The 243793-nt window shown below is 39.5% G+C and overlaps 1 long non-coding RNA gene and 2 pseudogenes across 1 annotated transcript, besides 7 other annotated features; 2 read left to right on the forward strand and 1 right to left on the reverse strand.

The window, feature by feature from the left end:
- OR7E31P (olfactory receptor family 7 subfamily E member 31 pseudogene) lies at nt 21552-22208 on the forward strand (annotated as a pseudogene).
- Nucleotides 37425-38450, forward strand: OR7E116P (olfactory receptor family 7 subfamily E member 116 pseudogene; annotated as a pseudogene).
- Nucleotides 56575-57096: an enhancer, noted in NCBI's record as "NANOG hESC enhancer chr9:93013531-93014052 (GRCh37/hg19 assembly coordinates)". NCBI's record gives its function as "activates a minimal SCP1, AML or CMV promoter by ChIP-STARR-seq in naive H9 embryonic stem cells {active_cell/tissue: H9 hESC(naive)}" and the evidence as "EXISTENCE:reporter gene assay evidence [ECO:0000049][PMID:30033119]".
- Nucleotides 92841-93120: an enhancer, noted in NCBI's record as "active region_28570". NCBI's record gives its function as "activates an Ori minimal core promoter by ATAC-STARR-seq in GM12878 lymphoblastoid cells {active_cell/tissue: GM12878}" and the evidence as "EXISTENCE:reporter gene assay evidence [ECO:0000049][PMID:35858748]".
- On the reverse strand, nt 106222-238815 carry LINC01508 (long intergenic non-protein coding RNA 1508). Its single transcript, NR_109795.1, has 3 exons — nt 238757-238815; nt 188846-189047; nt 106222-106979 (listed from the first exon to the last, which is right to left on the reverse strand). It is a non-coding gene; the product is annotated as a long intergenic non-protein coding RNA 1508 (long non-coding RNA).
- Nucleotides 111591-112090: an enhancer, noted in NCBI's record as "H3K4me1 hESC enhancer chr9:93068547-93069046 (GRCh37/hg19 assembly coordinates)". NCBI's record gives its function as "activates a minimal SCP1, AML or CMV promoter by ChIP-STARR-seq in naive H9 embryonic stem cells {active_cell/tissue: H9 hESC(naive)}" and the evidence as "EXISTENCE:reporter gene assay evidence [ECO:0000049][PMID:30033119]".
- Nucleotides 114313-114607: a silencer, noted in NCBI's record as "tiled region #9186; HepG2 Repressive non-DNase unmatched - State 24:Quies, and K562 Repressive non-DNase unmatched - State 24:Quies". NCBI's record gives its function as "represses a minimal TATA promoter and a strong SV40 promoter by Sharpr-MPRA in HepG2 and K562 cells {active_cell/tissue: HepG2 | K562}" and the evidence as "EXISTENCE:reporter gene assay evidence [ECO:0000049][PMID:27701403]".
- Nucleotides 217403-218140: an enhancer, noted in NCBI's record as "OCT4-NANOG-H3K27ac hESC enhancer chr9:93174359-93175096 (GRCh37/hg19 assembly coordinates)". NCBI's record gives its function as "activates a minimal SCP1, AML or CMV promoter by ChIP-STARR-seq in naive H9 embryonic stem cells {active_cell/tissue: H9 hESC(naive)}" and the evidence as "EXISTENCE:reporter gene assay evidence [ECO:0000049][PMID:30033119]".
- Nucleotides 218141-218878: an enhancer, noted in NCBI's record as "OCT4-NANOG-H3K27ac hESC enhancer chr9:93175097-93175834 (GRCh37/hg19 assembly coordinates)". NCBI's record gives its function as "activates a minimal SCP1, AML or CMV promoter by ChIP-STARR-seq in naive and primed H9 embryonic stem cells {active_cell/tissue: H9 hESC(naive and primed)}" and the evidence as "EXISTENCE:reporter gene assay evidence [ECO:0000049][PMID:30033119]".
- Nucleotides 218879-219616: an enhancer, noted in NCBI's record as "H3K27ac hESC enhancer chr9:93175835-93176572 (GRCh37/hg19 assembly coordinates)". NCBI's record gives its function as "activates a minimal SCP1, AML or CMV promoter by ChIP-STARR-seq in primed H9 embryonic stem cells {active_cell/tissue: H9 hESC(primed)}" and the evidence as "EXISTENCE:reporter gene assay evidence [ECO:0000049][PMID:30033119]".
- Nucleotides 238816-243793: the final 4978 nt, after the last annotated feature.

The raw sequence follows: 243793 nt of genomic DNA on the forward strand, positions 1-243793 counted from the left end.
TAGTCCTTAGAGACCTACAAAGAGACTTAGACTCCCACACAATAATAATGGGAGACTTTAACACCCCACTGTCAACATTAGACAGATCAATGAGACAGAAAGTTAACAGGGATATCCAGGAATTGAACTCAGCTCTGCACCAAGCCGACCTAATAGACATCTACAGAACTCTCCACCCCAAATCAACAGAAGATACATTCTTCTCAGCACTACATCGCACTTATTCCAAAATTGACCATATAGTTGGAAGTAAAGCACTCCTCAGCAAATGTAAAAGAACAGAAATTATAACAAACTGTCTCTCAGACCACAGTGCAATCAAACTAGAACTCAGGATTAAGAAACTCACTCAAAACTGCTCAACTACATGGAAACTGAACAACCTGCTCCTGAATGACTACTGGGTACATAACGAAATGAAGGAAGAAATAAAGATGTTCTTTGAAACCAACAAGAACAAAGACACAACATACCAGAATCTCTGGGACACATTCAAAGCAGTGTGTAGAGGGAAATTTATAGCACTAAATGCCCACAAGAGAAAGCAGGAAAGATCTAAAATTGATACCGTAACATCACAATTAAAAGAACTAGAGAAGCAAGAGCAAACACATTCAAAAGCTAGCAGAAGACAAGAAATAACTAAGATCAGAGCAAAACTGAAGGAAATAGACACACAAAAAACCCTTCAAAAAATCAATGAATCCAGGAGCTGGCTTTTTGAAAAGATCAACAAAATTCATAGACCGCTAGCAAGACTAATAAAGAAGAAAAGAGAGAAGAATCAAATAGACGCAATAAAAAATGATAAAGGGTATATCACCACCAATCCCACAGAAATACAAACTACCATCAGAGAATACTATAAACACCTCTATGCAAATAAATGAGAAAATCTAGAAGAAATGAATAAATTCCTTGACACATCCACCCTCCCAAGACTAAACCAGGAAGAAGTCGAATCTCTGAATAGACAATAACAGGCTCTGAAATTGAAGGAATAATTAATAGCTTATCAACAAAAAAAGCCCAGGACCAGATGGATTCACAGCCGAATTCTACCAGAGGTACAAGGAGGAGCTGGTACCATTCCTTCTGAAACTAGTCCAATCAATAGAAAAAGAGGGAATCCTCCCTAACTCATTTTATGAGGCCAGCGTCATCCTGATACCAAAGCCTGGCAGAGACACAACAAAAAAAGAGAATTTTAGACCAATATCCCTGATGAACATCGATGCAAAAATCCTCAATAAAATACTGGCAAACCGAATCCAGCAGCACATCAAAAAGCTTATCCACCATGATCAAGTGGGCTTCATCCCTGGGATGCAAGGCTGGTTCAACATATGCAAATCAAAAAACGTAATCCAGCATGTAAACAGAACCAATGACAAAAACCATATGATTATCTCAGTAGATGCAGAAAAGGCCTTTGACAAAATTCAACAACTCTTCATGCTAAAAACTCTCAATAAATTAGGTATTGATGGGACATATCTCAAAATAATAAGAACTATCTATGACAAGCCCACAGCCAATATCATACTGAATGGGCAAAAACTGGAAGCATTCCCTTTGAAAACTGGCACAAGACAGGGATGCCCTCTCTCACCACTCCTATTCAACATAGTGTTGGAAGTTCTGGCCAGGGCAATCAGGCAGGAGAAAGAAATAAAGGGTATTCAATTAGGAAAAGAGGAAGTCAAATTGTCCCTATTTGCAGATGACATGACTGTATATCTAGAAAACCCCATCATCTCAGCTGAAAAATCTCCTTAAGCTGATAGGCAACTTCAGCAAAGTCTCAGGATACAAAATCAATGTGCAAAAATCACAAGTATTCTTATACACCAATAACAGACAAACAGAGAGCCAAATCATGAGTGAACTCCCATTCACAATTGCTTCATAGAGAATAAAATACCTAGGAATCCAACTTACAAGAGACATGAACAACCTCTTCAAGGAGAACTATAAACCACTGCTCAATGAAATAAAAGAGGATACAAACAAATGGAAGAACATTCCATCCTCATGGATAGGAAGAATCAATATCGTGAAAATGGCCATACTGCCCAAGGTAATTTATAGATTCAATGCCATCCCCATCAAGCTACCAATGACTTTCTTCACAGAATTGGAAAAAACTACTTTAAAGTTCATATGGAACCATAAAAGAGCCCACACTGCCAAGTCAATCCTAAGCCAAAAGAGCAAAGCTGGAGGCATCACACTACCTGACTTCAAGCTATACTACAAGGCTACAGTAACCAAAACAGCATGGTACTGGTACCAAAACAGAGATATAGACCAATGGAACAGAACAGAGCCCTCAGAAATAATGCCGCATATCTACAACCATCTGATCTTTGACAAACCTGACAAAAACAAGAAATAGAGAAAGGATTCCCTATTTAATAAATGTTGCTGGGAAAACTGGCTAGCCATATGTAGAAAGCTGAAACTGGATCCCTTCCTTACACCTTATACAAAAATTAATTCAAGATGGATTAAAGACCTAAATGTTAGACCTAAAACCATAAAAACCCTAGAAGAAAACCTAGGCAATACCATTCAGGACATAGGCATGGGCAAGGACTTCATGTCTAAAACACCAAAAACAATGGCAACAAAAGCCAAAATTGACAAATGGGATCTAATTCAACTAAAGAGCTTCTGCACAGCAAAAGAAACTACCATCAGAGTGAACAGGCAACCTACAGAATGGGAGAAAATTTTTGCAATCTACTTATCTGACAAAGGGCTAATATCCAGAATCTATAATGAACTCAAACAAATCTACAAGAAAAAAACAAACAACCCCATCAAAAATTGGGCAAAGGATATGAACAGGCACTTCTCAAAAGAAGACATTTATGCAGCCAAAAGACACATGAAAAAATGCTCATCACTGACCATCAGAGAAATGCAAATCAAAACCACAATGAGATACCATCTCACACCAGTTAGAATGGCTATCATTAAAAAGTCAGGAAACAACAGGTGCTGGAGAGGATGTGGAGAAATAGGAACACTTTTACACTGTTGGTTGGACTGTAAACTAGTTCAACCATTGTGGAAGTTGGTGTGGCGATTCCTCAGGGATCTAGAACTAGAAATACCATTTGACCCAGTCATCCCATTACTGCCTATATACCCAAAGGATTATAAATCATGCTGCTATAAAGACACATGCACATGTATGTTTATTGCAGCACTATTCACAATAGCAAAGACTTGGAACCAACCCAAATGTCCAACAACGACCGACTGGATTAAGAAAATGTGGCACGTATACACCATGGAATACTATGCAGCCATAAAAAATGATGAGTTCATGTCCTTTGTAGGGACATGGATGAAGCTGGAACCCATCATTCTCAGCAAACTGTCACAAGGACAAAAACCAAACAGACAAACTCTCTTCTTCTTTAGCTTCTCTTCTCTTTCTGGGGTTTCCATAATGCATTTATTGGTCTGCCTGATGGTGCCCCATAAATGCCTTAGGTTCCTTCACTTTTCTTTATTCTTTTTTTCTTTTTTTTCCTCTGACACAGTACTTTCAAACGATCTGTCTTCAAGTTTTCTGTTTCTTTCCTCTGATCCTGCTTGATCAAATCTGCTGTTGACTCCTCTATTACATTTTTATGTCAGTTATTTTATCATTCAGCTCCAGATTTTCTATTTGGTTATTTTTTTGTATAGTTTCTGACTCTTTGTTGATATTCTCATTTTGCTCATGCATTATTTTCCTTATTTCATTTAGTTGTTTATGTTCTCTTTTATCTCATTGAGCATACTTATGATAAGCATTTTGGGTTCTTTGTCAGGTACTTCGTAGTTCTTAGGTTTTTTAGGGTCAGCTCCTGGAGTTTTACCTTGTTTCTTTGATTTGGCTACTTCTCTCTGTTTCTTTATATACTTTGTGATCTTTTGTTTAGATTTGAATATTTTTAAAAAGCCACCTCTCCCTGACGGGTTTTGTAGAAGGGATAGGCCCTCAAAAATAAACCCAGCTAGAGGTTCTGGAGACCTCTCAAAGCCTTTCTAGGGATAAGTCTTCTCTGGGCTTATGTGAATAACTTTCTGTTAAAGCTATTTGTCCCTACTTCTTCTCAGTATTTCACAATCTCTCCTTGTGTCATTCTATAGTACTGCAGTATCTCTGGAACTATAACCATCCACAGCACTCACCTCTCTTCTCAGTGGCCCCCTAACTGGCGTCTAAACTATGCTGATTCCTGTAACTACTTCAAGTTATGCAAGAAAGAAACCAGTTGCCCAAGCAGCGCCCTCCCCCTCCAGCAGTGCCCCCTGGGCCCCCGCCTCAAAAAAAAGCCAGAATATTGAATGAACGTTCTGCTCTTTTCCTTCCCTAATCAGGGAGAAACTAGAAGTTGGGAGTTTACTCACTCCTGAAGTTGCCACACTGTGCCAAGGGAAGAGAGAACTGTGGGGAAGGGGAATGCTATACATTTTTCTACCCACTTCAGTGAGCCTCTTCTTGGCTTTGTGCCCATCTGGAGTGCTGCAATCCCTTAATTGAATTCTAAAATTCTCACAAAGACAATTTGGTCCACATATTGTTGTTATGTCAGTGTCTCTGTAGAAAAATGAGGACCTGAGGCTTCCTGTTCTACCATCTTGCTGATGTTTCTCTTTAATGTTGAGTGTTAAAGGTTTATTATGGATTTGAGATACTGGTACTTTGTTTGATATGTGGTTTGCAAATATTTTCTTCCAGTGTGTAGTTTCCTTCCATTCTCTTAACAGGGTTTTTTTTTTTTTTAACGAAGAAAAATGTTTTAAATTTTAGTGTAATCTGACATTAATTTTTTCTCCATGAATTGTGCTTTTGGTCTCAAGACTAAGAACTCTGCCTAGCTCGAGATCCTGATGACTTTCTCTTATGTTTTTTTACCTAAAATTTTTATGTTTTACATTTAAGTTCATCATCTAATTTTTGTAAAAAATGTGAGAATTAGGTTGAATTTTATTTTTTGCCTATAAATGTCCAATTGTTTTAGCACTATCTGTTGAAAGGTTATCTTTCCTCTTTTGAATCTTTTTTTCAACTTTTTCAAAAATAAGTTGGGCATATTTGTGTAATTCTATTTTTCGATTTTCTATTCCTTTCAATTGGTCTATGTGTCTGCCATTGTCTATTGACCAATATTACACAATCTTGATTATTGTAGCTATATAATAAATTTTGAGATTGTGGAAGCTGGTTAATGCAACTTTATTGTACTTTTTCAAGGTTCTTTTAGCTATTTTAGTTTACTTGCCTTTTCATATAAATTTTGGAATAAAGTCTTAATAAAAAATCTTGCTAAGATTATAATAGATATTGCATAAAATCTGTGTATCAATTTGGTTCATTTGGATAATTTTCATCTTCACTATGTTAAGTCCTAAGTCTTTCATAACATGAACATGGTATGTCTCTCCATTTGTTTGGATCTTTTTTCATCAGCATTGTTTAGTTTTCAGCACATAAGTCCTTTGTTAAACTTATACTTAAGTATTTTTCAAATGATATTAAATGATATTGTATTGTTAATTTTGGTGCCAATATGTTAGTAGATTTGTCTCTTGGTATCCATGGGGAATTGGTCCCAGGATCCCAGATGGATACCAAAATTTGTGGCTGCTTCTGTCCCTTAGATAAAATGGTATAGTACTTACATATAATCAGTGCCTATTCTCCATATACTTTAAACTGTCTCTAGATTACTTATAATACCAAATACCATGTAAATGCTACATACATAGTTCTTATACTATATTTTCATTTGCACTGATTTTTATTTTATTGTTATCTTTATTTTTTCAAATCTTTTTGATCCATGACTGGTTGAATCTGTGACTGCAGAACCTGCAGATATGGAGGGCTGACTGTGTGTGCGTGTATCTTGTATGCTGAGACCTTAATGAACACGCTTATTCATTCATGGAGTTAATTTTGCGGATTCCTTGAGATTTATTATGTCATGGCAAATAGGGGCAGTTTTATGCTTTCCTTTCAGATCGGTATGCCTTTTTTTTCCATTGTGTTTGACTAGAGCAGAATAACTATTATCCCAAAGTTTTCTCTCCTTTTGGGATGCCCTTTTCATGGTCCTTTGGCTATAGAGAGCAGGCTTTTATTGGGGCATTTTTTGTCTGTGCCTGTTAATGTTCCCAAGTCACTAAATTTTGCATTACCTAATGTAAGATATATAAGGCAAAAATAATACCAGGGGAATTCACTAGTGTTTCCTTGGATCTCTGTGTCACTAGATGCTCTGCTTTCTTGCACTTTTTCAGAGTCTTCCTGTGTTTGTTTTATATATAATGTCAGGTTTTTATTTGTTCTTAATGTGAGGAATAGAAAAAGGGAAATATACTTTTCTCAGCAAGATCATTAGTTTTTAAAAATATTTTGTAAATCTTACTCCTTAGTTTATATGTCAAAGGCCCATTAAATTAGGACAAAAACAAAAAAGAACAATCACAATGGAAACAATTCGTCATTGTTTAGGAAGTGACATCTTATATATTGCCAACTACAGGTTAGGACTCAGAGGGTAAACCAGTGGGGTTGGTCTACCCAAAATCTGTATGCTTGAATGACAGAAGCTTTCTCAGAAAAGAAAGGCAGAAGAGGCCAAGCGCCAGAGCTCACACTTGTAATCCTAGCACTTTGGGAGCCCAAGATGGGCAGATCACGAGCTCAAGAGATCGAGACCATTCTGGCTAACACGGTGAAAACCTGTCTCTACTAAAAATACAAAAATTGGCTGGGTGTGGTGGCGCTTGCCTGTAGTCCCAGCTACTCAGGAGGCTGAGACAGGAGAATCGCTTGAACCCAGGAGGTGGAAGTTGCAGTGAGCCGAGATCGCGCCACTGCACTCCAACCTGGGTGGCAGAGCGAGACTCTGTCTCAAAAAAAAAAAAAAGAAAGAAAGGCAGAAGAGCTGTGAGCTCAGCTCTATCACAAACTTCAGGTGGCTGGAGGAGCTGCTATTCTGAATACAACATGGTGTTTATTTCCAGCAGAGTTTGTCTTTTCATCAAGCTCACAAGTTCCGTGCCTGAGAATTTCAGAGTCCCTGAGGAAGGCTGGAAAGAGCTCTGCTAGTTTCAGCTGTATAAAATATGAGGCAGAAGCCACAGGGCTTTGGGACTTTTCTTGCAAAGGGTAGCTCAGTGAGTGGCAACATAGTTATAGAACATCAAACCACTTTGAGGGAAAAAAATGTCTTTTGCCCTTTGACATTACCCTTTCTTCTACTTCCTGCCTGGACTTTGGAAGCAAAGCCTGGAGTTGCTACAGGCATTTTGTGACCGTAATAAAAACCACATGACAAAGAATAACGATAGAAAGACCCTGGGCCCTGACTGGTTTGCATTTGAAAGGGGCACTCTATATTCTAGAAAAGCTCATATTTATTTCACCAAACCATGACACAATATCCCACACTGTAATTCAGCCTCCAGTTGCCTCAGTTTCTTATTGTCCTACATGGTTTGCTGTCTCACCCATCTCCCACTTAATATTAACTTATTTCAACTATGATTTTTTGGCTCAAATTTTTTTAGACATGGCTTACTTAAATATATTAATTGCACTTTCTAAAATTCCTATAGTTTTAGATTCCTATAGTAAATACTTTTTAATGTGTTAAATCTGCAACACTTCAACATGTGCCTCACCAGCTTCTTTTCATTTCAAAAGAGATGCTGTCGGCTGGGCGCGGCGGCTCACACCTGTAATCCCAGCACTTTGGGAGGCTGAGGCACGCGGATCACGAGGTCAGGAGTTCAAGACCAGCCTGGCCAACATGGTGAAATCCGATCTCTATTAAAAATACAAAAATTAGTCACATGCGATGGCAGGCGCCTGTAATCCCAGCTATTCGGGAGGCTGAGGAAGGAGAATCACTTGAACCTTGGTGGCAGAGGGTGCAGTGAGCCGAGATCGTGGCACTGCACTCCAGCCTGGGCAACAGAGTGAGACTCTGTCTCAAAAAAAAAAAAAAAAAAAAAAAAGATGCTGTCATGTAAGACACTATTTTTGTCACCTAGCACTGTCAGCCCTGTTTCTACTACTCTGCTCTGCTTTTCTGCTGCATGCCTTGCACTAGACTTACATCCTAGCCCCCTTCCTGGTATCCAGCTGGTGTTCATCTACAACTGCTCTTCTGGAAAAATGAGGAATGTTGCTATCCCGTGGGCTGCTTCCTGATGCACTGAGGAAATACATTGCATGACATATTGCAATCATTTTTATACATCAATTGAGCCTCTTTCCCTGGTAGCCCTATTCTTAGGGAGCTCCTTGGTGGAGACTGCAGTTCCTAGGGCACAATTTGCCACTACATATTTCTTCACCTACTGTCTGCCTGTCTTGTGTCTGGTGCAGTTTCCATATGACTATGGAGAGCATTTGGTTGACAGCAATGGGGAGAGCAGGTGAGTGTTGCTGGGGAGAGAGCAGGCAGCAGGCTGACTTCTGAAGGCAGCGGGAAGCATGGGAGGTGTGGAGTTTGCATTTCTGTACCATACTTCTAACTTTCTGGAAGTGCCTCACTTTGGGCTGGCGAGGTGCTCTGTTTTAATTTCCACATCAACTGTATCCTGCTGCCTAAATTTTTCAATCCAATGCCATCACCTCAGCCAGGTGCAAATCAAGGCCACCTCTGGGAGACCCCTGTGTAAAATTTTTCTGCGAGACTCTGATTTATTGCTAAGTGAAGAAATACTGGCATCTTAGCTAATGGAAATGCCTGCAAGATTCTGGCAAATTATTGCCTGATGGGCTTATTTTTCAGTGTTGTAAATTTTTACCTCCACTGCACATTCATAAATACTTTAGAGGACCAGGCATGGTAGCTTACACCTGTAATCCCAGCACTTTGGGAGGCCAAGGCAGGTGGATCACTTGAGGTCAGGAGTTCCATACTAGCCTTGCCAACACAGTGAAACTCCAACTCTACTAAAAATAGAAAAAAATTGTCTGGGCACCGTGGCTCATGCCTGTAATCCCAGCACCTTGGGAGGCCAAAGTGGGCAGATCACCTGAGGTCAGGAGTTCAAGACCAGCCTGGCCAACATGGTGAAACCCCATTTCTACTAAAAATACAAACATTTGCCAGGCGTGGTGGTGCACACCTGTAATCCCAGATACTCAGGAGGCTGAGGCAGGAGAATCACTTGAACCCGGGAAGCGGAGGTTGCTGTGAGCTGATAATGTGTCACCGCACTCTAGCCTGGGCAACAGAGTGAGACTCTGTCTCAAAAAAAAAAAAAAGAAAGAAAGAAAGAAAGAAAAAATTAGCCAGACATGGTGGCACATGCCTGTAATCCCAGCTACTCAAGAAGCTGAGGCAAGAGAATCACTTGAGCCAGGGAGGCAGAGGTTGCAGTGAGCCAAGATTGTGCCACAGCACTCCAGCAGCAGAGTGAAACTGTCTCAAATAAATAAATAAATATATAAATAAATAAATACTTTAGAGGAGAGTTAGACAGCCTGCATCCGGAGTAGATAACCAGAGCTTAGTTTAGAGCAGAACTAAGCTTCTGCTTGGTTAGTTACCTAGCATCTTCCACTGAGTCTCTTACAGCATCGAACAGCAGACATTTGCATGGCAACTCTGTTGGTAGCGTTAGAGAAACCAAAGAGGAGTGAAGGCTCCACTAGAGGCTGAAGTGGGGACAGAATGGAGAAGTAAAGCAGGCATAAGACAAATGTTGAAATAAAAATGATGGGACAAGAAATAAGCCAAGAACATTTTTTTTCTCTATCCATTTCTTTGGCATGTTTCCTTAATTCTTGATATTCCAGAAGAGCTTTTCCACAAATGTCAAAGGAGTTTTCAATATGATGGTCCACCAGGTTGGTGGTGCATTAGCAGGTAACTTTTTAAAGAGCATTGGTACGAACCTAAGCTGCAACCACAGACGAGAATGCTGCTGTCCCCTGAGACCAGAGATGAGGCCTTGGGGAGTCGTGAAAGGGAGAAGTCCTCCTCCTGTCCAGCCAGGTGCCCTTCACCTGCTCCCAGACAAACGATGCCCTGTTGCCCAAAAGTCACACTCCTGTGCTTAGGGGACAGCATGGTCTAGAGTAAGACCTTTGGATCTTCTGAACTTAAGCAATATTCACTATTCAAATGAGTAATTGCTATTTTATGATCAGTCTCCGAAGCATGAAAAGAGAGTGGGGGGTAGTTAGTAGCTCTTCTGACCTCCTGCAATCAATAGTTCAGGTACTAATATATCCCTTATTTCTATCACAAAGATGGTCATATGGGTAAAACAAAATCCAGTTTTCCCTCCTTCCAACCCAATTTAGAAGGTGTGCACACTGTGTCCCCTCCCGTGTAGAGCCTGTTCTCTGGCACATCCCACAAGTGTCATTCTAGAAATCTCTCTGTGTTCAGAGTATTTGTGAGCAGTTTCTTCTCTATTATCAGGTGTGCATTTTCACAGCGGGTGTCTCCATAGAGTGGGGGATTCGGTCATTGAACTGACTACTTGAGAGTAGAGGATGTTTGTAACAGGTCTAAGATTCTGTCTTGGGGCCAGGCACGGTGGCTCACGTCTGTAATCCCAGTACTTTGGGAAGCTGAGGCGGGTGGATCAAGAGGTCAGGAGATCGAGACCACCCTGGCTAACACGGTGAAACCCCGTCTCTACTAAAAATACAAAAAAATTAGCCAGGCGTGGTGGCGGGTGCCTGTAGTCCCAGCTACTCAGGAGGCTGAGGCAGGAGAATGGCGTGAACCCAGGAGGCAGAGCTTGCAGTGAGCCGAGATCGTGACACTGCACTCCAGCCTGGGAGACAGAGCAAGACTGCCTCAAAAAAAAAAAAAAAAGATTCTGTCCCAACTGGAATTTTTGTGTCTGAGGAAAACGTATGTCCAAAGAAAATTATAATTATTGGTACTAGTGTTTTCAGTTAATAATTTATTAACTTTGGGGTAATGAACTTTTGTATTCAACTAACAGTTCATTTTTAAATCTAGCGAAGAGATATTGTTAAAAACATTCTCTTCTGATCGTGACTTCACAAACCTAAAACCACAAAGGTAACACATGTGATTCTCTAAAGACCTTCAAACACCTACCTAGACTTACAAATGAAACAAAACTTTATTGATCACTTAAGCAGCTTTTAGAACTCTAAGAAATTGCACTTATATAAAAAGTGCTTCAAACATCTTAAAAGCAAAGCCTGCCCTAAAGGAGCACCGGGATTAGAAAGCTGTTGCCTTCTCGGTGGGATACATCATACACAACAGGACTGGGGCTACGGGTTTGCTTTATTTCATCACTCAGGTTTACACAGTTTTACTCACCCGAACCAGAGAAAGAGAATTGCCATCTCAGGCTTCCAGAGCCACTGAGAGAAAATATTTAGGTAATCAACTGGAAATTTGGAATAAAGGTCTGAGACTTGTTAAAAAAATAAATAAACAAAAACTTACTTGACCTAAACTGGACTTAGCCCTTATTTTAATGGACATTTCAAAGTTACATTTTCTTGCAACATGGTACATCATAAATTGTTCTCTTACAATCTTTTCTTTTTTTTCTGAAACCACTTCTAACACATTTTACCATAATCCGCCTCCCCTCCGCCGATTTATTTTTATTTTTTAAGACAGAGTCTTGCCCTGTCACCCAGGCTGGAGTGCAGTCGCGCGATCTTGGCTCATTGCAACCTCCACCTCCCTGCAACCTCTGCCTCACAGATTCAAAGGATTCTCCTGCCTCAGCCTCCTGAGTAGCTGGGATTACAGGCACGAGCCACGACGCCTGGCTAATTTTTGTATTTTTAGTAGAGCTGAGGTTTCAACATGTTGGTCAGGCTGGTCTCAAACTCCTAACCTCAAGTGATCCACCCGCCTCAGCCTCCCAAAGTTCTGGGATTACAGGCATGAGCCACCGCGGCCAGCCATAACCCCTTTTATAACTGTTTCCTGACTAAAATGATGCTATTCTGCACTGAGGCAGAGTGGCAAGCTGGTCACCCAAACCCACTTTCTCTGCATCCTCAGCATACAGATAACCTACATTTCCTTGCTTCTCTTGCACTTAGGGTTGACCATGTGACTAAATTCTAGCCAGTGCAAGGTGAGCAGGAGTGATATGTCTATGTTCAGCTTTTCCTCCCTGGGCCGATTGGGAAATGTAACACAAAGCTTGAAGTTATAAAAAAGGGTGGCGGCCGAGCGCGGTGGCTCACGCCTGTAATCCCAGCACTTTGGGAGCCCGAGGCGGGTGGATCACGAGGTCAGGACATCGAGACTATCCTGGCTAACATGGTGAAACCCCATCTCTACTAAAAAAATACAAAAAATTAGCAGAGCGTGGTGGCAAGCACCTGTAGTCCCAGCTACTTGGGAGGCTGAGGGAGGAGAATGGCGTGAACCTGGGAGGCAGAGCTTGCAGTGAGCCGAGATCATGCCACTGCACTTCAGCCTGGGTGACAGAGCGAGACTCCGCCTCAAAAAAAAAAAAAAAATGTGGCAAAGCAGACATCAGTTCCTGTATGATCATATGCCTGAGAGGTGCCTTGGCAACCTCCGAAAACCACTTGCAACTGATTTGTGAAAAAGAAGGGCCAGGTGTGGTGGCTCATGCCTGTAATCCCAGCACTTTGGGGGGCTGAGGAGGGTGGATCACAAGGTCAGGAGTTCGAGACCAACCTGGCCAATATGGTGAAACCCCATCTCTACTAAAAAGTACAAAAATTAGCCGGGCGTGGTGGCAGATGTCTGTAATCCCAGCTACTAGGGAGGCTGAGGCAGGAGAATGGCGTGAACCCGGGAGACAGAGGTTGCAGTGAGCTGAGAACGCACCACTGCACTCCAGCCTGGGCAACAGAGCAAGACTCCATCTCAAAAAAAAAAAAAAGAAAGAAAAGAAAAGACAAAAGAAAAAGAAAAAGAAATGCACTTTTTGAACTTTGATCTACTCATACTTTGGGGACTATTTGTTATTGCCGCATAACCTACTCTTCATAGACATACTCTGAACAAAGTTCAACAAATCTTTTTTATAACTTTTAGGTTCAGGGGTACTGGTGCAGGTTTGTTACATAAGTAAACTCATGTCACGGGTATGTTGTACAGATTATTTTGTCACACAAGTATTAAGCCTAGAACCCAGTAGTTATTTTTTTCTGATCCTTTCCCTCTTCCCACCCTCCACCCTCAAGTGGGATCCAGTGTGTGTTGCTCCCCTCTTTGTGTCCATGAGTCCTCATTATTTAACTCCCACTTATATGTGAGAACATGCAGTATTTGGTTTTCTGCTCCTGTGTTAGTTTGTTGAGGACAATGGCCTCTAGCTTCATCTATGTTCCTGCAAAAGACACGATCTCATTCTTTCATATGGCTGCATGGTATTCCATGGTGTATACGCACCACATTTTCTTTATCCAATCTGTCATTAATGGGCATTGAGGTTGGTTCCATGTCTTTGCTATTTTGAATAGTGCTGCAACGAACATGAACGTGTATGTGTCCTTATGGTAGAATGATTTATATTCCTCTGGGCATATACTCAGTAATAGGATTGCCAGGTTGAATGATAGTTCTATTTTTAGCTCTTTGAGGAATCATCTCACTGCTTTCCACAATGGTTGAACTAATTTATACTTTCACCAACAGTGTATAAGGGTTCCCTTTTCTCTGTAACCTTGCCAGCATCTGTTATTTTTTGATTTTTTAATAATGGTCTTTCTGACTGGTGTGAGATGGTATCTCATTGTGGTTTTGATTTTCATTTCTCAAATCATCAGTAATACTGAACATTTTCATATGCTTGTTGGCTGTATGTATGTCTTCTTTTGAAAAGTGTCTGTTCATGTTCTTTGTCCACTTTTTAATGGGGTTGTCTTTTTCTTGTAAATTTAAGTTTTTTATAGATGCTAGGTATTAGACCTTTGTCAGATGCACAGTTTGCAAATATTTTCTACCATTTTGTAGGTTGTTTACTCTGCTAATAGTTTCTTCTGCTTTGCAGAAGCTCTTAAGTTTAATTAGATCCCATTTATCAGTTTTTGCTTTTGTTGTGATTGCTTTTGGCATCTTCGTCATGAAATCTTTACCTGCTTTTATGTCCAGAATGGTATTGCCTAGATTGTTTTCCAGGGTTTCTATAGTTTAAACCTTTTATTCATGTTGAGTTGATTTTTGTATATGGTATAAGGAAAGGTTCCAGTTTTAATCTCCTGCATATTGCTAGCCAGTTATCTCACACCATTTATTGAATAGGGAGTCATTTCCCCATTGCTTGTTTTTGTCGGTTTTGCCAAAAATAAGGTGGTTGTAGGTGTGCAACCTTATTTCCAGACTCTATTCTGTTGCATTGGTCTATTTGTCTGTTTTTGTACCAGTATCATGCTGTTTTGATTTCTGTAGCCCTGTAGTATAGTTTGAGGTTGGGTAATATGATTCCTCCAGATTTTTTCTTTTTGCTTAGGATCCTCTTGACTATTTGGGCTCTTTTTCTGGTTCCAAGTGAATTTTATTTTATTTATTTTTATTTTAATTAGTATTTTTTGAGATGGAGTCTCCCTCTGTTGCCCAGGCTGGAGTGCAGTGGCGTGATGTCAGCTCATCACAACCTCCACCTCCTGGGTTCAAGCAATTCTCCTGCTTCAGCCTCCTGAGTAGCTGGGATTATAGCCATCACACCCAGCTAATTTGTTTATTTTTAGTACAGACAGGGCTTTGCCATGTTGGCCAGGCTGACCTGAAGAGATAAACTTGCATCCCAAAGTGCTGGGATTACAGGCATGAGCCACCACGCCCATTTTAAAATAGTTTTTTCTAGTTCTATGAAGAATTTCATTGATAATTTGATAGGAATAACACTGAATCTGTAATGCTTGGGCAGTATGACCATTTTAATGATATTGATTCTACCTGTCCGTGAGCGTGGCATGTTTTTTTCTTTCTTCATTTGCTTGTGTCATCTCTGATTTCTTTCCTTTTTTTTTTTTTTTTTTGAGACCAGGTCACTCTGTGGCCCAGACTGGAGTGCAGTGGCACAATCTCAGCTCACTGCAACCTCTGCCTCCTGGGTTCAAGAAATTCTCTTGCCTCAGCCTCCTGAGCAGCTGGGATTACAGGGGCCCGCCACTATGCCCAGGTAATTTTTGTATTTTCAGTAGAGTTCAGGTTTCACCATGTTGGTCAGGCTGGTCTCAAACTCCTAACCTCGTAATCCACCGACCTTGGCCTCCCAAAGTGCTGGGATTACAGGCGTGAGCCACTGCACCGGGCTATCATCTCTGATTTCTTTGAGCAGTGTTTTGTAATTCTCATTGTAGAGATCTCTCACCTCTATGGTTAGCTGTATTCCTAGGTATTTTATCTTTTTGTGGCAATTGTGAATGAGATTGGCAACAGAAAGAGACTCCATCACACACCTACACACAAAAGGAATCTCAGGAAGGTGGAAAGTATAAAGGTGGTTAGCAGACGGTAGGAAGAAAAAGGGTGGGATGGGGAATGAAGAGAAGTGGATAATTGGGTCCCAAAATACAGAAAGATGGAATAAGTGAGTTCTAGTGTTTGACAGTACAGTATGAAAATTTTAGTTCACAAGAATTTCTTGCATTTTTCCAGATGCTTTGGTAAGAAGCTTCCTAACTTTCTCATTATGCTGGTTTTTCAGCTATTCTCTTTCTGCTCTCGAAATCATGCTGGATTTTTTGTCTTTGGTTTTTTGTTTTGAGACAGAGTTTCGCTCTTGTTGCCTAGGCTGGAGTGTAATGGTGCAATCTTGGCTCACCACAACCTCTGCCTCCTGGGGTCAAGTGATTCTCCTGCCTCCATCTCCCGAGCAGCTGGGATTACAGGCATGCCCCAGCACGCCCAGCTAATGTTGTATTTGTAGTAGAGATGGGGTTTTCTTCCTGTCTGTCAGGCTGGTCTTGAACTCCTGACCTCAGGTGATCCGCCTGCCTTGGCCTCCCAAAGTGCTTGGATTACAGGCGTGAGCAACCGCACCCGGCCCATGCTGCATCCTTATCTGTTGTCTGTTGTTTGTTTGTTTTTGAGCCCAGAAATAACTTCTCACCTATATGTTCAAATGATTTTTCACATGAGTGCTAAGAAAGTCCATTGGTGGAAAAGCAGCCTTTTCAAGAAATGGTGTTGGAGAAACTTGATTTCCACATGGAGAAGAATGAAGGTGGACGCTATGTCACACCAGGTGCAAAAATTAACACAAACTGGATCAAAGACCTAACCCCAAGTGCTGAAAGTATAATATGCCTAAAAGAAAACATTGGCCACACTTTCATGACATCAGATTCGGCAATGCTTTCTGGGATATGACACCAAAAGCACAGGCAACAAAAGAAAATTAGATTCCTTGGATTACATCTAAATGACAGACACTTTTGTGCATCAGCAAACACTGTGAACTGAGTGAAAAGATAACCCATGGATTAGGAAAAATATTTGAAAATCATATCTGTGAAAACAGGCTGATAGGCAACGTATACAAAGAACAGCTAGAACTGAACAACAAGAAATCCAAAGCATCCCATTGACAATGGTCAGAAGACTCGAATAGACGTGTCCCTAAAGAAGATATAGCAATGGCCAATAAGCGTCTAAAATGATGTTCAAAATCACTCATCATAGGGAAGTGCAAATCAAACCAAAATTGTGATACCACACATTTGGATGGATATGATAAACAAACAAGCATTGGTGAAACTAGAGGGAAGTAGGAATGCTCGAATCTGATTGGAGGGAATGTAAAACCGTGAAGGAACAGGGAAAATAGTATGGCGTGTACCGGAAAAAGTAGAAACAGGATTAGCGGATGTTCCCGCAGTTGCACTTGTGGGTACCTGCCAAAAAGAATTAGAAGCCAGGAGTGGAAGAGAGATTCGTACACCCAAATTCATAGCAGCAGTATTCACAACAGCCAAAATGTGGAAGCAACCCAAGGGTTCGTGGACAGATGAATGAAAAAGCACACTGCAGTTCATTCATGCGATGGAAGACTATTCAGCCTTAAAAAGGCAGGCACTTCTGGCCGGTGCAGTGGCTCACGCCTGTAATCCCAGCATCTTGGAAGACCGAGGTGGGCGGATCACCTGAGGTCAGGAATTCAAGACTAGCTTGGCCATCTTGGTGAAACCCTGTCTCTACTGAAAATGCGAAAAATTAGACGAGCGTGGTGACGCGTGCCTATAGTCCCAGCTACTCGGGAGGCTGAGGCACAAGAATCGCTGGAACCCGGGAGGCGGAGGTTGCAGTGAGCCCAGATTGTGCCACTGCACTCCAGCCTGTGCGACAGAGTGAGACTCCATGTGAACACAAAACAAAACAAAACAAAAAAAACACCCAAACACCCAGACAGGCACTTCTGACACGGGCTACGACACGGATGAACCTTGAAGACATTCTCGTCAGTGAAATAAATAAATCCCAAAAGGATAAAGACGACCAGGCTCAGTGGCTCGCACCTGTAACCCCAGCACTTTGGGAGGCTGAGGCAGGCGGATCACTGAAGGTCAGGAGTTTGAGACCAGCCTGGCCAATATGGTGAAAACTGATCTCTATTAAAAATACAACAATTAGCTGGGCGTGGTGGCGCACGCCTGTAATCCCGGCTACTCGGGAGACTGAGACACAAGAATCGCTTGAACCCTCGATGTGGAGGTTGCATTCAGCTGAGACCATGCCACAACACTCCAGCCTGGGTGACAGAGAAAGACTCTGTCTCCAAAACAAACAAACCAAAAAAATTAAACACGCTCTGATTCCACTTATATCACGTGTCTAGAGTAGTTAAACTTATAGAGTTGCAAAATAGAATGGTGGCCCCCAGTTGTGGGCGAGAGAGAGAGGAATGGAGTTTGCTTAATGGGTGCAATTTCCATTTTCAAGGATAAAACTGTTCTGGAGATGATGGCGGTGATGGTTGCTAAACAATGTGAATGTACCTAATGTGATTAAACTGTAAACTGAAAAAGAGTGGAAATTGTAAATGTTTATACTGGCCATTCTATATGAAATAATCTACATTTATAATTTTTAACATTTATACGTGGTATATTTTCCCATAATAAAAGATGAAAATTAAAGCACTTGGATCTTGTAAAAGAAAGGAAAGAAGCGAATAATACACACAAGCTCTCTCCTGATTAGAGGAAGAGCCCCAGAGCTTCTGTGGACACTCACTTTCCTCTTCTTCTTGCATGATGATGAGGAAATCCTTAGAGCTTGGGGAACTTGGGGGACTCTGGCTAATGAGGAGCTCTGTGCTTGAGCCCCCCACACCATAGAATAGTAAATACTCAATCTGTGCCTCCAGCCCTGCAGTATGAGGTTGCAGTCCTGTGGGCTCCACCCCCGTCACCCGTTATCAGGAGGCTCATGTCTCACCCTCTCTTCTGGCCAGCCTTGAGGACGGAGTCTGAGCCTCCAATGTGCACCACGCAGGGAGGACAGTGGATCTGTGCTCCGTGGTCATGGCCCAGCAGAGGGGAAGGGCAGTTCAGTGAGTGCTGAGGGACCCTCGGGAGCCTTGTTTGTTTCCTCATCCTCAGGACAAACAGGAAAGTGCCGTGGGCAGATGGGAGGAGACCAATGTGCAAACTGTCAGCTCAGCAGACTGTGGAGTTTCAGTTCTTGGTTGTGGTGGGGGGGTCTCTCTCAGGAATCTTCTTCGAAATTTTGCTTCCCTCCCCCACTGGTTGTCCTTTTCATAGACATCTCACCCACGATAGCAGGGAATGAGTCCCTCTAAACTATTCCCTCGGAACAACAAAAAGATGATGAAGGTGATGATGAGGATAAAGAGGATGATGACAGACACCATGGCATCATGAACCCTTACTGAGGGCTTCCTAAAGGCCAGGCTCTGAGCTCTGTGCTCTATGCAGCTTGCTTCATTTCATCTGCTTAGTCTCCCAGTTATTAGTGCACATTACATGATTATTTTACAGACTAGAAAAGGAGCAACACATTTTCATATAACTTGTACCAGATCATGAAGTCAAAAAGGGTGAAGCCCAATTTGAACCAGGCAGTCTAAGGCCAGACACATGGCATTTGGCCAGTCCTCTCCCTGCATCCAACCTGCCCTCTCAAATCCTTGTCACTCAGGCCGATGCCCCTGCTCACTGTGCCCTTCCCTTTGGGGGTTCCTTGTAGACCGCAGCTAGACCAGTGGGTGCCACAATCACTGTGTCAAGTATGGAAAGGGCAGCTGAGATGAGATCACATCAAAGATTCCAGAAAGAATTGGCACAAGATGATTCGGGAGGCATCTCTCCCTTGCCCCTGTTCCTGGCTTTCCTTACAGCTCTCGACTTCCTCAAAGGAGTCATAAATTCGGGGTTTGGCTTCCATTCCTATTGAGGAAGCTGGAAACCATTTCAAAAATGCTCCTCAGATGTGCCCATGGTTAAGACCTCTGAGCTCTGTCAAAAACTTTTGGAAGCTGGGCGCGATGGCTCATGCCTGTAATCCCAGCACTTTGGGAGGCTGGGGCAGGCGAATCACAAGGTCAGGTGTTCGAGACCAGCCTGGCCAACATGGTGAAACCCCGTCTCTCCTAAAAAGAGAAAAATATTAGCCGGGCGTAGTGGCGGGCGCCTGTCATGGGACCTACTCGGCAGGCTGAGGCAAGAGAATAGCTTGAACCTGGGATACGGAGGTTGCAGTGAGCCGAGATCACTCCACTGCACTCCAGCCTGGGCAACAGAACGAGACTCGGTCTCAAAAAAAAAAAAACAAAACAAAAGCAAAAACAAAAAAGAACCCACAACATTTTGAGGGTTGGGAGACCATCAAGTATAGTGCCCGGGACTTATAGAGTCTGGCCATTAATTTTCAATACCACCCTTTCTACTTATCTGTATGGCAAGGGATGAGACGTCCATCCTCTGAGACTCAGCACTCTCATCTGAGTTGATTTCTAGTTGATCCAATGGAAGTGAGCAATGATTAAACCGACCGTGGGTGCCCGCTGCGTGATCTCTATGTGATGGATGCGTAAAGTAAAGGCAAAGTGAATTTAGATACGTTCGTTAATATTTTAAGCTTAAACTCCATACGGTTCAACGGAAATATCCCCTGACCAGAAGTTCTGGTTTCCCTGCATTCCAGACAGGACATTTTCTTTTGTCCTTATCTCAGTAAGTACTGAGTATTGTGAGAGGAACAAGTGAGTCTCTTTTGTTTCTGATTCCCCAGAGCCTAAATCTTGCTTGGCACAAAGGAGATAGCAAAAGTAAACATCTATGTGAATTATTGAATTGACACTTCCTTGGTTCACAAAAATTGGCTGTCATCAGTGTGACGTCAGTGTGACAGAGCGTGTGTTTTTGGTTTTTTGTTTTTTGAGACGGAGTTTTGCTCTTGTTGCCCAGGCTGGAGTGCAGTGGTGTGATCTCGGCTCACTGTAGCCTCTGGCCTCCCAGGTTCAAGCCATTCTCCTGCCTCAGCCTCCCGAGTAGCTGGGACTACAGGCGCACGCCGCCATACTGGGCGAAGTTTTTGTATTTTCAGTAGAGGCGGAGTTTCACCATGTTGGCCGGGATGGTCTTGATCACCTGATCTCGTGATCCGCCCTCCTCGGCCTCCCAAAATGCTGGGATCACAGGCGTGAGCCACCGCGTCCGGCCAAACGTTCTGATGAAAACTCTAAGTCCACCGAAGCTAAGGACAGGAGTTATAGCTTACATTAATTTTAAAACAAGACCCACCGATTTGAGTAAGCAATTACTCTCTTGAAGGAGAAAAGTCAGAAAACATAATGATGAAATCACTAGGACCTAACTGGCCTGTGGAACTATTTTCTGCTTATGAACTATCAACTTTAATTTCATTTCCAGATGGCATGGTTTCAGCAGTTATACAGTGTTTACAGATGTTCTAAATCAAGGGAATTTGTATCAATCTATTCGAATAAAATAAAATATCTGAGTTCTTAATTTCCTTTAATTAGGATAACCTTTTTCTTAAAGTGAAGAGAATGGTTTTATCACATAGTTTCCTTCGGTAAAGACAGGCTCTCTTTTCTAGCAATTACGAATTTGTTATATATGATGATCTGGTTCTTGGAACATTCTTGAATCTAGTGTCTCTGAGGCAGGTGTGTAGAGCAAGAAGTGAATAACACAGATATCAATGATGAAAGCATTAGAAGACAGTTGAGTTTGTCAAAACTGCAAAATGTTGCTGAGTGTGGATTGCTCTGAAATCTGAAAACATTACTTGTGAATTGCTTCTATCCAAAATGCAGACACGATGCTGGGTGTTGGTTTACTTGTTTCCGATTTCTCAACCCTCTTTTCTAGGCAAAAGGTGTCCAATCTCTACAGACCCACAAAATCTAATAGATGTCTTTGTATTCCTCCTCCTGGAACCTCAGAGGATCCAGAACGGCAGCTGGTCCTTGCTGGGCTGTTCCTGTCCATGTGCCTGGTCACGGTGCTGGGGAACCTGCTCATCATCCTGGCCGTCAGCCCTGACTCCCACCTCCACACCCCCATGTACTTCTTCCTCTCCAACCTGTCCTTGCCTGACATCGGTTTCACCTCCACCACGGTCCCCAAGTTGATTGTGGACATCCAATCTTACAGCAGAGTCATCTCCTATGCAGGCTGCCTGACTCAGACGTCTCTCTTTGCCATTTTTGGAGGCATGGAAGAGAGACATGCTCCTGAGTGTGATGGTCTATGACCGGTTTGTAGCCATCTGTCACCCTCTATATCATTCAGCCGTCATGAACCCCTGTTTCTGTGGCTTTCTAGTTTTGTTGTCTTTTTTTTTTCTCAGTCTTTTAGACGCCCAGCTGCACAACTTGATTGCCTTACAAATGACCTGCTTCAAGGATGTGGAAATTCCTAATTTCTTCTGTGACCCTTCTCAACTCCCCCATCTTGCATGTTGTGACACCTTCACCAATAACATAATCATGTATTTTCCTGCTGCCATATTTGGTTTTCTTCCCATCTCGGGGACCCTTTTCTCTTACTATGAAATTGTTTCCTCCATTCTGAGGGTTTCATCATAAGGTGGGAAGTATAAGGCCTTCGCCACCTGTGGGTCTCACCTGTCAGTCGTTTGCTGATTTTATGGAACAGGCGTTGGAGGGTACCTCAGTTCAGATGTGTCATCTTCCCCGAGAAAGGCTGCGGTGGCCTCAGTGATGTACACTGTGGTCACCCCCATGCTGAACCCCTTCATCTACAGCCTGAGAAACAGGGATACTAAAAGTGTCCTGCGGCGGCCGCACGGCAGCACGGTGTAATCTTGATATCTTCTTATCTGTTCCATTCCTTTTGTAGTGTGGGTTAAAAAAGGCAGAAAGGTCAAATAAGAATGATATCACAGGGTGAACACCCACTGTGATATTAGGAGTAATACCTCCCTAGGATATAGAATATACTGTCACAGAGTATACACACATGGGGTACACCCACTGTGATATTAGAAGCAATATCTCCCTAAAGTATGAGGAAAAATATCACAGGGTGTGCACACTTTGTGATATGAGGAGTAATATTTACCCTGGATATTACGACTAATATCAAGGGTGTACACACAAGGGGTACACGCTCTGTGATATCAGGAGTTGTATCTCCCTAGGATATTACGAATACTATCACAGGGTATACACTATGTGTGTACGTCCACTGTGATATTTGAAGTAATGTCTCTCTATGACATTATAAATAACATCAAAGCGTGTACACCCCTGTGACATATTAGGAGTAACATCCTTCTAGGGTATTACAGATAACGTCACAACGTGTACACCTTCTGTGACGTTTTGTACACTCTTTGTGACATTAAAAGAAACATCCCCCTAGGATATTATGAATAATAACACAGGAGGGGTACACACATGGTGTACACCGCCTGTGTCATCAGGAGTAACATTCCCCTAGGATATTACGAATAATATCACAGCAGGTGTACACACATGGTGTACACCCCATGTGACATTCGGAAGAGCATGCCCCTAAGATATTAGGAATAGTATCACAGGCATTGAATACACATCTTTAATGCGTAATGTCACCCCCGGTGACATTAAAAATAACATCCCCCTTGGATATTACAAATAATATGACAGGGAGTACACCCCGTGTGACATTAGGAGTAACATCCCCCGAGGATATAACGAATAATATCAGAGGGTGTACATGCATTGCAACCTTAGTAGTAACATCTCTTTAGGATATTACAAATAATATCACAGGGTGTACAGGCATTGTGACTTTAGTAGTAACATCCCACTGGGATATGATGAGTCATATCACAGGGTGTACACCCCCATGACAATAGTAGCAACATTCCCCTAGAATATTACGAATAATATCACAGGAGGTACAGCCCCTGTGATTTACGAGTAGCATGTCTATAAACTATTACAACTCATATCACTGTGTGACTCTGTGTACACCCCGTGTGACTTTAGAAGTAACATCCCACAAAACTATGACAAAAAATATCACACGGTGAACGCCCTGTGATCTGAGGAATAACGTAGTTTTAGGGTATTATGAATGATGTGACAAGGTGTACACACCCTGTGACGTCAGGAGCAATATCCGTCTAGGATGTTAGGAAGACTATCACACGGAACACACCCCCTGTGACATTAGGATATGGCAAATAATATCACAAGGTGTACACGCATCGTGACGTTAGTGCTAATATCCCTCTGGTACACTATGAATAATATCACAGGGTGTACATCTCTGTGACATTAGGAGTAACATCCCCCTAGAATAGTAAGGATAATAACACTGGGTGTACACCCCCTGTGACGTGAGGAGTATCATCTCGCTAGAATATCATGAATAATGTCACAGGGTGTTATCGTCTGTGCCAATAGGAGTATAGACCCCTGGGAAATTATGAATACTATCACAGGGTGTACAGCCCTGTGACATTAGGAGTAACATCTTTCTAGAATATCACGAATAATATCACAATGTGTACACCACCTGTGTCATTAAAAGTAAAATTGCCCTAGGATATTACGAAATAGAACACAGGGAGTACACCCCGTGTGACATTAGAAGTAACACCCCCTCGAGGATATAACCAATAAGATCAGAGAATGTACCTGCACTGGGACATCAGTAGTAACATCTCTTCAGGACAATACGAATAATATCAAAGGGTATACACGCATTGTGAAATTAGTAGTGAACTCCCGCTAGGATATTAGGAATTTTATGACAGGGTCTACAGGCCCTGTGACATTAGCAGTAACGTTTTCCTAGAAGATTACGAAGAATATTAAAGGGTGTACAGGAAGTGTGAATTACGAGTAACATTTCCATAGCATATTGCACGTAACATCACTGTCTGTACATGCCGTGTGACATTAGGGGTAACATCCCACAAAATTATAACGAATAATTTCACAAGGTGTGCACCCTCTGTGACATTAAAAGTAACATTTCCCTAGAATATGACGACAATATCACAGAGTGTACACCCTCTGTGATATGAGGAGTGACATCTTATGAGGATAATACGAGTAAATTGACAAGGTGTACAAACCCTGTGACATAAGGAGTGACATCCCTCTAGAACATTATGAATAATATTAAAAGGAACATACCCCGTGTGAAAATAAAAGCAACTTCCCCTTAGGAGAATAAGAATAATACCACAAGGTGTACACAAAATGTGACATTATTATTAAGGGAAAGCTAGGATATTGGGAATAACATCACAGTGTACGGAGTCCTGTGACATCAGCTTTAACATTCCCCTACAAAATTACGAATAATAATGAAGGGTTTATACCCCTGCGACTTTAGCAGCCGCATCTTGCTAGAATATGGAAGATAATGTCCCAGGGTGGGAACCGAGGGTGGCAGTACAGAAAGGATCCTAGGAAAAATCGGGGACTAAAGTCACCCGACTTCTGCCACACTGGATATTACGATCCACATCACAGGGGGGCGGGTGACCTCCCCCCTTGAGGGGACTAATATCACCCCCGACTCCGCCCCTGGATAAGCCGACACACATCGCATGGGAGCGGGCGCCCCCTGCCATGCAAGGAGTAATAACACCCTCCTCCCACACTCTGGATATGACCGTCCACGTTCCAGGGGGGCGAGTGCCCCCCGAGATCCAGGCAGTCATATCACCCCTATCTCGCCCCTCTGGCTCTTAGGACCCCCATCGCAGGGGGGCGAGGCGCCCCCCGCGATGCGGGGACTGAGAGCCAGCCCCTCTCGCCCCCCTGGCTCTTAGGATCCGCGGTGGTCTCACAGCCTGTTTACCATATTGTGAGTAATATCATCTCCCCCTCTGGAGATTATGAACTGGTTCACAGAGGGGTGTACACCGTCGGTGTACAGAGAATGTACACCCGTCAGTATTGGAGTAATATCATCCTCTTCCTCCCTGAATATTAAGAACAGTATCACAGGTGTGTTTCTACTCCCTGCGGTATCGCGTGTCATATCCCCCTCTCCCACGTTGCAATTAGAAACAATATCAGTGGGAGCGTGTCCACCTTCTGTCGTAGTGAACGTAATATCATCCTCTTCCCTCCAGAATCATGGGAACAATATCCCTGGGGGGGTGTCCACTTTCTGTCATATATGTAGTCATATCACCCCCTCCGCCTTGGAATATTATTAAGGACCATCTCACACGCGGGTGTACACTTCCTGCGATGTTGGGAGTAACATCAACCTCTCGGCCTCTGAATATTAGGAAGAATATCACAGGGTGGGTGTTCACCTCCTGCTCTATGATGGGGAGTCACATCTGTCTGTTATGGGGAGTAATATCATCCTCTCCTTTTCAGGATATTAATAACAATTTCACAGGCTGGGTGAACAAAGCCTGCGATGCTGGAATTATTATCATCCTCTCCCTCTCGGCCTACTAGGAACAATATCACAGAAGAGGTCTACACTCCCTGCGATATTGGGTGTAATATCATACGCTTCTTCCGTGAATATTAGGAGCAATATCACCGGGTGGCTGTACATTCATTACTCTGTTGGCAGTCATGGCATACTCTACCCGCTGGGTATTAGGATCAGTGTCACAGGGTGAGTGTACACCTACTGCGATATGAAAACTAGTATCATGCTCTCCATTCCTGGATATTAGGAACAATATCACAGTAGGTGTACACCCCCTGCGGTATTAGCACTAATAATATTACGAATTATTAAACATCAGTCTTGTTAATAATTATCAATGGTAATATTAATGGAATAACGTTATTAATCATTAATGCTTATTTTCAAGATATGATTATGCATGATTAAAATAATTAATATTAATGTCATTTTTAATAGTAGCTATTAATCTTAATAATTATTGTTTTATTACCAACATCTCATGATTGATTGAAGTAACATTAATTACTGATATCATTATTTTATTATTAATAGTGATATTGCTATTAATTATTTATAGTAACCGTTAATATTTTCAATCCGTACTAAGTTTTACTGTCTCTACTGTAATTATTAATATAAATGATTACTATTGTTTATATTTACTAATATTAATAATTAATATAACTGTTCCCGATATCCGTGGGGGAGAGGATATTACTCCGAATATCGCAGAAAGTGTACACCCCTCTATGATGTTACTCCTAATAGCCAGGGGGTAGAGGATGACATTATTGAAAATATGGCAGTGGGTGTACATCCCTTCGGTCATCTTGTTCCTAATATCCTGGGTGGGAGCGGATGATATGACTCCCAATATCGCAGGTGGCGGAGACCTCCCCCGTGATACTGTCCCTAATATCCAAAGGTGGAGAGGATGATATTTCTTCCAATTTCGCCGGGGGTGCACACCACCCTTGTGATATCGATCCTAATATCCAGGCGGCGAGAGGATGATATTAGTCTGAATATTGCAGGAGGTGTACACTCCCTAGGGATATTGTTCCTAATATCCAGGGACGGAGAGGATGATATCACTCCCAATATAGCAGGGGGGGAACACCCCTTCTGTGACGTTGCTCCTAAAGGGCAGCGGGGGAGAGGAAGATATTACAGCCAAAATCGCAGGGGGTGTACACCCCCTTGTGACATTCTTCCTTATATCCTGGGAGGGAGAGGAAGATACTAGCGGCAATGTCGCAGGGGCTGTACACACCCACTGTGATATTGTTCCGAATATCCCAAGGGGGAGAAAATGATGTTACCTCCAATATCGCAGGGGGTGTACATCCTCCTGTGATATTGTTTCTTATATTCAGGGGGAGAGGATAATATTAGTCCCAATATCGCAGGGGTTGTACACACCTCCTGCGATACGGGGAGTAAGAGCCAGCCCCTCTCCGCCCCTGGATCTTAGGACCCCCATCGCAAGGGGGTGAGGCCCCTGTGATGCAGGCATGCATATCACCCCCCTCTCCCCCCCTGGCTATGACGATCCACATTGCAGGGGGGCGGGCGCTCCCCGCGATGCGGGGAGTCATATCACCCCCCTCTCCCCCGCTGGATATGACGATCCACGGTGGTCACACAGCGTGTTCACGTTATTGTCAATAATATCTTCTCCGCCTCTGGAAATTACCAACTATGTCACAGACGGGTGCACATCCTCTGCACTCTTTGGAGTAATAGCATCCTCTTTCCCCTTGATATTAAGAACAATATCACAGGAGTGTTTTTACCCCTAGGGGCATTCCGTGTAGTATCATCCTCTCCCACGTTGAAATTAGGAACAATATCACTGGGGGCGTTTCCACCCCGTGCGATATTGAAAGTAACATCATCCTCTTCTCTCCTGGATCATGGGAACCATATCACTGGGGTGGTGTACACTTTCTGCGGTATTGGGAGTAAGATCATCCTCTCTGCCTTGGAATATTAAGGACCATATCACAGTGGGGCTGTACACACCCTGTGCTATTAAGAAGAATATTGTCCTCCCCTGCCCTGCACATTGCAAAAAATATATAGAGTGGGTGTACACCTCCTGCGATGGGGGGGGGGGGCGTGGTGATATCATCTTCTCTTCTTCTGGATAATGGCAACAATAGTACACGGGTTTGTACACTTTCTGTGATATTGGGAGTAATATCAATCTCTCCGCCTTTGAATATTAAGAACAATATCACAGACTGGATGTACACCCCCTGCGATACTGGGAGTCATATCAGCCTCTCCTCTCCATGGATATTAGGAATAATATCCCAGGATGGGGGTACACCTCCTGCTGTATGGGGAGTCATATCGTCCTCTCCCTTCCTGGCTACTAGGAACAATATCAGAGGGTGGGTGTACACAGCCTGCGATATTGTGAGTAATATCACCCTCTCCCCCTCTGGATATTAGGAACAATGTCACAGAAGGGGTGTGCACTTCCTGCGATACTGGGAGTAATAGCATTCTCTTCTTCCGTGACTATTAGGAGCAAAATCACTGGGTGGATGCACAGCCAGTGCTATATTGGGAGTAACGTCATACTCCACCGCCTGGAGATTATATTCGGATCAATATCACCGGCTGGGTGTACACCTACTGCGATATTGAACGTAATATCATGCTCTCTCCCTCCCTGGACATTAGGAGCAATATCACAGGTGGTTGTACACCCACTGAGGTATTAGGCTTAATAGCAGAATGAATTATTCCTCATTTATTATTAACATGAATATGAATGACTGATATTCATATTAATATTAAGAAATAATTGCTAATAAAAAGTTTTCAGATTAATATTAATATTAATTATTAGGAGCTAATATTACTGTATTCTAATGAATAAGATCAATATCAGTTATTAATATCAGGCATCATTAATCATTACTATTAATCATTTATTGTTATCATTAGTATAACTATTTAATATTAATTATCATTATTATCGGTATTATTTTAAAAATTATATTATCAGTTATTAATATTGATAATTATTAGCGTCAATTAATAATTGAGATTATTAATTGCGGTAAGTCACATTGTGCCATTCCACCCCTCCCTCGGCAGCTCGTTTACGACCCAAAACGGGGATACAAATGCCCCTGAGAGAGCAGCGGTATACTGGGATAGATGAGGATGGTCACGTGGTGGAGAGGTGTGTTTTTGGGTACCAGCCCTTCACCTGCATCTACCTTCTCAACTGGAAAACCAATACACTGCCCTATACCGAAAAGCCACAAGCCCTAATTGATTTGCTCCAAACTGTTATCCAGACCCACAACCACACCTGGGCTGATTGGCACCTGTTGCTCATGTTCCTATTTAACAGCGAAGAAAGGCGGAGAGTCCTCCAAGCAGCAACTAAGTGGCTAGAGGAACATGCACCAGCTGATTATCAAAACCCCCAAGAGTATGTAAGGACCCAGTTACCAGGAACCGACCCCCAGTTGGACCCACATGAAAGAGAGGATATGCAAAGGCTAAACCGAGATAGGGAAGCTCTCTTGGAAGGATTAATGAGGGGAACTCAGAAGGCCACAAACTTTAACAAGGTCTCTGAGGTCATTCAGGGAAACGAAGAAAGTCCAGCACAATTCTACGAGAGACTGTGTGAGGCCTATCGTATGTATACTCCCTTTGATCCCGATAGCCCTGAAATCAGCGCATGATTAACATGGCTTTAGTCTGTCAAAGCACAGAAGACATGAGAAGAAAATTGCAGAAACAGGCTGGGCTTGCAGGGATGAATACATCACAATTACTAGAAATAGCTAGCCAGGTGTTTGTAAGCAGGGATGCAGTAAGCAGTAAGGAAAACAGCAAAGAGAATGGAGGTCAGGCCCGGCAAAACACCAACCTGTTTGTTAGCTGTGGCAATCAGAGGGGCCCCCCCAAAGAGGCAAGGGAAGGTGGGCCCTGGGAAAGAAACTCAGCTTGGCTGTCAGAGTTTGCAGCGTAACCAGTGTGCTTATTGTAAAGAAATAGGACAGCGGAAGAACAAATGCCCTCAGCTCAAAAGAAAACAAGGTGACTCAGAGCAGGAGGCCCCGGACAAGGAGGAAGGGGCCCTACTCAACCTGGCAGAAGGGTTATTGGACTGAGGGAGACCAGGCTCAAGCGTCCCCAAAGAGCCTCTGGTCAGAATGACAGTCGGGGGTAGAGACATTGATTTTCTTGTAGATAGTGGTGCTGAACATTCGCTAGTAACCGCCCCGGTCGCCCCCTTATCCGAAACGACTATTGACGTCATCGGAGCCATGGGGGTTTCAGCAAAGCAGGCTTTCTGCTTGCTTCGGACTTGCACTGTAGGAGGACATAAAGTCATTCATCAGTTTTGGTACATGCCTGACTGTCCCTTGCCCTTTTTGGGAAGGGACTTGCTCAGCAAGCTGAGAGCCACTCTCTCTTTGACACAGCACGGCTCTTTGCTGCTAAAGTTACCCGGAACGGGAGTCATTATGACCCTTACGGTCCCCCGAGAGGAGGAATGGAGACTTTTCTTAACTGAGCCGGGCCAAGAGCGAAGACCAGCTCTGGCTAAGCGGTGGCCAAGAGTACGGGGGGAAGACAACCCTCCGGGATTGGCCAGTTAAGACTGGGGCCCAGCCGGTTAGGCAAAAACAGGCCCCGGTCCCCAGAGAAGCTCTTCAAGGTATCCAGGTCCATCTCAAGCACCTAAGAACTTTTGGAATTATTGTTCCTTGTCAGTCTCCATGGAACACTCCCCTCCTGCCTGTTTCCAAGCCATGGACCAAGGACTACCGGCCGGTACAGCATTTGCACTTGCTTAATCAAGCTACACTGACTTTACATCCAACAGTACCTAACCCATCCACATTGTTGGGGTTGCTGCCAGCTGAGGACATCTGGTTCACCTGCTTGGACCTGAAAGATGCTTTCTTTCCTATCAGATTAGCCCCTGAGAGGCAGAAGCTGTTTGCCTTTCAGTGGGAAGATCCGGAGTCAGGTGTCACTACGCAGTACACTTGGACTGGACTTCCCCAAGGGTTCAAGAACTCCCCCACCATCTTCAGGGAGACATTGGCTCGAGACCTCCAGAAGTTTCCCACCAGAGACCTAGGCTGCGTGTTGCTCCAGTAGGTTGATGACCTTCTGCTGGGACACCCCATGGCAGTCGGGTGCACCAAGGGAACAGATGCCCTACACCGGCACCTGGAGGACTGTGGGTATTAGGTGTCCAAGACAAAAGCTCAGATCTGCCGACGGCAGGTACCTTACTTGGGATTTACTATCCCACAGGGGTCCGAACGCAGCCCGGGATCAGAAAGAAAGCAGGTCCTTTGCAATCTACCGGAGCCTAAGGGCAGAAGGCAGGTGAGAGAATTCTTAGGAGCTGTGGGGTTTTGTAGACTGTGGATCCCAAACTTTGCAGTATTAGCCAAGCCTTTGTATGAGGGCACAAAGGGGGCGGGCACCGGAAACCTTTGGAATGGGGATCCCAACAACAGGAAGTCTTTCATGAGTTAAAGGAAAAACTTCTGGCAGCCCCAGCCCTGGGGCTACCCGATCTGACAAAGCCTTTTCCATTGTATGCATCAGAGAGAGAAAAGATGGCAGCTGGACTTTTAACCCAAACTGTGGGGCCCTGGCTGAGGCCGGTGGCCTACCTCTCTAAACAACTAGACGGGGTTTCTAAAGGATGGTCCCCCTGTTTGAGGGCCTTGGCAGCAACTGCCCTGCTAGAACAAGAAGCAAATAAGCTGACTCTTGGGCAAAACCTGAACATAAAGGCCCCCCATGCTGTGGTGACTTTAATGAATACTAAAGGACATCATTCGCTAACGAATGCCAGACTCACCAAGCACCAAATTTTGCTCTGTGAAAATCCCTGTATAACCATTGAAGTTTGTAACACCCTACACCCCGCCACCTTGCTCCCGGTATCAGAGAGCCCTGTCGAGCCTGATTGTGTAGAAGTGTTGGACTCAGTTGACTCTAGCAGACCTGACCTCCGGGACCAGGCTTGGGCATCAGTAGACTGGGAACTATATGTGGATGGGAGCAGCTTCTTCAACCCCCAAGGAGAGAGAGATGCAGGGTATGCAGTGGTAACCCTGGACACTGTTGTTGAAGCCAGATTGTTGCCCCAGGCCACTTCAGCCCAGAAAGCTGAACTCATTGCTTTCATTCGGGCCTTAGAACTCAGTGAAGGTGAGACTGTAAACATTTACACTGATTCTCGGTATGTCTTTTTAACCCTTCAAGTGCATGGAGCGTGATAGAAAGAAAAGGGCCTGCCTATTGAACTCTGGGGGAAAACATAGAAAATATCAACAAGAATTCTTGCAATTATTAGAAGCAGTATGGGAACCCCACAAGGTGGCAGTCATGCATTGCAGAGGACACCAGCGAGCTTCCACCTTGCTGGGTTTGGGGAATTCCCGCGCTGACTCAGAGGCTCGAAAAGCAGCATCTGCCCCCTTCCGGGCATCAGTGCTCCCTCAAGCACCTGATCTTGGACCTACTTCTTCTAAAGAAGAAAAGGACTTTCTCCAGGTAGAGGGAAGGACAAGTGACGGAGGGAGGATGGATTCAGTTACCAGATGTGAGAGTAGCTGTGCCACAGTTGCTAGGAGCTGCAGTTGTACTGGCTGTGCAAGAAATCACCCATGTAGGTCAGGAGTCACTGGAAAAGTTGTTAGGCCGGTATTGCTACATCTCACATTTGTCAGCCCTTGCCAAAATGCTGAGGCAGCGGTGAGTTACCTGCCGAGAGCATAATGCGAGGCAAGGTCCAGCCGTTCCGCCCGGCATACAAGCTTATGGAGCAGTCCCCTTTGAAGATCTCCAGGTAGACCTCACAGAGATGCCAAAGTGTGGAGGTACCAAGTATTTACTAGTTCTTGGGCGTACCTACTCTGGGTGGGTGGAGGCCTATCCAACACAAACTGAGAAAGCTGGTGAAGTAAACCCTGTGCTCCTTCGAGATCTGATTCCTAGATTTCGACTGTCCTTACGGATCAGCTCAGATAACGGGCCTGCGTTTTTGGCTGCCTTGGTACAGAAGACGGCAAAGGTATTGGGGATCACACGGAAACTGCATGCCGCCTCCCAGCCTCAGAGTTCCGGAAAGGTGGAGCGGATGAATCGGAGTATCAAAAATAGTACTATTGTCTTCCCCGCTGGATATTTAAAACAACACCACAAGGGGCGTCAAACCACCTGCTAAATTTGAGGGAATGTTATCCTCTCCCCGCCTCCCCCGGCCCCGGATATTAGAGACAATAACACAGGGGTAATGTACACCCACTGCTTTATTGGGAGTAATATCATCCTCTCCCTTCTTGGATATTAGGAACAATATCACACTGTGCGTGTACACCTGTCGTGAAATTCAATGGAATGTCATCCTGTGTCTCCCTGGATATGATGAACAATATCACGGGGGATGTACAACTTCCGAGATATTGGGAGTGATATCATCCTCTCCCCTCTGGAAGTTAGGGACAATATCACAGGGGTAGTGTACAGCTTCTGGGATGTTGGGACTAATATCATCCTCCCGCCCACTGGATATTAAAAACCATATCACAAGGGACGTGTACACACACTTCGATATTGGTATTAATACCATCATCGTCTCCCTCTTTCGATATTCGGTGCCATATTTCAGGTGGGGTATACACCACCTGCAATATTGGAAGTAATATGATTTTCTCCCCCCTGGATACCAGAAACAATATCACAGGGGGGTGTCAACAACCCCTGCGATATTTGGAGGAATATCATCGTCTCCCCTCATGAATATTAAGAACAATATCGTAGGGGTGGGGGGTGTACACCCCCTTTCATATTTGATATCATCCTCTTCCCCCCTGGATATTAGGAACAATATCAGGATGTACAGACCCTGCGACCTTTGCTGTCATATAATTGTCTCTCCCCTAGATATTAGGAAAAATGTCACTGGGGATGTGAACAGCCTTGCGATATTGGGAGTAGTATCATCCTCTCCCCCCTTGCATATTGGGAACAACATCACAGGTGGGGTGTACTGCCTCTGCGATATTGGGAGTAAAATTTTCCTCTCTTCCCCTGGACATTAGGAAGGGTATCAGAGTGGGAGGGTGTACATTCCCTGCCATATTCAACGTAACCTTATCCTCTCCCTCCCAGGGTATTCAGAACAATAAGACAGGAGGGGTGTACACCCCCTGCGATATTGAGAGTCATATCATCCTCTTTCGCTCTGGATATTAGGAACAATATCACAGGGTTATGTACACCCCCTGCGGTACTGGGAGTAATATCATCCTCTCTCCCTGTGGATATTAGGAAGAGTATCACAGGGCTGTGTAAACCCCCTCCAGTACTGGGAGTAATATCATCCTCTCTCCCTCTGGATATTAGGAAGATTTTCACAGAGGTGTGTACACTCCCTGCGATATTGGGAGTAATATCATCCTCTCCAGCCAGGAAATGACTAACAAGGTCACAGGGGAGTGTACTCCCCTTGCGATATTGGGAGTAATGTTGTCCTCCCCAAACCTGGATGTTAGCAACAAGATCACAGAGGGGGTGTACACACCCTGCGACATTGGAAGTAATATGATCCTCTCCCCACCTGGATATTGGGAAAGATATCAAAGCGCGGGTATACATTTACTAAGCTGTTGGGAGTAATATCATTCTTTTCCTTTCTGGATATGATGAAGAATATCACAGGGGTGCTGTACAATTACTTCGATATTGGGAGTAATATCATCCTCTATTTTCCTGGATATTGGGCACAAAAGCACAAAAGGGTGTACAACCCCTGCGATATTGGGAGTAATAGCATACTCTCCTTCCCTGGATGTTAGAAAACAATATCATCAGGGCTGAACACCCCCCGCGATAATGGGAGTCATATTTACTCTTTCACAGGCCATTTGGAACAATATCACAGGGGATGTTTACAAACAGGGGTGGTGTACACCCCCTGTGATATTGGGAGTAACATCATTCTCTCCACCTCCGGATATTAAGAACAATATCCCGGTGGGAGGTGGTACACCCCCAGTGATATTGGGCATAATGTCATCCTCTCCTTCCCTGGATATTAGGAACAATATCACAGGGGCTGTACACCTTCTGTGATATTGGAAGCAATATCATCCTCTTCCCCGCTGGATATTAGAAAAAATATCACTCATGGTGTACACCCACTGTGATATTAGGAAGAATATTACAGGGTGTACATCCACTCTGACTTTAGGAGAAATAGCTCCCTAAAATGTCACGAATAATATCACAAGGTATACAGTAATATCTCCCTAGGATATGACAAATACTATCACAGGGTGTACACCCACTGTGATAACAGGAGTAATACATCCCAAGGATACTACCTATAATATCACAAGGCCGTGCACCCACTATGACACAGGGAGTGATATCTCCCTAGGATATTATGAATAACATCACAGAATGTACACCCATGGTGTGCACCCACGGTGATATTAGGAGTAATATCAACCCAGGACAAAACCAATAACACCACAGGGAGTAGAGACATGATGTACACCCACGGTGATGTTACGAGAACTATCTCCCTAGGATAATACCAATAACATCACAGAGTGTACACACATGGTATACACCCACTGTGGCACTAGGACTAATAACTTTCTAAGATATTATGAATAGCATCAGAGAACATAAACACATGGTGTACACCCAGTGTAACTTTAGGCGTAATTTCTCCCTAGGATATTACGAGTAACATCTCAGTGTGTACACACGTGGTGTACACCCACTGTGACATTAAGGTTAATATCCCCCTAGGATATGATGAGAAACATCACAGGGTGTCCATCCATGGTGTACACGCACTGTGATGTTAGGAATAATATCTCTCTAGGATATTATGAATAATACCACAGGGTGTACAGAAACTGCGATATTAGAGGTAATGTCTCTCTAGGATACGATGAATAATATCACAGGGTGTACACCCACTGTGATACTGGGAGCAAGATCTCTCTAGGATAGTACGAAGAATATCACAGAGTGTACATCCACTGTGATATTAGGAGAAATATCTCTCTGGGATATTACGAATTATATCACAGAGTGTACACACATGGTGTACATCCCCTTTGATATTAGGAGTAATATCTTCCTAGGACATTACAAAGAACATCGCAGAGTGTACATCCACTGGAATATTAGGAATCGTATCTCTCTAGGTGATTACAAATAATATCACAGGGTGTACACCCACTGTGATATTAGGAGTAATAACTTCCTAGGGTATTATGAATAATTTCACAGTGTGTACACACATGGTGTACACTCACTGTGATATTAGGAGTAATATCTACCGAGTAGATAACAAAGAACATCACAGGGTGTACACCCACTTTGATATTAGCTGTAATATTTTTCTAAGTTGTTACAAATAATATCACAGGGTGTACAAACAGGGTGTACACTCACTGCGATATCAGGAGTCGTATCTCCTTAATATATTATGAATAATATCACAGGGTGTACACCCACTGTATTATTAGGAGTGATATCTCTGTAGGATATTACAATTAATATCCCAGGGTGTGCAGCCACTGTGATATTAGGAGCAACATCTTTCTAGGATATTGCAGACAATATCACAGGGTGTACGCCCACTCTGATGTCAGGAGCAATATCTCCCTAGGATATCCAAAATAATATCACAGGGTGTACAATCTCTGCCTTCCAGGTTCTAAGGGATTCTCCTGCTTCGGCCTCCCGAGCAGCTAGGGTTACCCGCCACCACGCCTGGCTAATTTTTTTTTATTTTCACTAGAGACGGGGTTCACCACGTTGGCCAGGCTGGTCTGGAACTCCTGACCTCAGGTGATCTGTCGGCCTCGGCCGCCCAAATGCTGGGATTACAGGTGTGAGCCATGGCACGCAGCCAAGAGTTATATATTCAATTAATGTGGAAACACAGCTCCCATATTTGAGTGTGCATGTACTTTTATGAAGAAATGATGTCAGTAAACCTAAGGATGACAATAAATATGAAAAGTAACTGGCATGTTAAAAGGTCTTCCGATTAAGAACTCTAAGGTTCGATTTCGTTTTTAGATAATGCGGTCCTAGCTCTTGTATCATCCTTTTACATATTCTACATCAAAGGAATTTGTCGCATGGTGTCAGAATAAAACAGAGTGTATTTCACTGCTTCTTAATTTCTTTCAATTAGACTGAGATCTTTTTCTTAAAGAGAGAAGAGCATCTTCATTGCATTTTATTTTTTCTGAAAAGAGTAGGCCGTATTTTACTGAGATCATGGATTTGTTATATATTACGTTTTGGTCTTCTAACATTCTTCAGTGGATTTTCTCTAAAGTAGTATGTACAGAAGGAGTTGAATAGCAAAAAAGTAAATCATGTAATAATTCTGAGACTTTTGGGCTTGTCACAACTGAGAAATATTGCTGACAGTGTATGGTCCTCAAGTGTGAAAATGTTCCTTGTGAATTGCTTGCATCCAAAATATACACACAGCATTAAGGGCTGGTTTTTATCTTTTATTTTTCCAATCCTCTTTTCTTCCCAAGGTGTCCAAGTCACACAGAGCCACGGCATCTCACAGGTGTCTGAGAATTCCTCCTCCTGGGACTCTCAGAGGATCCAGAACTGCAGCCTGTCCTCGCTGGGCTGTCCCTGTCCATGTATCTGGTCACAGTGCTAAGGAACCTGCTCATCATCCTGGCTGTGAGCTCTGACTCCCACCTCCACACCCCCATGTACTTCTTCCTCTCCAACCTGTGCTGGGCTGACATCAGTTTCACCTCGGCCACGGTTCCCAAGATGACGGTGGACATGCAGTCGCATAGCAGAGTCATCTCTTATGCGGGCTGCCTGACACGGATGTCTTTCTTCGTCCTTTTTGCATGTATAGAAGACATGCTCCTGACTGTGATGGCCTAGGACTGCTTTGTAGCCATCTGTCGCCCTCTGCACTACGCAGTCATCGTGAATCCTCACCTCTGTGTCTTCTTAGTTTTGGTGTCCTTTTTCCTTAGCCTGTTGGATTCCCAGCTGCACAGTTAGATTGTGTTACAATTCACCTTCTTCAAGAATGTGGAAATCTCTCATTTTGTCTGTGAGCCATCTCAACTTCTCAACCTTGCCTGTTCTGACAGCTTCATCAATAGCATATTCATGTATTTCGATAGTACTATGTTTGGTTTTCTTCCCATTTCAGGGATCCTTTTGTCTTACTATAAAATTGTCCCCTCCATTCTAAGGATTTCATCGTCAGATGGGAAGTATAAAGCCTTCTCCACCTGTGGCTCTCACCTGGCAGTTGTTTGCTTATTTTATGGAACAGGCATTGGCGTGTACCTGACTTCAGCTGTGGCACCACCCCCCAGCAATGGTGTGGTGGCATCAGTGAAGTACACCGTGGTCACCCCCATGCTGAACCCTTTCATCTACAGCCTGAGAAACAGGGACATTCAAAGCACCCTGTGGAGGCTGTGCAGCAGAACAGTTAAATCTCTTGATCTGTTCCATTCTTTTTCTTGTGTGGGTAAGAAAGGGCAACCACATTAAATCCCTACATCTGCAAATCCTGCCCTTAGTCACATTATTTCTGTGGCTTGATGGTTTTATTCCTTTCCGCATTTCCTATGTGAATATTGTTTTCTTCGTTATGCCTTTAACTGGAATGGGTGAGTATTCTGGGATCCTTTGTTTAGCAGAAACCTCATGACTGAATCATCTATACCTAGGCGGCCTCCTTTAGTTTCTGAGCAACAACCCTGTCATCCAGGTGGAATCACAACCATCTTTTTATATACGGGAAGTCCTCACTTCATTTTGGAATTCCCTGAAAATTGACTTTATGGAAGCAATGTACAGCAGGTCCTCCAACACCACTGGTACATTCAAAGTTGTGTAGTTGTAATGTTGGTGAGGAATAAGTGGTTTCACTATACCTAATTTTGCTTAAAGGTGAAGTTTCCAAGAGACTTTCAAAGATGTTAAGTGAGGACATACTGTACATCAAATTCATATCCTCTTCCAGAGTTCATGTGGAATTTCTTTATAAACTGCTTCTAGAGAATCTATTTAGGCAGGTTATGTGTAGAGATCCATGTCACCGGTCCTCAGTCTTGACTTTGAGTCAAATCACCTGGGGAGCTTACAAATGATGAGGCCTGGGTCTCATTACCTCAGATTCTGATTTCCCTGCACCTGTGTATGTGGTTTTGTTTTTTTTTTTTTTTTTTTTAAAGCACCAGAGGTGGTTGCAATGATGAAGTTTTTAGAGGCACCAAGCTCCAATGAGTAAGAACAGAAGTTAATTGTAGTATGATTTCTTCAAATATTATCTTCAAATGCATTGTCCATCAACACCATACAAATGTTTATTATGCTGTTGTTTCTTACCATTTAGCATTTTCTATTTTTTCTTTTTCTTTTCTTTTCTTTTTTTTTTTTTTTTTGAGGCAGAGTTTCACTCTTGTTGCCCAGGCTGGAGTGCAATGGCACGGTCTCGGCTCACTGCAACCTCTGCCTCCCATATTCAAGTGATTCTCCTGTCTCAGCCTTCCAAGTAGCTGGGATTACAGGTATGCGCTACCATGCCTGGCTTTTTTTTTTTTTTTTTTTTTTTTGGTATTTTTAGCACAGACAGTGGTACTCCGTATTGGTCAGGCTGGTCTTGAACTCCCGACCTCAGGTGATCCGCCCGCTTCCGCCTCCCAATGTTCTGGGATTACAGGCGTGAGCGACCGCGCCCAGCCACCACTTAGCATTTTCATTTTACATTTGTTGAAATTATAGATTTATACACACTTTGATGCTGCTTTGTTATACACTTGCATATACATAAGACGGGAAATAGAAAAGAATAAAATGGGCACAGTATCCCTGAAGTTTCACATTCTGAGACATGTTAAAAATATTTGCTTTTTAGAAATTTGTTTCAAATGAGAAACTGTGGTATACACACACAATGAAGTATTATTCAGCCTAAAAAGGAATAAACAAAATCCTCTCCACTGCAGACAAAATGGATGAGATTGCAGGTCTGTATTATTAAGTGAAATAAGCCAGGCACAGAATGACAAATATTTCATATCCTCACTTCCATGTAGGAACAAAAAAGAAAATCTTGGCCAGGTGTGGTGGCTCAGGCCTGTAATCCCCGCACTGTGGGAGGCCGAGTCGCACGGATCACTTGAGGCCAGGAGTTCGAGACCCACCTGGCCAACATGGTGAAACCCTGTCTCTACTGAAAACACAAACAATTAGCCGGGCGTGGTGACGCATGCCTGTAGTCTCAGCTACTCGGAGGGCTGAGGCCCAAGAAGCGCTTGAACTCGGGAGGCAGATGTTGCAGCGAGCCCGGATTGTGCCTGTATACTCCAACCTAGTGAGCCGAGATTGGGTTCGTGATTTGGCTCTCGGCCTGGCTGTTGCTGGTTTTTAGAAATGCCACTGATTTTTGCACATTGATTTTGTATCCTGCAACTTTGCTGGAGTTGTTTATCAGCTGAAGGAACTTTTGGGCTGAGACTCCGAGGTTTTCTGTATGTAGAATCATGTCATCTGCAAACAGGGATAGTTTGACTTCCTCTCTTCATATTTGGACACCTTTTATTTCTTTCTCTTGCCTGATTGCTCTGGCCAGGACTTCCAATACTATGTTGAATAGGAGTGGTGAGAGAGGGCATCCCTGTCTTCTACTGGTTTTTAAAGGGAATGCTTCCAGCTTTTGCCCATTCCCATTCAGTATGATATTGGTTGATGTTATAGATGACTCTCATTATTTTGAGGTGCATTCCTTCAATACCTAGTTTATTGAGAACTTTTAGCATGAAGGGATGCTGAATTTTATCGAAGGCCTTTTCTGAGTCTATTGACATAATCATGTGGTTTTTGTCTTTAGCTCTGTTTATGTGGTGAATTATGTTTGCTGATTTGCATGTGTTGAACCAACCTTCAACCAAGTAGGATGAAGCCTACTTGTTTGTGGTGGGTTAACTTTTTGATGTGCTACTGGATTCAGTTAGCAAGTATTTTGTTGAAGATTATTGCATCAATGTTTGTCAAGGATATTGGCCTGAAGTTTTTGCTTTTTATTGTGCCTCTGCCAGGTTTTGGTATCAAGATGATGCTGGCCTCACAGAATGAGTTAGGGAGGAGTCCTTCCTCCTCAATGTTTTGTAATAGTTTCTATAGGAATGGTACCAGCTCTTCTTTGTACATCTGGTAGAATTTGGATGTGAATCCATCTGGTCCTGGGCTTTCTTACTGATTGAATTTCAGAGCTCATTATTGTTCTATTCAGGGAATCAATTTCTTCATGGTTCAGTCTTGGGAGGGTTTATATGTCCAGGAACATACCCATCTCTTCTAGGTTTTCAAGTTCTTGTACATAGAGGTGTTTGTAGTAGTTTTGGATAGTTAGTTTTCTGTCTGTGGGGTCAGTGGTAACATCCCCTTTGTCATTTCTAATTGTGTTTATTTGGATCTTCTTTCTTCTTTGTTAGTCTAGCTAGTGGTCTATGTATCTTATTAATTTTTTCAAAAATCTAACTCCTGAATTTATTGGTTTTTTGAATTTTTTTGTGTGTGTCTCAATTTCCTTCAGTTCAGCTCTGATTTTTGTTATTTCTTGTCCGCTGCTAGCCTTGGAGTTGGTTTGCTCTTGCTTCTGTAATTCTTTCAGTTGTGATATTAGGTTGTTAATTTGAGATCCTGCTAACTTTTTGATGTGGATGTTTAGTGCTATTACTCTCCCTTTTAACACTGCCTTAGCTGTGTCCCAGAGTTTCTTGTAAGTCAGCAAATCTCTTAATGATTGATTTTCATTGGTGTGTTAGTTATTTACTAAAAACTTTATGCAATATACACATGATTGTGTTGATCATTATGCCTTATTTCTGTGCATTAAAAATCCTTCTATACTCACCCTTTGGGATATTTTATAGCAGTTGATCTTTTAAAATCTTATGAGCTCATGGATTTTCATGGGATTATTATTCTCTTTGTGTTGCTCAAATGGTTTGAACTTGGTGGCGGAGCCCCTTCAAGGAGCATCTTTGCTCCAGAATTATGTAGGATATATTTCAAACTATTCTCACTCTTCCAATAAAAAGATGTGTAGCCTCAACTTGATGTTTTCTGCCTGTGGAAATGCCTATAGTCTTTTCACAGAGCTACACTTTTCATTTAGTGGAAACAACGATCTGATTGTTTTTCTTGAGCACAAGTAATAGCTGAAATCACTTTTTAGTAATTTTAGAGATGTAAACTAAAAATAAAATTCTAAGCCCACACTGACTGAACAGATCCCCGGTTGGCCAAGGGGACCCCAGGAAAAACTTAAAAACTTAGTTCCCAGCCACAGTGGGATGGGAGGTCATACAGGCCCTTTTTTTACCCCTTCTCTTTTATGGTTTGGACACAACAAGTAACCAGCCTTAATGTTAAAATAGAGATCATAAGACTGACAGAACAGACTCTTTGTGACAATAAGATACCAAATTATAAACAAGATCTAAGACCATACCAGGCAAGGGTTAAATTACACATCTCTACACCTAATGAACAAACTATGTTCTAGCTGCCACAGGTTTTTCTTTTTCTCCAGCAGGTAAATAAGCACTGCTCTTGAGATAAGTAATATTAAAACAATTTGCAGCTCCACCAGATGCTGACTAACTTACCGCCTGTTCCACTAGCCATAGCTACAGCTTTGACTGGACAAGAGACTGATTTCAGTAACTTTCTCCTGATAAGAAGACCACTGACCATGGACTGGCCCTGGCTGGCTGTGCTCTTGCGTGCATTCGTGTTCTTAAAAAACCTTTTGATGTGCAGGGCCTTACTATAATACATTTAAATGTTAAGTCACCACCCCAAAGTGAACATGCATGTTACATGCATGTTTGCTCGATAAGCATGTGTCAGGACCACCTTCATGAATATTCATAGCTCCTCCTGTAACCTGTTGAGTATTTATATTTATCCAACCTATTTGGCATAAAGCTCCTGCCCTAACCCCTCCTCCTTCAGAGTGCCTGTCTCTGGGCTTGGCTGGAGGCCCACTTTCTAGCCTGAGGGATGGTCACCTTTTACAAGAAATAATGTCTCCTCTCTTTTTCTAAATTTGTAAATTGTATTTATTAATTTTTTTAAGTTAATAGAGGCAAAGCTAGAAATTGAGTTTTTTTTTTTTTTTTTTTTTTTTTTTACAAGAGCATGAGTTCACATTTCTGCTTCCATTTGAACTACACATTTGAATTTTATGTATTGTCCTTATAGAGAAAAAATTTCCGGCCCGGTGCGGTGGCCCACTCCTGTAATCCCAGCACTTTGGGAGGCCAAGACGGGCGGATCACGAGGTCAGGAGATAGAGACCATCCTGGCTAACAAGGTGAAACTCCTTCTCCACTAAAAATACAAAAAAAAAAAAAAAATTAGCCGGGCCTGGTGGCAGGCGCCTGTAGTCCCAGCTACTCAGGAGGCTGAGGCGGGAGAATGGCGTTGAACGTGGGAGGCGGAGCTTGCAGTGAGCCGAGATTGCGACACTGCACTCCAACCTGGGCGGCAGAGCGAGACTCCGTCTCAAAAAAAAAAAAAAAAAAAAAATTCACTCCATTTTCTGAGCCTCTGTTACAGACAACATTCTTTTAACATATGTGTCATAACACTGTGACTTATGCTAGATTATAATAGTGCCTAAAGTTTTTATAACAAATTGCGTGCCTACAGGCTTGGTTGTTGGACGCCTCATTAAGGGTATGATTCTACTTCTTTTCTTTTATGGGACTGACGCGTTTTTTCAACAAATACTATTGTATGCTTTATTATGTTCCCCTTAAAATTATCCCGAATAGACGCCACATTATATTGACAAAGAGGGACAAATTCATCGCTACTCATTTCTGGAAATTTCAATGAGAATAAGCACAATAATAATAGTTTAAAGTATATTTCTAGATATTTTTCAATCTCCCCAGGAATTGAAAAGTTGTAGTTTTTTTCTCTTTCAAAATTGGAAGTGTTGTTTTTGGATGAGTGAAAGGAGGATGTAGAAAATGATTCCACAGCTACCGGATTGTCTAGAACGGGATTTCCTTTTCTGATTGACAGTTTACCATGTTAGAATAAGAGATTCTCAAGAGGAGGACAGTGCATCACAAAAATTGGTCAGAACATGTTGTCATGAGGTTGATGCTTTCATTCTGGGGCCTTTATAGGGATGTTTGGGAAAAGTTCATAAAAGGGAACCTTGTTGCTCAAAGCTATCCTCTTTTTTTTTTTTTTTAATTCTTATTTAGTTGGTCAGTAACCATCAGTAGAAAATCATAGGAATGTGGACCAAACACATAGATTTTGGCTTTAGGTCTCTATGTACTGGTGTTGAGTGGAGAGTAATAAAGTGAAATCAATATGGTGATTCAAAGAAGTAAATAAAATCTAAGATCTCTAATATCTGATAAAATTGGATTTACGCTGAATATTACACTAGAAGTATAGACAATAGAAAAATGCACTTCTCATCAAAGGATAGTGAAAGTAGTACTATATATTTGGAATATATAGTCTCTCAAATATTTAACTTTTATTTAATCCCATTCTTGAGGGTAGAAAGGGAAAAGAGTTATTAGAGTGAAGAATGAGGAGCTGGTTTCTTGGTAAGAGAAGGCCAAGCATGATGGATAATGCCTTCTTTACAGATTATAAACCTGACTTTGAAACACGATTAGGTAATGAAAGAGGGGGGTTTCAAAGAGGAAGAAATAGTGGAATAGTCATTTGGCAGAAAAATTTATTTTACTCTTTTTTTTTTTTTTTTTTTTGTTGAGACAGAGTCTCTCTCTGTCTCCTAGGCTGGAGTGCAATGGCACGATCTTGGCTTAGTACAACCTCTGCCTCCCGGACTCAAGAGATTCTCCTGCCTCAGCCTCTGGAGTAGCTAGGACTACAGGTGCCTGCCACCATGCCTGGCTAACGTTTGTATTTTTAGTAAAGACAGGATTCCACCATATTGGCCAGGCTGGTCTTGAACTCCTTACCTCAAGTGATCTGCCCGCCTCAGCCTCTCAAAGTGCTGGGATTACAGGCTTGAGCCACCATGCCCAGCCAGAAAAATCTATTATAGTCTTTACTCCTTAAGGTGACAATAATTTTTTTTTTGCATGAAGTAGTTGAAAAGGAAAATTTCTATCTTGTGCTTAATTCTCATATGAAGAGTTACAGAGTACTGAGGAATTTCTGGAGTTCACAGTGATTTTGCACTTTGGATCTTACAACACATCAGAAAAAAATAGGGACATTATGGACTGTCTTCTCATGTTCTGTAGATTTTAAGAAAGTAGATTTCAGATATTTCACAGAAATGATTTGCATGTTTCTTTGGGCAGAGTGTCTGAAGTACTGCCCAGGGCAGATCAGAGCTGCTTGGAGTTTGAGGAATCCCTGAGTCTGTTATGAAGCACACACCGCAGCTATCACTGCTGTCTTTATGAGATGTAGGAAACAGGACTGGTACGCATGCCACATACTTGTAAAGGCAGCTATTGAATTCCACCCATTGCCTCACTTTCACAGTAGGTGAATCCACCCAGGATAGTACATGTCTGTTAATATAAATTTTGTAACATCAAAGTACTAAAAAGATTGGGAGTTGAGTTGTTTGCCGTCAGACTTTATTGCATGTTTCTCATTTCTTTTCCCTGCCTGATATTTTAGTTGCAGAGTCCATGTAGAATTTTTATCTATAGTGTTTAACCCAACAAGTACCAAATGTAAAGGACAGATGTCGACTCTTATGGAAATGGACCTCAAGCAGCATGAGAACGGCATCTGTTAGTCGATAAAGTAATGGCACTGCTGAGAGTATGTGAATAAATCCATGGCTGTGAGAGCCTTCCTGTGCATTTTGTTCCCATTCTGCTTCCAAGTATAATTCCAAGTCCACCGTGTCTAGTAGAGCCTCCTTCACGAAGACGGCCCTACAATGGCATGAACGGTTTTTGAGTCTTGCCTCCACTGGAGATTTCTCCCACCTCGCCATCCTGCTGACATTCTCATATAACTGCCTCCATAGCCCTAAGGGTGTGTCTATTGTGACTGCGTGTCTGTTCTCACTGTTCTGATTCAGACATACTTGTCATTATAAGATCCTTTTCCCTTTGGAACAATCAGAGTACATTATGCAAATGTATCCAGCATGGAAATACTGGACGTTCACGGTGAGGGATTTCCAGCCTCATCTCTTGCATCTGGCTGCTGAAACATGACAAACCTCACACACACATGGGTATACACACACAGTCACACTCACATGCTATTTTTTTCAATAGTCTTCCAAAATGCCTGTTCCTCTGTCTTATTTTTCTTTTATCTCTCCTTTCTGGCCATGGTCTATGTACTCTCTATTTCTTTCATCATTCAAAGTGATGTTCACTCCTTTGATGAAACATATTTTCTTCTCATGGCCTTACTTTATGTTCATGCCTTTTCTTTCTCTGTAGCCTATAACTTGTATTAAGAAGATGTTTCTAGCATAAAAAGTAATTCCTACTGGCAGGAAACTTGAAAGGATTTTAGAATCCCCAATGAGTTTGATGAAGTGTGAATAAAATTAAAGGTTCATTTTCCTCTACAGAGAGACCTTGCTCTTCTGTAAACATAAGGCAATCAACGGCAATCAGATGACATGGCAGGAAACTTCCATCTTTATTAAAAGTTTCAGAGATGTTAGAGCTAATCCTGAAATATATATTAGAGGCACTTTTTTATGTAAGTTTTTTTTTCAGTCTGAATAATTTGATACTTTTCAAATAATTTCTCTTCATATTGAATTCTCATTTTAGTAAAAGCTTCCTCAGCCTCCTGTTTCTCTAGAAAACTTTGTGAGATCTTCGCTTTATCTTTGAAAGGTGAGTCGTATCAGGCTCCATCACATAAATCATGCAGTCCCAAACAATGTGGTCTGAAGCAGGACTGTGAAGAATAAGTCAGGTCTTTATCAATATGTTTGCTCTCTAAAGTAAATATACCTAAATCTAAATGGAACCAAAAAAAAAAAAAGGAACCCAATAAAAAGATGGTTTGAATAGAAACTACTAATACATACAACACACATGCACCTCTTTAAGCTGCAATGCTGTATTTTCTTGGTGGTGTCTGTAATTGTCCATTGGTTGACACTCTCCTGGTGGTCTGCCAAGGGCATCGCTCTGGATCAGATTCTATTATAAGAGCACTTGTCAAGAGCAACATCTAGACAGCTTCAGGCCATAAATCCAACCTTCAGGCATTAGAGGTGAGGGGCTGCATTTCTTCTTGCAGCTGGGCAAGTAGTTTTGAGTTATAAAGGCTTAGGTCCTTCTAGGCTGTGTGGTGAGCTCCTTTACTGGGGATTTGTTTCTCTGATCACCTTACCTTCCATGCCCTCACTGTGACTGGCAATATGCAATCTAGTGAGCCTCTGGCGTCAACTCTAGATATGATTACTGCAAAGTTCTGCCTCTCTCACCAAACTGGCTTTAGCTTTTACAGAAATAAAAATTAGACAGCTCCCAGATGTTGATGCTGAGAAAGTATTGTGGTTGCCACACACTGGGACTCAGACACACAATTAAAACTCAATCTAAAACTCAGTCCTGCCTCACAGTCAATCCAATATGCTATGCCATACCCTAGACCCAAATCCATATTGTCATAATCACATATTTTTTAGGTGTGTCTAATTTTCTAACCTGTCCAGGGACTCAACTCAATTCCTGTTAAGAGACCCATATAGGCCAGGCCCTGGTGGCTCACGCCTGTAGTCCCAGCATTTTGGGAGGCCAAGATAGGTGGATCACTTGAGGCCAGAAGTTCGAGACCAGCCTGGCCAACATGGTAAAACCCCATCTCTACTAAAAATAACAAAAATTAGCCGGGCATGGTGGCATGTGCCTATAATCCCAGTTATGCGGGAGGCTGAGGCAGGAGAATTGCTTGAACCCTAGAGGCAGAGGCTACAGTGAGCTAAGATTGTGCCACGGCACTCCAGCTTGGGTGACAGAGCAAGATTCTGTCTCAAAGAAAAGAAAAGAGAAAGAAGAGAAGAGGAGAGGAGAGGAGAGGAGAGGAGAGGAGAAGAGGGGAGGGGAAGGGAGGGAAGGAGAAGAGAAAAGAGACCCATATATACCCAACCCAGTCCCTAAACCTGAAAAAAATGCATTAACTTTATACATTGCATCTCTGTTTCAATCATTCCAAGTGTCTTGTCAGCTCAATGAGTCCATGTTTAATGTTTATGAAGATTTAGATATTCTTTGTTACCTCTGTTCTTTTCTTCTGCTTTTACAATGGCTCTCAGCAATGTTGCTTTAGCGGGACTTTCATGTCCTTGGGACGTTAAAAGGTCTTATCATTCTTATTGGGTCTACTGCTAGTGCAGTGACCTGCCATGTCAGGATAGCTGGGTCCCTATAATCCTTATGGTGTCCTCTACTGTCAAGAGAGTGGGTCATAGCACTAAACTTCCTTTCCATACTATGTTTTTTTAATTCAATTTACAATAAAAATTGATGATATAAGTCAAGATAGTTGCTAACAATTTGTCACTGCATACATTATTATTCTCCTCCAAGTCTCTTTAGTTTGAGATATTTGTGAGGTAACAAGAAAATTTTATCCCTCATTTCTATACATTTCTGCCCATTTTTTGAACTTTGCTTGGGTTAATGAATCCCTACCCTTTTACCTTTATAAGCAATTTTGATGTCATACAACAAAGTTATGGGACTATATTTTGACTGTGTTAATAGTTTTATGATTGTGGAGAGGCTCTGGCACTGTTCCGTTTTCCATTTATTTCAATTCCTGGTTTTTTGGGTAGTTGTTTCTTTTATAGCCATTAAACCTTTCAATTATTTATTCTTTTGTAGCTGGATTAAAGACTATGAAATTTCCATAATATACCTTCTAATGGGCTCATTCCTCCATTTCTCTAGCTATAAAAATGTTTCCTGGTCTGCTTCTTTGATGTTCTAAGCAAGGACTACAGTGTTTTGGGGTGCAATCGGGTGTGCAAATCCTAGTCTTAAGTCATAGCATATACTTTTGTCTTTGTGGTTCAATCGCAGGTTAAAATTAGTCTATCTGTCATATTTCCCCAGTGTATCTTCCTTGTGGTACCTTTTCTATTACATATTCCTTGGATAGTGGATATATCTCACACTGTTTCTATGACATGCTTTGTTGTTATGAATACTTCTCTCCCTTGACCATGCAATTGGTAAGTTTGTTGCAAATGTCCAACTTTGGATGGACCTATCTAGTTAGTATTTCTACCAATTGGTTAATTTATATTATAACTCTAGTTAGTTTCATTAGTTCTTTATTTTGATTTTTGAGTCATCTTTCTGGGGCATTGAAACATATCTGATTGGTAGGTTACTTGGTTCTATTTGGTGTATTTCTGTTCCTGTTAGCTTTTTCCACATTGGTTGTCCATTAGTCTATTATTTATTTTTCACTTTGAGGACCAAATTGTTAGGGCATTGAATGTTATTCACGCGAACAAGAATTGATCATTTCAGAGTGCCTTTCTGCATGTGATGCCTCTTTCCTGGTTGTGTTACTTTTGACATAACTGACTTGCCTGCCCTCCTCAGTCCATCAAGGATATCTGCCATCTACCTGCTCATCCAAAGTCCTAGATTCTCAGTTACCCGCCTGGGAACTTTCTCTTTGGTGAACAGAGTCTCTTTTCCTCCCTTTGCCTCTGTTTTGGAGGTTACTTAGTGTGTGACCTCAATTGTGCTATTTATCCAGGTGTGGTCTGTGTTTCTGTCTCATGGGGCTTACCTGTCCACATGGCAGGTGTTTCCATTGTTCAAATAAGGGTAGTGGGCTGTCCTACTTATTCACTTATTTTATCAGTGAAGAACTTATTTTATCACTTATTTTATCAGTGAAGAGCTTTCTCTGTAGCTCACTGAATCCTCAGCCATTTAGGATCAGGTTTTTAAGGACCTAAAAGTAGAAATATATCCTGGTTTACAGTGCTTGGAATATGATAGTTTCCCACCTGGACTTTTTTTTTTGAGAAGAAGTCTCGCTCTGTCACCCAGGCTGGAGTGCAGTGGCATGATCTCGGCCCACTGCAACCACCACCTCCTGGGTTCAAGCAATTCTCCTGCTTCAGCCTTCTGAGTAGCTGAGACTACAGGCGCACGCCACCACGCCCGGCTAATTTTTTGTATTTTTAGTAGAGATCGGGTTTCACCATGTTGGGTAGGGTGGTCTCGAACTCCTGACCTCAGGTGATCTGCTCGCCTCGGCTTCCCAAAGTGCTGAGATTACAGCCGTGAGCCACCACACCCAGCCACACCTGTACTTTTAATTTATATTTTCTATGTAATGAACATTCCTCTAGGGTTTCGACTGCTTCGAGTAGTTTATTTAATGGCAGTCTTGGGTTCCCCAATCAGTGTAGCTCTTTCCTGGAGAGGTGCTGCCTTTATATGGGTTCTAACAAGAATATCACCCACACGTAAGTCAGATAATTGTTTATATTCTGTATGTGAATCAGTATAGGCCCTTGCTCTCATTCTTAACTACATAGGTTATTTTGCTTCTTTATAGTCTTCTCATGGTTTAGCCATTGAGCTGTTGTCTGGGGTTAACTTCTGCTTCTCCATCCTGTAAATACCCATCTCAGAAACTACCTGGGATTTGCATTAGGTCTGAATTGAATCTATCATCTGATGTTAACCCTTCTCATATAATCCTTGTCTATATCGTCTAAGATGTTTGTCTTGGATAGGATTACTGTACAGAAGTTGGCCCTGTCATCTGCACCCTTGTCTCTCTAAGTTTTGTGGAAAAACAAATAAGGCAACCCTCATATTACAATGATAAAGATATATACAGTATAAAGATATTGTAGCTGCCACATACAAACACCTGAAGTCACAGTTCAAGAACTTGAATATTCTACATTAGAGCTTTGCTCTAAACCAACTGAATTTCTTTAGCTCCCAATGTTATTGAAGAAAAATATTTATTTATGTATTAGTTACTTACCTGTATTTATTGGATGTCTTCTATGCACAGAAACTGGAGTTTGATGTTGATCAAAGTTTCCAAATAATTGATCCCCGGGGCACCTTTTTGATGACCTCTTTCTCTCCCACTCATCCTACTGCCGCTACACTGGCCTCCTTCCTGTCCTGGATACTTTATCAGCATGCCTCATCTTAGGCCTTCACCCTCTGTCTGCTCTCTTCTCTCAGACATCAGAATGAATTACTCTCTGTTCATCCAGGTTTCTGCTTGCATATCAGATTTCCCAGGAAGGAAGATACCCTGCACGGTGACTGTGCACTGTGTCACCTTAGATAATCAGGAGCTATATTTTCCAGATTCTCTTCCCAGTATCCTTCCAGGCTGTGGTTACATACATTAGAAATGTATGTGAAGTGTGGAAGGCTGAAGGGAAGCAGAGGCCATTTCAATGCTCTGAAGATTGGGGTAAGACCTCAGGTGCTACTGCAGGTTTTGCACATTGTCTCTGATGTCATTGGTGAGGCAGTGTCCACACTGCCGGTGCTTTAGTTCTTGCAGGTCCTGGGCTTTGTAACTCTGCAGTTCTACAGTGAGGAGCTTCAGCTTCTCCTGAAAGCCATCTGCCTCATTGAGGTTGGGGGTAAGGAAACTTGCTTTGTCCTCCTGGGTCTCACTTTGTCCTCAGGGATTCTAGTCTATCCTTGTCCTCTCCCACTCCATGTCCAGGTTATCCCAACTGACCTCTGGTGATTTTAGTCCTGACACTAGAGCCACAGGTCTTGTCTAGGCTTCTCCTCCAGCTTGCACAATTGCACAGGGTCCAATCCTATAAAGGCCTCTTATTACAAATCATTCGGTGGCTCTGCTTTTTTTATTTTTTTATCAATACTTAGAGACGCATTTTATCTAAAATTGTATCTCTTCTCACTTGCTATTGTCTTGTCCTGCCCTACTTTATTACTTTTTTCTTTTTCTTTCTTTTTTTTTTTTTTGAGACGGATTTTTGCTCTTGTTGCCCACGCTGGAGTGCAATGGCATGATCTCGGCTCGCTGCAACCTCTGCCTCCCAGGTTCAAGCGATTCTCCTGCCTCAGCCTCCCAAGTAGCTGGGATTACAGGTGCCCACCACCACACCCGGCTAATTTTTTGTATTTTTAGTAGAGATAGAGTTTCACCATGTTGGCCAGGCTGGTCGTGAACTCCTGACCTCAGGTGATCCACCTGCCTTGGCCTCCCAAAGTGCTGGGATTGCAGGCGTGAGAGCCACTGTGCCCAGCCACTTTATTACTTTTATATCACTCACAACTTCCTAATAATATACTATAATAATTTGCTTTTCTGTTTGGTTCTTATTTCTCCCACTTGCATGAAAGGTGCAGTAAAGCAAGAAGTTTGCTTTCCCATTGACTACTAATGCTCAGCTCCTCAGACATTGCTTTGCATATGGAAATCTCCCACTATTTGTTGAATGAATGAAATTTTAAACAAATTTTCAGTGTTCATGTGTTGATAGTTTATTTGTTGTAAATATTTTAATGTCTGTGACATGTGGCTCTTCTTTTATTCTTATGTATATCATGTCTTCCCATAAGGGAGTTTTGAATTTAAATCTTTCCATTAACTACTTATGTTGTTGTATGTGTGTATCTTGCTTAAGAAGGCATTTCTTACACCAAGAGCGTAAAATTTTTCCTGTATTTTCTACTAATATCATATTTTTACATTTTACTCTATTTCCATTTGATTTTAATTTTGTACAGAGTGTAATATAGGAATATAACTCTTCCCCTACATGAGCATGAACCTGACACTAACTCATTAATCATCTACATAGTCGACATTGATGCAAAGCATTGCTTTTGCCACAATTTATTTATATTACATAATTTTTTGATTTTTAAATTTGCAACCTAGCATGTAGTTATAATTTTGTGTTTGAAAATAATGTGTATTCCAGTTGATTGATGACTATAAGTATGCATATGGTTTATCAACACAGTACTTATGTTCAAGTATTTTAATTGTGTTATTAACATCTCTGTACTTTATAATTACTTTATCTCGTCTGTTCATTTCAGACTAAAAGGGTTATCTCACTAGAATTACACATTTTTTATTTTCACTCTGAACTTAATTTTTAAAATATATTCTGAAGCTATATATTAGGCACAGATATATTATAGCTCCTATATCTACTAGTAGAGTGTAGCTTTTTATCAATATGAAATATCTTTTTATCTTTTTAGTGGCTTTTTTCAATCCCCTTCTTTAGACATGCATTTGTCGTTTTGTTGTAGGCCTGTCTTTTGTAAATGAAATAGCTATTTTTAAAAATATTTAATCATAGAATATCTGTCTTTTGAGAAATATTCTTCACCCAAGTGTGTTTATTTAGACTGTAGCTATATATAATTTATTCCCATCATCTTATTTTATATTTTCTATTTACCATGCTTTCTTGTTCTTTTCTGTCTTTTTTTTTTTTTTTCCTTGACTGGACTTTATTGAATTGTTAAAGTTTTCTGAGTTTTACTCTTTTCTTAAAATCTTGGACATGTCATATAGTATTTCATTTTACAGTCATGGTAATCAAATTTTAGCACATATTTAACTTGTCATTTTTTTCTAAAATTCTCTAGCCCTTCAGTATTTATAATCCCTTCCTTTAAGAGAAAAGAGCCAGGGAATCCTTCACTTCTACAAGAGCCACTTCTCCTAAAGCTATCTTAAGGACCATAAAGTTCTGTTAACCAGTTTCCGATTTTTATTGATTTTGGTTCTTACTCACCAGCATTTAAATTCACATTTACTTAAACTTCAGTTTTACTTCCTTTTTGCTTTACCACTGTTACTTGTATTTCAAATCTACCTATGAGATTTATTTTCAGTTTTACTACCATGCAGTTTGCAAATTGGTTACCATTTCTGACTTCTTGTATTAAAAAATAATAATAATTTCCCATCCTGAAAGATGATTTGGTTGCTCAGAGAATCTAATATCAAAGATATTTACTCTCAGAACTTTGAAGAGTTTTAACTAATACATTCTTTTATATTATAGAGTCACTTTTTTGTAATATAATAGCTACATGAAAATGTAATCACTATGTAAAGTTCAGCCTTAGAGGTACAGTGCCATGTCTTTGTTGAACATTCCCCAATTCCAACTTTAACTTGGGCTAAGTTTGATTCCCCTTGTGAGATGTAACTACTCTCATCAAGGCTATTTTTCCAGATCATTTTTCTGGTCATTTATAGATTCAATCATTTATTTATTTATTCATTCACTCAATATGTGTTTGTATTTATTCTATGTGGTTAATAGTCATTATTTTAGGCATTAGGAACATACCATGATGAATACAGGTTTACTCTCATGCAGCATATATTTGCAGTGTAGGGGCAGATATTAAACCCTTACACACACACACACATACACAGACACACACATACACAGACACACACACATATACACAGACACACACATACTATCTGATAGTTATAAGGGCTAAAAGAAAAACTAAAATTAAAATAAAAAGATAATAGAAAGTGATAGAGGGCTTATTTTGAGTAAAGCCATCCCAGAGGTGTCTCAGAGGGAGGAATCAGAGCTAGAGATAACTATTTCTGTGTGATGCAATTCTATAGGTGTTTGGAGCCAAGGGACATGATGAAATCACACAGAAAGGAAGAGTAAACAGAGGAGAGATCCAGAGATTGGGCTCTTGGACACAACATCATTTAGAGGTTATGAAGAATTGGATGGTGCAGCAAAGGAGAATGAGGAGTGGCTGCTGATGTAGAAGGAAAATTAGGAGTCTGTTGTTTCAGAAGCCAGTGGAGAAAAGTGTTTCAAGAAGGTAGTATTGAATATTTGTGGAGAAATCTGTTTAGCACTCTGTTTCAAAGCCTCCTGAGATGTTCAGTAAGATAAGGATATGGGATATTCATTGAAGTTTGGCCATGTAAAAATTATAGTATATCTTGAAAAGAGTGTTTTCTGCTGAGCATTGGCACAGATGTCCAAATGTTCCAGATTCAGGAGACAATGTGAGAAGAGGAATTAAAAACAGCAGCTACAGAGGACTCATGGGAAAGGGTTCATTTTTCCAGAGTTCCAAGAAATGGGTCAGTAGCTGATAAGAGATGTTAAGACAATAGGTTATTTTTAAAAATATGTGATATATTAAAGTCCACTTGTATGTCCACAGTAATGATCCAATACGGAGAGAAAAATAATGATGCCAGAGGGAGGGCAGGTAATTGCCGGAGCCAATGTCACAAGAAGGCAATAGGGATGGGCCCCATTAAACAAATGGGCCATTGGCCTCAGGACAAAGCAGGAGAGCTCATCTATTTTTCCAGGAGGGAAGGGAAGATACAGGTGAAATGAAACTGGGGGGGTTGGTGGTGATCAAATGTGTTGTAGGGTAGCATTAAGATCCCCTTAAGTTTAGGGTCATATATTTAAATGGAGATAAATTAGCATACATATATATATATACACACACACACACATATTCCAATTATATTTAGCTGCTTGAGTGTGAGTGAGAAGTCAATGGAGAACAGAGTAATCATTTTGCTAGGCAAATAAGTTGAAGATATTAGCAAGGTAAATACAAGATTTATTATAATGAAAGATCTCAGAATGTAGACACAATATGGAGAGAATGGCTGTGAGAGGGCTCATAGGCGTGGAGAGGGTGCAGTGAGTTCAAAGGATAGCTGGTGCCTCAGTCTTGGAGAGAGTGAGCTGGAAAGCATAGAGAAGGTGATCAGAAAAATTGCAGGCCTGAAATTGAGGTTTTTGAAAGTTATTGACTGATTTAGTAGTTAGTAGTTAGTAGCTCTGAAGATAGAATATATATTTGGCCTTAAGAAAATTGAGGTATTGAGATGCAGGTTTGTTGACTTGAATGGATCCTCCACATGAGAATTAAATGACCAGACATAATGACAAAAGAATGTGTAAGATGAAAGATAATGTACCGGGCACAGTGACTCATGCCTGTAATCCCAGCACTTTGGGAGGCCGAGGTGGGTGGATCATGAGGTCAGGAGTTCGAGACCAGCCTGGCCAATATGGTGAAACCCGTCTCTACTAAAAAATACGAAAATTAGCCAGGTGTGGTGCTGCGTGCTTGTAGTCCCAGCTACTTGGGAGGCTGAGACAGGAGAATCCCTGGAACCCGGGAGGCGGAGGTTGCAGTGAGCCAAGATTACACCATTGCACCCCAGCCTGGGCAACAGAGTGAGACTCCAGCTCAAAAAAAAAAAAAAAAAGAAAAGAAAGATAATGCCACCTCTAGAAAATATAATCTTCCACAGATACTATGAGATTCATCAAAATCTACATGCACCCTACTTTTTGGTCCTATGGATATGTATGCCATTGTTATGCATATGCTGTATAGGTACTTTCATACTTAATTTTTCTAAGCTACCTTTTTATTGTGTACTTCATAAGAACAAGATATTGTATATGAGTAATAATCTGTAAAGGAAAGGAAGTGACAAAAACACCAGTGTATTCACCATTCAGCTGAAGAAATGGGTTATTACCAATAGTTTCGGAGCTCCTTGAAGGATGTGCTCATACCCCATCGTCTTCCTCCACATAACAGGGAAACCACACTCTTACAGTTTAAGTCTATTATACTTTTGTCATATATCCTCAAACAAACTGATTTGATTTGCTTACTTCTTGTTTAATTGTAAACAAAAAGTGTGGATTCACAGCACATGTATTCTTCTGAAATTGTTTTTTTGTTTGGCTCTTTATGTTTGAGAGATCCATTCATGTTGGTGTGTGTACTTCAAATAGTTCATCTTCATTGATGCATGATTCCATTAGTTGTGCACACCACTATTTAGTCATTGTCTGTCACAGACAAAGGCCATTCTAGTACCTTGAAGTGGTTATTCATTGTAATGTTAATTGTTGTCTTACTGATGACTAATGATGTTGATTATATTGTGAAATGTCTGTTTAAGATTTTTGCCCACACTTCCCCCTGCCTTTTTTTTTTCAGTTGGGTTGTTTTTAATTTGATTATTGCTTTATAAGAATATATTTTCTGGATGCAATTCCTAGTGCATGTATGTATTGCAAGTATTTTCTCCAACTCTTTGGTTTGTATTTCAATTCTTTCAATGATGATTTTTTTGATGAGCAGTAATTTTTAATTTTATTAAATTCTATTATATTTAATGTTATGATTAGTGTTTTTTATCATCTGAGAAATCCTTAATTCATAAAAGATTGCAAAGCAATATTTTAAATTCTATTTTTAATGTCATGATTAGTGTTTTCTCATCTGAGAAATCTTTACTTCATAAAAGATTACAAAGTTATATTTTCTATTTTTTAACAACTGTATATTTTTTGATTTAACATTTAATCTATGATTGATCTGAAGTTATCTTTGGTTTTTAGTTTAAGGTTCTTTTGTTCCTTGTGGATATCTAATTTTTCCAGCATGAGTTTTTGAAAATATTTTTCTCTTTTAGTTAGCTAGCTTGTCATATTTGTTGAAAATCTAGTCATTGCACATGTGTAGACTTATAGGGTTTCTGTAAAATTTTGACATGTATAATTATTTTATCATGTATAGTTATGGAGTACTAATTTATTATATGTTTACTTATTTTTCCAAGACTTGCTGGCTATCCTGTATATCTCAATTTTCTATTCTATTCTGTTGACCTACTTGCCTATCCTTTCACCAGTGCCACACTGTCATGGTTGCTTTATCATTACAGTAAGTCTGAACTCAGGTAGTGCATATTCTCCAACTTTGTTCTTACTTTTCAAGATTGTCTTGGCTATTCTAGGTCATTTGCAATACAAATTTGTATATCAGTTTGCCAATTTCTACCAAAAAATGCCTACTGTGAAGAATCTATTGATTGATTTGGGGTGATTGAAACCCCAATTATCATTGAAACCCCTGTTAATAATGTTGTATCTTCCAAACTAGAAACATACTATATCTTTCCATTTATGTGTCTTTAATGTCTCTGAACAATACTTTGTGGTGTTTATTGTACAGGTCTTGCAAATGTTTTGTTAAATTGAATCCTAGGGCTTTTGCTGTTGTTGTTGTTGTTATTGTAAATGGTATTTCTTACAATTTCAATTTCTGTTCAGTGTTGCTAGTAGGTAGAAATATAATTATTCGTATGTATACTTTGTATCCCATAACCTTGATACATTTGCATATTAGTTCTAGTAGCTGCCACAAAGAGTCCTTAGAGTTTTCTACGTACTCAATTAAGCCATTCACAAATAGAAACATTTTAACTTATCCTTTTCAATCTTTTTGTCTTTTTTTTTTCTTGCTTTATTGCAGTGGTCAGAACTTTCAGCACAATACTGATAAAAACCAAAAATACAATTCTAAGCACCCCCAACCAACTGATGGACCCTCCCCTTGGCCAAGGACATTCTAAAGTTAACCTGATAAACTAGTTCAGGTCATGATGGGAAGTGAGGGTCAGACATGCCTCATTATACCCACCTTTCATTGAAATTTAGGCACAGCTGGCCTGCATTAACATTTAAAATGGAGATCTGAAGACTGGTAGAACAGATTCTTTAAGTCTGATAAGAAACATTCCCTTCTATTGATTCTATCTGCATAATGGGAACCTTGGCCTCCCCAACCCCTTATCTTAGCTGAGACATTCCCGTCTATTGATTCTAGGTCCATAGACAATAATGTAACTCTTTCAACCAATTGGCAATTAGAAAATTATTGAATCCATCTATGACCTGGAAGCCCCCTCATCACTGCTTTGAGTTGTCCTGCCTTTCTGGACCGAACCAAGGTACATCTTACATGTACTGATTGATGTCTTATATCTCCCTAAAATGTATAAAACCAAGCTGTGGCCTGCCCACCTTGGGCCCATGTTCTCAGGGTCTCCTGGGGCTGTGCCACAGGCCATCAGCCATTCATATTTGGCTTAGGATAAATCTCTTCAAATATTTTACAGAGTTTGACTCTTTTCATTGACTGAATAAAAGCAGTGGCAGCCAATATCCATGCCTCAGTCCCAAGGGGCAGGCATTCACCCTTTTACCTTTAAGTATGATTTTTAGCTCTGGGCTTTTCATCTAGATGCCCTTTTTCAGGTAGAGTTCCCTTCTAGTCCTACTTTGCTGAAAATTTTTATCATAAATGGGTATTGGATTATGTCAAATGTTTCCTTCCATCTATTAAGATGATCATATGATTTTTTCTCATTTTGTTAATGTTGTTAATAACATTCTTCCTTTTTCATATTTTGGAAATTTCTCACGTTGCTAGCTTTGTTTTCCGCAAATATGTCTTGCAGCTACAGTGCAGGTCAAGAAGGCATCCATGAAGTTTTCCGTGAGGAAGTGAGCTCGGAAATGTGCAGGTTTTGCAGAAGGTAGCCGTTTCTGCTGTCACTGTTGGAGCCGAGCGCAGGTTGCAGCAGCCCTTCCCCAGGCCATTTGCTGTGGGTTTCTGGAGCTTGTGGCAGCCGGTTCAGCTTCTGCCTTGGCTGGTTCTGCAGACTGTTTCTGCAGTAGGTCTCTCTCCAACATTTTTGGAAGTTTGATTTAGTCTGCTTCTGAAGGCCTTTCCTAGGTTCACCAAGCTTCGAAATATTCTGTGATTTATCTTCCTTCAGTCAAAATTACCCAGAGCAGATTCTGTTTTTCTTCAGAAGATATGCAGATATATGAGCATTTTTGTTCTTAATCTTAGTGGGAATGTGCAAGGGTTTGCCAAGACAAAAACTCAGGAGTGGGATGATTATGCAATGCAATTGTTTTCCAAAGGGATCAGGCCTTTTTACATCTACCACCTAGGCCCAAGGGTTTCTATTGCTTCACTATCATTCTCAGGTTTATTAACTGGCCTTTTGATCTAGCTGCTCTGACAGATGAGAAATGGCATCTCACTGTAATTTACATTAGTAAGACTTTGAGTAAAAATGAGGCTAGGCATTTTTTTATATGTTTCTTCATCATTTGTATCACTGGTCATGGTTGTGCAATTTTTATTGGGTTTCTCTTTTCCTTATTGAGTCGTAAACTTTCTAAAATGTTCTTTTTGAATTATCATGTTGCAAACATAACACTATTTGTGACTTTTCTTTTTCATATTCTTTTTTTTTTTTTTTTTTTTTGACAGAGTCTCGCTCTGTCACCCAGGCTGGAGTGCAGTGGCATGATCTCGGCTCACTGCAATCTCCGCCTCCCGGGTTCAAGCGGTTCTCTGCCTTAGCCTCCCGAGTAGCTGGGATTACAGGCGCCCACCACCACGCCCGGCTAATTGTTGTATTTTTAGTAGTGATGGGGTTTCACCATCTTAGCCAGGCTGGTCTTGAACTCCTGGCCTCAGATGATCCACCCGCCTCAGCCTCCCAAAGTGCTGGGATTACAGGAGTGAGCCACCGCGCCCATCCCATTCTGTCTTTTAGGAAGGTAAGTTTTAAATTGAATTCAATCAACTTTATAAATAGTTTTTATTATTGGTATTTTATTTAAGAAATTCTTCCTTACCCCACTATCATATTCTCCTGTGCTTTCCACTAAATATTGGCAAGTTTTAAAGTATTAACCGTTAAGTCTTTAATACAACCAGAATTGTGTTTTAGTTTATTTTCCCTTTTCTCATTGGGAAGTTAACCCAATATTATTTATATTCTTTAGTGCTTATCTTTCAAATCGTATCAGGCATTCTTAGCTATTCTAAAATTAATCAGTACCATAAACCCTGCCCTAAAGCACTAGAAAATTAGACAAAAATTGATTCCAACTACTTCCTCACATGCATACTATTTTCCTAGTGCTTAGTTCTGTACTTTTAATTTCCATGGATTAGATATCATTATTATCGCTTTTTATTGTATACAAACAATACTTAAATTTACTTATAGATAGATAGGCAAGGGGCACAGTTCTTATGTGGAGCATAACATCTTCAATATCAAAGACATTTCAACGGCATTTGAACTTTCATGTGGTTGTTGAGAAGTGTGTTTTCAGTAGAGATGGCTCCAGACTTTGTGGGGTCTAAAATTTATTGGCATTAATAACGCACAGTCTCAACTAGTCCTTACTTTAACTAGTACCTTACTTTAACTTGACTTTCTTCCTCAAAGGGTGTCACACAGGAAGGAACTGGGTCACCGTTTATCCCATTGCTAAATAGGTAGCTGGTGGTGGACTCTCAGGTCACGGTCCTCACACATTGCAGCTTCTGAGAGGAAGAAGCAAAGTTTTCCCTCTTGTTTAAAAAAATGTGTGTTCATGGCAAAAAAAAAAATGACTTGAAATGTTTTTGTTTTGTTTTGTTTTGAGATGGAGTCTTGCTCTGTCACCCAGGCTGGAGTGCAGTGGTGCGATCCTGGCTAACTGCAACCTCTGCCTCCCGGGTTCCAGTGATTCTCCTGCCTCAGCTTCCCAAGTAGCTGGGATTACAGGCATGCGCCACCACGCCTGGCTAATTTTTTGTATTTTTAGTAGAGATGGGGTTTCACCATGTTGGCCAGATTGGTCTCAAACTCCTGACCTCAAGTGATCCACCTGCCTCAGCCTCCCAGAGTGCTGGGATTCCAGGCGTGAGCCACAGCACCCAGTCTGAAATGTTTGTTATTTTGAATCTAGCCATCTATAAGTTTAAGAAATGATCTTTGGGTTTTCTGTCCCAAGAGTTGTTATTTTCATTTAGCTTTACAATTAAAGCCTTTATTATTTAATCATAAGGAAGATTGCTTTCTCAATGTCAACATGAAATTGTGTCCTCTGTATTCTCTGTGGCTTCATTTATCTGAGAGAATCACATTGACAAGCAGAACATGGTGAAATAGTGAAGAGGAGGTGAAGGAGGAGGAGGGCAGAGCTCAGGCATCTGTTTCCACAGCAAACACTAAGTCAGACTTCCCACCAGAAACAGTGCAGTGCAGCTTGAGGGCTTATGGGCCTGTGAGACACTTTCTGCTGTTTCGTACTTATTGCAGAATTCTTAACTTGACACCAACCGTAGATAACCCACTGATGTGTAATATGTGTTACAGCCCACTCTGCCAGTACTTGCTTCTCATCAGCTCATTTCTCTTTATTATTTATGCAGACAGTATTCAGTATATTTTATTTTATTTTATTTTATTTTTTTAGATGGAGTTTCACTCCTGTTTCTCAGGCTGGAGTGCAATGGCACGATCTCAGCTCACTGCAACCTCCACCTGCCAGGTTCAAGCAATTCTCCTGCCTCAGCCTCCCAAGTAGCTGGGATTACAGGCACGTGCCACCATGCCCGGCTAATTTTGTATTTTTAGTAGAGACAGGGTTTCTCCATGTTAGTCAGGCTGGTCTTGAACTCCCGACCTCAGGGGGTCTGCCGCCTTGGCCTCCCAAAGTGCTGGGATTACAGGTGTGAGCCACCACACCCAGCCTTTTATTGTTTTATTATCATCAAAATATAAGAAGATATGCATTTCCTTTTTATGGCTACGTTAAAACTTTATATATGCAGCAATTAGATTTTCTCTTTGATGCAGCTGTACACCTAATATATGATGTATCAACGGATATATTGTTATGTATGGAAGAGAGTCTTTGATTTTTTTCTTTTTTTGACAGACTCTTGATCTGTTGCCCAGGCTGGAGTGCAGTGGCATGATCTCAGCTCACACAACCTCCACCTTCTGGGTTCAGGCAACTCTCCTGCCTCAGCCTACTGAGTAGCTGAGATTACAGGCTCATGACACCATGTCTGGCTAATTTTTGTATTTTTAGTAGAGATGGAGTTTCACCATGTTGGCCAGGCTGGTCTCGAACTCCTGACCTCAGGTGATCCTCCCTCCTTGGCCTCCCAAAGTGCTAGGGTTACAGGCGTGAGCCACCGTGCCCAGTTTCTTTGATGATCTTGATTTCTGTGCTGCTTTATCTAAAGACCTCTTTAAACACCAAAAAGTCATCACTGCCTGGTAGTAAATGTGCATGAATAAAGGTGACTTGTGATACCCACCTAACAATACTGGTGAGCACTTTTAATCTCTTTTAATTTCTTCTTTGATTTATCTTTTTACTAACTGAGGAAATTGGAGTTCACCATAATCTCCTTTTTTTTTTTTTAAGTTATGAGAACCTGGTTCCAATGGAGAAAACTATGGTTGTGCATTCCTCATATAATCATGAAATCAAGAGACACTGCTATGGATGCATTCCATTTTCAAACAACCTTAAGATGTAGATAATTATTACTATTATTTCTTACATGAGGAAAAAGTGGTATAGGCCTGGGATTTGAACCCAGACTGGAGCTGGGCGTTTATGGATGTGTAATAAGGTTTTCCTTAAGATGGTGAAGAAATATGTATTACAAGGGTAGTATTTATGGCCAAAAGTCCTCTCAAGTTAGTGATATGCTCACCATAACATAAAACAATAGAAAAATAAAATCTCTCTGTTTTATATTTTTCAGACTCACATACATAGTGAGTTCTAACGATACAGCTTTACATATTAAATAAAGGGAGCTGGGGAAATCAGACACCTTGGAATTGGTAGCTTCCTGGGGATATAATGAAAATTTAATAAGGAGGGACTAGTCAGTGTGACAAATGTCTCTGAGGGTCAAATAAAATAACAATGGAGAAAGGCCCATTGCACTTAGCTGCATGGACATCATTTGTGACACAGATATATTCTTCAGACAAGAGTAATTTCTTCTAGGTTGAGCGGTGGAAATAGAAACTTATTTGGGGCGAGCTGAGAAATGATTAAAAGGAAAAGAAGTACAGGAACTTTGGGCAGATACAGACATATCTTGTTTTATTGCACTTCACTTTATTGCACTTTGAAGATGCTGTGTTATTTACAAATTGAATGTTTGTGGCAATCCTGTGTCAAGCAAGTCTATCAGCACCATTTTCCAACAGCATGTGCTCACTTTGTGTCTCTGTGTCATATTTTGGTAATTTGGGCAATATTTTAAACTTTTTCATCATTATCATACCTATTACGGTAATCTGAGACCTTTGCTGTTATTACTGTTAAGTTTTAATACGGTGTCTTTATTATGTCAAAATAAAGCACATCTTTTCCCACACTTTTTCCAGAACAGAACACCTACATTCTTTGAAAATATTGGAGTTCTTTTTTTTTTTTTTTTTTTTTTTTTTGAGACAGACTCACCCTGTCGCCCAGGCTGGAGTGCAGTGGTGCGATCTTGGCTCACTGCAACCTCCACCTCCCGGGTTCAAGCGATTCTCCTGCCTCAGCCTCCTGAGTAGCTGGGAATACAGGTGCACGCCACTACGCCCAGCTAATTTTTTGTATTTTTAGTAGAGACGGGGTTTCACCATGTTAGCCAGGATGGTCTCAATCCCCTGACCTCATGATCTGCTCTCTTCAGCCTCCCAAAGCGCTGGGATTAGAGGCATGAGCCACCTTGCAATGCCTGAAAATACTGGGAGTTCTTTATGTTCCTCCCCTTTTAGCTTTTTGCATTCCATTCTCCTGGGAAAAATTTTATGGATCATTCCAAATAAGAATGTGATAGATGTAAATGTTTAGAGGATAAGAGATGGCAATGGCCCAATGTACGGTAAGGGGCTGTGCTGCCTGCCCAAGACCAGAAAAGTTTAGACCTCAGCATCACTGCCTCCCAGCAATCTAGATGGAAGGATAGTTGTGTGAGCTGCCCAGGGAGGGCTGAACCCTATAAACATCATTGTCAAGGAGCCTGAGCTAAAGGTTTCTGTGTTCCAGTTTGGAACAGAGGGAATAGGGCCTCACTTAACCAACCATTTTTGAAATATACCACGTGGGCTTGGAAGATGTCAGAGATCACATGCACACTCGCGAGCAGAGAGACTGTGATGTGCACTGGCTTATGGGAATGTCTCCTTTCACTTGACCCCAAAAGTGACTCACACTGAGCATCTTGACTTTTTGTCAAGATGATTCCAAACTAGATGATTAAGAGAGCAAAAGCAGTAAGGTTTGACATTGGTGGTTGGGATTTTCATAAGTGTTAGACATGATCTTCCTGAACATTATTGGTGTAAATAATATGATGGGGTAATTCATTCAAAATAGCCTAAAGTACTAGGGGCAGGCGATATGGGACAGATGAAGTGACTAAAACAAAGTGCATTGCAGGTTTAGAGTCTCAAAACTAGAATCAGATGGGGTCTGTTTCAAATCTTATGTCACTTACTGGTTTTCTGATCTTGAGTAATTTACTTAACTTCTGAGTTTTAGTTTCCTTCCTGCCAAAAACAGGATAATTTTATGTACGACACTGGCTTATTCTAAGAACCATGTGAAGAACAGAGAGCATTGAAATAGAGAGTAATAAAGAGTATTTTTAAAACGCAGTTTCTGTCTTGAATCGAAAGAGAACAAAAAGTAGTTCTTGAACATCTGGAAAGGGAAAGCTTTTGATTTTTGCATTCTCTTTCATTTGTTTCTTTACAGGGGTGTGACATAGAGAAACACATTGAAAGCCATACCAGTGTTGATCACTAACCATGCAAGACACTTATTCAAAGCATGCACTTCTACAGTCATTGTCACCACAGACATGGGTTTTAAGTCTACAGTATACAGCATGTAGCTTTCTTGATATTTTAGGATTTCTCTGGGGGTGGATGTATGTGATGTGAAATGAAAGAAGACTGTGAAGGATTGGACAGATTAGGAAGTCACACTGTAAATACTGAGATTTGTTGTGGACTGTAGAATTCAGCTATAAATAAAGTGAAGTGGCTTGGGGACGAAAAGGTTTCTGCCTTGGAAAAACTGAGTTAGTATGTGGGTATAATATCACTAAAAGAAGGAGCTTCTTTTAGAAACCTATAACTTATTCATATTTATCAACTGTTGACTTTGTGTGACAGGCTCTGTTTCAAGTGAGATCCTAACATGAGAAAAACAGATGTGAGCCTGACTCTCATGGCTATGGTATTCCAGTTGGTTAGAAGGACTATACACAAGGAAACAATTGCAGAAGCAGTGAGTGACAATGAGGGAAACAAACTGTGTGCTGGAGAAAAGGCTAACACGGGGCTATCTTCATTACACTGGGGGGTGAGGGAAGACTCCTCTAAGAAGTGACATGGAAGCTGAGATTGAGAATGAGATCAGAAAGTGAGAAGAAGCTGGAGGATAAGCAAAAAGCACCAGGAAGAATGTTTTAGGAAGAGGAAAGAAAATCAGCAAAGGCCCAAAAGTGGCAAATAGCTTGACCTGTTCTAGTAAATTGAAGGTCAGCATTGGCTACCTGGAAAAGTAGAGAGAAACAAGATCATTTAGGTGCATGGTTTGCTCCTTAATGAAGTAAGGGTTGGAGGTGTAGGAAAGATGAGTCCTCAAGTCCAGTGCATAAGGGATAAAGGAAGTAGTCCTTTTAAGGCCAGCTTCAAAGTGGAGAAGCTAAAAGACAATGGTACCTTTCTATCGCCAGGGTTCCCTATTCTCACACGACTGAAGTCTTTTGTTATGCTAACCATCTCTGCCTCTTTTCTCAGTTAGGTGTTTCTAGCCCATGAGGCCAGCATTCCAGAAGAAGGAGATTGTGAACTACTGTCCAGGAACTGGGTGCACAGGATGTGAGATGTTATCACTCTATAACATTTATTCCACATCTATAGAAATCTGGACAGCACCCACATGCTCTCTGCATAGCTGGACATAGTTCCTGAACACAGAAGACTTTCCATAGAGCAAGAAAATAAGGGTAACAAAAATCTACCCATAAATCCACAATAGGAAATATGAAAGTACTAAGAACAAGAAGGTGCCTTTGCCAACACTCAGGGGGTTTTTGGCAGTGGTTTTATAGAATCTTCAACTTTGTTGTTTCTCTTCTTCCCTCTTTTTTTGCTTTTTTCTAGTCCCTGAGAAAGGTCTTCATATGATCCCTTCTCATGAAATCTTTCTATATCCACTTTGTTCAGTTCTGAACATCTCAGTGGTGTTTCAGCATTTGTCTTCTATGGAGAATCTCTCCTATGTGAGCCCATGCTGGTTATGATGATGAAAGGATGCTCAATAATATCAATATTGTGGCTCTTGTTAGAATAGTAGTGAATAATTTATGTGTTTATATCCTCCTTAATTTTATATGAGAAACTCTTTTTTGGGATCATAGAGAAGATTGACTGGAAATAAAAATAAAACATGACCTACGGTTTCAGTATTTACTTGCATTACAACCTAACAGGTTCTTCTTGCCTGCTGCACAGAAAAGCTAATACACTGAGGCAGCAGTGTTGCAACAGAGAAAGAGTTTAATTAGCACAAGGCAGCTAAGTGGAACTGCAGGAGATATTTCTCAAATCCACCCCTCTAAGAGCTTGGAAGCTAAGGCAGGGACTAGGTAATAGGTGCTGCTGATTGGTTGGGGATGAAATTATACAAGTGTCTAAATTGTCTTTGTGTGCTGAGTCGGTTTCTAGGTGGGGTGTGGTGGGGCACAGGATGGGCTGAGTCTGTTGCTCAGTATGAGTCACAGGCCTGGGTACTGTCTGTTGGTCTGCCAGAATGCAATAGTCTGAAAAATAGCTCAAAGACCAATCTTAGGTTTCACGGTACTGATGTTACCTATGGGAACAATTGGGGAAGTTACAAATCTTGTGACCTCCTGGTACATGACTCCTGAGCAGTAAGTGATTATAGAAAAGCAAGCTAGGAAACAGTGGCTGGTTATTACTCAACTATGTCTATATCTTAGCAGAACTCAGGCCCCTGCCATATTTCTAACCTTCTGGTCTTTCACTTGTTTTACAAAGGTAGTTTCTGTCCCCAAACAAGGAGGGTATGAATTTCAGGAAAATCTATTATCATCCTTGCTTTAGAGTTAAACTATGAACAAAATGTCTCCCACAGTTAGGTTGGCCTGTGCCCAAGAATGAGCAAGTACAGTTAGCTTGTGAGGCTAGAAGCAAAATGGAGTCATTTATGTTAGATTTCTCTCACTGTTGTAATTTTGCAAAGGTGGTTTCACTTGGGGCAATTATGTTATTCAAAATGATAGAAGCATTTTATTAAATGGCAAGTGTAAGAAAGCTCCAATACTATATAATTAATACTTTGCAAATTATTTTATAAATATTTGCTATTTCACAAGTCATCTATAAAAATATCATCATGGTCGGGCCTCTTCTTGAAAATCATTTTTGGTGCCTTAAAAATCCAATGGACAATTCACCAAACACTTTGATTTCTTTATTTTTAATAATTTTCCCCTCTACACCACCTTAACCATCCACTCCCTTAGAAATGCCACAAAAACTTGTCATTACAATCATCTAATCACCTAAAAAATCTCAATGTATTCAAGTTCACTGTTTCTAAAACCTCTACTCCAACAATTTTCAAAAACACTCACACTTCCAATTCATAGGCCTCCTTCTACTTTTTGACTGTTCATCTCTGCCACTACACTTTCAATTTTTTAACCACAGGAGATTCTTTTATCTATTTTGTTAATCATTCCTTTAAATATACTCTCAAATCTCAAGATCCTCCAAACTTCTATTAAACTTCCCTGACATAATTTCAACCCTGATTAGATGCAATTTCCCACCCACTTTAGTCTACACTCAAGCAAGTGAATATAATGAAAGACAAGCACAAACCCCATGCTGATCAAATTCACATTCTGTTTCTCACCAAATGTTAAGAAAGCGTGGTGCTGTCCAGCAACAGACTTACATTTCCCTAAACATTTTCCTCTCCCTGCTACCCCGCTGAAATAATTATCTCATGCCTTCTCTCCTTTGCTCACATCTCCAATGACTGCTCCCCTCATCTCTCTCTGCATTGTTTCCTACTTTGCTGAGAAATTAGGAGCAATCAGAGCAGAATCATCTCTCATTCTCACATTTCCTCTCCATTTGCACTCCTATGTGCCACCTCTCCTCCCATGCAGACAGAAAAACCCTAGCTCTGAGGCCAGCCCCATTACCCATGGGAATGGCTCTAACCCCTCCTGCCTTTTCAAGGACCCTCTGCTCTTGCATCTTCTCCTTATTTACTTGAAATAAGTTCTTCAGTCTCCACTGGAGACTTTAACATAAAATATGCAGTAGTTCTCCCATGCAGTAGTTCTCTCAAACTTTTCCTAGATTTCCATATCTCCTCCTGGCCACCACACTTTCTTTATACTCATATTTACAACAAAACTTCTCAAAGGAGTTGTCCGTTTTTCTACATACCCATTGTCTGCTCTCAGTCTCTGTTAAATTCACTCCAGTAAGGAATTCCCACCAGATCACTGAAATCACCCCTTGCCAGTGGCCCATGACTCCTGGGTGGTGAGTTGTTAGGTCTCACCTTACATAAGCTGTACCGTGAGACCTGGAGCAAATGGACCATGCTTTTCTCCTGGACATATTTTCGCTCTTGGCTTCTGAAGTAGAGCTCCTTAGCGGCTTCTTTTGCTGCGTACACATTTCCTCATCTGACATCTGAATGTTGGAGGGCCCCAGGGCTCAGCCCTTTGTCTTCTTCTCTTTTCCTTGACATACATTCCCTGGGTGATCTTATCCAGTCTCATGCCTTTAAAAACCAACAATGCCCTAATGACTCCCAAATTTTATCACCACCCTACCTCTCCTCATTTTGCCAAGTGACCACTCAACAGCTCCATCTAGATGGTTTCTTGGTTTATCCACACCCCATTTCTTTATATCTTGGTTAATGGCATCATTTTCACTTGGCTATCCAGGCTCACACTCATCCAATCCAACAGCAAGTCTTAGTAGCTCCACTTTCAAAATATGTCTCAAACCCAACTACCATTCACCAACTTTACTGTTCTCACCCTAACCAGCCTACATTTTGTCTCACTTGGGCTTGGAAATAGTCTCCAAAGGGCACTTCTTACACCATATTTTTTTTTTTTTTTTTTTGAGATGGAGTCTTGCTCTGTCACCCAGGCTGGAATGCAGTGATGTGATCTTGGCTCACTGCAAGCTCCGCCTCCCGGGTTCACGCCATTCTCCCGCCTCAGCCTCCCGAGTAGCTGGGACTACAGGCGCCTGCCACCATGCCCGGCTAATTTTTTGTATTTTTTAGTAGAGACGGAGTTTTACCATGTTAGCCAGGATGGTCTCGATCTCCTGACCTCGTGATCCACCCACCTCGGCCTCCCAAAGTGCTGGGATTACAGGCGTGAGCCACCACGCCTGGCCCTCCTTACACCTTTTGATTCACTCTATATTCTTGAAAGAGTGGCCTTTCAAAAGAGCAAATATGATTATCCACTTCCTCCCCCCAAAACCTTGCAATTATTTCCCATTATAGTGAAACAAAAATCATCAGCCTTCTCACTGCGATCCACTCAGCCCGATGTGACTTACCCCTGCTAATCTTTCCAGCCCCATCTCCTGTTCTTCTTCCCATCACTTATACTGCACCCATTACCTTGGTCTTTTTGCTATTCCTCCAATGTCTAAGAATGTTCCTACCACATCACCTTTACAATTGCTGTACTTCCTGTGGGTCTTCACTTAGCTTATTTATACACTTTTGTCAGGTCTTTTGCTCAAATTTGACCTGTTCCCCCTGCCACACTCCTCATTACCTTCTAATCATTATAATTTATTTTTTTCAGTAGTGTATGTTATCATGTGTCTTAAAATGTTTTACATCTATTATTAGTCATTTGTGGATTTGCTCCTCACTAGAACATGAGTTTCATGACAACAGGAACTAGCTTTTCCCTTATTTACTGTCTTATTCCTGCTCCAGGCTAGATATAGCAATGAAGCACAATCCTTTGGCCAGGATTCTTGGGTTCTTTTTTAATCTCTCTGAGGTTTCTATCAGAGCTTTTGCTTTTCACCACCCCTGCTTTCAATAAAATCTGGAGGATGACTGAGTCTGTGATCCCTTTTCAGGGACCCAGTTTCCATCCTTACCCTGATAACCCTCCAAATATCCCCCATGCAATTGTACCCTTTGTGTCCCCTCTTCCTGTGTGGTGGAAATGTTCCTCATGCCACATTCTCCATTCTTGGCTTGTAATAAAACTCGCCTCTGAACACATAAACCATAGCTTTTAAATGAACACAATTCTTGATTTCAAGACAGGTTTGCTTTCAAGTTCATATTTCTGTTTGTAAATGTCCTTTTCTAAACAAACCAAAACATATTAGTGGTGAAGCTAATTGCATTCCATTTAAAACACAATTGTGATCAGGTTTTCATTGTGTGATTTTTCAACAGTGTATATCATATCCAGTTAGGGATTTACAGTTGTCAAATTCATTAGAGTAGGAAACATCAAGCACATTCAAGGAGAAAAGTGACTCAGACCAGAGAAAGTTATCATAGATTTTAATATGCATTATGATTGCCTGTTAATTTGGATAAATTATTTGCAGTTCTTTCTGTACATCTTTGCCTATCTTAAGCAAGTTTTATTTCAGTCTCTGTCTTTGAGCTAAATCATATACATCCCATTTAAACAATAAAATTTAACTACACAGGAAGATGAGGTAGATGTACTTTTCCCTCATGCTCCTACTAAGTGCAAATAAATAACCTGGGTATTTTAATCAACTTAAGAAGACTCTGAAAGGTGGAGAAAAGACAGCAGACCAGCTAAGGACATTGGGACCTGAGGAACGACTTGGAGGTAAGTTCACTGGGTCCTCCCTCCTCTCCTTCCTTCCTTCTTTCCTTCCTTCCCTCATTCCGTCCCTTCTCCCCTCCCTCCTCCTCCCCTCCCTCCATCCTTTCCTTCCTTCCTTTTTTCTTTCCTTCCTTCCTTCCTCCCTCCCTTCTTCCTTTCCTTCTTTCTTCCTTCCTTCCTCCTTCCTTCCTTCTTTTCTTTTTCTTTTGCTTCATATGTTCTAGATTGGATAATAGAGAATCCAGCAACCTAGAAATGTTACTGGATGCAGGCAAGAAAAGTCCGCTCTCTCTCTAGCCAAAGGACCAGGAAAGGGGCAGCCCAGCAAGACAGAACACTTTTATATGGTAACCACTCTACTCCAGCCAAATACAACACAAAATAATGTATAATCTATGGCCCCCAATGCCGCCTGCCCCAGCAAAGAGATTTTCAGCCTAGCCAGGCCAGAAGGAGGTCCGTAACACTTCCACTGGAGCTGTATCAGAGGAGGCCAAAATAAGTGTTCATGCATTGGAAGTCAACATAGTGACTCTCCTCTAGTGCCAATTCCCTCAAACAGATAAATAGATTTCATGTGATTCTTATACACATGCCTGCAAAATTTTTTGTAGATATAGACAAGATTATTCTAAAATTTACATAGAAAGGCAGAGGACTTGGAATAGCTAAAGCATGTTTTTGAAAAAGAATAAAGTGGAAGAAACCAGTCAATAAGTGCAGCAATTTCAGCACTTATTATTTAACTACAGCAACCAAGAAGGTGTGACTATTAGAAGAGTGAGAGTTTTTGCAGTGGCTGGTACCGGTTGTTCCTTTCCATGTTTAGTGCTTCCTTCAGGAGCTCTTGTAAGGCAGGTCTGGTGGTGACAAAATCCTCAGCATTTGCTTGTCTGTAAAGGATTTTATTTCTCCTTTGCTTATGAAGCTTAGTTTGGCTGGATATGAAATTCTGGGTTGAAAATTCTTTCTTTGAGAACGCTGAATATTGCCCCCCACTCTCTTCTGGCTTGTAGGGTTTCTGCGGAGAGATCTGCTGTTAGTCTGATGGGCTTCCCTTTTGTGGGTACTTGGAGTATAATAAAAAATAATAATAAAAAAAAGAAGAGTGAGAGACACGTAGACCAAAAGGACAGAAAAGAAAATCCAGAAATAGGATTTAGGGTAGAGTTAGGGTAGTCAGTAATGTAGGCAACTGATTTTTGACAGAGGTACACATGAATTGGTAGGGGAATTCACAGAGGAAAAGATAACATTGCTGACAAATGGTGCTGGAGGAAGTGGACATACTCAGGCAAAAAACAAGCAGAGTAAACACCTTCACTTAATTCTCACATCTTATACACACACATATACACACACACACACAATCTCAAAATGAATCAAGGGCTTAAATATGAAACACAAAACTGTAAAACTTATAGAAAAACATAAGAGAAATTCCTCATCTGTGCTTTTTCTCCCCACTCCTGCTCTCCTTCCCCTTGTAGGAGACCACAGACTCAGCGGCTGCACTGGCCACTCTCCAGCAGGCCCAGGACAATGGCGGGGCAGCCTCTTCACTGGACAAGGTGCCTCTTCATTGGACTTGTCCTCAGGCATGAGCTGAGAAAGACCCCAGGAGTCCTCCTCAGGAGAGGCCCCCAGGCAGGCTGGTAGACCAGGACCCCATTGACATCTCTGGCTGGGAGAAAGAAGTCAGCCCTGGCTTCTCTCCATGAAGGGCCATCCCTTTTTAAAATGTCAGCACGAGCCCTTGGACCCATCTCCTTGGGCCAGGACAGTATCCCCAGCATGCTCCTCAAGCTGTCTGCAAAGACCAGCTCAAGGTCCGGAAGACGGGGGCTGGAACTGGCCAGCGAGGTGCCTCCCACTCTCCTTTCCAGGGCCTTCTGAAAAATAAACTACCTGTTAAAGACTGAGTTGTATCCACCCCTCCAGATTCCTGTATTGAAGCCCTAATCCCCAGTGGGATGGTATTTGGAGACAAAGATTTTGGGAGGCAATGGGGTTAGAGGAAGTTGTAAGGGTGGAGCTGATATGATCTGATTAGTGCCCTTATGAAAAGAGACAGGAAAGACTTGCTCCTTCTTTCTCTGTCATGTGAGCACACAGCAAGAAGGAAGCTATCTATAAGCGAGAGAAGACTCTCACCAGAAACTAACGTCAGATTCTAGCTTCCAGAGTTGTGAAAAAAAAAAAAAAATTTGTGTGTGGTGTAACCCACCCAGTCTAAGATATTTTCTTTCAGTAGCCCAAGCTAAGGCACTACTATAAGGTGGGACCCAAAGTCCAATCATGCCAATGAGGAGGCTGAGGGGCCGAGACCAGAATCTGGCTGTGATTAAGTGGAGGCCCGATCAATTGCACTATTCTTGTTTGGGAAGAAACAGTCAAGAGAAGGAGATGCAGAGAATCAAGAATGTCTCAGAAGCAAGCCCCTCAACAAAGCTGACACCTCCCTAAATAGCTTGCCTATCTGCCGCCAAGATCACTGCAGGACCTCCATGTAGCACAACTGAGAAAAACTGCTGATGTCTCCCTGAATCCCTGTGCTCTAATGTGCTGATGTTGGATTTTCCACGTGGCATCTGTAGATGTGGCCATTCAGTCCATTTGACAACTTGCAATTCTCACTGGAAAGGAAGGGAAGGTTTCCGGTTTTGCCTTGTCAGCCTCTGAAAGCCATGTTAGTGTGAGTCCACTGTTGGAGATGGAGCCAGGCAGACCGTCGGTGCTGTACCACCAAGTCTAAGGTTGGGACCCTGCACTGGGCTCCTCCCAAGGATCCTCAGCCTCAGCACCCTCAGACCTTCCTGATGGCCCCTAGTCTATTCCTTTCTCTGTCTTCATCAAATGGCAGCAGACTCTTTCCTTAATAAAACTAGAGCCTTTCTTGAACTCAAAATAAATAAATGAATGAATTAAAGAACAAAGCAAAATTTAAAACTACTTTCCCATCGGTTTTTTGTTAGCTACTTTCTTCAGGACACCTTTGAAACTTGACCCTTGTTCCTCCTCCCTCTCCCAACAGTCCTGGTGCACTTGAGATACTGAAAGGAGAAAGCACCCTCTTACTTTCTCCTCACCACCAGTTTCTGTCTCAATTGACATTTTGTTAGAAGAAAATGAAGTAAATAGCTTTTCTCCCTTGCCACCACCACCTTTGTGCATGATCTCACCAATTGTCAAGCAAGCTGAAAGAGCAGTTGATAACTGCCTCAGCAGTATCATGACAGAAATCAAGAAAATAAATCCCCAGAAAAGTTAAAATATCTATTAGGAAACAGATGCAGTTTTCTTGCAGAATAATATCTTACAAATAATCGTCAGCATATTGGAATCATAAAACGCTAAAACTGGAGTTGGGTTTAGAAATCATCTAATCCACCTCCTTTATGTCGTGATGAGGAAATTGTTACAGAAACAACTGGGGAGGGAGAGGGAGGGGAGGGGAGGGAGGGAGAGTGAGAGAGTAAGCACAGTGGAGTTTGCAAGTGTCAGAGTTTGTAAAACTCTGCATACAGAAAGTAAAACATGCATACCTAAAACTGCACAAACTGCCGATGCGCACCTCCACAAGTTATCACAGAGTGAATGTGCACATGTAGCCACAGCCTCTGGTCCAGAAATAAGCTTCATCAGCCTTGCAGAAGAAGCCACTCTTGCTCCCTACTATAGTTTGGATATGGTTTGTTTGTTTCCACCAAATCTCCTATTGAAATTCAATCCCCAATATGGGAGGTGGGGCCTAATATGAGGTGTTTAGGTCATGGGGCATATCCTTTATGAATAGATTGATGGTCTTTCTTGGGGTCAGTGAGTTCTCACTCAGTTTCCATGAAGGCTAGCTGTTTAAGACAAAAGACAAAAGCCTGGCACCTCCCCTGTCTCTGGCTTCCTCTCTTGCTGTGTGATCTCTGCACATGCTGACTCTCCTCAGCTTCCCATCAGGAGTGGAAGCAGCCCGAGGCCCTCACCAGACACCCAATCCTCAACTTTTCCAGATAGAATTGTGAGCCAAGTAAAACTTTTTTCTTTATAAATTGCTGAGTCTTAGGTATTCCTCTGTAGCAACACAAAAAGGACTATTTACTCTTTCCAAAGGTGACCACTCTCTCTGTTGTGCTATTAATGTTCACATTTTAAAACCAACAGTCTTTGTACCACTTACGCATTTTTAAACATTGCATTTTAGTTTTGTCTTCTTACACACTTTGTAATGATAACATGAAATGTGCATTCCTCTGGTCTGCCTTTGCTCACTCAGTATTTTTTGTATTCAACTGTGTTGTGGTATCAGCAGTGGCTTGTTGGTTTTCACTGCAGAATAGAATTCCATGGTATGAACACTTCACAGTCTATTGCCTAGTGTTTTTTTTTTTGTTTGACATTTGAGTGGTTTTGAGTTTTGGGCTACTATGGCTAACGTGTGTTGTTATGATTTATGATTGATGAGCATGCTAAGTCATAGCATGGGCACATATTCATTCAGGCTCTTACTGCTGAACAGACCAATGTCTGATAGAAGCAAGAGGCCCCTAACGGTTGGTTATCTGAGGAATAGTGATAAAGAAATCTTTATTTGTTTTTAACTTTTATTTGAGGTTCGAGGGCACATGTGCAGGTTTGTGACATGGGTAAATTATGTGTTGTGGGGGTTTGGTGTACAGGTTATTTTGTCACCCAGGTAATAAGCATAGTACCCGATAGACAGTTTTTCCATCCTCTCCCTCCTTCCAACCTCCACCCTCCAGCAGGTGGCTAGTGTTCCCTCTTTGTGTAAGAGACCTTTAAAAGCTGCTAGAAGGTGGTAAAAATATTTGGGGAGCTGGAGATTGAAATTTATGTGGGAAAGCAGGAAATAAGATGAGGAATCATTAACTGAAAATTTTTTATTAAAAGACTTGAGAGAAAACAAATGATTCCTTCCCAGTATATATAAATATATTCCTTGATGCCAGACTGCCCCTCATAGACCATGGTGATGATTCATGAATTATTACACTTGCTGGAATATAGTCACATTCACCTTGTGTGGTCACGTGTAGGCTAATATCTGTAACTAGCCTTAAATTACTTCTTAAGTTCATTTTATTATGAAACTGTGGAACATGGTTATATGTTTAAGGAAAAATCTCTTTAGGTAGGTATTGACACAAGTGTTGTAGATTTGAAGTTTTAAATCAATATTAAATACATTTTTTATCTTGTTTGTAGCTTGAAACATTATTTAAATCAGCAATTGTCTAGATAAGAAAATAAGTCATGTGGATTTGACAGGTCTGAAAATTGGAAAACTCTTGATTTTTAGAATCCAGAGGATTTACCCAGAGGCAAACTAAAACTGTGGCAGAAAATTAAACCGCTTAAATGTGGTTCTTAGACCACTGGCAAATAAATAACAACACAAGACAGCATTCTGGATTCAGCAGGCAAACTGCTTCCATGGCTTCTGAATATATTGAGAACAAATACTAGCCTGTAAAATGAAAAGAAAATAACTGAGTGCTTCCTCAATGTGTGATGTGAGGAATACATAACATAGCTTCTCTCCCAAAGAAATGTGCCATTAAGAGAAAAATCTCTTCCCAAATTGCTGTCTTGATGCAGATTGATGGTGTGCCAGCCTGGAATATGGGAAATGTGCCAGCCTCAGAGGCAATGTTCACCTGTGATCCGGGACTGTGTGGCCTCGGGCAGAGGACTTAAACTCTATGACCTCCTCTTTTCCTCTGTTTCATGGATACAATGCTTTCCTTGCATGGTACTTGTGATCATAAGAAATGTGTATGGAGAATCTAACACGTGCCCAGGGACCTTGTAGGAACCGAGTAACGGGCATTTTCTCTGTATTTATTTAACAAGTAATTCTTGAGCACCTATTGTTTGCCAAGAACAGTTCTTGATGCAGGGGAAAGTGCAACCCCCAAAAAAATTCTTCCTTCATGGAAATGCTGTTCTAGTGTTTGTGAAGGAAAGGGGCAAAAACAACAAACACTTCAAGTGCATAGTATTTTAGAGAATCCTAGGTGCTCTGGGAAGCAGGAAGCAGGTAGAAAGTGCTGCATTCACTCCACGGGGGACTCCACAGGAGGCTGTGCAGCCCCAGGCATGTGCCATGTGGGTTCACCATCAAGAAGTGACCTGCCATTCAGCTGTTAGGAGAGCTGTTGGCTGCAACACTGGAGCTGAGAACATACTGTACCAAAGGAGCCTGGTGACTTAGCATGGCTATGTCCTTGGGTCTGGTTATTTCTATGCAATGTGGGATTCTTCTCTAAACAACCTTTGCATTGGAGCTCACCACCGAGCCGGCCAGGACTTTCTCAGAGCTCCGCTGTGAGCTGAGGTTTTTCCCATCTTCTTTCCTTCCTACTCTCCTTTCAGGGCTGTCCAACCCACATCATGCCAATGGCTCTCCCTGCCTCTCCCATTCCCTACCCTTTACCAGTCATGTGTGTGTGTGTGTGTGTGTGTGACTCTGTCTTGGGGATGCTTCCTGGAAGACACTTTCAACATAGATGAGATGGAGTGGATGTGAGAGGAAAGTGGAGGGAAGCATCCCAGTGGAACTGTACGAGGACAGTCCCTGCACTGCTGATGAGGTATTCCATGTCATCAGTGGGGGATCCCAGCCTCACACACACCTCTGTCCCTCTTCCCTGCATCCTTGTGGGGGAGAAGCTGGTCCATGCTGACACTAAAAATGCATTAAAAAGTTTTTAATGTTAAAGAGACAATTATTCTGCCTACATTACCTTATTCAAGTGAGTTATGTAACCGAGGAACAGAGAGTAATTCGCAAACCCAAGCTTTCTGTTCTGCTGCAGCATAGTGTAGAAAAACAAGTGAAATTTAGCATAGTTCACTTGGCATCTGCTGCTTGGTATGAGATGCAGATTCATCACCACTGCAAGCTGAGCTGCTACCACATTATTTCTTTTTGTTTCGAAAGGCCCACTGGTTATGAATGCAGGATGGCTGACAGGGAAGGCAATGTGGCTCCCTGGCAGCAGTGATGGAATTTTGCAAGCCACTCAGGTCATCAGTACATTCTTTGAAGGCTGTTCACTAACTGGCTGGAGGCCCCCAGAAAGGCTGATGAAGGCAGGCCTGGGTCGGGAAGCTGTGCCTCCCGGTGTGCACATGCCTACCAGCCACCACAAAGCCAGCACTTTGGAGAAGGCTCTCAGGAAAATCTAGGAGACACCAGCTGCCTGTCATCTCTGCCCATCTTTCTCTATGTCTGCTCTGCACAAGTGTACTCAGCATCCAACCAACCTTACAATCTAATAGTTGCCACCATGAAAGATGGACATTCTGGAGGAGCCACCCAACGTTGGTCACATTTGACTAGAACTTCAACCATGCAAGAATGTCCTGGGTGTTCAAATATTAAAAATATATATGTATTTCAAGGAGTGAGAATAGCATGTGCAATCATACAAAGGGGTAAAAGAGCAACGATACTTTACATTTTCATTAAGCTTTAACTAAGATAATATTGATAATTAATCCTAGAAATGTAGGCAAGTGACAGGTGGCAAAGGTCCTTTACTACATAGACTGTATGCTGCACAAAGGAGTTGCATCCTATGAACTACTCTTTTGGAAAATTCATGTCATGTATCCAAAACTTCTCAGCATGTTATAAGGACCACTCATATTAGGGGCAACTTAATTAATGGCTAGAAGAAGAAGCTCCTGTCAAAACAGACTCTGAAAAGGGATTGGAAATGTTGACATATTGTCTTCACCCTCAATCACACAAAACAATTTCTTTCATTGGCTTGCCAAGGTATAAAATTCTATTAAGTCAAGAGTCATTCTTTTTTTACTTTATTTCTATAAATGTTCCCTCAATGCCTTCAGCAGGGCCAAGACTCAGAGAGCATCATTAGCTAACAACTTAGTGGATAAATCGATGACTCCTGAAGGAAAGCAAATTAACTCCTGGAGTCAGGAAGGACCACTGAGGAATGACAGAGACATTGGGACCACTCTTCAGTTTGACCGAGGACCAGGCTTGATTGCTCTTGTTTATGGTGGGAACTGCATCATTGCACTGAAAATGCCTTGTAGTGCTGTTATTTAATACCGCAGTGTGCCATTATCCTTAAGCTACACCAGAGTGAAACTGCAGGAAACACGATGATATAAAATTATAATGTAAGTCCTATCCTTGACAAGGGGAAAAATGACAACACTCTGTTTCTTCATATTAATGCCTTCTTGTAACTTCTCATGTTTTAAGTTCTTTAAGTTTGTAGCTTGAAACATTATTTAAATCAGCAATTGTCTAGATGAGAAAATAAGTCATTATATAAAACCTGGAAGTCTGCCAAATACGTGTATTAGTCAGGGCTTAGTTGCAGAAGACAGAATCTACTTCAGCTAGTTTCAGTAAGAAAATAAGTATTACGGGAAAGCAAATAGCTTACAGGTTTGTTGGGAGGGCCCAAGAGATAGATTCTAGATCAGAAGCCCTCCATCCCTCTGCATGAGTATCCACCGAAGAGAGGTGCTGAATTCACTCCCAAAGTGTAAAATAGTAGCCACCTGGGGCACAGATGGCGGGATTCATACAACCCCTCCAGGCAACTCTGGTTTGTAGCCAGGCTGAGAACTACTGCTCTAGGTTGAACATTCAGGATTCCAAGAATCACACTCAAGTCAGGCCAGCAGGGGAGCTGCTGCGGCTTCTACACGAGGGCATTGCTGGTTCCATATCATGCTATCATCATGAGCAGCCTCACACAGATCTCAGCCTTTGATCCTACCACCAGCTCCAGCATGAACTGAACTAACAAAGTAGATTTCTTGTGTCTTGACATCTGAAAGCTAGTGAATGGATAGTAGAACTCAATTACAGTCATGCATAGCTTAAGGATGGGGATACATTCTGAGAAATGCACCCTTAAGCCATTTTGTCCTTGTGTGAGCATCGTAGAGTGTATTCATACAAACCTGGATGGTGTAGCCTACTACACACCTAGGCTATATGGCTAAACCTGGCTCCTATATGGCTATAGAGCCTATATATGGCTCCTAGGTTAAACCTGTACAGCATGCGGCTGCACTGAATACTGTAGGCAACTGTAACACCATAGTAACTATATGTGTATCAAAACATATCTAAACCTAGAAAAGGTACAGTAAAAATATAGTATAAAAGATTTAAAAGGCCAGGTGCGGTGGCTAATGCCTGTAATCCCAGAATTTTGGGAGGCTGAGGTGAGCGGATCACGAGGTCAGGTGTTAGAGACCAGCTTGGCCAACATGGTGAAACCCCGTCTCTACTAAAAATACAAAAATTAGCTGGGCATGGTGGTGGGTGCCTGTAGTCCCAGCTACTTGGGAAGCTGAGGCAGGAGAATCACTTGAACCCGGGAGGCAGAGGTTGCAGAGAGCCAAGATCACACCACTGCACTCCAGCCTGGGCAACAGAGCGAGACTCCATCTCAAAAAAAAAAAAAAAAAAAAAAAATTAAAAAATGGTCCACCCATATAGGTCACATGCCATGACTGGAGCTTGCAGGACTGGAAGATGCTCTGGGTGAGTCAGTAAGTGAGTGGTGAGTGAATGTGAAGGCCTAGGGCATTACTGTGCACTACTGTAGACTTTATAGAAACTAGATATTTGGGCTACACTAAATTAATTAAAAAAAATTTTTCAATAACCAATTAACCTTACTGTAACTTTTTAACTTTATACACTATGTTTTTAATTTTTTGACTCTGTAATAACATTTAAGTAGAAACACAAACACATTTTACAGCTATACAAAAATATCTTTTTTCCTTGTATTGTTTTCTATAATCTTTTCCCTATTTTTGAATTTTTTCATTTTAGTTTTTAAACTTAAGAAAAACCCTACAAGATAAGTTCTTACCTTAGCATAGGCCTATACATTGTCAGGATCATCAAGATGTTACCAGATGATAGGAATTTTTTTTATCTCTACTATATAATCTTACAGGGTTACAGTCATATATGTAGTCCATTGTTGACTAAAATGTTACTATGCAGGGCATGATGGTATTGCTAACACAGGGAAAAAAGGACACATACACACACACACACACACACAAACAAAAAACAGATGTCTTCATGACCAAATGCAGTCAAAACAGTAGAATCAGCGGAAATACAGCTTCACTTTCCCCTTCCAGATCTGAAGTGAGCACAACTTTTTAGCTGAACTGAAATCACCTACAGCTCCCTAACTGCAAGGAAGCCTAGAAAATAACATTTTTTGGCTTTTCACCCTCTGCAGTTCAAGAAAGAACAATAGAAAGAGTGAAGTGGAGGCTGAACACCAGGCTACCTTTAATTTACTTATGGGGTAAATAATTAACATAAAGATCGTAATTTTGAACGAGGTTTACCCTTGTACATCAGGAAATAGAATTGTTTAAAATTATCATCCTCTTTCCACTCCACTATGAGTTTGGAAGTTCTCACTCCAATCCTCACATCAAGAAAAAACTTCCAAAATGGATTAACAACAATTCTCCATAAATGGTCTAGAAACTAGAAGGTCTACTGCGTGTCAAAAGATGAAAAGACAGGTGATATGGAGAGTCATAGCTTACCAGGACCACAGACATCACTGGAGCCAGAAACTGCAAAGGGCACTTCAACAGCAACTGGAAAATTGCAAGAGGCTGAAATAAATACTAGCTTGAGAGTTAAAACTTTCCTGGGGTAGGCAGGGGCACCGCACTGTTGTGACCAAGCTCTCATGGTAAAGGTGGCAGAAAAATCCTCTTATGCTTCAGGCAGGGCACGGGGAAAAGCAACCATTCTGAGATAGCACCAGAGCTTCCTATTCTCAGAGGCGGGAGTTTGCCCACCGGGAAAATACTTTGCTGGAACCTTACTCACCTAGGGGGAGTGCAGTGGGAAGGGATGTCTCAAGCCCTCTCTGGCCTTGGCCTTTCTAGTTTACATAAGGGGATAAAAAGACTAGGAAATGTCTCTGAAGGTCACAATCCAGGGACTTAGGCATACTAAAAAAACAGACATTTAATGAGGAGATTACAGAATCCTTCTTAACCTTTCCAACATCTTACCATCGTTATCAACAGAACTCCAGTAAAGTAACTGCGGGTTACAAATGAGAGAGCTGCAAGACACGAACTCTACTTAAGATAGAATTTTTAGGAAAACCCAAAGGCAACAGAGGAGATCAAAACAGGGAAACTAAAGGAAATGGAAGCCTCTTACGTCTATATCTAAAGCAAACTTTAAACACAGCCTAACTCCTACCCAGATAAACATAAAACCTCACAATAATGGCCTGTTAACCTGAGCTCCTATTACTGTATCCATCATTTCCAGCTTCAACATAAGAAAAAACTGTGAAGACCCAAAGCAAATATCAAAACCAAACTTACAGCTAGGAGAGATTTTAGAATTATCAGACGAGAAATATAACTATCATTAATATGCTAAGGACTCTAATAAAAAGAAGTGAGCATCATGTAAGAACAGACTTGTAGTGCAAGCAGTTGGGTGAAGACACTAAGGAATCAAAAGAATGCTAGATATCAAAAACAATGTCAAAGAAATGGAGAATGCCTCTGATGGGCTCATCAGTACACTTGAGAAGATCAAAGAAAGAATCAGTGAGCTTGAAGATATGCCAATGGAAACTTCCCAAACTAAAGTGCAAAGAGAAAAAAAAAAGATGAACAGCAATAAGATAACACACAGTATATCCAAGAACTGTGGGACAATTATAACATGCATAATGGGGATATCAGAAAGAGAAGAATGAAAGTAAGGAGCATAAGAATTTTTGAAGTAAGAATAATGGCTGAGAGTTTTCCAAAATCAATGACAGACACCAAAACAGGGCACTCAGGGCCTAGGATGGTCAGAGAACACCAAGAAGGATTCATAGCAAGAAAATCTACATTTAGGTATATTATATTTAAACTGAAGTAAGCCGAAGAGAAAAAGAAAATATTGAAAGAAACCAGAGGTGAGATAAAGAACCTTACCTACAGAGCAACAAAAATAAGAATGATATCAGAAGCCATGAAAGCAAGAAGAGAGTGGAGTGAAATATTTCAAGATTTGAGGGAAAAACTATCGACTGAGAATTCTGTATCTGGTATAATTGTTCTTCAAAAGGAAAGTAAAATGAAAAATAACATAAAAATAAAAAGTAAAGGAAAAAGACATCCCAAGACAAACAAATGCTGAAAGAATTTGTCACTAAAGATCTACCTTGGAAGAAATGTTAAATTCTTTGGAAAGAAGAAAAATGATATAGGTCAGAACTCATATCTACATAAAGAGAGAAAGAGAATTGAAGAAGAAACAAGGTAAAATAAAGATCTTTAGTTTTTCTCATTCTTAACTGATCTAATAGATAGTGGTTTGTTCAACATTATAGTATCAACAATACATTGTGTAATTATCGCTTATGTGTAAATAAAATGAATGACAGCAATACCGTAGGGCAAGTTTGTCCAACCTGTGGCCCAGGACAGCTTTGAATGGCCCAACACAAATCTGTAAACTTTCTTAAAACATTATGAGATTTTTTGTTTATCAGCTATTGTTAGTACCAGTGTATCTTATGTGTGGCCCAAGACAATTCTTCTTCCAGTGTGGCCCAGAGAAACCAAAAGATTGGACACCCCTGCTAGAGGGGGTAGAAAGGAGGACTTGGGAATACTCTGTTGGAAGTTACCTGCACTACCTGTGAAGCAGTATAATGTTGAGAATTATTACATTTAGATTAGATGTAAATACATATTGCAAACTCTAGGGTAAATACTTAAAAATAAAACAAATATAATTGATACATTAAGAGGAGTTAAAATTGAATAGAAAAAAGCCAAAAAAAAAAAAAAAAAAAAACAGGGAAGACAAAAGAAAAAGAAAAAAAGGAACAGAAACAACAAATAGAAAACAGTTATAAGTATGGTATACATGAACACAACTACATCAACAATCACTTTAATGTGAATGATCTAAGGCATTCATTAAAAGATAGATAATCACAGATTTTATTTTAAAAAATACCCCAAAATGTAAATAGATTTAAAATTATGGCCATCCATCAACTGGATTTAATTGACATTGATAGAATTCTTTATGCAATAATAGCAGAATACACATTCTTCTCAAATACATATGAAATAGTCACCAAAATAGAACATATTCTGGGCCACAAAATACATCTTAAAATTTTTAAAAGACTAGACATCAAATAAAGTATGCTCTAAGACCATAATGGCATAAAATTAGAAAACAGTAATAGAAAGATAGTTGAAAAATTCAAAAAATATTTAGAGATTAAATAACACACTAGTAAATAACACACAGTCAAGTAGTGGCAGAAGAATTTTTAAAAAATATTTTAAACTAAATGAAAGTGAAAATACAATTTGTGAAAATTTTGCATCACAGAAAGCAGTGTTTGGAGGGAAACATATCATTGAACGCATACATCAGAAAAGAAAAATAATTTTAGTCCGGGCGCAATGGCTCACACCTGTAATCCTAGCACTTTGGGAGGCCAAGGTGGGTGGATCACCTGAGGTCAAGAGTTCGAGACCAGCCTGGCCAAGATGGTGAAGCCCCATCTCTACTAAAACTTCAAAAATTAGCCAGGTGCGGTGGTACACACCTGTAGTCCTAGCTACTCAGGAGGCTGAGGCAGAAGACTTGCTTGAACTCAGGAGGTGGAGGTTGCAGTGAGCTGAGGCTGCGCCACTGCACTCCAGCCTGAGCAACAAAGTGAGACTCCATCTCCAAAAAAAAAGAAAAGAAAGAAAATAAGAATAATTTCAAAAATTGATAAATTAAGCTTCAGACTTAGGAACCTAGAGGAAGACAAATAATATAAACCTAAAGCAAGCAAGAAGAAAATAAATAATATAAATCTGAGCTGAAATCAATGAAATAGAGGTAAACACTAGAGAAAACCAATGAAACTAAAAGCTTCTTCTTTGCAAAGATAAATAAAATTGATAAACCTCTAGTTAGGCTAACAAGAAAAAAAATAGAAGACTCAAATAACTAATATCATAAATACAAGAGGGACCCTTACTACAGATCCCATAACTGTTAAAAGGATAATAAAAATATCATGAACAACACTATTCCCACAACCCTTAGGTAAAAGATGCAATTCCATGAAAAATGCAATGCACTTAAACTGATACAAGGAGAAATAGATAATCATAGTAAGCCTATATCTGTTTAAGAAATGAGTCAATAATTAATAACACTTCAGAAAAGAAAGCACCAGGTCCAGTGGTTTTACTGGTAAATTCTACCAAACACTTACTTAAAAAAAGACATCAAATTATCTACAATATTTTCCATAAAATAGAAGTAGAGAGGAACTTCCTAGCACATTGTATGGGGCAACTTAGTACCTTAGTACCAAAACTAGATACACATTTTGAGAAAGGAAAATTACAGATCAATATTGTTCGTGAATGTAAATGCAAAAATTACCTACAAAATATTAACAAACTGAATCTAGCAATGTATAAAAAAATTATACATCATAACTAAGTGGGATTTATTTCTGGAATGCAAAAATGGTTTAACATATGAAAATTAGTCAACATAATACAGAATCATGAGAAAAACAGAGTCAAGGAGAAAAACAAAACAAAACACACGATCACCTAAATGATATGGAAAAAGTATTTGACAACATTCAACATCCTTTAATGATGAAAAAACTTAAGAAACTAGGAATAAAAGGAACCTATCTCAGCATAATAAAGGCTATGCAAAAAAACCCACAGCTAACATCATACTCAGTTGTGAAGAACTGAAAGTCTTCCCTCTAAGATCAGAAACAAGACAAGGATGCCTGCTTTTAGCACTTGTATTCAACACAGTACTGTAAGCCCCAGCCAGAAACAGTAAAATTATCTCTGTTTGCAGATGACATGATCTTACATATAGAAAACACTAAAAATTCCACAAAAGACTTGTTGAAACTAATAAACAGAATCATCAGAGCTACAGGATATAAAATCAACACATAAAAGCAGTTTTGCTTTAATAGACTAACAAGGAACAGAAAAGAAAATTAAGAAAATGATTCTGTTTACAGCAACATAAAACTAGAATGAACTCTAAGGTAGCTACAGAGTTGTACACTGAAAACTATACAACATTGCTGATGAAATTAAAGAAGACACAAATAAGTGGAAAGATATTCTGTATTTATGGACTGGAAGACTTAATTTTGTTAAGATGGCAATACCACCCAAAGTGATCTGCAGATTCAAAGCAATCCCTGTTAACATCCCAGAGGTGTTTTTGAAGAAAGGAAAAAAATCATCAAAAAATTCTTAAGGAATCTGAAGGATTCCAAAATATCTTGTACTGCCAAAACAATCTTGAAAAAGGAAAAAATGTGCAGTTTTCCTGATTCAAAACTTATTACAAAGCTACGGTAATCAAAACAGTGCAGTACTGCCCTGAAGAGTCATATAGACAATTGGAGTAGAATAGAGAGCCCAGAATATAGCCTCGCTTAAATAGTCAAACGCTATTCCATAAGGATCCCAAGATCATTCAATAGGAAAAGAGAGGCTCCTCAAGAAATGGTATTGAAACCTGGATATTCACAGGTAAACAAATGAAGCTGGACTCTTATCTTAGATCATATACAAAAACTAATTCAAATAGATCAAGGACCTAAGCGTAAGACCTAAAACTATAAAACTCAGAAGAAAGCATAGGGGGAAAGTGATGTGACATTGAATTTGGCAATAAATTTTTTGGCCAAAAGCACAGACAAAAAAACTAAAAATAGATAAACTGGACTACACCAAAATGAAAAACTTCTATGCATCAAAGGACTCATTCAGTAGACTGAAAAGGCAACCTGTGGCCTGGAAGAAAATATTTGCAAACTATATGTCAGATAAGGGGTTAATATCCAGAATACATAAAGAACTTCAACTAATCAACAATAAAACAAACAAGCAAATAACCTGATTTAAAAAATGGGCAAAGAGCTTGAGTAGATATTTCTCCAAAGAAGATATACAAATGGCCGATAGACATATGAAAAGATTATCATCACTAATTATTAGAGAAATGCAAATTAAAACCACAGTGAGATATCACCTCAGACTCATTAAAATGGCTACTATCAAAAAACCAAAAACTTGGCCTGGTGCGGTGGCTCACGCCTGTAATCCTAACACTTTTGGGAGGCCAAGGCGGGCAGATCATTTGAGGTCAGGAATTCGAGACCAGCCTGGCCAACATGGTGAAACCCCGTCTCTACTAAAAATACAAAAATTAGCTGGGTGTGGTGGTGCATGCCTGTAATCCCAGATACTCAGGAGGCCAAGACAGGAGAATTGCTTGAACCCGGGAGGCGGAGCCAAGATTGCGCCACTGCACTCCAGCGTGGGCGACAGAGTGATACTCTGTCTCAAACAAACAAACAAACAAACAAAAAAAACACACACACACACCAAAAAACTCAGAAAATAACAAGTGGTGGTGAGAATGCATAGAAATTGGAAACTTGTGCACTGTCAGTGAAAAGCAAAATGGTGTACACCTGTGGGAAACAGTATAGTGATTCCTCAAAAAATTAAGCTCATATAATCCAGCAATCCCACTTCTGGGTACATATAAAAAAGAATTGAAAACAGGGCTCTGAAGAGGTGTTTGTACACCCAGTTTCATACCAGCATTATTCACAATAGCCAAGAAACAGAAGGCTTCACGTATCCATCAACAGATGAATGGGTAAACAAAATGTGTATATACCTAAAGAAATCCTGATACATGCGACAACATGGATAAATCTTGAGGATATTATGCTTAGTGAAATAAGCCAGTTGCAAAAAGATAAATAATGCATGATTCCACTTATATGTAGTATCTAGAGGAGTCAGGTTCATAAAAATCAAAAGTAGAGTGATGGTGGCAGGGGGCTCAGGGAGGAGGAATTGGGGAATTGCTGCTTCATGGGTACAGAGTTTCAGTTTTGCATGATAAAAAAGATCTACAGATTGGCTGCACAGCAACGTGAAAAAATACTACTGAACTCTACACTTAAAAAATCTATAAATAATACATTTATGTGTGTTATCACAATTAAAAATAAATAGTAAAATATGTCATGTTAATAGAATAAAGGAAAACAGCCACATCAACTCAGTAGATGCAGAAAAAGGATCTGACAAAATTCAACATATTTTCAAGGTAAAAGCCCTCAACAGTCTAGGATTAAAAATAAACTTCTTTAACCTGATAAAGTATATTTATGAAAAACTCACAGACAACACCATGCTTTTGGTGAATAACTGAATACTTTTCCTTTACTCTGAAGAAAAAGACAAGGATGTGCCCTCTCGCCACTTTTATTCAATATTATACTGAAATTTCTATTCAGGGCAATTAGGCAAGAAAAAAACTGTATTTAGATTGGAAAAAAATAGGTAAAATTATGTTTAATTGCAGATGTATACAAGATGTATACAAGACATCTTGTATACAGAAAATCCTAAGGAATCCACCAAAAAATATTATAGTGAGTAAATTAGTTATAAATGTTGAAGGATAGAATCAGCTTATAGAATTCAATTATATTTTTGTACAATTTTTAAAAATCTGAAAGTAAAACTAAGAAAACAATTTAACTCACAATAGCATCAAAAAGAACAAAATGCTTAGAAACAAATTAAAAAGGGAAGGGCCCAACATACACTGAAAACTGCAAAACATTGTTAAAAGAATTAAATATGATCTAAATAAATGGGAAAGATATTCCAAATTTCATGGATTGAAAAAAATTGTTAATGTAGTACTATTCCTCAACTTGTTCTACAGATTTATCACAATCCTTATAAAAATTCCAGTCAGCTAATGTTTGTTGAAGAAATTGAGCTAATAATAATGCCAGATGCACTTGAAATCGCATGAAAATGCTAGATGCACTTATAGCCAAAACAATTTTGAAAATTAACAAAAAAAAACAGCTAGAGAAATCACACTTTCCAATTTTAAAATGTACTACAAAGCTACAGTCAGCAAGACTGTAGTATAAGTATAAGAATAGGCACGTATATCATTGAACTGAGAGAAACAAGCCCTAGAAATCAAGCAGTACATTTATGGGAGATTGATTTTGGGTTTATTTTATTTTATTTTTTTTGAGGCATAGTCTCCCTCTGTCTCCCAGGATGCAGTGCAGTGGTGCAATCTTGGCTCACTGCAATCTCTGCCTCCCAGGTTCAAGCAATTCTCCTGCCTCAGCCTCCCGAGTAGCTGGAATTACAGGCACGCACCACCACACCCTGCTAATTTTTGTATTTTTAGCCGAGATGGGATTTCACCATGTTGGCCAGGCTGGTCTCGAACTCCTGACCTCAAGCAATCTGCCCTCCTTGGCCTCCCAAAGTGCTGGGATTACAGGCATGAGCCACTGTGCCCGGCCTGGCGATTGATTTTTGACAATCGTGCCAAGAAAATTCAATGGGGAAAAAATAGTCTTCTCAACAAATGGTGCTGGAACAACTGGATATCCACATGCACAAAAAAGATTTGGGACTCTTCTCTCACATCATATGCAAAAATTTACTCAAAGTAGATCCTAGACTTAAATGCAGAAACTAAACATGTAAAACTCTCAGAAGAAAATTTAGGTGCAAATTTTAATAACTTAGGTTTAGGCAATGTATGACATAAAAAGCATAAGCATTAACAGAAAAAAATACATACATTAAATTTATCAAAATTTTAAAAATTGTGCTGCAAATGACACCATTAAGAGAATGAAAAAATTATTGATAGAATGGAATAAAATTTTTGCAAATCATATATCTGATAAGGTGCTTATAATCAAGAATATACAAAGAATTTTTACAAGTCAATGCTAAAATGTAAATAATCTAATTTAAAATGGGCAGAGGATTCGAAGAGACACTTTTTTTTCAAAGAAGGTACATAAATGACCTATATATACAACAAAAATATGCTCCAATCATTGGCTATCAGGGAAATGAAAATCAAAACCACAATGAGGTTTGTGTGTGTGTGTGTCTGTGTGACAAGGCCTCACTCTGTTGCCCAGGGTTGGTTAGGATTTGGAGAAATTGGAATCCTCTTATAATGTAAAATAGTGCAAACACTTTGGAAAACAGTTTGGTGTTTTCTCAAAAGGTTAAACATAGAGTTACCATATGACCCAGCAATTCCACTCCTAGGTATATCCCTAAGAGAAAGGAAAATGTATTTATGTCCACACAAAAACTTAAGCACAGATGTTCAAGGTAGCATTATTCACAACAACTCAAAGTAGAAAAGCACTGCAACATTTACCAACTGAGGAATGACTAAAGAAAATGTGGTATATTCATGCGATGGACATTATTAATCAATTTGAAAAAGTACGAATACATGCTACAACATGGGTGAATCTGAAAAATGTGCCATGTAGGGAAGCCAGTCACAAAAATCACCATATTGTATAACTGCAGTTACATGAAATTTCCAGAATAGACGAATCTACTAAGACAGAATGTAGATTAATGTTTGCCTGAGGAAATGGAGATTGACCGGTAATAATATAGGGTTTCTTTCTGAGGTGACAAAAATGATCTAAAATTGATTGGGGTAGTGGTTGCACAACTCAGTGAATATAATACAATCAATTTACCTGTAATTTTAAGGATGAATTTTATATTATGTTAATTATAACTCAGTGAAGCTTTTAAAAAAAGATAACATTTAGCTGTCAGGGCAAAATGAAGGCATTTTTATTAATGTAGGGATTCAGAGAGAATTCAGTTTGTGAATCTTATCCGAGAAAGATGCTTGAAGCTCTTAACCCAAATGTTAACTGGAGCAGAACAAATATGTCAAAACAGCAGTGGTTAATTAGCAAGCAGTGATGAGCACAGACTGTTACAATAGGTACAGTTAGTAGATGGTGATGATGAGGCTGGGATTGAGGGGGAAAGATTCATTGCGGATTTCTGAAGTGAAACATATTATATGATAAAAGAATCTTAATAGTGGCTTGACACAAAAATATACCTCTTCAACCAATCTCAAGATTTACAAATGTGCATGGTGGAATAAGTGAGGGCTCCTAATCAGAGTTCTTGCGTGGGGAAGAACAGAGAAGGGATAGAGTTTGAATGCTGCCTTTTGGTGGAAACAGAAATGTGTAATAAGGCATCTTAGTGAGTGGTCTGATAATTATTTATTTTTATATTATTATAAAGAAATTGACTGTAAAGAAACTTTTTTTTTTTAAGACAGATTCTTGCTCTGTCCCAGGCTGCAGTGCAGTGGCACGATCTCTGCTCACTGCAGCCTCCGTCTCCTGGGTTCAAGTGATTCTCCTGCCTCAGCCTCCCGAGTAGCTGGGATTACAGGCGCCTGCCACCATGCCTGGCTAATTTTTGTATTTTTAGTAGAGACGGGGTTTCACCATGTTGGCCAGGCTGGTCTCAAACTCCTGACCTTGTGATCCGCCCGCCTCGGTCTCCCAAAGTGATGGGATTACAGATTTGAGGCACTGGGCCCGGCCAAGAATGAAAATATTAATGCTGGTGGAACTGAAAAGCAGAGTTAGACTCAAAATGTAAAGGAGGAGGGAAAAGAAACACAATGAACCCAACAAAAATAGGGCATGGGAGAAAAAAGGGAAACAAAGCATAACTGTTGTTATAAAATCATATGGACCAACTAAGGGTATCAGTTGTCACACTGCCTCAAGGCTTCTTCTGATTCGGGTTACAGTGCTGAATGCTTTATGCGTTAATGCATTCAGCACGTTTTACTGAGTATCGACGATCAGCCCTGTGCATTACAGCAGCCACAGGTCACCTGCAGCGTTTGAGTTCCAGAAACGTAGAGAGTCCAAATTGAGATAAGCTGTAAGTGTAAAATACACACTGGATCTCATTTAAAGAAATGTTAATATTGATTACACGTTAAAATGATAATATTTTGATATATATTAGGTTAAACAAGATATGTTATTTAAATAATTTTTTTTTAAAAAACTTTAAAAAATATTTTGTAGGAACCTTAAAATTACATATCTGGGGTTGAACAGTGTGAATTCAAACACTTTTCTATGTGCCTGGACAAATAAGCTCCCTACATTTAGGTGTTTTATATTTTAAACAAAGGAAACAGACAAAAACAAAGGAAATTAACAAGCTGGACCATTTAATATACTAAGTTGTATGATGAGAATAAAACTGTGTGGTATGACGGAAAGGTATGGAGTTGGTGCTTCTTTGGATAGAAAAGTTAAGAAAAGGGGGTGTCTCCGAGAAGGTGACATTGAGTTAAAATGAGAAGCCTGCAGAATCAGGATGCTCTCCAGCTGCTCTGGATATCGACCTGAGCCATTTGTAAAAGAGACCTGAAGTTTCAGTTTCTCTGTGAAGCCGTCATAGGGAATCCCCAGAAAGCTCAGGGGCGGGCTGAGGGCAGCCTGCAGTGCTGTAAGGACATCATGCTAGCACTTCAGGGCCAGCCTGAGGCAGGTCCCCTGCACAACAGACACCTCCACCTGACACTGGAATGCTTCTGAGCCTACTGACGTTATGGCAGCTGAGTCAGGCAGAATGCAGCTCGTGTAGGACCTTTTGGCTCCCCTGTTCACCTCGTGTGTCATAGTTAAACACACACTCTCCACTAGATAAGTTAGGAGGTGTTTCTCAGAAGGAAAATAGCCATAACAACGAGTTTTGTTAAAAAAAAAAAAATTCTGGGGCCTTCCACTGTGCTTTCCCATCAGAGCCTGCCCCAGCCACAGAGACAGCATCCTATTCTACTGGAACTCTTTCCCTCGGGGTCTGCTTGGGCCAAGTGACAGGGCTGAGTGGCACTGCAGTCTGACCAGCTGGAGAGCTCTTTCTTACCCAGGGAGATGCTCAAACCCTTCAGCCAGGCAGACCACAGCGCAGCCAGCAAATGTGGAATTGGCTGCCTAGTAAATCCAGAGGCCCCCTTGTATCAGGCTACCTTCTCTGTGGCAGAAAGCATACAAGATTCTTACCTTTGCAGAGGATATTGGTATAAGTCCCAGACCACAGGACTCCCAATAAGCTCACTAACTCTTTTCATGTGATTTAGATGCTCCCTCTTAAAAAAAAACTTCAATTTTATCAGTGTAGGGTATCAACATGATAAACTGGGATGACGTAATCAAGGTCACACCAAGCTAAAGAGGCGATATATCCTTGAAAATGATATGAGAAAAGCAAACTGCTGTCCTAGCTAGGCAAAAGTCAATTGGTTATGGTGTTTTGGGGATTTGCAGTAGGGGAGAAAATAGGCTCACTAAGTCCATAGCACCAGTTTAAGAGGCTTTAGTGATGGGATCCAGCAGCAAAGAAACACCACTGGAGGAGCCTATGGGAGGTTGTTCCTTTCTGGAGGCAGCCCAGGCTAAGGGATTACAGACACAGCTTCTCACCACCTGAGTTGAGTTCACTAGCGAGGCTTCGTTTAGACTTATTCCTGTTTTTCAAGTTTTTGATAATTTTATAAATGGTCTCTTTGCATTAAATTTTATTTTCTAATGATTTGTTGCTAGTATATAGAAACACAGTAGATTTGCATATATTCATATTATAACCCTAACAAATTTGCTTATTAGTTTGAGTAGACTATAGATTATTTTGAACTTTCTGCATGGAGTGATCCACATACAGAATAATGACAATTCTATTTATTCCTTTTCAGTTTTTATTTTTTTTATTTCTATTTTCCTATGTCTCTTATCGTACTTGCTGGTATCTCCACTATAGAATTGAATGAAAATGGAAATAGCAGGCATTTTGGTCTTGTTTCTGGTCTTACAGGAAATGTTTTAAACCTTCTAATTATGTTTGCTTTAATTTTTATTTGCTTTTTAGATCTCCTGTATCCAATTAAGAAAGTTTCCTGCTATTTCTAGTTTGTTAAAAGTGCTTATCACTAATGAATATTTTATTTTATTTTATTTTCTACATATTTTTGATATGGCAGGAAGGCAGGGAAATGCTGGATAGAGAAGGGCAGAGTCCCTGTCAAGGTCTCCACCCTTGGACCTGTGCCCACAGATGTAAGTAAGAACAGGCATTCCCGTTTTCACACTCAAATGTTACATTTTCCAAGACTACTCTGGCCCACCACACCCCCCACACTGTGTGCCCATAAAATCCCAAGACCCTAGTGGGCACAGACACAAGTGGCTGGATGTCAAGAGGGGCAGAACAACACACTGACAGACACCAGCACACACTGGCAGGCCATCAAGGCAGGACAATGTGGAATTCAGTCAAGGGTGGTTGGAGGAGATTCTGGCCACTGGGTGGCTCAACTTCAGGGGGAGACCACCTTCCCACTCCATCCCCCTTCTGGCTCCCCATCCACCTTACTGACAGCAACCTCCACCACTCAGTAAAACCTTGCACCCATCCTCCAAGCCCACATGTGATCCAATTTTTCTTGTACACTAGGGCAAGAACCCAGGATATAGAAAGCCCTCTGTCTTTGTGATAAGGCAGAGGGTCTAATTGAGCAGATTAACACAAGCCACCTGAAGACAGTAAAGCTGAAAGAGTGCACTGTAACACACACCCACTGGGGCTCCAGGAGCTGTAAACACTCAACCCTAGATGCTGCCGTGGGGTCGGAGCCCACGCTCCCCATGGCCTGCCTGTCTGCATGCTCCCCCTAGGGGTTTGAGCAGTGGGGCACTAAAGAAGCAAGCCATATTCCTGCCACAAGCCCTGTGAGGGGGGATAACGGAACACTCCCATTTCATCCGGAGAAAATTCTTTAGTTTATAAATGTGGCATCCCATTAACAGGTACTGCATACAGCCTTATATTTAAAGCATATGTTCTGTAAGCCATATATAACTAGGTACTTTAAAAAATCTAGTTTGAAAATCTCCTAGTTTTAGTTGGAGTATTCACTTTTCACTTAATATAACAGATTATCCTCTTTACGGCTAATGAAATTAGTGATATATTTGGGGGTTGCATCTACCATCCTACCCTACCTGTTTTATATTCCCTGGGTACTATTATCATCTTGGGGGCAAAATGTAAATAGATTTAAAATAAAATTGGAAGTTATGATTAATTACCAGAGAAAAAGTTTGAGGACTTAAATAGGGTCAACACATTTTCCTCAGGTTCCTGAAATTAAAATTAGTCATTTAACAAATAATATTAAAAATTATTCTGCAGTTACCCATCTACTGCCAGTCATCTCTCTACCTGCCTTAGGTCATTATGTGAGGAAGCACCAGAAAAATACCCTCCAAAGTGTTCCTAACAGAAGCCTCACCAATTACTGCCCCGACATAACACCTGTAAGTGTGTGTGTGTATGCACACATATACTTCCATGGTACTTATCCTGTAGAAAATAGAATGTCTTCTTTACTGATTAAAGAAAGTATTCTGTACTGCAGTGTTCCAAACATGCCGCACATTGGAATCAAATGACAAGCTCTTTAAAAAGATAGATTCTAGGTTCAGTTTGGCTCAATCAGCCTGGAGTAAATCTGGTTCTCAGGTGATTCGGACAAGTCCTCTGCTTTGGAAAAGCCTGCCTTAAGGGACTCTGCAGTGGATTTCAATGTTTATGGTAACATAAAAACACACTGTATGTGACTCACATAACTTGAATCCCAGTCAAGCATTATCTTGACCACATGAGTTACACGCTGGTTCTAAAGAGATAAGCATTTTCCTAAAATTTACTTATATGTGAGGCAATGATATATGCATAGATAGCCTGGGTATGGCTGGCATTGGTAAATGGGCATAATGAAACCAGCTATTCAAATCTAAAAAGATCAGAACAATCTAATCAAAATTAATTAGATTTGCACCTATACCTCACATGGACATGAAGTAGACATCATAAACCATTCTTGTCTTGCTCGTGTGGAGGCCATGAGGAGGATGTTTATTTTCCATGTGGGCTAAAGCACAGCCCTGTTTTGCCCACCAGAAGGAACATGCTTGGTTTGGAAAGACAGAGCTACAGCAAGGTCTCCCTGAAGACTCACAATCACGTGGCTGACTGAATGTGTCCCTTCTGCCAAAGGACTCCTCCCTTCTCCATCTTCTGAGAAGGAAAAAAAAAGTGATTTGGTTTTTGCTGTGGGAATATTTTCAAGTATTGCTTTTGAAGGAGCAATTAAAAATGAATTGTGGGCAGTATTTGAAAAAGAGTGCTTCATTTCTAAAACTATTGAGATAAAGGTTAAATTAAGCCTACAAGAGTTCTCTCAAAAGCAGTTTTGGATAAGAAAGTACTATGCAAATTGTAGTCACGAGAGACCTTGCCTAAACTAAATACAACTTTCTATTGTGGAGCAATTGGGCTGAATCTGTTTTAAGGCTATTCTTGACATTTAAAATGCCAATCAGAACAGACTGCAATTCAGAAGAATTGCAAGAAATGTCAAGTTCACACAGCAAGTTGGTACGCTGTACAGCAAATAGAGGTCAAAATGTTCTATCCAGATCTTTACACTATTTTCCAAATTCAGACTCTTCTTATCTTATTCTCTGCCCCAGGAGGCTAGGCCAATGTCTGTGGGATTCCCATAAATTTCCCAGTGGGGACCTCTGGCAAGAGATTGTAGGGAGAGCAGAGAGAGGTCAGGTGCTTCTCTGGTGTTCACAAAGTGAGGTAACCTTTGGAGGATGGATTCCTCTGCTGAACACCACTGTTCCTCAAACTCTCATTTCAGTTTCTGAACCAGCTCTTCCTTGAGTCCTGCTAGATCTAAGGGTGGTCATAGCTCTCACGCTGCTGTGATGGTTGCCTTTATGAGACAACTTGATTGGGCCACAGGATGCCCAGATAGCACTTAAACATGATTTCTGGCTGTGTCTGTGAGGGTGTTCCTGGAAGAGACTGGTGTTTTAACTGGTGGATGGAGTAAAGCAGACGGCCCTCCCCAATTTGCATAGGTATCACCAATCGGTTGAGGGTGGGAATAGAACAAAAAGGCAGAGGATGGTTGCATTAACTCTCTGCCTGATTGCTTGAGCTGGAATATTGATCTTGTCCTGCACTCAGCTGGTTCTCAGGCCTTCAGACCTGGACTGGGATCCATACCATCTGCTCTGAGGCTCTCAGGCCTTCAAACTACACCATCAGCTTTCCTGGGTCTCCAGCTTGCAGATGGTAGATCATGGAACTTCTCAGCCATTGTAGTCAAGTAAGCCAATATATTAAAATAAACTTATATAGATAAATGTACATATTGATATAAAATACAGCTGCACTATCTCTGAGGCAACCCTGCAATCTTCTTGCATACATCAAAGGCTCTCTTTAGGAATAAATCCTCCTTAACTAATTCTAATTTGGCACGTGACTAATAGACTTTGGTATGTTCTCTTTTATCAACAGGTATAAACGATTAAAAACAGAAACAGAGCTGGGCATGGTGGCTCATGCCTGTAATCCCAGCACCTTGGGAGGCTGAGGCGGATGGATCATGAGGTCAGGGGTTTGAGATCAGCCTGACCAACATGGTGAAACCCCAACCCTACTAAAAATATAAAAATTAGCCAGGCGTAGTGGCGTATGCCTGTAATCCCAGCTACTTGGGAGGCTGAGGGAGGAGAAACACTTGAACCCAGGAGGCGGAGGTTGCAGTGAGCCGAGATTGCTCCACTGCACTCCAGCCTGGGCAACAGAGTGAGACTCTGTCTTAAAATAAAATTAAATTAAAAAAAAACAGAAATAAATCACAAGAAATAGAAATGAATTATGAAAATAGAAATTAGAAATGAATTACAAGAAATAAAAAAATGGAAAGGAAGAAGAAAATAATTCAATAAAATGTAAAGACAACAAAAAAACACAAAACCTTGGGATAGCCCCTCTTTTCTTTTCTCAGAATAAAAATCTCTGTCCTCCTCAAAACCATGATTCTGACTAGCCTGCAGGTACAGTCCCTGGCAGAAGCCATTTGTACCGGCAGCAGTGGCCCTGCTTGGCTGGGTCAGAGGACACTGAATGAATGGTAAGCCTTTGTCAAACTCTTAATTTCCACACACTCGGTGTTCCTATTTAACTATTTGTTTATCTGTTTATAACTCATTATCCACATCATACAAAAATACATTCTCATCCTCAAACATTCCAGCAATTTCAGAGTATGTAAAATAAACATTAAAAGGTTCAGATGGCCTCCCATTCTCATATTTTCTTCTTTTCTTCTTCTTCACCATACTTTCCAATGATGATTTTGGCAAATAGCTCTGTCTTTTGTTTATTTTGTAGTGCTCTTACACAAATAGTTAATAAATGTAAACACTTTATTTATTTTTATTTTTATTTTTGAGATGGAGCCTCCCTCTGTTGCCCAGGCTGGAGTGCCATGGTGTGATCTGGGCTCACCACAAACTGCCTCCCGGGTTCAAGCAATTCTCCTGCCTCAGCCTCTCAAGTAGCTGGGATTACAGGCACGTGTCACCACGCCCAAGTAATTTTTGTATTTTTAGTAGAGATGGGGTTTCACCATGCTGGCCAGCTTGGTCTCGAACTCCTGAGCTCAGGTGATCTGCCCGTCTTGACCTCCCAAACTGCTGGGATTACAAGCATGCGCCACCGCGCCTGGCCTAAATATATACACTTTAAATTAAAAATTGGAATATGGTATGCATACATTTTTAGAAAACCGGCTTTTCGTTGCACAGAGCTTGCTTCTCATCAGTGAGTGTATTCAGAATACATCAGTGGGTGTATTCTCTGCCATATTCTTTTGGGAGACTACATAATATTCCATTAAAAAGATGCTCTTCAATGTAGTTGTCACTAATGGACATTTTTATTGATTTTTCATTTTTTTCTCAATGCCCCATGAATATTTTTGTACATAATATTTATGTAACAGTTTTATTGATATATAATTCATATATAAATTGCCCATTTAAATGGTTAATTCAATGGTTTTTAGGATATCCACAGTTTTGCAACCATTACCATGATCAATTTTCAAACGTTTTCATCATTCCGAAGAGAAACTTGGCCATTTAGCAGTTACTCCTCATTTTCCTCAACCCCTCTCCTTGGTGCTAAGCGGCCATTAATAGATTTGTCTATTCTGGATATTTTTTATATATTGAATCATACCATATGTAGCTTGTTTTTTTTTTTTTTTTTTTTTTTTGGCTTGCATCCTTTTACTTAGCATTATGTTTTCAAGGTTCATCCATATTGTAGCATGTATCAGCATGTCATTCCTTTTTATTATTGAATAATATTTAATTATATAAATATGTCACCTTTTACCAATTCATTCATTGATGGAAATTTGGGTTTCTTCTAATTTTTGAATAATAAGAGTAATGTTGCTAGGAACATTCATGCAAAAGTGTTTGTGGGGGCATATATCTTCACATTTTTTTGTATTTGGGTGTAAACCTAAAAGTAGAATTTCTAGGTCATTTAACTTTTTGAGGAAATGCCAAACTGTGTTCCAAAGTGGCTGCACGGTTTTATATTCCCACCACCAATGTATGAGGATTCCAATTTCTTCACTTCCTCTCAACACTTTTAATTTTCTGGTTTTTTTTTTTTTGTTTTTTGTTTGTTTTGTTTTGTTTTTTAATAGCCTAGTAGGAGTGAGGTGGTATAGAACTGTGTTTCTGATTTGCTTTTGTCTGACGACTAATGATGTTGAGCATCTTTCATGGGTTTATTGGCCCATTGTATATTTTCTTTAAAGAAATATCTATTATTTGCCCCATTTTAATTGGGTTATATGTCCTCATATTATTAAGTTGTAAGAGTTTTTTATAGTTTCCAAATAAGTCTACAAGATTATCCACGTCTTAGTTCATAAAACAAGTCTTGAAAAATTTACAAAGATTAAAATCATACTAAGTATCTTTTCTGACCATAAGGGAATAAAACTAGAAATCAATAGCAAAAGGAGAGCTGAAAAAAACACTAATATGTGGAAAGTAACACACTGTTAAATAATGGGTTAAGGAAGAGGTCACAAGGAAAATTAGAAAATATCTCGAACCAAAGGAACACACGTTTGTTTAACATACTAATTCTGCTTCAGTGTCACATTGAAGGGAAATGTTTACCCTTTCAGATTTTTTTTTCCAGAAAATAGGTGGGCATTCAAAATTCAAACACAAAATATAAAATACTTGAACTAAATAGAAAAATACTTGAACTAAAATATTTACATTTTAATTTAAAAATTGGAACTGCGAATAACTGCTGCCAAACTCTGCTGACACTTTAATTTCAGCCTGTGAGACACTGAACAGGGAACCCAGTCATGCTCTGCCGGATTCTGACCCACAGAAACTCAGATGGACATTTGTGATGTTCTAAGCTGCTGAGTTTGTAGTAATTTGTCATGCAGCAAATTAAGCAATAAAATAACACGATAAAAAAAAACCCTAGAAATAAATACTTAACAAAATACTCCCAAAGACAAAAATGGCATTTCATAAGGAAAAAGACATACATGTTGTCTGTGAGATTACATAAAAGATGTGTTTAAGTTTCATATGCAAAAATAAAGAGGGTTAAAAGATTATGTACTGTTTTATAATGTTCTAATGTCAAAATAATATAAAGAATCTTAACATTGGAAGGAATTCAGGGTCATTTTATTAAACTTCTAAGCCAATTTTGGAATATTTCTCCATAAATTCTGATAATTATGCAACTAATTACATTGCTTCATGAGAAACTAATTCGTTTTTGAATAAGTTTAATATTTAAAAGATTATTTTTTTATTTGGATATTTATTATTAGCCTGTCTGATTCTATTTATTTGTGTTAATTCTGTCTCTGTAATTGCATAGGGAAGGTTTAATCCTGTTTAGTTATGGACAATATTTCAAATGTTTGAAGGCAGACTCTGTATGTCTCTGCCCCAACCACCAGTTCTTTTTGAGGAGCACACCCAGTTCCCTTATTCACATAATGTCCTCATATTTTTGTCTTAGTGGCTAAACACTCCTTCTGTAACTGTCCAGTTTGCCAATGTTGTCTTAGCCTTTCCTTCTTTCATTTTTAAGAGCGAGTAACAGAGGCTTCCATTTACTATCAATGTTTAATATTCTGTGCCTCCAAAATGCAGTGAGTTAGAATTGTGTGTTGTTTTTCTAGCAACAAAAATTTAACCACAAAAGTAAAAACGTCTCCAAGTGACAGTATTTGCATTAACTTGCTTGGAAGTGTTCTTTTTCATTCTGAGGTTTACAAAACCTGAGATGTTAGAAGAAGATTAGAGCTCATCAAATCCAGTTTCTCATTTCATCCATAAGGAAGCCCTTGCCCTGGAAGACATGTGGTCAGTCTCAGTGCACACAGCTGGGTCGCTGCAGACGACTGAAGGCAGGTTTTCCCCAGTATTTTGAGCTACGCACAGTACAGACAAATCCAACATCTTTGCAAACACAGATGTGAGGTACTAGTTTTATTTCTTCAATTGACTGATGCAGTAACAGTGTGCTAAAAGCTAGACTCAGTCACATGATTGATCCCCTAATAATACTCAGTGATTTCCTCGTAGATTTCTTCCAAGAAATTTGACGCACAGCATGATATACTGCATTAATCCTCTAGAGCATCTGTGACTATAAATCATCAGAGGTTGTGGCGCTCAGTTTATATCCAAAAGCCAATTATAAAGAGAGAGAAAATGTGCAATAAATTACTGACATAATTAAACTGTTAAAAAATATCTATTGACATATGACGGACATAATGAAAAAAACATGGAAAAATTAAGAAAATTAAGTATTTTGTTTCATAGTGGGATAACTGGTTTTTTATTTCCTTGAAAGTTTTTATATTGCTATTATGAACTATAAGCAAATTAGATAGAAAAAAAGAAAGCTAAATTGAATATTCTATTTACTAGAAATTTCCCAGAGGCCACATTAATTTTACATCCAATTGCCACTTTAACGTCTTCCCCTGTGTTCCTTCCCTACCCAAACTCCTGCTGTTTGCCATCTGAGGTAATGACTCTCCTGAAATTTGTGTTTATCATTCTGATGCTTTTGCAAAATACTATTTTAGCATGAAAGTTTCTAGAAACCTTTTTAAAAGTTCTTATGATAATTAATTTCTTAACTTTATCAAAATGACATCCTGCTATATTTAACCTTCAGAAATGTGCTACATTTTATTACTGTATATTGCTAAGATTGAACTCTATGGCTCTGTGTGGCTGCCATGTTGACTACTACATAATATTTCATGTGTGACTGTGCCACAGTTAATTTATACATTCTTCCACTAACAGGGGTTTTGGTTATTTCCAAGGTATGTCTAACAAAAACCGTGCTGTTTTGAACTTATACGTCATTCCTAATGCACACTTGCAAAGTTCTTGGGAATGTTCCCAGGAAGAGAATTTCCTAGTCATAATAAGATACGCAAATATTCCACTTTACTACATAATGCTACATAATTTACCCAAGTAGTTATATTAATTTACATTTCTATGAACAATATATACAAGATTCTTGATTTATATCATCTGCAAATCTTGGTATTGATGGTTTTCTCAAGTAATGGCAATTTAATAGATATAAAATATTATTTCATCATAGCTTCACTTGCACTGCTTGTTAGAGGTTAAATTTAAATATATCTTTCATATATTTATTGGCCATGTATGTCTTTTTCCTTATGAAATGCCATTTTTGTCTTTCGGAGTATTTTGTTAAGTATTTATTTCTAGGGTTTTTTTTATCGTGTTATTTTATTGTTTAATTTGCTGCATGACAAATTACTACAAACTCAGCAGCTTAGAACATCATAAATGTCTCATCTGAGTTTCTGTGGGTCAGAATCCGGCAGAGCATGACTGGGTTCCCTGTTCAGTGTCTCACAGGCTGAAATTAAAGTGTCAGCAGAGTTTGGCAGGAGTTATTCGCAGTTCCAATTTTTAAATTAAAATGTAAATATTTTAGTTCAAGTATTTTTCTAGGTATGGTACTACAATGTGCTTTCCCTCAGAATATATTTCATTGACAAATATCTTACAAGATAAACTTATCAAACTGTCTCTATACATTTTTGGGTATATTTTGCCAAATTTAGATGCTGCAAAATTGTCAGTCAAACCATTTTCTTTGAGTATTTTTTGTAGATGTTCTTGTGTGTTAAGATTTTTCACTCATTTGGAATAAAATACAGAACTAAACTTGAAAGACTCATTTATAAAAATTAAATATCATTGTTGATTACTTGGATTACTTCATAAAATTGTTACTTCAAAGGTTCAGTGATTTAAAATAAGATTTGTGTTGAGTGAAAAAGAGGAATAAAGCACATTCCATTATGCTATTTTTAATTTAATTGTCAGCTTCTTCACACATTTTGTTGTTCAGCTTCTGAGCTGTGGATATATAAAATATTTGTAAATTTTGTGAACTATATTTTTATTCCAGTTGGCAGAACACTGAAATTTATTTGGAACAAATTATGAATTTTGTGTCCACAATCACTTTCTAGTATATTTCTGCTGTAAGATTTAACTCAACAAATTGTTTTTTCCACGAACGTTGGCACCAACAAAATTCTATTATTATCACGGATACAAATACTTTCGTATTCATGATTGAACTTTTTAACTAAAATCCTGATAGCATTCACATAATATCAGATGTTTCACCTTTAACAAAATGAAATTCCAAAGACCTACTTTGATTCCATAGATTAGATGAAACAATAAAGCCAGTATTGGAATGAAATACATGATCTATTTGAGGAATCCAATTCATCGATAGAAATCTGGCATTATTCAATTGTTGACCATGTTCTTCTGCTAACAGAAGACAAAACACAGCCAGATGTGGTGGCTCACACCTGCAATCCCAGCACTTTGGGAGGCCGAGGTGGGTGGATCACCTGAGGTCAGGAGGTCGAGACCAGCCTGGCTAACACGGTGAAATCCTGTTTCTTCTAAAAATACAAAAAATTAGCCGGATGTGATGGCGGGCACCTGTAATCCCAGCTACTCGGAAGGCTGAGGCAGGAGAATTGCTTTAACTCAGGAGGCAGAGGTTGCAGTGAGCCAAGATCGTGCCATTGCACTCCAGCTTGGGCAACAAGAGCGAAACTCCATCTCAACAACAATAACAAAAAAAAAAAAAAAAAAAAAAAAAAGGAGGCAAAACATTTACAGCTATAGCTTCACTTTTTATAGATGCTATGAAAATTTGAACATGAAAGTGAAAACAGCTATTTGATCTAAATGAAAAGCCTTCCTTCATAGCATGCTATGTTAACACATTTCTGAAGATGTGTTCAATTTTCACTTTCAGGTATGGTCTTCTTACAATAACTCTTAACCTTTGAATTATTTATGTCTTCTGATTCCCATGTTGTCACTTCTCATTTTCATGTGTTCACCATGAACCCCACGGCGGGAGGTCTGTGCCACTGAATATTCTGTGCAAGGTAACTAACTATCCATCATCAATCTTCTTGAGGAATAGAATTTCTGTATATATTTTTTAATTGAACATAAACGTTTGGAGTTGTTAGCTCATTGTTGCAAAACAAAGTACTTAATTGCAAAAGGAGATAGTGTTGCCAAACAATATAATAAATAATTATAGATTTACCCTACATAAGATGAGAAGAATGCCATAACAAGCATGTTCAGGCTATTTACACTCTATAAAAGAATTGGTTTACTTCTATTTCCCATGTATATTTCACATACACCTGACCCTTAATTTCCCATGTTTAATGATTGTCCTCACTAGGAAGCAGCCTGGTGTACCAACTAGCTGGTACACCAAATGTGTGGCAAAAGTGGCAGGGCCAAGCATGTCCCCACCATCAGGAGAAGTTATCTGTCCCTAACTGTTTGTGTCTCGGCACACACGATTGATCAGCTAACCCTGCAGGCATGCTGTTCCTCTAGGGGAGGTGCTAATCATGTCCTCTCTGGAAAAGATTGTAAAAAGAGAGGCAGTTTATCACAGGTCGTCTCTCAGACTTAAAAACACATGTTACAATGAGATTTCTGCTTAATTGCACACACTGCGAGATGAGACCACGAAACAAGCTAGAAATACAAAAGAGAGGTTTATCAAATTCATCCTGGATAAGCAGAATTCAACTATTAATAATATTTCAATAACAAATAATCCACAAGGTAAGCTAATTGGAACATGACGCCAGATGGCAGGGAAACTAGGGCTATCCTGGGCAAGTCAGAACAGACAATTACTTTTTTGAAAGTTGATTGTTGATTTTCTATTATAGCTTTTTATTTTCACAATTTTACCTCCTCCTTTTTGCTTTGAGTTTATTTTGCTTTTCATTACTAATTAGTTTAGTCATTTTGCCCATCAATTTTTAGCTTTACTACTGCTTACTGTAAATACTTAAGGCTGTAAATTTCACCTAAAGCGCTGCTTGTACTGTCTGTCTCCCACAAGTTGTCATTAACCCAGCTAGTGTTGATAAACTCAGTTTGGTAGTCGTTTTGACAATGCCTCTCCCCACAAGTGTCCATGGCCTGAAAATGCCTGGAGTGAACAATCACATTAGTGATGATTTCTCAGCTTGGAGGGAATAATAAACGGGCAGGCAATGAATTAACTGGAATCCAGGCAGAGGGAATGTGACAGTTAATGTTCACATTAAATATAAAAGTTTATTAAAATTTGCTCACATTGAAAAACACTGACATAGGTTATACCCACCCCCTGCCAACACACACAAGACATACACATACACAATCCAGACACAATTATGTTGCTAGTGTCAGCTCAAAATTATTAAGCAAATACTGAAATGTAGATAAGTTCCAGAAAATAGCAGAGGCTAGAAAACATTTATAAAGCTGTTAGTTGTCATGGTAACAGATAAACTCTGGTATCTGAAATTGTAGAAATCAGAAATTAAACATTTGTGTGACACTACTTTTCTATAGTTTTCCAAGGGATAAGATGGAAACTTTTCCAATTAGGTTGTTCCAGGGTCTTCTTGAGTTTGGCAGATGGCTGTTGGAAAGATATTAATCGAGGTTGTAGGACAAGGGATCAGAGGATATCTCCGTTCCTAAAAGAAGTGAGCAAGTCTAAAGGCAGAGACTGACTTCTGGCTTAGGCAGCCTGCAGAGCTGGTGCTGAGTGAGCCATAGCACACGGAAGCTGAAGGCATTGCTGCTGTGTGATTCATCTTTCATGCATTGCTCACAAGCTGCAGATGCATCCCATGGGTGCGGCTGCCTGCTGTGCCCCTCCCCTTGCTCTCCGGGACTGTGGCTTTGCTAATGGAACAATCAGGATGCTTTTTCTTCCTTTTTTCCTGTCTGGGTCTTCGTCAGCATCTTCATCTTCTGAGCAATGAGGCTGCTGCTCGGCGGCTCCAGAGACACCACCTCCTATGGGCATAAAGAAGAAAGTTTGAAGTTCTAGCAAAGGCACATTTTTTTTTTTTTTGCCTCCACCACTGCACGACCCTTCAAAATCTGAGCCTTAGTCAGGACCCCTTCTGGATGTTCCTCAGTCAGATGGCCATCCTCCTCTTGAGCAAAACTGGGACCCCTGCCATGGGGGCATTTTTCTTTCTTTCTTTCTTATTTTATATTTTATTTTACTTTAAGTTCCAGGATACATGTGCAGATTGTGCAGGTTTGTTACATAGTTACACATGTGCCACCGTGGTTTGCTGCGCCTATCAACCTGTCAGATAGGATTTAGGCCCCCAGCGCATTAGGAATTTGTCCTAATGCTCTCCCTCCCTTTGCTCCCCACCTGCCGACATGTGCCGGTGTGTGATGTTCCCTCTCTATGTCCATGTGTTCTCATTGTTCAACTCCCATTTATGAGTGAGAAGATGAGGTGTTTGGTTTTCTGTTCGTGCGTTAGTTTGCTGAGGATAATGGATTCCAGCTTCATCCACGTCCCTGCAAAGGACATGATCTCATTCTTTTTTGTGGCTGTTTAGTATTCCATGATTTTCCATTAGGCCTGCTTGACTCTCACTGAACACCCCTAGGGAATGTCTCTGCTGTAAGGGCACACGAAAGCCTTTAAATAAAGACCAGCTTACATAATCACATTCTAGCATAGCAGCTCTTGAAAAATTATACCACTTTCTGGAAGACTACTTTTTGGGGAATATAATGGCATTTTCATACAAAAACACACTACATAAATACTCTATAAAAAGTGCTATTTCAACACGACAGTTTCAGGCAAGGACACACTTACGAATTTATTCCACCCAGCATTTTCTGGCCAGAGAGCATCACATGGTTGCGTTTGTGCCATGTGTGATGAATGTGATGAACACAAGGTGTTTTGCTCTACCTAGGTGAGCCCAGACAGTGATAGAGGGGGAGGATCCGCTACGATTTCCAGTATGTGTACAAAGTGTGTTCTTTGCATGTTTCCAGGCACTGAAGATGTTTTTCTTTGCTCTAACTTTAGTTTTAAATGCTGTCAGGGTGTAAGACAACTATAAACTGCACGGAGATGGGAAATTATTGAAGAAATGGTGCAAAAAGAAGTATTTACCTTCCAAAGGGTAAAATTCCCCATGCCCTCCTCCACCATGCCCCACTCACTATCATGCCTTTTTCCTGTGTAGAATACAATCAACTGTCATTCAATTACAGCACTGAACAGACTCTATGTTGCTGTTTAGTACTTGTAACTGGAGTCTACTATGTCTGTGAATGTCTTTCCATTGCCAATCAATGTATGTTTCCTCTACATGAAATAGTTTAGGTTATCTCATAATTTTTCCCATTAAAATGAGTGGACCTATTTTTTCATACAGCTTTTGACTTAGTGGTGGGATTTTGAGGAACAGACAATTGAACTATAAGTGTATTTGACTAACTATTAACAGCCAGAAAGCACAGTTGCTTTACAGGCCCGTCAGGGCAGAGGTGGATGCAGAGGCTAGTGAGTCATTACCCTTTCACAGGCTAGTGGAGAAGGGGTCCCTAAGGTTGCTATGGGGTCGGTGTCCTGCAGAAGTTAAACCAGTCTCTTAAGTAACTTCACATTCTTACTTAGGACCTTCCTATCCTGTCCTGTGCCTCAGATGTTCTTGAAATTAACTCTTGTCTCTCCAGCTGGTTCTCTCCCTAACCATGACACTCTTACATCTGATTATTTTTTATTGGTTTATGAATTTTGTTGTTAACAGGCACGATCAAAACTATTTATGTGTTGAAGAAGGAACAGTGTTTTATTTTCCATCTCTGTCCTGACCTCGAGGAACAGTGGAGCTTCCATTTGTGCTGAGGCAGTAGGTCCTCATCCCCTGCCGAGGGACCATCTGGGATGTGACAGCCACCTGGAAACCACGTGGCCTCTAAAGACCCTCTCTTTGTGGCCAAAGTTAGGGGGACAGTCTTCACTAATCTATTTTGATTTTTTGTATCTTTCAATTGTGGGTGGGAGAGAGATGTCAGTTCTTCCTGCCATATATAAAAATTGTGATTCCCACCCACATCCAAGTGCTCAGGAAAGTGTAGCCCTTTATTTTTTGTTTCTGATCTGTACTTTGTTATAGGCAGTCACTATTAGCCTTTGGACCTATGTGCTCCTTCATAGCCACAGGAAGCAGGAAACTACACTTGCCGCATCAAGCTTCCTCCCGTGCCAAGGTCTTTCAAGTAAAGGTGCCTCATCTTAAGGTAACAATTCCATTTTTCAAAGCATTTTCATGCATTCCCTTTATCGTCTCTGGGAAGATGAGGGAGTTCACTTTGGGCCTGGCTCCTATGGAGAGCCAGGAAGGCTCCGCTGGTCTGTCACTGGGTCAATGTCCCCTGAGGGACTGGCTTTTGTGGTTTGCATCTTCTGCTGAAATTCACGGTCTGGTCATTTGCCTCCAGTTGTCACAGCTCTGCCCTGCCTATAACTTGTCAGTTTAACCCCAGACCTGTCTTGTCCATTGCCTGTGCCAACGCCACAACATCCCACCCCACCACTCTGTGCCAGGTTGTATTTTCCCAAAAAGGTCACGTCCATATATATCCCAGCCCACAGCTCTTTGCTGATGAAGAGCCTGTGGTGCTCCTCCATTGAGAGATGAGGTCTGTGTTCCTCCCCTTGGGCTGGTGCACCTTATAAGTGCCTCATCCAACAGAATGTGCAGGGGACGACACGACGTGACCTCAGAGGCTAGGCCAACCAAGGTAAGACAGCTTTCACCTGGTTCTCTCTCGGGAAATGTGCCTTGAATGACCTGAGCTGGCATGTAAGAAGTCCAGCCACCCTGGAGCCACCAGGCAGGAGAGACCACATGGAGACAGGAGGGGCACTCAAGGTACCCACTGACCCAACCCCACTGCTCCCCACGAATGAGCAAGGGAGTTTCCAGAACAGCCCAGCCACCACAGCAGAGATGAGCGGTCCCCACCAAGCTCTTTCCGGATTGCAGATTTATGAGAAAAAGAAGTTCAGCTGTCTTTTTAGCTCATTAAGTTTGGAGGCAGTTATGCAACGTTGGTAACTAGCACATCCCTCAGATGGTACACAGAAACCTCTGGGTGCCTGGGACACCATGTGCAGGGAGCCAACCCAGTTGTCAGTCTCTCTAGGGACATTGCTCCTCCAACATTACTACAGTTCCTGGATAGGCAGAAAGTGGAGGCATTGGGTGAAGGTACCCAATGAGAAACACCAAGCCTGCCCAGGCCATGCAGGCAGAAACATGGCCTTGATCCTGAAGCTCCCGATTCCTTCAAGCCTCCCTTGATGTTTCTGTTACTTCTTGGATCCAGGGTTCTGCCCCAGAGAGGGATGTCCAGGACACATGTATCTGCTATGTGCTCCATGCCGAGTATCATCAACTTTCCTCTTCCTCATTCACATCAAATCCTGAATTCCCCTACCCACTGCATATCTAGCTCATATTGCTCCAATGTGAAAGCTTTGTTTTTGGTATGTGAAGGCCGTGTTTGGACATGTAGAATTCCTTTTTACTTCAAATCCTGGCTGATTTTTAATTCACTGTCCTGCTAGACACTCAAAATTCTCCATCTCTCAAGCTTGGGGAATGGCTCTGTTATTCTCATTGGTATCCGGCTTTTCCTAAACGAAGGCCGTGGTTCCATTGGTGGGAACCCACCTCAGGAAAATAATATTCACAGGACATGAAAACATGGCTGACACATTTCAGAAAACATACTTCCTGCTACACCAATATCTACTTTCTTTTGAGAGTTGGCGACTGATTTTTTATTAAACTCATTGAAACAGAAGAACTGCAAGGCTCACCAAACCAAAAATGTCACCTAACACAGTTCCCTGGAACAGTGGAGATAAGAATCCTGGTGCTCAGGGTGACATGTCTCCCAGTGGTCTGCATGGATGCTGCTGAAGCCACATTGTCACAACCCTCAGGTATAGCTCACAGACACCGTGACATCGAGTGGACTCCGACCCTCAGAGTGGAGCAGATGCCCGTGGCGCTGTCCTTGCTCTGGGGAGAAATGGCTCTCATGGGGTCTCTGTAACTTCCTTTCCTGCCTGAGGTAGAATCGGAGGTGACAGGCCCTCCCTCTTCACACACAGCAATGCACTTGCTCTCCAGTGACTCCCAGATTGTTGCACCAGGACCTCTGAACTCCTGTCATTAACAAACTCCCCCATGCTCCCAACCCCTCCCAGGCTTCACCTCCTGGCCTTCACGGGTCCCAACTCTCCTCTGAGGACCCACCTCCCTGCAGCCTTCTCAGGTAGAAGCTGGCCTGACCTCCCTTCCCACCTACTTCCAGGAGCGGACACAAGGTTGAGTTTAATTTTTTTCCGGTTTCTTCCCCACCCTCAAACAATGCTGCTTCAGGTTCTGGCCACTCTTTTCTTCACTTCCTCCCTGATTTTCTCCTGGACACTCCCTGGGCACCTTGTCACCTGGCATGAATATTGGTGGGCAGCAAGCACAGAACCCTTCTCTCCTTGGTCCCCTGGCTGCCAAAAACGGTGGTCTCCTCTTGGCTGGAGGCTCCCACAGCTAAGCCCCATGCTGCTCTGGGGACGGCCTGTGGAGCCAAGGAAGCCGCGCGGCTGGGTGGAGGGAGCGGAGCGTGTGTGAAATGTGAGGGGCCGAGGGGGCGGGGCTGCAGCGGATGTGCCATTGCAGGATTTTCAGCAAGTCCATGACAGGATTGGGTGTACATTGTAAGCAATAGCCCTGGCTTCTCTATGGGAACTGAATTATAGAGAGAGAAATGACAGAAGACAGGGCCAGCTTGGAGTTTTTATTGTTTTTTTGCTTTTTTTTTTTTTTTTTTTTTTTTTTGAGACAAAGTCTCGCTCTGTTGCCCAGGCTGTAGTGCAGTGGTGCGATCTCAGTTTACTGTAACCTCCGCCTTCCGGGTTCAAGCAATTATCTGCCTCAGCCTCCCCAGTAGGAGTAGCTGGGATTACAGGCACCCGCCACCACGCCTGCCTAATTTTTGTATTTTTAGTAGAGACGGGTTTCACCATGTTGGCCAAGCTGGTCTTGAACTCCTGACCTTGTGATCCACCCACCTCGGCCTCCCAAAGTGCTGGGATTACAGGCGTGAACCACCGCGCCTGGCCAACTTGGAATTTTGGAAGAGCAGTCCCTGCAAGAGATGAGGGAGGCTCAGGAAAGACAGATCAGATTGCAGGAGCCAGGAGGTCAACGTCGATTTCTCCTTCACTACACCCTTCATAGCCACTCCATTGGCAAGCACTGTGGATTCCATTTCCTTATTTTTAGCTTTATTAAGGTATAGTTGACAAATTTTTAAAATGTATACGTTTTGTCATACAACATGATGCTTTGATGTATACATGCATTGTGAAATGATGAAATCTGCCAATCAACATAGCCATCCCCAATGTTCTATTCTTTGTCTCCTACTGTAGCTCTACCTGCAGGTCCTTAGGTCGAATGGTGATGCCTAGGGGGCATCAGGATTTCTCTGTGCCAAGGGAACTGGAGAATTGGGGCTGTTTTCTGCTTCCCAGGTCTGACCTATGCATGTTGGTGCTTGGCTGCCTCTCACATCCCCTCTCTGTGGTGACCTCCGCATTACCCCAAACAGCTGCAGACAAAGCAGTAGGCCTGGCTCAGCTCCATGTGGCTGATTTGCTGGAGGGAGAAGCCATTAGGAGCCACTTAGGAAAATGTTGAAGTGACAGCTTGGGGTGGGGTATACAGACATTTTTCCATTTAGCCTCTTCTCCTGCGGTTACAAGGGACTGTTCTGAATCGCACACAGCAGGGTCTGTACAGTCACCAATAAATGGAGCTGCAGGCAGCATATTGCAGAACACTGGAGTTAGAATACATCCTAGAAAAGAGCTTTGCTTCCCAGAATCTGTGCTTCTTCAGCACCTGGGATCAACAAACAGCCTGGAGGCTGCGTGTCACCAGGACACATAGCTGGGAGATGCTGACAAGGCCACTGACATTTTTGCCTTGAGGACATTTGTTCAACCCCAGGCTATAGGAGCAGCTGAGGAAACTGCCAGGTAAAACCTCCATGGTGAAAATGATCTCTCATCATTCCTGCTACTAACAGCCTCCTTGAAGGATGCTCTACCTTAAACCCCTCATTAAAAAAAATTAAAACCTCACATTTGGACTCCCAAATGGTTGCTGCAGGCTTTGACCATCTACGGAATTTTAAAAAATATACATCAGGACTTGAAAAAGTCAAGCTGGTGGCTAATAAAAAATAAAACGTAGTAGTGTTCTGACAGGAGGCTGACAGTGCGTATTATGAGTGGGCTGCCTGGCTCTCCACTCACGAGTTACACTCAGAACAAAACTATTAGTACAGATACAGAGCTATAAAGTGAAGTGCAGGCAGAGAACAGGCCTTGGAATTCAGTCTGTAAAGCATGTCTTTCTGCAGAGCCCTTATTCCCACACACAGTGTTTACTAGAAACAAAAGCATGCTCCGGTAAAAGAAATGCTTTTTTGAAACAAACAGAAAATGACTAGTAATGGATGGAAATAGGTGGAAAACATTTTTTCTTTGATCCTGTTCCAAGAGTTAGAAAAAAGTAATTTAAACTCCAACATGTGTATCTGGATTATTTCCCTCTTTGTAAATCCCAGAAATCTTTATTTTCTTTATATGAAGGCTGTACATCTTTTTTCAAAGTGGTGGTCTGAAAATAGAGACCAGGTAAGTATTGTGTGTAGCCTTGAAAGGAATCTGATATTGAAGACAGACCAATGGTCAAACTTAGACAGGTCCTGAGAAGCCAATCCCTGCCCAGCAGAGTTCACAGCTCTGTTCTATTCCCGGCTTAATCATTTCCAGTTGGTGGAAGTTTGGACAAACTGTTTAATCATTCCAGCCCTCAGTTTCCTCCCCTGTAAAGCGAATGAGCGTATAGCTCCTACTTCATGGATTATTCTGAGGTTAACAGTAGGTCACACGTGAGTTGTGCAGAACACAGCTCTAAGCACATCATGCACAGGCTTTTTGGTGTATCATCTTGGCTTAGCTACAATACAGTCCCAGAACTCCCTTCCTAGTATGTTTCTGGCTAAGGCAGGCTCCAAGGGATATTCCCTTGTGAGACCCGGAGGAAGCAGCCCATCGTGTAGCCTGCAGGCATCTTCTCCCAGGCATTCAATCAAACATGAACCTAGGTGCTGCTGTGAAGGGACTCCGCCAGTGCCATTAAAATCCCTCATGGCTTGACCAAAGGTTAATCCAAAGTGAGATCATCCAAGTGGCTTGACAGAATCAGCTGGAGTCTTTAAAAGAGAGTTTAAGCTCCTTGATCTAGCAACTCTGAAAAGCAGCTGCATCTGAAATTGCTCTTCCATCCTTCCATATTCTCCTTGCTGACTGCTGCCCGTGGACAACAGGCTTAGCACGTGCCTGTCAGGGTGTAGATTGCTGATGGCATTCCCTCCCTGCCTGTCCTGGGACCACAACTGCATCGTTTCATTTCTGGTCATCAATCTGTTGATGTAATAAGTTCCTTAATGTTTTACCATACACATGTACATAAATACATATACCCTGCAGGTTCCTCTTATCTGGTTGAACCCTGACTGCTAGGCATAGCAAGAAACATCCACTGTGTATGGTGTATATATTTTTTTGAGCTACAGCTACAGCTATCTTTTCCCTTTTACTTTTTTTTTTTTTTTTTGAGAAGGAGTTTTGCTGCTGTTACTGCCCAGGCTGGAGTGTAATGGCGCAATCTTGGCTCACCACAGCCTCTGCCTCCCGTGTTCAAGTGATCCTCCTGCCTCAGCCTCCCAAATAGCTGGAATTACAGGCATGCACCACCACACCCAGCTAATTTTGTATTTTTAGTAGAGACGGAGTTTCTCCATGTTGGTCAGGCTGGTCTTGAACTCCCAACCTCAGATGATCCGCCCGCCTCGGCCTCCCAAAGTCCTGGGATTACAGGCATGAGCTACCACGCCTGGCCCCCTTTTACTCTTGTAATCTTTATATCTAGAAGTCCTAGTGCAAATGTAGACCTCCTATGGGAACGTGAAGTAATGGTTAGCTCTTTGAAATGGAGTGTCTTGACGTGCGATTTCCAGGGGCTCCATAGCACTGTGTATAAGCTATACATTCTCATGATTTCATACAGATCTAAATAAAAATCCAGGTTCTGCCCTCAATTAATTGTGTGACTTTGGCAATTCTTAATTTGTTTGTTGGAGCTGATGAGGCTGAACTAACAGTGTGGTTATGAGCACTAAAGGAAGTTATGTATATAAAACACCAACACGATGTGTAGCACAGAGAAAGCTCTTTGAACAGTAGCCGTGTTGTTGGTGCTGCAGCTGTTGATTCCCTCAATACCTTGGTGGGGGTAGAATCTACCCTTCAGCTAGTAAATGTTTAATGCTTTATTTTGATTTCCGTGGATTGGGGAAAGTGGTGAAAATGCTATCTTCAGCATCTTTTCAGCTCCATTACATGTCTCCAAAGGGCTGGGTCACATTTACTCATGAGAAAGGAATAGAACCATAATCATTAACAGAACCTCAGAGCCAAAGCACTCATAGAATTAAGCCATAAACAGCCCGTAACAGGGAGCCCACGACAGTTCATAGCAGCAGAACAGATCATGGCAAAGCTCTTGTATCCACTGTAATGGGAGAAGTGGCTGATGTGACCGATTTCAGCAGGTCAGAGTCAGCTGTGCACACACGGCTTGGTGATGGTGGCTTCACCATCTACAGTAGGCAGCCTCTGCATGTAATGTAACCTCATCTGCAAGGCCTAAGCTGTGCTTGAGCAGAAGACAATGAGTGAGAACTTGTGTCATAAGTTACAGATTTAGCATTCAAATTCCCGCTATAAAATAGCTATTTTCTACTTTCACCCTAATAGAGAACACAGCCCATTTGGGGCAGAAACATATTATTTTCTGCCATATAGTTCTAGAGTCCACTGTTACAGTTTATGATACCCTGTTTATTTCCTGTTAAACTTTGTCCAGCACTGGAAAGAATGAATTGGGTAATTTCTTTCTGAATTATCAGCATTATACACAGCCATATCTGTACTTTTGAATACATTGTTCTACCTCATTATAAGACTGAAGAGAAGAAAGACTGGTAGTTTAAAAAATTAAAAAAATCTTTCCTGGAAATGTCAAAATCATTTACATTGAAAAGCTGCCTGGTATACCAAACCTTCGTAGACGAGTTGAGGAGGTTTACTCAAAATGTTTCATAAAATTTGATTTAGATTTTAGAAGTCAAAGCATGAAATGAAATGAAATGGTAAATAGTTTAGCTAATGTCTATGGTACTTTGTTAATAGCTGTTAAGCGATTTTCTAATGTCACATTACATTAGTAAATTTACGTTTGCATCTAACTCGTTTTGTTCACGAATTAAAAAGTTGACTGTTTAAACAAAATCCAAGAGCCTGCCCCTCCCATACTATGACACTGTCTTTTCCCTTCTTCCTTAAACTTATGTGATTTAGATGATGGAGCTAAACCAAGAGTTTGACATTTAGTTAACATCTTAAAACTCACTGATAGAAGAATATCATTTCTAGGCCGGGAGCGGTGGCTCATGCCTGTAATCCCAGCACTTTAGGAGGCCGAGGCGGGCGGATCACGAGGTCAGGAGATTGAGACTATCCTGGCTAACACGGTGAAACCCCGTCTCTATTAAAAATACAAAAAATTAGCTGGGCATGGTGGCACGCACCTGTAGTCCCAGCTACTCGGGAGGCTGAAGCGGAGAATTGCTTGAACCCAGGAAGTAGAGGTTGCAGTAAGCCAAGATCACGCCCCTGCACTCCTGCCTGGGTGACAGAGCAAGACTCCACCTCAAAAAAAAAAAAAAAGAAAATCATTTCTATTAGAAATTGTTTCCCCCACCTGAAGCACCCCTCCTCCTGCAGGTGTTCTATGTGCTAAATGTGACATTCTTCAGCTGAAACACATGCAGTGCAGGACCGTTTGGTTAAGTGAGTCAAATGAGTCTACAAGGAGAAAGAGGTTCCTCTCACCCCTACTGCCACCCTCAGTTTCCAGAAATAATCTTGAGTGTTTCCTCTGCTATTTGCTTCTCTTATTTCACCATTTCCTATCTTTTCGTTGTAGATATTATCAGCTGACTTCCTTACATTAAAGACGAAGATTTTGCTGTCTGATACTGTTCACCCCATTGCACCCCTAAACCCTCACTCTTCCTTTGCCCACAACCTTCTCATTTCTATGGCGTAAAAAGGGGAATTGTATGGAATGAGTGGGCCTCCATCCGGGGAAGGCAGGAGGAAACTACTTTATACTCCCTCACTGCTCCTTCAACCCACGCTGCAATTTTCTCCTATTCACTCCTCCTTGAAATCTAGAGTAACCGCAAAATATTTCACATCATTTTTAGATACCAAAAAGAATTCTGGTTACTCTATGTCACCCAATAAAATTCACGATGAAAATGTTTAGTTCAGTATAGTAGTCAGAACTTCAACAGAGTTAAAGCCATGCCTCCTCTTCCAGGACAGCCAGACTGCAGTGAGAAAGGAAAACAGGGTCTGACCCCTCACTTTCTCTCTTCTTTGTCCTTTTCTCTCCTTTTTCTGCCCCTCTCCCTCCAACCAGGAAAAAATACAGCTCCCCTGTGGAGTAAAACATTATTAATCATTTGGAGAAGGTTAATTGATGGATAAGGGTCTTGCTGTACTGCCATTGCTAGAACTTGTCAGCTGATTTCCAAGCTTGGCAGGTGTCTCTGTCTCTGTCTTTGTCTCTCTCCCTGTCTCTGTCAGTCCCCCTGGTGACTTCTTCATGGATTTTCCCATTGAAAATAACTGACTCAGCCCCTTGACCTGGGTGGTGCTTTGTGCTCAGAGCTCCTTTGACCCACATTTAATGCCTTCAGCTTCTTCTGCTAAAATAACTTTCTTCTTGGGTGAGTCCCACTTGAAACCATCATTAGACTTCCTTCTTCTTAAATAGCTCATATCTAGTCCATTGGAAATGTACATTTATGTTAAGAAAATAGGCCAGGTGTGATAGCACATGCCTGTAATCCCAGCACTTTGAGAGGCCAAGACAGGAGGATTGCTTGATCCCAGGAGCTTGAGATCAGCCTGGAAAACAAAAGGAGACTCCATTTCTACAAAAACTTAAAAACTAGCCAGGTATGGTGGTGCACTCCTGTTGTCCCAGCTACTCAGGAGGCTGAGGTGGGAGGATCGCTCGTGCCCAGGAGTTGGAGGCTACAGTGAGCTAAGATTTCTCCACTGCACTGTAGCCTGGGAAACAGAGGGAGACTCTGTCTCTTTAAAAAACTGTTTTACATTTAGAAATATTTTTTTTTTTGAGATGGAGCTTCACTTTTGTTGCCAAGGCTGGAGTGCAATGGTGCCATCTTGGCTCACTGCAACCTCTGCCTCCTGGGTTCAAGTCATTCTCTTACCTCAATCTCCTGAGTAGCTGGGACTATAGGCACGTTCCACCATGTCCGGCTAATTTTTTTGTTTTTAGTAGGCCTGGCAAAGTGGCTTAAGCCTGTAATCTCAGCACTTTGGGAGGCCGAGGTGGGTGGATCACCTGAGGTCAGGAGTTTGAGACCAGCCTGTCCAACATGGTGAAACCCCGTCTCTACTAAGAATATAGAAATTATTTTGTTTAAAGTAGGTAGCATGTTCTCTCAATGTCAAACGAGCCTCAGTCCACCCAGTCATCTTATCCACATGCTCATTTATCATGCTTTCTAGATACACCCCACTCCTTAAATGTTCTTTGTGCCAGCCTTATCATCTCACTGGCTCCTTCACAGATTAATGAGTTGAATCAAATCTCTGATGTGCGTTCATCTATGTGCTTCTATGGAAGTCATGCTTCAGACCTTTTAAAAATTATATTCTATCACCTGCATCTGTAAGTGTACACATCCCATATAAAGTGCTTCTTTTCTCTCAATGTCCACAACTTCTTACTCCGAAATTTTTTCAAGTATAAGCTCAACACTGGCCAATTGCCTCCATTTAGATTCAAGGAAGCCACTCAGATCTCTCTGATCAGACTTCAGGTCTCTCTAAGCTAAGCCAAGTGGATATGACATTCTTCTTCCTCCCTGTGAGAGGTGAACATACTCCAGTCCTCTAAATACATCACCAAAAACTTATTTCTTGTATGCCTTAGTTCTAAGGTCCTAAGTTAGCAACACATTTGATACGGTTTGGCTCTGTGTCTCCACCCAAACCTCATCTTGATTTGTAATTCCCATAATCCCCACATATCGAGGGAGGGACCTGGTAGAAGGTGACTGGCTCATGGGGAGTGGGGTTTCTCCCATGCTGTTCTCACGATAGTGAGTGAGTTCTCATGAGATCTGATGGTTTTGTAAGAGTTTGACAATTCCTCCCTCACATGCTCTCTCTCACCTGCCGCCATGTAAGAGTGCCTGCTTCCCCTTCCCACATGATTCTAAGTTTCCTGAGGCCTCCCCAGCCATGTGGAACTGTGAGTCAATTAAACCTCTTTCTTTTACAAACTACCCAGTCTCTGGCAGTTCTTTATAGCACTACGAAAATGGACTAATACATTATATATACTTTGGTTGTTGCTAGGTAAATATTCAAGGTTTATAGTACAGAGGCTTTGTAAATATTATTTATAACTGAGCTAATTAATGACCTACATATAGTTATGTTGAACTATTGTCTTTTTTAGTTGCAATTGAGAAGTCCTATGTCATTCAGATTCTTACAAAGTTATCTATGTGAGCTTTTCTTTTCCTTTTCTTTAGAAGATTTTATGATCTAGTCATTATCACTAATGGTCTGAAATTATATATGGGGAAATTTTAGACTTTTTGTTCTGTCTTTTTCAGTGGCTCTTTTATTTATTATTTTTATTTATTTATTTTTTGAGACACAGTCTTTCTCTCCCCCAGGCAGCAGTGCAGTGCTGTGATTTCCGCTCACTGCAGCTTCGACCTCCTACGCTCAAGAGGTCCTCCCACCTCAGCCTCCCAAGTAGCTGGGACTACAGGTACGTGCCACTACGCCTGGCTAATGTTTGTATTTTTTGTACAGATGAGGTTTTGCCACGTTACCCAGGCTGGTCTCAAACTCCTGAGCTCAAGCAATCCTCCTACCTCAGCCTCCCAAAGTGCTGGGATTACAAATATGAGCCACCATGCACAGCCTCAGGGATCCTTTTAAATCTGAAAACTCATATGCTTTTATTGTGGAGAATTTTCTTTAATGTTTGCTTTTCTATTTTTCCTTTTTTGTTGTTTTTTACATTATGAAATACTGAGTGTTTAGTTGAACCCCTTAGAAATATTATCTAATATTATTACTTTTCTCATATTTTCCATGTCTGTTTCTTTTAGCCCTGACTTCTGATAGATTTCCTTAACTTTAGCTTGCAATTATTCAATTAGATTTTATTTTAACGTATGGGTTTTAAAAAAATAATATGTTTTTTTGCATGTTTTTATAGCTACATGTTCTTGGTTCATACATTCAATCTGTTCTTATTGAGAATATTAGTTACAGTTTTAAAAAGTCATTTTGTTCTGTTTCATGCAGTTTGTTTCCTCTGAGTTTCTCCACTCTGGTCCTTTCAGCTGGTCTTTCTTCCTCAAATGCCTGCTGATCTCTGGTTATCTCCCTAGTTAAGTGCAAGGCATGGGAAGTGTTGCTTTCCTTGCTGGGCATCTCCAGCCCCATGGTTGGAGTCAACTTTCTTGAATGGAGACAACTTTCTTTCTTTTTTTTTTTTTTTTTTTTTTTTTTTTGAGATGGAGTCGCACTCTGTCACCCAGGCTGGAGTGCAGTGGCAGGATCTCAGCTCACAGCAACCTCTGCCTCCCGGGTTCAAGCGATTCTCCTGCCTCAGCCACCGCAACCTCTGCCTCCCGGGTTCAAGCGATTCTCCTGCCTCAGCCTCCCGAGTAGCTGGAACTACAGGCTTGTGTCACCACGCCCAGCTAATTTTTGTATTTTTAGTTAGAGACAGGGTTTCACCATGTTGGCCAGGATGGTCTCGATCTCTTGACCTCGTGATCCATCTGCCTCGGCTTCCCAAAGTGCTGGGATTACAGGCGTGAGCCACTGCGCCCGTCCCTGGAGTCGGCTTTCCTTAGGGCTTCTCTCTGCAAGTCCTGTCTGTCAGGTAGGAAAGTAACCATTCTGCCCTCTGATTTCTAATTTCCGAACGCCTTCCCGGGGTAGTCTCCTCTCCTGCTCTTTGTCTTTGTGGGCATTACACATTCCCCTCCTTACTTGATCTAAGCAGATTTAGGTTCAGAAGCCCAATCTGCCATGTTTAATCAGAGGTCTTATCAATTCATTCTTCTGTCTCTAAGGTGATTGCGTTGTTACTTTTGTGAAATTTAGATGCTTTGTATTTTAATCCAAAAGGACAAATCCAAAAGAGATTCATGTCACAATTAGAATGGTAAATTTTTTTAAATTACCCTAAATAATAAAGCTTCGTGACTCTTCTACTATGCCCATTTTATATTTAAATGACTGAAAATAAGATTCGAGGCATTATTGTCTTCACAGACAACCTGGTAGACTTGGGAGCCTATTTTATTCTATTTTATTTTATTTTTAAGACGGAGTCTTGCTCCGTGGCCCAGGCTGGAGTACAATAGCACCATCTTGGCTCACTGCAACCTCCGCCTCCAGGGTTCAAGCGATTCTCCTGTCTCAGCCTCCTGAGTGGCTGGGATTACAGGTGCCTGCCACCATGCCCAGCTAATTTTTGTATTTTTAGTAGAGATGGGATTTCACCATGTTGGTCAGGCTGGTCTTGAACTCCTGACCTCGTGATCCACCTGCCTCGGCCTCCCAAAGTGCTGGGATTACAGGCATGAGCCATCGCACCCAGCCAGGGAGCCAATTTTATCAGCAGACTGTCAATCACATCATTCATCATAATTCTTTTCTCACCATTTAAAAAGGAATCAGGCCAGGTGTGGTGGCTCACTCCTGTAATCCTAACACTTTGGGACGCCGAGGAGGGCAGATTGCCTCAGCTCAGGAGTTTGAGACCAGCTTGGGCAACATGGTGAAACCCTGTCTCTACTAAAATACAAAAAATTAGCTGGACGTGGTGGCGTGTGCCTGTAGTCCCAGCTACTCAGTAGGCTGAGGCAGAAGAATTGCTTGAACCCGGGAGGCAGAGGGTGCAGTGAGCCAAGATCGTGCCACTGTACTCCAGCCTAGGGACAGAAAGAGACTTCGTCTCTAAAAAAATAAAAATAAAATAAATAAAAAATAAATAAAAAGGAATCAGTCCTTTTCTGTACCCAACACATGCAGCATCTGTGCAACTTCAGCTGCTATATATCCCCTACAGTGAATTCCGTCACAGCTCAAATGAGGAGCCTGGGGGTTTTCTGTTCGCTTCTAACACAGTCTCATTTTTCCCATGTCTCTCTTTTATTTCTAGTTCATCAAGGGATCAACTATCTTGGTTCCTCTTCTGCACCTGCAGGCGAGATTCAACCTTTTCCATAACTTCCGCTCCATCTGCCAGTCAGATGGGTCTCTTTCCCTCACCTTTGGGCTCCAGGGTGTTCTCCCACCACAAAACCTCCTCCACAAAAGCTGCTCCCTATTCCTAGACAAAATGCGGGCCTCTCTACCTTCATTTCCTCTTCACTCTTTTTCTACCCTCGACTTAAACCATCTGCAAGGAAGTGATTGTGACTGAGGTTTCTTAACTTGCACACAAATTCTCATGTATTTGGGAATGTATCATTTGCATCACAAATGCCCCTGCATGCATAGATCCCAGAGAAATGCTCTAAGAAAGCCTTCTCTAAGTTATTTAAGACACACTAGCCCAATGATTTCAGACGTAAATTCCTTGTGACTGATGATCATGGCAAGACTCCTCACATGTTGGCTGGTACCCATTTACCTGCTTCAGTGTCAAAATCCTCGTGGGGATGCAGCAGGTGGTACACAGAACTTCCAGCACCCAGCGCTAGATGACCAACTGGCTGTCAGAGATGAACAACCTTTATATTTGTGCATTTCACATGCTGAAATAAGGTGGGTTCATGTATTCCCAGAGGAAATGAGCCTCATAACATAGCCCAGTGCAGTAGGAGAAACAAACAAATAACTATTCAAAATATGGTAGAATTTTTTTTAGGAAACATGTGCTTTGTAGAATCAACATAGATTAAAACTATGTAGGAAGCATGTAATGGTATAGGAACAATTTTGCTTCTGGCTAGACTATAGCTCTGCCACATCCATAGGACTCACCTGTCAAACAAAAGAGCTCCCATAACATCCTCTCCTGCTACAAGGACCATAGAGCCTGCATTAACAAATGGATGCTGTGCATGTTTATTTTTTTTTCTTTTGCTACCGGATCTTAGATGAGGAAAGATCTTGATTCTCCAAATATGTAAGCTCACTGAGCTCTTAATAAAATCATCTATCATAGCTTAATATTAGAATTTAAAATGAGCGAAAACATTCAAAGAAATGCAATGAGCTTCATCAGTTGTAAATTTAATGTAAATTTTAAGAAATTGCATAACTGGTTTGAGTGTTAATTATTTTTCTAGTAACATTGTAAAGTGTCAGTGCCCTTGTCTTTTGGGTAAAAACATTGTCTCTTCATCTGGAGTAGATACAATTGGATAACTGGGATCAGGACAGAGTGTAGAATTTAACATACCTGTTGGGCTTCCCACGACTAAGGTCCTTACTGGCTGCTGGAGGATGGAAGCTGTTTCCCAGCTGCCAGGGTGTGAAGGATGGTCCTGACTGCCTCCAGCAGGGGGTGCCCAGTGATCAGAAGCTAATAAATGAGGTCCATTAGGGCAGATCACCTGAGGTCAGGAGTTCAAGACCAGCCTGGCCAACATGGTGAAACCCCATCTCTACTAAAAATACAAAAATTAGCCAAGCGTGGTGGCATGTGTCTGTAATCCCAGCTACCTGGGAGGCTGAGGCTGGAAAATCACTGGAACCCAGGAGGCAGAGACTGCAGTGAGCTGAGATTGCACCACTGTACTCCAGCCTGGGAGACAGAGCAAGACTCCGTCTTAAAAAAAAATAATAATAATAATTTGGAAGGTGGATGGTAGAGTGTGGAGCTGAGCATGTAAGCAGAGGCTGCTCTGAATTAAAGGTGCCAAATCCACATTCAAGTAGCATCCAAGAAACTCCAGTCAGAGTTCACTTGCCTGGAAGCCAGCAGTGGCAGAGAGACTGGGCAAGTGTGCTGTGGGCCTTCTGGCAGAGTCCTGGCCTTTGTTTCTGACTCTTTCATGCCCTGAACACTTGCCTCTTCACCATCAGACTCTAAACTCCTTGCTGACCAGCTGAGTTTACTCATTTTGACCTGAGCCGAGGAAAAGCAGCAACTCAGAAATCTTTAAAGTTGAAGGGCCACCCTATTAGAACATAGGCTGTGTCTGCTCAATTATAAGCATGACTTGATCAAAGCAAACTCAGCCTTAAGATACTCTATGTAGGGAGAGGTGAGGAGGCATATCTGCGATTAGGAAGCAGAGGTGGGTAGCATCAGGGAGGGTGAGGCACTGAGCTCCACGCTCATAAAACAAAGTAGGGCCATCTCACAGTGGCTGCAAACCATCTGGGTCCAACAAAATATCACTGTCAGTGGGGCCCTGGTCACCTGGCCATGCGGCTTTGCCACAGGTCCCTGCTATTGTTATCACTCTGTCGTAAAAAAAAAAAAATTAGAGTCATCTCAAAAGATAAAATAATCATCCACAGAAGAGAGGTTGTCCCTGGTGAGCTGTCCTAACCCAAGGTGGTTTTCATGGTTCCAGGACATTCAGTGCAAAAGTCCTGGACACAGATGCAACAATCAATATTACTTTGTTTAATCCCTTGCCATATTTAAAGCTGGGCAGAGAATGCATTAAAATTAGAATCAATCTCAACAAGAAAAGAATAGAATGACCTCAAAAATCCCTGCTTAACCTTTTTTATTTTGGCTTCCATCAACAAATGACAGCTTTCATTACCCTGGAAAGTACACTGGAATTTGTCACTAACCTGCACTTTGCCAATGCAAACCTATACAATAAATTTACCAGTAAAATGCAAACTTATAAAAGAAATTTAGGAATAGAGAAATCATAGTATTTACAGCTTGATCAAAATGTTCTTTTTTACCAAAGAAAAGCTGCTGGTGTAACATAAACTTGCTTTACGTTTTCTTTGTAATTTACACATTCCAATTATAATCTCGAAAAATACCTTCTTACAATTTTAGAGAAACCTACAGGTAAAACAATCTAAGGCCCAGAAAGTGAAAGTACTTGGCCAATTTCACACAATTGAAACTGGACCAATAGCTCCTACCTCTGACCTGGAACCAAGAATGAGACAATTGGTGAACCTCATTAAAATATTGGCAGATGTGGAATTACTTCCTTTTCAAAGTTAAATAATATCTCTTCAATCTTCTATTATCAAGAATTTTTAAATTGATGTCTCTCTTTTTTTAATTGTGTTATGGTCTGAATGTGTTCCTGGAAAATTTGTATGTTGATGTCCAGACCCCAGTGCAATAATATTAATAGGTGGGGCCTTTAGGAGGTGATTAGGTAATAAATGAATGACCTATAACTTTTTCTACTTACAGATAATAAATAAAACAGCCTATTTGTAAATAGCATAATGATGTAAATGGCAAATTACAAGGAATCTACAAAAAAAGTCTCCTACAACAAATGAGTTCCACAATTTTATAAGATACGTGATCTATATATGAGATGAATGCACTAAGAATGAACATGTGGAAACTGAAATTAAAATGCCAATAGCATATATAATTGTGATGGCACACAACATTAAAAAAATAGTTGCAAATCTAATAAAAGATGTACAGGATCTGAACACTAAAAACTCAAAGTGCTGACAAAAAAATCAAATATTTAAATAAATGGAAAGACATTTTGCCTTCGTGGACTGGAAGAATCAATATGGTACAGATGTCAATTCTCTCCAAATTAGTACACGATTTAACAGAATTTCTATCAAAATCTCAAAAATATATTTTGTAGATATAGACAAGATTATTTTAAAAGTTACATGGTGATATTTCAGGAATATCAAAAGGCAAATACAAAATATTAAAAGGAAATAAAAGTTACATGAAAAGGCAAAGAAATTAGATCCTGAAAAAGAAAAAGAATAAAGAATAAAATGTGAGGAATCAGTCTAACAATTTCAAGACATTTTGTCACTGCAGTAACCAGGAGTGTATAGTATTGGTGGAGAGAGCTACTCAGAGATCAACAGGACATTATAAAGAACCTAGAAATTGAGTAACTCAAATATGACTAATTGGTCTTTTGAGATGGAGTTTTGCTCTTGTCACCCAGGCTGCAGTGCAGTGGCGCGATCTCGGCTCACTGCAACCTTTGCCTTCCAGGTTCAAGCAATTCTCCTGCCTCAGCCTCCCGAGTAGCTGGGATTACAGGTGCCTGCCACCACACCTGGCTAATTTTTGTATTTTTAGTAGACATGGGATTTCACCAGGTTGTCCAGGCTGGTCTCAAACTCCTGACCTCAGGTGATCCACCTGCCTTGGCCTCCCACAGTGCTGGGATAACAGGTATGAGCCACCGCACCAGGCTGACTAATTGGTTTCTGACAGAGTTGCAAAGAGGAAGGATAGTATTTTCAACAAATCATGTTGGAGCAATTGGATATAGATAGGCAATAAAAATAGCAGCCCTGACATAAACCTCATGACTTTAAAAAAAAATGAACTCAAAGTTGATCACAGATTTAAAGAATTAGCTATAAATTTTTTAAAGATAACATAGATCTTCCAGACCTAGGGCTGGATAAAGTGTAGACATGACACCAAAAGAGCATGATCTATTAAAAACTCAACACATTGGACCTCATCATAATTAAAATGTTCCTCTCTGAGGAAGACCCTGTGAAGAGGATGATTTGCATATCACACATCTGACAGAGGCTCATACCTGAAGTGTATAAAGAACTCTCACAACTCAATGTTAGAAAGGCAAACATTTCCATTAAAAATTTGACAAAAGGGCTGGGCGTGGTGGCTCATGCCTGTAATCCCAGCAGTTTGGGAGGCCAAGGTGGGTGGATCACCTGAGGTCAGGAGTTCAAGACCAGCCTGGCCAACATGGTGAAACCCCGTCTCTACCCATTAGCAGTCGCTCCCCAATCCTCCCATCCTGCCCCAGGCCCAGACAATCACTCATCCATTTTCTGTGCCTATAGATTTACCTTTTCTCTACATATAAATGAAATCATATAATATGTAAGTTTTTATGTCCACCTTCCTTAACTTAGCATAATGATTTTGAGGTTCTTCCATGTTTGAGCATATGCCACTATTTTGTGCATTTTTAAAGTGCTGAATAATATTTCATCATATAGATATACCAAATGGATGTATTTTCTCCATTCAGCAGTTGATAGACATTCGGTTTTTTTTCAAGTTAGGACTAATATAAATAATTCTGCTAGGGACAGTCATATGTAAACCTGTATGTGAACATATATTTTCATTTTTCTTGTGTAGATTTTTAGGAATGGATTTACTGGTTTGTGGAGTTAATTTATGCTTAATCTTTTAAGAAACTACCAAACTGTTTTCCATTTCACATTCCTAATAGCATGTATGACAGTTCCATTTTCCCTATGCCCTTGCTAACACTTGTTCCCATCTGTATTTTTGATTATAGTTATTCTAGAGGTTGCAGGCTGTACTTCATAGCAGTTTAATCTGCCTTCCCTGAATGACTCATGATGTTGAACATCTTCTCGTGTGCCTTTTGGCAACTTGTACATATTCTTAGCTGGCATGTCTATTCAAATCTTTTGGCCCTTTTCATTAGCCCTTTTGATTTTTGTTACTGAGTTACAAGAATTATTCTGGACATGTCTTTCATCAGATATAGTATCAGAAAATAAAATATTTTCTCCCAGTCTGTGGCTTGTCTTTTTATTTTCTTAAGGGTGTCTTTTGAAGCAATTTTTTAAAAATTGTGACTAAATTGATTTTTTTTCTTTAGTGCATTGTGTTTTGGTGTTGTAAACAAGAAATATTTCCTAACCTAAGGTCACAAAGACTTACGTTTCTTTCTAATAGTTTTATAGTTTTCCTTCTTACATTTAGGTCTTGAACCCTTTTGAGTTAGTTTTTGTATACAGTGTGAGACAGGGATCTAATTTCATTTTTTTATGCAGATATTTAGTTGTCCCTGCATTATTTCTTAGAAAGACTATTCTTTCTCCATTAAATAATATTCTTATCAAAAATCAATTGGTCATAAATGTATGGGTTTATTTCTGAATTCTTTATTTGATTCCTTTGTTTTATACGACTGTTCTATGTCAGCATCACACTCTTTTGATTACTGTAGCTTTGTCATAACTTTTGAAGTTGGGAAATATGAGTCCTCCAGCTTATTTTTCAGGATTGTTTGGCTAGATCTTTGCATTTATATGAAATAATATTCACCAGCTGGAGCACATTGTTTATGTACAGTTCTTTTTGTCTTCAGATATGTAGTTTCCAGTCAAAACACTATTTTCCAAAGTTCCATTTTCCACTCTCTCCTGAAGTTAAGTTGTGCCATACATTTGTAATATAGCTAGATTCATCTGCCACGGTCTGATTTTCATCCTGGTATCCCCGAACATCCTGGTTGATTTTTTTTCAAATATGCGTACATTAAAGTTCACTTTTGTGTTCAATGCAGAGTCATGTATCCTATCCTAGTAATGTACAGAACATTCCTATCACCCTAAAATTTCCCCCTGTTCAATTCCTTTGTAGTCAGCCATCCTCTTCGCCCACAACCAATGGCAATGAGCAACGTATTTTTCATCCTATAGTTTTTCTGTTTTCCCAAATATCATATGAATAAAATCTTACTATATATTGCCTTTTGTGACTGGTTTCTTTCACTTAGCAAAATATGTTTGTTTCATTCATGTTGTTGAATGAATCAATCATTGTTCTCTCTTATATCATTGAATAACGTTCCATTTTATGCATGTATCACACTTTATCAATTCCTTGGTTGAACAGCATCTTGTTGATTTTTTCTCCAGTTTTTAGCAATTACAAATAAAGCTGCTATACATATTCAAATACAGAGCTTGTGCCAATTTAAGTTTTTGATTTTCTGTAGTAAATACCTTGGATTTCAGTTGGCAGATTCTACGGTAACTACATATTTAACTTTATAAGAAACTGTCGCACTGTCTTCCAAATGCAGTGTATCATCTTGCAGCCCCATGAGCAATCCTATTGCTCCACATTCTTGCCAGCATTTGGTGTCATCAGTTCTTTTTGGATTTTAGCTATTCCGACAAGAGTGTAGTGATGTATCACCGAGGTATTTACTAATTTGTATTTCCCTAATGACAAATTATGTTGAGCGTTTTTTTCTTTCTTTTTTTTTTTTTTTTTTTTTGAGACTGAGTCTCGCTCTGTCGCCCAGGCTGGAGTGCAGTGGCGCGATGTCAGCTCAGGGCAACCTCTGCCTCCTGGGTTCAAGCAATTCTCTGCTTCAGCCTCCTGAGTAGCTGGGATTACAGGTGCCCACCACCATGCCTGGCTAATTTTTTGTATTTTTAGTATAGATGGGGTTTCACCATCTTTGCCAGGCTGGTCTTGAACTCCTGACCTCGTGATCCACCCGCCTCAGCCTCCCAAAGTGCTGGAATTACATGCATGAGCCACCGTGCCTGGCCATTGAGTGTTTTATGTATTTATTTGCTATCCATATATCTTCTGTGGTGAAGTATGTGTTCAGATCTTTTGCCCAATTTTGAAAATTGGGTTGTTTGCTTTCTTATTTTGGGTTTTTCAGAGTTATTTATATATTGTAGATATGAGTCCTTGGTCAGACATGTGATTTGTAAATACTTGCTCCCAGTCTGTGGCTTATCTTTAATTATTTTAACAGCTGTCCAGGAGAAAATATTTTTAATTTTGATCAAGTTTATCATATTTTTATATATTATTTTTGGTGTCATATCTAAGAAATGTTTGCCTAATCTAAAGACAAAGATTTCTCCTAGGTTTCCTCTAAAAGTTTTAGAGCTTTACCTCTTATATTTAGGGCTTCAGTTTATTTTGATTTAATTTTTGTGTATGGTATAAAATAAAGGTATATTTTTATCTCTCTCTCTCTCTTTTTTTTTTTTTTTTTTTTTTTGAGACGGAGACGCACTCTGTCACCCAGGCTGGAGTGCAGTGGTGCGATCTCGGCTCACTGCAACCTCCACTCCCGGATTCAAGGATTCAAACCATTCTCCTTCCTCAGCCTCCCAAGTAGCTGAGATTACAGGCTCGTGCCACCACACCTGGCTAATTTTTGTATTTTTAGTAGAGACAGGGTTTCACCATGTTGACCAGGCTGGTCTCGAACTCCTGACCTCAGGTTATCAACCCACCTCAGCCTCCCCCAGTGCTGGGACTACAAGCCTGAACCACCGTTTCCAGCCTATTTTTATCTTTTCTTATTTGCATGTGTATATCTAGTTCTCCAAACATCATTTGTTGAAAAATAGTGTAATTTTCCCATGACATTGGTAATTTCTATCTTGGACTTTTTCCTGGGCTTCGCTGATAAAATTGATAGGCTCATATATGTTTTCAGTAATGTTTTATTTTCTCAGTTTCTATTTCATCCCATATTTTTTAAAAATCCTAAAAATGCTGCTGATGATTTTTTTTTTTTTTTTTTGACAGAGTCTCAATCTGTTGCCTAGGCTGGAGTGCAGTGGTGCGATCTCGGCTCACAACCTCCGCCTCCCAGGTTCAAGTGATTCTCCTGCCTCAGCCTCCCGAGTAGCTGGGACTCCAAGCACATGCCACCATGCCCAGCTAATTTTTGTATTTTTAGTAGAGATGGGGTTTCACTATGTTGGCCAGGCTGTTCTCGAACTCCTGACCTCGTGATCCACCCCCGCTCAGCTTCCCAAAGTGTTGGGATTACAGGCATGAGCCACCACGCCCGGCCGCTACTGATGATTTTTAAAAATATTTTTCAAGTTGTTATGAATCTATTCCCTATCTTAGACACTTTCTGCCTTTCCTATGAGATTCTGATTAAAAAAGAAGATAACTTTATCTGTTCAATCTGAAATCTTTACTGCTTTTCAGCTAATGCTTTCTTTTGATTTATAGTATATCCCCAGTATAAACTGTGTTTCAGTCTCTAACTTCAGTTTCTTAGCATTCTATGGCCTCTGAACAAAATCTACTAATATGAAAGCATTAGTGGGAGACACACACACACACACACACACACACACACGTATTCCCATCCAAATATTCCTTCAGAAAATATTGCAATTCAGGAATGTGATGCCTTTCCTGGGGTAAGTCTAGCCCAGTTTGTCTGTATTCTCACAACGCCAGCCGGAAGGATCATTTGGGTCCCAGGAGGGACATGCGTAGTCCACAGTGACATTCCTCAAGGCTTTTTTTTCTTTTGCTAGAGTCTATAGAAATTATCCCCAGATTGTAGCATATGATGTTTAGCTTTCCTTGCTTGAATGCAATTGTGAAGGTTTTTTAAAAATGTATTCCCATAGCTCTTTTATTGGTAACTTAGGATGGACTTCTCTGATAGAGTTGACAAGCCAACATCTTAGCCCATAAGTCCTTACACTTGGAGAAAAAAAAAAAAAAATGAAAACACTGTGACTCAGCACATTTAGTGTGGGATCAGTCAGTAGTTCAGTGTTTTCATTTCATGGCTTCCTAATGGAACTAACAGTATCGGAGGTCCTTTATATAGCACCTGGGGAATTCATGTTTTAACAAGGCAAGATGCCAAATGTCCAGTGTAATCATATATAATCCATCACAATGACTAAAGCTTGCACGAATAGAGAAGCACAAATTTCTCCAAAATATGTCAACTTGAGTTTCTACTGTTGAATTTTTTATGACAACACTTAAAAGCCAAATTAATTGATTTGATGTTCATGGTCTGCTGTCTGTCCTCTGGCATGCTTCTTTTACTGTACAACTGAGACATAGTGAGAAGAAAAATAAAGACTTCAAAAAATCCCCAAAGTGGATAAACCATGAAATATTTAAGAATGTACTATATTCTTTTTTTCCTTTTTTTTGAGATGGAGTCTTGCTCTGTCACCCAGGCTGGAGTGCAGTGGCACAGTCTCAGCTCACTGCAATCTCTGCCTCCTGGATTCAAGCGATTCTCCTGCCTCAGCCTCCCGAGTAGCTGGGACTACATGCATGTGCCACCACGCCCGGCTAATTTTTGTATTGTTAGTAGAGATGGGGTTTCACCAGGTTAGTCAGGCGGGTCTCAAACTCCTGACCTCATGATCTGCACGCCTCGGCCTCCCAAAGTGCTGGGATTATAGGCGTAAGCCACCGCGCCCAGCCAATGTACTCTATTCTTTAGAAAAGTACAATTTGGCTTAAAAAACCAAGTAAGCAAAAGACAATGTTAAATTGTCTTACTTTTCTCCCATATCTGACTTAGCTATTTACTAATGTGCCTTCATACTTCTTAACTTTAGCATCCATTTAGTAAAAACAAATGAACCTTTGTAGTTTATTGAGATATTATTCATATATCACAAATTTTATCCCCTTAAAGTATTCATCTTAAGAGTTGTAGTATATTCATTATACAATTATCCCACTTTCTAATTCCAGAATATGTTCAGCACCTCAAAAGACACCTCACTTCTCATCCTCTAACAAGCTATACTCTACTTTCTACTGATGTGCCTTTTCTGGACATTTCGTATAAGTGGAATTATACAATATGTGGCTGTTTTGTCTTTATTCATTCACTTAGAATATTGTTTTTAAGGTTCACCTATGTTGTATCCAAGGATCGATATGTAACAGTACTTTATTCATGTTATGGATGAATAATAGTCCTTCATATAGATTTATCACATTTTTTGTTTATTCATCAGCTGATGGTCATTTGGAATGTTTCCACTTTTGGTGATTATAAGTAATTGCAACAAACAATCATGTAGAAATTTTGGTAAGAACACATATTTCAGTACTTTGGACATACATCAAGGAGCAGAATTGCTGGATTATATGGTAATTCTATTTTAAACTTTTATTTCTATGTTTAGAATATAAAATTCTATGTTTAACTGTGTGAGGAACTGCCAAAGTGGCTGTGCCATTTCACATTCCCACCACCAATCTATTTTTTAAAATTCCATTTTTAAAGCATCCTCGCTATCACTCGTTGTTTCTTTTTAACATTATAATCATACCTATCCTAGTGGATGTGAATGCTATCTCATGTGGGTTTGGTCTGCATCTGCCTGATAACTGATGATGTTGAGCACCTTTTAATGCACTTATTGACCACTTGTATATCTTTTTTTGAAGGAATACTCATTCAAATTCTTTGCCTATATATTTAATTGGATTATTTGTCTTTTTAATTGTAAGAGTAAGAGTTCTTTATATATTATTTATACTAGACCCTTATCAGGAATATTATTTAAAATATTTTTTCCATTCTCCAGATTGCCTTTTCATCTGCACTTTTTAAAATATGCGTTATTTTCCAAGAACCAAAGTTTAAGCCTTAAGTGTCTGTCTCCTTTCTAACATATGGTTTCGGTTAATTTTTGGCTTTCACAAACTAGCCAACCTCTGGGTAAGATATTTAAAAACATTTTTTTTATTTTACATGAAAGGAATTTTTAATGAGACTATAGTTTGTATTTTTTCCTTCATTCTACAACAAGTACCACCTTCAATAGCATCTCTCTATCTGCTACAGCCAGCGCCTAGACCACTGCAATCTGTGAGGCTGTTTCACAGCCACCTGTGCCCCATGGATTTAGCTCACCTCTAAAGATGCCAGTGTTTAAGACACAATCACCTTTCTTATGAACACCACCATCCCCAGAGTCTCTCAATTGTTCAACTTGTCCCTGGGGCTGCCCAGGGGCCTTGGCCACCACTATCAGTTCCATTATCATGGATTCATGGATTCTCATACTAGCACCACTAATATTGCTATCCATCATCCCCATTCTGAAAACTACCCCAAGGCCAAGAATACACTATTCAGTATGCTAGCAGCAAACATATAACTTGGTTACCTCATGTAGGCATTATCAACTGGTAGATTTACTGAAGGTGGGCCAATGAATATACACATTATACAGTGTTTATTTCAGTGCCTCTATGACATTTAAAACATTTTAATGTTGATATAAATAACAGGTGTTTCAAAAATAGTACAGTGTGATGTCCTGTACTTTTTGCCCAGGTTTCGCCAATGGTAACATCTTATGTAACTCTACTACAACATCAGACTAGGAAATTGACATGGGTACAGCCTACTGACTTTATGCAGATTTCACCGGTTTTAATTGCAATCTCTGGTACCGCCAAAAGCCAAAGAGCCATATAAAACTGACAGAGAGAACCTCCACTTCATTACTGCTATGGCCTAAATATACCATGATAAAACTAAACCAAAACCTCATTTGCTACACAGATCCTATTTTCACTGTGAAATTTAGGAAGCCAGGTCACCTACTGAGGAAAATAGAACACTCTGAAATTTACTCTTTAGTATTTACTATCAACACTCAATAAATATTTAATTATAAGATAGATGATGTTACAGTTTTGAAGAATCTTGTAAACATAAAAAATTGCTTTTTTGAGGTTTTTGTTTTGTTTTGTTGTTGTTTTGACAGTCTTACTCTGTCACCTGGGTTCCACTGCAGTGGCACGATCTGGCTCACTGCAGCCTCCACCTCCCAGGTTCAAGCAATTCTCCTGCCTCAGCCTCCTGAGTAGCTGGGATTACAGGCATGCACCACCACGCCCGGCTAATTTTTTGTATTTTTAGTAGAGACGGGGTTCGTCCATGTTGGTCAGGCTGGTCTCAAACTCCCGACCTCAGGTGATCCGCCCGCCTCGGCCTCCCAAAGTGCTGGGATTACAGGCCATTTCTTTTATTTCTATTAATCAGTTGGTGATAATTTTACCCTGAAAATCTGACACTGGGTGTTAAATGGTGTTTTCATCCATTGACTATTACTCTAGAAATGGATCACTCTGCATTATAAAGAGGTCAGAAACTTTATGAAATATGCAGATTTTCACTTTTTTTTCTTGAGGGTTTCCATGATCCATGAGAACATCCACCAGTCTTTCCCCAAAGGGCTATAAATGTGGGGGTGAAAATGGGCCCCCAATCCCATCAACTTTCCAGAACCATGTGAACTGGGCAAAAGTTCCTGGGGATGGTTTTGGTGGACTCTCATCAATGAACAGAGTCTAGTGCACTGGGTAAGTCCACGAGTTTATTCACCGGCCCTTGGGCAGAATGAGGGTGGGAAGTTTAGTAAGACCCACTGACCTTAGGTCTTGGAATGAGAAAATCTAGGTAAAAATCCTGGCCCAGTTATAGAGTAACTGTGTGAGTTTTGGAAACTTTCTCCGCTTTTCTTGCCTTTATAAGGTAAAAACACTCAACTTACAGAGTTCTTGTAAGAAACTTAAAGCAACTTTCTGACCAATGCATTCATTTTATAATTCAGTAAGAACATCAGACAAACCATTTATAACTCTAACCTAAAATCTCTGCTGGTCTGCCTCCAGGCCACTCTTCCCGCAGAGGCTGTGACGGCCTTGTCATCATCCTCTGTCCCCACACCTTCCCGAGGCTTCTGTTTTCTGTCTAAGCAATCCCAGTTGCTTGAGCCTTCCCTCCAGGGCCTTATCTTGATTAACCACTCATAATTAAAATTAAATTTGATGAACTGGAACCAAAGCTTTTAGTTGGCTTTTTATCACTTTGCTTGCTTAATTTAGTAAAATGCATAAAATGGAAAGAGCATCATTTTCTACTAATTAAAGGAAGGCTGAAAAGTAGAGTAATTTTCTGAATAAAAGAGACAAACTCTCGATTCTTAATTTTCTTTGTATATCTGAACTTATTATTGTAAAAAAGAAAATCCCTTTGATATGTAAAAATCAGCTCAGATTGTCAGGAGATGTAATGAGTAGTTGCAAAAAAAAAGTATTCTGGAATATATTTGTCATATACCAGACTATATTTCTTATAACTGGAGAGAATACAATTTATACAAAAGTTTCATTTTATTTTTAAACTCATTTCTTAATATAAACAAATATGTGTGTGAGAAAAAATTTAAATTTATCGTATATATCAAATATATATCATAAATATATATTAACTTATGATATATATCATAAATAGAAAAACTCTGATATCCAAATGAATTATGATTTATAAAGTTTATTTTTAATTAAGCAAAAGCCTTAAATCTACGCATAAAAGGGGCTAAGCCTATGAAGCCTAGGAAGTGGCAGGAAGATGGAGGATACCTGTCAGGAGATTGAGAACTGGAAAGAATCTTTGAAATTTCCAAGTGAGGACTAAGCTCTGATTTTTTATTTTGCCCAAATTCCTATCTAAGGGGTCTAAGAAATCATGCCTTACAAACCAAAAATTCTCATCAGATGGGTTTTATTTGACCCTATGTATCGTGACTTACTTTTCAATCTCACTCTGGAATAACATTGCGGGACAAGGAAAAAATATTTAACCCCAAAATATATTTCCTTGCCATACTTTGAAACTGCCTGGCAAAGTCTCTTGTGGGAAAAATCCACATCCTATAGATAACCCCCTTTCCCCCTTGTTTTTTTTTTTTTTTTTTTTCCTTTCCTTCCAGATTCAGAAAATAATCAGCTAAGAGCCGGGCACCCTTTTAGGTCTGATAAGAAACATTTTACAACCTGCTCCCTCTCTGAAGTCAGCTATCTGAGAGATTCCTCTGCACAATAAAAGTTGGCCTCCACAATCCTTTATCTTAACCTGAACATTCCCTTCCATTGATCCCAGGTCTTCGATAAACTCAACAAACTGTCAACCAGAAAATGTTTAAATTTACCTATAGCCCGGAAGCCCCTGCTTTGAGTTGTCCCGCCTTTCTGGACCAAACCAATGTATTTCTTAAATGTATTTGATTGATGCCTCATGCCTCCCTAAAATGTGTAAAACCAAGCTGTACCCCGACCACCTTGGGCACATGTTCTCAGGATCTCCTGAGGGCTGAGTCATGGGCCCTGGTGACTGACATTTCGCTCAAAATAAATCTCTTAATATATTTTACAGAGTTTGACTCTTTTTGTCGACATGAGCTAACATAGCTGAGTGAAAATGACCTGGGATATGTAAGTAACTTGAGTACTCTGAGTCAGTAGCAAATTCCATGAAAGAATATAGAGCCTGTTAGTAAAACCATCCCCACAGCGTTGTCAAGAATTGCGTGCTGGGTTCTGGATAGAAATATAGCTCTAATTAAGCATTCATCAGGCTGCACTTGGCTCACTTCCTTGTTGCCGAAAGTCAGGTAGCACTCGATGCAGACCACCTCTCTCCTCACTGATTCTCCGGACAGGCTTTCTGATGTTAGGATCATAAGACTTCTGTTTAAGAATTGATTTGCATGCCTATTGCTCCTATAGATAAAATACCTGACATTAGAATCCTGAGGCTTTTGTTTAAAGATTGCTTAAGATGTTTTTCTGATTCTGAATTCCAGTGAAACAGCTGATGCAAACCAGTTTGAAAACATCCACAGAAAAATAGAATCAGCATGAGAGTGCAGTTTCTTCATTTCCCTGTCCCATGACTCAACCCTGCACTCTGACCAATCAATAATTTCCACACTTCAGCCCACTCCAAAATCCTTAAAATCCTAGCCCCAGCTCCTGGGGGAGACATTTTTGAGATTTCCTCTTATCTTCTCATTTGGCAACCTTGTGATTAAACCTCTTTCTCTGTGGCAACTCGGTGTCTCAGCATCCTGACTTGCTGTATGTATTGAAAAATGGACCTACTGTGATTACATTAGGAGATGGCCACAAAGGGATGCTTATCCAATAAACATTTATTTTCCTCCATTATAGTTTTTGTGCAAGATCTTTTTTTTATTAAAACTATAGATTTTGGAAAAGCAAAATACATATCTAAGTTATTTTTTAATTTTTTCTCACAGCTTAACACAATGACTGGCACAGAGCTTTTGCTCAATATATATGTGTTAGAGAAAGAACTGAGAAGCTTCCATTTCTAGCACAATTGCAGATTAGATAATCTAAAAATCTCTCTTAAAAAACACCTAGAAATGCTGCATAAACTGTAGCAAGAAATTCTCAACAGAGAAAGGCAAAGAAAATTCCCTTCTAGATTCTGGCAGTGGGAGAAGAGTCACCACTGTGAAATACTCCTAGAACTTTCTCCCTAGCAAAGGCCTGCTCTCCATAGTGAAGGATAACCTAGTATTATCCCACCTGAGGGAAGGATATTTTTCTGACTCCAGACCCCTCTAGCTTTCCTGTGTCATCTGAGGGAGAAAAACAAAACAAAACAAAAACAAAACAAAACAAAACTAGAAAATATTTATGAAGGTCGCATACCAAGGAGGCCACATACCAGGAAGGCCACTAAAAGAGTGGGATTTAATCATAAGATTATACAGTAGTTTCTCTCCCCTATAACTTTTTAACATCTCACCAACAGGGGTCCAGTCCAGTAACAGTGGGTTACAGCAAAAAGAGCTGCAAGATAAAAGTTCTGTTTGAGAAGCATACAAGGAAGCTCAAAGTTAACAGTGCAGACAATGACAAGAACCCTGAAGGAATGTGAAGGGTCTGGCACCCACAGCTACAGCAAACATTAAACATAGCCCAACTCTTTGTCAGATTATCATAAAACTTCACAGGAAAGGCCTATTTATCTCAGTTTCTATTCCCTAGCACATCGTGTTCAGATTTTCATAAAAATGTACAAAGCATGCTAAGAGACAAGAGAAACACAGTCCGAGACACAAAGCAAGCATCAGAACCAGACTTAGATATGATACAGATACTAGATTATCTGACAGGGAATTTAAAAACTATGATTAATATGCTAAAGATGCTAATAAAAAAATTAGACACCATATAGAGATGGATAATGTAAGCAGAGAGACAGAAGATACATAAAAGAATCAAAAGGAAATGCTATGAATCAAAAGAAATAAAGAATGCTTTTGATGCACTCATCGGCATACTGAAAACAGCCAAGAAAGGAATTTAAAGATGGAGTCTATAAAAAATTCCCAAACTGAAATGTAAAGAGAAAAAATGTGAAAAAAAAAAAAGATCCAAAAGGTCCAAGAATTGTTAAACAACTTGAAAAAACATAAACCATGCACCCCAAATGGCAGGAGAAAGGGACAAAAAAGCAGAAAAAATATTTGAAGAAATAATGGCTGAGAATTTCCAGAAATTAGTGACAGACAGCAAAACACAGCTGTAGAGAATTCAGAAAACACTGAGCATAATAAATTTAAAAAAAAATTGAAACCTGAGAAAATCTTGAAACAATACTAGAGAAATAAAACCCCTTACAAGTAGAGGAACAAAATAAATATTACAGTTTACTCCTCATCAGAAACCATGCAAGCAAGGGAGAGTGGAGTGAATACTTTACATACTAGATGAAAAAAAATCACCAACTTAGAATGTCTATGCCCAGAAAAATTATCCTTCAAAAGTGAGGGAGAAATAAAAACAGTCTCAGACAAACAAAAACTCAGGGAATTTCTCACCGGTAGACCAGCCCTTCAAGAAGTGTTGACAGAAGTTCTTCAGGGAAAAGAAAAATTATATCGTTCAGCAATTCTGATCTATATAAAGGAAGGAAGATCATCGCTTAAATAACAAATGAGAATAAATCTTTTGTTTCTCTTATTCATATTAATGTATCAATTAATACATTAATTTATTACAATTAATGTATTAATTGTATAATTGTACAATTGTATTAATTAATACAAACATATTAGTACATACAAATGTATTAATACAATTAATGTATTAGTACATACATTTTTGTTTAAGGTAATAGTAGCAACAATGTATTGGGTTATTACTGCCAAGGGCTAAGCAAAAGGACAGCAATGCTGTACTAGATAAGAAGAAGCAATTGTGAAAACTCTGTTACATTTGAACTATATTTGAAGCAGCATAGTGATAATTTAGGTGGACTTATATTAGTTAAAAACATATATTGCACTTCTAGTGAAACAACTAATGTTTTTTAAAAAAGTATAATTGATATGGCAAGAGAGAAGATAAAATGGAATCATAAAAATGTTCAATTAAAGCCAGATAAAGCATAAGAAGAGGGGAAGAAAACAAAGAACAAATGTAGTGAATAGAGACTAGCCATAAAAATGATAGAAACTGATTCAATCATACTCATAATAAACCAATAAAAATTGTCATCATGAATAAAAAATAAAATTATATTGTTTAAAATAAATCTACTTTAAATATAACAGCTCAGATAGGTTGCAAGTAAAAAGGTAAAGTAAATTTTACCATGGTAAATCTAACCAAAAGAAAGCTGGAGTATGTATATTAATATTAAACAAGACTTCAGAGCAAGACAAGTTATTAGAGATAGAGAGAGGTATTACGTACTGCCAAAAAGGTCAATTTTCCAAAAACATGTAACAATCTAAGTATATGTGACTTAACAATAGAGCATCAAAATACATAAAGCAAAAACTAATAGGACTGAAAACAAAAATAGTCAAATGCACTGTCACAGTTGGAGATTTCAACATGCCTGTTTTTGCAATTGATTGATAAGTCAAACAGGCAGAAAATCACTCAGGATATAGTTGACCTGCACAGCACTATCAATTAACTTAGTCAAATGGACATTTATAGAATATTCCATCCAACAACAGCAGCATACACATTCATCTTAAGCTTATGTCGAATATTCATCAAGATAAATAATACTCTGGGTCCTAAAACCCATCATAAGAAGTTTAAAATAATTAGAATCATACAAAGTATGTTCCCAGACCAAAATGGAATTAAACTAAAAATACATACCAGAAAGATAGCTAGAAAAGCCACAAATATTAAAAAATGTAAATATATCCTGGTAAATGAGCCATGCCAAATAAGTAGTCTGAAGATAAACCAGAAAGTATTTTGACCTAATTGAAAATACAACTTCTCAAAATTTGGGAGACGTAGAGAAAGGAGTGCTCAGAGTCCATATGTTACAAATCAATAAAGGACTAAAAGCAATAATCTAAGCTTCCACCTTAGTAATAAGAGAAAGAAGTACAATATATATCTGATGGAAGTAAATAAAATAACAAAAATTAAAGTAGAAATACAAAAGATGAAAAAAGAAGAAAATCAAACTAACCAAAAGATAGTTCTTTAAAAAGATAGATGCACTTGATAAAATCTAGCTAGCCTAGCACAGAAAAAGAGAGAGAGAGATAGACAGAGAGAGAGCACAAGAAATGCAGGAGTGGTCATTACTACTACTAACATGGGTATTAAAAGGAGAATAAAATAACACTATGAACAACTTTATGTCCACAAATTGATAGTTTTTATATATGATCAATACCAAAAAAAGACCCAAAAATACCAAAATCACACAAGGAGAAGCAGAACATTTGAATAGCCCTATAGCTATTAAAGAAATTGGACAAATAATTAGTAATCTTCCAAAAAAGAAAAGTACCATGCCCAGATGGTTTCAATGGTTAATCTTACCAAACATTAAGGAGAAAATGACTTTATTTTTTTACAACCTCTTCCAGAAAATAGAAGCACAGGTAATGCTTCCTAATTCATTTTATAAGTCCAGGATTACCTTGACTCCAAAATCAGACTAAGGCACATCCAAAAAAGAAAACTACAAATCAATATCTTCAATGAACACAGGCACAAACATTCTCAACAAAATATGAGCAAATCAAATCCAGCAATGTATCAAAAATCTATTCATCATGACCAAGAGGAATTTATTCTAGGTATGCAGGGCTATTTTATCATTTGAAAATCAGTATAGTTAATCTTTTATATCAACAGGCTTAAAGGAAAAAATGTATTATTATATCTGTAGATGCAAAGAAAAGCATTTGACAAAGTATAATACCTATTCAGGATAAAAAAAAAACTCAGCACACTAGAAACAGAGGGAACTTTCTCATCTTGGTAAAGAATACTTATAAGTATTCTACTTCTGGCATTATATTTAATGGTGAGAAACTGGTTGTTTTCCCCCAAATACTGGGAACTGGCAGGATGTCCACTTCCATTTCTCCTATTCTGCCTGCCACTGGAAGACCTAGTGAAGGGAGCAAAACAAGAAGATAAAATAAAAGGCATACAGATTGGGAAGGAAAACATAAAACTACTTTCACTCACATCTAACAATTATACGTGTCGACAATCTTAAAGATTCAACAAAAATACTTCTGGAATTGATAAGCGACTGTAGCAAGGTTGTGGACTGTAATGTTAATATAGTAGAGGCAACTGCATTTCTATATACCAGCAATAAATGATTGGAATTAGAATTACTTTTTAAAAATACCACTTACAATAGCACCAAAAATCATGGAATACTTAAGGTATAAGCCTAATAAAATATGTATAGGGTCTATATACAAAAATAAAACTGATGAAAGAAGTCAAGAAAGGTCTAAATAAATGGAAAGATAGTTCATATTTCTTAATCTGAAGCTCAAATTAAAATGTCAATTATTCTCAATTTTAATAAATTCAACATGATCCTGATGAAAAGTTCAACAAACCATTTTATATGTATCCACAAACTAATTCTAAAATGTACATAAAGGCAAAAAACCCTAGAATAGCTAACACAATACTGAAGAAGAAATGTAAGTTGAAGATGCATACAACCCAATTTCAAGATTGTTATAAAGCTCCAAGCATCAAGACAACATGATATTAGCAAAGGAATAGATAGACAGATCAAAGGAACAGGCTAGTCACCTTATCTATGACAAAGGCTCTGAAACTATTCAACAAAGAAAGGATTCTCTTTTCAACAAATGAGGCTAAAACAGTTGGATATTTATATGAACAAACAATAAACCCCAGACAGACTTTACCCTTTTCACAAAAATTAATTCAAAAGATATAATGAACTTAAGTGTCAAATGCAAAATTACAAAACTTTGAAAACAGCAGAGAAAATCTAGGTGAATTTGGGTTTGGTGATGAGTTTTTAGATACTCCACCAATCCATGAAAGTTAGATTTGATAATTTTTCTTAAAACAGAAAACTTCTTTTTTGTGAAAGTCACTCTTAAGGGAGTCAAAAAAGCAAACCCAGACTGGGAAAAATATTTGCAAAACACATATTTGATAAAGGACATATATCTAAAATATGCAAAAGCTCTTAAGAATAAAAAAAAATCCCAAGTAAAAAATAGGCAAAAGATCTAAACAGGCAAACCTCACCAAAGAAAGAAAATACACAGAAGGCAAATAAGCATATGGCCAACATGATTTGTCATTAGGGAACTGCAAGTTTAAACAACAATGAGATATCACTACACATGTATTATCCACATAGGACAGGTGGAATCCCATATAACCAACTTGCTACTCACTTGTGGTACCCCCCAAGGACCTAGCACCATCAAAGAAGCTCAGCACTGATTTCCATGGTAATGGCAGTTATATCAGCCTTGGGAAGGGAGTTATTTCCATGTATAACCTCCATCCTTCTGCCAAAGAACCCATTGAGCAGCAGGTGCTGGGGTGGATAAGGAAAGATAACTACTGTTCACAGCAGAATCATGTTCACCATCTGATGCCTCCTCTACTTATCTGGTGCCTCCTCTGAAATGGGTATCTTCACACTTGGTGTCCCTCCCAAGAATCTGTCCACCCATTTCTTCCCCAGGCCTCTTTATTACAAATATTCTAAGTATGCTACTTCTAAGTCCCAAAACAACTGATCAAATGATTAACTACTGCTATGGTCTGAATGTGTCCCCCACAGTTCACATGATAAAAATTTAATCCCCAATGCAAGGCTTGGGAAAGTGGGGCCTAATGGGAGGTGTTTAGGGCGGAGCCTTCATGAAAGGGTTAGTGCCCCTATAAAAAGGGCATGCAAGACTGGGCTCTGTCTCTCTTCTGCTCTTCTTCCATGTGAGGACATGATATTTCTCCTCTCCAGAGGATGCACCACCTTGACACTGGACTTCTCAGCCTCTGGAACGGTGAGAAATAAATTTCGGTTCTTTTTAACTATGCAGCCTCAGGTATTCTACTATAGCAGCATAAATGAACTAAAACAGCTACTGTCCATGAACTAATGTCAATCAATAGCTTATCCCCCTACCCCTTCAATCACACCAGGATCAGCATGACCTGGTTATTCGGTGTTTTTATCTTTCTTGGTTATCTTTTTAATAAAGTGTATGGGATGTGGTATGATGGCAATGACACTTGACCAGGAGCTGAAAGTTGGAAAACCCCGTTAGGAGTGTGGTCTAGGACAAGTAACTATGTAACACCCTATTTTAGCTCATTTGTTTTGCTACAAAGGACTACCTGAGGCTGGGTAATTTATAAAGAAAAGAGGTTTTTTGGCTCATGGTTCTGCAGGCTGTATAAGCAGCATGGTACCAACATCTGCATCTGGTGATCAATTCAGGCTCTTTCCATTCATGCTGGAAGGGGAAGGGGAGCTAGCATGTGCAAAGATCATATGATGGGGCCAGAGGGCTGGAGGTGCTTTTTTAAACAATCAGCTCTCATTGGAACAAACAGAGTGAGAACTCATCACTGTGAGGACAGCACCAAGACATTCATGAGGGATCCACTGCCATGACCCAACACTTCCCATCAGGCCCCACATCCAACATTGGGGATCACATTTTAACATGACATTTGGAGGAGTCAAATATACAAACTATAACTCATCTCTTTGCCTCAGGATTTTTATCTGTAAAATCAGTAGACTGAAGTAGATGAAGTTTGAAATACAGGGATTGGTTTTGTGGTTGTAAAAATTGGAGTCTAAAAACTTAAGATAATTTAAAGGATAAATGTGTTTATATTTTATCTCATCTACAGCCATGTAGGAATTTGAATAATTTTGCATTTTAAAATTGTTAGTAAATACATTTAAAATTGTTTTATAATGGATGCATTTTTTTTTTTTTTTTTGAGATGGAGTCTCTCTCTGTTTCCCAGGCTGGAGTGCAGTGGTGCGATCTCAGGTCACTGCAACCTCCACCTCCTGGATTCAAGCGATTATTGTGCCTCAGCCTCCCAAGTATTGGGATTACAGGTGCCTGCTACCATGCTCAGCTATTTTTTATTTTTTTGACTTTTAGTAGAGACGAGGTTTCGCCATGTTGGCCAGGCTGGCCTTGAACTCCCGACCTCAGGTGATCCATCCACTTGGCCTCCCAAAGTGCTGGGATCACAGGTGTGAGTCACCACACCCAGCCTGGATGCATATTTTTACAAACTTCTTTCATATAATTGTTTATGTTAGATATTCCAGTGTAATATTGATTGTATAATATTTATGGTGATAATTATAGTCAATATTTATTGGCCACTCGCTTTGGATAGGCACCATGCTTATTTCTAAATGTGCATCATTTCATGCAGTTTTCACCACGACTCCATAAGGTTTAGATTGGATTCCCCTTGGAGAAGAGCTTTGGATGCAAAAAGATGATTTGAAAAGTGATAAGAAGAATTACAAGTGAAACAAGAAAAAGAAGGGAAAAGTGTAATAATGAGCATAATACCGCTGTGAGCGACTGGGGCTCAAATCCTTCGAGGACCCTCTGTAAGACTGTTTGAAACACAAGTCACACCTCCTCCATTAAGACAGGGGGTCTCCCTGCTGAAAGTCCAGCTCTTGTTGATTGATGGTGTTCTCAAGGCACTGATTCCTGCACTTCTGCCTGCCTAGAGAGAGGGCAAGCATGGCCTGTGGCCAGAGAATACTTTCAGGCAGAGTAATACAGGAAGAGGGGTCAGGATGGGGGGGCATTCAGAGAGACTGATGCAATACAAGCAGGCTGTCAACAGCATCTGGTGCAACTGTTATTTTTGTTCTTTTATAAATTAAGAAAATGCCTAATGGCACATGAGCAGCTAGTGGAGGAGCCCAGTTTTGAAGCCAGGCAGTCTGGCCCCAGAGTCTACACTGTATCTTGAAATGAAGATGTAGTCAAAATTTCATTAGGATCTCTAACAGGGTTGTAAATGCCTCACTTTGCAAGAGTTATAAGAATTTAAGCTTGTACTCATAATACCATTTTGGAAGGTTAAATGTCATTCTAAAATATTGAGTTTTAATCTTGGAGGTTTCATTCCCTCTGAAATACTTGCTGCAGGATTCTGACAGGTGAAAGCTTATTTTTTTTTTCTATCTCAGAAATACTCTTTTTTGAATCCAAGAAGACAATGCAAATCTTTATTCATCATTCATTAATTCCTCTTCTTTAAACCTCCTTTATTCACGGAACCTTATATGAACATTGTTCTACTCCAGTAAATACATACCCAGAGTATCATTTTTATTGGCTGTCATGCATATTTAGACTATTCTCAAGTTTCCTGTTACATAATTCCTATACTTTTGCATATGACTATTTGAGAGAAATATTACAGGAAAGCACTTCTATGAAGGGAAAAGACGTGAAAACAGATGTGACATTTACTTTCTTAACTTGCTTTCCTGTAAGCATTCTTGCTACTAGTTGCTGCAACTCGTCTGAGAGAGTCCCAAAATGTTGCTCTTCAACCCCAAATGTCTGGAGTCTCTGCCATCTGTTTTTCCTCCTGTATACTCTAAAGAGAACTTGTATAAATAAAAGAGATAAAGCACCTATTTACTGAGGAGCCAAGGAATCAAAGTATATCATCCAGTGGGGATGAATTAAAATTCCAAATTAGAAGGTAATTCTTAAAGGCTTAAATGAATACAAGCAATCCCCTTGGTGGGTTTCCCTTGCCAGGAGTACCAAATAATTCCAACTTTTTAAAGTACACCATGGTCTGATTCATTAACTTTTGGATGGGAGCAAGAAAAGGAGAAAAGTAAATGGAGTTTATCACTGCAGCACAAGAAGATTTTCTGGTAATGGCACTAAGTGACTGCCCTTGCACTCAGAAAACACTGATCGAGCCAACAGTGTTCAGGAGATTGCATGCTTAGAAATCCTCTGTGGTCTCCATCAAAATTGAGAAACTGAGGTACCAATCATGATGCATAATGCAAGCACAAACCAAAATCTTGGCAAATCTGGGGTTAGAAGCCTCAGCAAGATGGGAATGTGATGTAGTGGCATTCGTGGGACCAAGAAGCCTCAGTGAGAAGGCATAGATAACTTAAGAACTACACAAATCGAAGAACATCTTTGTATGGTGTTGACAGCTGATTCAACTTGTCCAACATAACCTTGGATCTTTTTGGGAGGAGATGAATTCTGACCTCTGTGGACACGGCTGAAGGGACCCACATCATCCAAAGTTATACTTCCACTCCAGGGCAATTGACCTCCAATCACTGGATATGGGGTCAAAAGTCTGCCCCTCTTTTCTCCATTTGGGATGACCCTAAAGATTCCCTAGCCCAGAGCTCTCTGTGGGATCATCTGAGAGTACCCTATACCATGTATGGGAGTCTGACTGATCTCTCTGCCCAATGTTTCCCTCCTGTTCCTCCTACAGTTGTGGACTGCAAGGGAACTCTTCAATCAACTCTCTGCATGTAGATCTCCATCTGTTTCCTGGGAAACCAAACCCAATACATGAGGCTATCTTCAGCTGTCTTTACATATTTAAGAGTAAGACATTAAAGAACCAAACAGAAAGTGTGTCAAGATGTTGAAACATTTAATTAACTTTTAAGATTCATTCTAGAAGTATTGGAAGAGGAGTCAACTCTTTCTTTGCGGAATGCTCCAATATTGGGATATGAAAGTCCATTCTGAGAAGCCATTGAGTTATAGCGGAGAACACTCTTCCATATTCTGTCTGTCAATATGTTGAAACATTTAATTGACTTTTAAGATTCATTCTAGAAGTATCGGAAGAGGAGTCAACTCTTTCTTTGCAGAATGCTCCAATATCAGGATACGGAAGTCTATTCTGAGAAGCCATTGAGTTACGGCAGAGAACACTCTTCCATATTCTGTTTGGGTCTAAAGCCCCACCAGTAATGTTCTCTGAGTTGGGCAGAATATGGAGGTTGATCTGTGAAGATATGGGAAAGAGAAGTGTGGGGACATGAGGACACTATTTGTGGCAGAGAGCAGAAGTGAGGCACAGGGCTGAAAATAAGATAGTTCAATACAGGTCTGCCTAGGAAGTAATTGGGCCTCATGTTCCCATTCCCTGACTCGTTTTCTTTCAACCTTTTTTTTTTTTTTTTGATACAGTCTCACTCTGTCACCCAGGGTGGAGTGCAGTGGCACAATCTCGGCTCACTGCAACCTCTGCCTCCCAGGTTCAAATGATCCTCCCACCTCAGCCTCCCCAGTAGTTGGGATTAAGGTGCCTGCCACCATGCCTGGCTAATTTTTGTATTTTTAGTAGAGATGAGGTTTTATCATGTTGGCCAGGCTGGTCTTGAACTCCTGGCCTCAGGTGGTTCACCCGCCTCAGCCTCCCAAAGTGCTGGGATCACAGCCATGAGCCACCGCACCTGGCCCAACTCATTTTCTAAACATCGGAAACCAGGCCAGCTGCAGCCTCCTTCCCAGGATGACAATGGGGTAGTAGTGTAGAGAGATGCCATTTTAATTCATTGACTTTCAATCAAGTCATTAGTATTTGCTTTCAGTCCAATTTCTCAACTCAGCCTTCCGTGAGCCTAAGCCAAACCCCTGACCATTTCAAAGGATCTACAGGCCTAATTAGCTTAAGTGTCATTACTAAGCTTCTCTGCAGACACTAGCTTTTGTCTTCACTGATCATTAAACTGGTCACCAACTCTGGCTCCATTCGCCTTCGAACATCTGCCCTTAACACTCCTTTGTTGCTGTCCAATGTACTGACCTTTCTGCCTCTTTGTTCTTAGCCTTTATCTCTGTCTCTTTTACTCTTCTCTGTCCTCCCTCCAACTCCAATCAATCCAACTCCTAAGCTCCATAATACATTTTTTAAAGAAAAACAGCAGTTGTTCAACAGACTCTTATTTTTCCCAGCTGATTCATTATTTTCCATTTATGTAAAATAAAATTCTAATTTTAAATTTTAATCCATGGACAAATTCTGCTGCATCCTTTTCACTTTCTCCCCATCATCATTCATCACCAGATCCATTTGGGGAAGGACTGGCCAAGTTCTATTTTCCTAGGACAGAGCAGCTCAAGAGGATATACGGTCACTTAATTCCATCAGAGCCTCATGAATGATGCTAGTTGTTTAAATGGGTGCTTGGCTGAGTCCATCTCCCAGGCAAAGCATAAGTCAGACAAGTGGAAAGGCCACAGGGTGTGCTGCTTCTATGCAAATGATCTTTGTTCCAACCCCACAAACACTTTTTGCTGTTGTTACCATGGGTTGCTTTGAAACAATTCTGCTTTCTTTTGTTTCACTGATTCATGCTGTATCCTGCCCAGAAAACTAGTTTTGACACCTCCTACATCTTCTGATTTCTCCCACAAACAAAAGAGTCAGACTGGAAAATAAAAAGAATGTATCTGGCTAGTGAACTGAGGAATTCAAAGAATGTTCTTTCCTTATATTCTTTCCCTACCCACTGTGGAGATATTACTGTCCTCACTCGGTTATTAAGAAATTCAATGGAAAAGTATGAGGTCAGTTATATTTCCTTCTTAGAGATGACTGAGATTTTAGCTAAAAGGATCAAGGAATTTTTATTTTTATTTATTTAATCTTTCCAATTCAGTAACTTCATGGGGATACGACTTAGTGTTGATCATCCAGATCTATTGTTACTTTTAAATAACCCAGACTGTAGTGATTTTTTTTTAACTAAAGAAATCGTAGTTTATTTTTAAAACAAGGAATATATTTTCTGTTTCTTCATTCTGAAAACACTAGTTATATGGAACTGGCTTTTTTTTTTTTTTTTTTTTTTTTTTTTTTGCCAGACTCACATATCAATCAACTTCTCTGCAATATTTTCTCTCTTCGTTTTTTCCCACTTTCTAGTTCTTCCTCTGCAATTCACCTAAGTCTAGTCTCCCTGACCCTGACTGAGTCTTCAGGGCAATTCATTTCTGTAATGCTTTCAGTTTTATTTTACATTTCTTTCTCCCAGCTTGCATATTATCTTCAATTGCCCACATTTTCTTTTTTGATTTTAAATCTTTGTCATATTTTTTCACACAGTTCATGTTTACTTTAATTGCCTAAAGGGAAGGGATATTTATTTCAAAATCTCTGTTTCCTATTGTGATTCTTCAGAATCATATTCTACTTTTTTTTTTTTGTTTTTTTGAGATGGAGTCTCGCTGTCACCCAGGCTGGAGTATAGTGGCACGATCTCAGCTCACTGCAACCTCCGCCTCCTGGGTTCAAGTGATTCTCCTGCGTCAGCCTCCTGAGTAGCTGGGATTACAGGTGCCCGCCACCATGTGCAGCTAATTTTTGTATTTTCAGTAGAGATGGGGTTTGACCATGTTGGTCAGGCTGGTCTCAAACTCCTGACCTCATGATCTTCCCGCCTTGGCCTCCCAAAGTGCTAGGTTTACAGGCGAGAGCCACTGTGCCAGGCTTCTACTATTGTTTTTTACACCTTTCTTTCTTTCTTGTGTGTGTTTGTATGTGTTGTGTTTACACTGGTACATGTTTACACTGGTTTACACAAGGTCACTGTGTGCCTGCCTTTGCTTCTCTGACATTGGCCGTTTGTCTCTAAGGTAATCATGTGTGGTAGCGATGGGGAGGGAGACAAAATGAACAGAATCAGTGGCGACTTCGGTTGTGCTAGATTCATTTTTCTCCCCATGTGATGCGAGCACAGCCCAGGGCACTCACTCCGCCTCACAATTCCCATCCATGCTTGGCAGTGAGATGAGACTGACACGATCCATAGTCATACCCCTCCAGCCCAGGTCTCTGTTGGGTGACTGAGTACTTACTTTTTCTGCTTGTCTGATTCTAAATAGCAGCATGTACTTGTATCCATTTGATTTCTTCCCCTCTTCTTTTCACCACTGTTTAATCCACTTCTACAGGTAAGGAAGTCAGGTCACAGGAAGTTAAAATGTTGCTTATCTGCAGAATTTATAATTGTGACCCCATTTCCTCTGCCATTCTGTGGTATTTAGCTCAATACTTAGGGGGATGTTCTCAGGCCCCCCACTCATGTTGCTGTATCTCACTGTATTCAGGAAGGACTGCTGTTTGAGGCTTACCTGGTAGTGTAACATATGTGTGTATATATGCTGCATCCTGCTCACATTTTGGAGGGCTGCATTTTGTCTCTCAGCAACCCCACTCACTATGGTTCAAAATTTAACTATGTGGAAGAGCTTCTTCTTACCAAAAAGAAAAAAAAAGCAAGTTCTGAAAGGCTCACTGAAAGCCCATCTTTAAAAATATAAACTCTTCAATTAATATTAGGCCAAAAGACATCAAACAATCCCTGGTTGCTAGACTAACCAAAGATGTGAAAATATATTTAAATTTTTGACATTCATTTTGTTGGTCAGTTTGTCTTGTATTTTGTAATTCTTCTGAGTGCACATTAACAATCGTTTTCATGTGGCATCTGAATCATTCTGACCTCTGAATTGTTTCTACTTTAAATAATTAATTCCGTAAGTACATCAAATATTCTTATTTCCTTTCTCTTTTAAATTTCTCTGTAGATCTATTTTCATGTTAATTTTAATCATGTCCCTCTTCTCCTTTTAACATTCCCATTGCTTTTTGATTTGTGAGACCAAAAGGCACACAGAGAACAAAATTTCTGAACACTCTGAGCAATGGTGAGAAGGTTGTTTCCAACTATCAGTAAACTGCAGAATTGGTACAATGCACATTTGTGAGAGTTTGTTAGTGGAAATTCTACATGTTGAGGAGCCTCCATATTTGGCAGATATTTTTTAGCGTCTTAAGCTTGGGGATATGATTCTTGGCAAATAATATTCGAAATTAGTATTCCTTTTCTTATTTTTATTTTTGCCTTATGAGTTTTGGTAGGCTGCAGAAAGTACAACTGAGTAAACACATCTTGACTCTGCTGAACTTCTTTTGCATTCCCTCCTGTCACATGAAGGAATGAATGGATATTGCAAGGCACATTTTTTATGATGCTCAACAAATGTGTCAGTTATACAGATCTAATTTTGTTGAACTTGATGAACAGGCAAAGAGACATTAGGAATATTCTAAATTTATACTCTAGCCCGAGGTGTGAACACGGCTTCTCACAAATTGTTGCAAGCTGGCATGGCTGTTCTATTTAAGTTTTAAATTTTATTTATTTATTTTTTTTTTTTGGTAAATATTATTAGACATTACAATGTTTCTTTATGAGACTGGTAATATTTTGTATGCCATTATATAGCTGACCTAAATATATTTCAAAGTCTTATACACAACTTTTAAGTAAGAGATCTGACAAATGAAATTTTACTTTCTATTAAAATATAGTGAGAGAATGCAGGCTTATTTGAGGATGTAAAATAAATGGAAACCATGTTACACTTCTACTGTAACAACAAGGAAAATCCAGATATTGACAAAATCAATGTTTTTAGAATCAATCAGAGAGCTGAGGTGGCAGAGCAATCAAGCAGCCTGAGATCTAAGGAAAGAGAAGCACTTCCAAGGATTGATGATATGTGAGCACTGACTTGAGGTAGAGGTAGACAGGACTGCCATGCAAGCCATATAAGCAGGTAAGATGGCAACCAACATTTTTAATGAATTGTTAAAGGCCAACAGCAGATCAACATGAGAGGACCTTAAGAGTCTCAGACACTCCCTTGCAGGCTCTTCTCCATGGCCCTCATAAAAACCAATTTGAGTCAAGCAGGAAACCAGAGGGAGATTCCCTTGGAGGTATAGGTCTGAAAAAAGGGAGGATCTGCTACTGCAGGAAATGCAGATAGCCTCACCTGTATCAATCATCCATACAATGCAAAAGCCTTAGGCTACTGGTCAAAGAGCAGGAAAAACATGTTGCCCCCAAAACAAAGGTGAAAATTTGCTGAAGGTTGAAAATAGGAAAAAACGAAACCTTTTAATTCTGGGGAGAGGTAGGAAACCATCCTGGGCTCAGGGAATTAGAGATTGCCTACTGCTGGCAGAAGGGCAGGGCTACTGACAAAGCTCCACCACTATGACCCAGAGATAGAGGACTTGCCTAACACATTCTGGACCGAGAATATAGCACTCCACAGTCAGAGGAGAGGGCGAGACTGTGGAGAGAGATTCCCCTTGAGGATCAGGTACTTGAGGAAGTTCTAAACCTGAAGGTGATAAATTGGCTCCCACGCTAAGCTTGAGTTAACACTAGAGGAATGTGAATCCAGTGATAGTTTGATGGTAACCATAAGAACAAAATATGTAACCCAGTTAAAGTTGTGATAAATTGATCCAATCTCTTTTCCACTCCCAATATTAAAACCAAGAAGAAGAAGAGCTATGCCAATTTTCAGGCATAAATACTATTTACCTCATTTCCTACTATTTTATGCTCAATGTCCACCCTTCAACCAAAAATTATGAGACACACAAGACAGCATGAACAAATAAACCACTGTCAATACTACTGTCGACAGACAATCAACAAAACTAAATTCAAGTATAAACCTGATGTTTAAACTATCAACCAGGGAATTTTTAAGAAATCTATAGGTAATATGTTAAAGGCTGTAGTGAAAAACATACATGAACAGTTGTAGAGTATTATCAGAAAGATAGAAACTAAAAGCAAGAATCAAACAGAAATTCTAGAAATAAAAACCAGTAAGAATTCTGTTGAGAAGGTCGTCAGTGGACATGAGACAGCTGAGGAAAAAAATCTGTGAACATAAAGATATGCCAACTGAAATTACCAAAACTGAAATACGAAGAGAAAAATACAAGTTTAAAGAAATCTAGAACAAAGCACTCAAGAGCTATGGGATAACACCAAATAATTTAACCTATGTGTAATAGGACTTTCAGGAGAAGCAGAGAGAATAAAACATAAGAAATATTTAAAGATATATTAGCCATATTGACATAGACCCAAGGAGCTCAGAGAATGTAAAGTAAGATAAATATCCAAGGGGAAAGGAGGAATATAAATATATTTAAATGGTTAAAAAAAGATGAAGAGAAATTATTGAAGACAGCTGGAGAAATATAACACATGACATACAGAGGAACGATGATAAGCATTATAGGAGACTTTTAATAAAAAACCATGCAATCCAGAAGAAAGTGGAGGGGGCAAGGTCAAGATGGCAGACTAGAAGCAGCTCATGTGCACCACTCTCAGAGAGAGGAAACAAAAGTACTAGTGAGCAGTGACTCTGCAGGCCAATCATCTGAGAAACCACACTGGGATACATCAAGACAGCAGGCAGACACAGAGAGCAGAGAGGAGAGAAGCTGGACATCAGCCTGTCTAGGCTCAACATGCAGCCAGGAGGACCTCTCTAACATGGGAAATACTGAGTGAGTGAGAGCCCTCAGGGGATTCATGCTCTCCACCTGTGCAAGATTAGAAATGGGAGAATTTCCCTGGCCACCCCTCCCCACACCCACTCCCCACCAGACTTATAGACTGAGGCAGAGAGCCACCCATTTGTTTTGCAGATGCAACTCTTGAGTCCAAGGGGACCTCTATAAGCCTCATGACCCAGAGCAGACCATCACAGGAGCCGTATCCCCAATAGAGGCTGCAGTTGTGGTGCCCATGAGCAGCAAGATTGCTCTACCCCTCCTGGTCAGATGGAGAATGGTGCCAGCTTCTGGCCCAGTGGTCCTTCTTTGGCCTGAACTTGGCCAGCCACTCCACCCACTCCTGCCACTGGTATCCAGGTGAGCAACACCTACTAAAGCTTCCGGTCCTGTGGTCCCCACTTCTGTCTGAACTCAGCTAGCAGATACAGTCTCCTGTTGTCCCAGGAAGCACCTGGATGGCAGAGCCAGCAACCTCACCCACACCTGCTGCTGATGGCCAAGCAGGCAACACCTGCTAGGGTTCTCAGCCCAGTTGTTCTGCTTCTATGGGAACTCAACTGGTGGGCACAGCCTCCTGTTGTCCCAGAAAACACCTGGACAACAGGGTGCATGATCATACCCATTCCCACCACTGATAGGCAGGAAGGCAGGCAGCACCTGCTAGAGCTTCGGGCTCAATGGCCCCACTTATATGTGAACTCCACTAGAGGTCACAGCTTCCTGTTGTCCCAGTAAATACCCAGATGGCAGGGCAGGCATCCTCACCCACCTCTACTGCTGGTAGCCAGGTGAGCCATGCCTGCTAGGCACAGTGGTCCTTCTTCTGCCTAAATTTCCTAAGGGGTGCAGCTGCCTGTTGCCATGGAAACACCTGGATGGCAGGACAAGCAACTCTACTCACCGCCACCTGTCATATCCGGATGGGCCATACCTGCTACAGCTTCCAACCAACTGGACTTGCTTCTGCCTGAACTCTTAGGCAGGCACAACTCTTTGACAGCCAAAGCAGTGTCAAGAGCAAAGTTTATAGCACTAAATGCCCACATCAAAATGTTACAGAGAGCTCAAATTAGCAACCTAATATCACAATTAGAGAACTAGAGAAACAAGAGCAAACCAACTCCAAGACTAGGAGAAGACAAGAAATAGCCAAAATCAGAGCAGAACTAAAGGAAATTGAGGCAAAAACACTATACAACAAGTTAATAAACTCAGGAGCTAATTCTTTGAAAGAATTAGTAAGATCAGCAGACTGCTACCCAGACTAATAAAGGAAATAAAAGAGAGAAGATAAAAATAAACACAATCAGAAATGACAAAGGGGATGTTACCACTGATCTCACAGAAACACAAAAAACACTCAGAGACTATTATGAATACCTCTATGCACACAAGCTAGAAAACCCAGAAAAATGGATAAATTTCTGGAAACATGTAACTTCCCAAAATTGAGCCAGGAAGTTATTGAATCCCTGATTAGACAAATAATGAGTTCCAAAATTGAATTAATAATAAAAAGCCTACCAAACTGAAAAGGCCCAAGACCAGATAGATTCATAGCTGAATTCTACCAGATGTATGAAGAACTGGTACCATTCCTGCTGAAATTATTCAAAAAATTGAAGAGGAGGGATTTCCTTCCTAACTCATTCATCCTGATGCCAAAATCTTGCAGAGATGCAAGAAAAAAAGAAAACTTCAGGCCAATATCTTTGATGAACATAGATGCAAAAATACTCAATAAAATTCTAGCAAACAGAATCCAGCAGCAAAAGTCTTATCTGCCACAATGAAGTAGGCTTTATCCCTGGGATGCAAGGTTGGTTCAACACATGCAAATCAGTATGTGTGATTCATCATATAAACAGAACTAAAACCAAAACCACATCATCATCTCAATAGATGCATAAAAGACTTTTGATAAAATTCAACATACTTTCATATTAAAACCTCTCAACAATCTAGGGATTGAAGGACTACACCTCATAATAATAAGAGCCATCTATGACGAACTCACAACCAAGATCATACTGAATGCAGAAAATCTGGAAGCATTTTTCTTGAAAACCAGCAGAAGACAAGGATGCCCACTCTCACCACTCCTATTCAGCATAGTACTAGAAATTCTATCCAGAACAATCAGGCAAGAGAAAGAAAGAAAAGGCATCCAAACAGGAAGAGAGGAAATTAAACTATATCTGTTTATAGACAACATGATTCTATACCTAGAAAACCCCATATTCTCTGCCCAAAAGCTCCTTGATCTGATCAACAATTTCAGCAAAATTTTAGGATACAAAGTCAATGTACAAAAATCAGTTACATTCCTATGCACCAACAACATCCAAGCTGAGAGCCAAATTAAGAACACAATCTCATTCACAATTGCCAAAAAACAATAAAATACCTAGAAATATAGCTAACCAAGGAGGTGAAAAACATCTACAATGAGAATTTAAAAACACTGCTAAAGTAAATCAGATGGCACTAACAAATAGGAAAACTTTTCATGCTTGTGGATAGAAAGAATCAATATCACTAAAATGGCCATGCTGCCCAAAGCAATCTACAGATTCAATGCTGTTCCTGTCGAACAATGAATGAAATTCTTCACAGAACTAGAAAAACTATTTTAAAATTCATATGGAGCCAAAAAAGAGCCTAAATAGCCAAGGCAATCATAAGCAAATTAAGCAAAAAGAGCAAAGCTGGAGGCATCACATTCCTGACTTCAAACTATACTACAAGGCTGCAATAACCAAACAGCATGGTACTAATACAAAAACAGATATACAGACCAATGGAACAGAACAGACAGCTCAGAAATGAGGCTGGACATCTACAACCATCTGATCTTTGGCAAAACCAACAAAAACAAGCAATGGAGAAATGACTTTCTATTCAATAAATTGTATAACTGGCTAGCCATAGCAGAAGATTGAAATTGGACTCCTTAATTAAACTATATATAAAAATCAACTCAAGATGGATTAAAGATTTGAATGTAAAATCTAAAACTGTCAAAATCCTGGAAGATAACCCAAGAAATATTTCGGACATAGGACCTGGCAAAGATTTCATGATGAAGATACCAAAAGCAATTGCAGCAAAAACAAAAATGGACAAATGGGACCTAATTAAAGAGCTCCTACACAGCAAAAGAAACTACCAACAGGCTAAATAGACAACCTACAGAAAGGGAGAAAATATTTGCAAACTATGCGTCTGACAAAGGTCTAATATTCAGAAACTATAAGGAAGTTAAATTTACAAGCAAAAATCAAACAACCCCATTAAAAAATGGGTAAAGAACATGAATAGACACTTTTCAAAAGAAGACATACATGTGGCCAGCAAGAATATGAAGATAGGCTTATCATCACTAATCATTAGAGAAATGCAGATCAAAACCATAATGGGATACCATCTCACAGCAGTCAGAATGGCTACTATTAAAAACTCAAAAAACAGATGCTGGTGAGGTTGTAGAGGAAAGAGAACACTTATACACTGCTGGTGGGAATGTAAATTAGTTCAGCCATTTTGGAGATCAGTTTGACAATTTCTCAAGGAACTTAAAACATAATTACCATTTCATCCAGCAATGCCATTATTGGGTATATACCCATAGGAATATAAATTGTTCTGTTAAAAAGACACATGCACATGTATGTTCATCACTGCACTCTTCCCAATAGCAAAAGATGGAATCAGCCTAAGTGCCCATCAAGGTAGATTGGATTAAAAAATGTGGTACATATACACCATGGGATACTATGCAGCCATAAAAAGAGTGAGATCATATTCTTTGCAGCAACATAGATGGAGCTGGAGGCCATTATCCTAAGCAAACTAACACAGGAACAGAAAACTAAATACCACATGTTCTCACTTATAAGTGGGAGCTAAGCTTTGAGTACATAGTGACACAAAGAGGAGAACAATAGACACTGAGGCCTGCTTGAAGCTGCAGGGTGGGAGTAGGGAGGGGATTGAAAAACTACCTATCAGGTACTATGCTTATTTCCTGGGTGACAAAATAATCTTTACACCAAACCCCTGTGACATGCAATTTATCTATATAACAAACCTGCACATGTACCCTTGAACCTAAAATGAAAGTTGAAAAAGAGTGAAACAACATTTTTAAAGTGACAGTAAGTGAGAACAAAGTTGTTATGTCAACAGAATTCTATACTGTGAAAATATCCTTCAAAGTGAATACATTTTCAGACAAACAGAACTTTAAAATTCATTACCAACAAACCTACACTACCTGAAATGTTAAAAAGTTCCTCAGGCAGAAGAAATAGGGCATCAGATCAAAACTTTGATCAACACAAATAAATGAAGATATTCAGAACTCATTAAAATGAGAGTAAGTATAAAGTATAAAAAAATTTAGAGCAATACGTTTAATGGCTCTAAAAGTTAATTGACTATTTAAAGGAAAATTAATAGCAATGTATTGTGGGTTTATAGCATATGTAAAAGCAAAATGTACGATAAGGAGCACACAGGACATGAAGGAGGAAATAGCTGTGTGCAGTTATATTGTTCTAATACTGCAGGTGAAACTACAATGCTATTTGAAGCTAGATCATGATTAATTAAAATATGTATTTCAAATACCACAGCAATTAATAAAGTATTTTTATACAATTATACATAATACACCAATACTAAAGTCGAATTAGAATTAAAAAATATGAAACAGGCAGAAAAGCAGGTACAAACGAATCTGTTTAGACTAAATAGAAATTAAAAAAAAAATCATGATGGTTGATTTTAATTTAGCTATATCAGTAATAATGGGAATGGTCTGAATGTATTCATTAAAAGACAGAAATTGTCAGGATGGACAAAAAGCAATATTTAACTACAACAAACTAACTTTAAAGATGAGAAAAACATATAATAAGTATAAAAGAATAGAAAAACGTATGCCATACAAATGAATTAAAATAAAGTTAGAGTGGCTATATTCATATCATACAAGTAGAATTCAAAACAAGAACATTTCCAGAGATGAAAGGAGACATTATCTAATAATAGAGGCCAATGCAATAGACAGATATCAATCCTAAATTTGTGTACTTGGAAATTCTTGGATGTTTTATCTACCTGTTTTAGTAATAGGTAAAACAAATACACAGCAAGTCAGTAAGGTTATGGAAGAACTGAACAACTTCATCAACTATCTGGATTTAACTAACTTTTATAGAACACTCTAACAACCACTGAGTACACATTCTTTTGAAGTGCATACAGAATATTTTCTAAGATAGAACATGCTATGAACACAAAACCGATTTTAACAAATTAAAAAGAGAATTGTAAAAATATGATTCTCTGATCATAAGAAAATTTAAAAAGGAATAAAAATTATATGAAGATAATACCTAAATATTGAGAAATTGAAAATAACACAATTAAATAGGAGTCAAAGAACAAACAGTGGAAATTGGAAAATGTTCTTAATGAAATAAAAATGAAAACTTAACCTAATAATACATGTTAAATATTACTACAGCAATGCTTAGAGGGACTTGTATAGCATTAAATGCTTAAATTAAAAAGGCACACAGATAGTAAAACAATGATAAAAGCTTCCACCATAAACAACTAAGAGAGGAGAACAAATTAAAATCAAAAGAAGAGGAATGAAATGTATAATGAAGATAACAATCAAAAAAGCAAAACTGGAGACAGAAAAAAAAATAGAGAAAATAAATAATGCCAATAGCTGATGCATTGAAAAAAGTTAATGAAACTGAAAAACATCTAGGCTGACCTTTAAAAATAAGAGAGAAAGGGAAGGAGGGAAAACAGGAGAGAAAAAGAGAGAGAGAGAGAGATTACTGATACAAGGATAACAAAGAGACCTCATCACTACTCTAGATAAAATTTAAAATAATAAGGATATATTAAGAACAACTTTATATCTCTAAATTCAACAACAAATATAATAAACAATTTTCTTCGAAATTACCTACTATTAAAGACTACTAAAGAAATACATATTTTGAATATTTGTGCATCTGTTAAAGACACTGAATTCATAATTTAAAACCTCTCAGCAACAAAAACAAAAAGTTCCAAGTCTAGGTGGTTTCACTGACAAATTCTACAAAATATTGAAGGAAGAAATATTACCACTTCTACATATACTCCTTGAGAAAACAAGTAGAGTTAACACATCTAAATCATCTACAGAAACCAGTATTATCTTAACACCAAAACTAGCACAGAAATTATAAGAAAAATGCAGACCAATAGCTATCATAAACATGGATGAAAATTCCTCAATAAATATTAGCAAATTAACCTCAGCGATGTATAAAAATGGCAATACATTATGACACAATTTATCCGTGGAATGCAAGGCCTGTTTGACCATAAAAAAAAATGTGAGTTACTGTATCTATAGACTAAAGAAGAAGAAAAAAAACATATGATTATCTCAGTAAATGCCAAAAAGCACATTACTAAATACTGTGTGTATGTATGATAAAAGCTCTCAGCAAACTGGGAGTAGAAGGAAATTTCCTTAACCTGATAATGAACATCTACACAGACTTATATATAATACGACTATTAATAAAAACCTGTATGCTTTTCAGCTAAGATTGGGGGACATGTTTGCTCTCAGCACTCTTATTCAACATTATACTGGAGGTCCTAACCAGTGCAACAAGAGAAGAAAAAGAAATAACATGAATATAGATTGGAAGGGGAGAAATAAAAATTTTTGTATTCATATAAGATATAATTATCATGGAGAAAATCCCATGAAATATTTCTCTAAAGCTACTGAAAGTAATAAGTGAGCTTAGTAGGTTTGCAAGATGCAATGTCAATATATACAAATCAATTGTATGTCTATATTCTAGTAATGGACAGTTATTCTTAAAATTATCATCTACATTAGCACAAAAAATGAAATACTTAAATATAAATCTAATAAAATACGTGCAAAATACTAGAAACTACAAAACATTGATGAAAGAAATCACAGAAGACCTAAAGTTGAGAAATGCACCATGTAAATGGAATGGAAAGCTCAATATTGTTAAAATGTCAACTGTCCCAAATTGAGCTACAAACTAAAGAAAACCACAAAACAAATTTTCAGTAGAAAATGTGATAACAATCAATAAGCTTATTCTAAAACTCATATGAAAATGCGAGGAACTAAAAAAGCCAAAATAATTTTTACAATGAACAATGTTGAAGAATTCACAGTACATAATTTTAAGACATACTAAGATGCACTGATTATGACAGTTGGTATTTTTGAAAGGGTAGGCAAGCAGATAAATAGAACTGAATAGACAGTCTATAAGAAGATCTACACATATGTGGTCAATTGGTATTAAACAAATTGAAAACATAATTTATAAAAAATAATCTTTTCAAAAAACGGTGATGGAAAAGTTCTATGTAATTATAAAAACAAACCTTGAACCACACCTCACCCTATATGCAAAAATTAACTCAAAGTAGATTACAGACTTAAATGTAAAACTTAAAACAATAACACTTCTAAAAGAAAACGGAGAACATATTTTTGATTTCTCTGACATATATCGAAAGCATTATTTAGAAGAGAAAAAAATGTTAAATGGACAAAATTTACATCTTTTTCCCTATGAAAGACATAGTTAACAGAATAAAAAATGGCAGAGGCTAAGCAAAAATATCTGCCAAATATACAAGACTTGTATCCAGAATATATGAATAACTCCAATTCAATACTATCAGACAAACATTCCAATTATAAAATGTGCAAAGGTTTTGAACAGACACTTTGAAAGAATCTTTGAAAGAAGATAAATGGATGTCAAATAAGTACGCAAAAATATTTTCATTTAAATTTGCATTAAGAATATGCAAATTTAAAAAACAAATATTGTATGCGTTGTGTAACGGCAAAAAATAATTGACACTATCAAGTGTTGCAAATGTTGACAAGAAACAGGTAGAGCAACTGAAACTCTCATACATTGCTGGTGTGAATCCAAAATGGTACGGCTACTTTGCAAACAGTTTGGCAACTTTTTTATAAAGCTAAACACACACTTACCATATGACCCAGCAGTCCTACTCTTAAATATTTTCTCAAGACAAAAACTTATATTTACTAAAAAACCTGTATGATAGTTCTATTGGCATTATGCATCTTACCAAAAGCTGGAAACACTGAAACCATCTTTCAACGAGTGAATAAACTGTTGTATATCCATGCAAAGGAATGCTACTCAGCATTAAAATAAACAAACTACTGATACACAACTTCATAGATGAAGGTCAAATTGATTGTATTTATATGACATTGCAAAAAAAAGGCAGAACTATAGGGATAGAAAACAGAGCAGCGTGCAGAGTGGCTGGGAGTGGAGAGAGAGGTTGACTGCAAAGGGGTGCAAAAAATGTCTGTCTGTTTGAATCCATGTATCCGCAACATTCTTGTTTTCAACAAATTAAATTGTATTGTATTAAGCAGTCATAAAAAAACTGTGTGTCCCTGGCTCATGAAAATAAGGATAAATTTCATTTTGAAGACACCTATACCTCTGTATGTATTGTACAGATGGCATTGCTTGAATTAGGAAGAAAGCCTAGAATGCGTGTTAGTTTTCTGCTAAATGTCTATGAATATCTATGCACGAGAAGTAGGAGGTGAAGTAGGAGTGAAGGGGAAGGAGGTAAGTGAGAAAATGAGAACTTCTATCCTTTTTCACTCCATCTGCCAGACCTTTTTTAAAAAACAAAATAATACACTTATCTTTATTTGTCATTTGTAACTATTTTAGTTAGGATGGACCTAAGAATCTCTTTTAAATTATTTTTAAAGCAAAAAGTAAAGCTAGGATTTACACTTCATAAAGGTGTTAAAATATCACAGATATAAAAAAATTAATTGTCCTATTTTAGTATCCGATGATTTCATTTTTTATAGTTCATCAGAGTCAGAACTTACAGTCAAGCAGTCTTTACAAAAACCATCATTAATTCATCTCCCTGTATACAACCGGGAAGTATTCCTTACTCTTTCCTTGAAAAATTATACTCATGGAAAGACACTTCTAGACTGAAAACAGTGCATCCTAGATGGTTCAGAGACTAGTCTGGATCATAGTGATCCTAAGAATACTGAAAGATCGATTCATGTTCCTTTCGTTTAGTGATCTAGATGATGACATAGAAAATGCATTTGGTTGGTTCAAAGTTGACTTCAAGATAGTGATGAGATAGAAGCACAAGAAATAGTAAAATTTATTTAAATTGAAAAATTAGAAAAGCAGCCAAGACAAACATAGTAAAAAGACACAACAGTAAAGCAAAGGATAGATGAACTCTGAAGATAATTCAATCATTGAACAAATATTTGTTCCATTTATCTCTGTAAACAATTTACAATGCATTATGCTATGTGTTTCAAAATTTTAGTTTTGTAGCATGTATAAAACTTACAGATGAAAACACATTAAAATGGATCCTTACTGTAGATATATAGTGATGAGAGGGAAACTTACAGATACTTAGATCTCTTTATCAAAACGAGAATGCACTGATGATGGGAAAGAGAGAGAGCAAAGAAATTCATCTTTTTCTGGTTTAAAGATGGGAACATTGAGATTCCTGAACTTTGCTTTTAGTTGTGAGTTTGCCAATACCTAGTGCTTTAATCTTGGATGAGATAATCTAGGCCTCCATTTAATCTTCTGCAATATTAAAGGGAAAGACAAAATGATCTTTAATGTCCTTACTGAATTTCATGATATGTATGTTCTTTTTAATCCAATACTCAATCAATGTTCATTGTTGATGTGACGGTGCCCATCACTAGAATCTTTTGTGTCCATTCTGCGGTAGTCCCATTTTAGCAGCTGTCATAACCAACAATGTGGTCCTATCACAACTGTGCCGGCCCAGACCCAATTATTCAAAATAACCTGGGAAGGATACAAGGATGAGCATGTACTTGTCATTGGCAATGAAAGTGGATCCTGGCCAAAAAAATAAAAAATAAAATAAATAAAATAAAATTCCTGCTGCTTGACAGGAACAAAATCCCCAGGAAAGAAGTTAACGTTTGTTTTGTTTCAAATTTCCTTTTTAAAATCAAACTTTGTTTTAAGGTAAATGTAAATTTGCATGCAGTTGTAAAAAAAAGATACAGAAATCTTATGCACTGTTTACACAAATGATAACATCTTGCAAAACTATCCCACAGTGTAACAACCATGATATTGACATTCAGAGTCAAGGTACGGACATTGCCATCCACAGAAGGATCTGTTGTGTTACTCTTTTATAGCCAACCACCTCCCAGCCATCCCTGATCCTGGAAACCACTAATCTATACTCCATTTCTAGATTTTGTCATTTCAAAAATGTAATATAATTTGAATCATTCACTATATAACCTCTTTGAAATGGCTTTTTTCATGTACTATATTTCTCTGAGGCTCTCTGAGGCTTATCCAAATTATTACATGTGTCAATAATTCCTTTCTTTTTAATGACAAGTAGTGTTCCATGGTGTATATGCATGAGTTTGTTTAACCATCCATTTATTTAATGACATTTGGAATGTTTCCAGTTTATGAGGGTTATGAATCAAAAGCTATTATGAATCTTTCTGTAGAAATTTTTCAGTGACTATGAATCTTTGCTTTTCTGTGATAAATGCTCCAATGTGAAATTGCTGGCTTACCAGATAAGTGCATATTTAGTTTTATAAGAAAATGACAAACCATTTTCCAGAGTGGCTGTATGGTTTTACATTCTTATCAGCAATGTGTCAGTGGTCCAGTTTCTCTGCATCCTTGCCAGCATTTGATGTTTTCCCTATTTTTTAAATGTTATCTATTCTAATAAGTGTATAGTGATATCTCATTGTGGTTTAAATTAGCATTTTCCCAATAGCTAATAAAATTGATCATCTTTCCAGATGCTATTTGCCATCTGTATATACCTTTTGGAGGACGCTCCCACCTCATTCCTCATTTTCAAGATTGTTTTAGCTATTCTAAGATCTGTACTTTTCCATATAAATTTCATAATAAGCTTGTCTGTGTTTACCAAAATCATTTTTGGAATTTTGATATAATTGCATCAAATCTTAGATCAATTTAAAGAGAACCGACATTGTCACTATATTTAGTCTTCCAACCTATGAACATAGTATGTCTCGCCATTTATTTAGGTATTTTTTTCTTTCATTAGTTTTTTTAATATTTAAAATGCAGATTTTGTACTTCTTTTGTTATGTGTATGCCTAAATATTTTGTTATCTTTGAAGGAATTTTAAATGGTATTGTGTTTTCAATTTCAGTTTTCACATGTTCATTGTGTATAAAGAAATGTCATTGATTTTTGTATGTCGATAGTGTATCCTATGACCTTGCTGGACTCACTTATTAGTTCTACGAGAGTTTTTTTTGGAGATTCATCGAAATTTTCTGCATCAATCATGCCCACCTGAAAATAGGAAAAGTTTTATTTCTTCTTTCCCAATTTTTTTTCCTTCTCTCTCCTTTCTTGTCTTAATGGGTTTTTTAGAAATTCTAGTACTATGCTTAATAAGGGCGGTGAGAATTAAAATTGTTTTTATTTCTAATCTTAGTGAAAAAGCTTCAATCTTTTAAGAATGATGCTACTGCAAGGTGCTTTAGGAACTCTGTAAATTTGTTCCTAAGTTGTTGAGAATTTTCTACCATAGATTTTGTCAAATATTCTTCTGTGTTTATTTATATATATTAATTTTTGATCAATGTCTGTTATCTTGTGGATTACACTCATTGATTTTTAAATGTTGAACCATGTAATGTTTGATAGAATTCTTCAGTGAAATCACCTGGGTCTGAAGATTTCTTTTGAAGAAGTATTTTAATTATAAGTTTAATTTCCTTAATAGTTTTGGGGCTGTCCAGATCTTTTTCATATTTGGTGAGTTGTGGAAGTTTGTACCTTTTGAGGAATTGTTCCATTTTACGAAAGTTGTCAAATTTATATGTGCTGAGTAATTGGTAGTATTCTCTTATCTTTTTGATATATGCCTGTGCTGATATTTCCTTTTTTATCTCTCATATTAGTAATTGTGCCTTCTTTTTTCTTTGTCAGTTTTGCTAGAGGCTTGTGAATTTTGTAGATTTTTAAAGAACCAGCTTCTAGTTTTATTGATTTACTCTACTGTTTCATATTTTCAAATGCATGGATTTATGTAATTATTTTTATTATTTTCTCCCTTATACTTGCATTGGGTTTACTTTGCTATTATTTTTCTAGTTTCTTGAGCTAGAAACTTAGATGACTGATTGGTGACCTGTCCTTTTTTCTAATAAAAGCAAGTAGTACTATGCATTTTCCTCTCAGCCTTGCTTTAGCTGTACCCACATATGTTGAAATGTAATATTTCCATTTTTATTTAGTTTTATGTTTTCATTTTTATCTCCCCTGGGACTTTCTTTGGCTCATGTATTATTTACAAATGTGTTGTTCAATTTCTAAGTCTTAGAGATTTGTTCCTTTTATGTTATTGATTTCTCATTTGATTCAGATATAACCATAGGACACACTCCATACAATGTATGATTTCATATTTTTTAAATTTATGTAGTTCATTTTATTTCCAAGGCTATGAGTTATCTAGTGAGTTACATGGGCACTTGAAAAAATATATATATAGTTGACCCTTGAACAATGCAAGGTTCAGAGGCATCAACTCCCCATTCAGTAGAAAATTCACGTGAAATTTTGAGTCCACAAAAACTTTACTAGCAGTCTACTGTTGATCAGAAGCCTTATCAATAACATAGTCAATTAACAAATATTGTATATGTCATATATATTATATACTGTACTCTTAATAAAGTAAGCTAGAGAAAAAATGTTATTAAAAATCATAAGGGATAGAAAATCTACTTACTATTCATTAACGGGAAGTGGATTATCATAAAGGTATTCATCCTCATCTTCATATGGGGTAGACTGAGGAGGAGGAGGGGTTGGTCTCGCTGTCTCAGGGGTGGCAGAGACAGAAGAGATGGAGCAAGTATAAAGAGAGGCAGGAAAGGCAAGCACACTCAGTGTCACTTTTAATCCATGCGTAAGTGGACCCATACAGTTCAAACCTGTGTTGTTGGAGAGTCAACTGTAGACTCTGCTGCTATTAAGAGGAGTGTTCTATATATGGAATCCTTTTGGCTGAATGTGTTGTTTAGTTCCTCATCGTTACTGTTCAATGTTTATCTTAATTGATGTGAGTGGATTGTAGAAGCCTCCACCCATCATTGTAGATGTTTCTATTGTTCCTTTCAGCCCTCAGTATTTTCTTCTTATATTTTGAGGCTTTGTTTTTCAGCACCTACACATTTAGGATCCACATAGATGTATCTTTTTTTTTTTTTTTTTTTTTTTTTTTTTTTACGTAATGTACCTCTTTGTCTCTAGTACATTTTTGTTTTGCACTGAAATCTATCTTGCTTGATATTAACATAACCGCTTTTATGTTTTTTGTTTAAAGTATCGATGGTGTAATGATTATTTTTAGGTATCTATTTAACTGGGGTGACCATACATTTGGACAAGCTTATTCTAGGTGTTTCTGTAAGAGTACATCTAAATTAGATTAACAGTTGAATCAGTAGATCAAGTAAAGCAGACTGTCCTCCCTGAAGTAGTTGGGCCTTATTCAATCAGCTGGAAATTTTAAAAGAACACAAAGCTGACCCTCCCACAAGTAAGACAGAACTCCTCCTGCCTGACTGCTTCATTCTGGGACTTCAGTTTTTTCCCTTCTTCAGACTCAAACTGAAACATCAGCTTTTTTTGGATCTCAAGCCTGCTGGTATTTGGACTGAAATTATCATCAGCTCTCTTAGGTCTCAGGCCTTCAGACTTGAGCTAGAATGACACCATTGGCTCTCCTGGGTCTTCAGCTCACCAACTGCAGATTTTGGAATGTGTCAGCCTCCATAATCACTTGAGCCAATATACATACCTATGTTATTGGTTCTGTTTCTCTGGAGAACCCTGAATAATACACATGGCATATCTTTTTTTATTCCTTTATTCTTTTACTCAATATAACCATGTATTTTAAGTGAGTTATTTTGTAGACTATGTATTGTTGCATCTTTTTTTTATGCACTCAATCTCTGTCTTTTAATTGGTGTATTTATCCCATCCACACTGATATGGTTTGGATATTTGTCCCCATCCAAACCTCACGTCAAATTGTAATATCCAGTGTTAGTGGAGGGGCCTTCTGGGAGGTGATTAGATCATGGAGGTGGATTTCCCCCTTGCTGTTCTTATGATAGTGAGTGAATTCTCACAAGATCTGTCTGTTTAAAAGTATGTAGCACCCACCCTTCTATCTTTCTTTTTCTCTGGCATGTAAGACATGCCTTTTTCCTCTTTGCCTTCTGCCATGATTGTAGGAACCACCCGCCAATTAAACCTCTTTTCTTTATAAATTACTCAGTCTCAGGTAGCTCTTTATAGCATTGTGAGAACAGACTAATACACACACACAAAGAGTAATTATTGATGGTTTTAGTTGGCCATTTTATTTGTTTTCTGTTGGTAGCCTCTATCTTTCTCTTTTCTTGCCTTTCTGTTGTTTATTTAAACATTTTAATTGATTCAATCTTCATTTATTTATAATGATTTTATGTATATCTCTTTGGAGAGTTCTTGTAGAGATTATTAATTATCACCCTATATTTATATCTATGTATATACACACCACACACAAAGACACACAGACACAGAGAGAGAGACAGGTATGAACATTTTAGACTTTGAGCGAGGCATAGAAAGCTTACTTCCATTTAAGTCCCTCTACTCTGTACAATGTTTAAATGTAATTATCTTAAGTATTTCATCTACGGTCACTGAGAATCACATTAGTTGACATTATAACTTTTACTTCAACCATAAAATATGATTTAAAAACTCACACACATTCTTGTATATTTATTTCTATTTTTATACATGCTAATTTTATTATTTTCTTTCTGAAGTTATATGATTTATTCTGTTATGATTTTTTTTCTAGCCATTCTTTACAGGTAGGTTGGCCAGCAACAACCTCTCTTAGTTTTTTTCATCTGACAATGTGTTTATTTTTATTTTATTCCTGAAGTAAGTATACTTTAACCAGATATAGAATTCACAGTTGACACTCCCTGTCCTTCAGGACTTGAAAAATGTGCCATTTTCTTCTGGCATCCAAATTTCAAATGAGTTTACTGACATTTGAATTGGCATACCCATATAGGTAATATGTTACTTCTCTGATTACTTCTAAGATTTTCTTTTTGCCTTTAATTTTCAGCATCTTGATGATGTCTTTTTATGTGATTCTTTGGGTATATCCATTGTGGTGTATTTGCCTCTTGAATCTACTACTTTATGTCTTCAAATTTGGGGAAATTATAGCCATTACTTTTTAGGATGAAGTTTTTCAATCTCATTCTTTTTTCTCTCCTTCTGGGTCTCTGATAATACAAAGGTTAGCTTTTTCATTATAGTACTTCAGGTACTTGATACTTTATAATTTTTTTCAGTTTTTTTTCTATTGTTTAAATTGGGCAAATTCTATTCATCTGTTCTCATGTTCACTGATTCTATCTTCTGTCATCTCTCCACCTTATATTAAAATTATTCAGTGAGCTTTTGTTTGGTTATTTTGTTTTGGTGATTGAATTTTTCAGTTCTATACTTTCCAACTGGATCTTCTCTTTAGTTTTTATTTCTTTGCTGAAATTTCCTACTTTTCAAATTGTTTCAGAAGTCATATTTGCTTATGAAATCATTTTTATAATGGTGGCTTTAAAATCATTTTCAGATAATTTCAGCTTCTAATTCATATCAGTGTTGTTTTTGTAAGGCTGTCTTTTCTTGATCATGTTCTGATTTTCCTAGTTCTTGGTATTATGAGTGTTTGTTGTATTATATATTTCACATTTTGGACATTATATTAAGATACTCAGTATCCTATTTAATCAATTTTTTTTTTTTCTTGAGACAGAGTCTCGCTCTGTCGCCCAGGCTGGAATGCAGTGGCGCAATCTTGGCTTACTGCAACCTCTGCCTCCCAGATTCAAGCAATTCTCTGCCTTAGCCTCCTGAGTAGCTGGGATTACAGGTGCCTGCCACCACGCCTGGCTAATTTTTGTATATTTAGTAGAGACAGGGTATCACCATCTTGGCCAGGCTGGTCTTGAACTCCTGACCTCATAATCCACCCACTTCGGCCTCCCAAAGTGCTGAGATTACAGGTGTGAGCCACTGTGCCTGGCCGCAAACATGCAAAATTCTTCATTATGCATAAGATGCTAATCAGCTGCCCAAGACCATCCCGTTCCCACCTTTTTCTTTTTTAAATAATTTACATGACCTTGTGGAAATAGAGTGGCCCAAGTGCATTAATACTGAACTCTCCTGGGGAAAATTTACGAAGACCATGTGTCTATAGATGAAAGAGATGTTGTAACAGACAGATAGACAAGCCTCCTTCAACGCCTGTGGGGGCAAGGCTATCTAGTGCCCTTATGCTACAGTGCTGAATGCAGTGAAAGCAGCCTGAACTCATATTAGCCCAGGCATGTTTACAGAAACTCAGCTTTTCCTGGCACACCACCAAAATGCAATTAAGTTAAGCAATAGAATAATTTTCATATTCCCAATAAGATGTCATGATATCCACTTTATTGCTATCCTATTTATGCTTTTCTACTCAAAATTTATCATACCATTTTAGAACATGATATTATTTTTATAGTTTACATGATCATCATATTATTGCTGGAAATTACATTTCATGATGCTATCTAGTTTATTAATATTCTCTGTGGGTCATTATCCGCAGACTGTTTGCATTGTTTCTACATTCCCAATTATTTTCCTTTCAAGTATCTAGAAAAACATCCGTATAGATAAAAGAATGAAGAATGTGGGGACAAATATTGTGTTAAAATGGTAACATTTGAAGGTAATCTTTCTAATTAAAAAAACCATATTTTTCTTTTTTTTAAAAAAAGAAAATAAAGAGAGGTGTACTACACTTGCATTACATGAGAAAGTGCAAAAAACATATTGATTCAAAAACAAAGAAATGTTCTGTCAGTAAGCTTCCTAATCATGTGTTGTTTGTTGTTCCCGAAAGCATTGCTAATTGGAAAAGGCATTTCCACACACTGTTATCAAAGCAAGAACAATTTTCCTTTTAAGAATTTGTAGCCAGGCGCGGTGGCTCACGCCTGTAATCCCAGCACTTTGGGAGGCCAAGGCGGGCAGATCACGAGGTCAGGAGATCGAGACCATCCTGGCTAACACAGTGAAACCCCATCTCTACTAAAAATACAAAAAACTAGCCAGGCGTGGTGGCGGGCGCCTGTAGTCCCAGCTACTCTGTTCTCTATTTGTAAAGTGTTGTCACCAATACCCACACTGGTCTACTTACAATTGTTTTCAGTACATTTTGCTATCTAAAAAAGCAAATATACTTGCCTTCTTGATTACTTTTATAAAATTGTTTTAAATAAAAGTGTGTACATTTCCTTACTTTGTTAATTTTCTGAAAAGTTTTCTAAGATCCATGAATAAAATCTGTTGGGACTTTTATTGGAATTATACTTAATTGACTTAGTAAGACAATTTGAGGAGAACTGTCACCTCCCAAAACAAGGGTATGCTTATGCCTCTAGATTTATTTAAATCATATTTTCTGTCTTTCCGTGTAATTTCATAATTTGCTCCCTACAATTTTTAAAATTTATGGTTAAGCATATTTCTAGGTACTTTAGACATTTTGTTCTATTTTAAATATGGTTCATTTGTCACATTGTCAATTTTCAAACGTGTTGCTCTTGAGTTACAAGAAACTGGGATGTTGCATATTTCTTTTTTTCTTTTTTTTTTTTTTTTTTTTTTTGAGACGGAGTCTTGCTCTGTCACCCAGGCTGGAGTGCAGTGGCACGATCTCAGCTCACTGCAACCTCCGCTTCCTGGGTTCAAGCGATTCTCCTGCCTAAGCCTCCCAAGAAGCTGGGATTACTAATTATCCTATTGATTAACACTTTTTCGTTTTTTGGTGGTTATTCTCATAGAATGTTGCATTATCTATGAATAATGATAGTGCTATTGTCTCTTTCGCGCAATATTTACTCTTCTGCTGGCATTTCTTGTCTTACTGTCATGGTTACCTTCTTCAGTGGGGTGTATGTTGACCATTAGCTGGGATAGAGACCATACCTCACTTGTTCATTTTGATTTTCTAATAGAGTATTTTAAATGATTTATGATTAATACTTCATTTGCTAGAGGTGTTTGGTACAAGCATTTCTGAGGTTTAGAAAAGTTTTCACCCATATGTGTTTTCCTTCACACTAATTATTTTCATAATTACTTATTTTTTGTCTCCAAAATTGAGATTTTTTTAGACAGAGCTCTTTTCCCAGATTTACATGTGTGCATATGTTCAGAGATAACCTGCTGAATGCCTCAGAAGCACTTTAAACACAAAAACCCAGGCTTAATATCTTCCTTCTAAATATGTCTGCCTGTTACTTTCTCTGCTCACAGTAGTGGAATTACCATATCCCTGTCACACATGCCAAATTCCAGGCATTAACTTTAAATTTTCATTCACTGAGAAAGAAATGAAGGCATTAGACTGTTGACAGAAATTTGGTAAGCACATTTATAAACAGGTAACATTGAAGCAAACCTCTATGTGTGTGTGCATGCATGTGTGTGTATGCACATGCTTACTTGTGCATATGTATGTATGTAGAGGTATATATAGAAAGAACACATATCAAATTTATGATATTGATCTTTTTTCTGAAGAGGGAAATTGAAGTGGAGACAAAAACAAAGGCATCTTAAAGTATACATAAGCTAATATCCCTTTTTAAAAATGAAGATCTAAAACAAATTATTCTGGGTGGAGGTATAAGGATGATTATTATAATATTGTCTGTATTTTATATTAAGATATTTCTAAAGAAAAATTCCAAATCAAAGACCACAGTGGATTTTGACTAAAATATGAGAGTATTAAAAGAATGTAGGCAGGTGAATATGAAATAGGAATGTGAGCCAGGGGCTGACATCATTGAAATGCAAATATGTGTGTGGCACAGCTTCAACTGTTACAAGGTTCTTAATAACTCTGCTTATCTCTTCTAGAATTCTTAGCCTGATATTTCTTAAAAAGAACTGCCAGCTTCAGGTTCCCACAAAGTATGCAGATTCTGGCTAAATTATTCACTCCCACTGTTTACAGAATGTACCTGTCACTCTTCACCTACACTCATGTGTGGATTTGCATTGTCTAAGAGGATAGCTTCTCATTTAGTAAGTGCTTATTAAGCCAAGCATAAATTACAATAATTTCTTAATTATATTTAGTACTCAGGTATAAAAGAGCCTTTTGTTGAAGAATTTTAGAGATCAAGGGGATAAAGACAACTAAGTAAATCAACTGTAGCTACAAGCAAATAAATGTCAAACTATTGATTTTTCTCTCTCTCTCTTCTTTGCAGTTTTAAAATGCTTATTTACAGAACAAGACTTAGAATGACAGCATGAGGAACTGCATGAACGCTCTTCCAATCAAATCAACTATCACCAATGAAAACATGTTTTTTAACTATTTCGAATCTCTGGAAATTGTTCTCAGATCAACACCAAGTGAAAATACACATTTATTCAATAAAATCTACCAAATCTTAAGTAGAAACAGCAGATTCCTGTGGTTCCTGAGACTTGCCCACCTCTTGCCTCATTCATCTTCCAACTTAGCATAATGGAAATTCCACCACAAGTCGGCGTGGCCAAGGAGATGGGGCTCCCTCTTCTGCAGGCTCCAAGTTGAGGGCTGCGGTCTCCTCCTTGGACAGGGAGTCTGACAGCATCACTCATCCCCCGCCAGCTCTGTGCTGTAGAGGCTAAATTTCAAGCAAGCATGACTGAGAGGGTTGGGGCTTCCCTCTTACTCCTAGACCAGAGTGTGAAGGTTCTGCCAAGAGCATGACAGGCCAAGAATATTAGGGCCCTGATCATCCTTGGCACATTTCAGTCACAGAGCAAACATTTCTTGCTGGTAGAGTTAATCCAAGAGGACCAGAGGCTGTCACCACAGTCCAGCACACAACTCAAAGCAGTGGCCACTCTGAGAAAAGTGGCTCAATCCCTGAGCAGGGGCTCCGAAACTTAGCCCAAGTGGAGAGGCAGGTCACAGAACAGAGTTCCAAAGCTTTCCACAAAGAGACTAACATTATTTAGAAAAGAATATGGAGAAATTCATGCCTAAGTGTTCTCTTAAAACCAAAGGTGATTTTGTTGTCAAGCAATGAAGAGGAGGCTGTTCTCTCCAGGAGAGCAATGGGCTAAACTATAAGCTCGTTAATTTACTAGGGAGAACCAGAGAATGACACAGCTTTCCTTACTGTCCTTTGAGAACAAACCTCAAAGACTGGTCTCAAAAACTATCCCTAAAAAGAGACAATATTTAATTGACTCAGGCTATAGAGAAAATTATGTTCCAGGGAATTGTCAAAAAAAAAAAGAGTAATCACTTGATAATTAGTAAACCTGGGCTCAAAACCAGTAGAGGCAGACAGCTTGACAGAGGGACAAAGGAAAGCGCTATTCAGAAAGAGCCCACATCCATAGACTGCCATCCTAGGGCAGCTGCGTTCATGTCCACGGTTGTGTGTGCTCTTGGAGAAGTGACATCAGATTCTCCACATAATGAGATCAGTAGACATCACTAAAATAATTCCACCAAGTTGCTAAACAATACACAAGCAGAAGCCATCAAGAGCAAGTCCTAGAAGATGTGGTATGATAAATATCCAAAGTTGCTACAGTGAATTACCTAAAATTCCCAGTTTTCAACAAAAAATATGAAATATTTTTTCTCATACAGGAAGAAGCAGGAAACAGAAACTTCCCATGAGAGGGCCAAATGACAGACTTACTATAAGATTTCAAAGCAGTCATTATAAATATAATTTAAAAATTAAAGGAAATTATTCTCAAAGGAGTAAACAAAAGTATAATGATAATGTCTCATCAAATAGAAGATAATACAATGATAGAAAATATAAAAAATAACAAAATAGAAATTTAAAAATAGAAAAATGTAACTGAAATTTTAAAAAATCACTACAGTGGCTCAAAAGCAGGGTTTAGCTGGCAGAAGTAAAAATCAATAAACTTGAAAATAGATAGATAAAGACTATAAAATCCAAAGAACAGAGAATAAAAAGAACGAAAGAAAAGAACTAAAGCCTCAGAAAAATGTGGGATACCCTTAAGCAGATGACCATTTAATGAGATTACCTGAAAGGAAGGAAAGAGAAAAAGGAGCAGTAAAAATATTTTAAAAAAATAGCTAACATTTTCTGAAATTTGATGTACAACATGAATCTACACATTCAAGAAGCTCAACAAACTCCAAGTAAGAGAAATGTAATGATTTCACACTCAAACTTTTTTTTAAAGAAAAATATTTAAAGCAGAAAAAGATAAGGAACTCATCACGTACAAAGTCTTTTTAATCGAGACTCTTACATGAAAATGAGAGTAAGTTTCCAAAATCGCTGTGAAATAAAAACATTCTCAGATAAACAAAACTTAGGGAATATGTAACTATATGACCTGCCTTACAAGAAATCCTAAAGGAAATCCTGCAATCTGAAAGCAAGTGACTCCAGGTAGTAACATAAATTCACACATGTGCTCACACATGCATACACACACACACACAGGGCACCAATAAATGTAATAATGAAAAGCAGTTTAAGTGCATATTTCTGTTCCTCCATTCTCTTAACTTATTTATAAAGCAGTTGTATAAAACAATATGTTTATAATTTCATCGTTAGGTCTACAATATAGAGAAATGTAATACAGGCATACTTAATTTTGTTGAGTTTCACTTTGTTGCACTTTGCAGATATCTTGGTATTTACACATTGAAGTTTAGTGGCAAGCCGGAGTTGAACAAATCTATCATTGCTATTTTTCCAACAGGATGTGCTCGCTTTGTGTTTCTGTGTCACCTTTTGGTAATTCTTGCAAACTTTCAAACTTTTTTCATTATTATTATATCTGTTATGGTGATCTGTGGTCAGTCACCTTTGATGTTGCTATTGTAATCGCTTTGGAGTGCCACAAATTGCCCCCATATAAGATGGTAAACTTAATCAGTAAATGTTGTATATGTTCTGACTGCTCTACCAACCAGCCGTTCCCATCTCCCTTCTCCTCAGGTCTCCCTATTCCCTGAGACACGATAATATTGAAATTAGTCCAATTAATAACACTACAATGGCCTCTAAGTGTTCATATGAAAGGAAGAGTCACACATATCTCACTTTAATAAGAAAATAAGTAGGCTTAGTGAAGAAGGCCCATTTAAAGTCAACATAGGCTGAAGGTTATGTTTCTTGTGCCAGTTAGCCAAGTTCTGAATGCAAACAGAAAGTTCTTGAAGAATATGAAAAGTGCTACTCTAGTGAGCAAATGAATGATGAGAAAGCAAAGCAGCCTCATTGCTGATATGGACAAAGTTTTGGGGGTCTGCATAGAAGATCAAACCAGGCACAACATTCCCCTAAGCCAAAGTCTCACACAGAGACCTAACTCTCTTCAATTCTATGGAGGCCAAGAGAGTTGAGGAAGCATCATGAGAAAAGTTTAAATCTAGCAGAGGTTAGTTCATGAGGTTTAATATAAAAGAAGCTGCCTCTATAACATAAAAGCACAAGGTGAAGCCACAAGCACTGCTGGAGAAGCGGCAGGAAGTTATCCAGAGTATCTAGCTAAGATAATTGATGAAGGTGGCTACACTAAATGATAGGTTTTTCATGTAGGCAAAACAGCCTTATATATGCTATTGTCATCTCGGACTTTCATAGCTAGAGAGAAGTAAATGACTGGCTACAAAGGTTCACAGGCTGACTCTCTTGATGGGGGCTAATATAGCTGGTAACTTTAAGTTGAAACCAATTCTTATTTATCTCTTGAAAATCCTAGGATCTTTAAAATTTATGGTAAATCTATTCTGTCTGTGCTCTATAAATAAAAAGATAAAGCCTAGATGGCAAAACATCTATTTATAATATGGTTTCTTGAATATTTTAAGCCTTGTATTGAAACCTATTGCTCAGAAAAAAAGATATTTTTTCAAAATATTCCTGCTCATTGAAAATGCACCTAGTCTCACCTAAGAGCTCTGATGGAGATGTACAAAGAGATTAATGTTTTCATGCCTTATAACACATCCATTCTGCAGCCCATGGATCAAGAACTGATTCTGACTTTCAAGTCTTATTATTTAAGAAACACATATTGTCAGATTATAGTTGCCATAGATAGTGATTCTTCTGATGGATCTGGGCAAAGTGAATTGGAAATCTTCTGGAATGGATTCATCATTTTAGATGCCATTAAGAACATTCATGATTCATGGAAGGAGGTAAAAATATCAGTATTAATAGGAGTTTGAAAGAAGTTGATTCCAACCCTCATGGATAATTTGGAGAAGTTAAAGACTTCAGCAGAAGTGACTGCAGATGTGGTAGTAATAGCAAGAGAACTTGAATTAGAAGTGTAGGCTGAAGATGTGACTGAATTGCTGAGTCTCATGATGAAACCTGAACACATGAGTTGCTTCTCAGGGATGAGCATGGAAAATGGTTTCCTGAGATGGAGTCTACTCCTGGTAAAGATGCTGTGAACATTGTTGAAGTGACAATAATGGGATTAGGATGTTACATAAAGCTAATTGATAAAGCAGTGGCAGGGTTTGAGAGGACGGACCTCAATTTCAAAGAAGTTCTACTATAAGTAAAATACTATCAAACAGCATTGCATAATACAGAGAAATCTTTTGTGAAAGGGAGAGTCAATTGATGGGATAAATTTCATTGTTGTCTTATTTTAAGAAGCTTCCACAGCCACCTCACCCTTCAGCAATCACCACCCTGATCAATCAGCAGCCATCAACATCAAGGCAAGATCCTCCACCTGCAGAAAGATTAAGACTCACTAAAGGCTTAGATGATCACTAGCATTTTTTAGCAGTAGAGTATTTTAAAATTAAGGTACATACTTTTTTCATCATAATGCTATTGCACACTTAATAGACTACAGTGTAGTTTAAACATAACTTTTATATGCACTGGGAGATAAAATAAAAAGTGTGTTACTTGCCTTATGGCAATATTGCTTTATTGCAGTGGTCTGAAACCAAACCTACAATATCTCTGGGTATGTATGTGTACCTTACAGTCTCAGTACAGAGGACATTAGTGGCACTAAAGTTGAACTGGGGTAAGGAAGTGACAGCAAATAGTTACTAGAATCCAAAGGAACAAATGAAGAGAACCAGAAATGGAAAGTAAGAAAATCAATACATCAAACTATCTAAGTATGTATTACTTATCTTCCTTCTCATAGTTTTATTTAAAAGACATAAAATTGTAAAAGTAAAAAAATAATAATTAGAAGAATGTATTTTGGGGTTTGCAAAATATATAAACGTAATATGTCTAATGACAACACAAAGGATGGTTAAGAGACACGAAAACTACAGAAGAGTGATATGTCTATATTTCACTGGAATCAAGTTAGTATAAATCTAAAATACATTCTGATTATTTAAGAAGGATATGGTATGTCCTAGAGCTATCAATAAGATAATAACAAAAACATAGTGAAAAAATTGTTAAAGATATTAAAATATTACACTAGAAAATATTCACTTTATGCAAAAAAAAAAAAGCCTGGAAAGGAGGAATAGTGGAGCAAATATACAAATATAGAAAACAAAAAGTAAAATGGCAGGTGTAAATTCAAGCATATAAAGAACATTAAATTTAAATGGATTTTAAAACCCAACGAAAAGACAGTGTTGTGAGACTTGATTTTAAAAGTCCAATTATGTGCTGTCTATAGAAGACACAATTTATCTTTTTATTTTTGGTTGAAAGTAAAAGAATGGCAGCGCTTTGGGAGGCTGAGGCGGGCGGATAACCTGAAATCAGGAGTTCGAGGCCAGCCTGACCAATATGATGAAACTCCGTCTCTACTAAAATTACAAAAATTAGCCGGGCATGGTGGCATGCACCTGTAACCCCAGCTACATGGGAGGCTGAGACAGGAGACTCGCTTGAACCCAGGAGGTGGAGCTTGCAGTGAGCCGAGATTGCGCCATTGCACTACAGTCTGGGCAACAAGAGTGAAACTCCATCTCAAAAAAAAAAAAAAAATGTAAAAGAATGGAAGTAATATGTCGTGCCAAAGCATCCATAAGATAAGAAAGCTGCAATGGTGGTACTAACATCAGACAAAACAGACTTTAAAACAGACCAAAACTGTGTTTAGAAATGAAAAGGAACACACAGTAATAATAAAAGAATGAATCAATCAAGAAGAAATGAATTATAGACATATATGTACCCTAATAACAGAGCTCCAAAATACATGAAAAAATCTGACAGAAATGAAGGGAAAATAGACAATTCAATAATAATCATTGCAGACTTCAATATCCCAATTTCAGCAATGAACAGGACAACTAAGAAAGTATCAAAAAGGGTACAGAGTAATTGAATTGCACCATGAAGCAAGTAGACCTAAGAGATATCTGTGAAACACATCACCCACCAACAGCACAATATACATTCTTCTCAATAGCATATGGAACATTCTCCAGGACAAACCATACAATAGGCTACAAATCAAGCCTCAACATATGAAAAAGAATTAAAATAATGAAAAGTGTACTGATGAAAATGGAATTAAATAAATCAATAACAAAAGTAAATTTGAGCAATCCAAACATATGTGTTAAATGAGATACTGCTAAACAAAGAATCAGAAAACAAATCACAATGGAAATTTGTATATATATATATATATATCTTTTTTTTTCTTTTTTTTTTTTTTTGAGACAGAGACTCGCTCTGTCACCCAGGCTGGAGTGCAGTGGCATGATCTCGGCTCACCACAACCTCCCCCTGCCCGGGTTCAAGCGATTCCTCTGCCTCAGCCTCCCAAATAGCTGGGACTTCAGGCACCTGCCACCATGCCGGCTAATTTTTGTATTTTTAGTAGAAACGAGGTTTCACCATGTTGGCCAGGCTGGTCTTGATGAAAATACTTTAAAATAAATTAAATGAAGACAACATATGAAAATACATCAGATACAGCTAAAGCAGAATTTGGAGGAAATTTTACAGCTGTAAATGCCTCTGCTAAAGAAAAATAAAGATCTCAAATGAATAACATAATTTTCCTGCAAAGTCACTGGATAAACAAGAGTAAACTAAATCTAAAGCAAACAAAATGAAGACAATAATAAAGATTAGAGTGGAAAGTAATAAAATTGAAATGAGGAAATAGTAGAAAAAACCAATGACAAGTTCAACACATTTGGCAAACCTTTAGCAATAATGATCAAGGGAAAAAGAAAAAAGACGGCCGGGCGCGGTGGCTCACGCCTGTAATCCCAGCACTTTGGGAGGCCGAGGCGGGCGGATCACGAGGTCAGGAGATCGAGACCATCCTGGCTAACACGGTGAAACCCCGTCTCTATTAAAAATACAAAAAATTAGCCGGGCGTGGTAGCGGGCGCCTGTAGTCCCAGCTACTCGGGGAGGCTGAGGCAGGAGAATGGCGTGAACCCGGGAGGCGGAGCTTGCAGTGAGCCGAGATCGCGCCACTGCACTCCAGCCTGGGCGACAGAGCGAGACTCCGTCTCAAAAAAAAAAAAAAAAAAAAAGAAAAAGAAAAAAGACTCAAATTACTAAAATTAGGAACAAAAGAAGGGACATTATATTGACTTTATGGAAGTAAAAGAATTATAAGAAAATACTATGAAAAATCAATGACAACAAATTAGATAACACAGATGCCTTACACAAATTCCTAGAAACATACAAACTACCAAAACCAACTCAGTAAGAACCATAACATGTAAAGAGATTGAATTTGTAATTTTTAAACTTCCTACAAAGAAAAGCCCAGTCTAAGACGAATTTACTGATGAATTCTACCAAGCACTTAAAAAATGATTAGTACCAATTTTTTTTTTTTTTTTTTACAAAATCTTCTAAAACATAAGAGGTGGAAACACTTTCTAACTCATTGTTTGAGACCAGTATTATTTAGATAGAAAATCAAATGGAGACCTCACAAGAGAACAAAACTATAGCCTAATGTATTTTACGAATACAGACAAAAATTCTCCAGAAATAATTTTAAATAGAATCCAACAACATACACCGTGGCCACATGGAATTAATCCTAGGAATGTCAGACGAATTTAACATTCAGAAATCAATTAACTGAATAAAGAACAAAAACTACATGATCATCCCAACAGACAAAGAAACAGCACTTTAAAACATCCAACACCTTTTCTTGATAAGACTTTACACAACAAATTAAGAATTCAAGGGAACTTTTTCCACCTTAAAAAGGGCATCAATGAAAAACTCACAACTAACATTATATTTAATGGTGAAAGATGGAAGGATTTCCTACTAAGGTTAAAAACAAGGCAGTGCTGTCCACTCTTGGCACTTCTATGCAATACTGCCCTGATACACACATTTCACACCAACACTAACAAAATCCCAGCTGGAGTCTTTGCAGAAATTGACAAGATCTATCCTCAAATTTATATGGAAATCCAAGGGATCTGGAATAGCCAATACAATCTTGAAAAAAGAACAAATGTGGAAAACTCATACTTCCAAATTTCAAAACCTGTTACAAAGCTACAGAAATCAAAGTGCTTACCTGCATAACACCAGTGGATTTTTTCAGAACAAAGACCTGTCAGTGTTCTTCCTCAGGTGTTATCCATGCAACGATTTTTCAACTAAAGACTTGCAAATGGACATATCATATGGTGAAATTACACTGTGTGTTTATTCACATAAGCATCTTCTCTCAGTGCTGAATATAAGCACATATTTAGAATAAAATTTTTAAAAATTCTTGCTTCAAATTGTACCAGTTTCAACTCACAATTCTTAAATACATAGAGAACTAAACTTTGCCTTGCCAGTTGCCTTTTTAATTATCTACAATGGTTTCCAAATGAGAGTCTACAGGCCAAAATTGGCCTACAGCCTGTTCTTGTACAGCCATTGAGCAAAGAATGTTTTTACAAGTTTAAAGGGTAAAGAAGTAGAAGAAAACAGAGAAGAAGAAAAAAAAAGAGAAGGAGAAAAAGCAGAAATATAATAATTATAAGCAGCCACGAACATATATGCCCTCAAATCCTAAAATGCTTATTTTCGCGCTTTACACAAAACACTTGTCAACTCCTGATGTACACTTGGAGCTATAATCGCTGGTGTAAAATGATTGCAAAGAGAGCTCACCTTTCTTTCCTATATTTATGCTCTTTACAAAGTGAATTTGTAACTCTTCCATCAAGAAGTAGACTCTATTTCCCAAGCCCTTACATTTGGCTGTCCTCGTGCTTTTTATTTTTATTTTTTTAGCCCATAGAATGTGGTGCAATAATGGCATGCCTGTTCTAAGCCTGCACTTGAAGAGGTTTTGCACATTTTGGCTCCTTTTCTTGCATCTCATAAGAACAAGCCTGGGCTAGCCTGCTGGAAGGTAAGAAAAGGAGAGTTGAGACCCCAGCCTGTTTAAAAATGAACCCCAAACACACAACAGAGTCTAAGCCATTTCAGCAGACCCACCCTCTACCCAATTTACCAGACCCACAGCTAACTACCCAAGTAGCTCCATAGCAGAGGAACTACTCCGCTGCCCATAACCCCATGGCCAATCATAAAAATATATTGTTTCACACCTTATAAATTTTGAGATGGTTCATTGTGCAACAAAATCTAATTGACACACAACTATGAAATGATAAAAGGGATTAAATACTGCACACTCTGTATTTTCATAATTGTTCTTGATCAGCATCTTTCAGCAAGCTAGGTACAAGCAAGATGTTTGCAGCAACCTAAATTTCTGCATTTGAGATAATCAGATTCTTTCAACTCAGGGTTTAGATTCCTGCAATTTAGTGGGCCGGGCACAGTGGCTCACGCCTGTAATCCCAGCACTTTGTTAGGCCAAGGCAGGTGGATCTCTTGGGGTCAGGAGTTCAGGACCAGCCTGGCCAACCTGATGAAACCCGTCTCTTCTGAAAATACAAAATTAGCCGGGCATGGTGGTGCACACCTGTAATCCCAGCTACTTGGGAGGCTGAGACAGGAGAATAGCTTGAATCCAGGAGGCAGAAGTTGCACTGAGCCAAGATCGTGCCACTGAACTCCAGTCTGGGCAACAGAACGAGGCTCCATGTCAAAAAAAATAAAATTCCCTCAATTTAATCTCCACGTTAGTCCCACTAGCATGTATTTTTGTAACCTAGGAAACCTGGGATGAATCACAAGTCTAGGCACAAGGCTTCTAGCACAAGGTGAGTATTTCTTGATGCCCAGCTGTCCCTGTTTCAGGCCTCTGCTCAAATGTCCCCTTTGGCTCTCTCTTTACCATGTTGGGAAGGAGATCTTCCTCTATCAGTTTAGACCCCAGTGGTCAGGAGCCTGTGAATTAAATGGCAATGAACAGATTGACAGCAGAAAAGACAAAATTTCTCTGCACACATGTAGCAGCACACCAAAGAAGTACATCTCTGAACAGCTAGGGACTGTGGCTTACATAGGAGCTTGACTGAAGAAGGGAGGGCAGAGAGGGTTAGGGAAAGAATGGAAGGTTCTGATGAGGTTTGCTGACACCAACACCATTGACTTGAAATGTCATGATGTTAAAGGACTCATTTGTCTCCCTGACTGGAAACCCTGGTTTCGGGCTTTATGGCAGCTGAATTCTCTGGAGTCTCCGCTCTAGTCTGACAGGAGAAGTTCAGTTAAGATCTCTTTCTACATCTGCTGTAATCGTTGTTAGTCCCTTCAACAACACGTTATGAATTGTGCCCCCCACAAATCAATGTTGAAGTCCTAACCCCTAGTACTTCAGAATGCGACTTTATTTGAAAATAGGGTCATTTCAGATATAATTTGTTTAAATGAGGTGGTATTGTAAGGGGGGCCCCTAATCCAATGTAACTGGAGTCATTATTAGAACACAGCCAAGTGAAGACAGACACACTCAGAGACTGCCCTGTGACCAGGAAGGCAGAATACCGCCACGCAACTGCGAGCCAGGACCACCAAAGCATGGCTGGCCGGCCACCAGAAGCTAGGAGGAGGCAAGGAAGCTTTCAGAGGAAGCACAGCCCTGCCAGCACCTTGATTTCAGACTTGCAGTTTCCAGAACTGTGAGACAATACATTTTTGTTGCTTTAAGCCAGCCAGTTTTTGGACCTTATTATGGCAGCCACCCCCCTGCAGCATGTCATCCTGGGTGTGCCTGGTTGGTGGTCGTGACTCAAATGTAAGCTCTGATTGAGGATGGGGCTCTTTGGGTAACACACAGGACAGAGCCTGGCTCATCACAAAATGGCAAATGCTGTGGAACATGTATTAAGCACCATGCTCTACCTCAAAGCACTACATGTATTAAATCATCAATTTGCACAACACTCTGCCACCCCCGAGAAAAGTACCATTTTAATCCCCATTTTCATGGAGGATTAGACTGAGGACTTAGGTGGCTTGTTTACAGTCACATAGCCAGTAAAGGGGCAAAGCTGGGATTCAAACCCAGCAGTCAGATAGTGGAGCCCTGGCGAGCAAGGAGATGAACGGGGCTCTCAGGCACACTCCCCTTTCCCTGATGCTCACAGCCACTCTTCATATCTCCAGTCTTTGGTGGCCCCTGTGCCGTCATCAGAATCTGCCCCTTTTGAGTGATTTTTCATTATTCGGCAGCTCTCTTCATTTCCATCTTATTACAGGCTGGACCAGGACTCATCTCCTAGGAGACAGTAAGTGATTCTGTCCGGTTTATCATTGCTTTATACACTTCAGATACTTTTTTTCATGTCATGTTATTGAATTTTGGGTGTCCCTAAAGTTGGACATTTATCTACAGAATGTGGCAGGCTTTTTGTATATCCACCCATTTGTTATAATCCCCCAAATAAGAAGTTTTATTAAGTTTTTACCTTATCTCCTCTATTTAAACTATTTTTGCTAGACATGCTGAAGGATGTCCCAAATTTATGACCAAAAGGATCATCTTACTAATCTACCTCTGCTGTGGGGAAAGGGCTCCAGCAGATATTTCCCACCTTCCAACTTCCCCACCCCCAGCTGATGGGACAGAGCCTAGGACTCTTAATGGCTAGCAAAGTCAGTGTTCCAGAGAATTCTACCAGATTCATACTTGCAGAGGATGAATTATACAGAATTATTAACCCACTTCTGCCTCCTTCATTCCAGGATTTCACGACAAAAAAAAAAAAAGTAGAAAGGAAGGAAGAAATGTCATAATTAATTGAACTTTTTTTTTTTTTTTTGAGATGGAGTCTCACTTTGTCGCCCAGGCTGGAGTGCAGTGGCGTGACCTCAGCTCACTGCAACCTCTGCCTCCCGGGTTCAAGTGATTCTCCTGCCTCAGCCTCCCGAGCAGCTGGGACAACAGGCGCATGCCACCACACCCAGCTAATTGTTTGTAATTTTAGTACAGACGGGGTTTCACCATGTTAGCCAGGATGGTCTCGATCTCCTGACCTTGTGATCCATCTGCTTTGGCCTCCCAAAGTGTTGGGATTACAGGCATGAGCCACTGCACCTGGCCTAAACTTTTTATTTGAGATAATTTTAGATGTCCAGAGCAGTTGCAAAAATAGTAAGGAGAGTGGCCATGGCCAAGAGAAAAGATCAGTGAATTCTCTCCCCAAAAAGCGAATATAAGGTGAAAAAAATCTTCAATAACCACCATTTGTTGCTCTGGAAATTGGTGAACTACTCAATTTTGAATAAGATCAGTGGTGATGTGTGGCATTCTGGCCTGGGGGACTCAGCCCCGGATCAGTCACTATGGAGATTCTGCTAGGACTGGGCTCTCTGTCTTCTGCCATGATGGAAGGAAGTCCACTTGACGTGGAGCAGCAGTGATGCCCACTGCCAAGGTGTCCTCTGGGGAAGGGACTTTGGAGAGGTTGGGGGCAAGTGGGAGTCTAACTTTTGTCTCTATGAGCCTGAGTTTGTGGTCATGGTTGGGAAGCACATATTCCTGGTTCAGGCTGCACATGTATGCAGTGAAGAACAGAGGGCTCAGTTTATATACACTCTCCTGGCTGACCCTGGGGCTACACATGTGTACACAGGAGACTCTCTGGGGCCCCATGAAAAGCCAAAGCCTGGCGACTTGAAAATGACCTGATCTCTGATCCATGAGCAGGGGATAGAAGCCTTGTTGGCTGAAAGTATTTGAGCAATAGACTACTAAGCTAGGCTGACACAGGTACAAACCCTAGGAAGTAAGTATGAAAACAAAAATTCAAGAACAGCAACAAAAAGCACTTAAGCTGAATTATCAATGGCTGCACATCACAGAAGACAAGTTATTTTGACCCAGTCTTTGATTTAGTAATCAAAGACTTCAGAGTAACTATTATAAATACATTCATAGCATTGAAGTTATTCAAGTTTAAAGAATTAATGTATGATAACAATGAATTAACAAATCGAGAGTCTCGATAAACATATACAAATTATAAAAAAGAACCAAATGGAAATTTTGGAGTTGACAAGTAAATTAACCTGAAATGAAGTTTCCTACAGAGGGGACTTCACAGCAATTTGAGATGGCAGATGAAGTAATCAGTAAATTTAGAGACAGATTAATAGAAAGTATCCAATATGAAGAGCACAGAGAAAGAAAAATTGAAAGTAAAAATAAACATTGTCTCAAACACCTATAGAAATATACCCAGTATACCCACATAAGCATATGAGAGTCCCAGAAAAAGGACTCTAAGAGGAGGAAAAGTTATTTGAAGAAATAATGGCTGAAGACTTCACAAATTTGATGAATGAATTAATCTACACATACAGGAAGCTCCATTAACTGCAGCCAGAAAAAGCTGTATAAGAAAGACTACAGACATAGTGCAGTGGCTCATGCCTGTAATCCTAGCACTTTGGGAGGCTGAGGTAGGAGGATCATTTGAGCCCAGGAGTTCAAGACTAGCCTGGGCAACATAGTAAGACCCCCATCTCTAAAAAAATTAAAAATGAAAAATAAAAATTAGCCAGACATGGAGGCATGTGCCTGTAGTCCCAGCTACTCAGGAGGCTCAAGTGGGTAGATCACTTGACCCCCAGAATTGGAGACTGCAGTGAGCCAGGATTGCACCATTGTACTCCAGACTGGGCAACAGAGAGAGATTCTGTCTCAGAAAAAAAAAAAAGGAAGGAAAGAAGGAAGACTACTTATTAGACATTCCATTTATATGAAATATCTATAACAGTCAAATTTATATATAAAGAAAGCAGATCAGTGTCTGCACGGGACTGGGTGTGGAAGCAGAAAATGACTGCAAATGAGCAGGGGCCACTTTCAGAGTGAGGGAATGCCTCAAACTGGACTGTGATGATGACTAAACAACTTAAAGTAACTAAAGTCACTGAATTGCACACTTACAATGGATAATTTTTTATATGAAAATTGTTTAAATACATTAGCTAGGCAAAACTCATGTATTACACACACATACACAAGATACATTATAGCTTTGCACCATCTCACAGAAATGTCCTCATTGGAACACAGTAAAGATATGATATAACACCGTGGAAAGAACGCTGAACTTGGAATCCTAATGTGTGGACCAATCTACATGTTCTACTATTTACTATGTATAACATTGGCTAACTCACTTTTCCTCTCTGAACCAATTTTTGTACGAAAAAGTGAAAATTAAATAAGAGTATACATGAAGTATCTAAAACAGTGGGTGAACCAGTTAATGCTCAATATACTGATATTTGTTTGCCTTTATGTTTGTCACTGTGGTCGCTCTCTGTGGGCACCAAGCATAGGAGAAAAAAAGTAGCAGAATATAGAGTTGCTGCAAAATGTTTGTTTGACAAGTAGAAGGCAGACGAGCCAGGTGAGATTAAGTTGTCTCAAACTGATTCAAGCCATCAGAACACAGACCAAACCCCAACCAAGATCAACAGCTTGAGTGTGGCCATGATCTGCAAGGCTCCAAGGCCACTCCCTCTACAAGCATAGAATATGAAAGTGGTGGTAGGCAACAAATGCCACTCCACACTCTTTTACCTGTCCATGGCATCCTTCATCTCTCCAGTGGCTTCCTCTCTTCCTCTGGGAAAGCATGCTCCTCATTCTGCTGCTCACACTCATCCCTGATTAGACACCCCATACCTGTGTCGCTGCGAGCTTTCGTCCATGCATCTGCAGTGCACTGCCCTAGCCACTCTGCTCCTCTTTCCTGGTGTCTCCTTTGCCTGATCATAAGCCCCTGTAAAGCAGAGAGAGACCATATTTTACTGTGCTCTGTGTATTCAGGACCTAGTGCTGTGTCTGGCATATTATGAGAATTCACTAAAAGTACATAATTATCTAAACGGAACTGAAAAGCACAGAGATGAAGGATTTTATAGATGAGATTGTTCAAGGTCATGGAGGCCACAAGTAGCAACAAATCATGGAATACATAGAAAAGGAATTCAGAGGTAAATTGGCATTTTCTGAACAACAATTCATTGATGCTTTGTCCCAGGCACTTTCCATTACATTATTTATTTTTTAAGACAACTCATTGAGAGAGGTATTATTTTCACTATTTCAAGAACTCACAGAAATTGTATTTGTCTATGTATGGTGAACTCTCTAGGAAGTGTTAAAGCCAGGATTTGTCCCCAGAATTCTCTGATGTCTCAACCAATCCCTGCCATTACATGCATCCAGAGTCCACAAATAATCAATGCCCATTTTGTGTGAGGTGCAGTTCTATGCTGTGCCTTCCTTGAGGAAGGATGAATAGATGGCAGATGAGCCAGGTGAGATTAAGTTGTCCCAAACTGATTCAAGTCATCACAACACAGACCAAACCCCAACCAATATAGACAGTGTGAATGTGGCCATGATCTGCAAGGCTCCAAGGCAACTCCCTCTATGGTGCAGAGAAGCTGTGACCCACTGTGCCTCCCAGTTATCTTTCTCAGCAAGTCCTTTGGACACTTTCCTGTCCCTGATACTGTATTGTTAATAGTCTCTGCATCACAAATCTGAAGAGAATGGAATCACATAGAAGCCACCTGTGTAACAATCCCCACATCCAACACCCTTTTAATTCCATTCCCCTTTCTCCTAATTTAGGATATGACCCCCTGCATAGGCTATTGTTTCCAACCCCTCCCAAAGTCCTCTTTGCCCAAGTTACCTCTCCCAGTGAACAAGGCACAGGCTCCTCAGGTTTTCCTAAGGCATTGCCTGAAACTTTGAAACGTGTCATTCTCATCAGTGATCCCCAAAGACTCCTTAGTTTTACACTCCATACAACCTCTCTCCTACAAGCCTCTCTTACACGACCTTGCCTGCCCTTCAAGAACACATTTTTCTAAGGAAGCACCAGCCCCATGGAAATCCCCCTCATGACTCAGTCAGTAATGATCTTGTCCTCATCAGAATTCATAAGCTTCTCATCTATATGGATACAATGAAATTTCTGCTTTTCGAGAGCATCTGGTGTGTTGTGATATGCTTATTGTGTTATTATTTGAGTACTGAATTCAATGTTTGCGTGCACGTACCTTTTTCTATCTTCCTGCAGATGAAGGTCTCCGATGTTACCCACAATGAGTAGCAGGAGGCCATGCAGACAACAGGCAGCCAGATAAATAGGAGGAGAGACAGCACTGAATGCGCTCAATCACTAATTAATCTCTTTCCCTTTAAACGGTATTTTCATATTCTAGAGGAGCAGCTTTTTTCTCCAATCTCTCTAGGCTCCTGCCTCACGCCACAAAATAGGATTTTGTAGTCACTCACAAGTAGAGGGGAGTCAGGATCTGCTTTTCTCTCAGTAGCTCCTTATTTCTCTTGACAGGAGATTAACACGTGGTGATGGGATCAGAATCTCTGGCCTTGCCAGCCACTTCATGAAGATCACAAGACATACGGGTCTTTGATCTGCTATTGCTGAACGTGGCCTGCTCACTAAGCAGGTCACCTCTGCCCTGTAAGTTTAATTCAGGTGAGAAATGGAAACAATCTCATTTTTGTATTGGATCCAAGAAGAATTCGCCAACTCAGCCTTATCAGCAATGAAGGAGATATTTTAATCTCTGACATTTGCACCGTTTGTCAACTTGTTGGAATCTGGGTGGAGGGAGAAGTGAATAAGGAACCGTTAGGCATGATGTAGAATCTTCTCAAACATCTTGATTACTGTAGGATAATTAGACATTGTCTCAAAATACTTGCAATGATATTTGTGTTTAAAATTTGGAATTATATGATTCCTCCTCAGCATAAGCTACCACCTGAATAGCTATTTTTGTACTTGTGTTAGAAGAAACGATTTTCCATTCTAATATGCAACAGACCCAGAATTTCCACTTCTGCATCCTAACTAATCACAAAGTGTCACTGCTAATTGCACAGACTCAGCTCCTCATGTGGACACAATCTAGTCCACGTATGTTGGCAGACTCCGCATTAGCTGGCTTTTGTCATACTCATGACAGAGCGGAAATAACATGGGTGTAAATTAAAGAAATGCCCTTTCCAAGACACATCTCACTTTAAAATCCCTCCATCTCTAACACAAAGCTTGTGAACTTTCCAAAGCGGGCCCATACACAGTTGCTGTTGCATGAAGGAGCACATTATATTATATCAGAGCTTTGTTTCTTTAGTAGAAGAAACAGAGAATCCATTCCATCTGTGGAATGGGAACAATAAAATAAACTTTTCATATATTTTTGTGAGATTTTAAAGTAAAACACAACACTTTGCCTTCCTAGCAAACTGTACACATTAAATAAATAATGGTTGTCTTCTCTGCTGCTGGTTTGCTGTTTTTGTTGTTACGTAATCCTTTCAGAAAGCCATCCTCTTTGACAACTTTCACATTGACTGGACTCATTCATGAGTTTGTTCACATAAAATTATTCCCTAACACTAGTCATAACAATGACAAAGAATCCATCAATGCAGAATTATTTTAATCATCAGAAAACAGTGGAAACTCTCCTTGTTCTTAATTTTATCTTTGAATCACAGCTGTTACTAATAACTCATACTTGTTACAATCATGTGTTTTTATCATCAACCTCATTGTATGACAGAAGAATCATAGCTATCAAGAAAATCATTAAAGCAGGAGAGAACAGTCTTGATGGAGCCACATGGCAAACAGTGACATAGTGCCCAGAGGACCAGAGGTAGTAGTACACGGAGCACCGCAGGGTAGACTTGGGCAAGGGGGCCGGCACCAAGCAGCTTGCTGGCTGCATTTGCTCCTCCTCCTGGCTTCAACACGAGTGGAAGGAGGCCCCATGGAGCAGGCATGGCTGGTCAGAGACCTGGGTTCTGCTTACAGCTCTTCCCTCCCACCTGAGATGCTAGGCAAGTCAACGCTCCCACTGAAGCCTGTATCCACCACCCACACTCCCTTAAAGGGCTGCAGTTGGTTTCATGGTGGATAATATAAAACTGCCCTGAAAGAGATCAGGATGGCACCAATATAATCACTCCATATTGACACTGGCCCTGTCAGAGCCCCAATTTCCAGGAATGTAGAAGGTTGGGCCCAGGTGGCTCTGGGAACACCGGACAGCCAGAGCTCAGGGGCCAGCTGGGGGCGACAATTTTGAGAAAAATTCATTAATATGAATTATCAGTAATTCCCAGAAAATCATTTCCGCATAAAGGAGAAAAGGAAACTTAAATGGATGCTCTCTGCCAGGTTTTAAATAGTGCTGCTCTTGAATTGTGTAGATTCTGTGGCGTTCCAGTAAAATCATTTTCAGGAAAGTTGCAGCAGGATTCTTTCGAACCAAGAGTGATGTGGAGCCTTTTCAAAAAATAAATAAAAGCCACAATTGAAGTGGTGATGTTAGCCACTTTGTCTCTTATTTTGCTGGGAATATGTCTAATGTTTGCCTATCAAGACAAAGCTATTGGCAAGCTTCTTTAAAATGTACCTTTCTGATACCAGCATGATAACTGTTAGTCACGAAGGCATGTAGAATTTTACCAACTGTTTTTGCAAATCTGTAGCAACTCACGTGGCTTTTAAAAAAAACTCTTGAGTGGAGTTAGGGGTGGTGTGACAACCGAAAAAGACTCTGACACCATAGCCTCAGCCCTCCTGCAGCAAGAACCAGCCAATGCTTTGCCATATTGTCCCCATCTCTCATCAGGAAATGCCCCCCGCCACAAGTTTCTTTCTTGTATTACATCTGAAACTTTTACTACGTTTACTATTTTGCATTAACATAATTTCTATTACTCATGTGTTATTATTCACTTTTTTCTTACATCTGAGTTAATTTTGACAGCACATCTTCTTCAAAACCATTAGTTTTATGCAGACTTGCCAGTTATTCCTGTAGCGTTATACAAAAAAACCTTATTGCTTTTTATTAGGTAGGTGCAAAAGTAACTGTGGTTTTTGCCATTACTTTCAATGTAATAAAACTATTACATTTTGTATCAACCTAATAATCCTATTATTGCTGCATATTAATATATGACCGTTATTATTTCTGAAGTGTGGTTTTTCTTTCATTTTAAATGGCTTGTCAAAGGTTTTCGCTCCTTGATTATTTCAAGCAATATAAATAACCAAAATACAAGTAACTTCGTATTTTTAAATAAAATTACCACTATTTTCTATACGATTTCATCATTTTGGGTCTTCATCTATATGAAGTTTTTATTCTACTTTTTTCTGTTTATTTTATTTTGGATTTCTTCTCTTTGGTTCTGTTTATTCTTAGAGGATCATGGTGCTCCTGGCCTAGGTCCCCAGTGCAGCTGAGACCTGCTGGGGATGAAGAATGGCTGGAGACGCTGCCACTTCTGGCCAGAAAAATATAGATAATGACATCTAAATCGTAAACAGGTATACTAAATAGCAGCTTAGATATCTCTGAAGGGAGAAGTGGTGGAATAAAAATACAACAGTCTGAACTACGTGAGGTTCATCACAGAGACAACAAAGAAAAAAAGAAGAAAGGGTAGGAGGTAAGGAGGATAAAATGAGAAAATACAACATAACTCTAATTAAGAAAAAAACAGTATTTTAAGCAATAGTATCTGAGAATGTTCCAGAACTAATAACATGAATCCTTGCTTTTAAAAAGGTATGTCAAGCCCCAAACAGAATAAATAATACTAAGTCCATACCTAGATATATTGAAGCAAAACTGTAGAACATCAAAATGAATGAGCCAATTATGTACAAAGGCCATTAACTGGACAGACAGCTGACTGCCTTTTCAACAACAATGGAGGAAAATTTCAGTAGTTCAAAAATCTTTAAATTGCTGAGGAAAATAACTGTTAGCCTAGAATTTAAAAACAGCAAGAGAAAAAAAAAAGAACATTTTCAGACATACAAAGACTTAAGAGGAATATGGAAAAAGTTGAGCACATAGTAGAGAGTAGAACAGTGCTTACCAGAAGCTGGGGTTATTAGCAGGGAGCAGAGGATGGGGAGATGTTGGTCAAAGGATATAGGATCACAGATAGGAGGAATACATTTCAACAGATAGGCTGTACCACAAGGTGACTAAAGTTAATGATGATATAATGTATGCCTGAAAAATGTGAAGAAAGTGGATGTCATGTGCTGTCACCAAAAACATAATAACCGTGTGTGGTAATGTATTTGTTGATGATGAGATTAAACCATTCCACAATGTATATACATGCTTCAAAGCATCATGTTGTACATGATAAAAATGTACAATGTTATCTGTCGATTTTTTTAAAAGTGCAAGGGTAACCTAGATACGGAACAATCAGACTATTCTAGAATAAGAGGTGACTTCTGGTTTAATGCTTACTGGGTAAACTATGGAATGCGCAGGAAAAAAGACTTTATCCAAAAGAAGATAAGGAAAAAGAAAACAAACAAACAATGCAACGTGGAAGAGGAAAAAGGATATTAAAAGAAAACCCACCATACATGATAGTTAATTTGGGGTATATTGGAATCACCATAAATAGAAATGCACTCAAGGTCATCTATTAAAAGACAGAAAGCATCTTACTGGATATATTAAGCGTAGCTATAAGCTGATTGAAGGAGCCCTGTTATATATACACACAGAGAAAAAAAATAATAAAGTGGTGGAATAAAAAATACTATATCAGTATTGACCAAAAAACCAGTATGGTAATGTTAATAACAGACAAAATAGATTTTATGTCAAAAAGCAATAACAATCACTACATATTAATACATGGAAAAATCCGCCCAGTATCCATGTTAGTCACATTTATATGCACTTAATATTTACAACCTTTAAATACATACAGCAAAACCTGCCAGAAATTTAAGGAGAAATGGACCAACCCACAATCATAATAGGAGATTTTTAATGGACTAATTTCAGAAATGGGTAGAAAAATCAGAATACACTGGAAATACTATAGACTGTTGGGATAGCAAAATCGATAAGTTTGGTTTGATGAAAATGTACATCACAAAGTACTCTAATAAATGAAAATATATAATATTTTAAGTATGTAAAGATTTTTTATAAATATTGGCAAAATATTCTTAAAATGAAACTTAACTGAGCAATTAAAATGAATTCTAGAGATTCCTGGATCAACATGTACAAATTTCAAAAACAATTTTAAGAGAAAAGAGCAAGTTTCTTTGTCCACACTGTATGATATTATTTATATAAAAGATAAAAGCCTGCAAAAGAATGCAGTGCATTCTTGTATACATATACATATATATGTGCATGTATGTGTGTATGCCTATAGATGTATATAAACATATATGTTTATATAAACATATATGCATGAAGTTATACATGGGGATAGAATAAATGGAACTGGATCTCTGATAGAAACACTGTGAGCCTCGATTTTATATCTAGTTTTAATATTTGTAAAATCTAAAACAAAACAAATACAATTTTATATTAAGATTTTGTAGTTTGGTGGCATGTAGATATAAGTTTATTTTTTTCTATTCATGTTTGCTTCAACAGCATTTATACTTATATAATTCTATGCTATTCATTATATACTATTTATGCTTGTGTAAATGCATGCTTATCATAAAAATTCCTTGAGAAGCCTGAAATGGTCAAGTTATAAGATAAAAATAAAAACTATCTTGCAAACAAGAAATATCTGACCTTGAATGATTAACTTAGTTACTTTTTGCAATTCTGTTTAACTCAGTGAATCCCAAGTTCTATATCCTCTATCTCTACCTGAATGAAAATTTGATTTTCCAACCAGCATCAATGTTAAGCATGCAACTCTAATGTTCTTTTAATTTCCTTATGTGTATGAGTCTGTTCTGACACTGCTATAAAGACATACTGGAGACTGAGTAATTTACAAAGAAAAGAGGTTTAACTGACTCAGAGTTACACATGGCTGGGGTGGCCTCAGGAAACTTAAAATCCTGGCAGAAGGCCCCTCTTCACAGGGCAGCAGGAGAGAAAAAGAGAACCATTAGGAGAAATGTCAGACACTTATAAAACCGTCAGATCTTGTAAGCACTTGCTCATTATCACGAGAACAGCATGGGGGAAACCGTCCCCATGATTCAATTATCTCCACCTGGTCCCACCCTTGGCACTTGGGGATTATTATAATTCAAGGTGAGATTTGGGTGGGGACAACAGAGTTCCCATACCATTATGAGAACATAAAATTTAAAAAGTGGAACAAATTCGATTAATGTTTATTGTTTCTGAAAGTAAACTTTCATGTTCATCCCCTTTGAGAGAAACAGTCAAACAGGTAAAGAGAGGGCTAGATGGAGCTTGCCGCTCACCAGCTGGAGTGTGCTTCTTAGTCCCCAATTTAGAGACAGCAGGTTCCTATGCTGAAAGCTTTCTGTGCGTTTCAGAGAGATGTTTATAATTATCCAGTGTTAGGGCAGCAGCAGCCCCATTCCACATCGTGATGTTGTAGTGGCGCCAAGGTTTTATCAGTCTTCAGTATTTCTGGAAGATTTCAATTTAGAAAACCGAGAAATGATTTTTCTCCCCTTGTGATTGAATTCATTTCCCCAATTAACAAATATACGCCAGTGGAAATTACATAAGTTCAATAAAATACAATTTTTGTACTTCAATTATGGAGCTATTGTTTCCTCCTATGAAAATACCTTGTCTCCTCTCAATATTACATTGAACCTCCTCCTCTCCCAAAATAAGATTTCCCTACTAAAATATTGAAAACTAAATTTCCAACATGTGAATGAACAAAGCCAGTTAAGGATAATAGCTGGAGCTGGATATGATAAGGCAAAAATTTCTGGTTTGTGTAATCAATCCTGTTACCAATTCTACTAAAATCCCAGACCTGATTGATCATTAGCATTTACTGAGGATTCTTTGTTGCCAATTGAAACTACCTGAATGAGAACCTCTGAGTGGTGGGAACCATGAATTTTGGTTTTTAATAAGGCCCTGAGAACATCTTGGTGATTGTCTATGTTGGCCATGGTTCTCACCTAGACAATGTGTAAATTAATTTGATTGTGCTAATCATTACACAATGTACATGTATATCAAATCATCATGTTGTATATTTTAAATATATACAATTCTTTATTTGTGAATTAAATATATCTTTAAAATCTCAGTGTCAAGGCCATGATTACATCAATTAAATTGGATGTGCTGGGAACGGAACCAGGCACTGGCAGTTTCAAAGTCCTTCAAGTGATTCCAGGGTTTCACAAAGACTAAGAATCATTATACTGGTTCAAAAACATTTTTTAAATGCCAAAACTATAGTTTGGGTTGCAATGACAAGAAGACTTATCTACCTCCAATGCAGTGCAAATAGAAATATTTAAATTATCTCTTTAAAAAAGTATTTTTTTTCAACTTTTTATCCTGTCTCCTAATCCCAGCAACAGGATGTTTCACTATTCCTTGTAGTTTCTTATGAAGACGCATTAAAAAGTTACCACTCATTTTCTGTTATATACGTCAATAGCCATATAGTCTATAACCAGGTTTCTCCTAAGAGGAATAAAACATGCTAAACTTTTTTTCTGTCAATAATCATGCTTCAGCTGAAAAATTGTTAAAATAAAAATTAAGCATTTGCAAAACTGTTTTTAAGGAAGATTCAGAGATATGCAAATATCTAGGCACAATTTGATACCATGTTCATGTTAAAAGTATAACTTTCAAAAGTGAAAAAAAAAATGACCATCAAACAAATATAAAATGAATGCAGGGCCAGGAGAGGTGGCTCATGCCTGTCATCTCAGCACTTGGCGAGGCTGAAGCAAGGGGATCACTGAGCCCAAGGGTTTGAGACCAGCCTGGGTAACATAGTGAGACACCGTCTCTACAAAAAATTAAAAAAAAAAAAAATAGCTGTGCATAGTGACTCACGCCTATAGGCCCAGCTACTCAAGAGGCTTAGGTGGGAGAATCGCTTGAGCCCAGGAGGTCGAGGCTGCAGTGAGCTGTGATCATGCCACTGCACTCCAACCTGAGTAACAGAGCAAGACCCTATCTCAAAACACAAACATACACGCAAAGACATGAAAGGATATCAAAGATTTTATTCAACTTATTAATGAGGGAGTCAGTAAGCTTATAAAGCTGGTTCAAAGAGTATTTAAAGAGGTTTTTTTTTTTTTTTTTTTGAGACGCCCAAGGTGGAGTGCAGTAGCGCAATCTCGGCTCGCTGCAAGCTCCGCCTCCCGGGTTCACGACATTCTCCTGCCTCAGCCTCCTGAGTAGCTGGGACTACAGGCGCCCGCCACCACGCCAGGTTAATTTTTGTATTTTTTGTAGAGACGGGGTTTCGCCGTGTTAGCCAGGATGGTCTCGATCTCCTGACCTCGTGATCCGCCCGCCTCATCCTCCCAAAGTGCCGGGATTACAGGCGTGAGCCACCATGCCCGGCCTTAAAGAGGTAGGTTGTATACCCAATTTAAAGTAATGTTATTCTAAGTTTGTTAAATTGGATAGAAAACTGGCTAAAATCCTACTGGTCCAGAGTCTGTGACACCTTGGGACATATGTTCTCTACCAGACAGAAACTATTTGTATCTCTATCAGCCAAAAATCTACAAGTTAAAGTGTAACTTCATTTAACTGGGGACCATTAGCTAGCAATGAGTCACACAAGGTCTATTCCTCCAAATAAGCCCTTGCTGGGCCTGTTAAATTGCCCCCAAAGGACACTGAGAGATAGACACTTGCATTTTTGTCTTATGGTCATGTTGTGAGTAATTTTTAAAATATCTATATATCAGCCACTACTTAACTACATTTTCCTTAAGCAACTTTAAATGAAAACATTTTACAAAGTTAAAATACAGATACTCATACATCGCTAGGTGAGGACCACCCTCTCTCCCTTTAGGTCCTGACTTGGCCTTAAACTTCCCAGCATAGCCTAAGAAAGTCACTACCGAACACGAATCAGACTGGGCGCAGGTGACCTAACCTTTCCGTGTGAGTATTAAGGTGTGCTTTCGCTCCTGGGTAGAAACACTTCCTGGTGTCACATGGAGTTCAATGGAGCTGACGCAACTTTCTTCCTGCTGCCACTCAACTTGAGAAAGCTCATGCCTATAAGTGCTGAACTCAGGGAGGCAATTCCAGGTTTGTTCCTCAGTTCTCCAAGAGCCACCTCCTGCTTTATGTGGCTCAAAAGACTGAGGAAGCAGAAAGAACATGCCAGACTCTCAATCAGCTTGCAGCGAGCCTTCGACTCCAAGCTTCCCGATGGGAGAGCAACAGGCGTCCCAAACAATTCAGTTTCCTTAGTCTCAAACACTACTTTATTAATTAATTAAGTTGCACTTACACAGTCTGTATGAGTTAAAGATAATTTATTTTTAACACTCAGGACCAGAATAGCTTTTGTTTTTATTCATTTATTTATTTATCTTTATTTATTTTATTTTTTTTTTTTGAGACGGAGTCTCACTCTGTTGCCCAGACTGAGCGAAGTGGCGCAATCTCGGCTCACTGCAAGCTCCGCCTACCGGGTTCACACCTTTCTCCTGCCTCAGCCTCACGAGTAGCTGGGACTACAGGCGCCCGCCACCACGCCCAGCTAATTTTTTGTATTGTTAGTAGAGACAGGGTTTCACCGTGTTAGCCAGGATGATCTCAATCTCCTCACCTCGTGATCTGCCCGCCTCGGCCTCCCAAAAGTGCTGGGATTACAGGCATGAGCCACTGCGCCCGGCCTGCTTTTATTTTTTAACTTCATCCAACCTACTCTTTACTTACTGTTTGCATGCATTATCCCTATTGATTTAATTCATCTTAGGGGCAGATTACTCATTGCCCCACAGTGAATATTAAGTTTTAATGGTGTAAGCTAAAAATAAAATCCTAAGCCCCTGACAGACTGAACAGACTCCCTGTTGACCAAGGAGACCCCAGAAAATCTAAGATGAATTAAATCTTATAATCTCTATGTTAACATTAATGATAGTAGCTTGTGCCTAAACTCCAAAAGGTGGAAAGTGTAACGAGGCATGTCTGACCGCCCTTCCTGTCATGGCCAGGAATTCAGTTTTTAATGTTTTTCTGGGATCTCCATGACCAACAGGGAGTCTGTTCAGTTGGCTGGGGGCTTAGGATCTTATTTTTAGCTTACACCACTAAAATTAAATATTAAACAGACTCTTTGTGGCAATAAGACAGCAAATCATAAAAAAGACCTAAAGCTATGTAAGGAAAGAGTTGAGTCATGCCCTGCAAACCATAAAATCTTGTTAAATGGGTTTTTTAATTAACCGAGTATAATGTGGCTTACTTTCCAACCTGACTCTAGTATAACATCATATGGCAGATAGCAGACCCCCTTATCTTAAGCACTTCTTGCTACTGACTTGAAGTCTTCAGACAAAGCTTAACTCTTTCAACCCATTGTCAACTAAAGAATCTCTAAAACCCACCTATACCTTCTAAGCCTCCATTTCAAGATGCCCTGCCTTTTTGGGCTTAACCAAGGTATGCTTTTCATGTATTGATTTATAATTTTACCTACAATTTCTGTCTCCCTAAAATGCATAAAACCAAATTGTAACCCCACTGCCTAGGGAACACTTACTCAAGGCTTTTGAGTTTGTGTTTTCTCCAGGCTGCAGTCACTTATATTGGCTCAGAATAAATTCTTTAAAATATTTCAGTGTTTGGTTTTTTCATTAACAATGGAGACTCACTGCAAGCTAAAAAAGTGGAGAATTTCCTCGTAATGTGAGGTGGACTTAAATAGAAGTATTTCAGCAGCAGCCCCAAATTTCTTTTGACAGACACCCCCCACCACACCCTCACCTACCATCACTTCCCTCACTGTATCTCTCATTCTCGTCCCTTTTCTCTTGCCTTCCTCCACCACCTGCACTCTTCCTTGTCCCTCAGTCTGATGCTTGTTTCCCCTAGTACCCCTTCTTTCTCCTCCCCACTGTCACTCCCAGCTGCCCTTCCTGGGACTCCTCTCCCTGCTGTTGCTTCACCTTCCCCCGTCTTGACACCCCCTTTTCCTCCTCACTCCAATATCTCCTCTCACTTCCATGCCCTTTCTGCTCAGACGAGCTCCCTTCCTGGACCTGTGCTTCTCCCAGACCCCATCTGGACCTGCCCTGCTCCTCCACTCTCCTGTGCCCTCCCCAGCCTTGCCAGCAGGCAGGCATTTCACTCAGACTTCCCATCTGGGCTTGATTTACTCAGACGTCTGATGGTTACGTCACTGAACAACTTTTCTGAATCATCTTACTACTGTGAAAAAGTATAGCCTGGTGCAGTGGCTCACACCTGTAATCCCAGCACTTTGGGAGGCCGAGGCGGGCAGATCACCTGAGGTCATGAGTTCGAGACCAGCCTGACCAACATGAAGAAACCCCATCTCTACTAAAAATACAAAAAAATTAGCTGGGCATGGTGGTGCATGCCTGTAACCCCAGCTACTCAGGAGGCTGAGGCAGGAGAATTGCTTGAACCCAGGAGGAGGTTGTGGTGAGCCAAGATCACGCCATTGCACTCCAGCCTGGGCAACAAGAATGAAACTCCATCTAAAAAAAGAAAAAAGGAAAAGTATAAATTTACAGATTTCTCTACTAACCAAAGGGCAATATACCAGTGTTCCTTGTTTTAGGCCTGGTTCTGACTAATATTAACACCTCATCGGAACTGGTAAGTAGCAAAACTACTGGAAAACCCACTAGCCTAGGATAGAATAAAAATCTGACCCTCAGTGATAAAGAATTGACTTCAGACTTCTAGGAAGGATACCAACACAGAAGCCTGCTTGCAAATCTCCTTAAAATGAATTTTGAAGAAGATAATTTCCTCTACTCTAACTAGGAAATGACTAAAACTTCATACTGGCAACTTCTCAGCACATTGCGCCTGATATAATAATGTTTTGAAGCAAATTGAAAGAAACTGTTTGGAGCTGATAAAATCCTCATGATGCCAAGCATAAGCTCAATGGATCCCTGAAGGCACCCCTACCCCAGCAGTGGGAGCTGACCTTTTGTTTAAGAAAATAATTATTCTTGACACTTGTTAAGGGACTGAAAGGCAAACTTTATTCCGGGGACTACTACAGTAGGGCTTTGCAGTGAAGAGAGAGATTGGACTCAACTATGAATACAAGAAGGAAAACTTGGGGGTGTATAGACAAGGATCAAAGTGGGGGTGGGGGTGAATTAAAAATTATTAAGAGGGTGGGGTAATGCTTTGCTAAACTGATCTAACAGGATCTATCTGAGAGCAGGCCCAGGGTAACCAGAGATCACCTGGGGGTAGTGAGCATGAGGAATTTGATCAGATGTGGATAGTGATGTAAATCCAAAAGTCTCTGAGCCAAGTCTCAATCAGTCTAGAAATGTTATTTTTCCAAAGTTAAGGATGTACCTGTGACACAGCCTCAGGAGTTTCTGACGACTGGTGCCCAAGTTGGGGGTACAGCTTGGTTTTATACATTTTAGGGAGACATGAGACATCAATCAATTATGTGTCATTTTAGGCAGACGTCAATAAATTATAACATGTTCATTGTTTCAGTCTGGAAAGGCAGGACAACTCAAAGTGGGAACTTCCAGGGGATAGATAGATGAGAGACACTTGCATTCTTTCAAGTCTTTGATCAGCCTTTCGTTGAATCACAGTTTATATGTGAGAGAAGGAGTAGAGAAATGGTCACTTATGACTTAGTCTGGCTCAGTGAATCTGCATTTTTGCATAAACAATAGGACAGAGGAACAATCAGATATGCGTTTGTCTCAGGTGAGCAGAAAGATGACTTTGAGTTATGTCCTTTGTACCATACCTGTGAAGATAAGCTATTAATTTACATTGGCAGGCCGGGTGCAGTGGCTCATGCCTGTAATCCCAGCACTTTGGGAGGCCAAGGTGGGTGGATCCCTTGAGGTCAGGAGTTCGGGACCAGCCTGGCCAACATGGTGAAACCTCATCTCTACTAAAAATACAAAATTAGCCAGGTGTGGTAGCATGCGCCTGTAATCCCAGCTACTTGGGAGGCTGAGGCAGGAGAATCACTTGAACCCAGGAGGCAGAGGTTGCAGTGAGCTGAGATTGCATCATTGCACTATAGCCTGGGCAAAAAGAGAGAAACTCTGTCTCACAAAAAATTTTTTTTACATTGACAGTGACATTCAACAGAACTGTTTTAGGGTAAAGATTATGAGGCCCACAAGGAGTTTCACTGTGGGCAAATTGTGAGGGAGACATGCAGCTTTTTTACCTTTGCAATTATCTTATTTAGGAATAAAATGGAGGCAGGTTTGCCTGATGTGTTTCCCACCTTGACTTTTCCCTTCGGCTTAGTGATTTTTGGGGTCCCAAGATTTACTCTCTTTTCACAGGGATCAGATTTTGATGGTGGCAGATTCTGGCTAAATGGGTTTGACAGAATTACGGCTAACACTGGGCTATTGAGAACATACCCAAAGATGAGGTCCAGTTGAAAATGAGCAGAGAAGACCCTGAGGTGAGTTTGGTCAAGAAGAGAATCTTTGTCAGGGGTCAAATGCAATATATGAACACGGAATGGACACCCATTAGAGAAGGACACCTTAGTTCAGATTGGCAGTGAGTGAACTTAGAGAGGGACCAGGAAAGGAGCGATTTTAAATTAGTCTGTCTCCTAAAATTAACTTGAAAAGTGTGATTGGAGCCAAGTCAACAATCCATCTGCTGATCAAAGGCGGCCCTGCAAAAGAAAGCACTCACTGACCCACTCAGCAAAAACCCTATGAACTGTGATCAATTGCTGTAAACTAGACTTTACACATGCAACCTGCTCCACTGAAAGTGGGGTCAAAAAGAGCCCACACCCAAAAGCAACTGGTTATACCAAAAGATGCTTAGACTCTCCAGTGTTTACAGAAAATGATACCTAAGTAAGAAGGAAACATTTGTCACCCATCCATTGGCAAAAATTAAAATCATTAATAAGCCCTAATAATAGAAAGGATGCAAGCACTGGTACTCTCTTCACGAAGTATTGGTGGTTCTGTAAATGGTAGAAACTCATTGGGAAGTAGTATTACTCTGGGTACCACGTCATGAAACAGGCTTGCCATTTATAGAATAATTTCACTCCCAGAATTGCCCTTAGAAATTAATTGCACATGAGTTAATAGAAACAAGTGCATGAATACTTATTGCAGCTGTGAATATGGAAGTGCTTATACAGCAGAGTCTGCATCTTGTCTATGGAATACACTAGGTAGCTGTTGGAGAGAAACAGGCAGATATTTTTATATCAAACAAAGTATCTTGCTAAGACATATTGTAAACTGGAGAGTTTTAGAATAATATATATTCATGTAAAATGCATTTGTAGATGCATAAATACATAAATATGTACGCACATTCATTAGAGTAAAAGAGGGTGATCCCAACCAAATTTGTGGCTATGGAAACTTCCAGGCAGACTAAAACTGAGAATTGAAGAGGAAATTTCTACTTTTCTATATTTTTCTTTTGTATATGGATTTTTTGCGTATTTCATAAAACTAAAACACATTTATGAATGACATTTATAACAAAAAGGGAAAAACAGAAATTAATTGACAGTAGAAAAAGAGGTTTGACAAATTCATCACTTCTTTTTTTCAAAATCTAATAAAACAAATCACAATACTAATCAGAATAAAAGATAATAAAAATATACAAAACATAAAAAACCTAAAACATTTTAAAATTTAAAATAGCTAAAGTTCAGCAACTATTAAACTATTTTAACAGAATACTTTGTAGAAAGCTATAATAAATAGCAAACTTATTTTGCACCTGTTATGTGCCAGGAACTCTTTGTGTTTTACAAATATTAATTTCTGAAAACTCTGTAAGTGTCATTGTCCCATTTTACAGATGAGGAAATTGAGGCACAGGGAGTTAATTTTTTTTTTTTTTTCTGAGATGGAGTCTCGCTCTGTCGCCCAGGCTGGAGTACAGTGGCGCAATTTGGCTCACTGCAAGCTCCGCCTCCCAGGTTCACGCCATTCTGCCTCAGCCTCTCGAGTAGCTGGTACTACAGGCGCCCACCACCATGCCCAGCTAATTTTTTGTATTGTTAGAGACAGGGTTTCACCGTGTTAGCCAGAATGATCTCGATCTCCTCACCTCGTGATCCGCCCGCCTCGACCTCCCAAAGTGCTGGGATTACAGGCGTGAGCCACTGCGCCCGCCAGAGGCACAGAGAGTTTAAATAATTTCTGTGACGCCGCAGAGTTGCAGTAACGAAACTTGGATGGAATGCTGTAAATATGGCTCCAGAGGCCATGATCTGAAGCTCTGTTTTCCACCACATCCACCAGCACAAATCAACAGTCAGCACTATACTTAATTATTAAACATGAAATGCTTTTCCACTGTCATTAGTGGCAATCCAAAGATTCCCAGCCACATACCAGTAAACTCTAGCAAGAGAATAAAAAAGAGGGGGCAGTGTTAGAAGACATTAAAGTGGCCATTATTTGCAAATGAAAGAATGGAATAACTGGGGAGAAATCTCAAACCACTGAGAATGTGATAAGCCAGAAGTTAGGTTATAACATGACAAAATTAATACATAAAATTCAAAGTTTCTTACATATCACCAATACAGTTAGAAAATAAAACAAAATGTTGGCCCGGCACGGTGGCTCACGCCTGTAATTCCAGCACTTAGGGAGGCCGAGGTGGGCAGATAACCTGAGGTTGTGGATCATGAGGTCAGCAGATTGAGACCAGCCTGACCAACATGGCGAAACCCCGTCTCTACTAAAAATACAAAAAATTATTTGGGCATAGTGGCGGGCACCTGTAATCCCAGCTTATTGGGAGGCTGAGGCAGGAGAATGGCTTGAACCCAGGAGGCAGGTTCCAGCCACTGCACTCCAGCCCAGGCGACAGAGTGACAAAAACAAACAAAAAAAAAAAAAGAAAAGAAAAGAAAAGAAAATTTATTAAAAAAGCAAAATTCAGGAAAATGAAATGGAATTTAGCTATGTACAGAAAGTATTAGCGATGTGAATATGTGAGTCAGTAATGACATTAAATTCCATCTATAGAAAAGGTAGAATTTAAAGTACATCTTAAAAAGGACAAAGCGATTGCCACTTAAAAGGTGTAACTTAACTGCATCCCAGAACAAAGTTCAAATATATTTTTATAAACAACAACACCAGCCACTCAACAGCATACATTCCTCATGTTCAACAACGAATCAAATATTAGAAAGACAGGACTCATACATTTGAGAAAATCAATCAGCAGAAACAGATCTCAAAGTGATTCAAAGAATACACTTAGCATGTCAGGACATTAAAACAGATATAAATGTGTTCCATATGATCAAAAAGGTTGGAAAATATGAGCACCATGAGGGAAGGAATGGTACATGTAAAATAAGCCCCAAACAAACTTATAGAGATGAAATACAATATCCAAAATGAAAAGTATACTTGATGGAATAAACAGCATGAGACATTATAGACAAAAAGATGGGTGAACCTAGAGACATAGGAATAAAAACTACCCAAAATGACACACAGAGATCAATAAAAGATCAGAAAGCATATCAGTGAGCAGTGGGACAGCACAAGTGACAAAGCATGTGAGTAACTAGAGTCTGGACAAGGTTGGGGGCAGGATATTTAAAGAAATAATGGCCAATTATTTTTATAAATATGATGAAAACTGTTAAAACCCAAAGTTCCAAGATACCCAAAAGCATCCAAGCAGAAGAAACAAGAAGAAAGTCATACCAGGCACCTCATAATAAAATTGCTGAAAACTTGGTTTAAAAAAAGAAAATATTAAAAGCAGCTGTAGAAAAAGGACATATTACATAAACAGGCAAAAAGATTTTTTATATAACAGGAAATAAAAATGTCTCATTAGAAAAAAATGTAAAGCAGAAGAAAATGAAGCAACTTTTAAAAGTAGCAAAGGAAGAACATGATCTTTAAATTCCATACCTAGAAAAATATTTTTAAAACACAAAGGCTAAATAAAACCTTTTTGAGACATACAAAATCTGAGAGAACTAATTGCTAGCATACCTGCAGTACAAGAAATATTAAAGGAAGCCCTTCAAAGTCACAAGACATTATAATAGACAGAATGAAGAAAATCAGAAATCACAAGTATATGGTTAAATACACAAATTTTTTCTCATTTTAAAATCTCTGTTAAGGCAATTGTTTAAAGCAAAAATAATGGGAAGCCTCGCACACTGTTGGTGGGCATGTAAATTAGTATACTCGTTATGAAAAAATAGTATGGAGTTTCCTCAAAAAAATTAAAAACAGAACTACCATATAATCCAGACATTCCCCTACGTGGTATATACTCAAAGGATAGGAAATCAGTACATAAAAGTGGTATCTGCACTCCCATATTTTTGCAGCACTATTCACAAAAGGCAAGAGACGGAGTCATCCTAAGGGCCCTTCAATGGATGAAGGGATAAAGATATTGTGGGCTGCGCACGGTGGCTCACACCTGTAATCCCAGCACTTTGGGAGGCTGAGGCGGGTGGATCACGAGGTCAAGAGATCAAGACCATCCTGACCAACATGGTGAAACCCCGTCTCTAGTGAAAATACAAAAATTAGCTGGGCGTGGTGGTGCGTGCCTGTAATCCTAGCTACTCGGGAGGCTGAGGGAGGAGAATCGCTTGAACCCGGGAGGCAGAGGTTGCAGTGAGCCAAGACTGCGCCACCGCACTCCAGCCTGGTGACAGAGCAAGATTCCATCTCAAAAAAAAAAAAAAGAAATTTTGGTATATATACACAGTGGAATACTATCCAGCCACCAAAAGGAAAGAAATCCTGTTGTTTTTGATAACATAAATGAACCCAGAGGATATCAGGTTAAGTGAGATAAGCCAGGCACAGAAAGACAAATCTCACTTATATTGCATGATCTCACTTATATGTGGAATCTAAAAAAAATTAATCTCATGCAAGTAGAGAGTAGAATGGTGGTACCAGGATCTGGGGTGTTTGATGATAGTGGTTGGTGTTGGGGGCAGAGAGATGAGGAAATGTTGGTCAAAGAATACAAAATTTTACTTAGATAAGAGGAATAAATTTAAGAGAATTATTGTACAATATGCTGACTATAGTTAGTTAACCATAGATTGTATTGTTGAAAAATGCCAAGAGAGGGGTATAATATGTTCTCACCACAAAAATGATAACTCTGCTATATTAAATGGTATGAATATGGAAAGTTAAGTTAAATAAGATGTGCATGACATTAAATTTATATTAAAATTTTAAATGGCAACTATAATATATATATATATATTTTTTTTTTTGAGTCAGAGTCTTGCTGTGACACCCAGGCTGGAGTGCAGTGGTGTGATCTCGGCTCACTGCAAACTCTGCTTCTGGGGTTCCAGTGATTCTCCTGCCTCAGCTTCCCAAGTAGCTGGGACTACAGGTGTGCACCACCACGCCCAGCTAATTTTTGTATTTTTAGTAGAGATGAGGTTTCACCGTATTGGCCAGGCTGGTCTCGAACTCCTGACCTCAAGTGACCCGCCTGCCTCGGCGTCCCAAAGTGCTGGGATTACAGGTGTGAGCCACAGCTCCCAGACAACTATAATAATGTTTAAGCTATTCTATTGGTAAGCTGAATCACATAATCCAAACTATGTATTTAGCTTTGGTTTGCTCACTGTATATGACCACAATTTTGTTTGAAAATGTGTTTAACCTGCTAATAATAACAGTAGAAAGGGAATTTGGCTAGCAGGTATGAGACTGCTTTCTAAGCATATCTCTGCAAATGATTCACTCTTGCTACTTTACCAAACAAGTGGTAATTTTATCACACTAAATCATGTATCAAAATAGCCTAAAAGCTATAATTGTTATATGAATACAAATTGTATGTGTTATTATCATTAATTTTACTATTAAGAACATAATTTTACATAAATTGGGTTCGTTCACTGTTTTTATACATACACATTTCCAAGCAAGTGCAATTAATGTGGCAGTCATTTGATGAGGCCCATGTTAGCGGTGGGATACATTTTCCATTGTGTTTTTCTATCATTAGGTAATAACTTCAATTTGTCCATTTGGAAGATAAAAGTACAGAGTATTCCACAAGTATTTGGGCCAAACTAGTAGCTTTTTTTTATTTTTGTTTTATATTTTGATATTTTCTGCCTTTTGAGATTTGGAACACAAGTTAGATTGATGAAAGTATTAATAGCTACCATTTATTAATTGGCACTATATTATGGCAATAAAATGATGTCCATAATAGTAAAATTAATAATAACAATAATAACAATACATACAATTTGTGTTCATATAACAGTTATAGCTTTCAAGCTACTTTGATATATGATTCAGTGTGATAAAATTGCTATTTGTTTAGTAAAGTAGAAAGTCATTTGGAGAGACGTAATTAAAGCTGTCTGCATTTAAACCCTGACTCTGTCATTCACTAGCCTCACGACTTTGCAAAGTTGTTAATTTCTTAGCCTCACGTTCCTCATCGGTAAAATGTGAATAAACATATCTAGCACAGTAGGGGATGGTGAGGCTTGAATAAAGTAGTTCATGTTAAACTTTTAGAAGATTCCCAGTACACAGTAAGGACTTACACTATTCCTTCTGTTACCCTCCATTATATTAATATTTGTTGTGGAGCAAATTACTTGAAAACACTCTGTAATGCATGTGTGTAAGGGCATTCTAATAAACACTTTAGTGGTGGTTAATCCATTTATGAAGTATCCTTTCTCTGAATCAATACCTTAAGCTTAGATAATTCACATAGGGGTACTCAAACTAATTTCTTAGTTGGTGCAATTGCTGTCCTTTTGCACCCGTGACTGGAAAGAGTGGTATGGCAGAGCTTGTCACCTTCGCCTACACAGGACATAAGAAACAAGGGTCCCGGGCTGACCCTGCTGCTTCCACTTCAGTTTGCATTTTGCCACCAGACCCAGGTGTAAGTCCTGCCTGCTGAGCTTGACATTAGCATCTAGAACATTTTCTCTGAGAAGAGCCTTTCATGCCAAGTGCCTCTGAGGTTCTGATGGCAGTGGGCATGGCTCCTACACGTGCTTGCTTCTGCACGTGTGTGTTTGGCAGGATGTGCACCAAAACCTGCTTCCACTGTGACTTACTTCTTGGTAGCCAAGGCTGTAGAGATAGAACGTCTATATGATGACGCCTACTGATACCAAAGTAACTTGACACTTGCCACAGCACCAAATTTTGTGGGTCCATCTTGCCCCACTTTGTCAGGATCTGTGACAAGCACTTTGTCTACAGTGTCTCAGTGACTTTTCATAAAGATTTCATAAGATTCCTCATCTTACAGATAGGGAATCTAGGGGTCAGGCGGAGAAGCAGCCCTTCTTGCAAGGAAACCATGTTAGTGACAGCACTTGGACCCAGGAGGTCTGACCAGAAACGCCGACCCCTGGATCAATACACTATGTTTTCCCAATGCGAACAGTTCATTGGCTATTTTATAGCCCCTTAAACAATAGTGGTTGAAGAAGTCCTGCACTAATGTTAAACAGATTATATATATTATATCTGTATAGACAGATCAGCTGCTATGTTTCCGTGAAACATCCTTTTATTTTAGGAAGTGCATGCTCTTTGAATACATTTTATTTGTTTCCCCAAATGCTACTTAGTACTGATTCATGCAGCGCATTCATTCACCCTTCATTGTTGTTGCTATTGTTATCTGGCTCTGTAGAGCTGTTTCAATTCATCATCGTTTGAATTACATACTATTCTTAGTAAAATGTTTGTTAAATAGCTGAAAGGAATTTTTTTTTCTAATTTAAATATTTGGAAGAAAGATAGAATACTTCTTGGCCCATTATTAAACAATTAACTCAAGTAGAATATATTTGGAATCCCCTCCCACTGTTTTGTTTAAACACCCAGCTTTATGCTGCAAGGAAGAAAATGGTAAGTTTTGCTTTTATACTCTCTTGTACATAAGAGAACTCTATGGTGCATTTTCATAATAGCCTTACCCAAATTTTCTTGGCCAATCTTCCTAGACTTACCGTGACAATCAGATCTTTTTAACTCTCTGCCTTTGCTGGATGATTCTATGCAGGGTTTTGTGAAGTGAAACTTGTAGGATAGATGGCCCATGAGTACAAATAGAATGTGTTCACTCTGACCTCCATCTAGTTAGCATTTGGGGGAAGGAGGCTGTCAAACAACAGGAGGTAAATTACACTTCTTCTTCTCAAAAATATTACAAGAGAACATGCGAAAAATTTTAATTTATGTGAGTGGAAAGACCAGAGGAATGGGTGGATCCTGACAAATAATCTATGTTTAAAATAATCTATATTTAAAGATATTTTGAACAAATGAAATTTATTCAAAGTTGTATGGACAGATGGTGGAGTTAAATTAAGTCTTCTGCATTTGCTTAAATATGGTTGCTGAATGTGTCATTTGAAAAAACTACAATAACAAGTTATTCACATAAAAATATTTGTCAGTGGGCAAAATGTGTGTGCATGCCTGCATGTGTGTGTGTTTTAAAGAGTAGTTACTTTATTGTTTTTACAGAAAAAACTAAAATCAATCATGTGAAGACCAGTTTGATCTTATCCCATTGTAAACTGGAACAAGATTCCAAGGAACTTCGGAAATGATCTCATCTAAGTGGTGTGGTGTGTCCTTTGTGTGCTAGAAGTTTGAACATAATTAGGCAAAGATAAAATAATGTTTATAATCCCTATGCCTTATTTCATCTGTGTTATAAAACCTCAAATTTTATGGGTAGATGAGGATAATGAAACCAGGTAGCTTTACTTCTTAGACAATTAGCCATTTTGCAAAAACATAGATTTTCATCTAACAGTGTCATTTTTTCAAGTTTTCTATTTTAATCATCTTGCAAAAATCAATCGAACAGGACTATAATAGAGTAACTTATAGTAAACCAATACTTTCACTGAGAGCAACTAGAAGAGTTAGGTGAAAATACACAAAACATCTGTATTAGTCAACCAGGACCTCTGAGGTCAAATTCCAGAGAGACGCAAAGCTCATTTACTGTGATTAAGTGAAGAAATAATAGAGGTCCCATATATTTTTATCCTAGTTGTTCACAATGTTAACATTTCAAAATATCAGGGTAAAATATCACAAACAGTATATTGATAGAATCCACTGATCAGATTTTCCTAGTATTATTCATACTACCCGTGTGCATATGCGTGTGTGTTTACTTCTACGCAATTTTATTATATGTGTAGGTTTGTGTGTCCACCACTACAGTCGTGATAAAGTTTCAGCAACACAAGGATGTCTTGTGTTGCCTTTGGATAATAATGCTTACCTCCCTCATGTCCACTCCCACCCCCACCCATCCCTAAACCCTAGAAGCCATTGATCTCTTCTCCAATTATAACATTTTATCACTTCAAAAATGCTAAATACATGAAATCATATAGTATGTAACCTCTTGGGATTGGCTTTCTTTACAAAGCATAATTCCCTGAAGATTATTCCAAGTTGTGTATCCATAATTTGTTTCTTTTTATTGTTGACTATCCCAAGGTATACATGAATCATGGTTTGATCATTCATCTATTGATGACATTCAGGTTGTTTCTGGATATGGCTATTTTGCATAAAGCTTCTTAAAGAAGTCATGCACAGGTTTTGTGTAAAGTTTCATTACTCAGGAATAAATGCCAAAGAGTGCAGTTTGTATAAAATGTATAAAATACATCTACATGTATTTTATATACCAGTTCTTAGTCAGATATGTGGCTTACAAGTATTTTCTCTCTATCTGTAATTTGTCTCTTCATCCTTTTAACACTGGCTATCACTGAGCAAAAGTTATTAATTTAGATGAGATCAATTTGTCATATTTTTATATGAATCACACATATGGAGTAAAGTTCAAGTACTCTTCATTTATTTTTACAAATTCCCCAAATTTTCTTTTATCTTTTTTGCAAAACTGAGAGTTTTATATTTTAATTTTAGTCTGTGATCCATAGTGAGTTAATACTTATATAGGATGCAAAGTTTAGTTGGAGGTTTCCTTTCTATACCTATGGGTCCTATTGATCCAACATCATTTGTTGAGTAAGCATCCCTTTCTTTATTGAATTGCTTTTGCACCAGTGTCAATAATCAGTTGGGGTACTTCCAGTCCAGATAAGATTCTGAAGACTCCTTTACCCTCTTCTCTCCAGCAGTTACAACTGTATACCTTGGAAATAATGCAAGATGTGACTACATGTGATTTTTGAGGGGTAGAAAGAGGAAGGTGAACTGCTTTGAATGACAAGACTGAAGGAGAAACATGACAACTGGAGTCTCTCATCTCCTCACCCAACACAAGAACACAGGCTGTCCAACCCTGGTGTTTCTTACCAATATGAAGGTAGCCCCTATTTGCATATTTCTCCCAAAACTGAGTGAGAGTCCTGAATACAAGGGCAAGTCAGTCCAGCACCACTGCTAACATTAAGCAGCCAGGGGGTAGTGTTTTTTACCATTGAACCTGGGATTCCCCTCTACCACTAAGAGATACAGGGTGCCCAGATGGCACTAGAAAGAGAAACCACACTACAACAAGTGCCTAGCCCAGGAAGCTGCTTTGTATTCACAGGCCTGAGATGCCACTCCACCACCTAGAGACATCAGAGTAGCCAATGGGCACCTCCAGGGAGTATTCTGCCAGAACAAGCACAAGAGCACAGATGCATTCTCCATGCCCAAAGACAAAGAGGATCCTACCACAGCAAGCCCCAAATTAGGGATGTCTCCTTATCTCCATAGGCCTAAGATTCCCATCCCTCACAGAAAGACACTGGTGGCCTAGCCAGGGGAAACCCCATATGGCCCCTTAGGCACGACCAGTGGTAACTAGAGGGAGCCCCTGTGGCAACAGGTAAACTGAGGAGAACAAAATAGCACTATGAGGCTCCTTAATGAGATTAACAGCTGATTATGCATTCAAAATTATGGAGTCCAAAAAGCAGTAGATGACATAGTGAAAGCACTAAAAGAAAAACGCTATCAACAACAATTCTATATTCATCAAAAAAACCTTTCAAAAACACGAGAGATTAAGATAGTCTCAGATAAACAAACACTGGAGAATTTATCATTAGACCACCTGCTTTACAAGAATACTGAAGAGATTCTTTCTAGCTCAAAAGAAAAAACACTAGCCAGTAACTCAAAGCCACATAAAAAAATGAAGAATACCGTTAAAGGTAACTACATAGGTAAATACAAAAGACGGTATAAATAGATTTTTGTTTTTCTTTGTAACTTTTCTTTTTCTACTTGATTTAAAAAAACAACTGAATAAAGTAATAATTACAAAACTATGTTGATGGACCTATCATGTATAAAGAGGTCATTTGTATGATAATGGCACCACAGCTTTGCTTCATAAGAGCAAAGCTGCTATATACCCATAATATTATGTCAGCATTAATGAAAACAAAATGTTATAAATTAAGATGTTAATTGTGATCACCAAGGCAACCACTAAGAATATAAGTTGAAAAATGTAGTAAAAGAAAAACCAGAAGAATTAAAATGATACAGTAGAAATATTGATTTAATACAAAAGAATATAGTAATGGAGTATTAAATGAACAAAAATCACATATTACACAGAGAAACTAAATGACACAACGACAGGCACAAAACATACTTTAAAAGTTACATTAAGTCTAAATGGTCAGAGATGAGAAGATTAGATAAAATAGAACAAAACAAAAATGATCCAACTATATGTTGTCTATAAGAGACATACATTAGATTCAAAGACATACAAGTTGAAAGTAAAAAAGTGGAAAAATACATTATGCAAACTTTATAAGAATGCTGGAATAGCTATACATATCAGACAAATAGAGTTTTTACAAAAGATGTCAATAGACATAAAGAGAGATAGTTTATAATAATAAAAGTATTTGTCCATCAAGAAATTATAGCAATTATAAGTATATATGAACCTAAAAACAGAGCCCCATAATACACAGAGAAAAATGATAGAGTTGAAGAGAGAAATAGACAGTTCAACAATGCTAGTTAGTAACTTCAATATCATATTTTTAATAATAGAATAATTTGACAGAAATAGAAGAAAATAGAAGACTTCAACAACACTGGGCACCAACACCATTTAACAGACATTTTTAAAACTGTCTACCTAAGAACAGCAAAATAGATTATCTCCTCAGTATGCATGGAGCATTTTCCAGAATAGACCATGTGCTAGGCCACGAAACAAGTCTCAATAAATTTAAAAAGGCTGAAATTACATAAAGTGTCTCCTCTGATCATGTGGAATAAAGCTAGAAATAAACAGCAGAAGGAAATTTTTTAAAATTACAAATATGTGAAAATTAAAAACCCACTACTAAATAACCTGTGATTAAGAAGGAAGTTTTAAAAAAAACTTAGAAAATACTTTGATATGAATGAAAAACACAAAATGCCAAAAATTGGGACGTAAGTGAAAGCAGTTAATCCTTATTTTGGAGTGCAGCTAAAGCAGTGCTTAGAGAGAAATGTATAGCCCAAAGCACTTACATTAAGAAAAGAAGAAAGACCTCAAATCAGTAGTCTAGATTGTCACCTTAAGGAAAAAAAAATACAAACTTAAATCAAAATAAAAGAAAGGAAATAATACAGATTATAGTAGAAATGATACAAAGAATAGGAAAACAATGCATACCATAAACAATACTAGAAATTAGTACTTTGAAAAGATCAATAAAATTGACAAAACTTAGTTATAATGACCATTAAAAGATGTTCAGGCTGGGTGCAGTGGCTCACACCTGTAATCCCAGCACTTTGAGGGGCCAAGGAGGGCAAATCTCTTGAGCCCAGGAGCTCAAGACCAGCCTGGGCAACATGTTAAAACTTTGTCTCTACAATTAAAAAAAAAAGAAAGAAAATACAAAAATTAGCCAGGCTTGGTGGCACGTGCCTGTAGTCCCAGATACTTGGGAGGCTGAGGAGGGAGGATTCTTTGAACCCAGGAACCAGAGGCTGCAGTGAGCTGTGATTGTGCCACTGCACTCCAGCCTAAGTTGACAGAATGAAACCGTCTTAAAAAAATAAAAAAAAGTGCAATTGACTTTTGACAAGTATACCAAAACCATTCAACGGAGAAAGAACAGTGTCTTCTAGAAATAATTCTAGAAAAATGGATATACACATGCAAAAGAATAAAGTTTGACCTTACCTTAAACTGTATACAAAAGTTAGCTCAAAATGAAATAAAAAGACCTCAATTCAAAAGCTAAAATTATAAAACTCTGAATAAAACAAGGACAAACCTTCATGACCTTGGATTTGGCAATGTTTTCTTAAATACAACATCAAAGGCATAGACAACAAAAGAAAAAAGATAAATGAAACTTCATTAAAATTAAACATCTATGTGACTCAAAGGACACTATGAAGAGTGTGAAAAGACAAACCATAGAATGGAAAAAACTGCAAACCACATGTCTGCTAAGGACCTAATACCAAAAATATATAAAATCTCTTACTACTCAACAGCCAAAAAGCAAACAGTTCAATTAAAAATTGGGCAAAGGACTTGAATAGAATTTCTCCAAAGAAGAAATAAATGGCTTATAAGCAAATGAAAAATTGCCAATTTCATTAGCCATTAGGAAAATACAAATTAAAATCATGAAATACCACTTCACAACTACAAGGACAACTACAATAAAAGAAAGCAAAAACAGAAAATAACAAGCGTTGACAAAGATACAATAAAATTGAAGTTCTTACACATTTCTGATTAAAATGTCAAGTGGTAAAGGCACTGTGGAAAACAATTTGGCAGTTTCTCAAAAAGTTAAACATAGAATTACCATGTGACCTACCAATTCCTTGCCTAGTAATATAACCAAAAGATCGGAAAACAGAGACTCAAATGGATACTTGTACACCACGTTCATAGCAGCATTATAAAATGTAAAAAGAACCTAAGTGTCCACTAACAGATGTGTAAACAAAATGCAATCTATTTATGCAATGGAATATTACTCAGCCTTAAAAAGGAATGAAATGCTAACATGTGCTACAACATAGATGAACTTTGAAAATGTTATTCTAAGTTTAAAAAGCCAAATAGAAAAGAAGAAATATTATGTGATTTCACTTATATAAGGTACCTAGAATAGGCAAATTCATAGATAAAGAAAGCAGATTATAGATTACCAGGGGCTGTGATAGGGAGGAATGGAGATGTATCACTTAATAGGTGTGAAGTTTCTGTTACAGTGATGGAAATGTTTTGAAATAACTGTAGATAGTGTTGATAAATGTACAACATTGCGAATATAATTGATGCCACTGAGTTATACACTTAAAATACTTAAAAACGGCAAATTTTGTTATATATATTTTACCACAATAAAAAAAATTGCATAATGTTATCCTTCCTGCATTAGTCTTTTCTGAAACTATTTGATCTCTCTCATTTGCTTCTCCACGTAAATTTTCTAATCAGCTTTTCTATATCTACAAATAATTCTGTTGGGATTTGGATAAGAATTACATTAGACTTACAGATTTGGGAAGTACTGACACCTTTACTATGAAGATAAACACAGTATGTTTGTCCGTTTATTTTGTTACTCTTTGATTTATTTCATTTATATTTTGTAGTTTTCACTAAACAGAATCTGAGAAGGCTTTTTTAGAATATATATTTTAGCTATGTCCTTTTTGGGTTTTTTAGTAACTATAAATGTCAGGCCTCTGAGCCCAAGCCAAGCCATCGCATCCCCTGTGACCTGCACGTATACGCCCAGATGGCCTGAAGTAAGTAAAGAATCACAAAAGAAGTGAATATGCCCTGCCCCACCTTAACTGATGACATTCCACCACAAAAGAAGTGTAAATGGCCGGTCCTTGCCTTAACTGATGACATTACCTTGTGAAAGTCCTTTTCCTGGCTCATCCTGGCTCAAAAACACCCCCACTGAGCACCTTGGGACCCCTACTCCTGCCTGCCAGAGAACAAACCCCCTTTGACTGTAATTTTCCTTTACCTACCCAAATCCTATAAAACGGCCCCACCCCTATCTCCCTTCGCTGACTCTCTTTTCGGACTCAGCTCGCCTGCACCCAGGTGAAATAAACAGCTTTATTGCTCACACAAAGCCTGTTTGGTGGTCTCTTCAGACGGACGTGCATGAAATTTGGTGCCGTGACTCGGATCGGGGGACCTCCCTTGGGAGATCAATCCCCTGTCCTCCTGCTCTGTGCTCCGTGAGAAAGATCCACCTACGACCTCAGGTCCTCAGACCGACCAGCCCAATAAACATCTCACCAATTTCAAATCCGGTAAGCGGCCTCTTTTTACTCTCTTCTCCAACCTCCCTCACTATCCCTCAACCTCTTTCTCCTTTCAATCTTGGCACCACACTTCAATCTCTCCCTTCTCTTAATTTCAATTCATTTCATTTTCTGGTAGAGACAAAAGAGACATGTTTTATCCATGAACCCAAAACTCCAGCGCCAGTCCCGGACTGGGAAGGCAGGCTTCCCTTGGTGTTTAATCATTGCAGGGACACCTCTCTGATTACACACTCACGTTTCAAGGGTGTCAGACCACGCAGGGACACCTGCCTTGGTCCTTCACCCTTAGCGGCAAGTCCTGCTTTCCTAGGGGGCAAGAAGCCCCCAATCGCTTATTTCCGCACCCCAACCTCTTATCTCTGTGCCCCAATCCCTTATTTCTGCACCCTGACCTCTTATCTCTGTGCCCCAATCCCTTATTTCCGTGCCCCCACCCCTTCTCTGCTTTTCTGGAGGGCAAGAACCCCCCACCCCTTCTCTGTGTCTCTACTCTTTTCTCTGGGCTTGCCTCCTTCACTACGGGTAACCTTCCACCCTCCATTCGTCCTTCTACTCCCTTGGCCTGTGTTCTCAAAAACTTAAAACCTCTTAAACTCACACCTGACCTAAAACCTAAATGCCTTATTTTCTTCTGCAATGCCGCTTGACCCCAATACAAACTCGACAGTAGTTCCAAATAGCCAGAAAATGGCACTTTGAATTTTTCCATCCTGCAAGATCTAAATAATTCTTGTCGTAAAATAGGCAAATGGTCTGAGGTGCCTGATGTCCAGGCATTCTTTTACACATCGGTCCCTTCCTAGTCTCTGTGCCCAGTGCAACTCGTCCAAAATCTTCCTTCTTTCCCTCCCGCCTGTCCCCTCAGTACCAACCCCAAGCGTCACTGAGTCTTTCTAATCTTCCTTTTCTACAGACCCATCTGACCTCTCCCTTCCTCCCCAGGCTGCTCCTCGCCAGGCCGAGCTAGGTCCCAATTCTTCCTCAGCCTCCGCTCCTCCACCCTATAATCTTTTTATCGCCTCCCCTCCTCACAGCTGGTCCGGCTTACAGTTTCGTTCCGTGACTAGCCTTCCCCCTCCTGCCCAGCAATTTACTCTTAAACAGGTGGCTGGGGCTAAAAGCATAGTCAAGGTTAATGCTCCTTTTTCTTTATCCCAAATCGGATAGCGTTTAGGCTCTTTTTCATCAAATATAAAAATCCAGCCCAGTTCATGGCTCATTTGGCAGCAACCCTGAGACTCTTTACAGCCCTAGACCCTAAAAACTCAAAAGGCCGTCTTATTCTCAATATACATTTTATTACCCAATCTGCTCCCGACATTAAATAAAACTCCAAAAATTAAATTCCGGCCCTCAAACCCCACAACAGGATTTAATTCACCTCGCCTTCAAGGTGTACAATAATAGAAAAAAGTTGCAATTCCTTGCCTCCACTGTGAGACAAACCCCAGCCACATCTCCAGCACACAAGAACTTCCAAACGACTGAACCGCAGCAGCCAGGCGTTCCTCCAGAACCTCCTCCCACAGGAGCTTGCTACACGTGCCGGAAATCTGGCCACTGGGCCAAGGAATGCCCGCAGCCTGGGATTCCTCCTAAGCCACGTCCCATCTGTGTGGGACCCCACTGAAAATCTGACTGTTCAACTCACCTGGCAGCCACTCCCAGAGCCCCTGGAACTCTGGCCCAAGGCTCTCTGACTGACTCCTTCCCAGATCTTGGCTTAGCAGCTGAAGACTGACACTGCCCGATCGCCTCGGAAGCCCCCGAGACCATCACGGACGCCGAGCTGCCAGTAACTCTCACAGTGGAAGGTAAGCCCATCCCCTTCTTAATCAATACGGAGGCTACCCACTCCACATTATCTTCTTTTCAAGGGCTTGTTTCCCTTGCCTCCATAACTGTTGTGGGTATTGACAGCCAGGCTTCTAAACCTCTTAAAACTCCCCAACTCTGCTGCCAACTTGGACAATACTCTTTTAAGCACTCCTTTTTAGTTATCCCCACCTGCCCAGTTCCCTTATTAGGCTGAGACACTTTAACTAAATTATGTGCTTCCCTGACTATTCCTGGACTACAGCTATATCTCATTGCCGCCCTTCTTCCCAATCCAAAGCCTCCTTTGTGTCCTCCTCTTGTATCCCCCCACCTTAACCCACAAGTATAAGATACCTCTACTCCCTCCTTGGTGACCGATCATGCACCCCTTACCATCTCATTAAAACCTAATCACCCTTACCCCACTCAACGCCAATATCCCATTCCGCAGCACGCTTTAAAAAGATTACAGCCTGTTAACACTTGCCTGCTACAGCATGGCCTTTTAAAGCCTGTAAACTCTCCTTACAATTCCCCCATTTTACCTGTCCTAAAACCAGACAAGCCTTACAAGTTAGTTCAGGATCTGCGCCTTATCAACCAAATTGTTTTGCCTATCCGCCCCGTGGTGCCAAACCCATATACTCTCCTATCCTCAGTACCTGCCTCTACAACCCATTATTCTGTTCTAGATCTCAGACATGCTTTCTTTACTATTCCTTTGCACCCTTAATCCCAGCCTCTCTTCGCTTTCACTTGGACTGAGCCTGACACCCATCAAGCTCAGCAAATTACCTAGGCTGTACTGCCGCAAAGCTTCACAGACAGCCCCCATTACTTCAATCAAGCCCAAATTTCATCCTCATCTGTTACCTATCTCAGCATAATTCTCATAAAAACACACGTGCTCTCCCTGCCAATTGTGTCCTACTGATCTCTCAAACCCCAGCACCTTCTACCAAACAACAACTCCTTTCCCTCCTAGGCATGGTTAGCACGGTCAGAATTCTTACACAAGAGCCAGGACGACACCCTATATAGCCTTTCTGTCCAAACAACTTGACTTTACTGTTTAGCCTAGCCCTCATGTCTGCGTGCAGCGGCTGCCACTGCATTAATACTTTTAGAGGCCCTCAAAATCACAAACTGTGCTCAACTCACTCTCTGCAGTTCTCATAACTTCCAAAATCTATTTTCTTCTTCATACCTGACACGTATACTTTCTGCTTCCTGGCTTCTTCAGCTATACTCACTCTTTGTTGAGTCTCCCACAATTACCGTTGTTCCTGGCCCAGACTTCAATCCGGCCTCCCACATTATTCCTGATACCACACCTGACCCCCATGACTGTATCTCTCTGATCCACCTGACATTCACCCCATTTCCCCAAATTTCCTTCTTTCCTGTTCCTCACCCTGATCACGCTTGATTTATTGATGGTGGTTCCACCAGGCCTAATCGCCACACACCAGCAAAGGCAGGTTATGCTATAGTACAAGCCACTAGCCCGCCTCTTAGAACCTCTCATTTCCTTTCCATCGTGGAAATCTATCCTCAAGGAAATAACTTCTCAGTGTTCCATCTGCTATTCTACTACTCCTCAGGGATTATTCAGGCCCCCTCCCTTCCCTACACATCAAGCTTGATGATTTGCCCCACCCAGGACTGGCAAATTAGCTTTACTCAACATGCCTTGAGTCAGATAACTAAAATACCTCTTAGTCTAGGTAGATACTTTCACTAGATAGGTAGAGGCCTTTCCTACAGGGTCTGAGAAGGCCACCGCAGTCATTTCTTCCGTTCTGTCAGACATAATTCCTCAGTTTAGCCTTCCCACCTCAATACAGTCTGATAACAGACGAGCCTTTATTAGTCAAATCAGCCAAGCAGTTTTTCAGGCTCTTAGTATTCAGTGAAACCTTTATATCCCTTACGGTCCTCCGTCTTCAAGAAAAGTAGAATGGACTAAAGGTCTTTTAAAAACACACCTCACCAAGCTCAGTCACCAACTTAAAAAGGACTGGACAATACTTTTACCACTTTACCTTCTCAGAATTCAGGCCTGTCCTCGGAATGCTACAGGGTACAGCCCATTTAAGCTCCGTATAGACACTCCTTTTTATTAGGCCCCAGTCTCATTCCAGACACCAGACCAACTTAGATTGTGCCCCAAAAAATACTTGTCATCCCTATTACCTTCTGTCTAGTCATACTCCTATTCACCATTCTCAACTACTCATACATGCCCTGCTCTTGTTTACACTGCCGGTTTACACTGTTTTTCCAAGCCCTCACAGCTGATATCTCCTGGTGCTATCCCCAAACTGCCACTCTTAACTCTTGAAGTAAATAAATAATCTTTGCTGGCAGGACTATGCTGAATTTCCTTAGGCACTCTCTAATCAGATATCCTCAGTCGTCCCAATTCTTAGACCTTTTATACCTGTATTTCTCCTTCTGTTATTCCATTTAGTTTCTCAATTCATCCAAAACCGTATCCAGGCCATCACCAATCATTCTATACGACAAATGTTTCTTCTAACATCCCCACAATATCACCCCTTACCACAAGACCTCCCTTCAGCTTAATCTCTCCCACTCTAGGTTCCCACGCCGCCCCTAATCCCGCTTGAAGCAGCCCTGAGAAACATTGTCCATTCTCTCTCCATACCCCCCAAAAATTTTCGCCGCCCCAACACTTCAACACTATTTTGTTTTATTTTTCTTATTAAGAAGGCAGGAATGTCAGGCCTCTGAGCCCAAGCCAAGCCATCGCATCCCCTGTGACCTGCACGTATATGCCCAGATGGCCTAAAGTAACTAAAGAATCACAAAAGAAGTGAATATGCCCTGCCCCACCTTAACTGATGACATTCCACCACAAAAGAAGTGTAAATGGCCGGTCCTTGCCTTAACTGATGACATTACCTTGTGAAAGTCCTTTTCCTGGCTCATCCTGGCTCAAAAACACCCCCACTGAGCACCTTGCGACCCCCACTCCTGCCCACTGAGCACCTTGGGACCCCCACTCCTGCCCGCCAGAGAACAAACCCCCTTTGACTGTAATTTTCCTTTACCTACCCAAATCCTATAAAACGGCCCCACCCCTATCTCCCTTCGCTGACTCTCTTTTCGGACTCAGCCCGCCTGCACCCAGGTGAAATAGACAGCTTTATTGCTCACACAAAGCCTGTTTGGTGGTCTCTTCACAGGGACGCGCATGAAAATAAATGGTATGGTGCTTTTAATTTTGGTTTCCAATTTTCCACTGCTAGTATATACAGAGATGACTGGTTTTTGTATGTTGACTTTGCATCTTTCAACTGAGTTTTTTTAAGACTCTGGAATTTTCCATCCAAGAGGCTAAATCAGGGAAGGCATTGATCCTCCCCTTGTTCTCTTTGTCTCCCATAGAACAGCTTGTGGGTAGAGGGTCAGGTGAACCAGCCCAGACGTGAAGGTCTAGGGGGTCATCTCACTTTGGAGGGAGCCCCACACGAAAGGCTTCTGCAGTTTTGTGGGCCCTGGGGGCTGAGAGCAGGGCTTGGGGGAAGCCTAGGAGTAGAAGAGCACTGAGTTCTGAGTTGGAGTAGGGCAAGTGTCTTTCAGGTCACCCCTCCCCTCAGAAGAAGGTCTTGTTCAAAATGCCTGAGGATGCCTCTGCAGCTGGCCTCCATATATGGCCACTTGGGCTGGAAATATAGCTATGAATGACAGCATGGCTGGGCAGGAGGCCTGAGTCCTTGACTGCAGCTCCCTGCAGAGCCTGCCATGCCCTGGCAGGCCCCCCAGTCTGATGTGGGCAGGGCAGGGCCCCCAAGTCTGCTGTGCAGTGCCTCTGTGATTGCCCACGTGGGACCCGAGAGATGACACAGAGGGTTCTGGCCTCACCTCTTCCACTCGACTCCTGGATTTTTTAGGACTGAAGTGAGAAACATGGGCTATTTTATCATGGACTGGAATAGGTTAGACTTTGAGGGGCTCTGTCAAGGACTGGGTAATTAATTAGAGCCAACAGGGGACCAAAGACCCAGACTGGGATCACAGTCACTCTACGTAGGATGATGAGGCCCACCTGGAGGACTGGGTCTCAGTATGAGCTCTGTGTCTCAATACAGTGTCTGCCAAACCAGGAAAGATGTCTCCTGGACTATCTGGCTCTGCTTTAGAGAGTTAAGAGCTTAAAAAAAAAAAGTTTTTATATGAACCTTTTTAGCTGGCCTGAGGCAAGTGAGCTCTGACCAGTAAGATGAAGCTGTCATGTATGTCTCCCAGGGCTGAAGCGTTGTCATGAAAATCAGATTCATACAGGAGAAGTGTAATCCCAGAGGGCACACATGGTTCCTCTGCTTGGAAATAAAGAGTCTGTAATGTCATGGCACCCCAAGTAGGACATTTATTAATGAAGTAGTTAACAGGGTTTTGAATGGAGTCTTTTATCACGGGGCCCCTTATCCTGGGCTTTTTAGTTTCATCTGAATAATTTAGTCCCTGGCTTTAGAGGAACTGCCTGAGGCAGTAGGTTTCACAGTTTTGTTTGTCTGTGACATCAGTTTATCAGCCTTGGGAGTGTAGATGTCATTTGGAGATGTTTTGCATGGCAGCTGAGACTGTCTCTCAGGGTCAGGGTTGCAGGCGTGGGTATAGGCTCAGCAGTCTGTCTGAACCCACAGCACTCACCGCTGCTGGGAGAGGCAGTGTGGCAAGGTTTTTGGTTTTTGTTTGTTTTGGAGGCATGGGAATGAGGAGAAAGCTTTACAGGGCATGTAGTTTGACAAAACAAAGATTATTAACGTCTTTTTCTCTCCCCCGTACCTTTCTAGGAGTTGGGGTTTTGTGTTTCGTTTGGTGTTGGTTGTTGCTGTCATTAGTGTGTCTTCTTTAACAAAAACTTCGTATTCTTTAAAATTATTTTTTAATTTTTATTTAGATTTTTTTGTTTGGGAGAATTGTCACAGAGACAAAGTATTTTCACAGGAAAATATTTCTATATAACTTAAGCAGGAAAACACACCATGTTTAAGAATTGGCTAGCACAGAGGTTTCACTTTTTAAAAAATTTTTAAATGAGTTTCCATAACTTCTCACTCTCTGTTGTTTAAAAAACATTTTTAAAAAATTTATATAAAGTCTTTAGAAATGGGTCAAAGGGGATAGAAGGCCCCTGCTGGGTCTTCCACGGAAACCACAGGGCCAGTGACTGTAGGAGGGCACACAGGTAAAGGATGGGCAGCCAGGCCCATCCAACTATGTGCCACAGCTGAGAAGTGCCCTCTTGGGGCACTGCTCACCTGAGATGTGTACTGCAGGTTGGGGTTAGTCTCCTCTTAGCAGCCACTTAAGCCTGTTTGTAAATCGTTTATTAAAATATTTCATCATCTCTGCAACTTGGGAGTGATGTAGAGATAAGACAGTCCACTCCATGCCCCATGATTGGCTATCATCAGATGCAATGTGTTGAGGAAACCTGATCAGGAAACAAACGTGATCTTGTAGGGCCTGAATAGTGTGGCCCAGGCCAGTGAAACGTTTGGAGATGGTGAGGCTGAACTTGGAGAAAGTGTCAACCACAGTCAGCATCCAGAGGAGCCCCAAAGGTGGGAAGAAGGGCCCAGTGGGATCCACCTGCCAAGAATGCCTGGGCCGTGTTTGTAGCCTAGGCCAGAGTCTGGCAAGGAGTATGGCTTTTCTATGCTGATCCAGCAGCTTCTGAGGACAGTGGCCATTGTGGCTGGATGCCGAGTCTACCAAGTGTCTGGATATGCCTGGGCCACCTTCCTGTGGATCCAGGAGGCGAACAGTCACACATCTGCTCGCTCTGGGGCAGACACTTCAGTCTCCTCATTTCCTTGGCAAGCAGTCTGCTCATTGCTTATGTTTTCTCTTGTTGGCTCAGCAGCCTTTTTAGAGACTATTTACATTGGCAACAAAACGTTTATTAGGAGTGGAGCTAATTTTTATATAAATGTCTCATCCCCACAGGGTGGCTTGTTTGACGTCAGTCTGGGGCTGAGCCACAGCCCATGAGTCCACGAAACCACAACAGGGCTCCTTTGTGGGTGGCCTGTATAGCCATCAGAACCCCACAAAGCTCTGCCATGGAGCTGAATATCCCTTACCATGCTCTGTAAGAGACAGGCTTCTTTTAGGCCAGATGACAGGCACACCCTGTTCCAGCCCAGCAAAGGTTACCTGGGAGGAGCCATCAGTGAAGCAGGCCCACGTGTGGTAAGAGAGGTCTCTATATCTGAGCCAGTGGAGACAGCATCTCCTTAGGTGATGTGCAGCGGAGGTGAAGGGACACTCCTGAGATCTTTCCATGAAGTTGCAGTATCCCAGCTAGCCTAAGTCATGCCTGCTCTTGTGGGTATCATTTTTGTTTTACTATAGAAAATATCTGAGTTGTTCCCACTTAGTATTTTGAGACTTTTTTTAGACTCACAATATAATAGGGATTTGGAATTTTAAGATTATTTTACAACCATGGATTACGTGTTCAATATTTACAAAAGCCCAAGAACAGGACAGTAATTTTCTCTGAAAGGGTGTATAATTTTTAGCCAATGCTGGGAGCTTATGGGTCTCAAAGTGCAGCAGGGTCCTCTGGCCAGTGGTCGTGCATTTTGCCATAGGGTCTAATTGGCAAATGGGGAGTTGGGAAGGATGTTACCAAGACCTGTAACTCAAGTGGTAAAGTGGGGCTCACGGGGAAGGTGGCCTTGGTGGCCAGTTGAAGGGTCTCTAGGAAACTGGGTTGGTGGGGGCTCCACTCAAAGGTAGACGGGTCCCATCAAGAGCTCTGCATGGGTGTGCAAGAGTGCCAATGCCAGATGGTCTCAGTAATCACTGGGCTTTGTTTCTATTTGTCAAGGCAGAGAGGGCCAAATGCTTGGCAGTCATCTCTTCTGGAACGAGGCACTGTGTTCCTTAATCATTTTTCCTTGCAGGAATTTTACTTGGGTATTAGGTTCTTGCTTTTTGTCTGTGTTAATGGATCAGCATGTAAACTCCTATCTCCTAGTGGCACTCTTCTGTCTAGTACTCAGGAAAAATTTTTCTTTCTGGACCTGCATTTTCAGAAAACAGAGTGAAAAATAAGTGTCAAGGGAATGACAAGGTGTATCAGCCATCTCAATGAAATGCTGTTATGTCTGATCATTTCCTGGTCCACTGTGCTGTGCATGATGTCCGAGGCACATCTAGGCATACCTTTTGTCCTCAGCATTTCAAACTCTTAGTAGTTCACCCTTTATGAGCAAATAGCAGGTCCACTGACCACCAAGGAAGCACTGTGGGGTGTTCAGATCTGTACCCGCCATTATTTCTGGTGTATTGCAATGCATCTGGTAGGAGGAAATACCGTAAATTTGGTCCAAATTGCACATAGTTGGCAGGCACTCTTCATTATTCATATTTGGGGTCGTGTTGTGCCTGTTTCCTGCTTTTTGAACTATGTCTCCTCTGCTTTTATACTTTCTGTTTGTTATTTGTTGCTTTCCAGACGTAGGGTAGATGAATCTTTTCTACTCCTCCATCTTAAATAAACCTTCAAAACATCACATATTTTAAACTTGGAAATATAATAATTACCTCAAAAGAAATGTTCAGACATTTCTTTTTAAAAGATACACCAAAATATTTTGGTTTATCTTTTTTGAACATTTCTCTGATAAAGATGCAAATGAAATTATTTTTGCAAAGAAAATTGCTTAATTTACTCTTTGTAGAGATCTATGAATTTAAAATTCATAAATTACAAAATTCATAGATTTCATAGATTCATTTATAGAATTTCATTCATAGATTCATATGAATGCATAGATTCATTCATAGAATTCATAGATTAATTATGAAATTTATATTATAAAATTCATAGATTCATTATGATTTCACAGAGAATCATAATTGTGGTAAAGATTTATCAAGTAATTATGGGTAAGTCTAGTATTGTTTATTTAATGCAATGCTTGAGTTACCAGAATAAGTATTAATTTTCAATTCAAACATTTTTCATGTAGCTTGTTTTCCAAAGTGAAATATGAGTGGTGCTACTTTAAATGAATAGGGACAGAAATACTAAGTTTTAGATGCAGGATTACTTGATGTCCATTACTTTATAAACGACAACAGCCCTAGAAAGTACTCTTGTCCACATGGTACACACAAGGAAATTGAGAGTCAAAGCGCTTAAGACACTTGGCCAATCTCACATGAACAGTAGACAGACAAATTGAAAGAAACCATCATCCCTGCTCGGAGTCCTTATAATAGCCTCCTAACTGGTCTCCCCTCTCCACTCTGTCTCACCTCTGCCACTTTGTTCTCCATCCAGCACTGAGCTTGCTATTAAAAACTTGTCATGTTGTGCTGAGAGAGTTGACTGTTGGGAGACAATTCCACGGATCACTTTTGTTTCTGCAAAGATTGGGCCTTCTGAGCAAAGACATGTTTAAATAGTAGACAGCTTTGGAAGCTAGAGGTGGTGTATCCCTGTACAGAAATTTTAAGAACCTACCACCACAGAGACATCCACGGTAGTAAAGATAAAGCTCTCTTCTTTTCCTCCCGGAGATACCCGCTTACATTCCAGGGTAGTAAGTCATCTCTCTTCAGAGAGGAGGAAAGGCAAAAAAGCAAACATAGCAGCGCTATAAAAGCTCACAGTCACCTAACTGTGTGGTTCCTCTGCCATGATGCCCCGTTAGATCCCACCACCCATACAAGTTATGTGAGGTCCTCACTACACTCCTTGCAGAGCTTGGGGCATAGGAAACGGCAAGATGTTTCTGCAGCTGCTGACTTTGCTGTGAGTAATTAACGGTGCACGTCTTTGGTCAGCATACATGTAAAACATCGTGGCAGGTGAGTAGGGTCAAAGTTCAGATCCTTCACAGTTCCTGACTCAACACTCTCTTCTCTGCTTAAGCCTCCCACGGCCTTCCTACCCCATTCAAAGTAAATATGGAAGCCTTATGGCTCCCCCTTCCCCCTTCACTGCACACTCACACACATTAGCTCTTTTACTTTCTCTTCTACGTGCTTGCTTTGCTCCAGCAACACTAGTTTCTTTGCTAACCCTTAAACCTAACAGGCAGCCGCTTGCCTTGAGAGTGCATTTGCTGTTCCCTCTGCCTGAGCTTCTCCCCCGTGTATGTGCAGGGCTCCCTTTCGCCATTCCGACCTTTGTCTGAGCATCATGTTCACAACAAGTCTCTTCTGTGGCCAACTTTCACAACTGCAGCCACTCTCTCAATGCCCTTAGACTCCCACTGCTTTACTTTTACTCAACTTCACTTATTACATCTTTTACCTATTATCTCATTTTTGTCCACTTCCCCTATCAGAATGACAACTCCATAAAGACAAGACTTTTGTCTCATTATTTATTGCTGTGTGCATCATCTAAAATAATAACTGGCTCATAGCAGGGACTCAAGAAATATTTGTCAAATGAATGAATACATGTATAACTCTGAATCTACATTGTTTTCACTTCTACACTATCTCTAATTCTTTATTAATATCCTTTAATGGAAGAAAACTAACAATGTTTGGAGTGACAGCTACTTTAGATTTACCATTGAGAAAAGAAAATCATGAGTTGAAAAATGAAATAATACTAGCAAATATAATGAAGAAGAACTAAAAATAAAGTGCAATCCTTGAAAAATTGCTAATTTCAGAAACAACTCAAAACCCATCCACAAGCACACTTGTTCTGGGCAGATAAGATGCTTTTAACCATCTTCATCTAGGAATTCCATCTTCTTGGGATCAACACACCTTTTTTTGCTAGACTATCAGGCAGCAATATTGAGTTCCAACATATGATTCTTAGTACTTCACTCCAAGCCAAGCTAATCAAGTAGCCTCAGTAGATGGCTGAAAAATTTGCTTTATTCACATTTTCTGGGCTGTGTCCAGAAACCCTTTTGTGTGTGCCCTTTCTTTTACAGGTGTGTTGTGAATTATCTGGAAATGATTCAGTTTTCAGAAGGAGCAACTGGCTAGGGTTCAAACTCTAGAGGTATGAACCAGTCAACATCTAGTAGTTTTCTGGTAGGTTCTGTGGTTTTTCTTAAAAAGATTAGGATGAGGAAACTTCAAAGAGAATTGATACTTCTTTGTAAGTTCTTGAGCAAGTCCTTAACCAATCTGGGCCCCAGCTTTCTCACACAAAAAACAGAGAGGGTAATATCTGGCTCAGAGGAGAGTCAAGAAAATTAAAGGAAATAAAGTATGGAAGTTGCATTTTGTTATACAGATTCAAAGATTCAATATGACAGAAATGGAGAGAGAAGAGATATATGTATATAAAATACAGAAGTCATTTTCTCATCCACAATGAGATACATTTCCCCAAGTCCCAGCTAAATCCTGGAAGTTTTATATAATCAGTGCGACAGGAGGTGATCTGTGGTAAAATTAGACACATCCCAGGAAGTGCTCCTAATCACAATTGAAGAAATAATAGGAACTACTCACGTGACTATCACTCTGCAGTCAGGCAGCACCTATTTGACTTGTGAAAATCTTGATCCACTGAATCTTAAATATAAATTCAAGTTGCTGAGGCTTTCCTTACAGGTGTTTGAAAGACCTAGATCCTGCTTTTTGGGGCAGTGGAGTCACACGAGCATTGCATGTATATATGTGTGAGTGTGTGTGTGTTCTCAACTCTCTGCCTCTCCATTTTCCCTCTATACTTAAACAAATACGGAGAAGAGAGCAATGTCATCATATGAATTAGTAGAGAACTCAGTCTTTTCTACAGATGAAACCATTTATTACATTTATTCTCTAACAAATAGATATATCAAACTGGAAAATCAATGTGAAATAAAAATGTAAAAGAAATGGTCTTTTCCAAGTCATTAACACAAAATATATTTTCCAAATATAGCAGCTGCAGCAAGGACAGCTCTCTACCCAATACCAGCTCTCATGAGCCCAGATATTGATCTCTAATCCTCTCCTCCCCTGGAAGAGATCAGGACTTCCTGATGGGTATTTATCTCATAATTCATAATTACATAATTCATGTAAAAATTTAAGATGTTTCCAGAAAATCTGGAGCTTCCACCCTTTAAGACTATTACTGGAAGAGCTGAAAGTAGACAGCCAAATTTGGACAATTTGAGGAAACATCAAAATAATAATAGTTAATGGCATATTAACTTATATTAATTAAATTGATGAGGCATGATCTCATAATGACAAAAGAGAACTATTGATTTAAAAACGTAAAGAGATACCTGACATGGTGGCTCACACCTGTAATCTCAGGACTTTGAGGTCAGGAATTCGAGACCAGCCTGGCCAACATGGTGAAACCCTGTCTGTACTAAAATACAAAAAAAAAAAAAAAATTAGCTGGTCATGGTAGCGGGTGCCTGTAATCCCAGCTACTCAGGAGTCTGAGGCAGGAGAATCACTTGAACCTGGGAGGCAGAGGTTGCAGTGGGCTATCGTACCACTGCACTCCAGCTTGGGTGACAGAGTAAGACTCTATCTTAAAAAAAAAAAGAAAAGAAAAGAAAAGAAAAAGGAAATAGATAATTATAATAAAAAAGATGAGTATGATAGACATTTTTAATTCATTATTGATTTTAGTAAGTTATAGAGTTATTTGTGCATGTGCGTTTTTGGTTGCATCTAGTTAGTATATGTCTGTGTGTAAGGAATTTATTTGTACTAGTTTCTATGTGAGCAAGAATAAGCAATGACTGAGAACTGTCAATTAACCAGGTAGCCCTGGGAAACAAACACCCAGCCAGAACATTTAGATCAGAGCAAAGAGTGGTACCAGTAAGGGTGCTTCACAAGAACCCATCTCAGTGGTCTCGTCCAGTAACCAAATGGGTTTCACCAGTAAATTCCAAAGGTAGAATTAACTACAACCCTCTAAGTCAGTGCCATCCAAAGAAAGACACTCTAAGCCACCTGTGCAATTTAAAACTTTCTAATGACCCAATTTTTAAAAAATAAAGTAAAATTAATCAAGTAAAATTAATTTTTACAAGCTATTTCATTTGTCCCAATATATTCAATGTAATAGCATTTTCAATTGTGGCACTAGACACATTTTCAAAAGCTCAGTTGTCATATGTGGCTGTTCTGCAAAGAACTATTTAATCAGACTCACTCTTACTCTCCCAAGAGATGATAAATCTTTATAGCTGCGCTAATTAAGAAAACACTGATGTTTAGTAGTTACATGAACCAGGGTGATCTGTTTCGATGGTAGGCTCTGTGTGGGGCATGGTAAGGCATGAGAACATAGAGATCACTTGTCTCCACAGATTAAAAAGCAGAAGACACGCAGGACCAAGAGAGCCTGATGGTGTAAGAAGTGAAACCATGTCATAAACATGGCTACTCCACTGGCCCGAGAGGCCCAGCCTCGCCATGGACTGCACACCTGCTAGGGGAAATGCTCTGAGATAGTCCTGCTTTTTTTTTCAGGGAGTGGGAATAGTAGTCATAAGAATATTGAAAACCTAGAAAGGCTTGAGAAAAAGCCCACAGGAAGGAGCATTAGCAATAACAGTAAAGAAGAGACAGAAGAAAAATGTTTTAAAAAATTAAATGCACTCTTATAAACATACAGTGGTAAGAATTCTTCTCTACCTATTGTGTCCAGAATTGGTTCCTTCCGGTGGATTCGTGGTCTTGCTGACTTCAAGAATGGAGCTGCGGACTTTTGCCGTGAGTGTTTCAGCTCTTAAAGATGGGCCGGACACAAACAGTGAGCAGCAGCAAGATTTATTGCGAAGAATGAAAGACCAAAACTTCCACAATGTGGAAGGAGACCTGGGTTGCCTGTGCCGGCTGGGGGGTGGCCAGCTTTTATTCCCTTATTTGTCCCCGCCCATGTCCTGCTGATTGGTCCATTTTACAGAGTGCCCATTGGTCTATTTTACAGAGCACTGATTGGTCCATTTTACAGAGTGCTGATAGGTCCATTTTACAGAGCACTGATTGATCCATTTTACAAACCTTGAGCTAGCTACAGAGCGCTGAATGGTGCATTTTTACAGAGCGCTGATTGGTGCATTTTACAAACCTCTTGCTAGCTACAGATCGCTGATCGGTGCGTTTTACAATCCTCTTGTGAGACAGGAAAGTTCTCCAAGTCCCCACTCGACCCAGGAAGTCCAGCTGGCTTCACCTCTCACTACTAACACACCTCTCACATTAAAAATGTATCAGACTTGGGTATGTGCTGACCTCCTCAAGGTCTACTCCCTCCCAAAAGAGGGGGAGGGTGTTATTCTTCCCATTAAGTAATTAAATTACTTGAATAATTTAGCACATGATCTACTAGTAACTAATCTGTGGTATTTGCATTTAGACTATAGACAGGCTTTTCCCAAAGACTTGAAAAGAAGGGACATCAGATGAGCCTCTTAAAGTCCCTAAAGATCAGGCAAGGTGAAGAAAGAACCTCGAGAGCGCCTTGAAGACAGACAGACCGGCAGGCTGAGCTGCTAACTGGTCGCCCACACCAGATTACCGTAAGAGTATGTGTGTCAGTCAAGTGTCTGGCCAGGTTTGGAAGCCAGGAAAAAGTGAGAGACAGCAGCAAACAGCTCCATCACTTGGTTAGACCCCACTCCCCGAGCAGCAGTGGCAAGGAAAGCCAGCCTGGAATGCAGTGGCTGCAGCTGTCCCCTCGGCCTGAGGCCCTTGGACACTGGGCCTGTGCAACTAACTACTCCCACTCTGAGCCCATGTTCCGCGGGCAGCCCCCGACATCTGTGCAGATGGAGGACTGGGGTCACCCTGCAGCTATACCAGCCAGCCTGCTGAGAAGATTCTGCATCTCCTAAGATGTCGCTTGCTATTCTGACATCATATCTTGGTCTCTTTTGTTTAATTATGACAAAGCATTCTCTGCAAAATGCCGCTGTTCTCATCATCCTGGTCCAAGCCAAGTTCTGAATCTGAGAGCGGGACACCAGCCCGAAGCCAAAGGTGAGCTCTTCACATGGGAAAACCAGCCTGGGTTCCTGGATTCTTCTCAGAAGAGAACTAAGACTATTAGAAAATAGAATTCTGCAATACTTTGTTTTCACAGGTGTAGAAAAATTATATTCGATTTTTACCCTTGGCCTGTTTTATTATAATGACCTCTCTTTTTCCTGCCTTTCAATCCAGCTGAGACAATGTATGCATGTTTACATCATGTGTGTATATACATCTACTTGCACATAGATGTATATAGTTATATATGTTTAATGTATATATGAATAAAATGTGCATACAGCAGACTTAGGGACTTCTCTGGAGGGAGGAATAAAGGTTGTAAAGTAGAAGAATATCTACCAATCCAGTTGCATATGGATTTCTTTGAATCACTGACCATTTCAGTCAAACTCTCCACATTTTGCAGGGAAGTCTTTCACCTGCGCAGTCCCTAATGCCTGTTTCATACCTGGGAGAGTTTTTGTTATACCATTTGAAGACAGTTGGATTACAGATCCAACTCCAATCTCCTGTCCTGTCACAGTGTCCCTGTGTGATGCTCTTTTTTGACCCACACACTGTATAGGTCCTAGACTTCCCATATGGTATCAGTGGACAATTAAGGAGACTTCACCACTAGCTACTTCTGTCTGCTCAATATGCTCTTTCTGAATAACGGTGAAAAAAATCTATTCACAGTTCAGCCAAACATGCTTTCTTTATGTTACGCAGCATATGGGGCAATTTGTCAAGGTAATAGTAAGTCTCTTGGAAGGCTAGAAGGCTGCAATTCATTATCTGAAAAACAAAACCTCAACCATGCTTTATGCCAGTGGAGATGAAATCCTCTCAATATCAGAAACCAACGATTGCTAAGGAAACAGGGGAAGAAAGGGTCTCCCTCTATTCCAATAAGGAAGCCATTGCCTGACCAGATCCCCTTTTCCCTATTTTCATCTCATAATTGGAAATGAATATGTCAGAGAATATATGCCACCTCACCCAGATGGAATGTCTAGGCTAAATTTCCATGCAAAGACTTTTGTGCTTTTATTTTCCAAAATTCCTTTACAGAATCTTGGTTCCACGAAAATACAAGATTTTAAAAGCCAATAATAGCTTTTTAAGGAAGAGAGATAAAAAAGGTAGGAATCTAAACCAGCATAACTCAAAAGTCCTCGTTCCCCTTATAAGTTTTCCATTGCCTGAATTTTCAAGCAGCAGATGACTATAAATCCTGTAAGGAATAAATTGTTGCATATGTTGATCTATTTACTTAAAAGTTGGGCAAACAGTAGCTAGACAGGCAATGTAGTTAAGTGCATAGACTCTGGGATTAGACTGCCTGGAGTCCAGTCTCATTAGGCAGTCACTTGCTGTTTGACCTTGGGTAAATCACACCTTCTGTGCTCCAGCTTCCGTATAAAAATTGTAAAAAGCAATTAAAATGGTATCTGTCTCAACAATTGTAGTGAGAATCTAATACATTTATACATGTGTCCATTTATAATAGGATGGTTTTAGAGTAAAAAAGCTTTAGAATCATGGACAAGTAAAGAGATGGACTAGTAGTTTGAGGCCCCAACCAAGTCTAGAAACGTAAATTTTTAGTAGAGTTGTAGAATTTTCTCTCGGGATTAACTGCCATGAAGCAACAGATGATAGCGCTGGTATGAAATCAGGATTCGTAGAATTGAGCACAGTACAGAAATAAGGTGCTGAGGGAGTTAAGGATTCTGGGAACAGTCAGGTCCAGTGTTAAACTAATGGGATCAGGGCAGGAAGGAAATGTGGCTGCCCAGGGCCTTCTGAACAAAAGGACAGGGAGAATAAGTGAGCTTAAGGTTGGAAAACTGAGGGTTTGTATTCTAGGAGAGGCACTGGAGTTTAATAGTTCAGGAAATGGAATGGTTTGATGAGATGCTCCAGAATTCTTAGGGAGTAGTTGGCAACTCCAAAGTAAAGGTGAAGATTTGTGCTTTAAATCAATAGACTGTAATTCAGAAAAAGACAGAATTCAAGGTCCCAAACAGTATTTTTTAAGTAAACAGATCTAATTTGTTTGTTTGCTTCATTTTTTGAGGTAGAAAAGTATAGAAGATTCAAGTAATCTTCCTTTTGATCTAAGAATAGTGGTAATATAATTATGTGATAAATAAAAGAAGGAAATCAAAATACTCCAGTTTTATAACATAAATATAACTACAGCATGCATTTTCAATAGAGGCAATATCACTCCTTAGGAGGTAAAAATTCCGGAAGCAAAAAAATTATTAGATATGATATTTATTTGTGGCTCTCCAAAGCTCAACCTTACCCAACAAAACCTTATTTTCTCTGGCAGGGTGTGGTGGCTCACACCTGTAATCCCAGCACTTTGGGAGGCCGAGGCAGGTGGATCACTTGAGATCAGGAGTTGGAGACCAGCCTGACCAACTTAGTGAAACCCCGTCTCTACTAAAAATACAAAAATTAGCTGGGCGTGGTTGTGGGCACCTGTAATCCCAGCTACTCAGGAGACTAAGGCAGGAGAACCAACCTTATTCTCTAGTATTTAATTTCTCCTATTGAGTTTTCTTAGATATCACAAAAGCAGCATGGACACTGAGTTCCTGGCAGAGACCCAAAACGTATCCAAGGTCATGTTACAAAAATGTGGCAAATGGCCATGAGTAGGGGGCTTCTTCTCCATCCCTTGCTCCATTTCAAAGTCACATGGGGAGAGCTGGCCTGTGCTGTTGGCTGCCCTGGTCACCTTGTAAGCATTGCTTCTCACATGATCTCAGTGATTTTATGTGTGACTTAGGCTTTGGGAATTAAATGTAATTGTTTGTATTTTATCATTTAATTATAAAAATGTTATTCAACTCATTGTTGACTATGTCAAGTGCTAAAAAAAAAGCAGTGATGAATTATAGTTAAAAAGTATCTTTTCTTATCAAGCAAAAGTTAACTTCACTAAATTTTTGAAGAAATTAATTTTTCAATTATTCACCTTTGATGGGAAAAAGCAGTTATGAATGATGTTTAAAATGTATATTACATTGCTATTATTATATATTTATAAACAATGTGATCCATTGCAGTTTGTATAAAGCAATAAATTACATTAATAGTTATTAGGCTAAAAAGAGAAAGTTAAATGTTATAGCTTTTAATTTTAAGTTTTAACTTAAGCATTTTATTTAGTCATTCTTAACCTGGCAATGAATAAAATTAGTAAGGTTTGTACTTAGTCTTTTTCTTTTCGTATGAAGCACAGACATGTACACTACATAAGCAGATATACAGTGTACTCATGGTATTAAAGTTTCTCATAGGTGATGATTAGACAAAAATCTGATGTCTATTTTCTCTTCCCCAAATTAATATAATACTAGTAGTAATGCAATCAGGTCACGTAATACCTGCATTAGGCAAAGATCTGATGCATCAATAACAGCATTTGAGAAATCTTCTCAAAATTAAAAACTAGGTGAACACTCCCCATTCCCCTGAGATGTAATAAATATCGCAGATTGGCTGGGATTCTTTTTGTCCATGACTTTATAATTTTCCTAAATACAAACATACCTATAGCAAATCAAACAACACTATGTATTGTGACAATCTGATATTTTTTAATTATAAAGAGACACTCATCTTTGAGTGAATACACATTGATATTTATTCCCATAATCTGGATTTATTAAAATTAAGCTTCCGAGCTGGGTCCTTGATTTAGGCTTAAATTCCCTGACCCAGTTTTGATGCTAGTGCCAAGTTCCAAATGTATGAAATGGAGTTGTTTCTGCCTTAAGACTGAAAGCAGTTAACAGAAAGCCTCCATTTTAAGTTTTTATCCATAAAGCGGAGAAGCTGAGTGGGTTGATATGGGGGTGGAGAGGGGTTTGCCTTAAACAGATATTCTTCCTCATGAACCAGTTTTCTCTGTGGATATTTAGACTAGCAAAACAGACCACGCTGGTCAGGAGGCGGGCGGAGGTGTACAAGCAGATTAGGAGTAACGTTATCCCTTGACTTAGGCCTGTATGACTGAGACACACATACGCACACACATGCACGGCACTGCATGTGCTCAGAAGGACCTGGTCTCATCCTGAAGGTGGAGTAGGATGACAGAGGCTGTGATTAAATTCAAGCTCTCACAGCAGCAGTCTAAGTCATCCTTTGAGAGGACTGTATTCAGGGTGGAACTCCGAAAAGAAATCCTCCGTCTCTCTTACTGCCAATTCACAAATCATATGCTCTTTAGCAAACAACAACAACAAATATACAAACGAAAAAACCCAGGGGCCGTTCTTCTTCCTCCTGGGACTCAGGTTTGTGCTTGTTACCTGGAGGCCTTTGTGAAGTGACACGTGTAGGTGCACAGTCTCTCCCCACCCGCGTCGTCACAGTCAGTGCCTGAGTTCTCTCTGGCAAGTTCAAGTTCGAGAGAGAGTGTGTTTCCTCAGACTTAGAGCCAGGCCCTCAGGGAGCTGGGAGTGCACTACTGTGCTGGGAGGGGTTTTGAGGAATGCTGACGTTTTCCCCGAGGTCATTTGTCGAGCTTCACTGGCTTTCCCACTTTCTGAAGATTCCTCTTGTTAGTTTCTATTTATATAAGGACTCACCTCCTTTCAACTAAAGCAGGGATCCCCCTCCCCCACCCCGGGCCTGTCTGTGGCCTGTTAGGAACCGGGCCGCACAGCAGGAGGTGAGCAGCCCAGCCTAGCCAGCATTACCGCCCAGCTCCGCCTCCTGTCAGAACAGCAGAGGCATTCCATTCTCATGGCAGCGGAGCCCTACTGTGAACTGCACACGCGGGGGATCTAGGTTGCGTGCTCCTTTTAAGAATCATCTAATGCTTGATGATCTGTGGAACAGTTTCATCCTGAAAACATCCCCCCATCCTCACCTCCACCCAGCTCCATGGGAAATCTCTTCCCTGGAGTTACCAATCAGGAAAGTAGAAATCCAATAGTTTGATTAGACACAACTTTCCATGCAGAACGAATGATATCACACATGCGATGAGGGAGATGGGTAAAATCATTTCAAACGGTCATCCCGGAACTAAAATTCTATTGCACAAGTCATCACTGTGGTTCAGTAATGGACCAAAAGGAGTGTACGCTTATAGCCAATTCTACTTCTGAGCTCAAAAGTAATTTGAAAGGTCAATGAGTTTTTAAAACCAATTTTACACAATTCCTCATTTCCTTAGAATATGAGATTATATTCTTTACACTCTTAAAAATTTACAGCACACTAACAAGCGATCATAGACATACAAGAACATTAAGAAGAATAGGAAAATAAATTGTTATAAACAGGGAAAACAGCAAGTGAAAGAATAAATAAAAAATGATTCATCTTTACCAAACTAGACTTCTAAGCTTAGTTCTAACATCCGATATCTCAAATACTAAAAGCAATTGAATACTTAATGATAATCAGTTCTTTCATTATAGCTGGTTTCAATGTGAAAACAGTTACTAATCAATTTGCCGTATGCATGGTTACTGTGGATATTATTTATTTGCGTATTATTTATTTATTAACATAAAATTTTGGTATTCACAAGAAAATTTCAGAAACTGTCTCTATTCTCTGAAGATGTAAATAAATGAAGATGAAAGAGGAAAAAAACAATTTTGATAATTTCATGCTTCAGCTGAGGACCTGTGTTTGACAGCAAAAGCACCAGGCTTTGTACTTCTCTCTTTTTTCACTGATTCCTGGCATAGCACAGTGCTTCTGACCTGCATAAAACTAAATATTTCTATAAATGCTCTCAGTCTTCTGTTATTTCAAAAAAATTGACAGCAGGAAAGACCATTAAAAGATCAAGGTTTATGTCAAGCAACTAAAAGAAATTAAATTTTGTTCATCTATCAGAGTTTGTCGAGGGAAACATTTCGGGCAGCAGTAGTCTTTCTATGGCAGGACTATTTTTCTATGCTGAAGCCTTATTAGCAAGCATCTTGCTCAGTATATGCCAGGAATTTCTCTCCAGTCACTGAAATAACCAAAAATCTGATGTGCTCCCTGAGCAGCAGAGCATCCCGGAATTGAGAGCTATTGAAAGATAACATACATGAAACTCCTTAAAATGGAAAAATAAAATCTCACTTCTGATGATCTGTTTACTGCCATCTTGATCAAGCAGCACCTGGTGTCCTGCTCTCCGCTACTCCCACACATGAATTTCCCAGTCCTCAAAAAGGGAGCATCTTGCAGAACTCTTTCCCAAGGCTAAGCTTGTGCTTGCCTTCTGGAAATCAAGAAGATATGCTTCGCTTTCACAGAAGAGTTTCTTGGGGTTAATGTGAGTCCACTATTCTCCTCCCTGGAATGTATGAGTTCCCGCAGAGACAGTGGGGCAGAGGAGAATGGTCCTGAGTGTCTCCAAATACTCAACTGCTCTCCTGGGAATGGGAGCACATAGGGCAGCAGTTACTCTTCCTATCTGCAGGCACATAAACTACCTTTTGGCTTTTCCTCAACAGGCTTTCCCATTAACATCCCCCATCTAGAGAAGGGCCACCAGAAAAACAAAAAAACAGAAAATACTATCAGCTATGTTTCATGCAAGGAAAAGATGGAGACAGAAGTTGACTGAGGTCCAATGGCAATACTTTGCATGTTAAAAATTTAATTTATTTGCACTATTTTCTTTCTTATAGGATGAATAATTGCAATTCTAATGTATAACCCAAACATTACTATCCTAAATCTGATTATTTATCTTGTTTTAACAATAGCTATATTTATAATATTTAATGCAGATCTGATCCCTAACTTTTGCATCCAATAGTTAAATTTTTTAAAAAGAAAATTTTATCATTTATTTCATTTTTTAAAGATATTTACTTTCCAATCACTTAAATATTTATCATACATATTTTTATTGTGATAAATATACATAATATAAAATGTAACATTTTAACAAATTTTAAGTGCGCAATTTTATTTTGTTACAATTTAGCTGGAATTTTGAAGTTAGTAGAATAGAAAAATTAGGAGTTAGCTAATTGAAATTATGTTCTCTCACATCAGAAGTTCAAACTTAACCCAAGATTGTCTGCTTGCTAGGAAATCATTGGTAACCTCCTACGGACATTTTAAAATGGGAAGAGCCATACAGTCCAAGCAATAATTTGAATGCAATCATTAGATCCAGCTGCATGATCCTTCAAGACGCCCTTAAAGGAAGTATTTATCTTCTAGGTTAATTGTAATTTTCATAACAACACTATGATAGAAGTATTATTGTTTATGGATCAGAACACCGAATCCTTTAAAATACTTTGGTAACTTGCCCAAATTAAGTGGAGTATTTGAATGCAGTTCATTCTGAATCCAAAGCCTGTGAATTTAACCCCCACACTGTTGTTCCTGTCTCTATCAGACAAGGCTCATTAGCATCTAAATAGGTCTTCATAAGGTACTCAGCATGGGAGAAAGTAGATAAAAATATAACACAGAAGAGGTTATATAAAAAAACCTATAGTCCTGAATTTGAATTGAAAGTACTAGTATAAACTCATGATGTATTTATCTCTAAAAAGCCCTAGCCCTCTTCACAGTAAAGGACTAGAAAACTAGCACCCCGCTTGTGATTTTAAACTAGTATTGCCAACCGAATGGCACCCAGGCTCTTTGGAGACCTGGCTGATTCTAGGTCTACACCAGGATCTCTACAAGTTGAACCTGGAGCATCTTGTCTTATCAGAATGCAAGAAAGTGGTCACAAGCTCATGTCAGGAGGGCTCAGGAGCCACTGGCAGATACTTCCACTGGCCAAAGTGAGCTCATGTGAACTTCAAGGATAAGAATTTCACAGTTAGTGTGTCCATTCCCAGTTTTTTCACTTTGGTGTACTTCTGTACACTCTATGGCTTAGTTGATTTTCAAAATGTCTTTTTTTTGTTCTTGAGCCTTTCAATCTACTCTTACTCTTACAATTTATGTGTTGGAAAATCCAGGTTACTTAACCTGTACTCTCCCACAGTCTGGCTTTGTTAATTCAAACTCAAATTGAGTTCAGCATTTCCTTTGCCCTCTGTATTCCTTGCACATTGGCCTCTAGATCTGGAGGCTCAAATAGACTCGGGATGGACCTCTTTAGGAAGATGATGATCAGAGTATCAGGGTTGGTGGTGTTTCATTTCATCAGGAGCCTTATGAATGACATTATTAGGGCTTGCAGTCCCTCTTCTATACTTTGCTTAATCAATAGCACAGCGGAAAGAGAGGATGAAGGCAGATCCTTTCATTTCCCCATTTTCAACCTAGTGAATTGATTCCTTATCATCTTCAGGAATTCATCGATTTTATTTTGGAATATCATTATGTATTCGTGGATTTAAGTTTTTGACGGTTTAATCTATTGTTGTTATACATAAAGCTGAAACAATTTGTAAATTCCTACTACCATTCCCAATTCAAATTCAGGACTGCAGGACTTTATTTGACCTTTTTAATATTATATTAACATTTCTTTTCTTCCACACTGAAAACCTTGGTGCCCAAAGACACAGGGGACAACAGAATTAGAATATCTCATAATTACCATTTGTAATTCTACATTACACATATAATAAACTCAAAATAACACTGCTAATTCTCCCACTACTGATTATAATCACTGGAAACCATTGGTTTTTAATAGATATCTCCATTTTCCATAGTTTTTAAATGGCTATATTAAATCTGCATTGTCACACCACAGTCTCATTGGACATCTAATCACTCACTTTTAACCTTCATTTAGATGTCCACAAATAATTACACATTCAATGTTTACCACCATTAACACTCTTACACAGGTTTTCTAAAGTTCTTTCTCTAGTAGAATTCTCAGGAAAGGCTCACAGAAATAATATTCCCCAGATTCTTATATGTTGATTATAATGTGTGCCTTTGACACTGGAAGCTCGGTTTTCTCTTTCCCTGACCTTCCTGACTATGTTAGTCTGTCTTATTCTGGCATTCTTTTTCATAAGCCTGATGATAGCCCAATACATTTTCTTCTAAGTCACAGACCCTTTGTGACTAGAAGCTTCTAAATTTTAGTTGTTTTACTAGAATATTTTTATGTTGGTCATTCTGGGTCAATATTTGCAGATATGTAGTATTTCATTATTTAGGTTAAAATCATTTTGTTTTCAATTTTTAGAAAATATCTTAAATTACAGTGTTTACTATTTGCTCTGTTCTTGCTTCTATTTTTTCTTAAAGGATTCTTATTACATCTATGTTACATCTTACTTGCCTACATTCAATTATGTCACCTTCTCAAAAGATTTTTACATCTTTCATCATTTCTTTTCTTTCTTTTTTTATTGGCACTTTGTAGTTCAAACTGAGTCTATTTTATATAACTT

The sequence above is a fragment of the Homo sapiens genome, chromosome 9 (assembly GCF_000001405.40).
Source record: "Homo sapiens chromosome 9, GRCh38.p14 Primary Assembly".
Lineage (NCBI taxonomy): Eukaryota > Metazoa > Chordata > Mammalia > Primates > Hominidae > Homo > Homo sapiens.